The 212,477-nt window shown below is 43.1% G+C and overlaps 2 protein-coding genes and 1 pseudogene across 7 annotated transcripts; 1 reads left to right on the plus strand and 2 right to left on the minus strand.

Moving 5' to 3' along the window:
- Positions 1-49,793: 49,793 nt before the first annotated feature.
- On the plus strand, positions 49,794-178,892 carry pdzrn3b (PDZ domain containing RING finger 3b). 5 transcript variants are annotated; one of them, XM_080460994.1, is made up of 11 exons: positions 49,794-50,684; positions 58,703-58,789; positions 62,540-62,647; positions 171,661-171,914; positions 173,875-173,962; positions 175,431-175,529; positions 175,628-175,690; positions 175,811-175,912; positions 176,067-176,183; positions 176,630-177,736; positions 177,857-178,874. In XM_080460994.1, exons 1-11 carry the CDS (start codon positions 49,971-49,973, stop codon positions 178,139-178,141), a joined length of 3,024 nt encoding a protein of 1,007 aa, XP_080317120.1. In that variant the 5' UTR covers positions 49,794-49,970; the 3' UTR covers positions 178,142-178,874. The 5 variants fall into 5 exon arrangements, with proteins under 5 accessions (XP_080317120.1, XP_080317121.1, XP_080317118.1 ...); XM_080460995.1 differs by lacking the exon at positions 58,703-58,789 and having other exon boundaries at positions 49,795-50,684; XM_080460992.1 differs by having other exon boundaries at positions 49,799-50,684; positions 176,630-178,892.
- Positions 178,893-186,803: 7,911 nt separating this feature from the next.
- On the minus strand, positions 186,804-198,269 carry LOC308108981 (putative nuclease HARBI1; annotated as a pseudogene). The gene is made up of 4 exons: positions 198,144-198,269; positions 197,789-197,856; positions 191,989-192,771; positions 186,804-186,875 (listed from the first exon to the last, which is right to left on the minus strand). The product of its transcript is annotated as a putative nuclease HARBI1 (transcript).
- Positions 198,270-201,602: 3,333 nt separating this feature from the next.
- On the minus strand, positions 201,603-211,753 carry ppp4r2b (protein phosphatase 4, regulatory subunit 2b). Its single transcript, XM_080462523.1, has 9 exons — positions 211,639-211,753; positions 210,687-210,768; positions 209,916-210,086; positions 208,545-208,638; positions 208,434-208,471; positions 208,256-208,330; positions 207,313-207,453; positions 206,922-207,235; positions 201,603-202,838 (listed from the first exon to the last, which is right to left on the minus strand). The coding sequence occupies exons 1-9, from the start codon at positions 211,670-211,672 to the stop codon at positions 202,513-202,515; spliced, it is 1,275 nt and encodes a 424-aa protein (XP_080318649.1). The 5' UTR covers positions 211,673-211,753; the 3' UTR covers positions 201,603-202,512.
- Between the last annotated feature and the right edge of the window lie 724 nt (positions 211,754-212,477).

Below are 212,477 nucleotides of genomic sequence, written 5' to 3' on the forward strand. Positions count from 1 at the left end.
TAGCTCAAAACTTCATCCAGTTTGAAAATGAGCTGACTCTATCTCCATGGAAATGGGGGGGAGGGGAAATACAAACAACAGCACCCACTAGTGAAACGTAAAAACAATGCATTCTCTCTTCAAAATGAAGCACTGGTAAACGTGACGGCGGTCCGTCGCAAATGTGAAATCCGCCTTGTAGACTCTAAAATCCGACATATCCTCCCACAAGGCAGCCGCCCCGCCCCTGGAGAATATTTCCATCCTGCACCTGGTGTCTGTCAAGCAAAGCCAACACAAAAGGCCAGTTGAGGCGTATCCTTTAAGAGGGTCATGTGTTCAGATTTCCTTTCACTTTTTTTCTCCCCTTGAACTTCTTAAGGATGTGCGTGAGCAGAAATGCCTTCAGCCCCAGAGAGGGTCAGGACATGAAAAGCGGCCGGTGTTGCAGTGAGTTAGAAAAGCATGTCAGAAGGATTCTTGGATTTTCTTTTTGTCGCCGATGTTCCCCTTCAACTGGTAGACCTGACGCTCTAGCCCGTACAGACATGTCACAGAGAGGAAGCGAGCGAGAGGAATGAGAATGAGCCGTAGTGTTGATTAAAGGCAGCAGCAGGCGAGCCGCTTAGAGACGAATGTGTTTGCTCATCACACATTTTTAGTTAACTCAGGCGAGCCAGATCGTCTTTTTTTGGACGACAGCTTACTTCTGCTTGTAGGACTCGTCCGTGGTGACTACTACACGCATCAGATCACATCAAATCAAGCAAATTGTGGCCCTGCTTCATGATTCCCTCTCTTTCTCTGTCGGGCAGTCTGAGCTGAGCCTCCTCTGTGTCTACAAGCACTTTCTTCATTATCCCATCACAAGTATACATCTATTCAGGCAGTGCGAGTTAAAAGAAAAATAAATCAGAGTCATATAAATGCTCATGTGCGGAGCGAGTCGATGAGAGTAACGGAAATCCAAAGAGGCAGAATAATGAAATGTGAGAGAAGACATCATTTTTTTAACAGACAAAAGTTTGAATGACAAAAAAATGAATGAACAGATGGAAAATGTTGAAATGAAATATTTACAGTGATGAATAATCTGAGTGAGTGAGTGAGTGAGTGAGTGAGTGAGTGAGTGAGTGAGTGAGTGAGTGAGTGAGTGAGTGAGTGAGTGACAGCCCAAAAAATAAATACATACATTAATTAATTTCCATGAATGAATGAAAACATTTTAATGAATCCCCACATTTATAAATAACCAACAACAATTGAACTGAAAAATATACTCATACATTAATGAATAACCAACTAATGAATGAATGAATGATTTATCAAATGAATAAAAAATAATGAAATAATAAATACATATATTAATCTTTTTTTTAGATGAGATTCATAAATGATTGGTGCATTCAACATAATATTACATATCAATAAATTCCCAAGAATAAATGAATGAATGAATGGACACGATGAATAAATTCTCATATTAATGAATAAACAAAACTAAGTAAACAATATGAATGGATGAATGAATGAATGAATGAATGAATGAAAATAAGTAAATATATTATTATAACCACAAATTTTGTCATTAAAGCAGTAAATTAATAACGTGGTTTAAAATGACACTGGGAAGAGTTATATTATAAATCTTCGGAACACCTCATCTTAACTTTTCAAAATAATTGCCTTTGCACATAAACATGGTGGAGGTCATGTAGAAGCCACTCCCCCCCCCCTTTGTCTGGCTCCACTTTCTTTCCCCACACAGCTAATTGTTGTCATCCTCATTAACGTCCTCATTATCCCCATCAGCACTTGGAACCACCGCCATCACCAACCTCTGTCGCCATGGTCTAATTGTCATCTTAGCGGCGCGTGCGTCCGCCCCCCAAAGCAAAAGTCGAGTTTCCATAAAGCGGCGGCAGAGTTGTAGGTGAAGCCTTGATGCGCGCGGATGGCCACGAACACAGCCTCGCAATTAGCATTCAAAGTTGCAGAAGTAAATAGAAGATAATGTTCTGTCATTACCATTGCTGATTGGGAAGGTTTCCCTGTTGTTTAACTGTGCAGAACTGATTTTAATTTCCAGAAACAACAAATGGCTGGCTCCACGCCAGGCCAGGCTTTTTATTTCCACCAGCTTCCTCATCATTCCAGAGACTGCCTGTCAAATAACCTGCCTCAGATAAGATTGAGAGTGTGTTTGTCAGCTCGAGTTTGACTCACGAAGCGGATGTTCACCCCCTTTTGATAAAAAAAAAAAGAAAAACACATTATCTTCTCACTTGACATTGCTTCATTGTGCTGTGCGGCGGCACTTGGTATCGTTTTTACAGCAGACCTGCAGCGAGAAGAAGCTCCACGACGACTCAGGTCTTAAGGTACGTGTCCACAGGATCTGTCAGTTTTTTTCACATCTCATTCATTGTCTATGTGAAATATGGTGGGTGCGTCGTGGTGCACTTCAGAATGTGTTGAGTTGCGTCACATCGCCCTGAGCTCATTTGCATAAAGTTGAATCCTGTAACCTTTATGTAAATGAGGCGCAGCAAGCGGCAGTCCGATGTATTTGCTTTCGGAGAACATCTAAAGTATCTTTACTGCAAACAAGGGGAGGACAGATTCAACTTATATCTCACCAGGAAATGTTTCCAGAAACACTTTTTGTTGAACTGTTTTAGTAATAATTGAGAAAAACTTGTAACCAAACCGGCATGTTGGTTTGGTTTGAACTCCAGGAGCAGGCAGACCCCATATATAGTTGTTCACAGGGCGATGAGTCGTAGTCTTCTTCCATCCACGGCGCTGTCCTGCACAAAAATGTTGAAGGAAAGCGTCTTTTAATCTAGACACCACCTAGTCGCCGCAAGTGACTCGCCCATCAATCGTGTGATTTTCAGATGCGGTGCGTTTCGATCCAAGAAAAAAAAAAAAAAAACGCCCCTGTGGACACGTAGCATCAGTCTCATGCCAACTGCTGTTCAGACACGTTGCTCTTTGGTGCCTGGATGTATGCATTAAGGGATTCCAGCATTCCTCACAATCCTCCCTCTTTCCCTCCAACACTTTTATGGATTCCGCCTTCCTGTTCCCTCTGTTTTTCAGCCCAGACTCAGGTCAAGAAAGATGGATGTTGCGTAATGATTGTAATTGCGCTAATCCTTCCGTTTACACAGCGCTTTAATTTGTTCATGCTGCTTCCTAATCTTTATTGGGCCATAATTTGTATTCTGTATATGATTTGCTCTTCCAGTGGTTTGGCAATTATGGGGCTTGCACTCTCACGCTGGTTTGTGCAAAACTTGTTGCTGCTTCAATGTGGTCTTGTAAATAACAACATGGGGGCAAAGCCTGAGCAGAGGATCCACGTTAACGAGGACGGGAGCTTCATCCAGATGTTCCTCCTGTTTTATGTTCAAAGTTGCCACTCAGCCGCTAACCTACGCCGACATGACTTTAATTGGGTTGTGACGTTCAATTATTTGGTGCCGGCTTGTCTAAGGCTCTCAGCACTTTGCCGATATTTCACTTACAACAGTTTCAACAGTCCAGCAGAGGGAATATTAGCTATGTAATTTTGTGGTTTTGTGGACTGCTTCTGCTGGGCTGCACCATGTGACGTGCGAGATGACAGGGGGAATGCTTTCAGGTCAGGCTGTTTATTTTGAGAGCCCTCAAGGGGGGGGGGGGGGCAGTTTCTGTCACAATCACAACACAGTTTGCTGATAAGTTTCACTTTACATTGCGTCTTTTCTCTTTTCACCCTCCCTCATCTGATAGGAGACTCTCCTGTGTGTGTAAACCTGCATGGTGTCAGTCCCGGTGTGGTCTTGAGTCTGGGCTTTCTGGACAGTTGGGCTGGTTGTAAAGTACCTCTGGGAGGGAAATACTGGTAGCACAAGTAGCAGCGACAACATGACTCCTGCAGGGATAGAGTTATGGTTACCGCCCGGCTGCAGCTTCAGGAGGAGGAAGAGTGGCAGTGAGGGTGCAGTGGATGCCCTGTTAGACTCATTATCATCAGAGGCGCATTTTTTCCCCCGGCCGCACTGGCTTCTGGACCGCTAATCTACTCCATCTGATTCTCCGACTCCTCATTTCCCCACTGATTCTGAGAGGAAAGTTCCTCCACCGCTATCTGCAGGGTCTAATTTAGCTGTCTTTACTCTGTCAAATCTGCGCTCGCATGTGAGCGCAGAGGTGGCTGGAGGCTGACGTAGCAACTAACTTGACCTGGATGGCCGTGTTCAAGGCCTCAGTGAAGGAACACCAGCAAATCCCCTTTGATTAAGCCTCTCAGGGTTTAAACCCCTACAAAGGGGTTTCTAGTAAATGCGGCTGTCCAGCTCATGAGGAATGTTCCTTGTTGTTTAACTCAAATTTGCATTCATATATGGAAAACATGTCAACGCAGATTAAGGCCAGCCTCCTAATACAGCCGATTACATCACAGAATATTGTACTGGACTATGTGCAGCGGCATCACTCCACTTTCTAGTGTCTGATTTGTTCCTGAGGGCGGGCACCAGGTGGAGAAGACAGAAGCCATGTCTGTCAGTTGGACACTTACCATCATGGAGCGAACGACCATCACCAATTGTTTCCAAGCTGACAGAGTCTCCAAAGTCAAGGAATTTTGTAGCCGTCTCTCTGTAGCCCTCTGTCTCCCAGAATCGTATCTTCTCCTGATGCGTCACACTCATCTGCATCATAACCTGCTATAAGACATGTCTGCCAAAAAGATCCTGCTTACACGACAACGTTACAATAGTTTCCCGTTTACATGGCAATGTTTTGAAAACGTCTGTTTACACGGCAGAAACATTGAAAATTATGGAGTTAGCATGTAGGGACACTAGTGGATGATATGATACCTTAATAATATTAACAGATGGACTTACTATTCCGGGTGACCGTCAACTATAAAACCAGTAGAATATAGACTGAGAGACATGACGCTCTTGAGGCAAATATTGTTGTTGTCAATCTGCTCGCACATGTGCAGAAGAACTATGGTGCGCAGGATCAATAGCACCATTACCACCATCCACAGGGCCCAAGCGTTTTCACAAAGTTGCATTTTTGTCCTTCTACCTGGAGATGGAGGCGGAGCACTCTCAAAAAGTTCCACCTTGGGAGCCGTTTTCAAAACGTACCATTTCATTTCATCTCATTTCTCCGAGCACTGTGTCATATAACTCAAAACCAACGAAAGTTTTGTGTTTTAACTTGAAAATACTGTCGTATAACTGGGGTCTGACACAAAGAACACAAAGAAACATTTGGTTAGCCAAAGTCAGAAGCTTTTCAGCTGTCTCTCACTTCAATTCACTCATAGCCAGACTCCTGGTTGGTAGCAGACTTGCAGTGCGAAAGAGCACAAGTTCACAATGTACCAGTCAGAAGGCTGACAAAGGAAAGCAAATGTTTGGTTCATTTCAGCATTATAGCAGAATAGTAACGTGGTCAAAAAGATTTTAGATACGTAAAGACTGTCATGCAGCCTGTCAGATTGGAAAGGGCTGCGGTTCAAACGTAACAGATGAGTTTCTTTTATATGGTGCAGCAACACCTGAAAGACTTTGAATGTTTGAAAAAAGATGCTCTGTCTAACAGGTTTGATGGAAGCCAACCTTCTTCTGTAGCTCGTGGATGCTGAACGAAAACAGATGCTGCTGTGCAAGGTCTGAGGAGCTAATACAGGAACTAGAGTCATGCTGGTGTTAAGCCCAAGGGGATCACATCACCTTGCACCGGTAAACCTTCCTGGCCAACGTCAACACCCTCTGTGCTTGGCCTCAGATGTCCTGACTCAAAAGAAAGCTTAGTTCATATTTGGAATGACACTCTTAACATTACACATCAAAGTAACCCCACCTCGGCACGAGTTTTCACTGAACTGAAGAACACAACCTACTACATCACAAGATCCACAGAAGTCAAATCTTTCCAGATGAAATTCAATCAGAGGTGTTTGGTATGACAGCAGAAGTGTTCTTACTTGTTGAAAAACAAATGTGTCTTACATATTTATGTTTTACAGCAAAGTGAGGCTTCCCACGATCACATCATGGCATCATTCTTGTTGTGGTCTTGTCATTTCGTGGCGACAGCTTGAACAGGCACTCAGTAGAACACATACCTTTGCCAACGCTACATTTGTCACCACGGAAACCAATGGATTATAAGGTTATTTGATCCACCACACCACTCCTTCCATCATTTGTCATGGTGGTTTGAATTGCTTCAGGTTATCACTGTTTGACACAGATGTACAAACATTTTCCAATTTCCATGTGATCCCCCTGAAAGTTGACCCCCAACCGCTAACCAGGGTAATGACATCACTGCATCACGCGGCATATCAGAGGATAGGACATTGAAAATGGAACATTTTGGTGCTGGTAAGCTTTATTAATATTGTTTCTCTTCCCAGTCAATGCAGTGACTAATAATATTGCTGATATGGTTACTCAAAATATTGCCATTTCGATGTAACAGTGAGTGATGTGTTTTTATTCCCACAGTAGTTATACCAAACACATTTGCAGTTATATATTGGTTACGAAGAAGTTCAAGGGAGCATGAAAAGATTGTAGTTTGGGTCGAAATAAAAAAAGAGAGCTTCAAAACTTGACAAATTTGATTACTGGCCTTTTAGAATGTAGACAGCAGTGTCCTCGACGAATGTGTGTGGTTTAGTTCTTTCAACCAATCGCAACAAGCGACCTCATGGTTTTCCTCTCCACCATTATTGTGGAGACTATTGAGGGAAGTGTCTACAATAAAACTGTTCCAGAGTACAAGAGGTAAAAATAAATCTATGATGCAGCTCATTAAGAAAATAGAACTTACACCAAAAATACCAAAATAAGATCAAATTTGAACTCTGACAGAGATTTCCACAAAGGTTTAACATAATTATAAGAAATGGACTCCCTCGGTGCATCTCTCTGACTCAGAGCCGTGGGATTTGAAAGAATGGATTTTGATGTCAGAAGAAATGACTTCACTGTTCAGAAAGAAGCCGAGAACCGATGTCTGATCAAAAGGAAGCCCTTTCTTTAAAAAAAAAAGCCTACACCATAAATAAAATGAAAACTCAAAGTCCTATCTTTGCACTGATGGGTAATATAATTTATTTTAGTTCTGTCTCAGCACCAAAACACTTTTTGTTGAAGGTATTTGGGAACATCTGCTAGAAATTACTCCTTCGTGGTGTTGATTATGACTGGCATTCCTCATATTAAGTCCGTGATCAAACACAATCACAATAACCATGTGTCCACGTTTAACAGGGATGGTTTGTGGTGGATTTTGTCATGCCCCTGTTTGAGGTTTTCACACTAGCGATTTTGTGTGTGTGTGTGTGTGTGTGTGTGTGTGTGTGTGTGTGTGTGTGTGTGTGTGTGTGTGTGTGTGTGTGTGTGTGTGTGTGTGTGTATGTGTGTGTGTGTGTGTGTGTGTGTGTGTGTGTGTGTGTGTGTGTGTGTGTGTGTGTGTGTGTGTGTGTGTGTGTGTGTGTGTGTTGTTGGTTGAACTTAATCTGAAAAAAAGAAATGCTGAGTGAGACAGACTTTCTTTCATTTGGGAGACAATATCCAGCTCAAATCCCACAGGCACTGAGTTGAGGCCGCTTCAATACTCACAATGCAATTTGAAGTTATTCCACTGTCTTATATACAATATATATGAAAAGAAAAACATATTAGTCGCAAAGCTGACTGCTTGTTAAGTGAAGCCATATATGCTTTCAGTAAACAAAATTGCCCATGAGGTTAATATGCCTGTGTTCTTTGCTGTTGCCAACCACCCCGTCAACCAAACTCCAAAAGTCTTCTCACATCTGTTTCCCATCTCCACTGCATCCTCTCCTGAGAGACAGGAGATTGTTTGCGTTCAGGATGTCGGCTACATACTGTGCGTGTTATGGATTCGGGAAAGGAACTGCTGAGAAGGGTTCTGACAAAGAAAAATGAGGAATTTTACAAAAAGTGATCATGAAAGGCTACAATTTGACAGGACCTTGTTGACTGTGTGATGAGCTTGGCCATGTATTACACCTAAACCTGTTTTCTGTAAGGTAGATGGTGCTATGCTTGCACTTTTCTGGTCTCTCTGCTCGTGGGATAAACTTGAATAATAGACAGTGATACATGTTCAAACACTCACTAACACAAATAGCGAAACATCCAATCACATTGCAGCATGGACAATGGACAGATGGTAGAGAAAGCACCAGTAACTCAAAAATCTATTTCTTTTAACCGAGGTACAAAGAAGATCTCTGAGGGGACATAAAGTGGAAACTTGAAACTGATGTGCTTCAGCAGCAGAAGACCACACCGGATTGTTCACACAGGTTCACCAATACTGGATGAAGACGATCGGAAAAACGTTGTCTGGTCAGACAACGGACCAATGGTATTTTCTTATTATACTTTGGACCCTTTAGTATCAACTGAAGATCATCTAAACTCCACAGCCTATATGAGTATTGTTGCTCATTGCGTCCATTCATTTATTCAACACAGTGGTTCACCTTCTGATTGATATTTCCACCAGCTCACAAAGCTCATACCATGTAAAAGAAGTTCACTGGACTCAAATGATCTCAGTCCAATAGATCTTCGCCAGATGAAACACGTCATTCTCATCATGGATGTTCTATAGCTGAAAAATCTGCAACAACTGTGTAATGTTAACTTATAAGTATGGCCCAAAATCACCTTGCAACACCTTGGTCAATCTGGGCTGAAGGCAGTTCTGACGAAAAAATAGGGTCCAACATAGTAATAGTGAGTTAGGCCCTGTTTACAAGGCAAGGTTTTCCAGTGAAAACTAAATTTGGATTGCGTATTGTACAAAAACGGTGCTCTGAGCCACTGAAAATGGCTCCTAGGACTTGGTAGTTTTATAGGTGAGAGTCACCTATATATACATATATGTATATATATATATATATATACATGTGCGTGTTCTCACCATCTGCAGACGTGTGTGTGGATTCAATACAAAAAGAAACAACATCACCCACCAGTGGCCTTGCATAAAAACTACGTTGTTTCAGTGGTTCTTTCATTTCCATGTAAACGGCCATCACGTTGCTCTGTAAAAGCCAAACCTTTCTGGATGAAAACAAAAAATTAGACGGTTTCGCTTGAAATGTCGTGTAAAAGAAGCCTTGCTTCGATCATGTTATTGATTCATGGTAAAATTGTTGTCTTTAATGAGGGTGATTGTATTGGTATGCTGTATGAAGGATACATTGCTTCCTTCCTTCTGTTTTAATCCACATGATCCTAAGAAAGCTTAAGTCTTTTCTTTTTTGTAAAAAAATGATATGATAATATTTGTGCTTTAACTTGTTGAATATGTTGGATGTATGTGCATGCATGTTCTGGAGAATAATTACATTCAAATTTGTTTGTGTATTATGAAATTAACAATTTATGTATCTTGCAACATTTGCAGTAGCAAAGTTTTTCAAAATGTATGTCACCAAGTTCTACTGTCAAACTGTGACTATGGAAATGACTATTTTGATGAGATGTATATGATCAAGATTAAGGTGATGATTGTGTAACTGAGTTATATGTGATGGTAGTATAATTGTTGTCATTATGAAAGCAGCAGCAATCTTGATTTTCTGATACTCTTACCATGGTTGTTTGTCTTTGTGCTTTATAATATATTGCTTTAAGTATTTGGCAAAGGGACCATGTCTCTTAAAGGAGTCATATTATACAGACAACACTTTCACATGGGTCTTGTTGGTCCAAAAACATTGTATTCAAAGTTTATTGCCCCAAATCCAACCTTTCCTTGACTTTTCGACTGACTTCCCATCAGGTGTGCCACCTCACCTCTCTGCCACAGGGTTTAATTGTATGGTATGGTATGGTATGGTATGGCATGGTATGGCATTGAGCTCCAACAAGCTGAAAGTGAAATGCATCACCATGCAGTTGGACATTTTCACAGAAGAGGTTTACCAACACATCAAACATTTACAGCAAAAATAAGTTTGGCAAACATTTTCATCCAAAACTTAAACTAATTGAAAAACAAATAATATCTTAAACAAACAATCGATACATGCATGTCAGTTACAAGCCACAGTACATCCCGTTAGTATATCAGCTTTCACGTGCAGGTGCACAGAAATAACCAAGTTTGCACCTGTTTCTGTATGTGTATATGTTTGATAAATTCATGGATATTCATGTTGAATCCCTCTGGCACCTAACTATTGCTGCAGACCATGAATACCTGTCTGCACAATAACCTCTCCCTTCCAAATAATTAATTGTTTAAGAATAATTACACAGAGTTCACGAAATTGACCTTAAAATGTCATTCTGGATTAGGATCACTGGGATGTGCCTGTCATGGTTCACGAGGGGTGTTCTTTTGTTATTTTGTTATTCTAACCCTGTCTCTGGTTTCAGGCTCCCTGCCTTCCCCTCGTCATGTCTGATTGTTGCTCCCTGCCCTGATGTGCTTCTCCAGTGTCTGAGAGTGTGATTGTCTTCACCGGGTGGCTGTGGTTAATATTGGACATCTTCTGTTCTGTTCTTTTCCCGTGTCTGGTCATTATCTCCTGTGATCTCCGGGACATTGAGATGTTGGCTGTTTGGATTTTTGTTTCTTGTTTATTTTTGTGCTCCCAATAATGATGTTCTGCTACTTCTACTTCAACACAATTTTAATGACTAACATTTTTTTTCTTTCACCAGTTACTAGACAACATCAAGGACTTTCACAAAACAAACTGTAGCTTTATTAAACGTATTAAAACGGTGTCCTATGAAGTGCATTCCTGTAACAAAAGGTCTACTTTTTTGCAAAAGCAGTCTACAGCTGTTGAGTTCCGACTTCTTTCAGGAACAATAAACACAGTCCCTATCTTCTTGTAACAGTGTAGAAAAAAGAACCAGAAAGAATATAAATAAATGTCATATTTTCTTCATGCATTCTACAACTTTGATAAATACACTTACATTAATTCCATCCGTAAGTGTGCAGAGTCAATTTACACAGCAACACAAACAAATGTCAAAAGTAGCAAGACCTGGATCACGATTGATGCTTTCAGAGGAAGGTAAAAGCTGTCGGAAGAGCTGGTAGACACTGTAATTTTACTCAGAAGCAAACACATTCTGTTCTACAATTGTTATCAGCACACACAAGTACAGTCGGATTTGAAGTCAAAATTCAGAATAGCACTTCTATAACTCCCTTCTTTTTTTTTCTACTTTCTCAAAGTGCATTTAGCAGCTCCAGGTTTTGTCTCACAGATAACAGCATGGTTTTCTAGTATCTTTTTATGATTTTTTTTTTTTGAGAATACGAGAGTTGTTTTCAAGACAAAAATAAAAATAAAAACCCCAGCCATTTGGAAAAAGGAACTGCAAATGTTGAGCTCTGCTTCTCAAAAGGTTCTCACAATATGCAGCGCAGCATAAATGCCAGCATTTGATATGTAAATGTTAGATTGGTATTACATTGTAAAGGGCATGTAATCAGCAAGAAACACATTTCTGTGAATCTTGACTTTGATTTCATTATAAATGCCCATATCGTTCAAAAGGCAATCTTGTGTTGCACACAAAGTCGACAGCACAACCGTCCAGGGGAAATCTGAATTTCCGCGAGCACACATTTAACATTTTATGACAAGGCCGACCAAATAGGGCGCTGACACTGAACATTATTCATCATTCATATCGGTGACACTTCTCTGAAGCAGAAATGTCTCATTAAACGGGTCAGGACCTGACTGATGGCTTCCTGTTCCCCAGATCTCTCTTACCTGACAGGTTTTCGGGCGGCGGGAGGAGACGTGCCTCAGTTGTCCCGCATGCATCCCAGTGTGGAGAGCGTACAGTCAGCACCCAGATAAGCCATTTGATTTTTCTGGCCTGGGAACAAGCGAGTGTTGATGTTTCTCAACGACCCTGCTGAGATAAGGACGGCAGATCAGAGGAGAAAGGAATGAAGGCAAAACCCCTCAAAAACAATGGAAAAAAAAAAAAAGAAAAAGATTTCTCCCAGGCTGTGGTCAATATGTCGTCCTGAGGATAAGACTTTGCATAACCCCCTGAACTGATTCTGCTCTGAAGGGGAAATTCGCTTTAGACATGAAAGCATGTTTGTTGAGTATCAAAACAGCACCTTAAGCTAACGGACATAAATAAATCAACTAGATGTCAGGAGTCTTTTCCCACTCTCTTTTTCTATTCAGGGTCAAGTATGAAGCTGCTTTGCTAAATTGAAATTAAAACCTTCAATGCAGTAGTCATATTTACAGGAGGGAAGATATAATTCAATCTGCTGAAGAATATTAATTCAATTATAATGGCATGAGGAGTCTATGAGGTCGCAGTTCTATCATGTGAATACTAAAGCAACTACATTAATAAATACATCTATTTCCTTCAGTGCAGCCCTTCATTTATAATTAAACTGTCGAGGGAGTTGGAGTTTACATATACTGTATTCAGTAATTTACTGCTTTAGCTTTACAGGATCCGTCGCATTCATCCGTCAGCTCAGAGCCTCACCACCAATAGCTGCAGTGAAAGGTTTTTGGGTTTCAGTTTCAGCTTCTGTTTCTTGCCCAATGACACTTTGATCCCTTGTATTACCGTCGGCCCTCTGCATTGGGATTCTAACACCCACCCTGAACCGTCTTTCCATGGAAATCGATGCTGTAATTTTTGGACCATGGAAATTTAGGGCGATCTGGAGAACGGATCCTATTGTTCACTTAATCCTAGAAATGTACAGTTGGACACAGTGGTTCTTCAACTCTATAGATATTGGAACCTCTGAATAAAGATTCAGTATCTGAAAAAGAAATACCTGGAAACCTTTTAGTTAGCCTCTGTTACACTTCAAAAGAATTCAGTTCTCATGATGTGTTTGAATAAAACTATTATTTTGTACTTATTTGATCATAATTGCTTCTGATATATTAAAGAATCGTTCCAGGAAAAGTCATCCCCCTGACCCCAAATTGTTTCTGCAGCTGCGTTCACCCTTCTCATGTTAAAACCAACATTCTTATATAAGAACTACTAAAGAACAAATAACGAAGAGTTTTTAAGTTAGATTTTTGTCTGTCGATCCTTCGAACACACTAGAGCTTCAATGTGATATTTGCAGAGATTAATGAGGCCCGTGGTGAAGAGGTGCCATTGTTTAAGCGAAGATGGCACGGTGCAGCCATTCCACTGGGGACGTTTGCGGACCGATCGGTGGGAGCTGTGTCCACTCATTGTTTTTATTCTCTGAAATGAAGAATCCCACAATCACCCCACTTCATCAGATCCATTGGCCAGTCCGATACCAAGAAGAAAGTCAGCTGGCTCCAAAGACGATAGAGCAATTATTATTATTATTATTATTATTATTATTATTATTATTATTATTATTATTATTATTATTATTATTATTATTATTATGTGGGAACTAAGAAAAGGTCAATCTATAATATTTAGATACAGCAATTGAATGTTAGCTATTAATTATTAACTGTTTGGGCGCTATTACACTAACAAACATTACTTTTTCATGAAATCATTTCAGAGCAGTTATGTCTGACTATTATGTAACTCATCACCAGTTAATGGATCTTTAAGAAAGAGTATTTTCAATGGACAAATTGTATCACTTGAGCCATTGCTGTTACTCCTCCTAATAATCTGGTAATATTCTACAGATAAAGGGCTTGACTAGGATCTGTATAAACACTGTTAAATTGCATGGTCACACACATAAATCACACTTTGCTTGCATTTTGAGGGTTACTACCTAAGATTAACGCTGTGATGGACGTCATGTACAAACTGCAGTATTTAGGCCGTGTTTACACAACAACGTGTTCAGGTAAAAACAGACTTTTGAGTATCCGTTTACATGACAACGGTGCTCAAACTGACTAAAAACGCAACTTTTTTTGGAAACAGTTCGACTCTGTCTCCGTGTAAATGGGATAAAATGCAACTTCTTGAAAATGCTTTTTTCCTGAACCGCTCCTACTGTGCATGCACACCACGGCAATAGTAGGTAGTTGTTCTGCACGTGCCTCGGTAGATCTGCAATAACAGCGTCTGCCTCCAGAGTTCATGACTCCCAGCCCATGTTCTCCTGGGACTTGGTGGTTTTATAATTGACAGTCACCGGAAGAACAATCCGACTTGGTCGTCTGTCCATGTGAATGTTTGTGTCGTCACCGTTGTTACACACATCAGGGCGAAGAACAGCAATCTGACACAAGGAGGAGAAGTCAAGGAGCCTGAAATGAAAGACAGCTTTTCAATCTCAAAAATACAAGAGAACACTCAATGACAGAAACACTTTAATTAATGCAAAGTAATCCTGGTGCTTCCTCTGGGAACCACGGTTATCAGTTCAATTGTTGATGAACTGGATACACTAACATATGATGACTGAGAAAGTCAATGCACTTTATCCTCCGAATTGTTTGATTGGCAGATGATTCCGATTCTTGGAGTCACGTATGTGTGAAATGTTATTTCTTTCTTTTCATTGTGTGACGCAATCAAAGTTTTTGCTCACTGTGATTAGTACACGAACATTTGTTTGACTGGCCTGTTTCATAGTTAGCTATTCTCTTTGAGGCTGCGAAGCTTCTTTTGTAGTGCTGTGTAACATTTTTAATCTTCCCCTTGTTAATACACACCCCATCAAATCCAACTTGGCAACAGAAACAAAATGTTTCTCCACTCTGCTATTTGACTTACATCCCCCGACAGTCGCCCTCGGCGTGGTTAAGTGAGATAAGCTTTGAAATGGGCTTTGCAGAGAGGAACGCTCTGTTTCAACATTATTGTGGATCGTATGCAGACCCTGCAGCGTGCGAGGCAGTAGGTCAGATCGTTTGGGAGGGAAAGCATCAGGGGGAAGCTTCAGATGTGACTTTGATACACTGTAAGACACGAGCAGGAGAATTGCCCTCCCCAGATCCCATTTCCACATAATCTTCTGCGTGTTAGCGGGGGTCCTGCAGCTCCTGACCAGACTTCCTCGGGACAATGAGAGCTTCGCTGACCCATCCCTCAGCCCTGTTTACATTCCGTCTTGTAAACTCTCGACTCGCCCTGCGTCAAGCCGCCCCACCCGCCTTTCAATTCCACGTGATGATGGCACCCAGCCCCGGCCCCCACCCCCGGTTGCTTTGTTTATGTATTCCATAGTTGTTCCAGATGTTGGAAATGATCTAGAGTCAGTGTTCTGAGAAATCGCTTGCTGCTCAGTTATGTGGGGAGCTTTCATCAATGACACAGATCATTACAGCTTCGGCTTGCTACTGTGTCGGCAGCAAGGGTGGATGGCGTTCACTAAGAAGCCCCCAAAAGGAGCTAAACTAGATAATGATGATGGATAAGGATATGCCATATGAATTCCTCCCCACTGTTGACAGATTTCATTGATACTTTGTTATTTATCATTTGGAGAAGCTGGATGTCGCTTTGCAGGGCGACTCTTTAAAGAAGTAACAGTTCATTCTGACCACAGCATAAGAGCAAAGTAATGATCGGAACCATAATTGGGACCAAAGAGAGAACAGTGTTACCAAAAGGCAAAGACAACCCTGATCCAGTCTTCCTGTTATCTCAGAGGGCATGAGAAACTCAACACAGGTCAACTAAAGTGAGTGGAGACTGAAGCATGAATGGAAAATAGAGCAGACTGGTATTATGAGAGGGATGTCAAACATCTTTAAGTTCAGGGGCCACACACAACCCAATTTTATCTTAAATGGGCTGGGCTGGTGAAATAGTGCCTTAATAACCTTTATGTTGAGTATATGTGGTGAAAGTGTCTATATTTTCACAAAACCAAACAAATATTATCAGACATGAAGGTAATCTCAACATAAAACAAATTTTAATGAAACCTTCTGGTGTAAAATACAGACAAATGCATAATGGGTGGTTTTACAAACTTTAGCTGACAGCATGGCTTCGAGGCTAATGCTAGTTTGCGAGCAATGATTCGTGGCGGCATCACCGATATTTCAGCTGAGGTCTCAGGCCCCGGTCACATGACAACTTTTCATGGGAACAGCAGAAAAGTTTATCATGCCAGGCCGTGAGTTGGCGTTATTGGTTTTTGTAATGAAACCACACACAGGCCATCCAAAGAACAATACGACGCCAAGTACACGAACTTTGTGTAGCTGTAGTCCGACCAGCCCAAGCCAACACAGAGGCCCGATCATATTTACACCAATACCTGGCCTGCACTCAGACTTTGTTCCTCTACTTACAGAAATCGATACTTTAAAAAAAAAAGGAGCCGGGGCTAAGTGGCCACTGAAACAACATCAAAACCATAACACCCGATTCATCACTTTCACTGCCGCTATTTGCAGCTAACGCTATCCCTGTTATTTAAACAGCGTGGCTCCTCTGAAGCTCGTCTCTGTTTCTATTAATGTGACCCAAAGGCACATTAGCTTTCATCAATCAGGCACGCACATTAACAAAAAAACACACATCCCAGCGACCTTACCTCCGAGTTGGGGAGGAATTGCTAATGGAACAAGGCCATTTAAAGATAGTCTCGCTTCGTACCTTCATTTCTCAGCTGCGCTGTATGCTTCTCTTAATAGATAGGGATGCACTGAGGAGAAAGCAAGGGCTTCCTTTTTGCAGTTCCCACTAATAAAGGAGAAGTTTACTTTCTGCCATCTCTGTTTGGAACACAATATATGTGTTGTGACTACCTTTATCTTGCAAACCTGAAAAATAATAAGCAAGCGAGGAAACTAACAAGCTAACGCTCGGGCCACGTAAGGTTTATTTACACGCTGCAAATATTTAAAAAAAAAGACAGACAGACAGACAGAAAGAAAGAAAGAAATCCAGTCAATATTCTGTGATTTAGATGATCTACGCTCTTCAAAACAAGGACACCAAAGTGTATATTTGCACCAGAGTAAAGGAAATTATCAGTGTGAGTGGAAACTAATCAACAATCATTTGTCTGCTCTCAGACTCCTCGGTTAATACGAGGCAACGCGTTTATTTCAGTCGTGACGAGTTCAGTTCCGCGTTATATTGTTGAACATTAACTGATAGAATTAAATATAGTGTCGGCCATGTCTTCATTTCTACTGACACTCTACAGAAAGCAGCATTTCAGCAAGGGCGATAATTAAAAATTGTTTTAATTCATTTTGGAGGGTGACAAAACCTTACAACAAACCCTGATATGATTGAAACATAATGAGCATGATTAGTTTTCATTGTTATTTTCCCTGTGAGAAATAAAAGAGGGATGGTTTTCAAACTGTCAGCTTTACAGAAAGATAAAGAGCTGTTTCACTTTTTTTTGCTTAGTTTCTCTGTTATTTAACAGACTCCAGACATTTGTCTGTTTAAAGACACAGATAATGGCGACCGGCCCACCGTGGCTGTGACACGCTCCTCGTGCTGATACGGCAGATAGGACTCAGCCGGGTTCTGGTCACAGTTGTTACATGAAACAGTTCCTCACGGTGTCCCTCACAGACAAACTATTTGACATTTTAATGATGTCGGTAATGAAAGTGGAAATCTGGTAAAACTGTCATTAACTTGAAGGGGAATTGGCTTCGTCACATCATGTGAGCTGCTTGAAAAACACATTTTTTTTGCTTTTTTTTACTAAATAATGTATTTAACTGAAATAGCTGAAGATTCTTGAAATGAGATTTTACATTGAACAAAACAAGAGCTCTCTAAAATAATTGTGAAAACTCATCCTGAGCTGTTTTATCCACTAATACAACGAAGTAGTGTTATCATAACCCATTTATTTCTGTATTTTTCAAGTAGTAACACGACACGTCTCATCAGCTAGACCTTATTTGTAATATAGAAATTAGATTATGAATTAGAATTTTAAAAAGTTGTAAAATTAGCAGAAAACACTCAATATCAAAACCAGTTTCAATTATTGTATGAATGCTCGCCTCTCTAACCCATTTTAGTCATTCACGTATCAAAATATGCAGCTTTTGTTAGGACATTCTGGCTATAAACTTTTCCATATCTTTGAAACATTTTAAACTGTCTAAAATCTATCTATCTATCTATCTATCTATCTATCTATCTATCTATCTATCTATCTATCTATCTATCTATCTATCTATCTATCTATCAATCTATCCATCCATCCATCCATCCATCCATCCATCCATCCACCTCAACATTTTTTAATACATATAAATATAATCTCAATAAATCTGTTGTGTACCTGCCAACCACTGTAAATATGTATGCCCCCCCCCCCCCCCCCCCCCCCCCAAGAGTTTCTAGTTTGTCTCCTTGTATATAATGTTTACTTATGTATATAAATGCTGTTGTGTGTTTGCCTGTGTAGAAATATGTCTTTTTTAGTTATCTGGGTGATAACTTGGTTTACTGTGTAGCTGCTGAGGTTTCCCCCCATTAAAAATGTTTTTCTTGCATTATATAGAACATTTAAGGCTGACTTTATAAGTCAGTGGTGGTCTGTGCATATCCTAATGTCCTGAAACGAGGGACAGTTTTGGTTACATATACTTGGGTTGCCCCACACCTTTGATACAATATCCAAACAAAAAGGTATTTCTTAAAGGGGACATATCATGCTAAATCCACTTTTTTAGCCCTTAAATGCATTTTGTTGTATATTTAGAGTGTTTAGAAGTACATAAAAGTTCAAAGTAGTCTCTTCAGGTGCTCCGTTGATATCTTTATATTCTGTTTTGGTCATATTTTGCGATCGGTTTCGATTTTTCTATTCTCTATTACGTTTTTTGAACAATGACGTCACAGTATTCCCAGCGGAACTGCCAAATTAGGACATCGACATTTCGAGCAATCCGCCATTTTTGTTTCTCGCTGCGATTTTGTAGTCCAACCGAAGTTACGAGAGGATAAATCGAAATGTTCGGTTGTTGGATGTAGTAACCCACAAGCTTCGTTACACCGTCTCCCAGCATCAGAACCTTTTCGAAGTGCCTGGTTGAGTTTTATTTTTCACAGAAATGTACCCACATCTGTGGGTAAGGTCATTTTTGTGTGCGCGAATCACTTTAAGGACGACTGCTTCAGCAACCTCCGCCAGTATAAAGAAGGATTTGCCGAAAGACTTGGTCTGATTGAGCGGTCAGTTCCTTCTATCTATGGAGACGACGAACAGAGCACTTCGGTAAGCTGTATATAACGCTAAAAAGTGTGATGATAAGACGTCCCTGTCATTGTTTTGTTAGCATTAGCAGTTGCACCGTCTTCATATGTTAGCGCTGTGTGCTCGTTTTAGATTATAATGTAACTTCTGTGTTAAATAGTCGTTGTAATACAGGCAGTATTGTAGTAGTGGGCATGGATGGAGAAGTTAGTGTAAATATAGTAACACACCATTGCGTTACATCCATATGAAGACGTTGTTCTGTAGGTGCATCATCGTCATTTTCATCTCGCTCCGCCGGGTCCGACTCTGGCTCCAACATGTATGGCTGGATGGACAAATCTTCCGTTGTTGACATTTTGTAAATAATGTGTGAATATAAAGTTTCTGCGCCGCTGGATAATTGTATCTGTTCTATCAAACTACAAAGATGGCCGAACAGGGTGACGTTGAACCGAGTGTCACCTCTGCAACCTGGAGAGGAGGCGGGGTATGAAGTGTCTCATTTGCATTTGAAGAGACCGCCCCAAAACGAGTTGCTCTCAGAAGCACATCAGAAAAGGGGTTGAAAAGGGGCCTGTGGAGCTCTAATAATGAGGAATTCAGACCCAAGCATTGCAGTTTCGCGTTGTATAGACCACAACTGTATGATTTATATGTAAAAAGGAAGGATTTAAAAGCATGATATGTCTCCTTTAAGTCTTTCTTAACACAAAATAATCTTTTTTTTTCTTTTTTTAAAAGACTAAGAAAACTCAAATGAAGCTGCATTTGATATCACGACTCAATATATCTGAGATATTTGGTGAGTTTAATGTTGATTTATACTCAGCGTAACCCAATAGTTTGGCTGGAAATCCATCAAATATACTCAACAATCTTTGCTGTGTGGGGATTTAGTGAAGCTTGTAGTATTTTAATCAATCAATTTGTCAGGCAGCATGAGTCCACTATTTTCCAAACTATCACATCTATTATGAATTTGGCTCCAATTATGAGTATATACGGTGGTAGTATTTGGTTGAAATATGACAGATTCTCTGCCCCCTGGTCCAGCCTCGAACTCTTCTTTAGATGAATGGGTTTTCAAAGAAAGTTCCTCTTTTTGTGGTATGAGATCCTTCATCCACCCCTCCTCCTCCTCCTCCTCCTCCTCCTCCCCCTCCTCCTCCTCCTCCTCCTCCTCCCCCTGATCCTCCCCCTCCTCTCTGTGACAACTTTGATGGTCAATTATATATTTAATAAAGAGTTGGGGCACAGACATAATCAATTCCAGGAGGGGCTAATCCTCCTTCTCAAGTACACTGTGAAGCCACAATTCCTGAAGAAATGTTTTAAACCATAATAGGAGACATATGTCCTGCAGCAAACCCTCGTGTGGGACCCCGCTCACTGCCTGGCTCCCTCAGCAAGCAACAAAAAAAAAAAAAAAAAAACCTATTAAAAGAATAACCTTCTGATATTTGTAGCCAGCGTCATCCATTTTTCCGGCCCTTTTAATTATGCTATCAGCTTATGTTCAGGCAGCAGCCAGCCGACCCGACATGTGTGGTTAGAAGAGTTTACAGAGTGTGGGGCAGGAGGTTTGGTGCTTTCACCAGCCTCGGTTAACCCCGAGTGCTTCTGAGAGACGCTCCAGACGTGGACGTGAGAGCATCACACGACATTTCTGGAAACAAGCTGCTTAACAATCTCTACTTGACACGCTCATAGGCTAGGTTTGGAGCGGCTGTGGCTTGTTGTTGGTCACGTTGCCAGTTTGATTCCCATCTCTGACTTTCCACACGTCGAAGTGTCATTGAGCAAGACACTGAATCGCAAACTGCTCCCATTGGATGGATTGAGCAACCATCATTCTGCTCCAGGTCTTTCCTGTCTGTTTCAATTCTTTCTCTACCATCTGCTGCAGAAAACGTCGAACGATTCCCCCTTCGGTTTCCCTCTGGTGTCCAGTACATGCCTTGCTCATCATGATAAGAGAGTTTCTGGCCTTGGTGAGACTGCTGATGATGCTGCCAAGATAGAAGAACCTGTCTGGAGACAATCATTCATGTGGAAAACTTTAAATAGCAGTAAAATGTTGTATAGGTGTAGCTATTGTGACTTTAAAAGTTAACTTACAAAAGGAACATTTTAATGGACTCACCACTATTATTATCTCTCATGACACTCGTCTGACCCCTGGACTTGGACTGGACGGGACTTGCTCCAGTACGGATACAACGAGCTGTTTGAGCATTTATTCCACATCATTGATCTCTTCTATCGGTGTCCTCAATGCTTCTATTGTGTAAAGAAATCTCGTTGGCGTATTATTTGCTTGCATGAGTACTCAGCATCACTGGTAAAGTTTGTTTTGCAGCAAGATTAATCCAACTGTCCATACTGTATGAAAATGCGTCGCTATTCAGTTCAGCTCAAACCAATTTTATTCAGAGAGTACCAATTACAACACACCATCTCGTGGCACTTTGAAAGACTCAGAGGGGATGACTTTACAGTTATGGTTGGAGTTAGTTCGTTAGTTCGTTAGTTCGTTAGTTCGTTAGTTCGTTAGTTCGTTAGTTCGTTAGTTCGTTAGTTAGTTAGAACACAATGAATAATAAAGCCAAACAAAAAGTAAAAATATATTGCAAATATTGATAATAATAATAATAATAATAAGAAGAAGAAGAAGAAGAAGAAGAAGAAGAAGAAGAAGAAGAAGAAGAAGAAGAAGAAGAAGAAGAAGAAGAAGAAGAAGAAGAAGAAGAATGAAAGGTAACTAATGTGTATATTTGAAAATCAGTGAGTACTTCTACTCTATACCTAGTATAACTTATTTACGCTCAGACTTTCTCCAATCGCAAGAGGAAAAGGATGGAACAAAGGGAGAGAGAGGAACAAACAAATAGAAATACCGTATATGAACGTATAGAGAGTGGACGGGGAAGAAGCGCAGGGCAGTAAAGATCTTAACTGAGAAATGGTTCAGGGTGACCTGAGCTGAGCTCTAATTGGAAGCTTTAGTAAGAAGCTATTATTTTTGTTTTATATTGATACGGAATGCATTACTAGTGTGCCCACATGCCCAGCGAGTCCTGACAAACAGACCAAACAGAAGTGAAGGACACTGACATCTGATGTCAAAGATTTGGAAATGCTCAGGTGATGGTTACCTGAAAGGCTACTGGGCATTCGGCTACAACATGAGTCCAAGATGGAATTTTAACTCCTAAAAGTTCCTTTTTTCCCACCTTGGGCTGAAATCAAATACAAAATGAAGGGGTTGTCAGTATTGGTCAGAGAGGCATTTCCTTGAAATATGTAAAAGAAAAGCAGCGCTGGTAAGTTCTCCACTACACAGCCCTCTGCTCTGACACATAACGGCACAAAATCAGCAGCCTGAAGAAGATTTCTATTGTTTGCCCTTTTTAACTTCCGCTCTCACATTACAGAGTCACATATTTAATAACCCGTTGGCTCGTCGACTGAGTTGGTTACGAAAACATGGCGTCTGGGGAAAGAGGGAGAGCGAAGTGCCATCTCTTGGCCTGTGTCTGTTTTGTGTGAGTTGGCTGCCTCTCACTAAGCAACAGTGGACTGTTGCTTCAGCTGTTGCCACCTCCAGAAAGTTAATGATGAAGCTTTGACCGCGAAGGAAGACTTGCACTTCTTTCTCTGTGGTTTTAATGCAGAAGTGGTTTGAGCATTCAGATTGAAGATAAACTTGAGCTGGGGCAGGGACGGTAAGGGTGGGAATGGGTCATCGAACCATGCAGCCGCCAAATCTTAAATACTAATTGCAAGAAAGCATACAGGTTGAAGAGGAATCCACTTTGCAGGCATCTACTGACTGCTGTTTTAAGAATTGATGCATGACTTAAGGAACTGCTCAAGCAGTTATTTTCCTGGGTGCACGTGGCTTTATTGACATGTCTGGAATTGGTAATTGATTTTTGAAATTGACTGGGTGATTAAACGGTGTTTCCTGATGAGACAACAAGCTGTGTTGTGGTTGAATAATGTATGTTTGACCTATTAAAAAAAAAAAAAAAGTGCACCTATTTTCTCCAGGCATGGTGAACATGTGCCAATTTACTATTAATACAACTAGGTGTCCCTGGCTGTGTGTAAATAATCCTAATGACCTCATTACAATCCCACCACGGAAACTCTGTTGTGAGAAAACAATGATTTGCATCCTGCAGGTATGTTGTGCATATCCAACAGGGAGAAGATCAGATTTAAAGCGGGCTTACATGAACTAATTTCACATAATGAGGCCTGTTACCAGAGCTCAGCAGCTCAGTCTTCACGCCAGCATCCCGAGCCGAGCTGAACTCTCCCTGTGGTGAATTAGTTAAATCCACAAGGCTGAAATTACTGGAAAAATGACCAGCTTTAGCACTGGCAATACTAACTCCAACAGCATGTGATATCTCTGTTTGTTCCCTCACAAAACATAAAAATCATCTGCAGATGTGGTTAGGAAGTATTTGTAGGCAATTAATCTGTTATCATTGAGACACTCGACAGAAAACGGTTTAAACATTCGATGACAGTTTGGGTGTTTTTGCCTCTTTTTCTTCTATAAAACAGGCACAAACACTGGAAACGGCGAGATAATCATACCTGCACAGATTCTGACAGGAAAGCAGAAGCCAAGTATTGTTTGTTTTTATTATAATTCTACTTGTGCCAGTCGTGCAAGCAGCCTGCTACATTTGCACCCGTTTGCTTTTGTCATTTCTCGCTCTTTTTTTTTTTTAAATCCCTCATCATCGCATTTGCCGTGTTAACTGCTGTTGAGTTTTGGATCTGTAACTGCGCCATATCAGGAACGGCTGTTTGCTTTGTTGCGCTTTCACCAAAACATGACACGTGTCTTTGTTACCATCAACAGCATTTGGACCATTTGGGAGGTTTTTCAAAAGGTTTCTTCAGACCTTCAGAGAGTAAGTAAATAATGAGTCTGTTTATGGTGAAAACAGGTCCGATTCGTGGAGAATCTGTTGTTCCCACTAATGGTACTTTTCTGCCCTCCAGTCACTGAAGCCCTCACTATAATTTGACTACTCATGACCGGTTGGAGACACAAAAATGCAAGGAATTTGTAAAGTAGAGACGATTTCTACTGTGAATCACCGCGTAGAGTGAGGAGTTCATCCATCCGGGAGAGACTCAAAGTCCAGCCGCTACTCCTCCACATTTTGAGGAGCCAGTTGAGGTGGTTCTTCTGATTAGACGCCCCCTGGTTTCCTCCCATTAGAGGTTTACCGGGAACGTCCAACTGGGAGGAGGCCCAGAGGTCAGCCTAGAACTTTGCTGGAGAGATTATATCTCTGGTTTGGTCTGAGAGAGACTTGGGGTCCCCCCAGAGGAGCTGGAGGAAGTTTCAAGGATGAAAGACACATTTGCGAAACAACCTTTCTACCAACAATAAAACATCTTTGGCCCTTCCTTTCTGCGAGCGAGGAACCAGCAGCGAAACTCAGTGATTGAGGAGTTATATTTGATCATTCATATTCAGTGGGGAGGAAAAAGATATTTTCCTATGGTGTGACAAACTCAGCAAGCACATTCATTACTGCTTTACGTGGACTTTAATGTCATAATCCGACCTTTCTTGTGGTTCTGCTGTGTTCTCACGAGCAGTCGTATTGACACAGCTCAAACCGACTCACTCCTCTGACCACAGCACTGTGAAGCACGACATCACGGGCTCAGGGCTGCGCTGGAGAGCGTCCAGATAAAAAGTGGCAGGATATTCGAGCAATTTAAGCCCCATCTGGTGCGAGAAGTGAGCATGCTGTGTTGGAGCTTTATTATATGTGGCATGAAAGGATTTCAGCTCAATGCTTTAGTTAGCCTTCCTTGAAGATCACCGATTTGGACCACACTTGATCTGGAGGGCACCGGGTCCGGAGCGCGGACAGCTCACACAGGTAGACAAACCGAGCATCAAAGATTAAACGAATCGTCGTGTTTTATAGATCAGAAGCGCCTCCCCGTGTCGAGTAACTTCACACGGTCATGAATATGAATGTGACGATAACGCATCTTGATTGAAACAAAGAGAAGTCAGATGGAACTTCAATTTCAAGCACACAAAATGCCAGAATTTAAAAAAAAAAAAAAAAAAGCAGTGGTTTAGAGTGTGATCTTTATCAAGCTCATTACATGCCTTTAATTTTCATTTAAGATAACAAAACCACTGAAGTGTGTCCGAAAAAGCGTCACATATAAGAGAACGTTACCAAAAGAATTTCAGTGCGGGGCGGTGGGGGTTTTTTTGAAGCGAGAGGGAGGAGAAAAAACGTAGTCTGGTTCTAATAAGCATCACAGTGATTCGAGCAGCGTTTCTTCAACTTACTAATGACGTCCCAGTGGACTTGTGATTCTGTGAGCAGCGTTAGTTCTGCTCGGGCTGAGCTCAGCATTCAACCTGTCTCATCATATCACCCTGATAGATCAGGACGACTTACGCCCCCACGACCCGCACACCCCCCACCCCCACCCCACCCTCCACCCCGTCACCCTCACCCCTGATCAGCATTATTCCCACCTGCCAAACACAAACATTCAATAACAGCAAGGCTTTCAGTTTGGTATTTGTTATGCTGTTCCGAAATATTCCCATTTCTCACTCGCCTCTACTGATATTTCGTCACGTAAACAGCAACGGATTTTATTTGTCCTGCTTTAGAAACACTGCAATTTATGCCTCTACCTTCAGCGCCAGTCCAACGTCAAAATCTTCCATTTAACAGACATCAGCATCAGCTGTTATCCATGAAACGCGTCTCGATGAAAGCCTTCTCTTTGACAGGAAGTAGTTCCGTTGGAAATCGTTCCCAGTGAGTGCTATTGATTACTTTTCAAAAGTTTCACAAACAAAATCCTGTCAGTGTCAAAGCAAAAAAAACAAAAAACTCTAGTGATCCATGGAAATATTGAAAAGCCTCGTCTGCTTTGTGTTAAACTGAGCTGTTAGTTCCAAGCGAGGCTGACCTCCCAAGAAGGCCAGCGTCTTGGTAAGTGTCCCAAAAACACGTGTGTTTATGTGGAAGTGACAAAGTTAACTACGGCGGGTGCTGACGCCTCGCAAACCGCTCCAATCACCAGCATATCGATGTGTGTCTCTGGAGAGTGAGGACAAACAATGTATATTACCATTTAATGTGCTCATGCACAGACATCTGGGTGATTTTATCCTTATTTGGCCCACTCGCTGTCGACTACGTCTTTTTTTCACCTTCCAAGTTGCTCAGTTGGAGTCCTTTCATTGAGCGGCAGCCTGAAGAAAAGAACTTGACTGAGGTGCCTGGTTGATCACAATATAAATCAAGTCTCTGTGTTTCATTATTATTGCGTGGAAATGTATTGTAAGGTAATGATTTGCAAGTCTGCAGTACTTCAACTCCAAACTTCTTAACACAAAGTCAAGTATATGTGCGATGTAGAGAACTGGTAACACATGGAAACTCCCTGTCGTGGTTTCCTTTCCCCTTCATCCGTCCTGGCCACAGGCCTGCAGTAGGTTCAATTCTCATCGATCTACAGATATGAGGTAGCTGGGACCATCTCCACTTCCTGTTTGGCTCAATGGAATTTTATCAACAACACGCTGGAGGCCTGCCGCATATATTACCCATAATGCTCCAGGGGAAAGCACATCAGATAGTTTCATATGATAAACATACAGGCCATTTACAAGAACATGTTCTGGACTCACGGTGCTGTCGTCCTTTGCACTTTCTGACTTTTGGAGTCAAGACTTAGGGGCTGTTTAAACAGTGTTTAGAAGTGGAAATGGAAAACTTTCTGAGTTTTTTTGGTGTGTTCACACGACAAAGGTGCTCAGAAGCACTGACAACTATTTGAAAACAGCTCAGCCTCTGTGTAAACAGGGAAAATGAATGTTTTCTAAGCTGCTTGACACTAAGCATGTGTACCACGGCCAGAGTTCTTATGCACGTTGGCGAGTTTATAGCCGTTAACTGCAACGTGCAGTTTGTGAAGAAACCAAAAGAACTTGTTTTGAGAAGAAATCATGACAAACAGGGAATAATTTGAATAAGTAATTAAGGAAATTTAAAAAATCTATTGCAGGAAATGCAGACAAATTAATAAATTAAGGATTAAATAGAGGATGGATTAAACTGTATCCTGAATCAGGAGAGGTGGGCACTGTAGACCGGAGGAGGGACGACTCCATCTTTGACAAATGGTACCTTGGTTACCTGTCATTTCATTCATTTGAGTTTGCCCCGTGACGGACTGACAACCTGAACCACCTGCACCCTGCCTGGACTGAGAGTCAGCCGGGATCGTCCAGCGGATCCCAAAGTTCAGTGAAGCTGTAAAGAAGAGTGGATGGATCACAAACTGGCTGAAAGCGCAGTGCTACCACAATGAAACTCTGTTTCCAGTGATCCAATTATCGTTTTAAAGTATTTTTAACCATTTTTCCATAGGGTTAACCCTTTTGCGGCTGGTTTAATTGCTCACCAAATTATGATACCCCACCACGTACAGGTAAACTAGGATTGTTGGCATTGAAAGCAAGTCTGTCCACATTGAATGTACTTTAGTTTACTTTAGTTGACAAACTTTTTGAACGTTTCTTTCACATTTATAGCCTCAAAATGCAAAATGAGATTTTTTTTTAAACATAACTCGACAAAAACATGTTTATTTATGTTGCATTATGTTTATTTAACTATACAAAGAGCCACAAAAGAGGGGCAGATAAGCCATGGATTGCAAACTCCTGCTCATATGAATCTCACCTTTTTTCAATTATTATGTATAGATTTTATACTTGTTTCTTAATTGCCAACTTGAATGTCAATTGATTTACTTTCTGGAGAGTAAACCACTTTACTTTTAGTTGCGGGAGCAAAAAGAGATGCATTGCGTGTCGCGAGAAAACAAACCAGGACAGCCTCAAGGTTAATATTTTCACAATCTCCTGCAAAGTACAGAAGTTATTCTAGCCATGCTCATTTGTGTGTAACAAGTAGGTCAGAAACTGGAATGCTAAATAGGATACTCGTGTTTTTGTACAGGGAATTACCATATTTTTTCACATAATATTTTTAAACCAAAGCGACGGCGTGTTATTTCGGGGCCCGGCCCACACACTGCTCCCTTTGTGAGATTTATCTCGCATTGTGATCCACAGCGGAGCGTCGAAAATAGCCGAATAAAAAGAAGTAGAGGTTGGGGTTTGGTTTTTTTTTTTTTTTTTTTCCATGGACAGCGTTTACATGAAGGCTGCCTTCAGCTGTGCGGTGGAGGTGTGTTTGTTTTCACGCTGCTCCAAAGAATATAAGCAGATACGATATCTCCATTCCCATCTGATCTGTCCAGGTAGAGCAGCGGCAGCAGCGTTGGCAGGCGAAGACTCCTCTGGACCAAATGGAGTCGAGGTATTTGCCTCTCAGGCATCTGAAGTAGGACATTGAGCGCAGTGTGAGCTGCTCCTTCTGTTGAGCTCCTTCTTTGCAGAATTAACGCGTTGTGTAGCAGAGAAGATTTTACATGTGAAGGTCTTTGTGTTTTAAATAGATATGAATAAATGTGCAGAAGTTAAAGACTTAAAGGTTATGTTTTGTTACTCTGTGACTGCAAAAGCACTGATGGGGTTCATCATTTAGTCTGAGATTTTGTACATTCAACGTCATCCGTAGACGCTCATGACACACTAAACAGAAACAAAAATCACAAGACTTGTTTTCAGTCAGGAAATATCAATGATTCTACTTCCTTCCAACTCCCCAGTAACTGTAAATTACAACTCAGTAAATTTGTTAGAGGGTTTGGTGTATTTGAAGTGTGAGTTCGCCATTTGTGAGGTTCGTTAAAATGCAAACAGGCTGAACTTAATCACGTATGATTTAAATGTGATGGTCTGAAATATGGTCTCTGCATGTACTCAGTGATTATAATGTGAGTACTGAAACTGGTACTCACATTGATCACATCATGAATTTCAACTTTCTGCTTGATGGATTGTGCAACTATAACTTCCCACTTTGAGTGAATGGAGCCGCCAATAATTTCATAACTGCTAGAAATGTAATATTCAATGTAGTTCTGACATTTTGAAATTATTTCTTTGTAATGATATTCCTTAATGTAATAACTAAATGTTAGGATAATGGCTCAAATACCCCATTACACTATTGGAAAATATTCCATTATCTGCTTTACTATATTTAAAATCAATAAATGGTTTATTTCTGGTCATCGTTCGACACAGAAAATAAAAATACTGTTCACTTTAAATGACCAAGAACATTTAATGGCTGAAGCCAGTGAAGGAATTTTGACAAAATGGCCAAGATTATGACATTTTTAATCATCACTGCATTGTTTTGTTGCTACGGTGAGCTTCAAACCATGAAAATCATGTTTAACATTTTCTAAAAAGATTTAGATTTGGCTGAAAATCATGCCAGATAAAAGGTTCCTTATGCGCTGAGTTCCATCTCCAGAGACAGATGCCACGACCGTGAGCTAAACATGGAGAAAAAAAAACACACAACAAAGACCACAAATTACCTTTCTAGTCTGTCTCACATGACAGTTAGTAACATCGGAGAAAATAAATATATAAATAAATAAATTGCTTGATTAGCAGAGTGAAAATCTAAAAATACTTCATTTCAGCAGGAATTGAAATCGAGTCAAACCTGGGCGCGAGTGTTCTCCATGAGGGAAAGCAATAACTATGACCTCAGTCTGTTATTTTGGTAATGGCTAATTAGAAAGGGCTTGTTTCCGATTAGCTCCTAATGTTGCTTACACAGACCATTGCCTTGTTTCCGTGTATATTGAGTTATCCCTCAGTGAACCCCCTCTCGCTGCTGTGTTACAGGAATAGCTGCTCCGACTCTTCCAATCAGCCTGTTTGTTTTCCTCCCCGTTCACATACACAATCGTGACACTGTCGCTCCATTATTCCTGCTTTCCAAATCCTTGTACTTGTCACTTGATGTACGTTTCTCATTTAACTAATCACTTCTCTGAAATGGTCCCGAGGAACTCCCAGGAGACAGAACTGATGTTTGGATGAATGGCTTTAATTATTCTCCGAGAAATGAGGTGGGCATGCTTACAGGCTCTGACTTGTCAATAGACAAAGTAATCCTCCTGCTTTCTTTTTGACACATGACTTAATTCAGGGCTCAGACTAATCTTATACATTTTTTTTATATATATATATATATATATATATATATATATATATATATATATATATATATATATATATATATATATATAAATAGTTAATTTAGGAAATAACAAAATGTGTTTTTCATTTATGCTACTCCAAAAAAACACAAAAAAAATGATGACTCCAATCTTTTTACAAAATGATCTGCTGGTCCATTTTGCTAAATCTTATATTCAAAAATAAACACTTTCATTTTCCTCCGTGCCACGGAAACGACATCTTCCATGCTGATGACTTATTCTGCATTTGCGGTTCCATTTCACAGCAGCTGTACCTCGCCATGAGGTTTCAATATGAGTGTCCGGTGTTGTGTACCCAGCTTTCTGACCACTGCGAGTACACACGTTTTTTGGGCTTTTCTGATGGCATGAATTCAATCGTGCTCTAAGCAGTAATCGCAAGTCTGCATGTGTCTAACAGAAGAGAGGAAAAAGTGAGGCTGTGTGTCTGCTTCTAATGAGAAACGCTTCTTCATTCAGACTTGCACAGGGGTCCTGGTACTGGTCCACAAAGAGAGAATAAAGCATTTTATTTTGAAAATGTACATTTAAACAGCAAAACAGGTTGGGGACCACCGATGTAGGGCCATCGTTCAATCGTACTAATGTTATGCTCTAGATCTATGTGAAGTACAAAACAGCCACTCTGAAGTCCCCGACAATGATTTCAAGTGAAAACAGAAAACTTCTGTTGTATTTTAGGAGTTCAGAGCCACTGAAAACTCAACTTTTTTAAAACACACTAAAAAAATCAGTGTTTAGTTCTGATGTTGATTTAAGCTCATCTGATCCTACAACTACAACTCTCAGGCCCCGTTTGCACGACAATGTTTTCCCATGAAAATGGAAAACTTCTGTTGCGTTTTGGTCCGTCTACATGACAGAACTCCAGACAGACAGAATGTCCCCATGTAGACGGAGGAGAACGCAGCTTTTCTGAAATGCTGCTACTGTGCATGCGCACCACGAGTGCAGTAAAAAATTCTTCTGCACATGTGCAAGTTGATCACAAAACTTTTTGGAAACGCATAAAAAAATTGTAAAAACGCTGCATCTTCACTGGAAACGTCCTGTAATGGAGGCCTGTGAATAACTGAGAGAAACATTTCACAAAATATTTCGGCGATATATATATATATATATATATATATATATATATATATATATATATATATATATATATATATATATATATATATATATATATATATATAACTGCGATCGTGTGTACACACACACACACACACACCCACACACACACTTTTCTGTGCAATGCCACTTTTTCGACGGTATTCACATGCCTTTAGATGACATTCTTTCACCGTGTTGAATCTGAATACGTCCTTATTGGATCATTTCCACATTTGCTCATGAAAGAGTACTATAATTATTTGCATGGTCACAAGAGGCTGTTTCTCAGGGAATGTATACACGGGTTGATTCGGGACCCTAAGCGAAGGAACAATACATGTTTTTATTTTCCTTGTGGACACGACCTTCATTAGAATTCAATCTAAATCGCTCGTAAAGAGAAAAGGTCACACCTTGTTCGCCCTCGATATTTCTCAAAGCTTTCTGAGTAGAGCCTTTTGAGCTCCGTGTAGAAGCACTTTGCTCTCTAAATTCTCAATGAGATATTAATCTTCAGATTCTGAACATTATTGCATTACCCACCTGGTTTAGTTGTAGTCTAACAAAAGAAACTTGCAGTGTTTATATTCCGCATTCGTCTTTTCACATTCACACGCATTTGCATATTCAAATAGCAGTCCTTTAATGAGCTGTTTGCAGTCTTGTATAATAAAAAAGCCCAGAAATGTTGACAATGCCCAGTAACTATATTCAGAATTGTCTATGTTTGCTGAAGACGCATTCAAATTGCACGCCGGAGCTAAAACTGAAGCACATCTGCATGTGTCCTGTCCCGTTACTGGCGGCTGCTCTGCAGAGGACACACTGCCACATTCACCGGCATTCCACTACATACGACCTGACACAAATGGAGGCGGAATGGCCGCTGAGCAGGGGGAGCCCGGAGACTTGGCGGAGGGAGAGTGGCACAGAAATGTGACTTCCTCTTCTCGCCGTCGGATCGTCTGTCTCGGATGAGTTGAAATCTGGCTTCACTTTCTGCAGGGACTCATGAAGCTCTTCCCGGGGTCAACTGAAGCCACTGATAAGGAATCCACTCCCAGTTTGCTCTTACAATTAACCGTTTGTTCACCTTCCGAGCACTTTTGTTAGAAAGTAAAAGCAGCTGCGTTCAAGTTGTGCTTGTGGTCCATTATCGAGCGCGACGCGAGCGCGAACGCACGCCATGCCTGTCAGACCAACTGTCAACGCTGCAGTCGCGGCTTTTCCTGGTTCGTGGACGCCGGGCTCATTATCAGCGAGCTTTCAGCATGGCAGCTTTTATCTACAGCTCCGGTCCTGCTGTCACCCCGCCTCAGGTGTTAAGACATAGGAACAGAACAGCTTCTCCAACACCACAGATTGTGCACTGAATAACTGTGATACGCCTGAAAATACATGCTGACACTGTTTTATTTTAGACACTTGAGGGCAGCCAGAAGACGCTGGTAAAAGGACATTGGGACACTGTGTCACCTTTGTTTGCAGCCATGTCAGCAAACAGGTGATTATTTCCACGTCCAACCTTCACACTTGGGCCTCGTTTACATGACAACCTTTTCAAGTGAAAACACAAAACTTCCGTGGTGCGTTGTAGGTGTCGGTTTACGCAACAACGGTGCTCGGAGCCCACTGAAATTGCGGCTTTTTGAAAATAGCTTCCTAGGCGGAACTTCCGTCTCCGTCTCCATGTAAAGAGGGACAAAGACAAAAAGTCGATGGACAATAACAACGGCGGTCTGGAGAGTGTCATGACTCCCAGTGTATATTCTCCTCGGACTCTGTGGTTTTATCTTTGAGAGTCAGTGGTGTCGTGGTTCCGGGTGAAGTGGTTATACATTTCACTTCTCTTAAAGCGCCCCAGAAATGCAATTTTTTAGAAATAGTGGCATGTGAGATGACTCTATTTATCGGTTATCAATATTGACCTCATCATGATCCACCCTATTCTGCCTCTGATTGTCAGACCTCATGCTGCACAGTAAACAGACATTCACCTACCAAATCAGTGAAAGCAGGCAGGTCATGGTCTCTTCAACCTAGAGAAAAAAAAACATGCAATTTGATTCATAGATACTGCTGAGTGGTGCATCATGAGGGATTTGGATGTGGGCGTATGCGATGCAAAGTGGATATACGCTGTTTGAAGCATCGTGAGGCCCTCCTCCACCGTGTGGCCAGCATCTAAAGTTAAATCAATGATGTCTCCTATTTCATTAACTTTGACATGAGTTTGCTGTTCCAGTTCCCAAGATACTTTTTAAGCTTTTGAAGATGTATTAGTGGCTGAATAGCCACTTTATAGCCAACCAGTCTTTACCCATGTCCATAGCTGGAAACAACACTTTCTTCATCCCATCCCATCAACCCCAACTTGCCCGCGACACAGATTTCCCCCCTTGTTATACTTTGTCTCTTGCTTCCCCTCATTTTTGGCTTTTTTCAGAATAACTGCCATTAGAGTCGACCATAAATCTTTCCCTCTGGCTCCAGTAGGTGAAGTTTGACCCTGCTGCACGTATAAGGGGATCACAAAGTAAAGCCTCCTCAGTCACCACAACTTCATTCACAGACACATCAAAGCAAAAGTTACAAAGCTTACACCCGACAGTCTCCTATAGACCAAGCTACTGTTCCACTAATCATCATTACTTTTGAAACAAGTATGCCATCGCCCAACCCGAGTGCTGAATCTGGTTTGGTGAATTTCCAGAGTTGTCTTTCAGATATATGATTTTATAGCTGACTGAAGGTCTTTGGATGTGAAATTCATTTAAACATTGAGGTCAGAAGTATTTTTTTAATTGTTTGGCGGATAAAGTATAACAGACCACCTTCATTTTGGGAATCACCCAGGTTGTAAACAGAAGTCTTGTATTATCCCTTTCCTCAGCTGCAACATTGGTTTTTCTGTTGATATGGAGAGATTGACGTAAAAGTGATAAAAGTGTTCAAAACACCAACGTTGTAACATTTGTTTCTTTCTGGAAGACTCCTTTGCCCACATCTTGTCCTCTGTGGTCACTTTCCAATACTTCCAGAAGGTTCTCGAGTGAAAGCATCACCCGCAACCTCTAATTGTAACCTTGACTAGTTAGAAACCCGCAAATCAATTGCTAAGGATTAAGCGACAATTTCAGTGTATTAGCAGTTTTAATTAATGGAACTGGTTTTCTTCAACTCAGAGGTTGGCAGTTCAATCTCTCATTTCGCTCTGTCCATGTTTTAAAGTATCCCTGAACGAAGATCTAAACCTCACTAAAGTAAAGACTATAAGCCCCAAATTTCTTCCAAAACTGCAACTTGCCAGGCAGCTGTTGCTGTTCAGTGAGTAAACGTTTGTGCATATATGTAAATATGGCTGATCCTGTAGATTATGAGTGTCAAACACATTTTAGTTCAGAGGCCACTTACAGCGTAACTTCACCATGAGTGGGTGGGACCGGTGGAAAAGTGCCATAATAACGTTTACATTTGAATTCTTAGTGTTTTTTTGATCTGATGTAAATGTTACTTTTTTTTGTAAAACCAAACAATTATTGCAATTTCATAAACAAACATAAAGTCAAAGTTTTGTTTCAGGAGCCATTTTCATAAATTTGTATTTTTAGTGACTCCACTGTTGTCATGGAAACGGAGCCCCACAATGTAGCAAAAGTTTAGCGTCTTAATTTGAAAGTGTAAATTGGCCCTTCAGTGTAACTGAGACAATCAGAAATCAATTAAGTAATTAATACACGGTATATTTTCCAATTATGTAACTCTATCCAAACTTGTGAAGATACATATACAAGACATGGATGGGCCGAACAAGCAGAAATGTCAACCGTTAAACCTTTAAAAGTTTCAGTAGTCAAATATTTCAACGTCAACGTCTTTCTTTGAGCATTTACCTTCTTTAATAAGTCAGAGATATAAGATGTGCCAAATGTGCTTTAAGCGTTATTTATGGACCTCGTGGGAAAAGAGCTTCCAAAAAATCAGCAGTGCTTTGGAGGCTTCAGAGAGGAACTTTTGATTGGAGATTTTCAAGGCCCCCCCTCCCCTTCGCCGAGCGACTCATCTGTTTCTAATATTGCACACTTGTGCCTTGGAAACCTCTGTAACGAATCCATTATGCTGGTCCATCTGAACAGAAAATGGTGAGAGCTTTAGAAAAGATCTGATCCAACCCACGCTGCAGCCATGTTTCAGGTAGAATACGCATGAATAAAACCTCTGATTCTCTATGTCAGGGTGAGCCATACCATTAGTGTCCTTCACTGGTGGCCAGACGCTCAGAAAATTCATATGTGGAGGCTCAAACTGTTCCGTACAGTGGAGTTTGTGGTTATGTCCACATCTGAAAACAGAACTAAGTTAGAATTTTTGGTGCCGCTTGTCACATTTAAATGAAGATATATTGATATGGGTTAATCAGCACCATGTGCCGTCCAAATACCAGAGCAGGTCACAGGAATTTGCTTGCATTTCTTCATGCTGTAAGCATGAAGCTGTCCCTTCATGCTGTAAGCAGCATGAAAGGACATTTCATCACATGAAGTGGTTAAAGTGAATATTTTATGTGTGATATACAATTTCGACACGAAGGATTAGATTTAAAAGAGAGCCCGTGCAGACAGCCAGTGATAGTAAGTGTAAACACTGTCAACATAAGTGTACAATTTAATTAAGCGCACCCATACGTGTTTGCTGAACCTGTAAACTGCATGTGTGTTTATCATAAAACAGAAGATTTAAAACACCATGAAATTCGTTTACATTAAAGAGGCACTTTGTGATATTGAATTCATGCCTCTTTTTTACATTCGGTGGCGGCATTGGGTCATTTAAGTGCCAGTCTGTCCTTCATTTGGCTGTTTTAGTATGGAATTATATTTGTGACACAATCCACAGTGTGACATGTGGAGGACCGAAAAAAAATGTAAAAAAATTATTTAGCTGAGCCCCAAAAAATTAAGACACATTTTTGGTGAGTATTTTTCAATATTGAATTACATAAAATATAGAACTATTTTGTTTAGTGTGTTAACGTACAGTTGTATTGCTTTGGCACAGTTTTGCAGAAAGTCAGAACTGCTTCCACAAGAAGGAAGAAAAGGGATTTTTTATTCAGCAGATGTGCCGGCTGAACAACTTGACAGATCCAATAACCGAAACCTAAACACTCAGGTTATTAAGATTGTTGAGTGAATAAACCTTTTAACCCACTAAACACAATAATCCTTTATTTTCAATTCAATTCAACACAACTTTATTTATATAGCACCAAATACAACACAGTCATTTCTCAGTGCTTTTTACAGAGAGAAACCCAACAGATCCACATGAGCAAGCATGAGCAAATGTGGAAAGCAAAAAGTCCCTTGAGCAGGAAGAAAACTTTGCAGAAATTAGACTCGGAGGTGGCGGCTTTCAGCTATAATTCAATAATAATCTTTTTTTTTTTTAAAGCACAAAAAGTCTTTCATAGTCCAGTATAACCTGCAAAATTCCATTTGATTTAGGTAGCGTTTTTTAGGTAGCCCTTCTGAGAGCCGACTGGAATAGCAACCTGATTGGATAGAATCAGCCAATCAGAACAACCCTGTGCAAGTCTGTGATTTGGCTGATTTTGTTGCACATGTTTCAGTCGAGTGAGCGTGAAGGCAGAGTTGTGTGTAGGTGTTGAGAGAGTGAGAAAGATGCAGCGAGCGCGTAGAGCGGAGATCTGCGGGAGAGCAAATAACTAAATGGAGTGAAAAATAAACACCATGATTATGTGTGTAGGTGGAGAGTTGCAAACCTAAAAACGTTTTTTTTTTTAGCGCGAAGTGGATTTCTGTTTGCTCAGATTACGTATTTTTTCTGTGCTCAAAATTTCACCCTGCGCTTTCGAGATTGTGGCACAAACATAATTCCATATTTTAGTCTTTGGTTGATATCGATGTTTGCTAGATGAAGTGGTCCAGGTTGGGTCCAGTGGATAAACTGTTGAAAAAAATGCTTTAAGCACCTTTGTGTAGTGAGCTTCAGCCAACTCAACGCACCATCTTGTGGTGCAAAATTGCATTGCAAGACTATACATGCTTCTTTTAGGTTACATTGGTTTACATTGAACAAAAATAATTTATAGAAATTTTAACCTTTCATTAAAACAATTTCAGTTCAGTTGTATTCAGTCGCCGACACATCTTTTATTCAGCTTTTTTCAACTCGGAGCCGATCCCAGCTGACAATGAACAAAGGCAGGGTCCTGGACAGGTTGTAAACTCATTACAAGATGAATACTTGGGTGTCCTTTTCTTTGTAGCATATGTTTGGGTAATAATCTTTCTTAAATAAAGACTCATGGATTTTATTACTCAAAAATCTTAATCAACAAAACAGTGATGGCAACCATACGATTGGCCATAATATAACAAACGGTTAAAGTCAACAAGACTGACGTGAGTATAACAGACAAAACTTTGGAATTCAAACGGACCAATGTAACCTACTGAAAGTCATTTGACTTAACTAAAATCAAACACTTCCTTCCAGTCATTAGGAAGCTTTTGAGTCAAATTTAGAATTATATTTGATCATTTTTTAATCAATTTTCATGAGTTAACAAATCATTATACTGACTCACAGTTCAGTTAATATATCACAGCAACACAACAATACATGTATTATAATAGCAACTATATCAAAGTACTAATTATCAGTGATTTATACAAAGCTGGTCATTAACAGTTGATGTCTTTCATTATTTTCTTGGATACTTTTCTTCTTCTCTCACTTGTTGGGTGGGTTGTTTTCTATTAAAGCCTTGCATCTTTGTTTTGTTTTTTTTTCCCTGTGTACAAATAACGTATTTATATCAAAGTGTTGATGAATCAGTCACCCAATTCACGGTAAATCCATAAGCTGCATCTACACAATGATAAAGAACGTACATGCTCCCGTCACGGTGTAGAGAGCAGATCTTCTCACAGTACTTGTAATAATAACAGCAGCTACAGCAGTAATGTTCACCAGTACAAATTGTAATAGAAATTATTTCCCTCTCTTTTAAGATGACGCTCAAACCACAAAGGGCAAAGTTATAGTCTGTGTACTGTCTGCACCTCCCTGCAATTAAGTTTTAATTAGCTACTGTATTTGACTTCAGATTTAAGTCATTTGGTTTGTTTTTTATTTAGGTCTTATAATGGTTTTTTTTTCTCTCTCCTGCTGCAGTTTTGCTTTGGGGTAAATCCAGACTCCACTGACCCACATCCTGTTTCCAACCTCCCTCTGAGAATTCATGCCAGGCAGCTGTGAGAAGAAAAGCAAAACATTTATTGGCTTTTCTTCATTTACACATAGCCATCTGTGATAAGGATCTTTTCGGCAACAGCAAATATTTTTGCCCGCCGTTATCCCTGCTGGAGATCTTTCTTCGCCTTTCCACGTTTGATTATCATTTGTGTTGAGCGCGAAGCTGCTGATGTGGCGCGACATGCCAACGCTCAGCCGGGAGTGTCGTGCATGCACAGTATTGGGAGATCACCTCAGCCGTGGCGGCGCAGACACCTGCGTTGTGCAATCGCTACCTATCGCACATGTTTATGCCTGCGAGGATGTTGTGACGGTTGAGCTGCTGTTCTCTGTCATAACAGATCGACGGGGCCTGAGCTGTTGTTTGGCTCGCAACCATCTGTCAAGCCTTGTTGGTTCCCAACCTGCCTGTGAGGTCACCCTGAGACCTTTCCTAACAGCCTTTAAAGTTACTCATTCACTCGAGGCGCCGGGGCCACAAAACTCAGTCTCCCCTCGTGAAAAACAGAATAAGTCACTAATGTTTGTAAGAAAAACAAACCACGCAATTGATGTAAAAATCACTTGGGGGGGGGGGGGGGGGGGTGATGGACTCAGTTTTGACAATATTACTGGCTCCCGGGGGAGTTTCAGGAGCATGGGAAACCGTGGCGAGATGGATAGCGTATTCCTTTGGTAAGAACATCGTGTTTCAGTGCTACATGAAAAGCCATCTCATAGTGCCATAACTCATCTTTGCAGTTTCCCACATGGCCCTCATGGCTCCGACATATCTGAAGAAGACTGGTGATGATTACTTAATGGCGCGACTCCAAAGCCATCTACAAAGCGCCCTCATCGCACATGCTGGAACCTACGTCTCCACGTAGCTCTCCAACAAAGGCTTCAAGTAAAACGGCTCGATAATAAAGCTGCGGCCACTCTGTTCACGTCACTCAGTGTTACCGCGGGGCACTACACACTTTTTTGGTTTTTCTTTATCTAACAAGATTTTTCAAAAAGAGATTTTATCCGGAACGACTTGAAATGAATCTACAGCACACGCTTGTTTAGCATATCTTAGCATAAATCCTTGGTAAATGCCTGTAGGCTCAATGAAAACAAACAAAAATACAAACAAAGCAAGAAAAGAAAAAGAAATACATTAACTATTTTTGTAGAAGTTAATTGTTAAGGTGCTAAAAATTGTACTATAAATAGCAACATTTATATTAGTAGATATCATAAAACAGCAGCTGCTCACTCAAGAAAGGCTGCTAACCACACAGCTAATATCACTGAAATCGCCAAACCGCATAGATGGAGTCACAAAGAGTTTGCTTTAATAGGTAAAGTTACTGAAAGGCAACCAGTTAAAAAAAATATCAGCGAAGGTTGTGGAAAAGAGGACTACACAAAGACTACACAAGGTTCCAGAAAGGACGCAGGCTAAACAGCTAAGCTCCCTAAAAGTTGCAACACCTAAAGTCACAAAAACTCTGCTTAGACAAGGCTAAAGTTAATAAAAGATGACCAACCAAGCAGTTGGTCTGCAAACTATTCAAACTCATTCCCTCTGGTAGGCGTTTCAAAGCTCAGTTATATAGCTCATAGCTCATAACATAGAGAGAGTTTCCTTCACCAGGCTGTCTAGCTGACAAACGGAACAAACACAGTTTATGAGAAAAACCAACAGGCCCACATACACACTCCACTCAGTATCTAAATAATTTTATAAACCTCGCAGCAACGTTCTATTCAGATATTTCCAGGACTTTTCCATTTAACTTTGTCGTAATGTCTCCCATTGCAGGCAGTAATGAAACCACACACACTAAGGCAGAAAACAATGTAGATTCTACTTCTTATCAGTAATATATTTCCTTTTCTCCTTGACATTTTGGCTGATGCATCCTATATCTTTTCCACCTTTGTTAAAAAGTTGTCTTTTTTTCATTTAAGGTAATAGATTCTTTTCAATGGTGATGGTTTTCACTTGTACCTGTAACTGTACCTGTACCTGACTCACCTCAATCCAAACTTCAAACAGTGATTGTTTCAGAAAAGTTTGGTTTTCTGATGTCCACACGGCATCCCTGGAATTTTCAAAAAGTTGTGTTTTCCACAATGTATACAGAAACGGAACCAGAGCCTTTTCAATAAGTTCCACCTTGGGAGCAGTTTTCAAAAAGTTGTTTTCAGTGACTCTGAGCACCATTGTCGTGCAAACATACCTCAAAACGACATGCAAACGTCATGTAAAACGGGCCTTAGAGCCGCTCTGTCAGATCTGTTGATTGAACTGATGACTGGCTATTATTACAGGTAACAAATATCTGCATCAGACAAAGTAGTGACATGAACAACAAGCAAAGTCTCAATCCTCTCTGGTTGCAGTAAGTTGTGATTCTTTTCGTTTTCATGTCAGCACATTGGCACTGACCACACATCATTCATTTTCATACATGGCTTCTGGATATCAATCCAAGTCGCCACAAAAATCATCACCAAATGTCAAACGACTGCTCTAAAACGAGAAATCAAACGAATTGTAAGCTTTGAGTCTTGCTTTGGAGTTTATCTGGTGTTGCTATTTTGCTGGGAGGAGCGTCTAAGTCCAGTCTGTCCCGATCCCTCACTCACAGTTTAGGTTGAAGGAGCAGGATTAGGTTCTTATCTCCGCTGGGATGTTGTCTGTCTTCTGGCTGGACCCGGCGTGGATTTGTTTAAGCCGCCCCTGTTGCCACTTCACATTCACAAAACATTCCTTCGGAGACCGGTTGAACAGATAGCATATCAGTTTCTTCAGCAAGAAAAAAAAAAGAAAAACAAATCCAAAACCTTTATTGCCCAGGGTTCACGCTCACTCTAATTCCGACACAGCCCATAAAAACAACTGCTTATTTATTCTCGCTCCATATTGACAGCAAACATTCCTTCAGCTGAGGAAGACCAAACAAATGACTCTGGCAGTAAACGACACGACATAGATGGCAGGTTGTTTGTGCCCTCGACTGTAATAATAAACCACGGGTTGTTCTCGGGGTCGAGAGGCCGAGGGGAGCTGACTGGAAAGTTGCTTGTTTGAATCTGAAACAAACTTCACAAAAACGCTCAAGTCGCTGCCGATGCTAAACTGATCTTTTAGTGATCGGTCTGAGGAATAACGTGTAATAAACCAACGCGATTCCATAGCTCAAGTGATGACATGCTCGTGATTGATTGAAAAAAATTAAAAGACAAATACTTAAGTTTTCCGTATGTGGAAAAAACTTTCTGTCATTCTCACTGAGCCACATGTATTAGCATTACCAAAGGCTGCTACTGTTACCGTTTCACTAAACTTGTGAAGCATTTTCTTGAATTAATTACCATATTTTCAAGACTATAGGGTGACATGACTTATGAAGTGACTAGTAAAATACACCAGTAAATACAATCTGGAACCACTAGATGTCACTGTGTGACAACAGAAAGTGGCTACAGTACCACAGAAAAACCTCCATTACTACAGTATTTGACTGACAGACCAAGGAAAATGTCAACAGAAATAATAAGCCAGCAGAAGCTTAAGTAAAAATTATCAAACATGCAACAGAAAACAGAGAATAACAAAGAGTTCAGAGTTTGTGAGAAACGTGTGAGGTACTGGAGAAAAACAGAGAAACTGTTAATGTCATGAAGGAAACAAAGCATTGTGGGATAAAAGCACAACAGCTGGAGCTGTGGAACAAATTCACAAAAGGTTCTGGAGCGAAAGCTGCTGGATCAGGATTATCAACAGGGTGACTTATGTGTTTTCTTTCTCTTCATGGTGCCTTTTTTAGATAAATGTGACTCATGGTCCTGAAAATACGGTAATTATGAATAGGAACTTAGATTGTACACAATTATTGGGATCATCTAACCTATTAAAATATTTAACTTTTTTTTTTTTTTTAATGGATTGATATCAACAGTATATAACAACAGTCTATTTAGCACTAACATCTCAAAACTCCTGATTACAGGAAAAACACCTCCTTAATCGTGAACTAACTCAGTCTGTCTGACAGCAGCACTTAAGATGTCCCACCGGAAGTATTATTACACCTGTGAGGACTTACGGAGAAATATCAGCTCGTAAACGTTTGAACGTTAGTAGTTTATCTCAGCTGTTCTGTTGCTGCTTGTTCTTTTTGCGATCGCATTAGCTACAACATTTTACACATCTTCCTCAAGGGATAGCTTCACCTGAAGTGAATCAGGTGTTGGAGCAGTCGTGGGCAATTCATTTAATAATTACGAGCTTTGACATTTACAATAACTATCACAGTAATGACATTGCTTTATAGAGAAGTTACTTATGTTTACCCTCAGAAAACTAACCAAAGAAAGGTGTGCTAAACTAAATCGCCGCATGGTTTTGACTTCTTCCACGTATAAACTGCATCAAAAGTTATTCTTTGAGAATAATCAAGCCGTGACCTAAAGAGCAAAAGCTCAAACCACTTCATGAGAATGAGACCTGCTCAATGTACTCGGTTCAAAGATCTTTGGGGGAGTTTTTCTTCCATCCCATAACATCAGTGTTGGATTACCCGCCAGCTCAGAGCCTCTCTGTCACACTTTGTCCGTGAAGTCTTTGATAAGCCCTTGTTTTTAGTTCTGGATAACACACATATGGAACGGTTTTATTGAGCATGGCATTGCATAAAACAGGATTTCCGAAAGAGGGGGCGAACAGAATGGGTATCTAATCAAGGCGAAGTCGGGACCAACACGGGCTGAGCAGTGGAGCCTGAGGGCCCGTTGACACGCCGATGATTTCAAGAGAAAATGCAAACATTTTATTGTGTTTTTTGGGGTCGGTTTACACAACAGTGCTCGGAACCACTGAAAACAAAGATTTTTGAAAATGGCTCCCAAGACGGAACTTTTCAAAAACTGTCAGGCTTCAAAATGACTCTTTCTGGAAATGCCAATGGCGGAAGCACTGCCACTGTGCATGCGCAGCACAGCTGTAGTAAATAGTTCTTCTGGACTTGCACCAATAGACTCCCAGTCCACATTCTCCTGAAACTTGGTAGTGTTATCGTTGAGTCATCTGTAATAGTAATCCAACTTAGTTGTCTGTCCATACGAATACCTGTGAATGTCTATAGCATATTGTTCTCTGCATGCATGAGTGTGTGGTTTCATCAGAAAAACAACCAACAGCACTCACTGGTGGCCAACTTGCTTCGTTTTCAGTGTTTCTGCCATTGCAGTGTAAACCTGAAACTTTTCTGAAACGAAAATGTAAAAACAAGGAGTTTTCACTTGAAACTGAGCCTGACTCTTTTCCATGGTGCTCGCTGGAGCTTCGTTTACAATTCAGATAAGTTCAACACTATCGGAGCCTCCTGCCGGGTTTGAATGGGAGCTGAGCTCTGGGTGTGGAAGTGGTAAAACGGTGGAATATTCTCTGCATGAGGCAGTGCAGTGAGAGGTCTGTGCCCAAACACAAGTCCCACAGTGGAGCTTTGAGTATCCATTTCCCTTCTACATGTCATTTGTGTTGAGTCTTCACAAACTTTAGCATTTATCTCCCCCTTTCTCAAAGTGGGGTGCCACTAGAAGCATCTCACTTGCATTTACTTGTGCTCTGAATGCTTGAAGCTGCCGAGGGGTAAATAAAGAGCATTTATGTGGTTGGATTGGCATTTTCATCATCTAGCAATGCACAGATGAGAAATCTAAAGCTCTTCTAAGCATTGCCATTATGACATGGTATGATTGTAGAGCGTTGATGGAGAAGCTGCAGAAGGACTCTTGTTCTAAATGCTTTTGATGCTGCCCTGCTTTAACACACCGACAATAGCATTTAGAGGAACTGGAAAATGCAACTTTTTAAAAACCCGCTCCCAAGGTGAAATTCTTTTAAAAACGCTTCCACTCTGTCTCCGTGGAAACAGGCGAAAAAGCAACTTTTTGAAAACATTTTGACTTTGTGTAGGAGGAAAATTAAACTTTTCTGAAATGCTGCTACTGCGCATGTGCAATACAGCCGTGGTAAATATTTATTCTGCACATGTGCAAATAGATGGACAATAACAACAATGGCAAGTTAAAGTCAATTTCAAAGTAAGTCATAAAAATGGCTCATCTCTAAAACCACTCTTTGTGAAGGCTTTTGTAATAGAAGGGGACCTGACTGCAAGCATGAGGGAAGTGAAAAATAAAATTGTGAATCCCTTCATCATAAAAGATCTGTATGTTGCAGATCTTGAGAAACCTTGGCTGGTTGTACCAAAAGAATATCACTCAGTAATCCTCCATTTGGGCAATACTGTACCATGGGCTGGGCATCTGGGACACATGAAAACCTTTAACCGGATAGCTCTGAATGTTTTCTGGCCAGGATTATACACTGATGTACAAAACCCCTGTAAGTCATGCCATGACTGTAAACTTGTTGCTCCCACCAAAATTTTATATGGAGGCCAGTTACAGTCACTACCTGTTATGGACGTGTCCTATCAGAGAATAGCTATGGACATCATTGGTCCCCTTACCTAACAGTAGTGCAGGACATACATTTGCTTTGGTTATTTGTGATTATGCAAGTTGATATTCAGATTTCTATCCACTACGTTCACTTCAGGCCAAACATGTGGTTCACTGCTTAGTAGAGTTGTTCTCTAGGGTTGGCATTCCCCCCCAAAAATCCCAACAGATCAATGGGTCAAATTTCATGTCCCCTGATGAAATCGCTGTACTCCCAGCTTGGTGTGAAAAGCACGAGAACTCCACCATCTCACCCTGAAACCAATGGCCTTGTTGAAAGATTGAATGGTACCATAAAACAAATGTTGAGGACATTTGTGGATGAAAGTGGCAAGTTAAAGATAAATATAAGATAAATGGTTGCTTTTTCTTTTGTTTGCGTACAGAGAGGTGCCACAGGCTTCAACTGGTTTTCCTCCTTTTGAGTTGCTGTGTGGCAGACAGGTTCGAGGCCACGCTGAAGGAGAGCTGGGTGGCCGGTGAGACACGCTCAGCAAAAACCAATCTTATCACTTACATCCTCCAGATGAGAGACAAACGGAGCACTTTCTGAGAAAAAGCCGAAGAACACTTGGAAAAAGCTCAACTATGACTGAAATGCCCGTGAGAGAGCTGAAAACTGGTTAGTGTTAGTGTTGCTACCAACGGGTCCCTGCCAGTGACCAGCTAAATGACCCTATACTGTTCTGAGGAAGGTGGGCCCTGTGACGTGTGACATTTCATGTCCTGATAAAGCCAAAGTTAAACAGATACTGTGTGTAAACCTGTTGAAGGAATACCATCACAGAGCCATCCAAGAAAAGAGAGAGGAGCATGTTTTGATGATCCAGCATAGCCAGAAGAAAAGCTGAAGAAGCTGACATGAGGCCTTCCAGAGAAAACCCGTCCCGAGCGTCTGACTCAGGAACCAGTGGCATCAGCTGGGTAAGATTCACACGTTGGAGTCCGGGAGTCAATTTGCCGTTTTAACTACTTTTGTGTTTCACCATTAATGACTGTTTAACTTGAGTGCTTGGTGAATAAACCTACTGCAACACTTTACTCCCACTCTAAAAAGAAAACCGTGTCATGACGTTCCAGGTGGGATTTTAAGTAAACCAACACATGAAAGAGATACAGAGCAGCCCACCATCAAAGAAGATGAGAGAGTCACACAGTACCTGTTGGATGATGGGGCGAATCTCCTTCAAACTGAGAGTATTTTCCTTAATATAGTCTTAGATACTGAGGTCCAGCCTCTCGAACTCCATGAAGGAGTCGACCTATTTCACAATGTTGAAAGCCTCTCATTATGTTCAGGAACCTGGTCTGGAATTACACCAGATCACAGAAAATCTCATGTTATTCACAATGTTTTTAGATTTATATCATACAAGTGAAATACGAGTGACTTTTCTTGTACAGTATCTCGTCCTAAGAGGCAGCCAAGGATTTCTCATTACCGATGATTTCCAAAGCTACCAAGTTGGTGGTGAGCTTCCTTATGCGAACGTCCCGAAGCGCCAGCTGCTCACGATGTCTTTCACAAAATAGTCCCCGGTGGGGGTGGAGGTCGTGTCTCTGCCCTTCGCCACTGGTCTGACCTTTAAGAGAAGAGTTCATTATATGGAAACATCTAGAAACCAATTAAAACTGTAGTTAAAGTCAATCGAACCTGAATTAGAAAAGGTTCATTCATAAAGAACAAGTTTGGATCAAAGCATAAGTTTTGTGTTGACCTGCCTCTGAAAAAGGCAACGAGCAATGACTTCTATCCTCGGACCACATTTAATTATTGTGTGCCTGCTTATGTAATAGACGGGGCACAAATATTACTAACCTATATGTTATTATATTTTTGTTTTGATCGATTTTTTGCACTTTTGATACTATTTTCACTATTAGTGCTAATCTAATTATAATTTCCCACTATTAATGGTACTTTATCGATACTTTTGCATTACTACTGATACTTTTCTGACCCTTTTATTGCTACTTCATTGATAGCTTTGCACTATTACTGTGACTTCAATTTAGGGATGGGACCGATCCGATCCAGTATCGGTATTGGGTTCCGATATCAGCGTAATTCACGGATGGGAAATTTCCGATCCAACCTGCGGAGATCTCCGTTCCATGAAGCCGCATCTGCTTTACTTTTTAACAGCTAGTGAATAGACGGAGCTTATTAAGACTCTTTTTTTTTTTTTTTTTAAATATGGAAACAAATAAAAGCAGATGCTTCATTAATCCCTTTTAGAAAATGAATGTGTTTTGGGGCTGGTTTACTTTAAACGATAGTTAGTCGGAGTTTAGTGAAAACAAAAGGTATATCAGGTATATTTTCAAATAACACATTAATCCATTTTTCAAAGCATTTTACAATGCTTTAAAAAACTCAAACCTCAAAAGAAGAATTGCAAAATAAACGGTGTGCTTTTTTTAAGCTCTTAGATTTTCAGTCATTAATAATTCTGAGCGTATCTAAACATTTATAAACATTAACAAACCTGGACACATTTGCAAAATTCTGAACACACTTCTGTTTGTGTGCAATTAAAAACAACTAAGAGACTCACTGCTTGTGGTCTTCATCTCAACATCTGGTGAGGACAAACTAGAACTGACTTTAAGCCAATCACCAAGCCAGAGGTGATTTAAAAGTTGCCCCAAGTCTCTGACATCAAGTGACGCTAATTAGTTTCATTACATGCCAGTCTCACATAGTGTTAAACAGTCATTGGTGAGAGCACGACTAAACCCCGCCTCCTCAGGGTAGATTTCACATCGCCCCAGGCTGCTCATGTAGCGGTCTAGTACTCTCTTTCTCTTGCTTTGTGTGATTACATATGACAGGTAGTCGTTATTGGACTCTGATGATCTTTAATTGACACTGGGAAGAAAAAGACAGACAAAACAAGTTCATCACCGGTCTCACAGTCCACGAACAGTGAGCCGAAACAAAATAAAATGAACAGGAGTCACTCACTACTAAAGGCCACACACGCCTCTAGCATTGGCCACAAGCCAATTTTAATGTTGTGTCACTATATAACAAAAGCAAAATCAAAAGAAATTTCTGTTGCGGAATATGGACACCCCCCCCCCCCCCACAAAAATTTGCTTAGCCGGCTTGACAGTGAGGATGCACTCCGCCAGTTACGATACAACTATGTCGAGATCCTGTGTTGCACAGCCCCGACTTCAACAGATAATTTCTGGTTCAGCTGGATGGTTCTGGTGTTGGATTAGGGGCAGTGCTGGCCCAAGGAGAACCTGGAGATGAGAAGCCCATCCTGTTTCTGAGCAAGAAACTGTTTGATCAGGACAAAAAGTACTCTACTGTGGAAAAGGGAGGATTGGCTATAAAATGTGCAATTGATTCCTTAAAGTATTCTCTGTTGGGAAGAGAGTTTGTCCTGCAAACTGACCACAGACCGTTGACCTGGATGCACTCAAAACAATATCAGACTGGTAGAATCCTCCGTTGGTGTTTGACTCTCCAGCCAAACCAATTCACCGTACAGCATTGTCCTGGTAAGAAGAATCTGATTGCAGACTATCTCTGCCGTGTGAACCAGAAGGGGGAGGAGTGGAGAGATGTTAGGAAGCACCAGCTTCCTCCCAGCCTTACATGTACATTAAGATTCTCCGATATAATTATTATTGTTATTATTATTTGTATTATTAGTAGTAGTAGTAGTAGTTGTAGCAGTATTATATTACTACTACTACTACTACTACTACTACTACTACTACTATTACTATTAGTACTTTCCCCATGTCAGCTCTTGATGATGTTGTCTTTTTCTGATGAAAAAGTCTTCATACTGAGTTTAATTTTTTCATTGGTCACAGTGCTATTCACAGTGTTGATTATAATAGTATTATTATTATTTTGAAGGGAACTGATCATGCTATTTTAAAATATCAGATTTTCTATATTAAGTCAAATTTTTTTTTTAATAAACTTGAAAAAGAAGTCTGATAATATAAAACACAAGCGTTTTGACAGAAAGTTGCAAACAATGTGTCATCCTGACGTTTAAATACCACGTGGGCCTTGTTTAGGTTAGTTACGGTAGGAATTCTTCCACACTCCAGTCTCTGGGAATGTTGCATTCATGGACTGCTCAAAGTGTGGGTTTCATTGTATGATGTCACCTAAACGGAGTTTTGAATAGATTTAAAGTGTCGGGTATTTTTTTGAGAAAATGTGACACATATAGCGTCTAGAAATGTACTAAAGTTAAGAAAAATTAAACCTATAAGAGTTAAAAGTTTTTGAAATATTTGCAATCAACTTTTTACTTTCTGAAGTTGAACTTGTATAAATCATAAACGGTTTTAAATTGATTTTATAAGTATAATCTTGAGTTTTGTTTGTAGTAAAATGGCATGAAAAGGGTGGTTTTGCGTGAGTAAACAACTTTTTTAAAGTTTGAAACTTTTGTGAAGTTTAAGTTTCGAGGCGTCCCTGAAGGCACCAGAAGACTCGGTCAATTAGTAGAGTTTAGACTGTGAGGAGCGGCTGCAGTCGGTCCGTGCGGAGCGCTCCTCCAATGAGTCGGATGTGCGGGGGTGGGAAGTACACGCAAGTTTGAAACTTGGATTTTCGGGGTGGTGGGGGGGGGAAAGATAAAAAAAAAAAAAAAAAAGATAAAAAAAAGACAATGGGATTCGAGCTGGACCGCTTCAAGGGGACCGTGGACCCGGATTTCAAATGCAACTTGTGCAATAAAGTCCTGGAGGACCCGCTCACCACCCCGTGCGGACACGTCTTCTGCTCCGGCTGCGTGCTGCCCTGGGTCGTCCAGCAGAGCAGCTGCCCCGTCAAATGTCAGCGGATCTCCGCCAAGGAGCTCAACCACGTCCTGCCCCTCAAGAACCTCATCCTGAAGCTGGAGATCAAATGTGACAACCACGCCAGGGGCTGCGATGCCGTGGTGAGGCTGCAGCGGCTGGCCGAGCACGCCGAGATGTGTGACTTCTCCCCGGCCAAGTGCCGCAACCCGGGCTGCGACGAGGTGCTCAACCTGCGGGACGTGGACGCGCACATGCGGGAGACGTGCGAGCACCGGCCGGCGGGGTTGTGCGCGGGCGGCTGCGGGCTGACGCTCACGCACCGCGAGCAGAAGTTAAAGAGCCACTGCTGCGTGCGCGCGCTGAAGGCGCACAACGGCGCGCTGCGCTGCAAAGTGCTGCTGCTGGACCGGGAGCTCAAGAAGCAGACCATCCGGGCCAACAAGCGCGAGAAGGCGCTGCTGGCGCAGCTGTCCTCCGTGCACGGGGAGCTGCAGATGACTGCGCTCAAGTACCAGAAAAAATTCACCGAGTACAGTGAGAGGATCGACTCCCTCACCAGGACCGTGGCTTTCTCCTGCAAGGTGAGGAGCGCACGGGAGAGAGAGCGCGGGCGCGCCTGTCGTCCCGGTGCAAACTTCACGCAAACTCCGTCACACTCATGTGTCGATCCTGCGTGTTTGAAATCCCTAGATTTCAATCATGCGGGATTGACTGTGACTTTATCCAAAGTGATAACACTCATTTCAATCCTGCATGTCCTGACCTCCCCGTGCACAAAGTTTACAAGCTGTGAAAAAAAAAAAAAAAGTTGTTTGTTCACTGACTCGTTTTATTGGGACCTCCGTGGTGGTTTGACACTTTTCAAGTCCCAGTTGAAACTTCATTCAAAATCCATCACACTCGTATTTTAATTTCTTGACGTCGGAACATTGCAGGATTGAAATAAGAGTGATCTCTGAAATCGGTTTGTACAAACCAACTGTGTACAAAGTTTATAAGCAGTAAAAACTTCGTTCACTCCTTTATTGCGATCTCCGTGTGGGTTTGACACTTTTAAAACGTAAAAAAAACAAAACACACACAACTTTTCCTTTTGCTTCCTGGGAGTTGAGTTCCTTGGTTCTGTCTGCTGTGAGACATGGATGTCAGCTGTGCCTCTGGCCAGCTGGCAGTCAATGGGGGGAGGGCCAAATATTTACTGCAGTTCTGTACACAACAAGAGCCAGGTTCCCAGTTTATATTGCCTCCTCACAGCATGCTGGTCTGAGGCTTTCTGTCATCGGATGTTCGCCTTTTACTCCCCCAGACAAAAACACTTTAAATTAGAGCTGCAGGAGAGTCTGCGAGATCCTCAGGAAGAGTTAGAAATCTACTTTATTTCCTGTGATGAACTATTCCTGCTAGATCCTGACAGTGTTTCTAAATCGGCAAATACAAGGCCTCCTTTGTGGGGTGGGTGGTTGGGAGGAGGTGTGTGTGTGTGTGTGTGTGTGGTAACATCCAGAAACACCAGCCTCCTCCCCTCCTGGGGTGAGGATATTTTACGGTCCAAAATCTAAAAGCTAATGGGCAATAATCCACATCATAAAGGATGCAGGAGTTCATAAGTCAGTTAATGAATTGAATTAGTGCGGCTGAGCTGCTGCTGCTGCCATCATCAGAGGGGAGTGGTCGCATTGTGGTTGGTTAGAAAGTATGTGCAAGAAGAAGAAGAGGAGGAGGAGGAGGAGGAGGATGGAGAAATGTGGATGAATGAGAACTTTCTCCTTTAATCTTCCTCCAAAAGCCGCTCTTTACTAAATCATTTGCTTTCAGACTTTGCCCCCCCCCCCACAGCCCCCTCCTCTTCTTCAGGCTCAGTTCTCGGCAGAATCCGTTCCGCCGGACTGGAGAATTGTGCATCAAAAGCACTAATGTAGGGAAAAAATTGTGAAATCGCCCGCGCTGGTAGAGGAGAAGTTTTCCGCAACTAGTTATCACAGTTGATTTGACAGTCCAACGACGGAGACACACTGTACGTGGAGTGTGTCAGTCCCCACATACGTCTGCTGAGGCAAGCAGGAGGATAAAAGTCCCCATGTGGGCTCCTGGGCTTTGAATGGACATCAAGGAGCCTGAGAATTGTCTCGGAAATCATTTCGCGCAGGAGAAAAGAGGCGGCCGGGAAGAGGAGGAACAGCTCAGTGGATGATGATGATGATGATGATGATGATGATGATGATGATGTGGCTTGTAAGAATGTGAATGATGTTTTTCAGTGGAGGCAGTCAAGTAGTGAGCAGGACCGGTGGCTCAAAGAACCTCATTACAAAGCTAAGAAGGACGATTTAAGGTGGACAGCTTCACCACTTAATTCAGGGCCCCCGTTTACGCAACGTTTTCAAGTGAGAACGGAAAACTTTCAGTGTGTTTCGGGAGCCTGTGCGCACAATGATAGTGCTCAACTTTTTGAAAGCGCGCCATCTTCATCTCCATGTAAACGGGGGGGAAAAAGCAACTTTTTAAATGCTGCTACTATGGTATTATAGAGTTCTTCTGCACGTGGATGTAGACGGATAATAACTATGTAAATCACGCTAGATTGCGATACTGTGAGCAAACCAATATGTTTTGACATAGAAATTCATGACGGTGCACTCAGTACAGTGCAAGCTGGCGTTTTATTCCAGTCTCCTTCAGGTTTTTACGGTTTAAGCAAAAGGGAAACTGGCTTTCATCCAAGTAAAATTAAAGTGCTTTCACCATTTAAGTGGCAGTACTGTAATTCATAATCATTCATTACTTCGGATCAGAAAGTCAGTGAGACAAGAAGTCCAGCAAATCTGTCCTCCTCAAAGTTATAGCAGAGATTGCAAACAAACAAATTTCGATGACGTCCTCGGTTGATGACTACATTATTATTTATATTCTACACACCTTTCATAGCAAGATTTTACTGCATCAAACCAGCATTTTAAGAAATTGGCCAATACTACTTGTTTCGGCTTGATAAAGTTTTCATTATTTCACTGTCTTCAAAATACATAGATTAACTATCTGGGCTCGAGGACTGGACCGCAGTTTTTCCATTCCCATGAGCCAATATGCCATGTTTCATCACCCCACAGCCAGGAGAGATCCTGAATGACACGACAAAAAATTACATACACTTTGGTTTTCCACATGATGAAATGCCTGTCAGACGCTTTCTCTCAGGCCCTGTACACGGGGGAATGATCTCTCTCTTTAGACAATAAAGTCCATTGTGATCTGCAGAATCGGTGCATAAACCTTGCAAACGATCAAGAAAATGTTGCCCAGGGGGTCCCAAAGGGTTCAAGCCTTGGCAGTGACCCAGCTGTCATGTTACCGCAGACCTGGAACAACTAAAAGGAGTGCGTCTGTTACTAACTGTGTGCCACAATTCCAGACGTCATTGGCGAGAAGGCTCTAATGCAGAGTTGTTGTGACATATCAGCTCCTCAGGTCACTGTCAGAGAGTAAACACAGTCCCGTCACTTTGCGTGATGTCTGACGGGGAACCCACTCCGTTCTGTTTCAGAATCTCTCTTCGACTTTGGCTTCCAAAGCCAGATGGAAGATTTGACCGTTTTTGTTTAAAAAAAATAAATAAATCTGAACCGGCGAGGGAGATCGAGAAGACACAAGCATGTGGAAGAACTGACTGTAGTTTCCAATAATAGCCGGTAATGCTAAACTGCTTCGGTGAGGCAGGAAGAGCAATAAAACAAAGGCCAAACACACGAAGACGCTCAGACACGAGTCTCTCTGGTTCACTTCAGGGCTGCTGGAAGCGCTGTCACGGGTCTCTTCCTGCCTTATATCCAGCTCCTTCCTCGGCTGTCGGGGATGACAGCTTTTGCGCTTTAAAACTGTCAAGAAGTTCGTCTGATTGTGATGACCACGCCCCCTACTGGTAGAAGATAAGCGTGCTTTATCTCGTGACATACACTAGCATCATAATAAAGCTAATTCACATGCAACAATGTCATTTGGACGTGACGGATCGTGTTATTAAAAGACGACCATGAAGTCCCGTAGCCCCTGTTAACGCCTCTTTTTTGCATTTACGTTTCAGAAAAGTTCAGCATTTACAAAACAATGTTTTGAAAGCAATGCCCGTTTGCATGGAAACGGCAGAAACGCTGAAAACAATGTATTTTTAATGCGGAGCCTCTAGTGGGTGCTGTTTGTGTTTGAAATGAAACCACACACACATTTGTGCCGAGAACAATGCGCTATAAACATTGACAACGGGAGAACATGGACATTTGTATGGACAGACGACCAAGTTGGATTGTTCTTCCGGGTGACTCTCAACTACAAACCTATCAAGTCCCAGGAGAAAATGGACTGGGAGTCATGACACTCTGGAGGCAAACATTGTTGTTATTGTCCCTCTACTTGTGCATTTGCCAAAGAACTATTGTCATTGTCATGGAAATAGAAATTCAAAATGCAAAGAAAGATTTCCGCTTGACCCTGTTTCCATGGACACGGAGTCAAAGCCTTCTTCAAAAGTTTTCCCCTTGGGAGCTGTTTTCAAAAAGTTGAGTTTTCAGTGGCTCCCGACCACCATTGTTGTGTAAACACCACCACAAAACGGAATGAAAAATTAGCGTTTTCACTTGAGAATGTTGTCGTGTATACAGGCCTGGAGAAGAACTATTTTATTGGGTAATAAATGGAAACGTGTTGGTTTGCTTTCACCATTCACCACAACGGTGGTCAGAAAATGCCCCAAATTTCTACATGCAGCTTCTTCTTCTAGCTCTCATGCCTGTAAGTTTCTAAATTGATATTTTCCTCTTTTTTTTTTTTTTTTGCTTTGCCATACAAAACCTCGTCTATATTTAGACACGCTGTGTTCTGAGGTAAACGGCTCGATGGAGGGCAGGATCGGAAAGTGTGACGGCCGCTGAGGTAAAGGCTCTCCGTGAGCTTGCCAAGTCACCAGCAGCGAGCTGAAGGTTTCCTTCCCTTCCCTCGCTAACAAACTGCTCCACTCTTTCCCCTATTAAACTTAAACGTTTGTTTACCCGACACAGCTCCCAAATGATGTCTGTGCGATCATGAGGTTTTCTCACATTTGCTGGTGAGGACAGTTTTTTTTTTATTATTTTTTTTATCACTCAGGCACACCTGATGCATTAGTAAATGCAAAGCCTCCTGAAGAGATTTACTTCATTTCTTAGGGATTAGAGCTTCGCCAGAGTGTTCGCAGATGTGGATGCTTCCTAATTACTCTGAGTTCATTTTAATGGCTCTCGCAGATGAAGCTGGAAGGCACGGCTCTCTTTAAAAACCCATCCAATTTGTTCAGAGGCCTGTGGCAGGTTACGTGTACCCCAGACCTCTTTGCTTTAACGCGTTTTGTTGAATTGAACTAATGCGCGACTGTCGTCTTGTTGACAGTGACGGCTGTAGTCGCTATAATTTGAAGGCATGTGGCGCTAATGCTGCCGTGACACGGTGCAGGAGCGCGCATTCCCTCAGGACCTGACACGCACATGATGGTCCCCTTCTCCTGCAAGGCGGCCGGGACACTGTAAAGTGCCAATAATATCTGCATTATATTTAGGCTGGAGTGGCAGCTGAAATTATGTTACCTCATAACTCTTCTCTAAGTCCACGCTTTGAAAGGCCAGATTAAGGGCTGAGTCGGCGAGTTGCTCGCAGGGTTTTCATGTCATGATGACTCTGAGTGAGAAGTCCTCCAGTGTATTAATTTACATAGGACAACAGTTAGTGGGAGGGGAAAGGGGTTTTGCGGCCTTGTCTTTTGAAGCGGCTGTTTCAGCTGCTGGGCTGGCGAAAATGTTGACGCATTTCTTCAAATTGAGTATAAAGTGCAGATGTGGACAGTGGCTCTCCAACCGGAGACAAAGGAGAGGGGGTAGAAACTTTGTCTTTTCTCTGGCCCCCTTCACACGACAGCGTTTCAAGTGAAAAAATGCATCGTCTCTGTGTTTTTGTTTCAGAAGAGCTTCATGTCTACACAGCAACATTTGGAAAACGATATCCATTCACATGGAAATGGCAGAAACGCTGAAAACAATGTCGTTTTCATGCCGGGCCACTAATAGGTGTTGTTTGTTTTTGTAATAGAGCCACACACACACACACACACACACACACACACACACACACACACACACACACGTGTGTGCAGAGAACAGTATGTCATATATGTTAACAATGTCGATTACAGGGATATCTGAATGGACAAACGACCAAGATGGATTGTTATTACAGTGACTCAAATATAAAACTACCAAGTCCCAGGAGAATGTGGACTGGGAGTCATGACACTCTGGAGACATTGTTTTTATTGTCCGTCGACTCACACATGGGCAGAAGAACTATTTACTATAGCTGCGGCGTGTTTTTGAAAAGTTCTGTTTTTGGTGAACGGACGCCCAAAATGCAACATATGTTTTCTGTTCTTACTTGAAAACTTTGCCTTGTAAACGGGGCCTTAGATTTCTTAAAAAGGGGTTTGTCCCAAGGGGCCCACAGCATTTCTTTGTCTCAAGTTTGTTGCGTGAGCATCATGAAATGAACAAAGATAAAGATCACTACTCAGGCAGCATAATAGATCGCACATTTCTCGCAATATCAGGATGTACAAGATATCGTCCAAGAGTGACTCAATTTGAATTGTTTCCATGCACAGTGGGTTCACGCTCAAATTCAAGTACAGAACGACAAAACAATGGCAATTAATTCACGAAAAAATGTTCTGATTACTAATTATTTCATAGCCCACCAGACCGAAGTCAACAAATTGCTTCACCGCTAAGGGGCTGCTCGTTGGAGCTGCAGACAAAACAACTAAACAAAACCAAAAACTTTTTCCGTTTATTGCAAATCCGATCGTTTTCTTTATAAAATTATCGCATTTTGCATGTTTGCCTCATATCGTGCTGTTCTAATTACAATATTTTGGACTGAAAAAGTATCAAAAGTATTGATAGCGGTGGCATTCGGCCCAATTCATGTAAAACCTTTTAGAAATAACGCAACTTCATTCGCATGTATTGACTCGTAATGGTCCCAATCAGAGTACTAATTCATCCGAGCCAGATCTGAAGTTTAATTCCAAACCACGCGAGACATTTTCCCAAGATCGCTAAGAGTGGAAAATATTTCCAAGAAACACAATATTCATCTGTGGGAAAGTATTGATACCACTGGCAGACATTTGGGTAATTGCTGATACTGAATGTTGATAAGTACCTGATGATGTAATTCTAGTTCTTATTATTTATTATTTACATTTGATGTTGTTCACTGTCTAACGTCCCCATGCTTCACTAGAACCTAACTCTACTGTCAAACGTTTGACCCTCTTGATAATTCCCAGATTCATTTAGTTACTTCCTGTGTCACTCAGTGTAACTTTATCTGTCTGCTTTAAGAAAAAGTCATGCCATGTAGCTGTAAACCACGTCTGGTGTAAATTAGAGGTTTTCTGCCCATTTGCCACTTTTTTCTTTTTTTTTTGGCAACCACTTCGCATGAAGTCAGCATTCAATCAGTGCCACTCACCATCCTTTTCCCCTTAACAATGCCAAGGGAAAGTGCAGTATCCATTCAATCATTAAAATACGTATGTATGTAGTTGGGCTTTACTTTTTCACTCCAAAAGTTTAATTGACAAAAAAAGTAGTGGGATTGACATATGCATCACTGTGAAATCACCAAATTTTTGTAAGTTGATTTCAATGGCTTGCACTTACATAAATCTTTAAAAACGCTTGTTATTTGTGAATTTGCACAACATGAATGCACGATGCATGGGAACATATGTGAACATTGTGTGTGTTGATATCGCGAGATCAAAAAATGTGCAATGCTATTTGCACTGGGTACAAAGTCTCTGACGTGGAGAACCGGGCATATGGAAAAAGTCCCAGTGCTTTACAAAAGCGTGCATAAATACAGGGAAATATGAAGAAAATATAGCTGAAAGTGAACCAGACAACACTAACAGCATGGAGTGAGTAAATAATAAATCTGTATCTGTATTCTCTACTGAACGAGAAAGAATACGAGAGCGTTTCCCATCTCTGTTGCTTTTCACATAACTTTAAAAGTGATCCAATGTGATGACCTCCAAAATCAAAACAGGATTATAAGACAATTTTTTGGCGAGCCATAACTTGGCAAACGTGCAGCTGTGGGCCAACTATTTTGGAAGTTGGAGACATCTAATAGTGTGGAGCAGACCCTGAAAATGTCAAGCATCCAGCACAGACAGGATAGAGGGGATGACTTATGGAACTCATTGCATTTTTCAGTTACACCCTTTTTTTCCTCTTGTTTTTTTGCGGGCCGTGACCCCTTTTTAAAGCCTTCTTATCATAGCCACTAATATAAGCCACACTAAGTGTTGAGGAAACAGACGTGAGTCAGTGTGAAGTACATGCATGTCCAGTTTCACGTGGAACGCTGTGTTTGCGCTCCTCCGCTGAGAAGCTTGCCGACCATTTCTCCTCTCCTGTCACTCTCACCTGAAGCTTGTAATGGATTGCTATAACTAACCTCCTGCCTATCTCTCTCTTTGCATGTCTTTCTTCTGTCTTTCTGTCTGTAGGAAGGCGAAACTAAAAGCGTGACCGTTGTCCTTCTCCGTGAGGGCGGATCTCTGGGTTTTAACATCATAGGAGGAAGGCCATGCGCGGTAGGTTGAAAGCTGAGTGCGTCCAAAGTATTAAATCCCCTCTTCCCAACCACCCACCCACCTCTCTCTCTCTCTCTCTCTCTCTCTCTCTCTCTCTCTCTCTCTCTCCGGTGATCAACAAAGTGTCGTATGGCGACCCAGGAATGAATAGCACATACTGGGAGCACCACAAGCCCCCTCTGTACCGACTGACGCAGCTTAAGACAGTCGCGCATGTGTTTTCACGTCTGTGGATGGATGAACCGCATCTATCAAGTTTTATTGTGTTTATGTATTGGTCTGGTTTTGGCGGATTTGGCATGACAGATTAAAAAAAAAAACTATAATTACTTTTATGGGAGTTAAATCAGGGATTATGGCTTCAACCGCAGTTGTTTTGTCTCTAATTGAGGGGATTTTGGTGGTGAGGTAAACACAGAGGGGTGGAAAGGGTCTCTTATCCCAGCAAACCTCTCTCACAGCCACGCTTTGCCTCCGGGCGCGGAGGTGAAAGTCATTAATGATGCCACACGCTCTGCTGAGTGAAGGGTTGAAAGTATCAGCACTACTTCTCTCTATCTTCCATACATGGGGCTTCTTTCTGCAGGAAAGGTATTATTCCTTATCCCATTTGCATTAGCAGGCCTCTGTTTTTTTTTTTTTTATCCCCTTTATTTTCCACAGCCGCAGTGACGCACGTTTCTGAAGTGACATAGATTATCTCGCTAAATGTTTTTATAGCGGGAAGTTATAAAAAGAGCTGCACATTTAAGAGAAAGGAGTGTTTTTCCCCCCCCGGCCGAGTCAAGCCACGGTCGCGTAGATTTGCAACCTGCCTGGCTGCCGTGACAGCTCCATGCATCATACTCAACCGTACCACGTTTGAGATAATACTCGTCTTTTCTCGGCCTGGCCTCAAATCAGCAGGTTGTGTAAGAGGCTATTCATTAGAGTAGAAATAGCTAATATCCCATCGCCCTTTGACACGTGCGTTTCATGTGGCTGTTACCCGGGTACGGCTTGGGAAGCGCAATCAGCTGCCCGGTTTTGTGGTCTCTCGACGGGACTAGTTTAGTTTGTCCACAGTTGAAGTGGTGGCGGTCAAGCAAATCAGTAAGCTGGTTGAAGAGCAAAGTGTGGGAACGCTGCTCACAATGTTCCCCAAACGCACATCGGAACATTGTGATTGGTGCTCGTTTCAGGCAGCATGTAAAACCAACAAGAGCTGAATCAGTCGGAGATTGTCTATAAGGCACATAACTAACTGCTTTCAGGCTTTTTTCTTAGCGCGGGTCAACTCCCGAGGCAAAGGAAGTATCGAAACCCTAAGGACATCTTTCGTCTTCTGGCAGCAGAAACACGACTATGATTTCAAGAGAAAATGGAAAACGTTTGTTGCGTTTGGGGGCCTGTTTATGCGACAATGGTGCTCAGAGCAACGGACAACAACTTTTCTGAATCGCTGCTCCTGTGCATGTGCACCGTGTGTAATAAATACTTCTGCACATTGTACAAGTAGATGGACAATAACAGCAATACTGGCTTCCAGAGTGTCATGACTCCCAGTACATAATCTTCTAGGACTTGATGGTTTTATAGTTGACAGTCACCGTAATGACAATCATGGTGTGTGCATTAGGGTGGTCCAAAAAATCTCACTCAATAAATCATTGATAGTACTCTTTTATTTTTTTTAATTGGGCTTTTAAATTTGGAAACTTTACCATATTTTGGGGGGATTTCTTTTTTTTTTTTTGAATGACAACTTTCATTGCAAAAAACATTCAATTTACTGGTGGAGCAGTTTAACAATAACAGCTTATATAGGAAATACATTGCAGATTGTTCAGTTCAGTGTACAACACTCCTTTATTGTCTATGAATTGAATTCTCTTACTCTACCGAAATGCATAATTCAACCAAATTGCTTTGAATTCTGAATCATACAGTGTATTTACAACATTTCCAAAACACATTTGTTTGTATATATAACTATGGAATAAATGGGATAACATTTCATGAGTGATGAGCCACTTCTAAATCGGAAGATATTGAGCAGAAATGTCATACATATCACGAAAATGGTAAAAGGTATACATTTGGGGTACCATCATCAATATTAATAACTTTTTTCTTTTTGCCTATGTTTGGACCACCCTCGTGTCCATATGAGTATCTGTGTAGTCAACATTGTTAATTTTCTTTAGCGTATTGTTTTCTGTGCGCTTGTGTGTGTGGTTCCATTACACAAACAACCAACAGAGCCAACATGTGGCCTCGCATAGGCCTGGCAACTACATCTTTCACTGGTTCTGCTGTTTCCATATGAACAGACATCGTTGCTGTGCAAACGCACGATTTCTTCCTGAAACAAAAATGCAAAAACAATGAATTTTCACTTGAAACGTTATCGTGCCATTTTTCTGCACAGATGAACATGGTAATTGGATGTCAAGCTAATAGCGCTTTTACACTGCATCAGCGCTTAACATTGTTAGCCACATTCACCCGTTCACTGTGTGTGAAGGCAGCTGCCATGCAAGGCACTTAAGCCATCTTTTGGGAACGTTTTGCTCAAAGACACTTTGACAAATGGACAGATGGGGGATCAAACCTTTTAAAGATGACTCAACTTCAACAGAGCTATAGATATATGCAATATAGATGCAATATAGATATAAGCCGATATGAAAAAATGGCTGTTTCTTCGTTTTCTAATGAAACTCATGTGAACATACAAGTGATAGTCTGGTGAATTGATTGAACGTAAATATACGTATGCATTTATGCAGCTATACATCTGATAGATATGCTGTAATCAAGAGAAGTTTTAAGAAACACTGAGAAGACAGTAGTTGCTCGTCTGACTTTGAAGTTATTCGGATGTTAGTCTGCTCTAAATTTAGATGCTGGGTGTAGAGATAAATGCCTTTCAGTAATCTGAGCTGCTCACCTCACTGTCACACCAGAGAGACTGTGGGCAGTGGATTGTGTTGCTTGGCTCCTTAACAAAAAACTTTGGAAAAACCCGGATTCTATCCACGTTCTTGGAAATTCTGTGATACTTTGAAGCAGCCTTTCGGCATGCTGTTGAACAGACACCAATTGGCAATGATTTTATTTTATAAGAAATAATGACTATTTTTGTTGTTATCAAATAGGGCCACACAATGTACTGCAAAATGATCACCATCCGGATATTAACCAAGGAAAATTAGCTGAATACAACTAAATCGGCAAACTGTTTCATTTTTAAAAGGCAGCGGCGGGCTCGTGTTATTGAGATGTCCAAATCCGAAAGCATAAATGCTAAATATTTATTCATTACAAGTCAGTCATATTGCGATTACTGTACCTGCCAACATTATAAGCATTAAATAAGGTAATATCATGCAGCCCCAGTGAACAATGTGATGTGTCAGGCTGGGTATGGAGGAAGAAGAAGGATGTGTGCAGGGATTTATCAAACTACATCATCAAGCTGAGCAAGAGGAACGCTACCGATTCAGTCATGGCGTCTTCGGAGCCACCATCCTGCACTCAAGTCGTTCTGTTTACGCTGCGTCACGTCATCAATAAGCAAGTCATTTTTAGAAGGCCGAGAGAATTCTATAACGCTGGGTTTATTTGGTGCTAGTGAACCAATTGAAAGGCCGCTTTGCCCGATTGAAGAGTATTATTGAGAAAATAATTGCACTTGGACATCCACAGGCTTCCCATTTTTATGCTTCTGCCATTCAGCTGAAAATAATGCTGTAACGTTTTCCACAGGATGACAGTGACAGCACTTCAAACGAAGGGATCTTTGTATCCAAGATCATAGAGGAAGGACCGGCGGACAAGGAGGGAGGCCTTGAAATCCACGACAGAATAATTGAGGTACGTGACTTACACTGTTGTGCCTCGTGAAAATAAAATAAAATAAAAGTAGACGTGCTGTAAATGGCTGTCTGGCAACACAAAGCCGTCGCTTCAACATCGTGAATATGTTGGCGACCTCTGAGCTCCGGCTGGAAGCAGCGAACGTGACACATCAAATGTGAATTAGCATTTTTGGGACTTTGGTTTTCTGGCTTCAGAAAGTAAATCCTGCTGACAGCAAACGTTTCAACGTATACTTCCACCAATCAGCACTCAGGCAAAGGCTTTCTTAAGTGGGGCAGCGCTGCAGATAGGTCGAGATAAACCTGAGGCGAGGCTGTCTGTCTTGTCTTCAGTTTCCTCTGAGAGAGAGACAGAGAGAGAGAGAGAGACAGAGAGAGAGAGAGAGAGAGAGAGAGAGAGCTAGCGAGAGAGCTGTGTGGGTTTTCCTGCTTCCTAGCTAACAAATCCTTTATGACAGAGCTGCCGCGTAGCATCCTCCTCTCGCCTCTTAACAGAGCCCACTGCGGAAAGGCCGGCTCACCCCGAGGTCAACTTGAGGGATGCGCTGAAAAAACTCTACATCACAAAGGTGGCTTTTATAGAACAGTTGAAAAGCAGTGCCTTGCACAATGGCTGTATTGAAACAGAGAGGTTTGCGCGGATTACTCGTGTGTATTACCGCGTACCACAAGAGGACAAACATGGTTTGTCGCCGGCTTTATAGTCAAACCTCAGTGAAATTGCCCTCAGAGCATTCTGACCAACACATTGCTCACAGAGCTGTTTTGTGGAAAGTGTTTACACTAAAAAAAGAGAAGACTCCCAACATTTGGTTTCTGTTGATCACTCTATCCTGTCATCCCTGCTGTCGAACACGAACTACAAACAAAAAAACAAAGAGAATCGCCGCAAGTCTGCTGGCACAAACTGTACAGCGACAAATGATAGGCTAGTCACTAAAGCAGCGCTGACTGAGCCGTGACCCGCTAGTCCTCCATTACAGTCTCTTCAAGCAGCACAATCAAGTGTCTCAATGCTTTTTGCAACTTGAGATTCGTCATGAGATCTTCAGACAAAAGGCAGCTTGAAGCAGCAGTTTCCTCGGCTCTCAGAGGCTCTCAGAGGCTCCAGGCCAAACTCGACGTCCAAGTCGGCGGCCGTGGCTAAAGTTTGGTGGCGCGATCCGGATCCCTTCCTGTCCATGCAAAGGCAAGACAGTGAATCCCAAATATCTCCCATTGGACAGCAATGTTGTGTTAATGTTGGTTTGTTTGATTCGATTTTCCTTTAAAACCTCTTGTGACAGAGATGTGAGGCAGATGAAGTGGATAAAATGCACCATATAAATGTGTCTTTAAACTTGTTTTGTTTGATATGGTTCTAATGAAGCCTGGCACAAAGGCGTTGTTAATGTGCTCCATTCGTAGAAATATAAACGCTGCTATCCGCACCTACAAGCAGGCCGAGTCTGTTTGAAAACTGTGTCTTGGCACTACTGCTAACAAATGTGGTACCATTAAATTAAAAACCTCATTGAAGTCCTAATGCGGTCACTGTAAATGCACTGAACTCTGGACCTAATATAATCTTGCACATTATACTAACTGATGTGCATATCTGCCATTGTTATGAGTCCTTGATACATTCAGGAAGACTTCGGCCACGTTTCCACACCGTTTTCAAGTGAAAGCACAAAACCTTCGTCGTACTTGAACAATAAGAACAATGTTTTCCTCCAGAGTGTCATGACTCCCAGTCCATATTCTCCTGGGACTAGATAGTTTTAGGGTTGAATCACCCGGAATAGCAACCTAACTTGGTCTGTCCATATGACTGTCCATGTACTCGCTGCCGGTGTGTTCCTAACTGTTAAAAATGTGACCGTAACGGGTCAAACCAATGGCAAACGTGCATGAACGTAGCAAAAAGCTTAAGTCGAGCACATTTGTCACAGCTTGTGTTTTTGTTCACGTCTATCATTGGATGTTGAAAATACTATTGAGAATGCAAAGCAACCTGGTGGAGACTTTGTTTCAGACCAACGAATCACTCCACACTGCCTAAGATAAGTAATTCAAAGTAAATTTACGAGTTTTCCAAAGAGAGATTTGCTCGTACGTGTGTCACCGCAGCTTTAGTCCCATGCGAGCACACTGAGGCCTGGTAACCTTCTTCATGGGGCCTGATGTTGTTGTCTGTGGTTACTTTTGAAGGCATCGTGTGTCCTTCATCTTTTGCAGAAAAAGAGAACACAGATTTCGCTGTAGGATAACACCACACTTGTGTTGGAGCTCTTGTTTGCAAAGACCCGAAACATCTAAGTCGAGAGGACGTGAAGAGCCCTAGGAGGTGGTAAACCATCTTGTCTTTTCATCGGGGAAAGAATCACCAGGCAGAACCCAACAGAATAAATCACTCAGCCATTGAAATAGTATAAATGTATAGACAGTTCAGAGTTGATATTTGACATTGGTGCTTTTCATCAGTTGGGAAACCCGATATTGGCGGTGGTTCATGTTTCGAAGAGTCCTTCTTTGTTGAGTGGTCAAAGCAAAAGAGAGGAATAAAATATGCATGTCATGTTTTTTCAGTCCTCGGTGACAAATGCAACGTCATGACACAATTTTCAATTGTGTGTATCTTTAACCCCAGGTGACTGGATATGTAAACTTGTGTATTTCCAGTGTCGAATCAAGGGAAATCAATCCCTAAATGCCTGAAGGCAGTTTCATGTTATGAATTTGTGGGTTGAAACTAACCACTTGTGTCCTATTTAGTACCGTCAGCCACATATAGTGAGACATCTGTGATGGTTACGAGTTTGTTTTTGTGAAAAGATTACAAGGAAAACTGTTTTTAAAGTACACCATGTGCCGATTGAAAGCATCTTGAGAAAATAATGGAGTCAATCCACCAAAGATGTCAGTGTTTTTTCTTTTTTGTGGTGATGTGAGTTACAAAAGCAGCTTTTTTGAAAGAAAGAAAAAAAGAAACTATTCTTTTTCATCATGGTTCTTGTTTCTCTTTTCAACCCCCCCACTCCCACCCCACCCACCACCAGTATCAGGTTGAGCCAGTTTGAGCCAAATGTGAACATCTAAAATAAAGTTTCTAGGAGTCTCAATCATGTTTTGGCATATTTCAGAAAGGAGTTGGATGTCAGGCATAGCAGACATTTCTTTCTCTGGTTACTTTTTGGGTTATTTATACAAGAAAATTAATAAGATAGAGCTAAAAGTGAGATTTCTATAGACTTTTTCATTAAAGTTCAATGTCTTATTAACGTGATACAGTTTTGGGCAACGAACCTTGTGTTAAAAAGTGTTTTGTAACAGCAGATGCTTCACCTGGGAGATTACAAGCATTTATCTCTTTAAATTAGTTGTTGGGATTAAAAATGGCAAATGACAGGGAAGGTAGGCATTTATTTTGGATCGATACAGGAAGTTTTTCATTGTTTCAGCAGAAACAAAATAACAGCAAAAAGCAATTTTTTTGCACACTTTTTCATGCTTGGATGTACTTAAATGAAATGATTCAACTCAAGTAATTTCCAGCAGTGTGTACTGATGAGTTTTCAGCGTCGACGCCCTCATTTTCCATTCCGCTGCCAAGAAAAACGTTTGCCTCTTTCCCCCTGCGTTGAATCGGGGTTTACAAGCCTGCAGAGGCCATCGTTTTGACAGGCTGGTCCTGCCGCGGGGATCAACTGCTTTGCAAAAGGACAATCATATTACACGAAGCAGCGAAATGCTCATTCACCTGAGGAGGCTGAGAACGGCGGCGCTGTCGACAGCCGCCGAGCCGTTTTCCCCTTCCTGCAGCCGATGTGTTAGTTCCAGTAAGTCTATATGGATGTAACATGTACATGATGATCTGCGGCCCGTCCTTCTATAACAGGCTCTTAGCGGGGGAGTGTCATAGCAGATGGCTGTCCTCGAGCCGAGCTGCGGACTGGAATGAATCAGCACATGAATACCTCCTTGTTCAGACAAACTTTTTTTTTTTTTCTCTTCTTTTCCTCATAAGAAAAACCTCAAGCTCATGTTTGCTTTCGCCAGCCCGTCCGCACGCTCGGAGTCTGGGCGTGTTTGTGCCAGGACTTGATAAATAAGTCGGTTGTCAGTGTCTCAGTGGGGGTCTGCCTGCACTGCAGACCGAGGCCCAGGCGCTACTCATGTCCAATCAAAGCTGATCGATTGATCATGGACACGTTTTTCCTTCCCGATGATCCCAACGTTACACTTCAAGGCTCACTTAGCAGAGCTGGAAGGCTCTTACTGCTGAGTGTTTCCCCACATAAGCAACCTCGTTCTCCAAGCTTCCCTGCCTGTGCAATCTGACTAAACCCTAATGTCACAATCCCCAGAATGCCGGTGGCTAAGCTCTCGGGCTGAAGAAGGGGGGAGTTTTCTGTGTGGGCTCCCCGAGTGTGAAAATAGGAAGAGAGCAGAGACGCCGGGGCTGCTGTTGTAAATGTCACCTTGTAAATCCTCTGCAAACATTCTCAGGTCGCAGAGGCGGAACAGCAACAAAGACTTTAAAATAAACTGACATTAGGAGCCCACTGCAAGCTTTTTTTTCTTTTTCGTTGGAGGTGGTTTTGAAGGTACATGAATACAAATGAATAAAGATCATGTTCATGATAAGACCTACATCAAAGGAAATTCATAACCTGTTTCATGGAGGTGCCCCCCCAATTTTTGAAAACTTACACCTTTTTCAAAAAGTTGCCTTTTCAGTGGCTCGGAGCACCATTGTCTAATAAACGGACGCCCAAGACGCAATAAAAGTTTTTCATTTTTACCTGAAAATGTCATGTAAACATGGCTTGAGTTTGATTCCCCTAGTGTACCAGTTATTGCCAAGAAGCATTGTCGTCATCCAATCCAGAGATGTTCAGACTTTGGCTTGAGGGCCGACCGCAGACCAATGTTCACTTTTATTTGACCCACAACAAATTTCAACAATATCATGGATTATGGCTTGATGGTATTGTACTTCGGTTTCAGCACGAGGTGGAGCTTGAACAAGATGGAGCTTTTCCAAACAAAACTTGCTTAGAAACGTCTGACAACTATTTTAGTGCAAACTTCCTGAATAACTAGATGAAAGTCACGTACTGAACACGACTAATAGTTCTGAGTTATTCAACAAAATCAAGACTCTCAAAGAAAACTGTTGCTGCTGGTACGCACCAAACACACATTTCCTTTCTCTTTGTGTTAGTTTATAAGAGCTGGACATGATTTAAAGCTATAATCGATGTGCTAAAATAATCTTTTACCATAATTCGAAGGGTGTGTTGAAGTGGGCCAAGTGGGAAAAGCCCCCAGCTAACTCTGGATGTGTCACCTGTTGGAGGAGTCTTTCTTGATTCATTAGTTTCCCCCAACAAAACGGGCCGATTAAGGTGGAAAGACATTGGAATTAGACAAAATTGCCTGAATTGCAAAGTAAGCTCCTCTAAACAGTCACGTCGGAGATTTCCACCACCTTATTTCCCAAACTCATTCCAATCGATCTCCCCGAGCTTGAAGCTGACGTTAACCGCATCCTAGAGGAATTCATTTTATTTCAAGTGAGCTGTAGGCTGCAATTCTCTTCGAAGCGCCGCACCTGCCTTTTCTTACTTGTCAACTAGTTGTGTGAGTTGCGAGGTTACCCACAGTGAGGCACTAAACACCTCAGACCTCCCCCGCAGTTCCTCAAGTGTCAAGTAGTCACCAGGCGAAGGCTGGAATGAAACGCCGCCAGATCGCTGTTTGACTGACAGCAGTGTGGAGCGAGCACAGCCGCGGGGCCGCCATCTGAGGCGAGGGCGAGGGCGAGGGAGATGTCGGTGGAGTTAGACGCAGATGACTGTGTTTTGTGGCTCGCCCTTTTGTTTTTGCTCTTTCAGACTTTTTATGCTCCTCATATCGAAAAGATCCTCGGTTCAATCATATTTCAAGACGTTTCTGAGTGCATTCGAACATGTTCAAGGTTAAGGAGGATGGTGTCACTTCAAGAAAGACTCTTCAGTTATAAAGCTGGTCTTTCTACTAAAAATCTGAACATCTTACATTGGCAGCAGTTTTTTTTTTGTTCCATAAGGCTACATCACATCAATCACCAGTTTCTTTCCAAACTGATTTTCAGACTTCAGTAACCTCGGTCAAACCTTGTGTTTCTCCGGCTTCTCGTCGCAGTCAAAGGAATGTCGACCTCCACATAAGCGAGGTCGCGACCCCAGGTCCTCCAACCAGGACCTTCCTGGTCGAGGCTCAAAAGTTAAAGTGACCATGCTCTGACTGTTGTGGGAGGCCGCTTGGCTTTGGAATGATGAGTCTCGGATTCCACTGCTGTCATTTAAAGCAGATCTTAAAACTCATTTTCTGACAATTTTGTCATTTTACTATTCATTTGGGTTGTGAGGATTGGATCTTTTGTATGGTGATCATCTTAAGATGACTTGGAGCTATGTCAATAGAAATGAATTAGAATCATTAAAACAGAATTTCTTTTTTCCATAGTTTTCTATGAATTAAAAAAAAGTAATTAAATCTGCCTTTCTTACTCCGCTCTCCTCTCACGTGAATGTTTTTAACTTTAGTTGAACTCTATTAGCATTAGGCTGTTTTCCCCAAATAATTTCAACTTTATTTTCATATCCAATTTTTATTTTACTTTAAACATTTTTTACAATTCTCCAACATTTGTGCTCTTAATACAGTTTCTTGGTAGACTCAAATACATTTGTGTTCACATGTGTCTTTGGGACATCAGTGCATCAGTGTGTTCACAGGCAGTTAAATGATTAAAACATGGTGGCGTATCGACATCGCCTTGGCTGCATCATCAGTAGGATGATTAACTGTAAAGATTAACACATTGTGGAGAGAATTGTGTCATAAAACCGGCTTTGAAGTGAATCTGAGGTGAAAGGTTCAGCTGTCTTACAGGCTCACTTTTTGGACTTGGCTGCTTGTTGTGTAATCTGAAGGTTGTGTGTGTCGCATGTCATCGGTTCATCTGGAACAAAAATCAAAATATCAGCCTTGTAACGGAGTGGCGTGATTGGCCGGCCTCCACTGTCACTAAAAAGTTGTCCGCAGCACATGGCATCCTCAGCAGGACATGTGCCAAAAGTTCCCCGGGCGTTATTTCTGCCCCACGGGGCTCTGAGGAGCAGACATAGAAGTTATTTCCCTAAGGGGGGATCACATGTTTGGCATTCTGAGGCAAGAAGCAGGCCTTTGTCAGGCCCTTTTATTGGATTTCGGCCCCTGCGCAGGCAGTGTGTTTATTCCCCAGATGGAGCCAGCTGAATGTGGCCCCGCTCTGTTACTCCCGACTGGCCCCGAGACGGGATGAACCCACCCCGGGCTAAGCGGGCCAATCCGAGCAGCGGGCCACATTCCTGTGCCCCCGTGGTCCAGTCAAGGCAAGGGAGCAGGACATTAAATCAAATCTAACTTTAAAGAGTCCATAATCAGCTTCTGGTGGGAGCCGCTGCCCTGTGCGGAGTGGGCTTTAAGAAGCCAGGACAAGCACATCTTTGTTTTCCGCTGCTCCATTTAGTGGGGAAGAAATACCTTTTGGAGATGGTGCGAGGTGAGCTTACGTCTCTGCTCCAGCCAGAAGGCCGCCCCTGTCGTCTTTCTTCTTCTTCCCTTCGAACTCCGTTTAAACAGCTTGTGTCCTCAAAGGCGAGCCGGTGCTTGATGATTTTCGTGGAGACGTACAGTCTGGCCTTACTGTAAAATGTGTTTGCTCTGCACCAACACGGCTCCCGGCAGCCGGCTTCCTGCTCGCTGGAGCTGCCGAGGCCCTGAAAAAGGTTTCAGACCAGACAGACAGGTGTAATTAAGGCCAATCTTCCTGCCAATCAATCAGTGGTCATGCGCAAAGGGATCGGCAACAATCATCTCAGGTTGCTCTGCCAGCTGCTTCTCATGTTGGCCCCTGACCCCCCCCCCCCCCCCCCCCCCCACCACCACCACATCCCCCCCACCCCCTCGAGCACAGACTGCCCACCGACTCCTAATTAACTACCCTCAATTAAACCCTAATAGGCTGATTAACAGACCCTTAGTTGTGCTGTAATGGCCCGTCGTTTCCTCCCAGTGCCCCTCTGAAACACATCCCGACCCCAGCATGTTAATCACCGCCCACTCTCTCTCTCTCTCTCTCTCTCTCTCTCTCTCTCTCTCTCTCTCTCTCTCTCTCTCTCTCTCTCTCTCTCTCTCTCTCCCCATCTCACGCTCTCTAACAGCACAGAGACGGTTTTAGCAGACTTTGAAAGCAGCGTGTTTCCGTCTGGCCGAACTCCCCTGAGACGGTTTCAGGCTGTTCTGAAGTAGAGCGACTGAAAGACGGTTAGGTAAACACTCAGATCCAAGGCCCCCGTTTACACAACATTTCAAGTCAAAATGCATCGTTTCTGCATTTCAGAAAAGCTTCGCGTTTACACAGCAATGTTTTGAAAACGATGTCTGTTTACATCGTGTTCATGTCAATGGACACCCAGAACGCTGCCAAGGTTTTCCATTTTCACTTGAAAATAATTGAATGGGGAATGAAGTTTGTGTCTGGAGGATCCTCACACCTGATCAATGCAAAAGTGAAGTTGCATCAAAGATGACCCTCTTATTTTATGAGTATCACCTAAGTGTTGGTAAACAACCACATTGATGCATCACTTGCGTGGTAAAAAAGTGAAACCCCCCCCCTTTAAAGTTTGAAAGTTCACATCCAATAAGCTTAAGTAAATTCAGCTGAAACATTGTTCACATTTTATGAGCATAACTACCCGTTCAGTGGTCTACCTTTGTTTTTTGATATTGTTATATTGACCTTGCTATGTATAAAGGTGTGTAAGAAGCAATCATAGAATAACAGAGATTTTAAATTAGAAACATGGACTCAGTTGTAGCATATCACTGCAACTTCTAGCTATTCTTGATTTCAAAATTAAAGTATATCCTATACCTCTGTCAATACCAAGGCACTAACATCCATACAAAAGATAATTTGTGTTGTTTTCTTTTGAATGGTACAAAAACCGATCACGAGGCATTTCTCCATTGACAAATTATTCAGATTTAATGTTCCTTCACTTTTGAACCTGTTTTCAGTTGTAAATGACATGTCCTTCAGCCTGTACCTCTGAAGTGCTCTTCATGCTCGGCAATGTGGCACATTGTGTTGGTCTTGGCAGCATCGCTTAACATGATTTTGTCTGAAACCCTTATGTAACTGTACGGCTTGAGAACGCTTATTGTGGCATGCCGCGTCCTTCAGCATTACTTCCAAACTGTTTGGGGAAAACATTTGAGCATGTCCAAAATATTAGGTTGAAGAAAAATAACTAATGAAACACCTCCCAACTCTTTGATCCTACTCAATTATTTATTTATTTTTTTTATTTATTTATAGTTTTTGCTTTGGTTTGTGGAATTTCCTTTTTTCACGTCGGCTTCTTGTTGTACATAAAGGGCGAAAACATGTTTTTGTTAACTTTTAAATTCTATACTGTTCATGAATTAAGCAGTTAGGCATGTTCGAGAATATAATAACAACAAATCATCACAATTTACATGTACAGTACGTATTTAGGCTCTGGCCAAATGTTTTGACATCTAATCAGATGGCGCCTTATTGATTGTGTTGTCAACATGTTTATTAAGTGCAGGAGACAGAAGCACAAAAATCAAGGAAAACTGATGAAGGCTCCGTTTATACTACGTTTCAAGTGAAACACATTGTTATTGCCTTAGAAATCAGTATATGTATGTTAATGTTGGCCAGTAAATAGTAATAGGAACTGTAGGAACTGCAGTGAAGTTGGTCCAACAATTTAGAATTTGTAGAATCTATCACAAGTCCCTCTTTCATGAAAAGTATATTGCACATGTTGATATCTCAAAAAACTTCCAATATATTGTACAACCCTAATAAACATGTCTACCTAACAGACCTGGGCATCATAAGGCCCGGGAGCCATATGTTGCTCTTTAGCTCTGCTTGACCGGCCCTCAGGGTGGCATTACGAATCCTCAATCAAGTGATTTTTTACTATTATTGACTTTAAGAAATCCCATACAAGTCGTAAATATTAACATAGCAACTGGAGTGTCCACCTGATTTCTGTTCTGGTGTAACAACAGTAGCCAAACATGTCAAATGGTTGCACTGACCTTAAAACATTGCTTTACAACCTGGGACTGGTCTAGTCAGTTAAACCAGCTGTATTGTAACATGTACAGTAGTTGGTTATTCCACATTTGTCACATTGTGACAAAGATGAAAATCAACTGGGAGTGGGCGAGGGAGGGGGCGCGTCATACAGGGAAGTCAATTAGGCATAGCATCTGACTGCTAAGACTCAGTGGTCGACTCCAGAATAAGTCACCATATGTTGGCATGTTTGTGTCCCTGTTTGAGTCTTGACAGTTTCATTGCATACAGTAAAAGTTCAGTCGAACAACTCGTACGAACTGGATCCCCGCGCCTCTGTTTAATGATGTGGGGACTTTTGCGGCGTTATCCTGCAGATTCCATCTTTGGCTCGTCGGCAGAAGCCGCCGAGACGCTCATATTTGCTTCTATGGAAATGACTGTGTGCCAACGGTGATTGAAACCCAGATCCAGCGTTTGGTCCGGAGGCAGATTAGAAGCTATAGATTTTTGCTCATCAATCAAAATGCCATGAGTACGCTCGTCCTCCTCTCATATGGAACCATTACCGTTGTTGCTCCGCTGAGATGATGAAGTGGACTTCATTTCTTTTCCCACAGCGCTTTGTGACTTTAATCTCCGCTTGCTGTTAATCACCTACAGTAGCATTGATTCCTTAGAGTGACTTCATCATAACACGCTTTCTGTCTCCTAAATCACACGTCTCAGTTTTTTGGATTCTCAAGCCATAAAAGTACAAGTCGGGCTACAAATATCGTTGGCAAGAAAATAAGGCTGAGTCCAGGTCGAACCTAAGGATTCTATCATTAATTCTAGCTGTCTCCTACCCTGGGGGTACTTTGTATTCTCTGGGAGGAGAAGGGGACATACCTCAGGTTGCTGCCCTCGCCACAGAGCAGGCCTCGACCATCACGGAGCGCATGATGGATGTGCTGCTGTGCGCTCTGGATTGCATTCACCAGACTGTCACTCTCTTATCTGTGCTCATTGTGAATGACCTGGCCCCATACGTTCGATCCGTTGGGATGAGAGCGATCTCTCTGCCCATTCCCAAACGTATTCTCATTATGTGCAATTTTTCTTTCCGAAAATATTTCAGAAATGTCCTTAATTGACTGGTGTTACGTGTGTGGGCCAACTGTAACATTAGAATTCTGCTATAGCAGTTCTCATGTTTCTTCTTAGCCACAACCTAATAAAACGCTTGTGTTTTATTCATGTATTAAGGCCATCTAACATTTAGGCCCCATTTACATGACATCTCAAGTGATAATGCACTGTTATTGCATTTTCGATTGAAAAAAGATTTGGCTGTACATGGAAATGGCAGAAACACTGAAAATGATGTTGTTGGCATGCCAGGCCACTAGTTGGTGCTGTTGGTTTTTATAATGAAACCACGCACCCACGCAGAGAACAATATGCTATAAACAGTAACAATGGCGAGTGTACAGACATTTGTATGGACAGACGACCAAGTTGGATTGTTATTATGGGTGACTCAACTATAAAACTTCCCAGGAGAATTTGGACTTAAAACTCTGAACGCCGCCATTGTTGTTATTGTCCATCGACTCGCACATGTGCTGAAACCTTATTTAATACAGCCATAGTGTGCATGGACAGTAACAGCGTTAGATAAAAGTTGCGATTTTCCTCGTTTCTACAGTGAAAAACGCAGTTGGAGCGTTTTCAAAAAGTTCCACCATGAGAGTCATTTTCAAAACGCTGTTTTCAGTCGCTTCTGACACTGATGTCCTGATAATGGACGCCCTAAAGGCAATGAAAATTTTCAGTTTTCACTTCAAAATGTTGTCAGGGCCTCAATTAATTTTGAAACAGAGTCTAAGACAAAATAGGACATTGTAAAACCACAATTTTACAGATTACAACATTTTTCTCAGTTTCAATCAGGCAGCTTCATCAGATTCAGGTGCAGGGAAATATTGAAAATAAAATGCAGGATGGTGGACTTTCTGCAACATAACCTACAAATAAGGGACTAACAAAATAAATGAAAAAAACAAACAATGCTGTGTGTGGGCTGAATTCAACACAATGCATGATGCAGATCAAGTTATTTTGATGGGATTTTTACCAGCAAAGAACTCACAGACTGCCAGTAATACGCATAGAAATAGTCAGGATTCTCTTCATGGTACCCATCAGTTTCAATACGTTGCTTTTGAAGTCTGTCACATCCTAGAAAATGCTTACTGGCCTTCTCAGCAAGGTCATTCTCAATGATAGTGTTTGGTTCGAAACAACTCTACACAAGATTGTGATGCAATCATCCCTGTAACTCCTGATTATATTCGATTCCTTTACTCTGAGTTCACTTCTGGTGTAAAGTTATCCAGTTCTGCATGTGGCTCAATGCATCTTTCCACAAGACTACGCTTGTTCGACCTACATGAAAGGACTGTCTGGAAAAAGCCTTTGCCATTTAACAAATGTTTAACCAAAGTTGCTATAGGCTTGTGAACCAACTGAACATTAGGTACACGATGTATTAATTATTTGTAGGCTTTTTTTCTTTTACACTTCTCATGATATTGTCATCATGTGTACTGCAGTACCTTCAGAAAGGAGTCAGTAGGAAGCTTTTTAGATGTTCTACTCACAGTGGAAATCTCCAATGAGTGTGATTCCACCTCTCACTCTCACCAGGTTACGCTCTTTCACAGCTCATGTGAAGAAGTGTGATTACTGTGGAGGCGTCTCTTATTTGGAATTCAAAAATAGCCACACAAAAAAAATGTCAACAACACCCCGAAGAACCATTAAGTTTGAACATAATTGTATTGTAAAGTTCTAGACAGGGTAAACCAGTGGTTCACACTTAAATTCAACCCATTATTTCTTGACACTTCGTCACTTAATAGGAAAGTTTTCCCAAAAGTGGAGCGGCCATGGCCCGCGCGGCTGCCAGCAGATGTTAGTTTTCACTTTGTGAGGCTCCATTAGGACTTAACAGATGCAAGGCGCACAGGGCTGACATCACCGTACATAATCGTCCCTCCTGTATGTGACAGATGTTCGGTAATGTCTGGGCTAATTGGAATACGCCAACACACATCGGCTTGTAAAAACTTTTGCACGTGTGCCTGAACTTAACATATTTGTGTACAGTAGTCCTGCAGCGCAGACTTAATCACAACAGCTGCTCTTTAGACTTCAAGACGTGGAGCAAACAAACGGGGCGATATAGCCTATTGGGATAAAAAATGTATCTATATATTATATTATATATGTGATTACTTTCCCTGGTATTAGAGACGTTTTGAATAGTTATCACGTATTTGACTTCAGGATCATTTGTGGATTTACCAATGCTGTGTTGAAATACCATTTTATTCAAACACTTTGTTAACTGAGGTGTTAACTGAAGTTATAAGGAAAAACAGAACTGTTGGTCACATGTTTTGTTGCCACTCATAAGGGGAAAAAAACACATTCACATAAATAACCCCTCACATTTTTGCAGAATTAAACAAAGTACCTAATATTAAGTCGTACAGTTTAAGTTGGTAAAATATTTCAGTTTCAGAGGATATTGTGTTATGATGTGGAACTTTTTTCCATGATAACTTTTTTATAAATGATGATAACTTACTTTCTAGTGCCATATTGTCATTCCCATGCATTTCTGCATATGTATGCATTAAACCTATTTTCCATTTTAAGAAATCAAAGGAAGAATGACAGGGAGAGCAATACCTTTGAGTGAAATGTATTGGCGAAAATACCTGACAAGATGACTGAGCCTCTGATCTGATTTACGTCATAACGTTTGTCCTGCTTCAGATTGGACGCAGAGATTGGGCTGTAAAAAATCAATGTCACATGTAACAAAGTTTTGAAAGACCAAACTGGATTTATTTGGATTGTTCTTTTATGACCTGCTGTCCACAACCTTTTGCACACCTCAGATAATCTGGACAACGCTGTGCAGGAAGCTGTCCTGTAGCTCGCCGCTACAGTCTGCTGGCTTCCGCCTGAAGCAAAAACTCGCCGCATCACTGCCGATATTTGCTCCAACTTCCTCATTACGACTGGAAAATGAACAGGGATGCCGGTAACTTGTTACTCTCATATGACCACTTTATTCAGTAACAAGTAATCGAACGTGTTACAAATTCTAAACCAGTAATCAGATTAAAGTTACTTCTCCAAGTCACTGTGCGTCACTATTGCAGCGTCCCGCCGGACGAGTTTCTTCTCTGTAAAGCCGCTTTATTATTAAACAGAACCGGGCCGCTCCTCGGTTCTCCTCCAAACGGACACTCTCACCTGACCCGCCCCCTTCTCCACTCTCAGCCAATCACAGACCAGCTCACTCTAATGGTGCGTTCAGGTGACCCACAAGAATAGGAACTAACAAACATTATCACAAAACCATTGCAACAAGAACACAACTGCAGCGATGTTACACTCTTTTTGAAATGCTCCTGGGTAAAAACATGTATTGGCAGGCCGCGTAGTGGTACGACCCGCGGTCAATATTCTAGTTTTAACGTCCAGATCAGTAGTTTAATAGTTCAGACTCTCCCCTGATAGCATCCGATGCATCATCAGTCCATGCGGATGTCGGGTGCTCTCCATTTTCTTCACGTTAATCGTGTATTGTTCTCTGTACATACGTCTGTGTAATTTCATTACAAAATCAAGCAACAGCGCCTTCCAGTGGCCCGGCATACTCAAACTAGCTTTAAAGCCCTGCTGTCAGGGTGAGTTTGTAAAAACAAATGGTGCAATAGCTATAGGAGAGGGTTTTTGGTTGTTTCACTGTATTTTGCATCAGGAGGTTTCATTAAAATTGACTTTATGTTGAGATTGTACAAAATTTTGGTAGAATTTGTTTGGTTTTGTGAAAATATAGACATTTTCATCACATATACTCGACGCCACGACAAAGAAAAGCTTCAAAGTTTGATTTTAAAGGTTAATATGGCACTAGCGTAGCAGTCTGGGCTGTATGTTGCCTCCGACACCCCTGGACTAGAGGCTCCGCACTGCGCGATGCGTACTGTAGGCGCAGCCTTAATCCTGACATTGCGTCCCCCCGCTGCCCCTCAATCCTTCTCATTCAAGAAGGTCTCGAGCTCCCCTCCATTCAGCATCCAATTAGCGGCGCTGGTGGCTGCCGCCGCCGCCGCCTTTTCTCATGCAAATGTGTGCAAATAGAAAACATTGTTCGTTGGCGTGGGCTCTCCCGTCTCTGTTACGCCGCTTTGCTCGGGCCTTTTTCTCTCCTTTCCCCCAGAGAGAGATGTTCCCTTTCAAGCGCTACCTCTCTGTCTCATTCAAGACTTCCTCTTTTCCTTTGACAAACAGCCCGGAGGAATGGTCGAAGCTGGCTCATTGAGCAAGTTTTTCAGGGACAGGAAGGGGAAAAAAAAAAAAAAAAGAGCAAAAGAGAGAGGGGGAGAGAGATGTTGAGCGAATGCCTCCCTCGCACATCCCCACTCATGTCTCTATTCATTTAGCTTTCTCCCTCCACTCAGAGGATGAGTTATTCTATAGCAAGAGGCGCTGCATGCTCACTGCCAATGCTCCCTTTTCTTTGAGAATATACAGGTGCTTTTCACTGCCAAGTGCACGCTTCTCTGCACTCTAATTCCACCTGTGTTTCAGCGCTGATACATGCCACATGGTCTGTCATCCCCAGTTTCAAAAAACTAGATCTGCAGGCTTGGCATTAATAGAAGCTGCCACAGTTTAATGCTACAATATTCAGGCCCCCATGTGTGAATACATCTTCAGGGGGGTTATTTCTAGGTGGGGGGGATGCAGAATTCCTGCATCTGAGCTCAAACTTGCACTTCTATTAATCCACTTTATTGAACGCACATGTTTAATAACTTGTGTAACCTTTTCGTCCTCTCTTTAAAAAAGGGTACACCTTGTACCTGGTGTCGAGCAAGTTGTGTCCACAAATTCCTGTGGATCCCGACACATGATAGGGCTCATGGTTCAGAGGACTGGGAGAAGCCCCGGGACCACCGGCTGAGCGCGCCGAGCCCCGTGCCAAGGTCAACGCCAAGGTGTCAATACAGATGCCTGTGCTGCCCGCCTAACAGAGGGGAGCTTTGATCAGCGCCTCGGTGGGAAGATGTAGCTTTTAATCAGAGAGGCATGCCGGCGGACGCATAGCGGCAGCCATTTTGTCTGCATCTTGGACCGAGATCCAAGCAGTCCCCCCCACCCCCCCACCTCCGTTCCTGCGTACTGGAGTTGAGCTCCATCACCGTGATTGATATGTGCAGGTGGTAAAGGATATCCCCCTGAGTGAGAGTTCCCAGCTCACTTGAAAGAGAGTATTTTCCCTCCTCGCCATCTTATGAAAACAGGAGTTTCAAAGCAGAAAGCCAAGAGCGCGGCCAAGAAGAGAAAAGGAGCTCTAATTTAATGTCTAATGTCTCTAATGTCATGCCGATCCTGGTCGGACAATAGGTCTTTGTGAGGCCATTGTAGGTCCCTTTCTTCAAAGGTTAGCTCATTTTTTTACTCTCGTGCTGAAGCATAAGCCGAGCTCCTTTGGACTCACTGGTAAAGACAGAGAAATAAACTGTTTTGTCATTACAGTTTCCACACTGTCTCTTCTACTGCAACATTTTCTCTGAAAACAAATGGAAGGAAGCTGTCAGTTGCTTTAAAAGGAAAATGTCATTGTGATGTTTTCTTGTGAGATGTTCTGGTTTATGTGTGGAAAGAGGATAAATAAATGTTTACTCTTGTTTTGACTTGTTTTCTGAGGAACGTTTCACACTGGGGTGTTTTTTTTCTCTCCACAAGTCAAGACTATTTTAACAGAGATTTCTGTGCGCTCAGACAAAGATAAGCTTTTTCGTGCGCCAGACTTTGACCTGCATTGTCCGCATGGGGACAAAAACCTGTGTCCCCATGAAAACGCTGTAGTTGCCATATCAGGCCTGTAGTGGTGCTATAACTCCCTAACAGAAATGCACCAAAAAAACAAAAACAAGATGAGAAACTCAAAACGCATACAACGGAAGTAATAAATGGAAGAAAAGAGTTTTGTGTTGAAAACTTGGTTTATAAAGGCAACAATTTACAAGAGAAAGTGGGCGTTTGTTGTGAAAGCCAGAACAAGTTTTGGGAGCTTCTGCAGTGTGAACGCAACCCTCTAATCCGCCGTTATTGTGTTGTTGGTTGGCATGGTTACCGGATGAAAGAAGAAGTCAGGCTGCGATGTCAGCATTATACTATTTTCTGTGATGGAGATGTAGTGGAAGGAACTCCTATGTGATGAAAAAAACAACATGTTTGAATACAAATAAACCTGTTTCTGTGTGGGTGGGACCTTATATTAACATATCGTCCCATCATATTGTGCGTAACAGTATTTTCTTGGATTTGACGCAAGTATCACCACAATACCTTCATACCATCTAACAGTATGTCCAGTACCAACGTTTTCAAAAAGTTGCATTTTCAGCGGCTCAAACCATCATTGTCAAGAAAAGGCATACGTAAAGAACGTTTTACAATTTTTACTTTGTCGTATAAATGGAGATTTATTATTGGTTATTATGCCTCCATAACATGATTTATTCAACACCAGTGAAAGGACACAAAAAAAGGGGTTTTCTATACTAAACTGAACTTAGATTTAGGATTTTTTTGCAGTATCCTATGTGAATCTTTAAGTTAGGAATTTTTCCAAAACGTGGACGATATTACCCTGTTAAATAATTCATGCTATGAACAATACATGAGAAAACCTTTCTGTAAAACCCCAAGGATGTACCCAGGAATAAATCTGAAAAGTTGAGGGTGAGTTAGTGTTGCAGAAGTGAAGGTTTCTGGCTCAGAATATGAAATAAACCTCAAATTCTGTCTTTAATATGACTTCTTTTTGACATCTTCTGAAGTTTCTCATGCTCTGAGCCAGAAATCGCCGATTCAGCAGATCTGGGATCCACCAAACTTTCCAGTTTTTTTTTTTCTTTTCCCTGCAGCATTTTGATAGTCATTTTTCTGACGGGGTTTGTTCTTATGAGTTTGGCGCCAGAATGGATAACTCAACCATTCCTGGAAACGAATTATAGCCAACATATTATAAATCACAGCCTTTTTTTTTTTCTTGTTCTTGTAACATTTTCTTTAGATCTGTGGGCGTTGCCATATTTAAAGAACAGAGATTTTATAATAGTTCTAAAATGTTTAGGGGTTTTAATGTATGTGCAGTGAAATATATATGAGTTACTTTGGCATCAATCACACACTTTCGTCAATCACATCCTTCTGGGTATATCAATATCTGTAAATAAGTATTGTGCTCGTCGGCAAATTCCTCAGTTCTCTGCATTGGTTTGTTGACTTGAAACAAGAACACAGCAGTCTTGCAAAATATTTTGCAAATTGATCTTCATCTGAAAGAGTTAAAAAAAACAAAAAAACATTTGCATTGATACCAAAATGCCAGAAATGTATATTTCTTCAATAATAGATGCAGTTGCGTATTGGAATCAAACATAGCAGTTGGAAATGATACAGTAATAAAACAAAGCAATACAATTGACCGGGATTTCTGACTTCATTAAGTACTGGCTCGGGTGCGTACTTACAAAAAACTTTTAATACAATTGTCTCAATATACATCATAAACCACATAAGAGATATAAAACTAAGGCAATGCATTTTATTCAAAGTATTTGACGCAATAGACTCATTTGATAAGAGCTCAGCTTCAGGTTGATCTTCTTAAGCAAATTAAATCTCATTCAGCTTTGCTCAAGGACAAGGTCACCGCCACTTCTCGGACATGACCCAGATTTACACAACATGTCTAGTTTCTCTATCACGAGGTACCACCTACCCTCGCTTGGTCTGAACATGCACTTTTGGTGATAAGAGATTCAAAAAAACACCCAAAACAAGTGGAAAATGCAGCCACCTGAGGCAGGATAAAGCTCTATGGCTTTGAAACCCCTTTATGGAAGTCAAGCTTGACACCTTGTTGTGATTTGGATCCCCAAATGTCATTATTTTTTGCATTATGCATTTACATATTTTCGTTCTGCTGTCCTTAAACAAGACTACCTCTGGCCTTTCTTGTAGAGAAAGAGTCTGAGAATGAGAAAGGCTGCTTTTAACACTGTGGCCTCTCTGTTCACCAGCTTTGCTATATCAGGCCAACAGCTGCTGTCTCTCAGCAAAGGCATGCTGACTGCCGGGGCTTGGCTTACTCACACACACACACACACACACACACACACACACACACACACACACACACACACACACACACACACACACACACACACACACACACACACACACACACACACACACACACACACACAGACCGGATCTTACACAAGGCCCTTTATTTTTGGGCTTATGACTTAGAAAAAAAGAGCACAACCCCTGCTCTATCCCTGACTTTCAGAGAAGAAATGAAAACATTTATTCATGTTCGACATGAAACCTTGAGTGTCTGCTCGGGCTTCCATGTTGCCGTCTTGGCCTTGGAGCTGGGAGGTTCAAACCAAGGTATTGCAGGTAAAGGGTGCACGTTGTGCTCTGAATTCCTTGAATCGGAGCCAAAGAAATGTAAGCCCTCTGACAGCTGTCCCTTGGCACATCAAGACAAGGCCCCTGTCTGATTTTTTTTGGGGGGGGGAGAATGACTTGGTTCTGTCTGAACATTGCAGCTCGTGATTCAGGCTTGTAAAGAACAGTCTTGCACAATCAGGGTGAACACAGCTGGGGTGGCCACCCATGTCAATCTCTGGAACATCTGTCGGCTTCTTGCTGTCTCGCCCATGGATGTGACAGACATTATCAACATGTGCAATAAAAACATGAAGCGCACGCCTAATTGTGCAAGCCAAGGTAAAATGAAGGCTCCTCTGCCTCGTCTGGATCTCCTCCCAGTCCCGTACCTCCAGGTAGCCAACTCGCTCCTGTGAGACAAGCCACAACCGCAGTACCCTGCAAAGGCATACTCGCCTTCCTCTCAGAAAAGCTATTTACCTCCTGTAAGACACATTTCCACTTTCAGAACTCACATGATTCAAACAGTAATTAGGAAATGTTCATGGCATGATGACCCCCCCCACCCCACCCCCCTTTCCCCTACCGAGTTCACGTTTCAGGTAGGGGTTAGAAAGAGAAGTGGTTCCAGACTGTTAACGTCTGTCACAGCACAAGTCGGAGCTGTGTGATTATTTTAGTGCAAAGGTCCAAATAAACCCCATGTGGGTCATGACCTCACTGATCTGAACCAAATGTGCTGCACTTTGTGACCTTTGTTGAAGGATTTACCGTGCGGAGTGGCTGAGTGCAGGTAACAATAGACAATTTTTTTTCCACCGTGGCTCTCCTCCTTCAGCTATTCTTGCTCTGAGAATTCCGGCTTTTAATCCCGCTCTGTCTTTCCATGAGTTTATTTGCACAACATCATTTGTCAGGGAGCCATCAGGTGGATTTTAGGACAAATATACAATTCCTTACTTGGGCCAACCTTTTTGAAGGCTCCTGGCAAATGTGTCCAGACAAATGCCTTCCTCATCGATCACTCTCCATTTGCAAGTGTTAGCTGAGTGGATACCGTTTTCACCTTGCCTGCGGGCACTTCCAATACCCAGGCGGGACGCCGACATGTATGTTACACATGCCTTGAAGAGGGCAAACACGCATTCATTTGTGCAGGATTTCTTTGAAGAGGCGAGCGATTCATTCAGTGGCGAAAGTCAACGCTTTTCAAACACATTGAACGCCTCAAGAGCTTTCTCCCCGCGCTTCTTTGCCGATGAACCATTTCCGCAGCCTTCGACAAGTCGGTCAATATTTATGTAAAGACGTACATTGGGGGAAGGCTGACGGAGCTCCGAACAAACATCTCTTTCATCTGGGACCTTCCTCTGACTTGGCTCACAGAAGCCTTGAAACCGTGATGGGGATAATCAGATGTCATGGCCTTTTTGTTCACTAGAGATTCATACATGGGAGACCAGGCATTTGCATGTAGCTTGCCTTACCCCCCACCCATTTGGGATGACAGTATATATGTTGGAAATAACTTGAGGACAAGAAAACAAAAACAGCTGTGTAAGAAATGCTCAACATCAAACTAGTCTCTAATTGGAAAGAGGCCAGTTGTATGATTCGGTATAAAAGCAGCATGACAAAGAGGTTGACTCATAACCAGCTTTAAATGGCCGTGATCTTCTGACTTGTCGTCATAACTAACATGATAAATAAGTCAAGCTCCTGGAAGGTTCTCATCTTAGACAGAAATATCCAGATGCGTGTCTATTATATAAACCTGGAGTGTATTGCCATATTATTCATTATACCTAAACCTTTATATGGAATTGGCCAATGATTTGCAGTAATCACAGCTTTCTTCAAGATTTTGGAGTGTTTCGGTTTGGAGACTTTGTTAGCCATTCATTTTGTTCCCCTCACGCATCCCCTCCACAAATTCATCAAAACATGCTTTTATGGATCTTGCTTTTTGTGCTTTGGCTCAGTTATGTCGGAAGACAAAAGAGCTTTCCTCAAAGTGTCACCGCTAAGTTGAAAGCATTGTATTTTCCAAAATGTCTTTGCCTCTAAATTGATTTTATACACATGTGGCAAAGAGTCTGATTAACGACCTGAATTGTTTGATCAAATATGTGGTCAAATATGCTTGTTCATATTGTAGTTGTGGACATATTTTATGATTGCATCCAATTTGTGCAAAAAAGGTGTTGTCTTTTCATCCTTCAGTATTGGACGTCTCCTTGGTTTACACCATGGAGCTGATCACGTAAAGCACATTTATAAGTAATAAATCCAAACTCAATTTTCATGCACGATGAAGCGGACGTTTTGTAATGTTTGAAGAAATAAAATGAACCTCGGCTGCTTTGTTCTCTGTACTGAAGAAGAGTGGGGATGATCCTGCTATTTGTATGGTGGTGAGTGAGAACTCAAGTGACCTGCACAACTGCGAGGGCTTCTTTAATGCTGAATAATGCTTTTGGAGCAACAAGGAAGAAGTTAGCTTTTAACAACATGGCTCTGTGGTGAGAGATTCTGGGTGCTCACCGAAAACTTTCAGAAACCACATTTTTTGTCAAGCAGCTTCTTAAAATGAACTTTCGTTACTTTTAAAACTACAATAAAGTATTCGGTGGCTTTTCCATACTCTTACAAAAAGACCGAGGAGACACAGTGAACCTGCATATGCATTTCGTTGGATGCAGAGTAAGTGAATCCCTGCGAGTGCAGAATGAGTCATCAGACATTTGACACGGAGAAACGGAGGGCAATTTGATGTGGAAGAATACAAAAATTATATTTTTGCACAGTTCCTCGCCACAAATTAAAAGGTCATGAAACAAGAAAACTATGCATAAGAAAAATAGATTTTTCTTTTTGTTTAATTTACTGGGAACTTTAAAAAAAGTCTTGGTGCAGTATAATGATGTGCATGCCTCCGTACCAACTCTTCCCATCACAGAAATCATTATGAGCGTCTAGTTTTTGACTTTCATTAAATTTCTCAACATTTGTCTTTGTGATATTTTTCAGTAAATGTCGACTCTCGTATGACTGAGGCCTCTGAATATTTCTTCTTTTTTTAGGGCTTTAAAATTGCTTAAAAAGCACAATGAGTTGGTGTTTTACCCATTTTTTCCAATATCTCGTAATATTTCTTTGTTTGGCAGTGCTGAGAAGCTCACGTTAGATACTTGGGATATAATAAGGAAGTCTTAGGGGTTCAAATCTTTATTTCTCTGCTCCCGGTAGTTTTCAAGTTATCATGACCTGTCCAGTAAAATGACCCCATTTACACGTTTTTCAAATGAAAATGCTGAACTTTTGTTGGATGCGTGAGTAGATGGACAACACCAACAATGGTGGCTTCTAGAGTGGCTCCTAGTCCACATTCTCCTGGGATTCCAAAGTTTTATTGTGACCTAAAATAAAAGCTATATCGCTTTCAGCATAAACAGAATTTTTTTTCAAAACATTGCTATGTAAACATGAAACTTTTCTGAAACAGAAGCACAAATCGATGCGTTTTCACTTACAACATTGCGTAAATAGAGTCTATGTCTTTTTCTTGGCAGTTCAAGGCAATTCAAATTCTTTGTCTAGACTCCCGTCTATAACCGTATATATATAAAACCATATATATACCATAATGTTTCTAAAACTAGTTGAGAGATGGTACTGCAGGATTAGAAAACCAAATCTTCATGTGTTGCTTTGCCCCACAGTATGAAGTCAAGGACTATAAAACGGCCACCGCTGGTACAGGTATGGCAAAAGGCTACGAGCTGAAATCGAGCGGTTTGAGCTTAGAGAAGGATCCACTTCACCATTAGAGGGACTGAAATGTTTTCTCAGAGGTTTTTGCGCTCGTGTGTGGCTGTTAAAAAGAAAACACAAAAATCCCTGTTCACAAATGTCCGTTGTGGTTTTTTGTCTTTACCTCTTTTACCGGTCCTGTGCTCGTTCTGTCTCTCTCTCTCTCTCTGTCTCTCGGCTGTGTTCTGCGGGCCCATGAATTAAATTACATGATGCAGAAACTCTGGGGGTCCAGACTGGAGACTCCACTCACTCAGCGGTGAGGGGCGGAGAAATAACTGCTCCCAGTTTGCCTTTTCCAAGACGATTCTGTGCCATCGTGCTGAAATGACGAGGTGCTGCTTTTGACTTTGAAAGCCTCACTCTCCCATTCCTCAACGTCCCTGTTGTTGCTGTTTGCGCAGATGGTTCTCTCCTCATCTTGAGCACACATTTGTTCTCTTTTCTCCCCCGCCCCCCCTTAACCCCTGATTAATCAAGTATGACTCGCCAAGGAAGAAATGCAACTCAGTGGTTTTGATTCCTCGCTCCTCGTCGGTGTGTCCAAATAGGGAATGTTCAGCAGCTAAATATTATGTCAGGATTGTAGGGGGAGGGAGGCGAGTGTCATCCTTTGGAAGCGTTCATGGTGAATGGTGTCATTGTTGTCTTACATTCAAGCCGGCTCTTGCAAAGCACAAGCTAAAGCAAGACCTTAGGGTTCCAGTCTGACAGGCACATGACATAGAAGTTAAAAGAAATACACGCTGGTAATGAAGTGCAGCCTCGTGTGATTTTCCCAGCATGTTTCTGTGGGCTCGCACCTCAGGACCCGCCATAAACCTAGCTGTTTTACATATATTGTGGGAAAGCAATGCCGAGTTCCAAGAAAGAGGTTAAAATGGCAAGAAGAGAGGAAGTTCATTTGGGGAGAGAGAGACGCTGCTCATGCGCTGCATTTCATCCACTTAAATGGGGATTACCGTAATCTTCAACCTGCATCTCCTTGGCCGTGACGTTGCCCTGCCTTGTCCTGTTGCGTATCCAAAGGAACCCCTCTACCCCCCGACCCCCCCCAAGACAAGAGAGTAAATATCAACACCAAGAACGAAAACTGCCCTCCTCATCACAAGTCATCCAGCTGGAACCAGAGCAGGAGAACTCGCTCGCAAACACATGATTTGCTTTAGTCAATTAGACCATCCGCTCAACAAAGCCTTTCTATATACCTCCTCAAAGAAATATCACGCCCTGGCACTGTTTTCGAGACTAATCTGTAAACAAGTCCAAGGCTAAGGGAAAGCATGTCAGGAGAAAGTGATCAGGAAGCACAAAGGGACAAAGACTTGGAGCTGAGATCCAGCTGCACCTGAGATGAATTACAGCCGTGATTAAGGACAAAAATGTTCCAGTGTCAAGCCTAATCAGTCTTTTGTTCGCATCCGAACCCCCACAGAAGTGGGGCGTGGAAATAGTGTAGCATATAATGCTGTAGGAATGCATCACGTAGACATTTGTTTTCATGACGCTATGAAGAAGCGAGTGTTTCAGGATCATAGTTGGGGAATTTGTTGATTTAGAAAGAGGCTCAACTTGCTCAGGATGGGGAAGGAGATATTCAGCTCTGAACTCTGTTTGGGTCTTCAGCTTCCTTGTCTTTCGGTCGGCTTTTTCATGATTTTCTGAGGGGATTTCAAAAAGGAAATGTGGATCAAATGGACTCAATAGATATATATACCTCCCAATAAAAGGTGGTGGTACGGAACATGAGCTCCCCTCTCTGAACGGACCCAACCCTCCCTAAATGACCATAAAGCTCATAAAACTAAATTGATGCTAAAACGAAAGACTTTATAGAAAATGGGACACATTCCAAATCAAATTCACTGTTCGGAGCTTGTGGTCCTAAACATTAGTGATTTTATTCAGATTTCTTCTACTGGTCATATGTTCATTTCAAAAAAGTGAAACTGGGTTAAACCCATAAATGTTTCTTTTTTGAAAAACGTTTGTGCATCAGTTAAGGTTTTTTTTTTTTTATTTATCTTGTGACGATTCAATAATCACTTAATAAAAAACCCCACTGGTTGTTGGTTGAGGTCACAGGTTTGCAGGACTTATTGATTTAGAACAAGCACAACTTGCTCAGTGTGGGGGATTAGACAGCTCTGGGGGAAATGACTCTCAAGTACTGTTATTGACCTACTTGAAAGGTTTTGTAATGGCGCGCCGCTGGAATGAGTCCTAAACCCTGAAATATGTCAGCATTCTTGCACTTCCTGTTCCCTTGTACAAACGTTGAGAGGTTTCCTGAATTCGTTTTTGTTGGATTTCTGAAATGAGGTCTGTGAATAAAACTGCCTCTTGTGGACTTTCATGTTTTATTTGCACCCATAATTTTCCAAAAGTTTTTTAATGAATGGGTGTGGGGGGTGTGGATCATTATCTTTCTCAGCAGGGACTACGCTTTCTCTACACGCCAAGTTGTCTCAATACACAGACTTTTTGCACACCCTTGATTTAAACAGTCTAACTTGGAGATGCATCCGTTTATTGCATTTTGACTCTTGTAGACAACTAGTTTTCTGCGACAGTTCCAAACACAATGCAAAAATCCCTTTCCAATCATGGGTATGCCAGCTTCCTGGTTGGCATGACTTTGGCTCTCAATGAAGCATCCTTTGTGCGAAGGAAATTTAAAGACTCTGACATTTCACACACTGACAAACTTGAGCATTTTGCATTGCGACGAGCCAACTTGTTGACATGTTTGTTAAACTGCTCAAAGAATTCCTAATTATACAAACAAGACTGTGGCTTTGTTCTCGGTCAGGACCTTGGCTGTGTGTCTTATTTTTTTAATTGCAGGTGGAGCACTTTTGCCACGAAAGACCCTGCTGACTTGTACACTGATTTGCTGGTGTGACATCACTCGCTTGTCAAGCCAGCACGGAGATCGTGTTGAGGTCCTGAAAAGAGCTTTGTGGACTGTAAAGCAAGACGGCACAATGGAGGGGATGGTATATGTCTGGTCACCGTAGAGAAGGCTTGAGAAAACATTCCTGCGCAGGTTCCCATCTGGAAAAAGGCAGCAGAGCCTTTTTGGCAAAAGAAAATATGAAGTAGACAAAGAAGGGAGGTGGAATTAAAACTCTCTCAATCCTGGCTGGTTAATTCAAAAGCCTCGGTGCCTGGAGGCTGTCTGCTGGCACCCTCTCCACTGTATTGCTCTAAGAGGCAGACCCCCCCCCCCCAGTTCTCCTTATTTAAGCACATCCAGTCTTGTCAAGTTTTTGACCTGCTGCTCACTTTCTGTCCCAGAGTTTCCTCTTTTGACCTGAATGTGTGGTCCATTGTGAGTGCGATAAAAGACTAGAAGAACAAGGACCACCGTAGTGAAGGGAGGCCTGCAGGCCCGCACCAGAAATATCACCATTTCCAGCATCATTCCTTTAATACTTATCTGCTTTGAGAAGTGGATTTCCATTAGCGCTGAATACTTTTAGTGGTTCAAAGCAGGCATTTCATGTTCTCCCAGCAAAAAGTTAGACACTTTACTCGTGTGTCCAGGACGGAACAGGCTTGATTGACTCTGCTGTTCTCATTAGGAAAAGAATAAACCTCCTCTAATGTTTTCCTGCTGAGAATATTGGACCTGATCCTAGATGACTAATATCAATTCAAAATAAGATATACGTATGATTAAGAACCTATTTACACAACAACGTTTCAAGTAAAAGCGCCATCTACACCTGCATGTGCAGAAGAACTATTTGATTTGGCTTTGGTGCGCTTGTGCAGTCGCAGCAATTCAGAAGAACTGCAATTTCCTCCGAGCACCGTTGGCTTGTAAATCGACACCTGAAATTCAACGCGGCCTGAGTGTGATAGGAATGTTAAAGAATATTAAATCACATTGATGATACTGTAATATTATGTTTCAGTTTAGTGTATTCAGTTGCTTAAAACGCCACATTTTTCAAAAATCAGTCATCACCTGTTTATTAGCAAGGTGCTCAGGCTTCCTTTTTTCCCGTGAAAACGTCTGACGGTAGATTAAAACACACATTTATTTCCTTGATTCTGTTTGTTTGAGTTGAACAAAACCTAGTTCTATTGGATGAAGAAATTAGATTTTTTGGCGCATTTTTTTGTTAAAAAAAACTAAAGTGTCCACTGAACAAAAATCATATTTTTATTTTGTAGCCATCTGTTTGTAATATTATATTGTATCTTTCTGGTGTTTAAAGTTACTCTTTGTATATGTAAAACTGATAAATGCCACATCAGCCTCTTAACACTTGATAAACAAGGCAAATCTTTAAAGTGATGCCTTCTTTTTTCATGTAACCTCCCATAGAGAATTTCAAGTGCTCCCCAAGCTTGAAGTCATTGAGCTTCCCCAGCTGGGTTAATACTGCATAGCACAATATTTTAAGATTTTAAAAAGTTTGATAATTATCAGATTTGACTGCCAGGGTGTCATAACTTCCTGCAGAGATTTGCTCGAGGCATGGTGGACAACATTTTGGACCACTTCCAGTTGTGTTTTGATGGCTTTTGACATACAGGAGGTGACATGACATAGGAGGTGGTGGAAAGGAGGTGTGAGAGGATGACTGCACTCCTCTGTCTGACAACACCGAGAACATTGTTTTTTCTGTTGTTTTTTTTAAACCCTGCCACGTGTACAGCTGTGCACAGACAAAGCTGTTGGGGGATTTGTCAAACTAGGCAGCTACGGGCCAAAATAAATCCAGTTAGGTCTTGTGTGGACTCGTGTTTGCTACACATTCTGCTGGTTAACGTCCACCATAGGACGGGCTCTTTATAGTCTTCACACCACATATGTGATGGGTCACACCATCACAGGGCTGATATAGTGTATTTTGAGTTTGTTAGGAAAGCTTTAAATGAGTGAAGCAGAGATAGCTTGAGTTTATTTAGTTCCTCTGCTTTGGGGAACGCATATACAACATTTACATGACAACTTTGTCAAGTGAAATTGAAAAACTTTTGTTGTTTTTGTCAAATACCTGGATTTTTAGTTCCAGAACAGTGACTTAGATGAAGTGGGTCGGGGCTAGCAGTGTCCGGGCATCAAAACAGGCCTGGCAGAGTGACCAGTCCGGCCTATTGGATGCCCTTGTAAAGTGTAAAATCTACGAGAATTACTTTCTAAAAGTAGTTGCTTTTTCTAACTTATTTTCTGGTGATAGCTCTGTTTCAATAAGAGTAGCAGAAATAACACAATACTTAACATTGAAGCCACACTGTGTTTAAGTTTGTGAAATCCTAACTGCTGAACGATGACAAGTTCTGCCAATTCTTTGTATTTGAACATTTTACAGTATTTTCCACCAATAGGCCTTGTGTAAATAAGACATAATCTAAAAACTGCACTGACTTTTATTGAATGTGATTGTTTAAAAAAATATATTTTTGAGTAAGCAAATCAAAATAAGTTGCCCAAATCAAATAAATCAAGTTTGTACACTCACATTTTATTGATCCAACCCAGTCTGATCGGGGTTGTATTTTCCCTGCCTTGTACTAAAACGAGGTTGCCACCCCCTGGTATGTCACAATAATGGATGAATGTACTGATGGAGGGATATCAGGTGCTTCATGTCATCTTCGATTTTAATATTTAGAGCAGCATGTTCAAACAGCGGTTTGTGGTTTTAAACCAAAGTATTTCTGGATGTTCTCCCTGTGAATATGTTTTTCTCTGAGTTCTCAAGCTTCCTTCCCCGATCCAAAAAGTAATTTATAAGCATTTGTTGGCTTTAGGAGTGTGTGCGAAATTGATTGTCTGTGTGTGCTCATGAATGATAAGTCCACAGAAACATTGCTTTGTGACCCCGGCCCATGAAATGAGATTTCAATAGATTTTGGTTATCAGATCATAATATGACACAGAAATTGGCTTTTTTAGTTTGGAAAAGGCAAATTAAATTGCCTACTTTCATTATGAAAGTTGTGATATTTCATCAACTCGCCCAAAATACAGAAATTACCCCCCCCCCCCCCCCCCCTCCTTTTTTAAAATTCTGTCTAAAAAAATTGTTTCAAAACACAATTATCCATCTCGTATCACTTTCACGGATATAAAAAAATGGTGAGAGAAGTCATGATTTGGCATCATTATTTCTGACTGATCAGAAAATCCTTGGCTGGTCCTACTGCACATCAACATTACTGATCAAAAATTCCTCAGAGTTCCTTCAAGCCACACTGGAGAATATTAAAAAGCCATTAAATAAAGCCATCTCTTTTGTAATGCAAACTTGTATCTGCAAAAGAGAGGCCCTCGTCCTGGCTAATAGGAGCGCTGTGGATAATCTATGACATATCATGTTTAATTCCCAAGCCCAAAGCCATCTCTGCTTGAGTTCCATAAAAATGTCCATGCTTGTACATTTTGCCGGTTACTGGATCCTAATATGTCAGTGGTGAACTTGGCAAAGGATCTTCGTCGCGCTGTATAACAGATCCGCAGCCATATTCATTTTCTTCCAGCTCACATGCTGACTCATCCAACCTCCACGGGCTCCGGATGGGAGCAGCTGGGCGGCTCGCATGTCACAAACACATTATTAATGTGTGTGAGCAGAGCAAGACTCACACTGCCAGTAGAGATCTCAGTTATCACTGTGTCCATATCCTCAGCTGGATCAGCTGGATCTCTTTATGCTTTTGAGTAATGGGCCTGAGACTAATGGATGTTGTGGGGAAAAATGATGTCCTGTTGCCCATCCAAACATTGGTTTCCAAACTAGATAAGCTGCACTGAGCTCATGTTTCTGCAGTTTGATGTCAGTGCTTCTTGATAAGTTCATGTGATAGCATGATGTGGATGCGGAGGAGGTAAACGACACCAGCTTTGGCACAATGCAAAAGCCAACATATTTACAGAAGGTTGTTTTCAGAACTGCATTCCATTTCACTTTACAAGTTAATTTAATAGTTTTTCTGCAGCACAAGACCTGCTTTGATTGTATTAACGGCTCCACAGAGGAGACGGCTTTGGAGTTATTTCAGGTCTGGGCTGAAGGTTTGTCAGTCTTGTAATTTAACCTTAAGTTTAGCCTCATCGTGCATTTCTTGGAATCTCGTGCCCAGAAAAATATGATAAAACAGGATAATCAAAGGGAATAGAGGTTGTCTCGATGTGCTGACTGTGTGTGTCACCCTGCGTGCTCTCACCAATCAAGCCATCATTTCTTGCCTCGTATAGAGAGCGGCGATGACACGGGCCCATATGACACCATACCAGCCTCTGATATGCTTTTTGTCCGCAGAACAAGAGAGTGTCATTCCACACATTCCTCAGCGGAGCCTCTGTTCTCTCCGGATGACCTTCAACTTATCTCTCCATCAGAGCATGTCCAGGAGGGAGAGAGTAGTGGGGACAAGCGTGAGGGGAGGGGGGTTGGTAGCTCATGCAGAAGCACAGACACACACAAAGAACTGGTCGAGCTTGTTGGTGAGCTCACAACTCACAGGACTGGATCTGGCCCAGTTTACACCATCCTCTGAAAACTGCATGTTTTTTTTGCACTTTTAGAAAAGTTCCACCATCAGGCAGACACACTCTGAATAATCATTGTGCACTAAGGAAACACCGGAAAAGCTGTTGTTTGTTTATAATACAACCATCCAGACATGCAGGATGTAACCATTAGATTTCCTTCAAACTGTCTTTTGTTTGTCTGGTGTGTAACGTGATCCACATGATGGTGTACTAAACACTTTACTGAATAACCGCTGTTAAACTCGAAAGAGAGAGCTGCACAAACACTCTGTAATCCTCCATTATTGTTGTTGTCGATCTACTCACACGTGCAGAAAAAAGGTGCCTGTAGTGCGCATGTTGCTCCGGAAAGTTGCATCTTCAGAGTTTACACAGGAGAAAGCGGTGCATTTCTAGAATGTTGCGCTCTGGAACGCCATTGTCGTGTGAGCCAAATGCCAAAACTCAACAAAGCTTTTCTGTTCTCATTTGAAAATGTCTTTTAGGCCTGACTACACGACCCTTTCAAGTGAAAACTCAAAACTTCCATCGCGTTTTGGGGGTCTGTTTACATGTTGTTGTGTAAACAGAGCCTTATATTCAATAGTAGCAGAAACACCATAATCCTCCATTATTGTTGTTGTTGTTGATCTTCTCACACGTGTAGAAAACATGAGTGCGTGCAAGTACAGTACTGGACATTTCAGAAACGTTGCATCATGTCTGTTTACACGGACACAGAGAGCAGTGCATTTCCAAAACGTTGCACTCGCCAAGCCAATTTTCAAGAAGTGCTGTTTCAGTGACTCCCAATGCCATTGTCATGTGAACCGACAGCCAAAACGCTAAAAAGGCTTTTAATTTTCATTTGGCAAATGCTTTTTAAACTAGCTCTTGGTGTTATTCTCCTGGAATGACGTGAGCACACCTCCGGTGTGTCTGCAACTGTTAGGCAGTCAGTCTTTTCTTGTGTGGTTTTTATCTTTCAGTCTTTTTGAGCTCTAGGCTTTCAGAGTCCAGAAGGATTGTGACGTGAAGTCATTCTGGCCTTTCTCCACTTCTTTGAGCTTCTATTTTGGGGCTTAGCTTTGAGTTTCAGGGACTGAATTCACATATTGCTTTACTCTAAAATAAGGAATCCATTTGAGCACTGTTGTTCCCATGGTTGTTGATAATGCAAGATCTCACATCTTGGTACAGTATTCAGGTCCCGGTAGGGTTGAGGTTGCTCCTGTGGACGACTATCTCATCTTTCATCTGGTCTTTCTGGTGGCCCCTGGGCTTCCCACACAGGAAGCCCAGTTGAGAACTTGCTAGCGTTTGCCAAGGCAGTTTCCATAATCATAAAACAGCTTGGTCGCTCCTCCAGTAGGAGAGAGTCCTGACAGTTATTGCATGTACTTTTGTAGATCAGGTTCTGGTGGTTTTAGCGGTTCTGCTTGCTCACCAACACGTCAGAGCGGAGAGGAAACAGCCCTGGCGCTCCCGGCTCCAACCTCTTGGCTTCAGGCTTCCACTTTTGTGCTCAAAACGTCAACCTCACTTTATTAAGTCATTTCAGCGGCGTAGTATCCAAGAACCAGCACTAAATCTGTCACCCCTGCACGAAGCATGCCAAAAAAGCATTGCGCTCTGTTGCTAGAATATTACCTCTAGTCACGGTAATGGAGTCATTTAGAGGTTGTGAATCAAGGTGGGGAGACTTCTGCTGGCCTCCAGTCTGTGCGGTTTGATTCGCTAATCTGATCTGGTAGCTGTTTTCCTGCGTGCTATCGTCCATGCTCTGTTTTTACTTTATGCTCTATAAGATAGCACAAGATTTATTGTGACAGGATTATCTCCTCCTAACCAGAAAAAAAAGAGTTTGTCCATTTTGACCAACACTTTTAATCAAAGGTAGATTGGAGCTGTGCTTTGGGGGTCACTTGGTCCTCCACTTTGGTCCAAGAGATAACAAATTGTCCGTTCTTGAAAATGTAATATATTCATGATCTCCAGGGGTTGAATGTAATTACCTGCTGACTTCAGGTCAAAGTTGCGACTTGATCGGTGAAATATCTTTTCCTGGAGACGTGCCAATTCATGCAGAAGCACCATGAGGTTTACATTTGAAGTTGAACTGAATTTGAACGGGCAAATCTATGGTTGAGCATAAAATGCCTGATCAGCAAGTTTCATAAAATTACATGTTGATGATCACCAGTTTTGATTATATTTGGAAATTGTTTATCTTCTCGAATATTCTTCTAACATGCTAAATTAATACAAGATACCAGCTGTCCAATGTTGTAAAAAAAAATCTAGTTAATCCAGCAATACTCAACAGTTACAACCATTTCCATATATTTGCTATCCTAATTTATTTTTTATAGCTTTATTGTATGTTTTTTTTTTTTATCGAGCAACACATGCCTGAATTTTAAACCCTCCATTGTTATTATGGCTTATCTAACAGCTATAGAGGAATTCTTGAAACTTTACAGGTGCTAGGATAAATATGGTTGTGCTCAAACTTGTATCAAACTTTTAGCGTTTTGTGATTGGAAACACGAACGAACCCAAAGCTAGCAACTAGGTTTGAAGATCTCATACAGTTTCTCAACAATTTCACATACTGTAGATGTCAGAGAGCCAACAACAGTGTATTCAAATATATTTCCACAAATCCAGCCTTGGTCCTGAGTTGGAGCTGGTCTAAAGCCGTGGTTCCACCGCGCAGTGCATGCAGAAGTGGGGCGGGGCGGGAGGGTGCGGTACTGCAAAGCGCATCCTGACCCAACTCTGTCGCCCGGTCCCACCGCAGAAAGTCCGGTTACGATGTAGACGCGGTTCTGAACGATGCAGGGACGTGTTGGGCGGAGAACGCTGAAGCAGCTGGCAACGGCCGTCCGAGTAAAGCCTTGAGCCTCGTTCTCTGTGACACAGCACAAACTTTCTCATTGTGAACAGCAACGTCCAGCTTCTGTTGAATCTCCTCCTCCTGTTACTGAGAGGAGCGTCTGTATCTCGTTGAAAGACAGCGATGTTGCGTCGCACGCCGTCGTTTCAATAAACCCAGTTAACAAAACAACCAGTGAGCACAAAGCGACGCATGTAAACAACAACAGGAGGGTTTTCGGCTGATGAAATATTTAAATATTGCTGGTAAGTTGAGAGTGACGATTGTCACTACCAATCAGCAGACGGCCGCGTCGTCGCGCCTCCTCACAGACCCGTTCCTCGGTGCTAGGTACCTCAACGGAGGGGTGGCAGAAAATCGTAGCCGGTAGTCGCGCTTTTTCCGTACCATCCACAACTTTTTCAGTTTGACCACATGAAGAAAAAGTCTGCGTGTAGATGGCAACGTTATGATCGCGATCACTGTGCACAAAGGAACTCAAGAAACATTGACTATGCCACTAGTTAGTGATGTGTTTCTATAATGCAACCAATTGTGCGTGCTGTTTTTCCTTGGTGTGTACCCCACTTGTTAGCTGTCCTATGTATTTAAAAAAAACAAAAAAACTCTCCACTGATCTACTGGAAAAGCACTAGTAAATTCCAAAGAGTGAGAAAAACACGCCTTAATCTGGAACCCACCATTGTTACTGTGGCCGATCTACCCAAAATTGTTTGAATGGGCGTGTGTCGTAGCAGATGTTTAAGATAAGTAGCATTACATCGGGACGACACCAAGCATTGCACTTGCGACTCAAAACACCAACCAACAGCCAAAAGGCAATAAAAGTTTACCAATTACACTCAAACCTCTTTTGTATTGATTTGTTGCTATTGTAATCATCCAACCATTGAACAGATGCTAGAATTAACAAAACATATTTTATCACTGCCCATGTGTCAAACTTTTTACACAGCTTGGATGGAGACGTTCATTTGAAGCTGAAAGTAGGAAATAGCCCAAATGAAAGAATCTGTCAGGTTTGATTTATGGAAAGTAACAATGATTTAGCGTGGGCTGTATTTCCCGGCTGAAATGCTTACTCAGGTGTGAAAAAAAAAAGAAACCGACTTGTTGCGAGTAATGATATCTTTGTTACTGACGGAGACTTCCAGCTGCCATTAGTAACAAAAAGCTGGTGAAGTTGTTGGGATCAGGTAGTGCTTAGCTGTGTGTTGTTTCATGCCGCCACTATGACTGACAGATTGAATTACTTCACCCTCCCAGCAACAGTATGCCTGAAAAAACAAAGTTCCCAAAGAACAATTTTGCTGTTATGAGTTCATATTTCATTTATGTAAGGGATAAGGGCCGTTCAGCGGGGAGCTGTGAAACTCGTAATAAAGAAAAGAAACACTGTACCCTCATTATGCCGTACACATCATTAGCTGTCTGCATGGAAGTGGAGTTCTGAACTTTCCCAGCAAACAACACAAAAGACAACAGTATTTCATTCGGGTGTGTTAAAGTGGTAACATGACTGCTTGAGTGTGTGCTACTGTGTGTGTAATGTTCAAAAGCCTATTAAATGTGAGGTCAGACAGACCTTAGTTCTTATATTTTTAAAGGTTAAGATCAAGATCCGTAAACTTTGTTATGTGTAGCCATTCTTGGGCTATTTAATTTTTCAATTTTAGCTGTTTTAGATATTTTTGCCAATTCGAATGTGTAACTTTATTAGAAGTTTGAATGTTTTAGCCGTTGTGACCGTTTCTGCTGTCATTCATTTTAACTCATTTTGCCATCTCAGCAAGTTTGGCTGTTTTAGTCTTTATAGCCAGTTTAGCAGTTTTAACCATTTTTTCTCTTTTGTTGTTTTAGCCCATAGCTGTTTTAGTTGTTTGGCTCTTCTAGCCTTTGTAGCCATATTAGCAATTTTACCAGGTTTGCCATGTTGACTCTCTTAGATATTTTAGCCAGTTTTGCAGTTTTAGCAATTTTAGCTGTTTTAGTTCAAGCAGGTTGAACCATTTTGGCTTTATAAGATATGTTAGGAGTCACATTTGTTTAGCAGATCAGCTTTTCTAGTCCTTAAAGGAATTGTAGGAATTTTAGCTGTTTATGCCATTTTAGCTGTTTAGCTATTGTAGTTATCTTATCAGTTTTTTCCATATGGCTTTGTGAACTTACAACCACAGCTTTTGTATTTGAGCAATAACTGTTCTAGCAATTTATTTCATGACCTTTTTTGTTGTTTGGTGACATGTTAGGATGTGATGCATATATTAGATCATGAATTACTGAAAAAAAAAGAAATTGACCTTACAAAGTGCGAGATAAAGAATTTGAGCATTTTGTGAACCCTACCCAGAGCCATTACAAGGCGCTCTAAGGCTGCGGGTTGCAGTCCACTGAGCTCAGATATCATTTTAGGGCTCAAGTTGCCACTCAGTTAAGGTTATTGTCAGGATTAGACACTTAGTTGAGACGGTTAAGGTTAGAGTAAAGGCCTGGGAAATACCAGTGAGTGGGCCCCAGAAGACATTCTGTGTGTGTCTGAGTGAGGGTCGGAGTAAAGCCCTATAGACTTTTCACATAAGTCCCTCTTATGCCCCCCCCCCCCCGTAAAGCCTGATAGCCAAACGCCACGGGGCTAATTGGAGAATGTGTGCCTACATATTTGGCTGGGGCCGAGGTTGCAGGGTGTCATAACCCAGCTAATCAACATCGACTGCTTGCAAATTACCCACACATGCTGTCTGATTAGTGAAGGTTGTGGGCTGGAGTTTGGAACTTGAGACTGAAAGGCACAAAGATAGGATCATTAGCTTTTATCACCGATCGTTAGCACTGATGGGTCATACTTTAGTAATCATCTGCTCCGTTGTGAACCGGCCCGGCCTCTCAGATGGTCTGAGGAAAGTGATCCTGTAACTAGAAACCGAACATGCTGCAGAAGGCAGCGTTCACAGCGAGTGCTCCACATATCTGGAACAAGCAGTGAGAAAACTTGCTCCAACTCTCTGTTGTTTTTATAGCAGGGCTTAAGCCTTGTTCTTTCCTTTGTTCTGTTCGGTTTCTGCTGCCTTTTGATTAACTATTTGTTCACATCTTTCACGACGTTGTACCAGTGTTTCCCACAGGTGTTGGTCAGACTGTGATGGGTGGACCTCGATTGGAGCCTCTTGGTTTCCCAGAAGCTATTTTTGTGTGTTTTTAAAGGTAAATGCATCTATCTGGTGCACAGGGAAAGTTTCCTGAATCAATAAGGCAATACCCAATAGTATTTATAATTAAAAGTACAAAGATGCTTCTGGTTCATTAAGGAGAGATTAGAAGATGGTGGGCCGTGGCAGTGTAATTAATAGGGAACACTGCTGTTGTGCACTATAATCATGCTTTTCATCATAGTTTTTGAAAACCTATTTATATACCTGCAGTGTTTTATATAGAACGCCATTGCCTTTTATGTCTTTGTGGTGCCCGTTGACAGGTGCTATAAAAACCAAGTTGCCTGAACAAAAACCCGACAGAAGCATAATCAGCTGATGGATCCTGAAAGCTGCCCAGATGGCTGCTTCACCATCACCGGGAAATCTGACTTGGAGGTGACTCCGCACGCCGGCTCCAAACGGAGCTCAGCGTGGATTTGAGCGCACTTTACACCGCCGCGAGCGACCAATCGCGGCGGAGAGGGAGCTTTGCTGCGTGAGGCTCGATGCTCGGTGGTGGTGGACCTGCTGAAAAACAACACAGTCCCCAGACTGCCCGCTCCGCTGCTCTGCTAATTAGCTCCTCGTACTTTTCACTCATGATTTAGGTCCGGATCCAGAGAACCCCCCCCCCCCCTCCGTATCCCCGCCGGAGATCATAAATCTGCTCAAAGCCGGGCCCAGACCGTGTACGTATCCTAGCCGTGTTCTCACAGATTTCTAATTTCATTAGCAGACTGTGTACGCGGCCTCTGTTGTTGTGCCGTTCTTCCACCCGGCTGGAGTCGCCATGCAAATGAGTTATTGCATTTCCTGTTGTTGATTTAGAGGCAGTTCTGCTTTAGGTACCAAACCAGGCCGCCATGTTAAACTTGGCAGCGCGAGACCGCACCGAGCTTGGTGCCGGGGCTGGGAGAACGGCTGAGTTAAAGCCGGCCTCAGCATCCAGCTGGAGCTGAGCTCACCCCTCTGGCCTGACTCAGGTCTGAGCGAAGAAGCAGATGATGTGTGTGTGTGTGTGTGTGTGTGTGTGTGTGTGTGTGTGTGTGTGTGTGTGTGTGTGTGTGTGTGTGTGTGTGTGTGTGTGTGTGTGTGTGTGTGTGTGTGTGTGTGTGTGTGTGTGTGTGTGTGTGTGTGATTGCAGCCGGGAGAGGTTTATTTACAGACATCATTGATATCTTCCAGCCCTCTGCTATCACATTGTTCAAGTTGAAGATCATCAGTCAGATGTTTAGCGCCACTTGTAACGGCCTAAAATCTTTAAGACTGTACGCCCAAAACTTCAGCACTACTGCTATTTGTGGATCTCTCTCTCTCTCTCTCTCTCTCTCTCTCTCTCTCTCTCTCTCTCTCTCTCTCTCTCTCTCTCTCTCTCTCTGTAAACTCTTCTTTAGTCCACATGGTCCTGGAAACAGTGCCCTCGTATTTCCAACAATGGAATTACATAATTTGATAATCAATATTATTCAAAAACTGCCAGAATTTTTCCAGCTATGGATGAGGCTTTTTTTTCTTTCAAAATTAAGAAAAACAAAACTCAAGTTAGTCACCATTTAACAGGCGTTCTCAAAGCGTGGGGCGGGTCCCGCCAGAGGTGCCAGCAGGACCAAGCTCTGAATCAGGGGCAAGACTTCTCCCAGCTGGGTTTTTATTACCTGCAAAGAATTGGAGGGTAAAATGTTTAATAATTATGTGAAAACACACATTTCTATTACTGAATTTGTTGTAAGTAAAACGGAGATGAACTAAAAGTAACTACAGCATCAAACAGTATATAAAGACTTAACAGAAAAGCCTCCACTGAACACAAAAACACTTCATTTTTAATCAGATTAATAACCGCGTTGCTGTAGATTAATTTAGATTATTCATGATTCGATATCATTCATTTTTAATCTGGCATTTTATTTGGAATGTTGCCTACAACTGAGAACAGTCAGTAGAATCCAACTTGGTCGTCTGTCCATAAGAATGTTTCTAGCGTATTGTTTCATCACAAAGACAACCGGCAGCGCCAAACTCCTGGCTCTACATGAAAACAAACACATTTTCCATGTGAACGAATTAAACAAATAATGCAGCCCCCCCCCCCCCCCCCCCCCCCCCCCCCCCCCCCCCCCCCCTCCAGATTAGTGTGAATGAATGACCACAGCCAGTTAAACAATGACTGATTTTTGTTGTTAAACTACAAAAACAGCGGCGTGATATCCAGGCATTTCATTATTTTTGTCAGACATGTGAGATTCTGCAGAATTTGCTGAATATATTAATCAACTGAAGGTTTTCCTCTCATGAAAACAGTTTTGTTCAAATAGCTTAGGTTGAATGAACAGAAAATAATCTTCGCTGAGTACTCCACATTTCCACTGATTATTAAAGAGAGAAATCTGTTATTATAATTAGAATGAACTCAGACCTGAACTGTGTTACATTGTGGAATTTGTCCAAACTCAATTGAAGTGACTTTTCATTTTTCCCTTTCGTCGCCATTTATGGTCTATTGAATTAAGTCTCAACCTTGAGTGTGTTGGTTTGAATCCCAGATGCAGTGGAAAAACTAACCTAGTCTGCTATGCGAGCTTCAATCACTGCAACAGGAGGTGCTTTTTATTCACAATACTTTCGTTTTGACCACAAAAAGTAACCACCTCTGTCATTCTGAGCATTAATGAGATCTGTCTTTTTTTGCCTCACATTCAAATGAGCTGTCGCTGTCGTCTCATTGAAGGGCCACTTTAGGGTCAAGTCGTACAAAAGAATGCTAATATATCTCTCAAAATGACTTTTGAGAGTCTTTTGAAGCCTTTCAATGCACTAACTGGTGCTATTCTGCCGACGCCAATTATGCAGATATTTTCTCAATATTTAACTACTTTAAAAGAAAGTATACACATTTGTTTTTAACCACGAGTGCACATTTTTAAACATCTGCCGTTGCTTTTTTCCTGCTGCGTATTCTTTCATGCATAGTAACTTTTTTAATGATTGTTTTAAAAATAAGTTTTCACTTGAAAACGTGTCAACGGGGCCTCAGTTCTGCCACTTCAGTGTTTTGAGGCGGCAACAACAACAACAACAAAGATCCAGCTAAATTTTAATCAGAAAGACACTGACACTCACGCCTGGAGAGCTTTCTGTAAATCGTTTAATTCATATTTATTACATTTACAATATTTTCTTGAATTAAGAAACTGTAAATATCGCAGATCAATTTCATTGTGCTCTATGATGAACTACGAACTACGTTCACATCTTCTCCAACGAGCAAATAGTGCAACATTAGCCTTCATTTGGAGTCGTTTTAGTGTCCATCTGCTAAATACAACATGAATATTCACCGAAGTTTTGGTCTCTCCTGAGGGAAATGTCCGACTCCTCAGCTGCCAAATGCACCAGCTACTCATTAAATTGGATTGCCCGTTGTTTTGTGCTGAGCAGGCAGTGTTCGGTGCTTCTCAGACCTTTATTTATTTATTTTTTTTATCTATTGCTGCTGCGAAAGAGAGTGATGAGAGAAGAACTTAAAGGCGAGGAAACCAAAACAATGATCAAGAGCTAAATAAGACTAAAGTAGCTTGAGGTGCAGAGTTTAGTGGTGATCCTCTGCGGGTTTCTCACCTTTCACATTACACATAATCATTTGACCCGTTGTTGATGTAAAAATATTGATCGGCTCAGTTCAGCCTTGGGAATGTCTGCGCCAGTTGGCACTGAACTGAGATACAAACAGAAAGTGAACTTTCTTCATGTAAGCCAGCCTCTTAAAGCATGTAGTAAAAAAAAAAAAAAAAAGAAAGCTACTGTGACTACAAGGTGATGATTGCGAGGTTAGAAAAACACAGGGGGTAACACGAGTAGAAGTAAAGACGAGCCAGTAAACAGAAATAACATAGCAACATCTGTCCAGACCGTTTGGGAAATTGTACTATTTCAAAGCCGTGCACTCTTTCAGGGGTTATAAAGCAACTTTAAAACATGACATTTATGTGTCACGTTAGCGTGACGTCTGGGTGCCGTTCTGTTTTTGGGACAACTCGCCCACCAGCAGGTGCTACTGCTATTCTCGGAGCGCGCCGCTCCAACGCCATTAGCCTTCACGCTCTGTCTGGACCTTCGTCTTGGAACTTCGCTTATCTTGTCCGGGATCCTGAAGTTACAAGTCGTCGGCTGTTCCACACGCTCTCGCCCGGCACCGATACCCCCCCCCCCCCTGCACACCTTTAGAAAAGAGAGCCGTATATCAGCCTGTAATTAGGCATGAGAGAAAGCGATCCGTTTTATCGCCACGCTCGGACGGCACGAAGTGTCAAAGCAATCAGCATCGGTGGAAAGTAATAGCGTTGACGAGTGCGCGGCCGTGTAACTCCATCTCCGGCTCTCACATGCCTTCGTGTGGATTTACGCTGATAACCGCCTGCATAAACTAGTGCTGAGTGCATAAAAAAACACATATATTCAAGAGGCAGCGCGATGGCTCATAAACAGTCTTTATTAATAGCTGGCGCATTCAGATGTTGGTATTCCATTTGCACGGGGAGCAGCCAGGAGGTATTCTGGGTAGTTTGCCTCCTAAAACACTGGCATGCTGTTCGCTCCGTAGCGCAGACATATAAACCTTCTTCTCCACTGCCGGCCTATATGTTTATCCTGGATTAGGTCATTTGTATCCGTACACCTTGGAGGCCTGCTTTTAGCAGCATGGCTGAAAGTGAGAGAGCGTGCTCTGTCTGAGCGTTTGAAGTACACCCCCCTCCTCCCGATTGCTGAATGGTGGAGGAGACACGGTGTGCGGTTGTTGCGCGCTCTCCCATCGCAGCTCAGCTTCTACTTGTGTTGTTTGTTTATGTGATCCTCCGGAGCTGCGCGCTGCTCGCATGCAAACATCTTCCAGTGCGACATGGGGTTTTGATTATGAGTAGGTGTCCCTTGTGTGTGTGTGTGTGTGTGTGTGTGTGTGTGTGTGTGTGTGTGTGTGTGTGTGTGTGTGTGTGTGTGTGTGTGTGTGTGTGTGTGTGTGTGTGCGCGCGCGCGCGCACGCCTCCCTCTCTGGCTCCATGTGTGTGGTTGAGTCTTAAAGGTCCACATTCATCCATGAGGCCACGGCGGTGGCCAGGAGCTCGCCAAGCCTACAACAGAGCGCCTGTTGTGCGATTGGTTCTAGAGCTGCGTCAGCCCCTTCGCTTGCCTCGGCCGTGCATCTGACTTCTCTTTGCAAACATGTCGACCAACCCTCAGCCTGGATTATGAAGATACCGAATCAATCGCAGGCAATCAGTATGACATTTGGTAACACTGGTCAACGGCGGCCTTGAGCGGCCAAATCGTCTTGTTTTATTTAAAGACATTTGTCTTCCAGCTCATCCTCTGATCCTCGGGAAAAGGAGCTGATTAACTGATGAAATCTGGCTGTCTACAACTCCGCCGCTATCATGATTGATTAGATTAAAGTGACGTTAATTAAAGCTATTCACGTGTTTTGAAGTAGCAACAAAAAGCGGTTGTTCATCATTTTGAAAGAGCCCCGGCGCCGAGTTGTCATTGATCTCTCCCTTTGCTTTCAACGAGAGCGATTTGTCGCAGCCGAGATGTTTGTGGACACTTCTTGCAATCTTGTCAAATAAAGAAGGGGGGAAAAAAAAGCGAAGGTAATCTGAATAAATCCAATTATTTATACTGTGAGGATCCTGCAGAAAGCGAGGTATTTTCTAATCAGCTTGTGTTTATGCTGATAATGACCTTACGTAGATTAAAGTACTGGTATGACAATCAATGTAATTGCTTTGAAGTTTAAGTAGATAACTGCTCTCCAAATGTTTTGATTGAGGGGAAGATGAACTGAAAATATCACACGATGTCAAGCAGTTTGCTAATTTACTGTTATTATTACAAATATAAAACCATCTATAGACCGATTTGTAAATACCATTTCCACCGTATTTCCTGGACTCGCAACAACACGTCAAACTGCTGTATAAGATACTTTTATTTTTTCAAATTTTAATAATTTTTTTTCCCTTTTTGTTGAAATTTAGCTTCCTCTCAATAAAATACGGTAAGAATGGAGGTTTTTCCATTGGACTGTTGCATTGTTGTCATACTTGGACATCTAGTGGTCAGATGTGGTAAGTAAGGGTATATTTTCATATATGTTTCACTTTCTAATAAGTCACATGACCAGCCAAACAACTAAAGAAAAGTGGGACCGAGGCCCCGTTTACACGACATGTTCAAGCAAAAATGGAAAACTTTAGTTGCGATTTGGGGATCGGCTCACATGGCAACGGTCCTCGGAACCACTGAAAGCATACGTTTTTGAAAATGACCCTGAAAGGGGAACTTTCTGGAAATGCTGCTCATTCCAAAAACAACTAACACCACCCACGAATCAACCTACATCATTTTTAAAATGTTGCTGTGTAAACACAGAACTTTTCTGAAACAAAAACTTTGCGTTTTGATGTGAAACATCATTCTATCGGGGCATTATAGTCTGGAGAATACGGTAAGCTGCTCACCCAGGAGTTTTCAGCCTGGCGAAAGTGAAGTTGTGCAAAATTGAATTAATCTCTCTGTTTTGCTTGTGCGGCGCTTGAGAAAACATCACATAACTGTGTCTAAAAAGTCTGTCAACATGTTGCTGAGTCAGTCTGCTGCAGCCATATCTTAATTCGCCGGGATCGGAACGTAAGATGGCTGAACTGTGCAGCGGGGAAGGCGAGGCAGTGAGGGGAGACTGATGGACAAAGGCAAGAGGAAAATAAACACGGCAGGAAAAGTAAGCAGCCTGCCTGTGCTACTTTCCATTCTAGAGAGAGAGAGGGAGGGAGAGAGGGAGAGAGAGAGAGAGAGAGAGAGAGAGAGAGAGAGACCCTCACTCACAGTTGTAAACTGTCTTTTTTTTTCTTTCTTTTTTCCAACCAAACAAGTTAAGATATCTTCTTTTAGAGGGCACACTGAAACTCTCCCTCCGATGTTTCAAGAACTTTTCAACTCAAGTGACATTTTCGTCATAAAAGTGGTGTTGTTCGGCTCCGGTTTGGCGCTCCCTTTGGTGCTTCAGACTCGACGCCGGATTGGGCTTGAGGGAATTTTTTGACCTTTTATGGAAAATTTGCAAAGTGAAAAAGAAATCTTTGAAACAGGACTAAATGTGAAAATGCAAGATGCTGTTGTGGTGCGTATCGTGTATTATTTATATGCATTATTCAGAACGATGTCGCCTCATCTTCATCCAGATTGAGATCAAATCATCCGAATGCAGGCGGGTGCAGTCGACGTGTCGAACGCGATGGCTCTGAATTTGCCCCTTCATTTTTCTTTTTTCTTTTTTCTTTAACTTCCTTCCCTCTTTGTTGCAGTTTTTACAAGAGCCGTTTTCCCCCCATTCTCCTCCCCTCCCTCCAGGTCCCTCTAGGTTTGATTTGTATTATATCTCCCAAATCCGCAGCTCGCTGCGATGGCATAACTCTTCATGATGGCTGGATTTGGGCTAAAGCCGCTGTCAGAACAGGATATCTTGTTAATGTGTTGAGCAGGCCCCGTCCCGGCCGACGCAGGAGAGGAGGATCTGCGGAGGGAGCGGGTAGAGGAAGGACGACGACAACAAAGCTGAGGAGGGAATCTAAGAGCACAATGGCAAACGCTTTGTCGGGTTTTGAGCTGACAGGAGAGCGGAAGATGAATCTGTCAGAGATGTCAATGGCTTGGTCTAAGTAGATTATGTTCGGACACTGCTGTTGTTTCATCTCTCTCTCTCTTGATCTGTCTGTTTCTTTCTGTTCCTGTCGTTCTCTGTCTAAAACCGAGCTGGCCTGACAGCCGCGCACAGCTGCACCCACAGCTGTACGCCGGTCCACAGCAGACCCGGCTCTTTATCAACTTGATTGGTCACATCTGGCATCATTACGTCTACCGGTCGGGTTTGTCCAGCGCGAAGCAGGGATAGGGGAAGCAGGGGATGGGGATACTGCTGGACGAGGCCACGGGTACTTGGATGCTTGTCCGTAGCTGAAAGCAACATGGCTCTGTTTGTGTTTGCTGGCTGTATCCCCCCCCTTCGTTTGTTGTTGCCCTTTGTGCCCCCGAGAACCTCCAGCACTCTGGGTGAAGTTGTTGTCAGCGGAACACTATTTTCTTCCCTCAGAAGGGTGTTTTCTCTTTTGCTTTAATGCACGCAGTTTTGAAGAGTTGGTTGGTTGTGGTGATCAAAACACCTCCAGTTGCTCTATGGTCGACTGGCGTTGCTATCAAACTCCAACACCTTTTTGGCATCTGGCAAAATGGCAAAACTACCAAGTAACTGATTTGACATGGTTTTTTTTGCATACATAATTCTGTACACAGACAGAAACCATATTTCCAGCCAAGTTTTACCAAATACTCCGAAAAATCATAGAAAATGCAAATGGTTGGGTTTTCCATTCATTAAGCTCTGGGATAAGTAGCTGGCATGATCAAGAATTCCCATTTAGCTGTACCGAAATCACAATGAGCCTCCAGGACCGAAATCTGGCATTTTCTATTTTGACAACCCATGGATGCAGTGACTCTCCCATGTTTCTGAACTTAAGTGAAGTTTCAGTTTTAAATTTTCAGGCACCATAATGATTACATGAGCTGTAAGAATGAACAGTTTGAGTGGCAGACCTCACGGTTTGGGATATTCTGAATGACTTGTGCAGAGATTTTCATTAATTTTCCATTACTTGTTCTGATCCATCATCTACTTTTTATTTGAGTGTCCCGCAGATTCAAATTTTCATATAAAACATTAGTTTTAATAAATCCAGACACTTTGGATACCAAAAAGTGCCTGCTTTTTTATATTTCTTACCGAAGGAAAGCCCAGACATATTGAGATTCAAGCTCTTAATAATTCTTTTGTCTGCTTTTGTTTAAACAGTGCCTACATTTCTCCAGATCGAACGCTGAGATTATTATCTTAAAAGTACTTGCCACCTTGTTGCTGCTGGTATTTCTAACTCCATCCTATCCTGTCGGTGGCTTCAAGTTATTTTGACCTTTTAGTGAAGTGAAATTAAAAATGGCAGCAACACTCGAAACTCCAGCAACTTTCTGTGTGAGCAGACTGCCATGAAATATGGTGCAAGAACAGCAGAAGCAGGAGACTTCTTGCTTTGTTTGTGACTTTCCTTTGACTCAAGACTCAGGCTTTCTCCTTCTGCCTCTCACAAGAGTTTCTTCTCCACTGAGAGACCTCAGCACAAACCTCACACCCTCTGAGGCACAGAAGCTCCCTTTACCATCATCTCCTTTTCCCCGCACCTCTTGTACCACTTGCCGGTGAACTCAGGGGGCCCCCCCGCAGTGAACTGCCAGCAGCTCGCTTCCACCGCAGAGCGCCGTGGAAGTCGCTGTCATTGTGAAGCTGCCTGGGAGCGCTGAAAACGAAGCCAGCTCCAAATGAGATCAAGACCGTTGTACACATGCGGAGTGGTGTGTTACATGGAGGATAAAGCAAGTGTGTGTGTGTGTGTGTGTGTGGGGGGGGGGGGGGTCTTTAAGTCTCTGAATGTTGTGCAGCCACAGCTAATTCCCAGCACATGTGCTGAGTCGGATCCCTCCGGCTCTCCATTGGTGGAGTTGTGATCCAGATGCAGATACGAGGCTCTGAACTCGGCTGACCTCGGCATGGCACGGAGATCCGCATCGCAGAACTCGCGCCCGGTGATCAGCGTGAAAGTGTTACTGGCAGGGACGACGCCGATTATGTGCAGCGTTAGTGGGAAAAAAATCGAAATAAATAAAACCTGCCAAAGGGTGACTGCATTATTCGTTGGAGCTGGCTGGGCAGTGAGGAAGCATGCTTGCCCTCTTGCTGTATGGACATTAAGGTTAGACCCCCCCCCCCCCCCCCTCTTCCTGCCCCTGCTCCACCACCTCCCATCCCATCATCCCCCCCCCGAGGAACTAGTTTCCTGCCATGCCTCTATGCTGAAATCAGATCCCAGCAGTTGCTCGGGCCTTGTTTTTCTTGGCAAGGGCCACATACAGACACTCACACAGAGCCGAGGCTCCCAACTATTTCCACCCACCATCGTTGCCTTTCTCTCTCTCTCGGTTTTATTTTTTATACCCCCCCCCCCATCGCTCCCTCTCTCCACCTCTGCTCTGCATAAATTTACAAGGAAGCAAGGCCCTTATCTGCCCCCACCCCCTTCCTCCCCTTTAGACCAGGTTTTCACACCAGCGGAGCTGCGATCCGATTCGGTCACGTGTGACATGGTGCTGGTTTAACTGTTGCGATGGCGAGGGATGTGAGACTCGCATGTTTCTCCAGACATTTTGGGGGCTGTAATCCGAACCCAGCCCGTTTCAAGCCAGCACATATTTTAATGACATTTAAACATCTCCAGATGTAATTTGAAAAAGGTCCAAACAAATGCCTCGTGAGGCTTTTAGAGATGAGATTTTCCTCTGTGGAGCATACCAGCGCATCACATTTTCGAGATAAGTCTTACAGAAAAGTTTCAGTCCTTTATTTTATTATTTCTTTCTGACACCAAAACTCCTCAAAGGCTTGTCTCTGTTGAGCAGGGCAGCATTTCACCGGGTTCACGCTCAGCCGATATTTTTTCTTCTCTCCTCTTTCCTCCGGTCTGCAGCTTTACTATCCCCCCGGCTCGGCCCGAGCGAGTCCGACTTGACAGACTGTGAGTGATGCAAAGTAAGCGTATTGTTTTCCTGCGCAGTTCTGCGGCTTGTGGGAACAGGGTTGTAAAGAGGCTCTGAATGACAGAAGCGTGCACTCTGGTCAGTCTGCTCATTGTCGTCTGCTGTTTACATGCCTTTGGCCCTCACACCGCTGCTGCCATGGCCCGGGGCACTTTAACTGCAAACCCATGAGTTAGTGGCGTCTGCCTGAAAAGGTGCTCTGTTTGAGGGCCCGGCGGTGCCGAGGAGCGCTGAGTATGTGTGCTTTTCATGCATGGGTACACAAGGCTCGCATCACCCCCCCGACCCCCCCACCACCAGCCTGTCTGCTTGTGTGTGTGTGTGTGTGTGTGTGTGTGTGTGTGTGTGTGTGTGTGTGTGTGTCTGTAAGCACACATATGCACAGAGGAGGAGGAGCTGGTGGAGGGTTGGGGGGCGGGGGGGGGGGGGGGGGGTGCTACAACAACAAACTGGGTTCATCATGACATTAAACAGTCCCACATTTCAGGATGAGAGCAAACACAATGTGCCGAGTGCTCCATGTTTGCGCTTATGCAAAAGCAGCAGAGGAAAATGTTTTCCTTCACCAAAAGACGTTAAATGCAAATGCAAAAAAAAAGTCAAAGTCATTGATGGAGAGGCGTAATTATCTCTTGCTATTAGCTCTCCAACTTCCTTTGATCCGCCCCTTCCACTGCTCCACTAAATGCTAGGATACAAACTTTAGGGCAAAACTACAATGCCACTTTACCACATTTGAACCCACAGTCAATTGCGATTATTCCTTTAATATAGTTAAATGTAAATGCATTTTATGGTCGAAATGATCTCATGCATGCATTTGGTTTCAATGAGCTTCATTTGGAGTTATTCACGCAGTGAAAATCAAGAACTTTAGTTGGATTTTGGGTACCTGTTTACAAGGCAACGCTGTATAGAACTGCTCATAATGCATTTTTTGGAAAACGGCTCCCAAGGTGTAACTTTTCTCAAACACTGCTACTGTACCTGAACACCACGGCTGCACTCAATAGTTCTGCACGTACGTGAGTAGATGGACAATAACAACAATGGCGGCCTCCAGAGTAACATGACTCCCAGTCAGTATACTTCAGTCAACACATCTTTCCTATAATATCCTTTTCGTTATATTTCCACATTCTTATTGGTGTTTTAGGTTGTTAATGCATTCGTGAACAAAAATATTTTACATGTATTCTATATGTTCAAGAAGTGTTGTGTGTTGCCAGTAGTGCTTTGTTTCATTTGTTGTGCCTTTGCAGGAAGCATTTTTTTACTTTATAGTTATTTATATTTGCTTCTTTAGATGTGACAAGAAATATTTTGTTAAGACTTTTTTCATTTGGAGTATGTTTAATATGCAGAGTAAAAGCAGAGTTGGAGTCAGGTTTGTGTATCTCACTGAAATCTTTCTTGTTGTGCAATTGTCTGTTTCATTATTGTGGCGAGTCACTGTCAGTTTTATCGATGTGTGTTTTGAAGTATTTGCTAAACTATATTCAGCACTATCTTGTTTGTTGCATGTCCATTAAGCTGGATCTGGGACAAATTGGACAGGGGTGGACAATTGATTTCAGAAAAATCTGAATCACTGTGGAAGTTCACCTCAATTCTGGTCTAATTCTAATGAGTCTATTGCTTTAAAAAAAAAGTTCATCCACCTACACATCAAGTATAACTGTATGAGTCATGTTCACAATTTGATGCTGACCTCCGGCAGGTCCCCCAGGGAGAACCTGAGGGGGCAACAAGCTGTGCAATACCCAGGACTACTCTAAAGTGACTCACAACACTATCTTGTTGTATAAAGTAGTATTCCGAGATCATACAGAGCAAGCTTATATTACATTGGTGGGATAGTTTGTGTGTCTCTAGGAACCCTAAATCTATATCTGCTTGAGTATTAAGGCGCTGTTCCACTGAGCAGTATGTGCCGGAGCGGTGCAGAGCGGGAGGTTACGGTACGGCAAAACGCACCCAGGACCAACTCTGTCGCGCGGTCCCACCACAGAAAGTACGGTTAAAATGTAGGCGGGGTTGTGAACGACTCAGAGACGCGTCCAGAGAAGAACTCAGAAGCGGCCAGCGGCTGTCCAAGTTGTTCTCTGTGACTCAGGTCAAACTTTCTCATTGCAGCGTCTGGCTGCTGTTGAATGTCCTCCTCCTGTTACTGAGAGGGGCGTCTGCACCTCGTTGAAAGACCGCCATGTTGTGTCGCACACCGACTTTTCAATAAACCAGTTAACAAAACAACCAGTGAGTGCAAAGCGCCGTATGTAAACAACAATGGAGGGTTTACGGCCGATGACATAGTTAAATATTGCGGGCAAGTCGAGAATGACGACCGTCACTACCAATCAGCAGACGGCTGCGTTGTCACTCCTCCTCACAGACACGTTCCTGGTGGCGGAAAATCGTAGCCGGTTGTCGCGGTTTCTTTCCGTACCATCCACAACTTTTTCTGTCGGACCATGCGAAAACCCGCCCTGCGACGCTCCGGCACAGAAAGTGTGGTGGAACTCCTGATGGGCCCACCTATGCAGAACAGGTCGAAGGGACGAGACCAGATGAAAAATGATCCCCTGGCCTCCAGATAAGAGGTTGAACGGTGGGCTAATGACCCACTCCTGTAAAGCTTGCGTGTTACAGAAACAGAAACTAGCATTGCCGCTGCGCCCTACTGTGGGGAAACAGAGGTACAAGATGGTAATGTCCATTTGGTTCAACATGCAAGGCAAAGAATGACGCTTAAACCGCTGAGGAAATTGATGTCACCAAAAGCATGTGTGATTATCGGACAGTAGATCGTAAGGACAATCCTTAAGTCGGGCAAGTGTGCCCAGGTGACTCAAGCAATGAGACGGAGTGAGGCTCGGAAGACATACTTAACCTATTCTTCAAATAAACATATGTATCTGGGATATGACTCGATTCAGATGTATACTATACTAGTTAATTGATGTGTTCTTCAGTTTACCTACAGCAGTGCTCAAATGAAACCCATATGTCCATCGCACAGCTGTTGTGAAATGAACAACTGACCCCACGCCTGGATTTCCATCTCTTCCTCATGCTGTTTTCCACTGAGTTGCTCCAGAGGGTGGGCGGGGAAGACTGAGAGAGGAGAGCTGAGGTACTCCTCTGCTTGCTCCACGTCACCACTCCTCTTCCCATCCAGCCCATGGAGTTATCGCACAATTACAGCTGTTTAAATACATAGACGGGCCTCGTAATCCAGCCGGCGCTCAGCGACCTTGGGGCCCCCACCCTGCACCTCCACTGCAACGGTCACGTGTCTGCGCCTCTGCTCATTACGCAAGGATACAGCGCCTTTTCATCCCGCCGCCCTCTGCTCCCTAATTTGATTCAAGCGGATGTTACAGCTTGATCACTGCACATCACAATGTCTTGTTGTGCGTTGTAAAATGTTGTTGTTTTCCCAGCTTTTCCATGGCTTGTAATTAGAGGCTCGTGATGTGTGCGCTGATGACGAAGAAAAAGGAGAATGGTGTGTGTGTGTGTGTGTGTGTGTTTGGGGCGGGGGGGGGAATGGCGTGGATGAGGCAGGAGCCTGTCGTTCCTTTACCACCCCTCTCCAACCTAAAAACCCATCCCACCCGCCCCGGGTGTGTGCGGCTCTCAAGTCAAGGCCAAATTAAAAGCCTTTGCATGTTGCATTCACATTCAATTAAAAGCTCCCCTCTGCGGCCGGGAAGAAACAGCTGCAGAGACTCCACGCTGTCTGTTCTCCTCAGTTGTTGTCAAGAAGGTCGCAGCTCGTCTCCCGTCGGAGGATTACCCCCCCCCCCCCCCCACACACACACACACACACACACACACACACACACACACACACACACGCACATTTAGACACTGAGAGAAAACAGCAACAAGATAGTGCGGGCCCAAAATCACATCCAAATGTTTACACAAAGGGCAGCGTCCCGCCCCCCTCCCCCCGTTTCATCATTCTCCCTTATCGCTCCAGCAAAATAAGCCACAATTACAGAAACGATAGCACAATGTGGACAACAAGCCGGCGAAGAAAGGGAAGTGAGTAATGGCTTGTAAACAGATACTCTCCACCCCGAGCTCTTTGATGGAAAAAGACGTGTACCTCGGAGACGCAAATAAGCCCGTCCACAATTATGAATAATTTGAAGATTTTGAATGGCGGTCAAACTTACGACATCAGAAGAACTGATTGCACTGTGGATGTAGTTATTTTTTTTTAAAATTTTTATTCATTGCGGTAAATCAAAGCCCCGTTTACACAGCAATGCTTAGAGTGAAAACTCATCTTTTTTTGCATTTCTGTTTCAGGAAAGTTTTGCATTTACACAGACGTTGTAGTATTGCTGTTAACGATGTAGTTATCACGCCAGCCCACAACTTGGTGCTATTAGTTGTTTTTGTAATGAAACCACACACACACACACACACGTGAGTAGAGAAAAATACACTATAAACATTAACAAAGGGAGTACTCAGACATTCGTATGGACAGACGACCAAGTTGGACTGGTTTTACAGCGACTGTCAACTATAAAACTACCAAGTCCCAGGAGAATCTGGACTGGGAGTCATGACACTCTGGAGGCAAACATCGTTGTTACTGTCCGTCTCTGCTAGTTAACAATGAATCTATGTCTTCAACTATAAGTTACTTATTAGGAAAAACACATAAGTTTTCCTACGGTTTTGTCATCTTAACTATTCCTCTTCAAATCCAGGAGATATGCAGCGTAAACTTGAACTCAGGTTTCCATCTAAATAAACGTCTCGTTCTGCAAAGAAAGAGAAGCTTTGAGTTTGTGTCACATCTCCAACCGTCAGTCGTCAGTCATTAGGTCAAACAACATATTTAAGTCTGTATTATCTGAGCTTTGCTTATTGAGTTGTCAGAATGAACAGAGGTTGGCGATGGAGCCGCCCTCTGTCTGTTTATAAGTAAAGTTTTAAATGTAGTTGGTGGTCTTGAATATAAGAGTGTAACGTACACAACATGTTCAAGTTGTGATTGGTAGGTGGGAAATCAGCTTGCAGTTTTAAACCAAAATTACTCAGTATGAAGCAGAGGAGTCCAAACGCGATCTTCTTATCTGTATACACTCACTGCCTCATAGTAAAAGGCAGAGTTTGTCATGGTGGAGATTATCAATAGGACTCCTAAATTCCCAGGATTTTGCAGAGTATGTCGGGTGGTCGCCGAAGTGAAGAAGAAAATACGGTGATGTGGCCGACGGTGGCCACGCGAGGCGAGGGCTGAGGCGTTTGTGTCTGATCCGACCTAAATTTAAACTGTGGACAGACAAGTCTAGCCAGCGGCCGGCTTCATTCCAGCACTGATCATCCCTGGTGTGGAGAGAGAGAGAGAGAGAGAGAGAGAGAGAGAGAGAGAGAGAGAGAGAGAGAGAGAGAGAGAGAGAGAGAGAGAGAGAGAGAGAGAGAGAGAGAGAGAGAGAGAGAGAGAGAGAGAGAGAGAGAGAGAGAGAGAGAGAGAGAGAGAGAGAGAGAGAGAGAGAGAGAGAGAGAGAGAGAGAGAGAGAGAGAGAGAGAGAGAGAGAGAGAGAGAGAGAGAGAGAGAGCAGCCTGCAGGCCTTTTAAGTCTGTCCTCCTACTCTCCACTCCCTCCTCTGCACTCCTTCACTTCCCTCAGCTGTTTTCTCCCATGCTGCTCCTTTAAACTCCTGCTTTGAAATTATACTTTACAACTTCTCCAGCCTCCAGACCCTCCATAAGTGGGCGAGAGGCTGTATGTATTAGAGTACTTAGAGCATTGTCGGGGTGAAATATTGTGCGCCTCCGGGATTTGCTTACAACTCAATCCCCACGGGGCTGTCTTCTGGGGCTTTGAAAAGTTGTCAATTTAAACTAATTATACACATTATTTTCCAACATGTACATTCTTTGCTGTGGTGGATTTAACACAACACTTAGTAGGGCAGCAGAAATTTAAAAAAAAAAGAAGAATGGAAGTGATATGTTTTATGGGTTCAGCCGCAGCCTGTTGTTGTTTTGTGTGAAACACTCGTAAATACGATGTGACAGGGCAGCGGTGGTTGTCACTAATAATGAAGAAAGAACAGATGAGAGAAAAGCTGAGACACAGACGTGTTGAGACGTTCCAGAAAAGCACAGACAGACCTAATAAATCCTCCATCATTAGCAGATTGTCAGCTGATTTGAAATCTGGGGTGGATTAAACCCAAGTGGACAGAAAGTGAATGGATGTGTTTCGGGTTATGATGATAGCGGTCTGTTGTTCTGGAAAATGCTGGCTCACACTCTCCCCGATGGACTCGTGCAGCCTCGTCTTATCTCCTCTCGTCTGCGAGCAGCAGCTCCTCAAACATGTAATAGATGTGAGAGTTTAGGCGGTCCCGGTGGACGACAAGAAAATGTTGAAGAGCACAGATGTGGGTTGAAGCAGTGCTGTTGGTGTGCTACATTTGTCTCCTTTGGTTTTACTGCCACACTGAGATTCAGTTTATGTGACAATGGAAAAAGGAGGTGCACGAGCGTGCACGTGCCTCATCCCCTTGGAAATGCAGCAGATTTGAGTCCCACACGGCTCGCGCCTCCCCGGGCCAGGCTGAGCCAGAGCGAGGAGCATTAGCCAGAAGCTGAACGGGCCCCGCGAGCCAGACGGCTCAGAGACAGACACGATGTGTTTCCATTCTGGCTCGCACCACCTTCCTTCCCTCCTGCCTTCCTCGCAACCCTTTCCATCCTGTCCTGTCTTCCTCTCTCTCTTGTCTCATTCTTCTCCTCCCTGTAATCAGGACACTTTGAAGTGGGCCGAGGAGACGGATTAGAGCAGGACCTGCAGGGTCTTTGACCCAGGGTGAGCCGGGGACGAGTAATTAGACAGAGAATTAAGAGGAAGCCCGGCCCTCTGCCCGTCTCTCTCAGGGATTGTATGCCTGAAGTGTTACTGGAATAGCTTTTTGTTGTTGGAGGTTTTTTGTTTTTTTTCCCTAAGTCGGAGAAGTTGGCTTCTGTTGTCATAAAAAGTACCAAATAGCAGCGACAGAACTTTTGTGCTAACAAACGATGGCACAACAATAAGACACCACAGCAAAATGAATCCCTCCAATGTCAGACAGAAAATAAGCAACATACCACAAAATGGGACGAACCAATAGTGTCAAAAAGAGCATTTATTAACAGGAGGCTTCCTCACTATTCTGCACAACAAATGTTTTGTTATGTCATACAAATGCCATTTTCACAATAAAATGGTCCCATTAAACCAATGTTTTGAAAGGTGTCTGAGGTTTTGTTTACATGTAAACAATCTGCTGGAATGGTCTTGTTTCCTTTTTCACACAACAACATTTTCAAGTGTACACAAAAGCTTTCATTGCATTTTGGTGCTCCCAAAGTGGAATTTTTTGAAAATTCTCCGTCTCCGTGTGAACGGTGGAAAACGCAACTTTTCTGAAAAGCTGCTACTGTTCATGCGCACCACTGCCGTAGTAAATAGTTCTTCTGCTAACGCATAAGTAGATGGACAATAATAATGCTGGCATCCAGAGTGAAATGACTCCCAGTCCATATTTTCCTGGGACTTGGTTATTTTATTGTTGAGAGTCACCTGGAATAGCAACCCAACTAAGTCGTCCGTCTATACGAATGCCATAGTCAAAGTTTATATCGTATTGTTCTCTGTGCGCACGTGTTTGTGGTTTCATTATAAAAACAGCCCACAGCACCAAGTAGTAGCCCAGCATTCTTATCGACATTGTTTTCAGCATTTCTGCCATTTCTGTGTAAACGAACACCGTTTTCAAAATGTTGCTGTGTAAATGAAAAACTTTTCTGGAAGGAAAACTAAAAAAACAATGCATTTTCCCTTGAAACGTTGTCGTTGAAATGAGGCCTAAGTTTCAGTAAAGCTACATAACAATAGTACAAACAGGCACGCAGGTAAACATTGACAATGCTGTAAGTCGTTACTTTGTTTTTTGTAATGCAACAACTGGCACATGCTTGCAGGAAACAATGGAAACATTCAGCCTTAATCCCTGTCCCTCTTTGTATAGGCAGACTCAGTACCTGAGGCATGTAAAAATAAATCTGTTCCTATTATGGTGTAGTAGATGTCTAAAAGCTTTGGAACTGTTATTGTTATTGTCCATCGACTTGTGCATCTGCAGAAAAAGCATTGACAAATAATCCACATTTCAGGAAAGTCGAAACTTTGAAACCCCTTTTTAAAAATGACCTTTTGCAGAGATTGCCAACACCGTTGTGTAAATAACCCAAATTTTACAATTTTCACACTGACCAGCTTCCGCGCAAGTTCTGATGTCATTATGTTGGTAACGTCAAGGCAGTGCACAAGTCGTTAATTCATCATCAATTTTCCACTGAATTGTTAGCAGTCTACTTGCTCCTTAGTATTGCTGTGATTCTATCATGCCTTACTGTATATTGATGTTTTGATGACAAGCCATCAAGCAGAGTCTGGCACTCTGCTGGTCCAGGAGGCTGTCCCTGCTCCCCAGTGTGATAACATCCAGAGTGACACATGATTCCCACAAAATGACGAATGGACGAAATGACTTAACATCTCTCATTGAAAATAAGTCACTATGAGGTTATTGTAGTGCTCGTTTCCTTTCTCCATCATCTGTCCATGCATCCATCGTCTGCAGTTCACCGGTCCACCACAGAGTATTCACAGTATTCAGTATACTCAGCAGTCATGTCTTTGATGCGTTGCCGGAAACCTGGAATAAAACAACAGGGGGAGGGAAAGCGTCCAAACGATTCTCCAAAAATGCTCCAATCCATTTGTGGCTGTGGCTCAGGGAGAACATGCAGACTTCGAACAAAAAAGGTCTTTGCCTGCACATTCATGTGGAGAAATATGCAGATGATAACTTTATATATAAGGGTGTATTTTCTTGTCTGTTGTACTGTAATCCAATTTAAAAAGACCAAAAAAAAAGCTATGAAGTGCTTAAAAAGGCCCAGGCCTTGTTATGAATTCAGAATTTCATGCTGTGAGAGAGCCCTGCTCAGTAACACATGCTCACTGGACAGTGATGAATTTGTCCCTTTTATAGGAACAAACATGTCGTAAATAGTTGTGATGTCTAATTTTCCCCAATGAGTATTGTTTTCCACTCTAGTCAACACACTCTTTGTAAAGACCTTGAAACAGTCACTCAACAGAAAATTAAATCCATAATTATTTTCATCCTTGTGTTGAAAGCTGAAATGATCAGATTCCAGCCTAATGATTGTAAATACTTTAGTTTATTTTAGTCCTCTGAGATAATGATCAGGATATTATCTGCTTGTGGAGAAATATCTGAAGATATTTGAAGCTGCATTTCAGACTTTTGTGGACAGAACAAAACATTTCTATCTCTTTGGAGATCTGATACAGTATATTAGGAAGAAGTTGTGGTCGCTCTGTCCTGGGAGGAATTTCTGCTGGATTCCCCTGGGTTGACTCATGTGAGGTTGTCTGAGGTAAAAATTGTAGTAACATCAACAATGCGAGCATCTATCTTCTTTTATTAGCAGTATAACCTATAGATAAGAGTGGAATAGATATTGGTCTTTTTTTGTAGTTTAAACATAATACTGCCAGAAATGATTTGTGTGTTAGCAGCACCAATAGTTTTTGACACAAGTTCTATTTGTGTAAATCAGGAGCATTGGCCTGTCCAATTCTCACTGTGGAGAGAGAGGAATTATGTCCCATCAGCCCAACCAGCTGAGGCCAGGCACTGTGTTATTAAACAGACCGTCGAGCAGAGCGCCCACGCGGCCAAATATGGACATCCAGTCGCCCTCGCTCTCCCTGAGGGGATCGGAAGAATGAGCCCAAACCAAGTGACCAACAAGTAACACAAACACTTAAGAAACACACTAACCGTTTTCAATCTCTTGTCTTTTTTTTTGTCTTTACAGGTAAGAGACCTTTCAACGACTTAAAAAAACAACCTTTGTGATCGGACTAGTAAGTCAAATATGACAATTTTCTGTTCTCTCTCCTCCTACCTCCTCCTTCCTGACATTCTTTCTCTGGGTATGTATGTGTGGGGGCGTGTGTGTGATATCCCCAGGGTACCTGTTGTTGTGACAGGCTCTTGACTTGAGCAGCGTTTAGGAGATAATGTGTAAATTGTAATCTGGGAGCTCCCATTCCTTAGCCTCTGTCATGCTAATAATGCCGCGCGTCAGTCAAACCTTGTCGATGATTGCAGGCACAAGCCGATGCTATCTCTTTCTCCCCCATCCTCACCCTCATCCTCCTACTTTCTTGAGGCAAAGACGCCACAAAAGGAGTCAGTCACTACTGGCATTTTACTGCCGGGAGGTGGAGGATTGGCTGTGTGATAATAGAGACTTAACCTGTATTGACTTAGTCCTTTTGTGTAATCCTTCAACTACTGTCGAGGAGTCACCTCCAGCTGACTGACATGTTCATATTGTGTAGATTTTACATACACACTGTCGAAGAACAGGTGAAGACATTGGTAAATCATTAAATATACCATTAGCATTTTTCAAAAATACCTTCACTATCAAAAGTCTGACATGGATATCTGCTGCAGTTTGGAAGTTAATCACCTAACCTCGTAACATCCAGCCTTGCAATATCAGCTTGTACCACAGGGTGCTGTCTTTTTTGGTTAATCACTAGGTTAGTAGGATGTGCTGACACTTTAGACTTTATAGTTGCCCTTAATCACTAAGGGTAGACTGAACTGAGATGAACAGAACACCCATACGTCAATGTTATTTGTTGATTTTATCACTACTAACAGCTCACCACTGCCACCCAACACAGAAAAGTGGCATTACACAGTCTGAAATCCTGCAATCTTAAATCCTCACAATGTCTGCATGTTTGATTTGTTTCCAGACGGGTACAGCCCTGATTCATTCTCACTCTCTCTTTTCTCTCTGTAGATCTTAATCTATTCTTTGTCTGGCCAACTTTTTCAGATTTTTCAAAACGTGATCCGTCTGTTGAAGCAATTTTATGTCATTTGATGCAAAAGTGTAAGCCGAATGTCTAACATTTAACAGAAACATAGAGCAGAAGGAAAAGCCCGAGGGGGCTTTGTGGGAGTAGAAAGACCGCTGAAGATCTCGGACTAACCCCCCCACCACCACCACCACACACACACACACACACACACACACACACACACACGTTTGCTCGCTGAATCCTGCTTACATAACCTACCTGCCTTTTCTCAACCTCGACCACATCCTGGGCGCAACAGGGAGCGAGGGAGGGGCGGGCAGCATGGGGGCTGTTAGAGATAAGAGCGTTTACTCAGACATTGTTGGGAAGTTGTAGACATCCTTATCATGTTGAATGAACAAAGCCAACAGTCGATTTAGTTTGTTATCAGCTACAGTTTGAAAAGAAAACTGACAAGGAAGAAATTTGAAAAAAAAAAAAAGGGGGGGGGGGGCAAACAAAGACCAACAGCCTGCTCCAAGAAAGGTCAGGATGTTTAATATATCAATAAAAAAAAAAAAAAAGAATGCTGTAATGAGTAAGTAATTGAAACCCTGTATTTATTTGAAAATACTATGTTGGGGTTGTTTATAGACATTCATACGGCATATAATTTTTCCTGTTTGTGGTCGCTCTATCAGAAGAATGCAGAAGTCAAACTGAGACAGTCCCCAAACTGGCTGATAAAGTGTTTGCACAGCACAGTCGTCTGGCTTGTCAAGCTGCAAGGATGACGTAGCGGTAAAACACAGTCAACGCTAAAGCCTGATGTTGCCGGCTATGCTAAACCTCAAGAGTAGAAGCGGAAATTACTGCTCTACTACAACACGTCATTTCAATCAGACCAAGGTGCCAAGTACAGGAGTCCCAGCAACGCTAATGGGTTGAGAAGAATCATTTTAAGTGTCAACAGTGCGACCTCTGCTCTCACCACACTTCAAACCCAGAAACATTCCTTGGCGACCAGAATCTCTCCCTGCGCCGCCTGCGATTGGCTGACATCATCACTGTTTTGTCCATTAGGAATTTGTCTCTCTTGAGAAGAAACAGCTGCGTCACCTAGAGACCATGCTCAGGGTGTATTTCGGTTCCTCGGTTAAATAGAACGTTTGAACTCGGTTCTCGCGGGGGAAAGCCAACCCGACCGTTGGGATCGGATTGAACGGAGCGTGTTGTGCAGTCTCACATTCAGTCTCATTTCCCTTCCAAACCTTCATCCACTTTGGCCAGACCACACATCCCTAAACGTTGATAGTTCTGCTGCCTTGCTCATACTCTCCCTTACACTTAACCGCGCAGTCACGACCTCAGATAGGGATCACATTCTGCCATGCTTGGCTGGTAATACCCTCAATTGCATTTAGGGGTTTGCGACCGAGCAGAGTTGAGGCACCCCTCAGTATTTATAAACTGTTATGATCGCGTTTGCTCGATGAAATGATCCGAAATTAGAATTTTTCGGGGGGCGAAAATTCAACAGAAACATGGCTGTCAAGTCTGGCGAATTCGCACTGCATATTCTAATGTCATGCTGTTTATGTGGTTTAGTGCTGGCCGAGCTGCCAGTGAAAATTCAGACTGGATGGGTTGAGCAGGAGGTTACAGAGGGCTGCGGCAGCCATGATAAAACATCATGTGGGCAGCTGGTAAAGAGCACAGACAGGTTCTACCAGGACTTGATAAATCCCGTGCAGAGAATGCGAGTTGCTAACGAGGTCATGGTGGGATCGGCGTGCAGAGATCCAGACATTTAAGAACTTTATCTGCTTCTCAAGGGAAGGCACATGTGGAGACAGAAAGCGATGAGTTCCTCTTTCAATAAACGTTTCGCGCCATATCTAGAGCCTCAAAGTTGCAGCTCAAACGTAAGTGCGTAGCCTGAAAAGAGTGAGGCCCTGCTGGGGGAGTGGCGCACAGTTTATCAGAAGAAAAGCAAGACGTGGAAGGGGTGGGCTGATGCTCATGTGATGCAGACTGGTAATGAGGCTGTTCTTTCCCTTCCACATCCTCCCCTTCTCTGGTTTGATAGTGCTTTTCCAATCTTGTTCCTCAAGGACCGCTGCCCTGCATGTTTTTATCTCCAACACACCTGATTCAAATGAAGGGCTTGTTATCAGGCCTCTGCAGGACTCGGAGGAGACGTGTCAAACATGAAGGATTGAGAAGCACTGATCTACAGTACCAGTGACCGACCCTTCTCCTGTCCTCTGTGTTCTTCATCAGCCTCTGTCTTTGCAACAAGTGTGTTCTGCCTCAGTTTTCCTTCCATTTACTCTCTGTCTCACAAAATTCCCTCAAATCAGCCCACAGCCTGGAAGGATGCCGGCGGCAGGCTGATCAGCTGATGACTTTCACAAGGGGTCAGCGGTATCAGGATTACAGCTCGAGCTACTTGCTGCAGATCATCGGGGCAAATGATGGCAAGCGCCTTGGCATCCATAGATCCTGGGTAGGAGGAAGAAAGCGGGTTAGCATTAATATGAAATGACTGCTAGTTGTAACTGGCTGGCAGCAGACTGACATTTACTGGCTGAAATGCCACTTTAGCCTTCAGAACTGCCAGATTCAGCTTCAAGATTCAGCGAAGCGTCACAAGTTGAAGTCATTTGGAAATAAATGGGGGGGTCACTGACATTTATCTGGGAAAGATCATTTGAAAGTGAGCCAGGTTTTTGTAAGCGAGAGTTCCCAGGTTTAGCTGTTGTGCCAATATAGCGAGCTGTGCAGCTTGCCTTTAATTTAACCCAGTTGGACTGCCGCACAGCTGGAGGCAGCTTCATTCTCTGGATACAAATCCTGGACTAGTACATTGTGTAAAACCCCTCCTCCGGAGCAACTCGCACATCAGGGTGCATTCCTCTCTCACCCAGGGCAGGGATTGGGTAGAGAATCTTTCACCCTATTTAAAAGCCTTCACGCAGCTACTGAGCCGAGCTTCGGGTCAGGTGGAAGAGAGAAAAATGTGTTTGTTTGCAGTTCTGCCATCTTGATTCGGACCAGAACCTCAGGACGGCGGGAGGAGGAACAAATCCGTCCATTTCCTGTTCATACTGCTGTCATTCATTTTCTCCTTTAAGCAGTCATGTGGACAAGTTGAGGGATTTGTTTCCACTTCAAATATGTTTTTAAAATGAATCACAGATCACCAAAGCCTGCATCTTGTTTCGCTTTTACACAGCAAACGTTTGGAATGAAACCACGCACACATGCACACAGAGAACAATACGCTGTAAACATTAACAATGAGGTGACTCTCAACTCTAAAACGACCAAGTCCCAGGAGAATATGAACCAGGAGTCACGACACTCTGGAGGCCAACGTTGTTGTTATAGTGCATCTACTCGCGCATGTGCACAACAACTATTTACTGCACCCGTGGTGTGCAGTAGCAGTGGCAGGGTTTTCTAAATGTTGAGTTTCCCTCTGTTTCCACAGAGAGACAGAATCCAAATGTTTCGGAAAGTCTCACCTTGTGAGACTTTTTAAAAACCTTTTCAGTGATTCTGAGTGATGTTGTGTAAACGGACACTGAAAACGCAACTTAGAAATGTTGTGTAAACATCACCTTAGCAACGCTCTTTACATCTCGACACGACGACGCGTTCACTCGAAGAGCAAAGAGAACAGCGGAAACTAAACGTCACAGGTATGAATTAATCAGTTTTCACTCCCTTAGCGTTTCACTCCCTCACCAGGTTGTTTCATTTACACCTAATCTGGAGCCCCGAGGACATTTTTTTTTTTAAGATGTGATAAATGGATGAGGTGAACTTATTCCTCACTGTGCTGTTTTTAAATGATTTAAAACATGGAAATTAGTACCAACTAACAGTTTTACGTGCCATTTATTTCACAGTATCTTTATTAATAGTCCCTGTCTTGTGAAGGGTCACGTGTTTATTTGTTGAAACGGGTCCAAAAGAAGCGCCAAGTTTCCACAGGATGGACACAGTTTCCACATGACTGTATGGTTATGGACAGGAGATGACTGTGGTCAGAGAGCGTTTCTCAGGAGGACAGGGATGCAGCGATGTGTGTGTGTGTGTGTGTGTGTGTGGCTGTGCGATGCTGTGCTTTTTCACGTGTGAATGAGGTTTGCAGTGTGTATATGTGCCGCTTACTCCACAGACTGCTTGTTAGTACAATGTCAGACGTGTCCATCAGTGACATCCCACGCTGCCGTGAGCACGCAGCTGTGACGCATGCCTCACCTCTCCCCTTGTGTCCCCCCCCCATCCCCACCCCCCATCTCCCTCGTCCCTGTGCTCAAGGCTTCGTCTTTTCAATTATTGTTCCAAGTTTTCCATCTTCAGATTCTCCAATCTCGTCCTACGTCTTTTCCCATTGAGTAAAACCTGATTAGGAGCGTTCCACTGCAGTCTTAAAATATATATTTTAAAATATTTTCTAATGCTTATGTAATTTCCCTGACCTTTTGTTTTTAATGGCTTCAGTGGTTTTTTTTTTTTACTTTGTTTCACGTCTTCTTACACAACTTTTTGCTCTTTTATTAGCTGAAATCCTGTAACTGGAGAAGTCAATGAACCCTTCCTCTTTTTCACCTTTGGCCAGCCTTTTGCTCCATATATGATCAATCAGATTCAGTCAGTGGCGAGAAGAGTTGGAAGACTGCACAGGGCTGAGTAACACCAGGGAAGGGAGAATCAGGGCCGGATGGTTCTAATCCAGACCCTGCTTATCAGTGCCGACCTCTGGGATCCAGGTCCTCTCGCGGCTTCGTTTTGTGGGAAGGGGGCGGCCTTTTATTCCCCTGTCAGATCTGACTTCAAAGGCGATGTGGGGAGTGGCGGTCATCCTTTCTTTCGTTACCAGGAGCTTTGCGTTAATCTGTGAGGGCACACCTGACGACCCTCCCTTTTCTATGAGTCCTCAAACCTTATATTCTTTTCCCCCCTCCACCACGGCGGATAAATGCTGTGTAATCTGGGTATAAAGGAGTCCTAATCCTGAAGTCGGGTCGTGGGTTCCTGCACCGCTACCTGAAGCCCGGAGAGATTTCACAAGATGGTTAATTTGTTAATCAGAACCAGGTTTGGAGGGAGAGGCCTCGCATAAGATCTGAGGACGAGACGGTAGATAAGCGGTGTTGGGGGCAGTGCCGACCTTTGACTTGTGCATGAGAATGCATTCTTCTCATCCACAGCATTGAAACCACTGGCAGTTAAAGGGCGACGACATCAGATTGTTTCTTTCACATTCAACTGCGGATGGAGCAAATGGCGAATCATGTCTCCATGTTTATAAACAGGAAGTAGGAAAATCGTCTCTGTTACCACCTTAGATCCGTTTGCACAACGTTTCAAGTGATGAATCGTTTTTGGGTTTTCGTGTCAGGAAAGTTTTGCTGTTATTCTGCAATGTTTTGAAAACAATAATCCATTTTCGCGGAAACTGCACAAATGCTGGCAACAATGTAGTTTTCATGTTGGGCCACTAGTGGATGCTGTTGTTTGTCTTAGTGATGAAAGCGTGCGCACACAACCGTTCAGAGAATAAGAACTACTCACTACAGCCATGACGCACATGCGCAGTGGCAGCGTTTCAGAAAGGTTGCGTTTTCCGCCGTTTACACGGAGACCCGTTTCCACAAAGACCGAGTCGGGCTGTTTTCAAAAAGTTCCGTTTTCAGTGACTCAGAGCACCATTGTATAAACGGACACCCAAAATGCCACAAAAGTTTTCAATTTTCACTTGAAAATGTTGCGTAAACAGGGCCTAGGTCAGAATATTACACAAACCAGTCTTGAGTGTTCTTGTGAGCAATTTAGATAGATAAATAGATAGTTAGTTTTATTTCAGTTGCATTTATACAAAGCAGCAAACAAGAACATTATTACAAAAAAAATAACCATCCAGCAACCGAAAAAGGAATGGGCAGAAGCCTGTGGCTTATTTTTGGTTTGACAAGTTGTGTTCTAACACCAAGATCATGGGAACTTAAGGCTCATTAATGCAAATGTCACCCAAGTTCACGGAGCAGCTAAATTAGCAATTACTCTTGCACTTTGTTCTCAGCATGTAGCTGGCCTCAAACCGATCAGACTTCCTGTATTGACCTCCATCGGCCACTAAAAACACTTAGGCGCTACATCTTGAACATCAGGAAACGCAATCACGATTCCCTTATACTAAAGTGTTGATTGAACTCAGGAATCTGCTAATGTGTCTGTGTCTTCTACCTCAACACACCTTCAGAACTCCATTTGCCAAAAGGTCAGGGATGTTCGGCACCAAGAGGCAACCCAGTCAATGTTATGAAGGTGGTTTTGATCAGACCAGACCACTGAAACACAGATGCAATGAAAAGTTACTTTCCTGAGATGAAAAATCATTCTGTCCAGCTACTTATGGGTTTGCCCGGTTGGGACCACTGCTCTAGGCCACCACTGTAACTCTCAAGGCCCCTTCATATTCCATAAGAACAAGACGAAAGTTCGGCAGTGCGGGGTCCTGTCGAACAAAATGACGTCATTTCCTTCGGCCAGCTCCTTCTGGCCGAACAAATTTGTTTCGGCTGTGCCAACCGCCCTGGCCGAACTCTGTAGGAGCCGCACTGCCGAAACTTCTGCACTGCCGTGTGCTGCGCATGTGTGTTCTAGTTCGCTCATGACTATCGATAATATTTTAATCTTATTTAGCTTGTAACAGCGCTACTGTACGAGCGCCGCAGCTCGTTAAAATGTCGGAGTGTAGGCTGACGTGATGCACCTGAACGCATCACGAACAGCTGTCAGCTCCTGTAGTTAAAACTGGACTAACATCGCGCTCGGACAAAAACTTTTTTATAACTGAAAAAGTTCAGAGAAATGTATTTCTGAAAGCACTGGAGGCCAGAAATAAACTGTGCAGTTGAAAAGTTTAAACGCCGCTTCACAGACTTGTGCCTGCTGCGAGGGGGCGTGGCCTGCGAGTTCGGCAGCTTCTTATCGGAGTATGAACAGTCCTGCCGAAAAAGCTTTTTTTTTCTGCTGGCTGACGTCACTGCCGAATTTTCTTCTTGTTCTTATGGGTTCAAAAGGGAGCATGCAGGGGCCTTCATGCAGAGGTCTCCAACCTTGGTCCTCGAGAGCCCCTGTCCTGCAGGGTTTAGCTCTCTCCCAGTTGCAACACACCTGATTGCAATGAGGGGCTCGTTATTGGGCTTTTTCACAACCTTGTTGATGACATCATCATTAGATTCAGGTATGCTGAAGCAGGGAGAGAGCTTAAACATGCAGGACAGGGGACCTCGAGGACCATGGTTGGAGACCTCTGCTCTAATGGAACCACGATGGTACATCTAAAACAATAGTGTGTTTTGTTTGAGCAATAAGTACGGCAGTGTGAAAGTAGCCTCAGTTATTAAATCAGTTTATCTGGCTTCTTTTTTTTTTGGTTTTCGACACGAAGCAAACCAACACAACCTTTATAGAGAAGAGAATTGCCAATGATCGGTTGTTTGAAAAAGTGAGTACACGAGCAAAACTCCAGATACTTTTGCACTGTGTTTCTTTCTGACATCTTGTTCACAGCCTCAGTGTTTCGGAGGAATGTTTGACAGAGGGCTTCACTTATCATTCACGCCGAACTTGTAACTCGTTAGTCAAAGTTAAAGAATAACCTGTAATCCGTGGCTGTTGGGGCACTTTCACAAAATAACAGCCCCTTTAGTGGTTTTCATTTGTTTTTAGATCAAGGTTTGCATGCTGCAGACAAAAGAAAAAGTCGGCACTAATTGGCCAGCATTGTGGGGTTTGTTTGGAGGACTTTGTTATCGGCAGAGAAGGACACGCAGGAAAACATCAACAACAACAAAAGTGCAAAAAGTCGGCTTACTTTTTTTCTCTTCTTTCGGTCGAGCTGACAATGCCGCTCTATAAACAGCCGCATTTTCATTTTCTTCTCCTAAAGTTAACTCGGGGAATAGAAAGATGCATCAGCTGCACACTCACACAGAGCTTTTCTTTAAGGCACTTCAGGTCACAGGCAGCGAGATCAAGAAAGGGAAAGTTGGAAAAGAGTCCTTGCTTATAGTCTTTCTCCCTTTTTCTTTGTTTCTGTTTTTTTTTTTTTTTTTTCTAAATGTGATTCCATTGTAACAGGAAAATAAATTTCCGCTAACTTCATTTCCAGGGCTCCGGCTCTCGGTAATATCGGAGATGATTTGCCAAGGGCCTCGGAAATGGAGAATGTAACAAGAAGTGCTTGACTTGAGAGCGCAGTGCTGGTGTGAACCTCGCTCCCTGCCCCCGGGCAGCGTTTCCCTGGGAATCTGTGATAGATAAGATCGATGTGAGGGTTGGAAACATGCCCCACTGCTCCTACCCTTTGCCCCAGCCCTCCTGGCCTCTGTTTTTCACCTCCTCCTCCTCTTCCTCTTCATCTACTTCTTCTCCTCCCTTTCTTTAAATCTCTTGTCTTCTTCTCATGACCAGCAGTAATTATAGCCACTCCATGGCCTCACCACTAAAATGAGCTGTTTACTTTTGGCCACTTGCCTCTGGCTGGTGTGGCGAGCCTCTCATCACCCCGACAGTCACCAGAACGCCGCCCGGTGCCCGCCGGGCTTCACCCAGCACTCCAGCGTTACTCCGCACAGCTCCATTAGTCATGTTAGCAGCGTAAACACTCACCCTCCTTCTCCAAGGGAAAACTATTGTAAACCAATAGCTGATGCAGTCATCATTAGTACTTTAAAAAGTAATAGAATCGCTATAATAGTTACTCAAGTATTAAAAAAAAAAGCTCTTTGTATGTTGCTTTAAAGAATGAACTCTTGCTTTTAATTGTCTCTCTAACTTGCACTTAGTAAGACATTTTGACACATTGATGTTATGTTGCTGAGACACCTTAGCTGAGCTGTCGGTCTAGTTACTGATTCAGACTCGCCAGTTGAAGTGACATCAGTTAGCATAGCGGTGTCAACCAAAAGGCCCGTAAGATGCTCTAAGCAAATGGTCAAAATTTCAAAGAAAACAACTAATTTCCTGAGAGCTGTGGACACAACACTGAGACCTGAGATAAGATCTCAGTGTGGAATCGCTGATTCACTGTATTTTGCACCAGAAGGTTTCATAGAATTTGGCTTAATGTTGAGAATGTAGTCATTTTCTGTCATTATTTTCCAAAATGTAGACGTTTTCATCACATGTACACTTTAAAGTTAAAATATAAAGGTTATTATTGCACTAATTTACCGGTACGGCCCACTCAAGAAGAAACTGTGTTTCATCCCCTCAACTTAAATGTATTTGACAGCTCTGAATTAGTGGGAGGAAGATATAAAATTTGGAGAAGAAGCTGCAATGTAACAGCTGAGATGAACTAGAAGCACGCAGACTGCAGCAGACAGTTCATATGTCGGTAAGCAAACATTGTTTATGGAACTGAATGAATCACCTATATTTTGTATTAGGAATGCACATATAACACATACTTATCATGATCATGATATGAAGATGCAATATACATATCACAAAAGAGTGAACTGCCCCAAAAAAATGACATTGCCATTCATTTGTGTTTAATATTACACAATAAAGATATGTACACACTGTGTATGCGTGAATAACTTGTGTAAAGGTTTTAAGCTTGACAGCCCTAGTGGCTTTATACCTGGTTACCACAGGACAAAAGTAGAAACATTTTAAAAAAGCACTCAAAACAAACAAACTCTGCTGGTGACAACTGCAGATGCACGTGTGATGGAAAAAATCGGTTTACATTGGTAGAAAAGTGTTTGTATTGATCACAAATTCAATCATATCATCGCAATACTCCACAACATTATTGCATATTGAATTTAGATACAAGTTTTTGTGATGTGATCTTGCTCATATCCCTCATATTACTGCTTTTAGGAGTTTGTTCAGGATTAATAAGTCATTCTTTCTCCAGGACACTGGTGTGCTGGACAGTAGTTTCAGCCGGCTCTAAACTTTCTAAACTCTCTCACAGGAAGGCCGAGAGACAGACAGCTGTTTTGCAACGACCAAAAGTCAGGTAGCTCTATTGAACTTAGTTTAATTTTATTGTATATAGTGCCAAAAAAACGCAGTCAACTCAGAGAAAAACCCAACTATTCCACATGTGCAAGCGTAGGCAACGGTGGAAAGGAAAAACCGAGCCAGACTTGGATGTGGCGGCTTTCTGCTGCAGGAAGGTGCAGAGACGGTTTCACTGTTCACATGACGTTTTCAAGGGAAAACAGAAAACCTTCATTGCGTTTTGAGTGTCCATTGACACAACAACGGTGGTCGGAGCCACTGGAAGGGCTCACCCAAGGTGAAACTTTTTGAAAACACTCAGCCTCCATCTCGCAGGAAACGGCGGAAATTCCGCTCCTGTACATGCGCACCACGGCTGTAGTAAATACTTTAAATAGCCATTCTCAATGTTTATAGCGTATTGTTCTCTGTGCGAACGTGTGTGTTTGGTTTCATTACAAAAACAACCAACTGCACCTACTAGTGGCCCAGCATGAGAACTACATAGTTTTCAGTATTTGTGTCACGTCTGTGTGAACAGACATCGTTTTTAAAACCCAAAACTTCTCTAAAATGAAAATGCAAAAACAATGCGTTTTCACTTGTAAAGTCATAATAGTTTCATAGTAGTAATCAGTTGCTTGTGTTTTACTGCTGTTACAATAATGCACCACTTTACGTCGTCACTGCAGTTTTGCATTTCCAGCCCAGCTGAGGGGAAAAGCAGTCATTGAAGATTTTGAGTGTGAAGAGGCAGCTCTCGGAGCCAACAGTCCCTCCTCGTGCTGTTCTCCTCATGGTTTGCGCCTGCGGGTGGAAGCAGAGTGGAACAGCATCCTCCCCTCTGCTGTGCGTGGAGACGACATGTTTGTTTACACTCCCAGACAGTCGGCGGAGTCCTGTTCGGAGCTACGGAGGGTCTGTGCAAGATCGAGCTGATGATGTGTCGCGCTGGGTGGGGCCCGGCAGACCCGGTCGCGTGGACCCAGGTGCTTCCTGTCTGCCTGCTGGAAAAGTTGGCCTGGGCCCTGAGATGGGCCTATTCAACCATGAGCTCCGCGCCGCTGCCGCTGCCGCTGCTGCTGCAAAGCCCGGTGGGAGCATCAAAACGCCTTTAAACGTTCAACGGCTTTTTCTTTCTCCCTTGCTGTTTTTTTTTGTTGTTGCTCGTCCACCTTCCCAAAGCTCTCTGCCGTTCTCTCGCTATAAAACCGTTAACTTGTCGCCAACATCTGCAAAGACAGTTAAATACATCTTTGCATTCCTCATTTTTTCCTCTGTGTCTTCCCCCTCTCAGGTATGGCCTGTTTCAGTGGCAAAACAAGCAGAATTCAGACTTTATATTTTAATTTAGCCCCACAACTCTTTATTCTGAGCTCGCTTTGTGTTTGTGTTGTTCCCCAAAGGAGACCCAGACTTGTACTCCAGCAATAATTCCAAGACAAAGAAATATTTTGGCAGATATTTCACAAATGAGAAGGGATTTACAAGTTTGAGTGCCAGCTGTGGCAGCACTATAAAGCATTTATATGCTCCCTAAAAGATGCATTTTATATGTAACTAGAGCCGTTGTCTGCAGAAAGAGTTGACCTGCCTGGATTTCAAATCTGTACAGCGGCTCAGCTCTGTGAGGATCATTCTTGACTCCTATCCAGCTGTTCGTGCCCTGATCTGCAAACCACTGGAGGGATGGAGTGACCCCTGGTGGCCACCTGGTGCACCTACGTCTTCAGACTCACTTCACCCTTTAAAGTCAGTTATCAGGATTGTAAAGCTCTAAAAGCAGCATGTTAAGAAATGTTTTCCCCCCATTGCAGTCTCGATCGCCCTCCACCGCAGTTACGCTCATTCTCTCCATTTTACAAGCTGACTCACTTCTCCCCACCTGTCTCGCTCGTGGTTTATGTCTGACACAAAAGCATTTAGCCAACGATCTGATTTATGATTCCTGCGAAAGGTGTAATTTGAGGTTTCTGCTGGAAACTGGCTGTCTCTGCGCCGTCACTGGGTGTAGGAGCCGGCCGGTTCCCACCCTCTCCTCCTGGAGGTGTCAGGATGCACATAGTCTTCTTCCTCGCTTCGTCTCACTCGGCTCGATTTGGTGCATGCGAGGTCACTGGTACGGGAGTACATTAGTCGCTAGTAAAACGAGAGATGATGGCGCTCACTCTGATGGGTATTTCATTTACCCCCCCCCCCCCCCGCCTCTTCCCCGAGGGTATCGCCATGGAGCTAGATGCAGTTAAGGAGGTGTTTACTCCCAGGTACGGCAGTCTGCCCCCATCCGACGCCAGGAGTCTGCGTCTGCTGATAAGGCCGGGGCTGGCTGGGAGGAGAAACAGACTCAAGGTTAATACTCACAGTCTGGAAGACGTTTGCTTTTGCTTCAGGGTGCAGTTGAGCAAGAAAGACCTTGTTCCCATTTGTCCAAATGGAATAACAGCATGAATTACTGTATTTTCCAAAAGCCTTGTGAAGTAGTTTATGGCAGGGAGAGCAGCACTTATTAAATCATAAAAGTCAAGTCTCAAATCAGAACAAATAAAGCTTGTTTTGCCTCTTACAGGTACCATATGTGATATATTTAGTTTCATGGATTGGGGGGGGGGGGGAAGGAAGAAAAATAAGCAACAGAAGGTTAGGAAACTTAGGGATTTTACTAAAGTCTACTGACTCCATCCAGTCTCATTGTGCTGCTTTGTTTCACACAGTGATGTGAAGGCTCACTGTCAGGTCACTAGGAGTTTCTAAACTAGTAAATAAACCAATAAATGTCCAAGCTGTTGGCAAACGTGCCGTTTACAAAACATTTCCAAGTGAATAACGGAAAACGTTTGTTGCCTTTTGTGTACATGACAACAGTGTCACTGAACTTTTTGAAAATGCTCCGTCTCCATGGAAACGGTGGGAAAATGCAACCTTTCCGAAATGCTGCTACTGGTCATGTGCACCACAGCTGCCATCGTTAATGTTTATAGGGTGCAGTTGTCTGCGTGCATATGTGTGTGTGGTTTCATTACTAAAACAAACTAACGGTGCCCACTAGTGGAAATTAACTGTTCGTCAGAAGGGATTAAAAAAAGTAATTTCCGAAACTACTCCATAAACCTGCTTTGACTAAAAGCGTGATAATGAAGCGTACTATTGAAATAGCCTCAGATGTGTGAAATCTTTTAAATTATGCTGGATTAGCTTGCAGACGTGGACTCCAGTAATGTTGAGAAAACCATAAATCAATATTACCGTTGTCAAATTACACAACGTGACTACGGCAGTACATGCAAGCTATATTTTCTCTAACCGTAACAGGGCAGCTTCAGTTTATTTGGTGCTTTACAGAAGGAAAGTGTATAGAAATGATTTCTGATCATGTTCCAGCATCTTTGAATTTAATGTAAAACCTCTCCTGTTTTAGCATTAAATGATTTTAAGAGAGAGAGATTGACACGATCCACCCAAACAACCAACATGCCGAGTTCAGGCACAATCCTCTGCCATCCATTCATGGCACCTTGTTTTAAGACTTTGACCTTTGCTGCACTGCGGACGATCATGCAGTTTGAAGCTGGGGCGTCCCTCTATTTCAAAGGACGCTGGTAAATAATTACAGTTGTACTGGAAGCGGCAGCCGTGACCCACTTACAAAGTTTCGTTTGCATACTGTCACGTTTTATAGACGTCTATATGTGACAAACTTCAACAAAACATTGACATTTGAGACTTTAATTTTCCACCTGAATGCATTGGGAGATTTTTTTTTTTTCTTTGTTTGGTTGTGTGCAGAGGCTAGATGTTCAGATACAAAGTGAGAGAAAGAGAAAGGGAGGGACAGAGAAAGAGAAAGACGCTCTCGAAGCCAGCTGTGGAAACAGAAGATAGTGAGCGAGCCAGCGAGGAAGTTGAAGGGATTTGGTGTGTGGGATCTGCACAGCTCTGCAGAGATGGAAGTTTTCATTTCCTCAGAATAGCTCATGCTGTTTGAACAGGTGGGCCATCCCCTCCACCCCAACCCCCAGGACCAGGGGGGAGGGGCTCTCTCCTGTTGTCCAGTTTGCTAGGCCTCTCTCTCTCTCTCTCTCTCTCTCTCTCTCTCTCTCTCTCTCTCCACATTCTTCTGTTCACAGAGGATCGAGCTCATGACACCCACACTCCCTGAGTCCTCTCCTCTCCTCTGTCTCCTACTCCAGTGGGTTTCATCCCAGTTAGACGATTCCCAGACAGACGATTCCCATTTAGACGACTTGTGTGTTTTACACACAAAGACACATCGTTCCTTTGAAAAAGTGGCTTAACATCAGTTTAAAATTGCGGCGGGGAAGAAAAAAGAAAAAGAAAAGCATGTCGGACTAAAAACACATGTTTTATAAAGACACATTGTTGCGGCGATCTGCCCGAGTGCTCCAAGTTCGTAATGTTGGGCGTGTGTGCCGCTCCAAGCGCATGCCGGCACGCGCTCATATTGCTCCGTGTGCGCGCATTGATTCTCCGCAGCGCACCTCAACAGGTGAGCGCAATCACGCTGGTGAGGAAGTCACCCTATAAACGGAGGGGAAAAGCAACAAGTCAGCATTTGGCTGTGTGCAACGGAGATGAGAACACCAGAAACATGCAGGACAGAAATCTGATGGGGATAAAGGACAAACAGAGTCCAGAACCCCGTTTACATGACAACGTTTTAGGTGAAAACACATTGTCTTTGCGTTTTCATTTCTGAAAATTTTGCGTTTTCACAGCAATGTTTTGAAAACTATGTCCCTTTACACAGAAACAGCAAAAATTGCAGTAAACAGTGAGGTTTTCATGTAGCGCCACTAGTGGGTGCCGTTTGCTGTTTTCACATTGAAACCACATACATGCGAGCAGAGAACAATACGCTATAAACATTAACAATGGCAAATACACATATAGCCAGGTTGGATTGTTGTTACAGCGACTCTCGACTCTAAAACTACCAAGTCCCAGGAGAACATGGACTAGGAGTCATGACACTCTTGGGGTAAACATTGTTGTTCTTGTCCATCTACTCATTCATGTGCAGAACTATTTACCACAACCGTGGTGTGCATGCATGCGAGTGTTTTGGAGAAATTCCATCTCAGGAGCTGTTTTCTAAAAGTTCACTTTTGAGTGACACTGAGCACCGTTGTCACTTAAACGGACACCAGGAAGTTTTTTTCGTTTTCGCTGTCATGTCAGCCGGGCCCAGTGCACCGTCCAGTCACCGTCCTGTCATTGTTATTACCACACAGAGCTGCTGGGCAAAGAGACATGGAGATGTTTGTTAACTGGGGGGAAAGTGAGCAACTGAACATGCTGATTACAGAGGGGGAATAATAGCAGTTTTCGGGGGGTGTTTGGTACGTGTTTTGTGTGTTTTCCCTCGAGAGCATGGATGCACCCAGACTGAGTCATGCTAGACTGGAGCCACGTCTCCAGCTTCCTAAGCTTCCTTTTCCCTCCCACCGCCAACACTACCAGCTGGGCTCCCAAAGGCATCTGAACACACACACACACACACACACACACACACACACACACACACACACAGACACATTGGGAGAGGTGCTTGATAGGGAGGACAGAATGAGGGAGGGATGGAGAAGGAGTCGGGGCGGGCCCTGACGAGGCCAGCATTGAGATTGATGAGCCGCTGTAGAATCTAGCAGGTAAACACCAGAGCGGCTCCACCTCCCCCGCAAGGACGACGCTCTGCCATCACACCACTTGTTGAAGGAGGGTTTTTTTTAACAAATTCTCAGCTTGCTAAAAACCACTCTCTCCCTCCGTTACCCTCCCGCTTGTGTGTGCCCGCTGCTTCCTGTTCTTCCTGTCTTTCCTGTCTTTTCAACCCCTGCAGTGTTTGTGTTGTTTCATGATACATCGACCAAAAAAGGCTTTGCTGCTCAGCCTCCTTTGTGCTCACTCCCAGACTATCAGACTCGACCAGTAGGTGGCGATATGACTCTTCAGTAGTTCCCTGGCAGCTCCTTTCATTAAAAAGCCTTCACTTTGCCTGCCCTCATTTGCTCCCCTCATCCCTTCTGCAAAACAATGTTACCGCTGTGTGATGAAGGAAAAAAAGAACTGCAGGTTTCAAACAACTTTTTCAGCTGCTTTTATTTCTTTTTTCAGCTCTCTGCTGGTAATGAGATGCATGAATATGTATTTGAAGCACGTATAGAATTGTGGGAAGTCTCACTTCTAATATTACAGGGTGAAGATAAGTGATGTTTTTCATGGGAAATCCACAGACTGAGTTTGGGACAAATTAATGACTGCACTCCACAGTCCCACAAAAGTGCTGCAGGTGAATATATGTGTGTGTTTTCAGTCTTTCAAACGTTTGATATATTTTAGTTCAGGGGACACATGTAAATCCCAATTTCATCTTGAGTGGGCTGCACTGCTAAAATAGTGGCATTGTGAACTTTAAATATAAACTTTAAATTTATTGTTGTGATGCAGAGGATAAGTGAGGAAAATGTAAATTTTTGCAAAAAGACCATTTTAATGAAGCCTTCTGGTGCAAAAATACGGGAGAAATGTCCAAAAAACAAAAACTTTCTATATCTGTTGCGTTTTATATGTTTTTACAAAGTCACCCTGACAGCATGGCTTTGAGGCCAGTTTGATAACAGCAAGGTACATAACTACCTTTCATGGCACGATCGCTGATATTTCACCGTGGGTCTCAGTGTTGTGATGTGTCTGCTACTCTTAAGAAATTTGTTTTTGAAAATTTATGTTTTCTTTGAAGTTTTAACAATTTGTTTGGTGGTTTGGCCGGGTTGGAGCCTCTTGCGCCCCAGTTTTGGCCATAGGCCTTATGATTGACATAGACGGATGTTTAAGATAGATGATTTTCATCAAATTAAAATCAGAGTTTTCACATTTGGGTGCTCATGTTTTCTTTGTTTGTAGTTGGTAATCTTGCCTCACTTGGCCTTGTTATAGGTTTGGCTCAGGGCTTTTGGGATGATAGTCTTTGTTCAGGTCATGTGAACAATAGAAAGACAGCCTGGTTGTTAGAGCATTACAGCTTTCCAACCAATAACTAGACAATCCTGGACATGTTGGTCATTGATGTATGTAGGTAAAGAGGCAAAATGTTAATCAAATCATCTAGTAGCTGTTAGCTGATTCCCTCCAATGTCAAACACTGCAAATCTAACAAGAGGTTAGATAAAGAGTCAATTTGCTCTCACGATATTCATCTACGGTCCGATTAACCCCAACCCCAAAACAGCAATCACTTTTCAAACTTCTAATCTTTAGCCACTGTTGACCCCTTCGCTATTGCCAAGATCTTAGAAACTCTGAAAGTCCTTCACAGGAAACATTTGTTTAGGAGGCAGGAGGCTCAAGAGGATCCCCGATGATTTCTTGACCCCAACCACAAGTTAAATCACTTTGAACAGCAAATGTATTCTGAGCCGAACACCGTAGCAATTTCATCTTATGAGAAAAAGTATTTCATGAACAAGTTCTTTTAAGGACTTCAACCTTTAGGCCCAATATCTCTTGGCAGTAAAGTGCATGTGTCCAAATTCAGAAACGATCTGCACTAATTCAACCTGCAAATTCAAACCTGAAAACGGAACCTGAAAAGCTAAAGCGTTTGTCAGTGACTATATGTTGGGGGTGACTGTAAATCTGCGTACCGATGAGGTGAGCCGTGCTCTTTATTCCTTAAAGGCAACAATCACAACCGACTGAGGCATCGTTTACAACAACAACTTTTCAAATGAATGTGGAAAACTTTCGTGGCATTTTGGGCGTCTGTTTACAGAACAGTGGTGCTCGGAGCGACTGAAAAGGCCACTTTGAAATTGATCCTCAAGGTGCAACTTTCCGAAAATACCCCAACTCCCTCTTGATGTAAAGGAAACTTTATGAAAACATTCAGACTCCATCCGAGTATAGATGGAGGAAATCGCTAGTTTTTTTAAACGCTGCTACTGTGCATGAGCATGACGGCCATGGTGAATCAACAATAACAACATTAGCAGCTTCCAGAGTGTCACGCTAATGAACCTTTTTATGAGCTACAAAGGAGTTGTGTATCAAGAATGTTAAAAAAAAAAACTAAGTCGTTGTCTCTACATACAGGCTTTCAGTCCTCCTGTTGCATCTGAGAGGGTATTTAGAAAAACTGATTTGACATGGAAAGCTTTAAAATATATCGAGCATCCAGGTGGTTATGCTCTCAGACCTTTAAAGACAAAACTTCTTAAGCTCAGAAAACAAGAAGGAAGGGCAGGAGGATGATTTGATAAAGGTCAGCTGGCTCCGTTACTGTCACTGGCTACTTCATGTGTTTTCCTTGCCTCCGTGTTGCTCTGTGAATTGTCTGACCTTGTGGATGTAACCCCGAGGTGGCTCTCCCTTCCATCCCTCTCAGATTACATGACCTTTCTGTCGAATGCTAGTGGACGGGGCGATCGCAGCTCTGTGAGGGTTGTTTAGTCTGGACCGTCGGATAGCTGCTGAACTCTCAGTGGCCTGGCTTCACTTCTCTCTCCCTCCCTTTTCTGTCTCTCTGTGAGGATTTCAGTTATTATGTTTTTGTATTTGGCAAAGGCCTGTTTGTTATTTCCCCAATGGTTGTGGAATGTGGCTGCCTGTGTTCTGCGTGTGTACCATCAGGGCTGCATTCACACAATCCAAATCTCAGCGTTTCATGTGTTGGCGGAGGACCGCGGCTTGGGGCAGATTTGTGATGTAATCAGGAGTTAATCTTTGCCCTGCTGCTTGCTGATCAGCCCCACAGAGGCATGGTCTGGCAACCCAGGCATGCACGTAGCCCTACCAGCCTCCCTTCCTCTGGAATACTCCCATCCATCCACACAATCCTTATATCTGCCACTCAACCCCTCCAACCAGCTCCCGTCTGAATTTCTAATCTCATTCACCTGAACCTGCATACTCATTACACACCAAGGGCGGCATTGGAGCCCGCTGGATGGAGTAAATCGCATTCTTGGCCCAGCTCTGGTTGCATAACACGGCTATGTGTGGAGCTGAGCTGGTTTTGAATGGCCATCAGAGCGCAGATCCTCCATGCCAAACCCCTGATGTGGGCCGAGCAGCCAATGAACACGAGTTTTCATTCTCAGCTCAGGAATGGGAAAAACATCGGAATTAGCGTGCATTTCTTGGCACATTTGTGAATATTTCAACATTTAAAATACTCCCCTGTTGATTGGAAGTGATTATGGCACATCATTACAGATGAAAGGATGTCGTAACCTCAGAGGGTTAGTACAAGTTTACGCAATCGGTATTGGAAGAACATTTGGTTGAAAAACCCATTTATTTAACATTCTGATAGCGTATTTGGTGATGCTTAATTTCCTGTTGACGAAGACAGATAACTTTCGAAGAAAATGTCTTGAGCTAACCGGACATCGACCCTCAAAAAGAGCCCTTGGTGCTTTTTGGATGGAGGTTGCCATGGTGACGGTCAGAGACCGGTTTTGTTTCCTTGGTGACTGAGGTCTTGCCCGGTGTGCACTTGAGCTTTATTGTTATTGTCCACAGAAAAAGAAACGGCTTTTAAAATGTATTCCTATCTTGGATGAGCCGTTTTTTCATTTTTGTCCTTCTCCCACACACACGCACACACGCACGCACACACACCACCACCATTAGCAGTCCCCCCTCCCATGAGAAGAGGAGGACAGCATGAAAGCAGAGTGAGACACCATATCATTCTGAGAAAACTAATGATGGTAGAGATGTAGAGCGGAAAATCCAATATAGTGTCAAATTTTGGGTTTTGTTTGATTTTGATTGAGACTTTTTTCAAATGCCTTTGACTGATGATGGTGAAATATTGCTCTCGTCTCCTTTTCCAACCTTACTTCTACCCCAGTATCCACCAGCACCAGCACATGTGATACCCACCATCTTTTCCTCCCCAAATGTAAAGTCCATATGCCATGCGTGGAATTTATTTGGTAAAGTTTTTCAGTTAACACGAGGCAAGGGACAGCTGTGGCACCTCCTGCCGACTGACAGAATGATCACGACTGGCTGTAATGGAAATTTCCATTTAATAAAAGGGATTAACACAGGATCTGCACTGGAAATGAACCAGCTTTGTCATGGCCTGTAGGAACTGATTCGCTTAATCAGGTCAGTGTCTGAGACCAAATCGAATTTAAAAAAATTTTTTCCCCCCTTTCTATGTCCTCAAAGAATTTTTCAGGAGGAAGACCACAAGACGATGATCAAAATCACAGCTCCTACACCACAAATTACTTCCAAACCTTCAGTTTGCCAAATGAATGCGAAGTTTCATTTTTCATAGGCACTGAATAATGAATGGTGCATCGGCCCCCTGTGAAGCTCCTTAACTTAATTCCCTTGTAGCAGAGTGTTGGAGCAGAGGACTTATGATGACCACAACTGTAGGCATGTCTTAGGCCCTGTTTCATGTGAGAACACATAGTGTTTTTCGTTTTTCATTTCAGAAAAGTTTCACGTTTACACTCCAATGTCTTGAAAATGAGATTTGTTTACAAGGAAACTGCAGAAATGTCGAAAACGCTGTGAGCATGCCAGGCCATGAGCTGGCACTGAAACCACACACACATATTCCTGCAGGCAATACGCTCTAAACTTTAACAATGGCGAGTCCAGAGACATTTGTATGGACAGATGATGAAGCTCAACTGTTATTACAGTGACTCTCAGTCCCAGGAGAATGTGGACTGGGACTTGGGATCATGGGAGACGTTCTGCGCCGTTGTTGCGTTAAAAAAACAACCAAAATGCAATGAAAGATTTTTACGTTTTCACTCCAAAACAGGGCCTCAGTGTTGTTTGTCTGTTCATGTGGACAGTTTTCCCAGCTTTTGGAACACGCATTGCAAGAGTGGTTTGACCTTCACTCTCACTCTATGATGCTCTCATTATGTTTTGATGGCATCATGTTTTAGGTGTGTTCTGGTGTTCCTTCACCTCATATCAGTTGGGAGAGGCTCCAGCCATGTGATGCTATCATGGTCAAAGCTGGTCTGGGAGATCTTGGCGTGCAACTCTGGTCTGAATAGATAAAAATGCTCTCATTTGTCAATTTCTGTTCGTAAATTATTAAACGGAAAAAAACAAACTGCTGTCCGTATGAATAAAGCATGATCGTAAGCATGTTACACTTGAGTCAAAGGGAAATGTTGGTCAGTCTTCTCGAGGTTCAGATCTTATCAGCCAAAGTATCCACACAATAAATCAACCATGCTCAAGTTTCTTCCCTACTTCAGACTCCAGTTGATCCTGAAGTTTGTCAGAGTGAAGTCGGCTGTTTCCTGTTGACTGGCAGCACAACCAGCCGTGAATGGCACATAATACCTCCTCACCTCCACAAGTCAGCTGCAAAAAGAGAGAAATCGATGGGTCTTTTTCTATTTTTCCCAAGCCAAGCAATGTCCACTGGCTCGGAAGCAGCCTGAAAGATGGCGTGTTGGCTGAGAGCGGTAGATAAAGAAGTAGTCAGTGGTGGACTGGCGAGGGAGTGCTTTGTAGTGAGAGGATCTGACAGAGATAGATGGGGGTGAAGGAGTGTGAACTCCAGTGGAAAACAAAGCTCCAGTGGAAAACAAAGCTCACGCTGTTCTGTACAGTCGGACACTGAATAACAAACGTTTTAGCAACACTGTATTAAATTGTCGAGTAAATCTGGCCAGGCACACGGTATACGTCTCTCTGCACATTTAATATACACTGAGTTAGGAGCAGTGTGCTTAATTAGAGAGTCTGGAACTCTTTCACTTATTTGCAAAAAAAAATGTAAAGAAATAATCTAAATGTGTGTGATCTTATCATAGTCACTCTGAGAAAATGAATTGGTATAAAAAAACTGTCATTTTTCTGATTGGCCAGCCAGAACAGGAAGCCTCTTGTTTGAGAGTACTGAGCCTGAAGAAATGCATCGTCAAGTGCTTGTAATTTGACGGCAGCCTCGTGGTGTGCGACTTACCTGCTGTGCTTGTGATTTGTTGTGACTCTGGCACATATAGAAATCTTTGATGAGCTGATATTGGGAGCTTTCAGCATTCTGCCTACAGTAAAACCTGCATTGGGTGCTTGTGATTTGACACCAGCTTCATGGTCCTGTGTCCCATTCTGTTGTCTCTGGAGTATATTGTTGCTGGAGCAGGTGACCATCAAAAGGAAACTCCCTTTGCGGACTGTTGACTAGTAGCATGGGTTAATTTGATATCGGCCTCCTGTAATTATGCCTGGAATGTATTCATGCTGGAGCACCATGACCATCTATAACGACACTACAAGTCTTCCAGTTGTACAGCACCAATCGTTGTAATTTCACACCATGCTCAAGAGGGTAATAATGTAAAAATTGTCCATCAAATCTAGCCGTCTTTGGACATTTGGCTGCGATGGAGCAGCAGCCAGCTGCTCAGCCCTTCGTATTGTCTCTTTCTGATGCAGTCACCTGCTGGTGGGGGACGGCACTGTGGTCGTGGACCTCTCACCTCCCTCGCCTCTTCACCCTCCAACATTATTGGCTGTCTGCTGCACAGCCTGACTGACACATACAAAGTAACTCTTATGTGCTCTGAGGTCCTAAACCGGCCCCTGTCAGTCAGCTGTCGCAGGACAATGGCGTGCCACCCCACCCGCTCGACCTGCCCCTTTGTGTGCTTTATTGAATTACAGCACGAGTCGGTCCTGCTCACTCTGGCAGTAATTGAAAACATGTGATTAAGAAAAAGCAGGGATTTGCACCGGTGAACGTGACTCCAGGACCAGGAGCACCGGTCAGATGGAGCCTGTGAAAGATGATATCGGCATGTGGCATCCTCATTACGAGGATTTAAGACGTCCCTTTGTAGGTGTTAAGAGCGGAGACGGGATTTTTGAAGCGATTGAAAGGGATTGTGCCGACCTCAGGATGAAGTCATGTTCCAGCGGTCTTCCTGCAGACAGAGCGTGACCTTTTAGGGCGCCTCTTCACTCTCGGCCTTGTCAGCGTGTCTGCAGGGATTCAGAAAGGTTGTTGTACCTTGGCTCCCTACTGAGCTACTGTGCAGAGTGAGAGGGCTCTATAAATGTGTGGCTCCATTCCACCCTGAGTTTTGTACCTCTGTTTGAAAGTGTCCAAATTGAACCAAAAATGCTGCTTCAGTTTACAGTATTTTCTCCTTTTTGTTGTTTGTTCAGTGAGAGTTAGGCTCCGTTTGCGAAACGTTCCAAGTGAAAACGCATCATGTTTGCATGTTTGTCTGAGGACAGTGTTGCATTTACACTCCAACATTTTGAAAACTACGTCTGTTTACACAGAAAAAGAAGAAACCCTGTCGCAGCTTTTTCAACAAGTTGTGTTTTCAGTGACTCCAAGCACCATTGTCACGTAAACAGACACCCAAAACCATCCAACCAACTTTATATTTTCACTTGAAAACATTGTCATTTAAACGGGGCCTAAGTAAAAACTGCTTTCATGCCTTGATGACACTTTATGCATAAAGATCTTAGGGAGCCAGTTCCGCGGGTAATTCAGAAATCACAGGCTCAGTGGCTGAGTGATCAGAAAATTGGAAGCAGAAGCTCAGTATTGAGGCATTCTGAAAACATGTCTTTTTTTTAGGGGATGTGGGAACACAATTAACAAACTCTGAGTCAATTCAGAAGTCGCCTGTATCAAAAGGCAGATTTCAGTGTCAGTTTTCAATGGATTCTAGCACTGTCGTCTAAATACGAGTGTCGGTGTACTCCCATTGCTAATGTTTATAGCATATTGTTCTCTGTGTGCATGTGTGTGTGGTTTCATCACAAAAACAACCAACAGCACCCACTAGTGGCCTGACATGCTCACTACATAATGTTCAGTGTTTCTGCCGTTTCCATGTAAACGCACATTGTTTCCAAAGCGTCGCTGTGTAAACCCAAAAACGTTTCTGAAACGAAAACACTAAACATTTCAAGTGGAACGTGGTGTAAATGGGGCCTCGCTCTTGTCGAGTTTGATTGAGGTGCCGTCTACAACAGTAAAACAACGCACGTCCCCATAAAGTGGGACAAAGGCTGCGCATCCCATTATTGGACAGATGGGCTTATCCCTGGGCATTATTTCACGCATCTCTATCTGTCTGCTGTGGCCCCCTTCTGTCATGCTGTAGTGCAACACCGCGGGCGAAGGAGACTCGTAGGTAGGAGCTCGCTCTCCGACAGGGGGGAGGAGGAGGGTGGGAGGTGTGGTATTGTTGCTTTCGGGGAGTGTCATGGCTCATGAATGTGTGCTCTGTTCTCATTACGAGCCTTGATTACCTAAATCCCCCGTCTGAACTCAGGCTTGTCACACGCACCGAGGGATTCGTGAGGTCAAAGATCAAACCATCCCCCTCCTTGCCTGTTCCCTGAAATCACTGCCTCCTCATTAAACTGCAGCCTTCTCCGTATCTTCCTCCTGGTTGCCTCCTTCTCTCTGCTGTTCCTCCCCCAGTCCCCCCCCCTCTCTCTCGCTCTCTCTCTCTCTCTCTCTCTCTCTCTCTCTCTCTCTCTCTCTCTCCACCAGTCCTCTGTCTGTTGCTCTTTTGTGTCCACTTGCTCCTCTCAAACGAGTAGATGGTTGCGCCTACGTGCCTTTAATGGACGGGCTCCTCTTAGCATCGCTGCTGCATTGTGCTCTGTAAAGGCAGCATTTTGCAGAGGTACTTCAGTGCAAATGAAGTTGAAACTGGATGCAAATAACAGGCCTGGGTTCCTTAAAAGCATTCTTCTCCTTGATTCTATTTGGAAGGTAGTGGTGTGTAAATGGGAAGTGAAGTGACGACTGGGTGGCTTTTTTTGGTCATTTTCCCATCAAATACACTCCCTCTGAGGATGTTTTAAGGGAAACAGTGCTCGAGAAATTATATTTGGTTTAATGATGCTCAGAGCCTCAAAGGGAAACCTGCACTTAGGGGCTATTTTCCAATTTCCTCTGATGAGGAGTTCACTTAAACCCAATGGCTGCATCGCGACTGTTGCGTTTCTCTCCACGCCTCTCGTTGGCTTTAGTTTTCTCTTGTTTGTTCTTGTGTTTGAGTTTTGATGACACAAACAAACCAAAAAAAAGCTGGATTTTGATTTAATGAACTATTGGATAAATGTCCAAATAGGCACTTTAGAAAACAACAAGCTTTCATGTGTGGAGTTTGCATGTTTGGCCTCCAGGATAGAAATTTTTGAAAACGCTCCGACTTCTTGTAGACGGGGGAAAACGCAACGTTTTGAAAACATTGATGCTGGGCACGTGCATCGCAGCAGTTGTAAATCGTTCTTCTGCACATGCACCAGTAGATGTACTCTATTTCATTACAGAAACAAACCTCACCCACCGGAGCCATTTCCATGTAACCAGACATCATTTTCAAAATGCGGCATATAAGCAAGAAGCTTTTCTGAAACGAAAGTGCAAAAATGATGCGCTTTTGCTTGAATCATTGCCTTGTGAACGGGGCCTAAACATAGTGTTTTTTTATCTCCGTCCATGTTTTCCAAAAACATGCATTTCAGGTGAATTGGTGTCTCTAAATAGATGTTTGCATTAATATGTGTTGACCCGATGTCAACTGGAATCAGCCCTGTCTGGAGGAAACAGTATAAAACACTGATGGATAGAAGGATCTTTGTACAGCTGATACTCTTGGATCTATTTTATTTCCCAACTCCCTGCTTTGCATAGCATTGTAGCCTTTGCTGAATAATACATTGACACCTTTAATGCCTAAATTTGCACTCCAGGACCCACTTTGCGCCGTCTTGGCAGTAAATTTATTGACATGCGTCACAAATTTATTTTCCATCCATGTTAATGGCATTAGCTGTCCCCTTTGTTAAAAGCCTCAGTGTTTTGGGGTAATCGCTGCATCAGTGGAGAAGCGAGGGCATTGTTCTACACTCGTATTTCCTGGGACTTGATAATTAAATCTACTTTAGGCAAACCTGCTTTGTATTGTCGTGAGCAGATGTGTCATTGGAAGCATTAGGGAGAAGTTTATTGGGGAAAATCGAATTCATTACAGACGACTCATGACTGTTTCCATAATCAGTGATGGAAAAATCCTGCAGTGGCGAACATGGGTCTTTCCTATCTGTTGGTTTTTTGTTCGTTTTATTTCCTCCCTAAAATATCAAGCCTTCCCTGCTGTCCAGTTATTGGTAATCATAAGACATACAAGTAAAATTTCCTCTACCCGTGCTGAAATGCTTTGCACAAAAGCCATTCCAACTTCCGAGGTACCCGTAACGGAGGCGGTGAATCTTGTAGTTTATGTAATCCCAAAAGGTCAGCCGTCATCATCACAGCAGATTGTCACCCGTTTCCAGAGGGATTTTCTCAGTTAATGATGATTTTCAGAGTAGAACTTGTCATTTCACACCTATTAAAAATCTGCATGTGGTTAAAGTGATGGTGCTCATCCAAATCCAAATGTCACCGGGTATTTCTTTTACTGTTTGAAGCACTTTCATTTCAAATGCAAAATATATTTTAGTATAGGAAATCATAGAAATGAAATAGTGTGAAATGGCTAAAAGCTCTTCCTATAAGAGGTTTATTCAGCCGTGTGCGAAGTGCTAACCGTCGGTCAAAGTGATGTTTGAGAACGTGTCATCTGGCAGCTAGTGGAGCCTGACCCATCTGAAGAGGACTGGACGTCTCTCTTTGAAACGACTCAGTGGTCCAGCAGAAACAACGGGGAGGTTGTGAATCGGTGCTCGCTGCCCAGGAGGCCTCTGAGGTCACTGCCTCGGCCTGACTAATGGGCCCCGGGGTCACGCGGCGAGGAGATTTACTGACTGGTCAAGACATCCAGTTAGCATCACCGGCCATTTCATTCAATTTCCCATGGAGTGCTGAGGACTGGGCTGCGTGTAAAACATAATATTTCCCCCTCCAGGCCAGCGGGCTCATTCATCAGCGTCGGCTGCAGGCAGTTAAACCGGCCTGTCCGTCTGGGTATTGAGACGTCTGAGTGATGTCAGTCACTTACCTCTCAGTGACCTCAGCTCTCACTTTGAGCGTTTCATTTGGAGGAGCGCTGTAATGTAATGAGATTAGGCGTAAGGCTGTAACTCAACCGTCGGAAGCTTTCGCTCCGACGGGGTGACAGATTCCCCATTTTCCAGCAGAGAAACCAAACCAAATTCACCGGAATCCGTCAGCGTTGTCAGGAGGTCTCCGATTATGTGTGTTTGCAGTTGTATTTTCATGGTGGAGAGACTCCAATGCACTCAGGTGTCACTTGATGGTGAACTGATGCACACATGGTAGTGATGCTGGATGAAACTACAAAAACTAGCAGTGGGAAATGACCATGGAAAGTAAATATGTGTGTAGTACAGAAAGGGTGTCAAACACACTGAAGTCCAAAGAAATGCCCAAACAGATTAAAAACACTACTCTGGTAGTTAGGTTAGCTTCAAAATAACCCAACAACCCATACTTTTTCTGACAATGCTACCCAGCAGTACCTTTACGTCATCTTCAAATGGGACCAGTTTACAAGAGCAGTAGAAGTCACCATCTTATCCTTTTTATTAGATTCAAAGTCAAAACAATTCCTGATGTTGCCAGCTCCAGTATAGAGACTGAAAGGGCTAATCTTGCACCCGATATAGTCAGTCGGAAAGATTTATGGTGACCTCTGATGGCTATTGTAATTATAATGGAGGCAATGTGGGAAGGCAACTTAGAACGGAGAAGAAACAAGACTGAGACAAGAATTGAATGAGAAGTGGATTTTCACTGAGAAGAGTCTTTAACACCATTTGGACTTTACATTAAGGAGCATATCTATTTAATTATTGGACCTATTAGTTTCATGTTCTGCTCAAATTATCCAATCCACCACTGTTGCATAATGTTTGTTTTAGCATTCATTTCTTGCTTACTTATTATGTATTTACTGACCCAGAGGGGCTTTTCACTATGCAGTATCGATTTAACAGATTGAGACAGTGCATTTGAACTAAATATTAACTCATCACTTACCATTCATTCAGTCAACATATAATTAAAGAGCTTCTATTTTGCTTGGGCATGTTAGGAAGAGGATCTTTCCATTTGGTCATCATGAGTGATGGTTCGAGTCATCATGATACGGAACGTTCTTTTAGCCTTGTCTCAGGGAACATATTTAATATCAAGTTACCATTGCGGTTCATTGCTATAAATTCATCCCAGCCAACAGAGGGTTTAATTGTGACCACTCACCGTCGCCAAGAATTATGGCTACTGATATAATGAAAAGAACTGACTTATTACTGAATTAAATGTATTAAATCAACTTGAATTATTTCTAATACATGGCCGGTTGCCATGTCTGCTAAAGAATAAAAATAGATAAATAAATTGCTCGCAAGGCTCCAGGACATGGTGAATGAACTTTCATCCCAGATGTGCCACAAGCACCAGTCCAACCACCAGGAGCAGTGGGGATTGGGGGAATGTTCATACCGAGTAACGGGGTGGCCAGAGAACAAACTGCCAAACTACTTGTAATTGACGACAGTCGCCACTTTCAGAGTGTGTCAAGGTTGAAACTCTGAGCTGTCAAACACAGCTCTAATGTTGTGAAATAATTCTTACAAAGTGACAGACTGGCAAATCCTTGTGGAACACTTGCGACACCTTTTGTCCGAGTGATGCTTTTTCTCTTTTGAGTTTCACCCTGAAGCTTTATCACCATGAAAGCTTGCAGCTCTGAGTGCATCCATGCTTTCTCACTTCTCAGCCAAGGTAGATGTAGGTTTTTTTTTCCCTTGTCCCCCCCACCCCCCCGTTAGTGACTTCGGCTGCCAACGTGCTGGAGCGGCCAGGAGTGATGAAGGCTCAGGGAATTAGCTGGTGACAGGAACTCTGTGGACTGCGGAGCTGGCAGAGATTTTCAGGGAGCGACGGAGTGGAGTCACATCATCGCAAAGCCTCGTTCTTGGCTCGGGAGAAGCCGTGAAATATGAACTCCTTTTAATATCCCGCCTAATAACTGTGTTGACAAGCGCCATGAGTTACCTTCTGCAGGAATGTCGTGGCATTTGGATAATTAGCACGTAAATAGCATTTTGTTATACCTCCCCGTCTCCCAGCGGTGGAGACGTTTTTATAGTAGCAAAGGTTAGGTGGTAATTTTACTGGCCCTATTATGGAGCTAAATACAGGTCTCTCATAGATAGTGGGAGGTTACATGGCAGTCAGCAGGGAATCAAGCCAAGAGATTCACCGCAGGAGCTGGTTTCCCTGCACCAAGACCAATTAATTTACTCAGAAATCCACCCTACCCATGTCCACCTTCACTTGGAGCCGAGCTGCGCTTTGTGTGGAAAGCCAAAACGCTGTGCTTTGTACTCTGTTCGCGGCTCGCAAATCGTGAGGGATGTTTTATTTTATGTGGAAAACTTGACAGAGGTTTTCTTTGGGAAAACTGGTGGATCTTTCCAGACGTTTGGCAGACCGACGCCGGCCTCCGCTTTGGTGAACATGCCGATAATTGCTTTTGTGGAGTTTGTGTTTGTGTGAACCAACCTGGGCGACTGCGCTGTAACAAATGCCTGAGGCCGTTAATCCAAGCGCTGAACAAAAAAAGAAGTCTGTGGTTTTATAGAGCCCGGAGCAAAATGATGTGCATTTTACCTTGAGGCAGTTGATAGTGGAGGGACGGCATTAAAAGCACAAAAAAGGTACCAGGTTGACTAAAAGGAACAAATATCCCGCGTCCTACTGTATGTGAAAGGTGTATTCAAACATTTCCGTCCTGTTAACATCCCCTCGTACTTAGGTAATTACACTGAAGAGATGCTGATGGCATTATTAGTTGTTTGAGTCTCCAATTAAACAGTTTTGGTCGCCGTCATTCCTGCTGGCTGGGGTCCCTGTTGGCACAGGATCTGGCACACAGAGTAAATAGGAGTACAAAGCTGACAGCTGTCTGATAAATTATGCACAGCCCAGTGTTTCAGAGGTGGTTTTATACACACACACACACACACACACACACACACACTCGCACCCACCTCCATGTTGCATGCTCGGGTCCCAGCGGTACAGTTTGAGAGGAACTGGAGACTCATTAAACTCCTACACACATTTTAGTTTCAGTTTCTTCCCCCGTCCCTCCACTGTGGGTTCTCCTCCATCTCCCGTGTCTGTCCTCTCCTCCTTCTTCGCACCTTCTTTGAACGTCCCCGGTGTTTGCTCTGGCTCCCGCTCCCGCTCGCCGCTGCCGTTCGGTCATCTGGCGTCTCCATTAACACGGTGGGCATTGCAGCTTCCTCCAGCCCTCATATCCTCTGCAGATTACAGGGATGATAGGAGGGCTCCGGCCACAGCCACACGGAGGTGTGGAGAGGGAGTACTGGGATGTAGCCAAAAGCAACTCGGTGGAGGTCCTCTAATCCCTTTCTGCACTTGACTGCTGCTTGAGAACATTCACTTTTCAGAAAGTACTCTTTGAATAATATGCTAATGCAGACTTTGCTTGGGAACACTATCAGATTGTAAATCCACATTTCCGTGACGTTTTCAAGTGAAAACAAAACGGTTTGTCTGGTATTGGGGGTCTGTTTACACAACGATGACATGGTGGAACATTTCGAAAACGCTCAGGGTCCGTGTTAACAGGGGGAAATACAACTTTTTGAAAATGTTGCTACTGCGCATGCACACCACTGTCTTGGTAAATAATTCTTCTGCCCATGCGCAATGCAGATGAACATTTTCAAGACATTGCTGTGTAAAGATTTTCGAAAACGAAACCCAGAATTAAAATCCAGCTTCATCGTCTGACCACATGAATGTCTGTGTACTGTTAATGTTTTCAGTGTATTGTGCTCTGCTCACACATGTGCGGCTTCATTACAAAAACAAACTGCACCCACCAATGGCCATACTCCGACGCATGTTAGATTAATGGATTATTCCAATCGGTCACGGCGTGTGCAGGGAGGATTATCTCCACGTTTCTGCCGTACAGTGGACTGGCATGTCGTCGAGCGTGTGCCCTTATCAGCCCTATCTTTCTGCACACTTAACATAACAGTTGGGTTTAGTTCAGTTAGTTTAGGATTTCTATGTTAATATCAATGGAGCATGCAGGATCAGGCATTCCGTGTGAGCATTGACTTACACGAACCCTAAATCCTGTTTTTTGTTTCTCCTTGTTGCACCTTCTCAACAAGCAAACATATTTCCATGGTCAAAGTTTCGGGTTTCACCAGGACAGGCCACGATTTGAGCCTTTTGCAATAAATTCCCAAACAGAGTAATGGTTTGTAATATGTGTTAGTTCTCTTTGGAACTTGTCATCCATTATAAGATTCTTGAAATTTGTATCACAAGTTGTATCTTTGTGAGAACCCTGTGTGGCAAGAAACACAATCATGTCAATAAAATACTAGTACATACTGTTTAAACCACCTGGAAGTATTGACATTTAACAGTAATGTTCATGATCACGGATTATTTTCCAGTGAAGTTAGTTGTTGGACTACTTCATGTCACTTCTATTGGTCAGTTGTATTTGTTGCCACGTATGTTTTATGGTTCATATTTCAGATGTCACCAGGTCTCGTGTTCTGGGGAAGGCAGCCAGACGAAATCAATTTATTGACTATGTACGAACAAGCCATAAACACAACGCTTGATAATTATAGTAATCTATTAAAATTACTGCATTTTTATGACAGTGTCCCTGTTTTGTTTATCCCGCATGTCCAGGGATTGACGTAGTCCCCTTTGGTTTAGTCTTCTTGAAGGGTCTCACAGGCCAGTCACGTTGGAAAAGGGGACATTTAAGCTTCCTGTTGTTTATGTCAGTCAGCATTTGTGGTTTCTCATTACAAAACCATGAACAGTCGAGGACGGTGGAAAACTTTCTTCTGACTTCCAGTAACGTGAGGTGACGCCAACTGACGTGGATTCGGCTTCTACTGTCGCACAGCACAGCGACGCTCTGTACAACCCACGAGCCACACTCGACAACTCTCCTTGTGGATTTGCAATAGGCAGCCAATTTTGTTTTCCCCCGGCGCTGGATCGTTCGCCATCTCCCACCCTTCCTCCTCTCCGTTTCCCCCTCATCCTGCCGTCTGGACACTGCATTAGAGTCCTGCTGTAGGAACCTGGACATACAGGTTTTTTTTTTCCTTCACTTATCTCCCTCAGCCATCAGTGTCCAGTTACTTTGCATGTCGCCACGTCGTCACCTTCTTCAGACTTTCTCTCCACATTCTGTGAAATCCACGTTTACGAAATCCCTTTAATGGTCTGATGACCGGGAGATAAATGCGATCAGGTTATGTACTGACGCATACCAGTGGACGGAACTTCAAACGAACCGGTGACTTTGAGGGCGCAAGTGAGAAAAACAGTCCTGCGTTTTGCATAAAAATGTATCCTTGTATATTTACTAGAGAAATGACAGAAAATGACCACAATCTCAACATGAAGCCAATTTTATTCAAACTTTCTGATTCAAAAATACAGTCAAATGTCCAAGAACATTTTTCTATAACTGTTTGATGTTTTTACAAACTCACCCTGACAGTATGGCTTTCAAACTAATGCTAGTTTTCTAGCTTTCATGGCAGCATCACTGATATCTCAGATTGGGTCTTAGTGTTGTGTTTTGTCTGCTACTGTTAAAAACCCCCCAAAAAATCAATGTTTTGTTTGAAATCTTTACAATTCGCTTGGCGGTTTGGCCTCTTTGGAGCCTCTTGCAGGCCGGTTTTGAAACACGAGCCTTATGTTTGATACCCCCGATTAATGGTCTTAGTACTAAATTAAACTAACCTGGTCGATTCTCAAATTCTCAATAGTAACCTACAACTTCATGAAAATCCCTTCTTTTTTTTTTTTTTTAGAGAGAAATCATTTTGGATTTATTTTAAGAAATACATCGAATTTTTTACTTTTTACTTTTGCTTCTAGTTACGTACCAGTCTTTCCTCTGTGTTTAGTTTACATTGCTGGAATTCAGACTGTTGCTTCTGCAAAACGAGCAGCTCCAAGTTGTGCATGCAACTACTCTCTGACATTTACGGGCTGAACTTTTTCGGTTATTCAGTGACTTGGTTAAAATGGTAATTATTTGCAGCCCTAGCTGTAACCTTAAGCCTCGTCTGATGCTTGTGGTGAAACTGACAGTTCCTTAAGTTATAGGAGAATGCATCGTCCCAGAGGGAGAAAAGACGAGGCATTATTGCGGTGTAAACCACACGGGGAGGGTGTGCACTGCCGCCATCGCCACCTGATCCCACTGTGGCTCTACTTAAAGTCACGACTGTTAAACTGGGCCCAGTGGGACACCGACACAACACCAGGCGGCCCCCATGAATATGAATGAGTCAGCGGAGCACAGATCAAACACACAGGATCGGCACATTTTGAAAGCACCATGATGGTAATTGGTAGGGGACGTGGCCACCTTTAGCCCTGTTGTCTCCTTTAAGAAAGAAGAAGAAAAAAAACAAACGTTGATGTTTATTATAACAAACCACATGAGATTATTATCGTTTGGTCTTACACCCGCTGAGACAGGAACCTCTGATACTGCGTCACGTCTAGACCAGTAATGAGTGAAAACTGAGGTGCGTGCGTGCGTGCGTGCGTGCGTGCGTGTGTCCGAACTCGCGGACCCTCACCTACCCATGCTAGAACAAGTCCTCGGCTTGCTCCGACCTCTCACTGGTGCTGATTGTCTTATTAACATGCCCCCCCCCCCCCCCCCCCCACCCCACCCCCCCCACCCACCCCCCCCACAGATGCCATAACCTTCAGTGCAGTTGTTCATATCAGAGCGCTGTCTCCGTTTTGACTTTGTGAATGGGATAATCTCAGTGTGAAAGAAAGATTAGCCAGGCGAGAGCGCCGGCTAAAACTCTCCACTGATCCCAGCCCCGGGGCACAGCAGTACGACTAATGTGAGCAGAGAATTAGTTTTCACGCTACACTGGATGAAAGTTTTGAGCCTATAGCAGCCCCTGATGAAGAAAGCCCACAGTTAATAATGAGCAATTGTTAAATTCACACAGATACCTTCAGAAGTTGGCCCGAGGCGACTTTTTTTGTCTTCATCACTTCTCCTTCCCCTTAAGGATCCTACTTGCATCCTGCTATCTTTTGCTTTTCTATTTTTTTGCCCAGGCTGTGGGAGAAAAACAAAAATTCACAGGTTTTAAAAGTCAGAAATCAAATCTGGAAATTAATTGGAAAGGTAATGCTGTTAACCAAATTCCCCTCTGAGTGTACTTATGTAAATTAGAAACTTGTGAAGCAGAAGAGAAATTGAAAATTTGGATAAAATTCGTTTTAAAAAACAAAGGTGTTTTTACCAAGACATAAATCAAGCTATTAAACAAAATAAAATGGAAGTGGATGGAATGTAAAATCGTGAAGTATAAAAACCCTTCTAAAGCAAATTCTGATTACACAGTCACCTTGGTGCATAATCATTCATAGTTTTTCCTCACTGAGTTTAGGTTTCACCTTGTGTTTTCTGTGGCATTTGGGGAAAAAATTAACATAGGATTTGCTTGACATTTGACTGGAAGAGCAACGAGCCCTGCTAATAAAGCAGCCGCCTCCGGGCTGAGCGAGTGCCGATAGATAGGGATCAGGGGACACATCTGGCTGGAGGAAACACTGCTATCACCCAGATTCAGAGGGTCTTTCCCCACGAGGACGCCGCCTCCTTTCCCTCCTGTCATGAAATCTAACTAGATATGCAGCTTATGACCTTAATCGAAGTCGTTCTTCATCACGTGTGCTCAGAGCGGGGTTCACATGGTGAAACCGGCAGTGATGATCCAATTTTGACCTGGAAGAAAAGTAAATATGTTTTGAAATATATTAAACTTATTTTTCTTAATTTCTCGCTTCACCAAATTTGATAAACCATCTCACACACAAATGCCAGCCAATCAAGAGCCAGCACGCATGTCTTTGGTTGTAGCTTAATAAAACTCTGGCAGCCTCAGGGAGAACATGCAAACGCAACACAAAAGCCTGGAATCAAACCTGTGATGCAAAAGTGCCCATCTTGCTGGATTTTTAAGCGTAGATAAAAATTCACCATTCTCAGGCCCCTTTAACACAACAACGATTCCCAGTGACAACGCTTCGTTCTGGCGTTTTCGCTTCAGAAAAGTTCTGCATTTATGCGGCAGGAGTTTGAAAAAAAATGTCCGCTGACACGGAAACAACAGAAATGTTAAACGATGTATTTAGCATGTTGGGCCATGAGTTGCCACTGTTGTTTGTTTTTGTAATGAAACCACACACACATGCTCGCTATAAACATTAAGAATGGCGAGTGCACAGACGTTCGGGTGAAGTCGGATAGCTATTACAGTGACTCAACTATAAAACTACATAATTCCAGGGGAATATGGACGAGGAGTCATGACAATCTGGAGGCAAAAATTGTTCTTATATTCCATCTACTTGCGCCCGTGTACTATTAGAACTATTTAATACAGCTGTGGTGTAGCGTTTTCACAAAGTTGTGTTTTCACCCCGTTGACACAGAGACAGAGTCGAAGTGCAAAGGGTCGACAATAATGGGGAAAAAAGTTTTTCATCTGTGAAGCTAGAGTACGATCAGACTGTGACAGCTTTTGTTGGCCCTCCTTGTTGCCCCTGGTGGACATTTATCTGTGGCTGGCTGTCCGATGCTTGAGCAAACAGCAGCACAGATGCCAGGTCTGGCTTATGGAGCCACATCCGCTGTGGGCTGGCGGGGCTGCGGACGCCGTGAAGGACCCCGGGAACTAACCGCATGTCGCCGAGGCAAAAGTTTGTCTGGCCGCGCTCGGGGAGGGCCAGCATAAATATTTATCTGCTTTATTTGTTTGCTCTGGCTCGGGAGTTTGTGTGTTCGGTGATGGACAACACAAGGAGAGAATGCGCAGTGTGTCTTTGTGTTGGATTAGTGCAGCAGAGGTCACAGACAGGATGTGTTGCGGTACAGCTGCGAAGCAAAGATATGTCCTCCGCCGTCTAAATGAGGGAGCGCTCTGGATTTCCAAGTGAAAATCAAAATGAGCTTATTTGTCTCTCCGTCGTTCACAATAGATCTGACAGTGCCTTTCAATTAAGTGGACTTCATCTGAACCCTCGCTAGTAACCTGCCCTCCACCTCATGAATAATCAATGAGCGGCTGCTTAATAAACAGGGGGGGGGGGGGGGGGGGGGGGGGGGTAGCTGAGCATGGCCACCGGTCCGCCAAGAGCTTTTGCAGAAAGCCAATGGAGGAGGAAAGGAGGGAGCATGTGAGGGGAGGCAGGATAAGAAAGGGGTGGGGGGAAGTGAGCGACGAGGCTGAGCGCAGGGAGACAGCCACACACGAGCTCCGGGGGGGTGGGGGTGGTGGGGGGGGGGGGGCAAGTCAGTCCTGTCAAGCAAAAGTGTTGGTGCAGCTGTGAGAGAAGAGGAACGTCAGCCGGACGGAGGGAGTCAGTTCACAGAGAAGGAGGGGAAGCAAGACATCCACTTGCCTGGCTCTCTCTCTGCCTGTGAGGCTGGAGGCAGAGCCTGGATGGTGTGATCTCCTCCACCATGGGATGCAGCCTCTGTACCCTGCAGAAGCCCGAGGAACAATACAAACTACTCTATGAAGTCTGCCAGGTACTGTGACCAAGCTTCTCCGCGACTCCGGGGGAAGTTTGTGAAGTTTTCTCTCTCGTTGTCTTTTCCCTCTTGTGCTTGCCACTTCTGACGAGAGCCCCGGCCCACTCTCAGCGTCTCGTTGACTTGTCGGAGTGCAGCTGGTGGAGTTAGTGTCTGAGTGGGAGTTGGAGTGTTTGCCGGCCGGAGCAGCCTGAACTCTGGCCAAAGGGGTCAGCGGGAGGTGGCGGGCCGCTGCTTTAAAGGAGGTGGCGGGGGGGGGGGGGGGGGGGTTGATGAAGAGGTGACAGCTTCCTCAGTGTGTCTGCTCACTGCAGCCCACCTCCTCATTGTGGCGCTGAATGCTGACTCAGGGCTTTGCCAGCTTTAACCCCCGTTTGACTTTGAAGTTTATGTTTAACACTCGGGCGCTTGTGTTGCACATTTTTTTTCCGTCCAAAGAAAATAGAGCAGGCATGTTATAGATGCATCATTAACAGGCGGCGGGAGGTGTGTGTGTGTGTGTGTGTGTGTGGGGGGGGGGGGGGGGGGGGGGGGGGGGGGGGGGGGTGTTCACACTGAAGTCCAGATCTTTAGTCTACTGTTCACCACCTTTAAGTGACTTCTGAGAAACACTTGAGTGCACTCGTGATGTATTGTTGGAACAGCTGATCAAGTCCTTCTTCAAGAAACAAAACAATCCTGCAACTGGCTTTTCAAAATAGCGCTTTCCTTTACTTTCATGTGATGAGAAACTTATTTGAGTTTCTCAATTTTGACCTTTTACATTCTAATGATTTGCCTGTCTTCACATCACGCTGCATATATGCAAAAGCATCAACAAAGTCTTGTGAGTTTTCATCTTATTTCAGGGCAATTTCATTTATATAACACCATTCAGACACGAAGCAATTCACAATGCTTTACCAGCAAACACTGGAAAGCAACGCGATTAAGAATCTTGATCTGAAGTGAGTAAGATTATGAAATGCATTAAACATAGCGATTTTATCCTGCAATGAAAAATAACAATATTAGTTTATTGTGTAAACCTTTAAATATGACTTACTTTTACTTTTGTTATACCCTCTGGTGGTAAATATGACAAAGATGAGAGGGGTGCAATGTAGTGCTGCAGCCAAATGCCTAACTTTAACAATTTATTAATTATTTGCAGTTTTGTATTTAATTCAGATTCATTTGATGGATCATATTGTATTAATTGTCTTGATTGATTGCTCCATGGATGTTGGAGGGATATTGGCATAAACTCTGCATGTAGGATTGGGAACCACAAAAACAGGTGAAGTCTGTGGAACAGGAAAATGATTGCTCTTTTACGTTGGAGAAACTTACTGAAGAACCAGAATTTGGTTGCAACTAATGCTTTGCCACAAAGAGAGTCGTTTGCATGTTTTTTTTAGATTTGACTCTCATCTACAATAATGGGCTGCAACTTGAAACGTTACTTAAATTCTCTAGAATCCTGACCTCTAGTGGCGACAGTAAGGGGACAGAAGGAGTGATGTGGTGCCGCCAGGCAAGAAAATCAACCCTAATATTTGAATGAGTTGAATTCATGGATTAGACATCAGAAATAATTCATGTTTATTTTAATGTAACTTAAAGTCACATGTATCAATCTTTTGATGTTTTTCTGGTCAGACTTTGAATTACAAAGCAGAAATGACAAAAACTGAAATGGCTTCAAGCTGAAAAGAGCAGTAAGAATATATTTTAATGTGGCATGATGATTAAAAAAAAGTAAGAAAGCCACGTATCTGTGAGAGCAAGGATGGTTTACACTCACAACTATTAACAGATGTTAGAAAGGAAATATTTTACTGTTATTATATTTGCTTATAAAGTCATATTTCAACTTCATTTACAAATTTCATCATGACAATGACATCAAATTTATTGGTATTAAAGCCTGAGTAAGGAGATGTTGGTCATAGAAGAAGTTGTATATGCTAATTTACCTTGTTTAGTGCCAACCTGCCCTCAGATGAACTCTCACCTTCTCCACCTCTGTTCTGAAAACTCATCAATAACGACCAACAAAGATGTTTCTTATAGAATTGGGATTGAAATGTAGCCGTTTTCCCTCAGTGTAGGAGTAGTTTGTACATGGTTTGCTCTGTGAGTGGCACGCGGTGCCCCTGAACAAAAACCTACAGCATGCCGGGCTTTTCTCTGCTCTTTGCAGGCTTTGCTGCCATGTCAACTTTAATTGAGACAACACACCCGGAGAGCTGGTTTGTTCTTCTCAGAGTGTTTGGATTGGAGTGCCAGTCCGGTCTAATGAGTGAAAACAGTGACCCATCTGACAGCAGCCAGCGTGCGACTCTGACAGACTGTGTTGCATTTCTTTGAGGACTGCTTTCTGTAGCATGCTCACATCACTCTCTCTCTCTCTCACTCTCTCTCTCTCTCTCTCTCTCTCTCTCTCTCTCTCTCTCTCTTCACCCATAATGGATCCCAGCCAAGTGTTATCCTCCCATCACACCAAATTACATCTCCATTTACTGCACAGGGTGCCGGGTGGCTTGTTGTTAGTTTAAATTAATGTAATGATCAAGCTTTCTGTAAATCTCCCTCATTATTCCCCTCTAAAAAAAAAAAAAGAAGAAGAGAAAGAAAGAAATAGGCACATGGGGGTCTGCCATTCCGTCTCCAAGTAGTTCTGGCTTTTATCTGGAGTGTTTTGAAGAAAAAAGAGCAAAAGGTTTTGGTTATCTGAAAGAGAAAATGGGTGTTGCGTAGTAGCTTGAAAAATGGATCATGTGTGGTCATATTGGGGTCAAAAAATCTGAGTGGTCTCCACCCCCCAACTGACTGCAGATAACAGCCGAAATATGGTGTGTGGAAGACGGCTGTCACCGCCTTTGTTCTGCTCTGGTCACACTTTGGTCCTGCCTGTCAGTCAAACTGGAGGGGCAGGACGGTCGTCCCTCAGCTCGTCCCTCAGCTCGTCCCTCCAGCAGCCTTGACTTATCTTAGCTCCTACTATTGTAACACTGTATAGAAAGTCAACATCATCGCAATCAAAATCTTCATTTCGCTGCTCTAAAACATCTTGGAAAAGCCTAGTCTTGGCTAGAGAAACTAGAACTTTTTTTTTTGTTTAGACATAGATTTCAAAAAAACTCTGTCTCCATGGAAACGGGGAAAATTTCAGAATTTCCCCAATTGGGGATGAATAAAGTACTTATCTAATCTATCTAAATGCAACACTGCTACTGTGTCGCGGACCTGGCTGGTTTTCTGCCCTGGGTGAACACCCACTGCCGCATACCACCAACACACCCCCACCCCCCACCCCCGCTGCGCCTACAGACAACGGTCTTTCCCTGCGCACATGGGGGCGCTGCCAAAATCTTTTCCACCCCCCCGCGATGCACCCGCCTTTAAGCTTCTTCCCTGCGCAGACACGGGGCGGCGTCACAAGCCCGTATCTGAGGCGGTGCACGATGCACCCCTGTAGAGATTGTGCCCTGGGTGACTGCCCACTTTGCCCATAGCAAAATCTGCTGCTCCTGCACATGCGCACCACAGCATCTTATAAATTAAAGACGACAGTAAAAACAATGCTATGTGAATCACAGATGGAAGGGAGCACTGCATAAAAGCTCGCCTTGGGTGCCGTAGTGGGTAAGACGGGGCTCTGATATGGTTTCTATACAACTAGCAGCACCGGCTCGTGGCCTGGTATGCTAACGACATTGTTTTCAAAATGTTGTCACGTAAACTCAATACTTTTCTCAGACAAAAAACGCAAAAACAATTCATTTTCACTTGAAACCTTGTGTAAATGAGCTTCAAGCACAGTTTTTTTAAGCCATACAGGTATTGTTCGTGGTCTGTCTGAGACATCCGCCGTCGTGTATATAGCCACTCTCCTTTTATGTAGAAGATTGGACGATTGGGTCTTGACAGCTTCCGATAGGGTTTTTTAACTGGGAAGAGAAACTGCTGTAGAATGGTCTTCGCCAATTACAGCCAAGGCTGTAGTGAGGATTTTCAGTGTTTGTGGTGACAGTTTCACAGTCGACCCTGAAGGTGTTTTGTTGGTCCGGTTTACCGCACCCAAGTTTTCTCGAGCCGTGGCTCGAGTGACTTGTTTTGCCACCACTGAAGAAATAAATTCAGAACCACTAAAAAAAAATGGTTTATGAGTTCTCCAATGTCTTTACTGCAGAGATGAAGCGGCGATGGGATCTGTCAAAGGGCTTAGAGTTACGGCTGTCACACGCGACGAGATCCGAACGGCGGCGTGAAAAATGTCTGAGGAAATGATTCAGGCTGCTTCGGCATATACTCACTTTTTCAGTCCAACTCCTCAGATTAATGGCATTTCAGTAAAACGGGGGAAAGGGTTTTCTCTTCATGATGAATGGTGTTCAACAGATCCAGTCATTCAGGGGAGGCTTTTGTTTCCGGTGTCAAATCTGTGAGAGCAAATTGTACGAAATCAACATCTGTATGATCGCCTGCTGTGCAGTCTGCATCACTTTATCCCCGTTTCTGGAAAAAATCTTTGGTATTTCATGTGCAGTCTATAAAAGATACTGAAGCTTGACCTATGAATGTCTCTATCCAAGCTGCTACAGGCTTGAATTACTCCGTTTTTGGTCCGCAAGCTCATTAACCGTCAGATTTTATTCTCACTAAGACGACGACTGGATTCTAGTGTCTGGTCACTCATACATAAACCATTGGATTTAATGAATATGCAGAGCCTTTTTTGTGCTGTTCTGTGTGCTATAGTAGATGGTGATGAATGAAATATGTGTGAGCAAATCCCCAATTTGTACCTCAGGGGGAGAGTCGGGGAAGTCTATTTTTTATTTTTTTTCCAGCCTCCCTCGTCCTGAATTGTTGGTACGGGCATATCCTCTTGATCGGAGACGCTGGCACATCGCCTGCTCTACTCTCTCCGAGGACCTAATAATCCATGAACACTTGAAATCTTTCCAGTTCATTAAACACCTTAACTCTAACTCCCGTGTTGAAGCCGTGAAAAATATGGTTTTGCGCTGTTTTCTAAAAGTCAACAGCTTGCTCATCTTTTTTGGGGGGGTTTTTCCGCCCCTACCTGGAGGCGTTTCAGCGGCCCTAGCAGAATTAGACACAGACTTGCTTGGCTTGTTTGCTTTAACAGTCTGCTTTTTTTGGAATGGAATTTATTCAGAGTATTGGTATTGGCTTATCATCTCAAAGGAGTTGCGCGTTTGCGCCTGTGTACTTGTGTCAATAGAGCTGTGCTAGACATCAAACATGGTTAAGGTCTATTAAACGCAGCCAACTCGGCGTTCCAGATAAGCATTTTCGCCGTTTTGTTATGATCATTAAAAGCCTGGTCGGCGGCGAGCCCGGTGCTCCCCTTTTTAAACTTGACCCTCCTGACAGCGGTGAACCCCTCGGCCCGATCTTCAAAGCTTGAAGGTAAGCACCATGGGGAGATGTAAGCTCAGCTGCTTTTGTCGGAGACTTTAGCGCGCCGGCCTTGGAAACTCTGTTTGACAGTCCGAGGGCTCTTAATCTGTCCAGAAGCGCTCTGTAATGGCCGCGGCGCCATGCCGCGGTTCTTAGAAGACCCGGAGCTTAATTAGAGCCTCGGCACAAACTGGCTATTGAGGACTCTGATCCACACTGAACCAATCTGCACTATTGTTTGTGTCTCAAATCCTTCATCTTCTTAGTTCTCTGTTTCTCGCTTGATTTTAAAAAAAAATTCATAAATAAATTCCATGCTCTCTTCCCCGCAGAGGAACAGCACCGTAATGCAAACTCAATTGATCTGCAGAGCAACTGAAGTTTACAAATGAGCCTGCGGGACATTGCCCCCCTCCGAAGCGTCCCCTGCTCGCTCCTAATTAGGCAGATTTCTGATTGAAGGCCTGCAAAGATGTCATGCTCTGCTCAAGAAGCCAAGTTGTCACAACGCCAGATGGTCACAGCGTGATATCTCCTGGACGAGGCAGATTGAAAAATGAAATGGAAATATCTCTACAAGAGAATTCTTCATCCAGTCAATCCTTCTCACAGTCATCACAAAATAATAATTTTTTTTTTTTCTAAAAGGCAGTTGGAGGTTGAGCGCGGTCTGCCCGGTCCCCCAGCTCCCGTAATGAGGCCTGACACAGCCGGCGTACGCAGACAAAAGCAGGGATCACCGAGTGGAGTCCACTGGAGCCTGACACTGTGTGGGGCTGAGATCTGACCCGGTGTGCCGTCACATCTGTTAAACACCGGAGCAGGTGGCCGGGGGAGCACCCGAAGGAGGCGGTGTGCTTACCGTCAGTCCAAAGCAAACGACAGGGAGGGATCACAGGGACAAGAGAGACGTACCGAGGTCCCCATAATACAGCAGAACGGCAATGAGCCGACCAGCGGTGATTCTCAGACAAAGAATGGCAGAGCTGTAACAGTTCCACTGCTATGTGATTGAGCTTGTTTTCTGTTTTGTTGCTTAACAACAACAGGTCAGTGGTCATATCAACATTGTCTTTTTATCAGTTTTGAGCAAGGAGCTGCGGTTACTTCCCAACAAGTTTATGATTTCTTGATAATTCTCAACTCCAGTGGACAGGTATTTTAATAGAAACGGCTCCTAACTATCGTCTCAGAATTTATATTCTTTTAAAATTTGTTGTTAAGTAACTCAAAAATATGGAATTATCTCAAAGACTGTGGAAATTTTAAAACCATTTATTCAATGAATAAAGTAGCTTGCTGATTGATTATCCAGCTCCCAAAAAAGGTCTATTAGAGTTCATTTGGCATTTTTTGTGTACTTCACTCTAGTAAATCCAAAGAGTTGGTTCATAAAGACCAATAAATGTTATTTTACTGGCACTATAATTGATATCCGACCATCTCAGCATGCTTTTCTTCTATTACCATTTGCTATGATGTATTTGGCCGCTCAACTGACGCCACTGATCTAATGCGAACAGCAGCTGGATATGCACCATATAAGTCAGGTTCCATGCCTTCCTTTCCTTTGTACCTGTACGTTTATCCTCACGGTGCTATGTTTGATCATTGAGGGAACAAACTTGACTTTGCTGATTTGGACAAACAGATTGCGGTGCATGTATCAAGCTGAGTGCGCTGTTAACCTTGACAGAGAAACAGCCCTGTGTATTTATTGTGCAGACCGGTGTTGGTGTGGCCGGTCAGAGATAACCGAGTTAATGAAGCGCGACGCGACCCTGTGTTTCGGAGTGAGTGCCGCATTCGATGGCCTGTGAACTCAACTCCTGCTCTATAGCTGGGCGCTGATACCCGCGCTGAGGGGTAGACACCGATGCTGCCCGCCGAAATGAGGCTTGTAAAGGGCGGCCATTTGTTTTATGACCTCTGATGACTGCTGTGGGCTGTTGGAGGTAAAATATTAATCATAACATTCTTTGAAGTTTTTAATGTGCCTGTGTATAATTCTCCAAAAAAGTCTTTACGTCTTTGGGCTAATGTTTGAAAACATCAAAGTGTAGTTCAGTATTATTAACGCACGTGTTTGTGCCGTGATTGATTGATTTGTTTGTCAGTTCATTCTTTCTTTTCTTGTTTTGCATTCATTATTTTCCCCCTATATAAATTAGAATAATAGAAAAACTTTGTTTCACGTGCTTTTAAGCCCTTTTTACACGACAGCATTTCAAGCGACCACACATTGTTTTTGAGTTTGTCCATTTGCACAGAAATGGCAGAAGCATGGAAAGTGATGTAGTGAGCATGGCAGGCCACGAGTTGGCGCTGTTGTTTCTTTATGTAATGAAACCACACACATGCACTCGGAGAACAACATGCTATATACATTAACAATAGGAGTACACAGACATTCTAGTGGACAGACGAAGAAGTTGGCTTTTTATTACAGTGACTGTCAACTATAAAACCACCAAGGCCCCGGAGAATATGGACGGGGAGTCATGACACTCTGGAGGCAAACATTGCTGTTATTGTCAACTTGCTTAGATGAGGGTGATCGCTGGAAACTCACCAAACATATTTCATCTAAAGAACTGAGGTCATGGTGGGTTTTTCACAATGTCAGTCAAAGTTTTTTTGTCACGTTTTTTTTTTACTTTTCTGTAACTGTACTCCTTCAGATACTTTCCCTGTGAGAATTATTCACTGAAAACAGCCTGACCGCAATGTGCTGGTATTCCTTTCCACCGAAATGCAGACTTCTCTTTAAAGAGCTTAAAAGTGAAGTCGGATAAAGTTCATCGGCTGCCGCAGTCTCGCCCCACACCTTCATTGAGACTCTGCAGAGTGAACCAGTGGTGACTCGGGTACTTAATTGATCAACAATGGATAACACAATGCCCCATGTTTAAATCAGATTAGGTGAAACTAAACAGTGGTGTGTGTTTCAGCATTAAGTTTTCTCAGCCATTTATTCTGTAATCCTCCGTAAGCTTGCACTCTGCTGTAAATAAAGACCACCAAGTTCTTGGAGCCTCGCGGCACGTAGGGTTCTCTGTTCTGTCACCGGCACCAACAATAACGTGCAGGTTTTCATCCCGGCGTTCCACACGTCCGTGTTAGAGGATCATTGACTATTTCTTAAATTTAGCTTCTTTCTTAGAAGAACGGCTGAAAGTGAAATAAAAGAGGGATTAACTGTGGTTTTGAAGTAGACTGACCTACATTCACACTGCTACTCAAATGCAAGATAGGCTCCCCTGAAAATAAGCCTTCAAGTCTTCATGCTCTCCGTCACATCAGCGCTTCTCTCTCTCTCTCTCTCTCTCTCTCTCTCTCTCTCTCCCTCTCCCTCTCCCTCTCCCTCTCCCTCTTTCTCACTCTATCTATCTATCTATCTGTGTTTCTCTCTTGGGATTTTGGAGAATTGGTCCAAGAAGTGTATCGGACCGGAAAGAAGTAGGAAGCTCCCCAGCTCTCAGATCCCCTTTTAAAATGCCCCATCTATAGAGTGAAGTTCCCAGGGTTTCCTCGGTGTTGGCCTGGCAGAGTTTCCACTCGCTTCACCTCACTGCGTCTCCCCGAGGAACTGAAACACTGACTATTTAATGATGTTCCTTCCCTCTTTATTAAAGGATTACGTGGTGATTGAATGTATCAAAGACTAATGTTACATGGACCTAAGTCCTGCAAGAGCCTCCCGTATGGTGTAACGACTAGAAAATAGGCCTATTTTACTGGGATGGTGATGTTTGAAGCCTAAACTTGAACAATGTACAGGATTTATTTTTTTTTTCTCAAACAGTGGCAGCCTGTCAAGCTTCATATGTTCACATGTTGAAGTTAAAGGTGAGGCTCTAAAGGTAAATGGATTTCACTTATATAGTGCTTCTCCACTGCTTGAGCAACACCCAAAATGTGTTACACTGTTAACCACATTTACCCATTCACACACACGTTCACACTCGAATGGAGGCGGCTGCCAATGCAAATTTGGACAATCCATTCATCAGGGGTAGTTTTGGGGTTCAGAGTCTGGCTCAAGAACAAGTCGAACCTGCAACCTTCCAATTTCAAGATGATGAGCCACACCTGCCCTGTGAGATAAAAACCAAAAGACAAGAATTGTCAAGTGAAGGTTTATGTCTGGAGGTAGTGTCAGAGCAATGTTAGCAATGTCCTGTATGATATTTTGATAGAATTTCCCAAATATTACCATACCATTTTAAAATCAGTCGTCAAGTTTACTGAAGTCAATACAATCTATTGATAAAGCCTTTTTTCACTTTCGAGAGCTTTTCTGAAGTGTTGCTGTGTAAACAGGGCCTTTCAGTATTTCAGAAACTTTTACCAGGAATGGTGAAGGGTGCAACATGTAAGTGCAGCGATGGCATTAGTGAGTCCCTTCAGCTGACATCATTTGGATTCGATGTTACTCACAACACCTTGCGGTGCAAAGTAGTATTACAACACTGAATGGAATGGAGTCAGTTGTTAGGTTGCAAACTTGCGTGACAATCTTTACAATATCACATAGATGCTCTCAGATGTTGTGACAAACTTTCTTTGGAACTGATACTCTGTGTCGCAATCCATCCTTTATTTCCAAAAATGTGGCATCGTCGCAAACAGCGATTTGATTGCACATGGTCATATATTTCCCATTCATCTTTTTTCGGCTTGATTATCTCCTCTGTTTCTTTTCATTATCGAGGTTCTCATGAAATAGTGAAGCTCGGTTTCAATGAGAGGGCCTGATTAAATAAAGAATAAATGAGAACTGGAGGCAGCCGCACAACATTCACTCCAATACACGGACGATAATGACAGAGAGAGAGCCTGCAGAATGGCAGGTAAGTGTTTTTGGCAGCAGTTTAACAATGAGTAGACACACACACACACACACACACACACACACACACACACACACACACACACACACACACACACACACACACACACACACACACTCATTTCAATCCGGCGTGATTTGTGTTCCATAGGTGATGATACCACATGTTAGCACGATGACATGATAGCACATGTGGCACGGCTCACCCCTGCTGCCCCTGATTATTACCCATCAGGCTTTGCACCGGCACGGCTATCACACGAAGCGAAGAGGAAAACTGAGTTAGTCTGGAGCGGCTGAATCCTCCACCGGGGAAACAAGCAGGTTTCCTTTGGTTGTTTTAGAGGTCAGATGTGATGGTTTAATTAAAGAAAATAAGGGGTGAATTAACAGAGACGCAGCTGTGTAAATTCCTCGCCACACAGCAGCGCGCTGGACGTTTGATTTAGAGCTAATTACTATTCCTTTAAGCTGCTCTCTTGTCATTAAAATGGATTTACTGGAGACCCCTCCTGGAGGATGCGCTACACGCTGACGGAGTCATTTCTGCACGTCAGTCATCATTGTGTCACAGGAACAACAGCTCAAGTGTTTGGTCCGACCCTAGCCCAGCCGTCCTCTCCACACACTCGACCTGTTAAAGTCTCTGGAAATTGAGTCGTCTTGGTTTTAGTTTTTTCTTTCGGGGGGGGTGGGGTGGGGGTGAGTTTCAACACTCTGTGGAGGCTTTGTGTACGTTTTTTGAGGAGGGGGTGTTGTGTGTGTTTTCTCCCAATGTGCTGCTCCATGTCAGAGGTGAGCGAAGTGAATGGAGGCTGTGAGGCCTCCTCCTCTTCCTCCTCCTCCTCCTCCTCCTCCAGAGAACACTGAGGCAGAAAGCTCCCGGGCACAACAAGAGCGGGGCTAAAGGCTTTGTCTGTGGTTCGCTGCCTTCAAGTAGTCCCGGGATTCCTGGCAGTCAGGTCCGACTGTTGTTGGGGTCTGCATGCAGAGTGGAGGGAACACAAAGACACTTGTATTCCTCAGCTGATGTGCAACATCACGGCTCACTGTGGGAAGTAAAGAGGCTGCCGTTGTGCTGTGTTTAAAGAACGTGTCATTTGTGGCTGACAGTAGGAACACGAATTAGGATTCGACATGTCTTTCATACTGTTGGATAGCTTGTTTTGGTTGTGTTTTAAGTATTAAAGCGTCATCTTTAGTACTTTAGTGAGTCTTTTGTTGGTTGAATTGTCATACATTAGGCCCATGGGCCAAAGCTAAATTTAAAGTGTTGGACAAGCACTGTTAAATTCAAAGGATTAATGTGCAAGTGTTGCATGTTTCAGAAAAGTTGAATTTTCCCTGTTGAGATGTCAACATTCAGAAAAGCTTGCATTCTTAGTCGTAGTCACAAAGAGTCATAACGTTGTAAATGTAAAAGTGACTCACTACAGCAAGTAATTTATTTTTTTTAAAGTGATGGCGTAACTTCAGTAGATATACTTGTACTGAAACGCATTAATGTCTTTCAGGTGCAACCATATAGTCAATAAACCAAAACTTTACATATCAAGTTGAGTTTTTTCAGTTTGAAAACTATAGTAGATCATTTTACCATTAATTGCCAATGACAACAGATAGATGATTTTTTTTATTATTTTTTTTTGTGACAAGTTTGCATTTCCTGAGATGATCTGATCATCCGGCAGACTGAGGCTTAGCATTCATCTGCTCTGGTTGTTTGCAGGCACGTTGCCACCTCTGACTTTTCCATTAAATCACGCTCCTATAGTTTCTTTATGCACTTTTTTATACACAGATGGACTCTGTGTTCACACCGTCTGGGTCTGTCTAAATGTACTGCCATCATTCCCGGAGGTATTTTATTATTGCTGTTCCCTCTGATGTGCACAGTCCAAAGTCAAGTCTGCCAACTATGTCATGAATTTGAATGAGCTACCCACAGCCAGAGGCAGGCTCACCAACTCTCCCCATGTTTATCAGAAAATTAATCCTCAAACATGGACTCGGATGTATGTTAGATGTCAGGAGGAGTGAGAAGGGACGCTAAAGATTCATGACACGCCTAATGACCTGTGACTCTACATGCTTCCTGCTGGAAAGTCACTCTCAGAAGTGTGTGTGTGTGTGTGTGTGTGTGTGTGTGTGTGTGTGTGTGTGTGTGTGTGTGTGTGTGTGTGTGTGTGTGTGTGTGTGTGTGTGTGTGTGTGTGTGTGTGTGTGTGTGTGTGTGTGTGTGTGTGTGTGTGTGTGTGTGTGTGTGTGTGTGTGTGTGTGTGTGTGTGTGTGTAGCCTGTGAAATGAGAAGAGCCGCAGGCTGAGATCCTTATCAAAGCTCTCAACACATCCAGGAATCACAAACCAACAAATTCAGTAAGATGCGGTGATGGGGAGCAGAACAGCAGCTCTGTGTCGACTCAGATAAACCAGAGAGTCAGTGTGTCGACTGGGGAAGAGGCATGCAAGCGATTCATGAAACTTGCTGCTCCTCTTCTGGTTCTGTCGTCCTGTTCCCCCTTTGTGTTCACACGGATGTTTCTTGTTTTAAATGTCGAAGGAATTTGAACCAAATTGAAAAAGGTTGATACCCAGAGTCGGTCTTAACATTGTTGAACGCATAGATCAGTCATTTTCAACCTTTGCTTACAACAGCACCCACTAGTGGCCCAACAGGTAAACTACATTGTTTTCAGCGTTTCTGTCGTTTCCGTGTAAATGTAAAAGTTTTCTGAGACGAAAACATGAAGGCAGCGTTTTCACTTGAAATGTTGCCGTGGAAACGGGGCCTCAGACGTAGTGTCTCACCAGGTTTGGTCTGATTGGATCTGGTAAGACATTCTTTCGCGAGCAGGGATTTCAAAGGGTCTTTTCTCATCTTTCATCAGCACATGGAGGCTTTAAGAGGCTCAACCACACTTAATTAGCCTCTTGTCCACGACACACCGCGGCCTTTCGCTCAGATTAATCTCCACAGGTTAATGGCCGGCACCCACGCCACCGGCTCTGACGGGAGGTCAGATTTATCCTCTGCTGAGAAATTACTCTGCTAAATGAGGGCTCCTCTGCACATCTACAGCTAATGACCTTGATTAATTAAAAAGAGACTCTTCCTAATTAAGGTCTTATTGTGCGTGGTCGGACTATGACCCTGTAAAACAAGCCGAGACAGTGATGAGTCATTACTCAAACAGAGCAATATGTGTGGGCGCAGTGTTTCATGCCACGGTGGAATCATCGCAGATAATGAATCCATCATAATGGATATCCTCTTCACAGAAGCACTAAAACAGTGGAGAACCGTCAAATCTGATCACTTTTACTCCACTTCTCTGTGCAGGTCAATGGAAAGGATCTTTCCAAAGCCACACACGACCAGGCGGTGGAGGCTTTCCGCACTGCCAAGGAACCCATCGTGGTCCAGGTTCTGCGCCAAGCCCCTTACCCGAAGCTGGTCGGTCCGGCCGCGGACGCCCAGGTCTCGGACATCAGCACCCAGACTGACATCACCCTCCAGCACATCATGGCCCTCGCACAGATGCCTCCCTCCTCGCCTCCGATGACTGAGCTGGAGGAGTATCTGCTCCCCGATGAGTGAGTTCATGAACCACACAGAGAAAGTCACATCCTGTCCTCAATATCCATAAAACAGAACATAAAGTTTTATTAATCCACTATCAACTATCACACACACTGTTTCGAGATCTTATAGCGGATTGCTTTAAGTAGGAGTCTCAAACTGAAATGAGCTTGAATGAGCAAAAAAGTGTTATTACTTAAAATGCGTTGTTTTATTACAAATATTATTGATAATATACAATACAAAGACTGCCAACAGTATGGGCTTATCTTTTTGTGTGCCTAAATAAAATCTTTTAATAAACTAATAAATGACCAAATTAGTAATCACACGCATGACTTCTAGCATTTATAGTTGATATGTTCCTCATTTTAAACCAAATAAAGAAGTATAGGTGGTATTGGGGTGGGCAAACAACATTTTAAAACATCTTCGGCTTCTTTTTCCTCCACTACGCTCACTACTGTTATTTTATTCAATATTGCAAAATAAGTATTTATCTTAAACTTTCGTTAAAAACAAACCAAATGGCACCAAAATTAAACAATATTATGAAGTTATGAAGAACGAGTGGGGATTGCTGGGTAGCTTGAGACCCCCGCTCTGAAGTATTCCAGTGAAAGCACTCCGTGTGGAAAATGCTGGATCCTCCTGAAGGTTTCTGAAGAACCACGTCTCTTCCAGCAGAGCTTCTTCCTCATCCTCTTTCAACTTGGAGTCTAAGCTCCAAATCCAGCCTCACCTGGATCCAGCTGAAGATGGAAGGTTTTCCTTTGACTGACTGACCTGAACCGAACTTTCTAAATGCTTTGCCACTGTTTGAACAGAAATGATGTCGAACTCCAGAAAGGCTTGAGACCTGTGTTGCTGGAACTGAGCGATGTTGAAAGGGTCACATTAGTTTCAGACACAGCTCAACCTCTCAGCTCGGTAGTTAATTAAGACGGCGACACCTTATCTTGTTCTCTCCAAAGCACCGCTGAGATCACACATGGGACGAGATTGAAGTTTGGACGGGAACGTGTCCCTGTCACTGAAGACAGAGGACAGCTCCTTCAGGGCAGGCAGCCACATTAAACTGACGCCTCTCTTCTATTAAATGTGCATATTTCCAAAAGGCAGCTCTCAATTCTGCGTGTGTGTGTGCATGCACGGCACTAGTGCCAGAGCCAGAGTATTTTCAAAACGTTGCATTTTCAGTAGCTCTGAGCACCATTCTCACGTAAATGGGTACACAAAACGCAACGTTGTCGTGTAAACAGGGCCCAAGTTACAAAAGTCGGATATTTTCATCATGTAAACGGGGCTTTAACCTCCCTTGTAGGAACTAAATTGCTGAACCCGACCACATGCAACAAGTTTTTAAAGGTTACGATGTTACTTTAAGGGTAAAACTTGGGTTCAAAGTTGTGTGAGAAACTTAATTGTGATGATTGAAATGAAGGAAATATATTTTATCTGTGTGTGTGTGTGTGTGTGTGTGTGTGTGTGTGTGTGTGTGTGTGTGTGTGTGTGTGTGTGTGTGTGTGTGTGTGTGTGTGTGTGTGTGTGTGTGTGTGTGTGTGTGTGTGTGTGTGTGTGTGTGTGTGTGTGTGTGTGTGTGTGTGTGTGTGTGTGTGTGTGTGTGCCCTGAAGCTTGCAGACAGTCTGAATCTTCCTCTCTGTGGCAGCAGTAGTTGCCCTTTAATGAATAGTAGTGATTTCTTTAATTGATTCCCGCGTCAAATTAATAACTCTGCATGTTAATTTGCGATTAGCCTCTGGGCCCAGCTTCGTTTTTATCAGATTCAAGAGTGATTTCTTCATCGAGTTCTCATTACCTCCCCCAGATTTCTCATTTAATTTTCAAACTCTAGGGCACAACGCAATCCAGATTGACAAATGCTTTGGCGGATTCCGTCTCCTTTTTAATGGCGGTGTGTTCAATTTGCTTTCCAGTCTGTGGCAATTTATTCTTCCCCTTGTTTTTCCCAGACACACTCCGGGCCACGCGTACTTCGACCCCAACGACTTCCTGGAGGGCATGCAGCAGGACATCGAGCGCGAGGAGCTGGAGTACGAGGTAAAACATCCATCCGCACTGCGACTCGGCCACTGTCTTCTCAATGAAGATCTACATTCAGACAGAAACACATTATTGCTCCATAATCAGACCCGGGGTCGCCTCAGTGTCTCCAGCCTCGCTCCCCACCGGGAGTCCTGATGCCTCAGGAGTTATTGATGGCGCACGCCGCCTGTGATGTAAGCCAGACAGGAATGGAGTTGCTGGTTTGTTCCAGCAGATGCACAACGGTGGCGTCATTACTTATTTGTGACAGGGCCTAATAAGTCCTCCTCCGCAGTGGAGATGAGGCCGGGAGGATAATTAGATGACAGGGATATTAGGGCGGCGGTGATGAATCAGACGGCGCTAACAATGGCAGGATGAGGCCGCGATCAAACCCCTTCTGGTGCACCTTCAGTGACCTTGGCCAACACCGACACCCCCTCCGGTTCAGACTCGCTCACACTGGACCATGTGAATAACGCGCACAGACAAACCGGAGCGGAGAAGGGTGAAGTTTGGGGTGACGGGTGACTAATCCCAGTGTCCTTAAAATATTTCTAGTAAAAATGCAAAACTTCTGTGGCGTTCTGGGTGTCCGTTTGCACGATAACAGTGCTCAGAGCCACTGAAAATGCAACTTTTTGAAAACCCTCCGCTGCTGTCTCCATGTAAATGGCAAAAACGGGCTAATCTAGAATGTCCCTGCCAGATTTGTGGAAGTATTGTATTTGGTTTATAAGACTGACTTTATTAGCGTTGAACTCTTCCTGCCATCCGCGCCGAGGCCACACAGAAACCAGAAAACTCTGCATGGACACAACTTTAGTGCTGATTGTTGACATTGTAAAATTAGCATGAAGGTTTTTTAACAATTAAGAGTCGCACATTTATTCTTTTTTCACATGTAGTTTTTGTTAGAATTTAACAGTCAGTCTGTTTTTCGGCTGTTTTTACTGAATCACAGCAAGTATTTTACTTACAAGCTTCTTCCTGCCGCAAACAATTGCGTTAATCTTCTCATCAAACGTGGCCAAAGTGTGAATGTCTTTTTCAGAGTCTTTTTCTCACAGATAGTCTTTATTTATCTATTTTGTGGGGTTTTTTCGGGGGGGTTAACCCTCGCAGAGTCGATCGTTTGCCCTCGAAGACCATCCCCGCTCGTATCTCCATCTGTGTCTGGGAGATTACAGGTGTTGACAAGTGGAAAACAGCCGACTGCCCGTCTCAGTCCACCGCATCATCTCTCATTCTGTCAGCGGGCCCAGAGGAAAGCCGGCGGCCTCCCGCCGTCCACATGAGAGATTCATTAGAGTGATTGATGGATCCCCTTCGCTCAGTGATCCAGTTTTCTAGTCAATACATTCAGTTCGTCAACAAACACAACAGCACGTGGTCAATTTTCTGCTCAGCCGCGAGAAAACAAGTCATTTCAGGTGGCGGGGAATATTAATTAGTGTGTGTGTGTGTGTGTGTGTCTCACCAGGAGGTGGATTTGTACCGAGCCAACATCCAGGACAAGCTGGGTCTGACGATCTGCTACAGGACCGACGACGAGGACGAGGCTGGGATCTACATCAGCGAGGTTGGTGCTGCCGGCGCCCCTATTCAGACCCCAAATGAATTGCAGCCACTTGTCACCACGATTAGAACTTACAAATACAACCAATCTGCTCGTTTCAGATTGATCCGCACAGCATCGCCGCCAAAGATGGACGAATTCGAGAGGGTGACAAAATCATACAGGTAAAGTTTCTGAACAGTTTGGAGATATTTATTCTTGGAAATCCGTAGTTTATCTAATGATAGAGAATATATTTGATTTACAGTATTTCCAAAGTCCTAAATACTTGTGTGTCCATGCAGATTAATGGTGTCGAGATCCAAAATCGGGAGGATGCTGTGGCACTGCTGACCAGTGAGAACAACCAGAATATCTCCCTGCTGGTGGCCAGACCAGAGATCCAGGTATTTGGACCAGTTTTCTGGTTGTAAACTCACTAAAAGTCACAGAAAACAAGACAGACAAACACGAACGTCCCGTAGCAGATGGTCCTTGTGTGTGTGTTTTTTCTCTGTTGCGGTGGAATATGTGCGTCTAATGAAGCGTCTCTTCTCCCAGCTGGATGAAGGCTGGATGGATGATGACAGGAATGACTTCCTGGATGACCTCCACATGGACATGCTGGAGCAGCAGCACCATCAGGCCATGCAGTTCACTGCCAGCATGCTGCAGCAGGTACACACACAGGCACACACACACACACACACACACACACACACACACACACACACACACACACACACACACACACACACACACACACACACACACACACACACACACGTGTAAGTGGGACAGTAAATGTTTACTGACAGTCACAGTTGACAAGAATCAAAAGTTCCTGATGTTAACCCTTGATATTCGATAGAAAATGTTTGGGAATATTTTTGACCCCGCTTATGGAAAAGAGGGGTGGTGATACAAAAACTGCAAATTCTTAAAATGTTCAAGGAATTTAAAAAAAATAATTAAAAATGCAAATGCTCTCATGTCACAAATGAGGAATACCTGGATTATAAAAATATAGAAACTTTTAATTTCAGATTTTGAAAAATAACAACCTTTGCACTCAGTTTCTCACGTTCTTGCCCCTAACATAAATTCTGTTCCGCATCGTGCAGAAGAAGCTGGAGGAGGATGGAGGGACCACAGACACGGCAACACTCCTCTCCAACCACCACGAGAAGGACAGCGGAGTCGGCCGCACAGACGAGAGCACGCGCAACGACGAGAGCTCGGAGCAGGAGAACCTGGGCGACGACCAGACCACCGCCTCCAACACGCTGGGCAGCTGCAGGAAGCTGACCTACAGCCAGGACACCCTGGGAAGCAGCGACCTGCCCTTCAGCAGCGAGACCTTCATCTCCGGAGACTACGCCGATGCCGACTTCCTCGGCATCCCCGCCGACGAGTGCGAGCGCTTCAGGGAGCTCTTGGAGCTGAAGTGCCAGATGAGCGGCGCGCAGAGTCTGTACGGCCAGGGGGGAGGGGCGGGGGGTCCGGACCAGGAGGGCGTGGACAAGGAGCTGGAGCTGCTCAACGAGGAGCTGCGCACCATCGAGTTGGAGTGCCTGAACATCGTCCGCGCTCACAAGATGCAGCAGCTGAGGGAGCAGTGCCGCGAGTCGTGGATGCTGCACAACAGCGGCTTCCGCAACTACAACACCAGCATAGACGCTCGCCGCCACGAGCTCTCAGACATCACCGAGCTGCCCGAGAAATCAGACAAGGACAGCTCCAGTGCCTACAACACGGGCGAGAGCTGCCGCAGCACCCCTCTGACCCTGGAGCTCTCCCCGGACAACTCACTCCGTCGAGTAGCAGAGGGCCAAGGTTCCGCCGGACCTTCTGCCGCCGCCAGCTCCAACGGCCGGGCGCTCAAACCGCTGCTGTCTCCTGTCCAGGAAGCTTGTGGCCCAAACCGGAGCCGGGGCTCCCCCAAGGATCCGGACGGATCGCTGCAGGCCGAGAGCCAGGAAAGAAAGCCGGGAGAGTCCGGCAAAAGTGGACGAAACTTCCAGCCCCATTCGCCTTACAAGCACGCTCACATTCCCGCCCATGCGCAGCACTACCAGAGCTACATGCAGCTGATCCAGCAGAAATCGGCAGTGGAGTATGCGCAGAGTCAGATGAGCCTGGTGAGCATGTGCCGGGACCCCATCAGCCCGAGTGATCTGGATCCCAAGATGGAGTGGAAGGTGAAGATCCGCAGCGACGGCACGCGCTACATCACCAAGCGGCCCGTCCGGGACAAGCTGCTGAGGGAGCGAGCCATCCGGATCCACGAGGAGCGCAGCGGGATGACCACCGACGACGACGCCCTGAGCGAGCTGAAGATGGGCCGCTACTGGAGCAAAGAGGAGCGGAAGCAGCACGCCGTACGCGCCAAGGAGCAGAGGCAGCGCCGCGAGTTCATGAAGCAGAGCCGGGCCGACTGTCTGAAGGAGCAGGCCGGCCCCGAGGACAAAAAGGAGCCCAACATCATCGAACTCAGCCACAAAAAGATGATGAAAAAGAGGAATAAGAAAATATTTGACAACTGGATGACTATCCAGGAACTGCTGACCCATGGTACCAAGTCACCGGACGGCACACGGGTTTACAACTCGCTCCTGTCAGTGACCACAGTCTGAGTCTTCTGGGATGAGGCAGGTCACGACAGGACAGACTGTACAGCCTGCCTCGTTCAGTGTGCCAACATGGTGTAAATAGGAAATAAGGACAAACGTTTTCCACCTCGGCGGTGAGAAGAGGCTCCTATAAATGTCGCCCTGGTTTGGATATCTTTCTCAGTGACCTTTTCTACCTTTGTGCTCGCTCTTTTTGAAACAAAAACACAGTTTGGAAGGTTTTTAAACACAGACAAAGCCAGCATTTACACTATTTTACATTATTTTGTTTCATACTATGTTATCTTTTACCAGTATTTTACTGCATACTTAATGCTTTTATGGTAACAATGCTATTTTCCTGCAAGGTAGAACACATAACCCTTTTCAAAAGGACTTTTGTAAATTGATTTGAAAAAAAAGAAAAAAAAATACAGATTTTGTATGAAATTCACTTTTTTCAGTTTTGTTTTCTTAAATGGTGCTGATTTCCCAAAGCAAAACCCCACCAGCGACGTACCATCTGTTACATAACGTAGACAACATCATAACATGATATCATTGTGTATGTACTCAGAGAACTAGGTTTCTCACGTTGTTGCAAAAAAACAAACAAAAAAAATGCCTGTTTTGTTCAAGCACACATTGTAGTCGCTTTCGTAGGGTTCCATGTATTGAACGGAGTAACAGCTTAAATCCTTAGTTAGCCACACAATTTGATGTCTTGTAAAATGAGAGAAATAATAAATTATTGTTTTATATATGAAGAGCTTTGAAACTTTGGAGTTTGTGAGATTATTTGAGGAAAAGTTCAACCGACTAAATCAATGGATCCTCGATATTCTCAGCCCCCAAAAAAACGGGACAGTGAAGCTAAACACACACACACACACACACACACACACACACACACACACACACAGTCTGTGTTTGAGGTGGATTTAAACTCTTTAGGGCTTTTCAGCTTTTGAAAGTTTTTCAAAGTGGTGAAAGAAACCGATTTTTCAAAGATGAGCTGCTGGACGCCACAACAGAGACTTGAGGTCCCGTTTATAAAAAGTTTTCAAGTGAAAACACAGAACTTTCGTTTGATTTTGGGGGTCTGTTTACACGACAACGGGTCTGACCATACAAATGTTCGTGCACTCGCCATTGTTAATGTTTATAGTGTATTGTTTCTGTGTGTGCTTTCATTAAAAACAACGAATAGCACCCACTAGTGGCACATGCAAACGACATCGTTTTCAAAACATTGACGTTTAAACGCAAAACTGAAATCGAAACAAAAATGCAAGTGCGTTTTCTCTTGTCCATCGACTCTGGCAAGTGCAGAAGAGCTATTCCCTGAGGCCGCGGTGCACACACGCAGTAACGTTTCATTTTACACTGAGATTTTTCAAAAAGTTCCACCTTGGGAGTTGTTTACAAAAGTTTTCTCTTTTCTCTTAAAAACCTTTTTAGTGTAAACGGGGCCTGGATTCACAACTTCGAACTGCCAGCACATTTCACCATGTTAACGTTGGCTGGGTGAGGATCTACCATGCTGCTTGTGCACCAAAATCCCTTTCAGGATGTTTTATAGTTTTCCTGTTTTCTGTTAACATTTTTAATGTTGAGCAAGCCTGTCCAACTTGTAGATGAAAACAACATTCACTTAAAGAAATCACTTACTGGTACTGAAAGCTTTCCTGACACATTCAAAACTCCTCCAGACAAACTTGTTTCTTGGAATGCTCAAAGCCTAAGCAACAAGTGTTTTTATTTATTTTTTGGGTTTTATTTGCTTTTAAATTACATAAAAGGTAAGTTTTGTAAAACCAGAGTGGGACCATCCTCATCACCCGCCTGTCATCAAAAGTCATAACCTTCTGCACACTACCCTGCTCCTGCAGAAATATGCCAAAGGAGCATCAAGCAACCAGCGGAGTCAACCCGAGGACCCACAGTGATTAGGGTGGGTTATTAAGTTTGCTTCTCTTACCTACAACAAGAAGTCACTGCAGCAAAATATGAAAACCTGATTTGAGTTGATTTATTGTCAGTTGACGGGAAGCTTTTGCCTGCTGGGTCGATGTATGTTTTGGTTATTGGATTTATCGTTCAGAAAAGGATATAAATAAAACAAAAATGAGTTATTTGATATTAATTCTGAAATTCCAAAACAAAACTTTTTTTAAAAAAAACAATTGATTTTCAGTTTCTGTCTCTAAAAAGAAAAAAGAAAAGCGTAGACAGACAAAGACAGAAACAAAAAAGTGCCCTGTTTTTCATATTGTGCGACTGGAGGTTGCCGTTTTCAAAGTAAGAGCACGTATGAGTCCCAGGACAATATGGACTGGGGGTCAAACCGCTCTGGAGGCAAGCGTTGTTGCCCCTCTTCTCATGCATGTGCAGAAGAACTGTTTACTACACCCGAGCTACGCCTGCGAAAAGTTGTATTCCTCCCCATTTCCATGCAGATGGAATGACAGCGTTTTTAAAAAGTTTCACCTTAAAAGTTGTATTTCCAGTCGCTCTGAGCACCATTATCAAGTAAGCGTACCCCCAAAAAACACAACGTAGGTTTTGTGTTTTCACTTAAAAACGGCCTTAAAATGACGACTCATCATTCTTCAGCACGCAAGCTAGCCTTTACACATGTCCACGCATTTGGATCCTTCAATGTCCAAACTTTATTTTTATTAAAAAAGTACCTTTTATGCCAAGACCGAGCTTTACAATGATTATTTGTCTGCCTCACTCTTCAGCACATTTAAATGGAAACTAATATTCTGATCACAAATGGTCCCGAAGCCTGAACAGAACACAAATATTCCAGACTGAGCCTCTCAGTACTCAGCGTCAATCCACTGGGACGAACCTCGTGTTTGTTATCAAGCTCCTGCTTGTTGAAAACTACAATACCAGCGACTGCTGCAGTGAGCAGATGATAGATATCCATCCTCTGGGAGCCGATCAGTCGCAAAATGTACCTAACACAGCTGTTCAGATTAAACCAGTCGGTGCATGTAAACACCAGCCCGTGCTAAGTCACAGCCCGTGTAACCGCTTGACCTGAAATCTTTAATCACAGTCATTTCATTGACAGAAGAACAGATTTCCAGCCACTGCCAGCCGGTCTGAAATACCAGCAGCTTCCTTCTACCAACTATTGATACCTTATGTTGCTCCAACAAGTTGTGAATGTGTTTTCTGGTGTTGTGTTGATGTGAAGTGAACCAGTGACTCCCCTTTGAGGTAAGACAGAGACACCTGACAGCATCATGTCAAAGAAAAACCCAACCTACACCCCAGACCCTTCGAAAATCCAATGAGACTGAGGTAAATTGGCAAACTAAGGCACTTAAGCGTTAAGTCACTTAACTTCCCCAGAACATAAAGCAACAGTATGCACAGTTCAGAAATTCATTTTCAAATATTTTTCTTGTTATGAACAAATACCAAGGCCCCGTTTACAGGACCATGTTTTTACAAGTGAAAATGTAAAACTTTCCTTGTGTTTTGGGGTTCCGTTTAAGCAACAATGGTGCCTGGCGCCACTGAAAATATAACTTTGCTCTGCACAAACACCAGTTCACAGACGATAACAATGTTTGCCTCCAGAGTGTCGTGACTCTCAGTCCATATTCTCCTGGGACGCCGTAGTTTTATACTTGAGAGTCACCATTATAGCCATCCACCTTGGTCGTCCGCCCACCAGAATGTCAGTGGACACTTAATGGTTCTCTGCGCCCCATGTTCGTTTTTAATCACAAAGACGAACATCAAGGCCCCACGATCAATCTACATCATTTCCAGCTTTGTTGCCATTTGCATGGAAATGGACACCATTTACAAAATGCTGCCGTCTAAACTCAAAACGATTTTGTTCCTAAAACGAAAAGATTATGCGTTTTTATTTGAAACGTTGTCGTGTAAAGGGGGCCTAACTTAGTCCAAAACTCTACATGTTCGAGGAATTTCTACCGTCCTATGGTCTTGCTTGGTGTAGAGGAGCGTGTCGGGGTTCATACTGAGCAGACAGTTCTGTTTACAAGGTTTCTAAACAGTGAGAAAAACATATTATGATGAGAATGTGTGCGAGAAAAAAAAAAGGAATCTCATACCTGAATCGTGAGATTACTCAGGGATTACTCACTACTTGAGTTGGTTTAAATCCGGGTACATTATTACTCAGATTACTTACTTGATGTCTACCCTTCAGATTTAACAGACTCATATTTAGCTAAAGAAGCAATATTTTTTCTTGATTTTTATTTTTTTTTTTAATGTACCACCTCTGTTAACCATGAACTTTGCAAGCTGAAGGTCATGGTGGTGGGACCTAAAGGGCAAAACATTTCAGCTGGTACAACAACGTAAAAGGCTTCAGAGTGGCTACTTTACTACAACTAAAAGAGACCACCACACACTCACACACACACACACACACACACATATAGGGACAACGTTAAGTAAAGAATTAAAAGGAAAATAATGGAAAATAAAAAAACGTTACACGGGGAGACTTGCGTGTGTGTGTGTGTGTGTGTGTGTGCGTGTGTGTGTGTGTGTGTGTGTGTGTGTAAATGTACATGTAAAGCAGAGCCTATTTCTGGTAGTAGGACCAAATGAAATATCAATGACCCCCTTTTTTAAATTATTTATTTGTTATGTTTTACAGTATCATACCGATCTGGCTCGGTTGGTCGAGTGGTTGTCTCTCAATCAAAAGGTTGCAGGTTCAACTCCCCATCTCCATGCGTCAGAATGTTCTTTCGCGAGAGAGTGAACCTCAAACTGCCCAAAGTGGATGGATTCGCTCGCCTCTCATAGCAGCCACATCCACATCCACTGGTATGTGAATGTGATTGATGTTAACGGTGTAAAGTGCTTTGGGGACCGCTCAGGCGGCGAAATCCATTCAACATGAACACAGGACAGGTGAGGGCCAAGGTAATTATAATTCTAAAAGATTACTGGTATCATCAAGCTGAATAATGTACAGTTTGAAGGAGACTTTGTGGCAATCCCGTTTTGTAAAAGTAGACTCTCCATCTTGTGAACTGAGTTTTTGTGTTTAAGCAGCTTCATCATGGCAGGATCTCGCTGCTTACAGGATTTCTGATAATGGATACGTGCCAAAATGCCGATATTTTTAAAACAAAATATTGCCGATGCTGCTATCGATTTGATCTGGAGTCGACGCCCCTGTGGATTCCTACCAGACACTCATCACGTGATGACGTCTCGTGAGCATGCTCATGGCGTGCTCACCCTGGTTTCACGCCGGTGCCGATATTGAACATTTTTGCGTCTATCAGCAGATCCCGACGTTGTGCTGAAATCATCATTCATTCTTAGTTTCTGATATGAATTCCTCCACCTCCTTCCAGAATTGTTTACAATTTGGGTAAGATCAATATAAGTGAAAGAACTCTGCAGAAAGACACGTGACCCACTCCTTCACTGATTTGGCATCATTAAAAAAATACAATCAGATTGTTCTGGCTAAAATACTGCTATCGTAAATAACCTGTTATTATGGATTTAAGTTGCAGCCATACCTCGTCCAAAATGAATATATCGGCTTCTTTTTCTCACTGCCGTCCAATATGGTCTGCTAAGTTCTATCAATTAATCCACAAAACTACTTCAATCTTACTTTCACCCTGAGTTTTGCTTAATAAACAATTACATTTTTGGGATTTAAAGGGAATCCAACCTTTTTATATTCCAAGTTCACTTTCAGTTTCCCGTATTGTTATTGTTCTTTTTTTTGTAGGTTCGCCCAGCATCACCATCACTGAGTTTGACTTGGCTTCGAAAGCCCCCCGGGCCGCTGCCCTCTTATGAAAGCATCTTTAAATATCGCACATGAAGTTTGACTGGAATCACACGTTCATCTGTTTGTTTCCATCCGCCAGCTGGTAGTAATGATAGTGGAAGTCCTGAGGCCAGAAGAAGTCTTTGGCTGTGTTTTCGTTTCATGTCAGAACCCAAGTAGGGCAACGGCATGACAGGTTGGCATTAGCATAAAACACCCCGAGTCAGCGGAGATCCCTGCTGTCCGGAGCCGCCGCGGCTGAAAGTTGACAACAAAGATGTTCAAGACAGCCTTTTCCTCGCATCTCATCGCCGCGGCTTCGCTCCGCCGTCTCCGAGCTGCTGATGCTGAGCCAGAGAGAAGCGGATTCTCGGCTCATAACTGAGATCTGACCGTGCGCTATGTTGTTTTATGTCATCAGCGATGCTGGCAACAGGCTCCCACACATGGTTGTAAATCCTAACCGTGCTAATGGTTTATTTATCCAAATCCAGACTCCCGCCATCTGTTGGCGGGACCTTCTCGCCTCGATCCCATATGATCCTTCAATTAGCGGCTTGGCGTCTCTTTTCTTAAGACTGCTCGTACTCTGCCGGTACTCTTCAGCCTTTGAACCTTTGATCGTGGAAGTCTTTTCATGAGGCTGCAGCAGTTCGAGTAAAAACACTGATGATAAATGAGCCAATAAAACAGGAAACAAAACGCAACAAAGGTTTTAGGTTTTCACATGAAAATCACATAAACTAAGTGACAGGAACACCAATAAATCACGTTGACACAACATAGGTGCATTTAATTTTTTAATTTGGTGGAAATACTTCCCATCATTTTATTAAGTTCATCAAGCAAGTTTTTTTTGTTTTTTTGAATTTTGGGACAATTAGCTGGTCTGTTTCATCAGAACCTGTGCTGGTCTTGTTTCCTGCTGGTTGGCATAATTACTGCTTCCTGGTGTGACTAGTGATGTTAATGAGGCTGTATAAATGCACCACACATATCGGCCATGGCGTAGGAATGAGTTCAACATTGTGGGGGGGGGGGCGCATATTGGAAATCTGACAGATCCGTAAATAGTTTAGGCACAAATGTCAAAAATGAACTCCATCGCAAACCACTCAGTAAAAACTGCTTCTCCCTCTTTCTCCAGAACAAAATGGTTTGAGTTTTATAGCAGAATGATTCTGTCATCCCGGGACTGTACGCTTACTAGCAAGTTATATATTTCAGTCGCACAAAGACAAAATTAATATCACACGCAGGTGCATGGTTTAATACAAGCTCCTGTACTCCTGCGCTTTACTGCCTTGTGTTCAGTGATCTGCATGCCAGAGGATTTCTTCAGTGTCAGACATGAACCGAGACACAAAAGGTTGAAAAACTCTGACCAAAGAGACTAAATGTGTTTTCCTCCCGTCATTTGCAGACGTAAATTGCTCACATCTTGACTTCTTGTCCGGTAAGACTCCAATAAAGTTCAATAAGTTTGAGCTTAATACAAACAAGCAACTAAATTTTTTTAACTTATTAGAGAACTTTTATAAAACATCTGCTGCTATACTTTATTCTCTCTTACCTGTTGCTCTGCTCCTGTCCTTCCCTCACTTTGATTCGCTGCCTCGAGCTCCTGATGTCCCTACGTGGCATTCATGTATTTACAACAGACAACATTACATAGTTTAATGTACAGTAACAGCATTTGACTTACAAATGCTAAAAAAAAAAAAAGTAAATGTTAAGGTTGTCGTCATACAGAATAAAGACTTTTAACAACTACTTTATTTTAAGACCTCCCCTCCTGCCCTGTGCCGTCCTCTTCTCCTCTTGTCTCCTTCCTGCTGCTAAACATACAGAATGTCTTCAGAGATGCAGGTCTAATGTGCAGCATAAATGTGAACCATTTTATAACTAAACTGTGGAAATAAATCACTCATTGGTCATGATGGAGCATCTCACTATATCCAAAACGCTGGTGGAGTATTGCTGCTGATCACCTAATCCATACCTAACCCAAACCCTTCATAGTACTATGAAATAATGAAATAATTATTAAAAATGTATCTTTGAATACAAATCAAGTCCTCACCTGTTCTCATTTCTGGATCTATTATCAATAATCTGGCTTTTAACCTCTCACCCTGAAGCTCCACCTCCTCTCCAGTCTCTTTCCTGGATGGATTACACTTCATCTCATCATAAAATACTTTATGTTTCAAAAGTATTAGGAGCTAATCCACATTTCACTCATCAATTTAAAACCTGAACTGAGCTTCCTCAGTCTCTCCACCTGCTTCACTCCTCTAAGTTCTATCATGTTCCTGATGAGACATTTTACACATAATATCTAGTATAACGTCATACATGTTGATAAATGTTGGAGGGATTAAGTGTTCTCCTTCTGCAGTGTAACTTTACTTGCAATATTACTCGTAATAAAGAAACAAGACTTTTTGGGAGTTTCAGTCTTTTCTTCTCTGCTGTACTGAAATAGGATGACAAACTATTTAGTCCAGAGTTGATGATTCTCAGGAACACTGACAAAGTGAGCAGTTAAATAAAAGGACTAATGGCCGTCCCAGGATTGAGACTACTTCATTCAACAGATTGCTTTCCTAAATATGAATGTAAAAATGAAGAACATGACATTATAAATGAGCCATATGCTTTGCAGCATTCCCTACAAATTATTTTACCTCGTTCCAAAGACGTCCTGTAATTGAAAAGGTTGCTGCCCACTACCGCTGTCTCCCCCGAAACACTCGTCCAACCTTCACAATAAAGCAGGCAGACATGACAGGGTGCAGCAGTGGTTAGTGCTCACACCTCACAGTTAGCCTCCATGGCACAGACATGGCATAGACGTGGCATAGACGTGTCTAAACTCTAGGCCACACGCGGCTGTTTGAAGCGGTCATTGAGCTCTGACTTCCGGTAGTGGCAAAACAACATGAGGCCCTACAGACCATGACAAGAGACGGAAGTTGGCTGAACACGTCTCTCCTCAAAGGTTCATCCATCACATTTCATGTGTGAGTACATGAAAAATAATCAGTAAAACCATTATAACATTTATTTTAGGGTTTTATATTGAAGCACATTGAAGCTATCGGCCGATATGATGAAGAGGGATCTTTTCCTGGTTTCTGGATAGGAACCACGAGAGCATGTTTCCACACCTTAGGTAATGCTCCAGCCTCCCAGACAAAATTAAACAAAGCCAGTATTTCTTCCAATGTTACATCATCGAAATGTTGAAGCAATTCATAACTAATCCAGTCTCGTCCAGGAGCAGAGTTGGCTCCTGCTTGAACTGCCTGCTTGAGCTCCTTCAGAGAGAAGAACACATTATAACTCGCTGTTTGTGTATAAATGTTTAACTTCCGTCCTTCAGCCATCAAGATTTCTTCCCTCCTCACTAGATCATAATCTCCGAGAAACTTTTGAGTTATGTACCTCTTGGAACTTTTTAACACACATATCTGCTTTTTCGAAGTTATTCACTACTTCCCTGGAGGGCTGGCATTAAAGACCTCACCATTTTCCCAGACATTTTATGTATTCTGAAGCCATGTGGTTCCCTCCACAATTGCAACACTTAGAAGTCAGTTCTTCACATTTCACCACATCATGACCTCCTCCACACTTACACCGCCTGTTCCCCCTGCAGGAAGCCACCGTTTGACCGAATCTCTGGCACATGAAGCATCGCAAAGGAGGTCTTTGATAGGGCCTGACTTGGAATGACAAACATCCTATAAAGACCTTGGAAGAGGACTTCCTTCAAAAGTTATCAACACTGGGGTATGTCTGTTTCCACCCTCTTTGGCTTTAAACCTCTTCACATTTGTCACATTCCCCCGCTGGCAAATGCTGCCAACAGGCAGCAACAGGGCCTCAGACCCCCTGAGGGAGGGGGCGGGGCTGTGCTGCACCATCAAAATAAAAGAACGCGAGTTAAAAATTTCGAAATCAGAATATTTTTTTCCTCCACGGTATAATTATTGCGGGAGGTAAAAATTGCGCAAGCCTAAAATACTGGAGGGGGACATGTCCCTCCCGTCCCCCCGCCGGTTCCTACGCCTATGCATACCGACATTGGAATATTCATTTGAGAGGCTGAGATGTGTTCAGGTGATGTTTCACTGCTGACAGAGTCATGTTTGGAGCTGAGTCAAAGGACGAGAACAATCACTGTTTTCCCTGGTTTTGAATTATCGCATTAATATTGGTGCTCGCAGCTATGGTTGGCTGTTCGTTGTGTGAACTGACCAGAGAGTTGATATGAAATCACTGAATAACCAAACATAGCCAGGCTGTTATATTCCAATACCTGTTATATTGCTAATATTATGTATTTCATTATTATTATTATTATATTACTGGGAAAGGCAGTGATGTTAGTTAGATTTTACTTAAGAACACGTTCATCTCTGATCAGCGGCTTGAGGATTTCTTGAATCAAATGAACCAAAAACACCTTGGATGTTTTACACTGAGTCCAATAAAAACGACTTTATCGGAGTAAGCTGATGAACTGTGAATCACTCTTCTGTTTCAAGCTGCCTGCCGCTCCGCAGCGATAAAACAAGAGTGACGGATCAACTGAGGACTGTGTTTAAGTGGCACCTTCGCCATGTTTCAGTGTTTTTATCACTTCAATCCAGAACAGCGTGTTTCTTGTGAACTCATGAATGACAGTCAGGATAGACGACCCAGCTATCACGGGTAACTGAATCTGGCGAGTACATAAAATGAATAAGAGAAACACTGCGCTGAGTTATCACAGGTCTGAGCTCGAACGTAGACGACACATTAGGATGATTTATAAGTGTGGAAGCAGAGGAACACGTTTGTTTATCAGCACCAGATATGAGCCTGGACAACGCAAGAATCTGACTGGTCGGTTACAATGTGTTGTGGAAAACAAACATCCTGTTTATATTGTTAAGAGTTTCATACCAGAGTTTGATACCACACTGGGTGCAGATGAAGGGCCCATTTATGGTGACATACTAACACCATAATTTTCAAAATGTTGCCGTGGGAACGTGAAACCTTTCTGAAATGAATGCTTTTTCACTTGAAATGTCATATAAGTGAATAAAAGTTGTTGATCTGAGGGTGAGCTTCACACTACAAACACAAAATGACTCAAAACCCTCCGTGATTCAGCGCACTATGCCAAACCTTTTGTTGTCGTAAGAATTATATCACCATGTGACTTCTGAGTCGCACATCTGAGCGGATTCCTTCAATGAAAGGATTATCATTTGTGAAGGACCCCCTCGCCTCTGAGGGCTCCACTTTAAGAACTACTGGAGGAAGGAAGGAAAATCACAGTGTGATACACGCCTCAATTAAAACACACTTAAGACGTCATTATCAAGAGATGAAAAAAAGAAACCCTCGACTGCCAGCTAACTTTATTTTCATGTTTTTTTTAACCCACTATCATCCTTTCTTTTCTTTTTTTTATAAAGTATGGACACTGAAAAGGCAAAAAAACTCAAAAGTGCAGTACTGTAGTTTCAGACGCATTGTGGGACGCGTCTGATTGGAGAGGACAAAGAAACCAAAGACAAATACCAACTGTCGGGAAATATCTTCAGCGTGAGGTGGTTTATTGAGACTTGATGGAGTTCGTCTGAGACTATATGTGGAGACAGCAAGATCTGAACCAGCAACCCTCCAACAGAAGATCTGTTTGGAAAGTGCTAAAGTTAGAAATATTTGAGAATTTCTCCAAAAGATCAATAAAGTATCTTCTTTTTTTTTTCTCATTTGTTCTTGCTCTAATTTGTTTTCATGCTGAACTCAGAGACTTTTTCTTTGTATGCAAAAGTCCTATTTCTCTCAAATATTGTTCACAAATGTGTGTGAATCTGTGTTAGTGAGCATTTCTCCTGGTCCGGGATAATCCCTCCGCCTCACGGGTGTGACATATCAACCTGCTGATGACGAGACAGCAGGTTTGTCCATCATTTGGTTTGATTGAAGTCATGGTTACACACAATGAAACACAGTTAAACACAAATGCCACTGATTTCACACACCGCAGTATTCCCATTTCCACATTATTTAGTTTCTCAATTTAGGTCACATTGTCTCTGAGGGTTTGTCAAAGTCTATGACACATCAAATAATTTTTTATTTTATTCATTCACTTTTCTTTTTGATGATTGAATATTGTCCTTTGTTTGTTCATTCATACTTTGAAGCAGCAAAACCCGCCGGAAACTTTTTCATTCAGTGCTGATTGTGAGTCAGAGATAGAATGTGTGTACTCAGACTGTCGTGTTTGTCATTTCCCCCCTTGACCATTAGCTATTTATGATGTCCAGAGAGAGCATGAGGTAAGACTGAAGTTCACATATTTCAGAAGGCCTATTTGTCCACCTTTGACTATTTTTTGATGTGTACCTCCATAAAAGTGTTCATTTATAATGTATGCTCCATGACGCATTGCCGGTAGTCGATGTCGCTCAGGTCTGTAGACCTTTCTGGAGGACTCGGAGGGAAACTCTTGTTTTCGGCCTATTGATTTAAATTACAGCGAGCTGAACTCAGAGAGCTCTGCTGTCGTGGTGGGAGAACCGGACTCTGTCAGGCAGTTTTCAGCACGATATGTTCTCATGAGCTACATATCAACTTTATGTTGTTTTAGCTGAGAGTTTGATCAATACTGCCTAAGTGGCTGTGGCAAATAAAGACATTTCAATCAGCTGCTTTTGAAGTATCCAAACGGACGAGGACGGATTGTTTCCAATCGAGTCGGCTTCTTATTTATTCCCAGAGTTTGAGGGATTGCCGTCGGCTTTTGTTGCTTGGACCGGCGTCAGCAGCCCCTGAGAGGGCAACTCTCCTGTGTGCCTCTTCACTGTGTCCCGACAATCCATTATCATCATCATAAAGTATCCAAGCAGTCCGCCTCCTCAGCTGCAGGATGCACATTAACACAGCGCCACTCAGGAGCATCACCACACACACACACACACACACACACACACACACACGGACATATAGACACACAATCGCAGTAATTGCATCTTTATTAGTCTCCCATTCACACTTTTTACAACCTGACGCAAAGAGCAGGCCGTTTCTCTGGAAATGGCCCCTAAAAGCAGAGAACTGTTATAAACAGGGCTCTTCAGTGCCATTAGACTGAGTGGCTGGAGGAGGTGCACAGGCCCGGTGCTGCCGGCATCATGTGTAAGTCAATTAAGTGGACTTCATTAGGGCGTAGTAAACATGCAGAGAGGCCACGCACCCCGGTGAATCGTGTTGCTTAGTGTTGTAGTTTATCCTGTTGCTGCTCGTCCATCACAAACATTAAAAAAGTGGATTCTATTTAACAAATCACAAAGTAGTGTCTTCAACAACCAGAAATGCGAAACAATAGAGTTTCCCTACCTTGAATGTGGGAGATTGAGTTTGTGAGAACTATATTTGAGCCTCAATCAGACCTGAGAAAAAGCCTGTTGCGTTCATTTCGGAGGTTCCTACACTTGGATGCTACCAGGATTCACTGGAATGTTCCGGCATCTGTCAGGGTTTCAAGGAAACACAATTGGGAATTGCTTCTCCTTACCTGTAGATGGAGCTGGGGAAGACCCTCAGCCTGAGCCGTGATCTCAGGGGGCCAGTTGTTCAAGGGTAATCTGATTGGATTTTGGTTATTGAATTGGATCAAATCTTGAAAAAAGGTTGTTCAAAAGGGAAGGACAGATTCTGAAATCAGATTAAATCATGTAATCCAATCCCACTTTTAATCTGGATCAACCCTTCAGTTTGTGTTGTTCAAAACATTTCAGTAGGATCTGGATAACTTTGATCCAAACAAACAGGACTATCCTGATCCCAACAGAGGGGAGGATTTCAAGGTGGATTTCAGGACGAAAATGTAGCAAAATTTTAAAATTGGTCAAAAATTCCCAAACAGATTTGAATAACAAACAAAAAGGATGAATTCAGTATTCCTCTCATTAATCACTGTATATCCACTTCAAAAAAACATTCATCAGAGATGAACCAGTCAGAAATAATTTCTAACAATTGCATCCCTTACTACACGTCCAGTCAGTCCCTCATCCTGACAGAACGCCAGAGGTCGGTCTGGTTCTTCAACAGGCTCAGGTACATCATAAACATCATCACAGAGAGGGGCAATGCGCCTGGCAGCCAAGTTGTGCAGGACAATACACGCAACTATTATGTTGCGTGCTCCCTGTGGTTCCACTCGCAAGTCGTTAAGGCAGGCAAAGTGTCTCTTCAGAACTCCATTTAAACGCTCAGTTGCACATCTTGTTTTGCAATGAGCAGTGTTGAAGCGTGCCTGCGTAGGTGTGGTTGCTGTAAGAAAAGGAGTAATCAGCCATGGGAGGAGTGGATAGGCATCGTCTCCGAATACATTGTACGATGCCCTCCGGTCAGTTGGTTTGGAGTGCTCTGTATAAAGCACTCTCCCTCAGGATATGTGCATCATGAACAGACCCAGGCCACTTCACCACGCAGTTGGTGATGATGAGGTCAGCATCGCCTGCAAGTTGGATGTACTCCCAATCCCTCTCATGAGGTGCTTGGATATGCACATAAGTGCAGTCAATAACCCCAATAGTATTAGACATAGTCCCACCAACAATTTTGGTAGAAAGTCCCAGATGCATAGAAGCGCTGAGCAATGAGGACCTGTTCTTCCACAGACAGACTGTGACTCTTTTGGGTTCTCCATTGATGTTTTGGCCTGACAAGGTCTGCAATGTACTTAATGTCAGCATTCCCAAAGCGAAACCGAGCATACAGTTCTTCAGTGATGTATCACTCCTGTGGTTTTGCACGCTCAACATACACCCTTTGACGGTATCACTGTTGCAGAAATGAATGCACAGCTGGAGGGTGTAAAGCGCCATTATGCCTCAATGGTAGGAAGTTCTGTTGTGGGTGGAATGGTGACGAACAAAAGGAAGAAAGATATTTGGGTTGAAATCTCCCAGAATGTGAATGCAATGGGGTCAGGCCAGAAGAGGACCTTGGAGCAGGTGAACTTTAGATGGAAGAATCTGCAGGCCAGAACCACAGAGGACCTTGCTGAAGCGAAAAACACCCAAACAGGCAACAAAACCTTTAAGAAAGTTGAATACACAGATGTGGTTCTGGGCATTATTGGAGGTGAGAACTCTGAAGCTCTGCATGGGATTCAAGGTGTTGTTGGGGATGTTGAGCCTACGATTGTAGAGGAAAGTGAGCCAGTTCCTCCTAATGTCGAGGAAACATTTATTCTGGATCTCAGCCCTATTACCGAAGAACAACCTGGATCCTCACTGGTAGAGCCACCAGTCACATGATCTCAGAAAAGAGGCGTGAAGCGTCCTTTGCCAATTAATAATGAGGAAAAAAGTTAAGATCTGCCTACTAAAGATAGGGCTTGAAAATGCTGGTCTGTCCTACTCAGATGAAGAACCCTGAACATACTTTATGGTGTTAACTATTGGACTTTTAGCCTTTTCTTTTAAAATTTAAGACTTTTTCAAAATATCCACAATGTATTTGTTTATGTGCATTTGTTATTTGTTGTGGCTCAGAAGAGTGGTTATAAAAGAAATCAGAAATAGAAGTGGATGTTTATGTTGTTTTTGTGTTTTGTCTCAAAATAAAAAAAACATTTAAATGACCCCATGTCGGCTCTTCTACCTGTTGTTCTTTACATTGCTGGGAGCCCACGCTGTGATATGTTGTCCCATTTAGAGCACTGGTAATCCGGATTTGCTAATCTTGAAAACTGTGTATTTGGATCAGGGTGATCTAATCCAAAGTTGCTTTGAAAAACCGGCACAAAAGTAAGACGGATTACCTGATCCTGGATAGCAAAAAAAATGGGATTTTCAAATCTGGATCATCTTGATCCAGATTTTTTATTTTTTGAACAACTGGTCCAGGATATTTAGTCTCTGGCTTCCGGAAGTTGCTAATCTGTTTCAGGACCCCGTTTACGCCACAACATTTTCAAACTGAAAAAGCCTTCACTGAAATGTCCCAGAAAACTCCTTTTATACATTAGAATTGGACAAAGTTGAATTGAATTGAAAAAGTTTATTTCAGATATGTGGGAACCAAATGATAAAAAAATGGTAAATGGACTTATTTATATATATATATACGTATAGCACCTTTCAACTGTGTGAGCAGCCCCAAAGTGCTTTACATCGTTCATCACGTTCACCCATTCACACACATTCACATGTTGAAAAATCGTTTAAAGCTTTGTAATCTTCCTTTTACTGGTTCATCGCGTATTGCAGTTCCAGATAAACGAACAGATGAGTGTGTAACACACTGGAACATGCAGCCCTCATTTTATATATTTACATGCAAATGAACTGAGTGGAAACTCCTGTTGACTGCTGTAATTGCTTGACAATTATGAATATATTATACAGCACATGAGCATTTAAAAAAAAGAAACAAACATAGTTCCATAGTCCTCACTACTATTCAAAGTTTGTTTTCTTTTTAGCAGATAGATAACTGGTCGGCATGAATCACAGCGAAGGCCCTTTGTAATGTTATCAAGAAGTTTTTTTTTATCATGCATCTAGTATTGAAGGCTCAGAATGTATTGATAGAATAAAGGAAAAGGAAGATTTCCAAGGATTTTTTAGAGAGAAACGTCTCAGCCAGTGTAAGAAAACTCAGTTTGAGGTGAAGGTCTTGGGTGTTTGAGCCTGAAGCAGCACAAAGGAAGAGTTAGAAAGAAAAAGACAGAACAGTCAATAATGAGTACTGACCTAAATCCTACTGCAGGACTTCCAAGAGAGCCCAAATCTGACACAGAAAAAGAGATTTGACCATGCTGGAAGGGAAGCGATGAAAACTAAGAGCAGATTTATGCAAGAAGGCCTCTGGATTAGAAGTGCATGTGCTGGTACAGGAAGTGGGATCAGTGTTGTTTATTTCTTTAAGATAAAACTCAACAATGCAAGGAAACAAGAAACTCAAGGCTCCACCTCTTTCCAAGAGGATGAAGAGAGAATGAACCAAGGATCATTTAAGGAGATGTAGGCTCCACCTGCGTCCCTACAACTACTATTTTGCATTATTACAACTTCAGATTGCAGATCAAACAAACCCCAAACTATTGACTCAGTTCCAGCAAGAGTCATTTGTCATTAAAAAAGAAATAAATAAATCTTGTACTGTTCCCATGCTTCCATGGTGGGGTTCAAGTAAATACACAGGCGAACACGATGGAATACATCACTGTGCAAAGTTGTTAGACAAGTGGAGGAATGACAAATGCAGATTTGTTTTAATGGAATTTCACAACAGTTCACAACATGAAAAAAGGATGCGACCAAGCAGTCCATTGTATATTCTCAGTACACTTCGATACGGACGGGTTCCAATTAGGACACATTTACACTCCAAGTCTTGAAGCTCAGATGTGATTCGCTGCCTAAATCACTTTTTTTTTTACCCTGTGATTACACGTATTTTATCAAGTGACCCATTATACTCGCCTACAACGTCCTAAACCTTGCGCATGCATACTTGTGTTGTTCACAAACGTCCGGCGACTTCAAAAACCCAAACTGCGCAGACATCGACGATGATATGTTTGACGCTAATGCTAATGATTGATCTTTCGCTGCAGAATTTACAGCGTAGGTCTCGAACTTCCAACTAAAAACCAGAGGGTTCGGTGGAGCCTGGGAAACTCCTTGCAAAGTGGAAACTGTCAAAGAAGACATAAACTGCAATTTTACTTACATTTGCAGGAATGTCCCAACTTTTATGGAACAGAAAGCATTCTCATCTGAGTCATTTTATGTTGTTCAGACTATAACAGTCATGTTTTTGGGTAGAAGTGCTTCAGTACGGGTTTTGCTTTCTCACACTGACCTGATTCCCCACCCTCCACTTCACATCGTGTTGTGATGTATTACAGTTTCCCCGATCAGAAAAGAGGATTCAGACACAAATAGACCGAATTCGGCGGCGCCCGTCTGCTGACGGTGGAGTGGAAACTCAAACAGGAGCCACCTGAGGTCTTCCCTCCTCCCAGAAACCCAGAGCGCCGCACAGTATTTCCCCTGTTTGCTTGTGAAGTCTGTGGTCCCGCCACCGTGCTGCCTCCAGGTTGAGCTGCTCCACAAGTGGAGGGGAGGCAGATCATGACCCAGACTCCCACCCACAACCGATGTTTGCCATTTGGCCAGAGGAGCTGTGAATGGCAGACCCTGCTGTGTGCCAAAAAGTGCCACCTGATCCTCGACACGAATCCTCCTTTTGACACATGACCACCCTCCAACAAGCAGAAAATCTGCTTCTCACCTGCTTCTTTTCTACATATCTTTGAATTTCACTTCCAAAAAAACAAAAAAAAAACAGCTAATATATTCACCAGATTACAGATTTTTCTCTGCCAGGTGGGAGTCAATCTCATGCCTGTGGATTTGGAGGAGGCGTGATGGATGTGTCAGAGGTCAAACCGAGGAGGCAGGAGGTACAAACGTTCAGACTGGGACCTGGACAGTAGAGACGGTTGTGTTGTCTTCATGTTCATTCACAAGTGAACTGACTACACCCTCTCACGTAGTAGTAGCAGCAGCACGAGAAGTAGGAGGAGGAGCAGGAGGAGGAGGAGGAGGACATGCTCTGCATTCTGATCACTGCTCAGGCTTCAAGCAAGTCAGCTGGGAAACTAAACAGTACCCTCTATTGGATGACATGGATATTGCGTCTACAGGGTGACTGACCTCTGATGGAGCAGGTGGAGGGTGGAGGTGGTGGACCATGCAACTCCATCCTGTTGATCCAATCAAAGGGACCCAGACTGTTTGGACTATTAGGCCTTCACTTTACTCTCCTCATATTTAGTACATCCATCCATGAAGCTTTATTCACAGTCTGGACACATAGACAGTCCATCACAGGACAAACAGACAGACAGTCTCAGTCAAATTCACATGTGTGGACATTTTTAAAGTCAAAAATTACCCTCAAATGCTTGTTTTTGTACTGTGAGAGAAAGGCGAGGTAGAAAACTCAAACATGACTAGAATCTCCCTGTGAGACGAACCAGTCAAGATGACATTGGGATGTTTGTGGCCCCTGAACTAAAATGAGTTTGACACCCCTGGTTTAAAGTATTTAAACCTTCATAGGGCATTCATTGTTATTATCATTACTTGCTTCAATACTCCTACCAGTGGGGGATTTTGTGCCATGGGCGAGGTGGGCAGCTGCCCAGGGCTCAAACTCAACAGGGGCGCGCCGTGCATCAACTCAGATACCGTCTGGTGACTCCGCCCCCTGTCTGCGCAGACGGCTGTCAGCTGTCAGCTCGTGCAGTTGAAACCAGACCAACTTCGCGGCTCGGACACAAACTGTCTCTTTTATTACCGAAACAGTTCAGGGTTAAAGTTAGGGTTACTCTTTATTTTACAAACAAATGTTGTGTTGAAAGACTTTAAAACTTCTTGTAACTACTTTTTAATCTCTATTTCTGTGGGAGAAAAAAAAACAGTGTAAGAAAGCTATCTCTGTACATGTAGTTAGATGTAGTACACCGGGATGCAGCATTTACATGGAGGATGACCGAGGGCAACGTCCAGCGCCTGACGAACATAAGGTGCTTGCAGCTGTAGCTCAGTGTCTGAATCCAGGTATTCCAGCAGGACCGGCGTCTCCTGTCCATGACCGCCCGGGTCCAGAAGGTAGGGGTAACAAAAGCTGTGCAGCAAAGCAGGAAGAGTGAGCGCATGCCGAGCAGCTCCAGGTGTAGAGATTTCAATCAGGGTTGCTGTTTGAGCAGAACACAGGAGAGGCGTCTCCTCCAGGTGGTGGCGAGCTGACCTATCACTGCTGACCGGCACACAGCGGTCATCAGAGCCCTCAGGAAGGACGGCGACCTCCTCTGACCTTCATCCAGGTTCATCTGATAAACAGATCCGAGAGAAAGAAGAGCACCGGTCAGTACAGACAACCATCATAACATATTTTTGACTCAGGAGAAATGTAAAGCTCTTTAAAACAAAGAGGCTTAAAGCATTATATATGTATAGATGTAAATAGAAATGAGAAATTATAATCTGCATCATCATCATCATCGTCATCTGCTGAGTGAATTACTGGCCTGATCAGCAACAAATCATAACAAACAATCAATAAAATATCATCTCTGCAGCTTTTTTTATGAGATATGTGAAAGGTTAATTTCCATACGTCGACCCAGTCAAAGACCGGCTGGTCACTGGCCGTGTCGTCCAGGAGGAGGTTGTCCAGCAGCTCAGGAGACAACATCTTGTTAGACGGCGCTGCGGCGGAGCTGGAGCTGTTCAGCTCAATCATCTGGAGTGTCAGTGGGACATGAGATGAGAGAAGTGACTAATGTGATGAACACAGAGGAGATGCAGCAGGAGCAGGAGCCTCATATCAGTTGGTTTGTTTGGATCAAGCGTGTCCAAAGTCCGGGTCTGGAGCCAATCAAGGCCCACGGTCACATTTTTATGTATGTATATATATATATATATATATATACACACATATATATATATATATATATATATATAAGCTCATATACTTCACTAATATGTGTGTGTTGTGTGTGTGTGTGTGTGTGTGTGTGTGTGTGTGTGTGTGTGTGTGTGTGTGTGTGTGTGTGTGTGTGTGTGTGTGTGTGTGTGTGTGGTGGGGGGTTAGTCCGAGATCTTCAGCGGTCTTTCTACTCCCACAAAGCCCCCTCGGGCTTTTCCTTCTGCTCTATGTCCAGGGCGGAAAACCAGCCAGGTCCGCCACTGACTCCCACATCAGTGTAAAACACACTTTTACACTTTCAAACAGGGTGAAAAGCATCACACATAAATCTTCATGATGTATTGAGTACCACTGTCCTTAAATATTTTGCATTATTTACAAAAAACTACCATAAAAAGGCTCTCTGAAAGCACAGGACATGTGTTTGAAATCTTGCGTCTAAATGGAGACAGAGGAAAACAACTTCAAAAAGTTCCACTTTGGGAGTTGTTTTCACAAAGTTGTGTTTTCAGGGGGTCCGAGCACCGTTCTCATGCAAACGAACCCCCGAACACAACCAAAGTATTCCCGTCTTCATTTGAAAACAGGGCTCCAGACAGGCCAGACTTCGTTCCTTCTCGCTATATTTCTTCTTTTAATCGCATTAGTCTGTCCCTTTCTGAAGTCCTCCCACTTAACATGAAACATCCCGAGAGTTTGTGTGATCTGGCGTCTGGGCTGCTCGCAGGCTCAGAGGGTGGGGGTGGGTTTTCCTAGTTATTTCCCTGAGCAGTTTGTTTCAGTCCAGCCTCCATGTGAACTCTAATGAGTTGAGCCTCCGTCAGAACATGAATGCTTTCCCCTCCCAGGTGTTTTCCTTCACTTTCTATTCAGTTTTATCGGAGGTTTGTATATTTCACTGAGGCCACTTACCCCGCAAACTGTTAGCAAGTCCAAAACTACAGGCTGAGAGATGCTGTCTGGAAGTATGAACACATTTATTTGTTTTATATGGTAAAATGTCAACATTTTCATGTGAGATCTATAGATGTACAGTTTTTATTCTTATCTTCCTGTTTTAAATGATGTACATTTTTAATCACTGAGGGCCCAAATCTGACCTCCACCTCAAGGCTATATAAGAATTATAGGTTCTTTTTGGTTGAACAAAAATTCAAATTTCTCTATTTGCACAAAATAAGAATATAACACAAGATATGACACCAAACTGTGCAAGAGAGGAAATAAGTCTAACTGGCTCCTCCTCGTTAATAAATATTAGAAATCAAAGGATGAAGGAACAACAAATCTAACAAAGGAGTTAATAATTGTGACCAAATCTTTTATGCCTTTGAAGAGTTCATAGTGTAATTGTGATTATTTATAGATTATAAATTGAGCTCTACCTGCGCTGACCCTAACTGACCTCGACTGCAGTGTTTTAGTGATCGATCTCATTGATCGGACAGTAAATAGAGCCCAACACTGTGATTTCGAGGCCTCGGTGAACTTTAACCCCGAGGAGTAAACTGGTCTCCTCCCAACCCCTCGTCCTCCTCAGTGCTCCACCTCATCTGCAGTCACATTATAGACGCTGGGTTAGAAATCCCTCCTGACTCGTCTTCAAAGCAGCGCTGCTCAGATTAACAGTGGAATGACGGCAGTCACACGCCATCATGGGAATCCAACCAGAGACTCTCGCTGCTCTCATGAGCGACGTGAGAATAGAAAGTCATAAATCTGTCCAGACACATCAAATCGACCATTCCGGCTGTGGCTGAGTGGTTGCCGTTCATTCGGATAGTAGCAGGTTCGATTCTCCATCTCTCCGTCTGCATGCCGACGTGTCCTTGAGCAAGACTCTGAACCTCAACCAACTCCTAGTGGATGGATAAGCATCTTATATGGCCGCCACGTCCATTAGATAAAGAATTCCCTTCTGTAATAAATACTTCCTACTCTATTTGGCGCCACTACTAATGTCAGGTTTGCGCGGCTGCAGGAGATGCATGAGGATTATGGTACGCGCTCAGAACTTTTGTAGTTGGGAAAATCCCATTTCCCAGTTGGGAGTGCGCTCATGAAGCCGGCCGTGCAGGTATCTTCACAAGACTCACCAACACCATCGTCATCACTCATATGAAACAACACATGGTAAAAGTGGAGGAGTCGTCTGGGGGTCAAAGAGCCGCTCTTTACAACAACGTCCACACTATTCAGTGGGAATGAATCCTGATGACAATTAGAGGGTACAACTTTGAAAGATTTCATTAAAACACACATTTTTGTTATAGGTGTAATCGAAACTGAGCCAACTGGAACTTTTCCACATTAAGTCACATCACAACCACAAAGGTAAATGGAGATCATGTGACCAGCCAACACGACGCGCTGATTCATTGTGTAGTGGAAGGAAAACCTGACTCACTTCTCCCATCCTGTCTAAATCTTTATAAAGTCCAGTTTAGATCAAATGACTATTAAGCATGCATTTAAATCAACTAGCAGATTGCATAAATATTTCAGTTATTTCTATTTTAATAGAAGTAACATTTTATCTTGTTTCTTACCTGCTCATCTGAGATGAAATTATTTTGTGCCACTGACTGTGGAAAACAGATGATTTCAGGTTCAATAATCAGTCTGGATAACTTCAGACGCTTATTTTATGTCTTGTAAAGAGATTTTATATCATATAATTTTTCATTATGTCAGCTAATTAACATGTTTTGGAGCTCAAACTAATTTAATTTGTTGGATAATCATGAAAATGCCTCTTTTGGTCATAAACTTTGCCGACCCCTGATTCACAGATTAACTATAACTACGGCTTAGAATATATTACCTTTTTTCCTCCATGACTTGCTTGTGTGGTGCAAAACCAGAAGCATTCAGTCTTTTCTAAATCAACATATCTTAGCAAAACTGTAAAAGCGATGTACAAATTCCAATTTTCGTAAGAGGGAACAGGTGGAGTTTAAAATAGGATTTCATGCACTGTTAATGGTTGGGATGTTTTGGAATGGTCCGACTCCTCACAGTGAAAGTTTGTCGCAGATTTCCTACCGGTCGGATTTATTCCCAACAGATTCTCACAGCCGTTACCTCATCTTGAAAAACAGACAGAGCCGTGGGACAGAGTACCGGGTGCAAATAATCAAGACCACGCCGCATAAAAATGTTAACATTTATTGCTGATTCTGAATACCGCATTGAAAGCAAAGGCATCCAGAGTATACACAGAAATTATACAATTATATATGGTTTCACAAAGGCAGTGAACACATACTGTATTACAATCTACAAAAAATCTACTTTACAGAAATTTAAAATTCTAAATATCAAAAAGTTACAGCTGCAGAAAAGTCGGGTGTGGAACTGGAGCCGCTCCGGCGGCGCTCGCTGGGACGACGTGGGGCGACATCACGATACAAAGAAAGCGGTAGTCGTCTTTGTACTTACAGCTGGTTTTCCGGAAACTACAACGAAACCAAACGTACTCCGAAAGAGAAAAAAAAAGAAAAAAAAAAGAGCTCGGGTGGATTGAACCGATGGTATAAATTATGTTGGTTGGTACGCATTCGCAGGACGCCTCTACGCGCTGTGGCGTCGTCCGGCATGACCGGTAGTGTGTGAGGAGAACGAGACTCAAAAGGAAAAACATGGAGTCTGAAGAACACGTTCTGAAGTGACGTTGGTCGTGTGGCGTTCAGTTCTATATAAAAGCCTTCAAGAACAAAACTCATAGATTTTAGCTCATATTTGAACTTTTCTTAAATATAAAAAAAGAAAAAGAAAAAAAAAACAGGTCTGGTCTGGCTCTGTTCTGATGCCTGGAGGTGGAGAAAGGCCACCGGGCCGGGCCGGGCCGGGCCGGGCCACCGCAGAGTTCAAACCAGTCAGACAGCCGGGAAACCCCGACTTAAAAACAGAGGAGATAAGATCAATAAAATATTCCAGTTGAAAAGAAGAGAGAAACTCATTTGGAGGAGGAGGAGGAGGAGGAGGAGGAGGAGTGTCCGTGTGTGGGACGAGGTGCTCGTGTTATGAGGATCGGTGGTGGGCGGGGCCCTGCGGTCTAGTCCTGCTCCATGGGCTCCTCGCTGGTCCCAGTGTTCGAGATGGCACTTCCTGTGGCGCCCTCTGTGGGAGCCTCGCTTGTACTGCTGGAAGGAGCCAGAGCCGCGTCTTCATGGCTCTCCTCTGTGCTACAGCCGCTCCCGCTGCTGCTGCTCACCGGGTCGCCGCCACTCTCCTCGCTGTCTCTGCTGCTCTCGGGACTCTCCAGGACGCCAGCGGGGGCCTGTTGCTCCGTCTGGTCCATGTCGCTGCCCTCGTCCTCCGAGCCACACGGCACCTCCCTCTCGGCCGGCTCCGCCTCCGCCGGCGTGCTGCTCGTCGGCTCTGTGCAAATAGAAGACATCGGGTCAGTTCCAGAACATCGGAGCTGCGATTCAACCACGAGAACTTTCAACAAGCGCGGGAAACCAGGAGAGGAACCACTGGACCAGGGGGGAATGCAGTTTGGGGTAATCTTCAAAAATCTGAACACACGGCCGTGGTGCACATGCTCAGTAGCAGCGGTTCAGAAAAACTGCATTTCCACGGAAACAGAGTCGGAATGTTTTTAAAAATTTTGCATTTCCACGGTTTCTGAGCGTCGTCATGGAATCAGAGACTCAAAATGTAACAAATGCTTCGCGTTTTCACGAGAAAACGTTGTCGCTTTAAGACGGCTAAAATATAACAAGAAACGAATGAACCAAACATCCATGGAAGCACTCGGATGTAAACATTTAGTTTCATTTGGTCGGCTACAGACTGAACCATCAGTTCACAGCTCACCACACTGTATGACATGAATGGAATAACATCAAGTTTGCTGTGTGCAGGTTGCACGATGAAAACTGAATCGCAGCCTACGATGTAAGTGAGTCACCGTGATTACACTAGAATCAAGCGTCATAAGCGTTCGCCATCCATCTACTAAAGAGAAGCTCGCGAATCATGAACGGAGCTTCGACCTTGTGGCATTTGGGGGGGGGGGTTGTTTACATCCCCAAATATAACCCTAAAATGTTGCCTTTGTAACCACAACACATCTATTTAGGCGTCGCTTCACACTCATGCTGATCAGTAAGCCATTTCATACTTTCTATTGGTTAGTTGACGCAGGTCGCAGCATCAGTCACCATCAACCAACATTTCTGACTTTTATCACAGGTTATCTTTGGTCGCTACAGCATGTAAACAGTCTCACTGTGCGACGTAGGACCATTGATTCAGAGCCAAGACCAAAGACATCGTTGCGGTTCTCCCAGGAATCTTTTCTTTTGTCTAGGAAGGATGAAAATCAGTGTGTAACGGCCTTTATTCTTAGTTTTATTTCTTTTTTTTTTAACCATTCTTGTAATCCCACATGATTCAATACGAGTCATTGTTCCTCAACTGATCTGCTGCGCTCATATCCTGGATTACTGCTTTAGAAGTGATCTCCGAAGACGTTATTAAGCCGGACAGACGCACACAGTCATCGGACCCAACCCCTTCTCCGCTCTCAGCCAATCACAGGCCAACTCGCTCCAACGGTGCATTCAGGTGACACAAAAGAATCGGAACAAACCAACATCACTAAACCACTGCACCAAGAACACGACAGCAGAGATGTTACACTACGTTTTGTTATTTTCCCGAGGAAAAAGATATATAGGGAGGAAGCCCCGGCCCCTTTTTAATCAGTCAATTAATGAAAGACTTTATTTGTCCCCAGCGGGGCAATTAAAAGGTCGCATAGAGCAGGTAGTGCAACTAGATAAATAGATAAATAACGCAACAACAGACTACAACTACAGCACCGGGTAAATGACCTTGAGTCAGAAATAAACACAACAAAGATTGAAGGTCAAAGGTTAAATATGTATCAGCAGGAGGCCAGGCAGTGATCAGCAGAGTCTTTGGTAAAACCGGTTGTCACTCTTATGTTGAGACCGTGGGGGGTGTTGTGGCAGCAGCTGAAAGTAACTAAAAAGTTACTTGTGATCTAACTTAGTTACTTTTAAATACAAGTAATCAGTACTTGGATTAATTTTTTCAAGGTAACTGTGGCAACACAAACAATGTCACTTGGCAGAGCAGATTTATTCCCGACACGTTTTGTGCCTTCCAGGTATTCCAACATGTCAGTGTGTGAATGTCGCACATTAAATGTTAATCTGAAGGTGATTTCGGCTTCACTCTGTACGATCCGATTCAGTGCTGCAGGGAGCCTTGCATGTGTGTGTGTGTGTGTGTGTGTGCGTGTGTGTGTGTGTGTGTGTGTGTGTGTGTGTGCGTACACGTTATGGAGGCTCGTCCAGCTGACACGGATGCCGTGGATGTTACGAATGTCTGGAGGAGAGGCGGGGCCGCTCACAGCTGACCTCTGGCCCGCGGCCGGGCCAACGGGAGCTTTTAGTGGGAAATGTTGACTCCGTTTGACAGTGACAACAACAAGCTGAGCAACAAGAGACTCACAAGCTGTGGCAGAACAAAAGCCACTCACTCTGAAGCTGGAATTATCCGACTTTTCTTTATGTTTTATTCTCCATCAGGAGAGAAAAAGGAGCAAAGTTCAGCTTCTCAGAGGTTTTCCTTGTGCACTTCATTACCACAAGTGTTTATCGTCTATTACCAGTTATTGCATGTGATGCAATTCACTTGAAAACACAACTAAATAAACCCCCAGTCAATCTCCTTGAACATGTACAGAAAACTACCGCAGGTGACCAGATCTCTTAACCAACAGCTAAAATGTCTAATGAGTTAGACATTTAGTTGAATTATTGGTAATAACAGACATCAGTAATAAATCATTTAGAGCCAATCTTTTAAAGGGCAAAAGCACATTTCTGATTAGGAGAACATGTGATGATGTTGAGTATTTTGACAATACAATTTAGAATAAATTGATAATAAATGCAAATGCTACAGTAAATGTTTTTACCAATAACAGTGCTCTTTCCCTCGGCCCTAATTTACATGAGCTGCCATTAAGTCTTGTTTTTGTTTTTCTCCCATCAAAATTAATCTTTGGTTTGTGTGCTTTTGACTACAGGTCACCAGATAGGACACCCAAGACACCCTACATTTCTCACCCTTCTCTTTCATGTTGAAAATTGTCATTTTGAAAGTACAATTGGATTTTTCTGGGCCAAAGGAGTGTTTTATTTATTATTTTGTTGGTGGCAGAAAAGAAGTCTCTGACCGGAGAGCCGAAATCTGTAAATGTGGATGGACGTCCCATAGAGAATAAAAGCGGATGTGAACGACAAGAGAGGTCAAATTATTCCACGTAGGAAGAAATGGATGGACGATATAAAATCAGGCAGACTGGACTTTGACTGTGCGAACCTAAAGGCCGCCGCACACTGATTTTGAGATTTTCATATAGACAATGATGCTCCAAGAATGATCAGTCTGTGATAGATTGTACAGCTTAACTAATAAGTGAATTACGTAATTTTGCTCAGTTTTAAACTTATATGCAACATATATAATTGAAAGCTAAATGAAATCTTGATACAGACAGTAGGTTCACAGCATTTTTCAATGAGATACACCGCTATTCCTAATTTGACCTTTGGGGGCACAAAAGATAAAGGAAACCCAGAACTGGGAGGCCATTAACATCTGTAGTTAAAGTTTTAATTAGTGCTAGTATGAGGTTAACCCGTTATAACCCTGACAGCTATGAGAGGGGCTGAAAAGATTTTTCTCTCACTGAATCGGTTTTCTAGTTAATTAAGTATGAAGATGAATAGATAAGAAAAATCTAAAGTTAAGTTGTTCAAGGTCTGTTATTTGAGGTTACCGCACCGCCCTCATAGAGATCAATCAGAGCCGATTGTTTACCCGAAACTAACCCGAGCGTGACACCACTGATCTCACAGCTCTTTGACTTAGTTAAATGTAGCATAATACAACAAGAATGTCAAATATAAACCTTTTCATATATAAGAAACCTGCATTTCCACCTCTACACCTCATTTTCACTTTTTATCCTTTCCGTTCCAGACAATTGTCACACAATCTTTATAAGAGGATTTTCACCTCAGAGTTCCTCCTTTTCTCTTCCTGTAAAGTGGTGTGAAGTTTCTGTTGACTAATCCTGCACTCAAGGGCATTTCATCGTTCTACACCCAGTGAAACAAAAACATTAAAGTCTTTGAGCTTCAATCTGAAGCTGTGGCTGGTCAGTGGAAAACATCAAATTGGCTCTGAACATGCTCCCTCTAGTGTGAATCGTTTTTATGAGAAAAGCATGAATATATGAAGTCAAAGCTCAAGCAGGCGTCAGTTCAGGGGACTTTTAATTGAATAAGTGCACAATGACAGCTGTTGTCCTGCCAGAAGGAGCTTCTCTAAGAAACCATTGGAGCTGACCGACTTTGAGCTGGTTTTCCATCAGTGTGTAGTGATTCTGTAACACACAGTGTGATGAAGGCCTACCTTGGTCTTCAGTAGCAGCGGCACTGCTGGAAGCTTCATTCTCCTTGCTCGGTTCCACCTTCTCCCCCTCCTCATCCTCCTCTTCCTCTTCTTGGACCATGGCCTCCGCTTCTTTCGAGGGGCTGGTGGCGTGTGAAGGCCTCGGTGAGTCCACTTCCTGCTCCTCGTCGTCGTCCTCGTCGTCTTCATCTTCTTCCTCCTCGCTGAACTTTAGTCTCTTCACCTCCTGCTGCTCGGCCTCCATGTCCTCCTCTTCGTCTGAGTGCTTGTTCTTCACCGAGCTCCCCGGGGAGTCTCCCGACGCCGAGACCTCGCTGGGGGAGAAGACAGAGCGGCTTCGATTGGCTGCAGCGGGAAAATATTCTGAGGCGTGTTATTGACCGTGCCGTACCTGGAGTCTTTGTCTCCTTCCTGCTCTGTGCTGAGGTCTTTGTCGTCTGTGCTGTCTGGCAGCCCGTTAGCTGCTAGCGAGTTGACCACAGATAACTTCGGTCTGTTGAGCGGCCGCGGAGTTCCTGGACCGTTCACTTTTCTAACAATCAGGGAAAACAGGAAGTCCAAAAAACGGTTCAAAAGCACAATTTTTAATAGGGATGCACCGATACTGATGGAGGGTCTGATACTGCACAGAGTAACTGTAGTTGTAAAAGATCCCGATACAATCCAGTGAGTATTACGTGACATCCTCTGTCAGCAACAGGTGAACGACAGAGGAGAAGCAATGTCTGCGTTTTGGAGATTCTTTAATATTAATTACAATGAGAAAAGAACGACAAACTGTAAATTATGTTCTGCCAAAATAAAACTTGCATCACCGTTAGTCGGATGTTGCTCATTTAACTGCTCTGTGGATCGAGGATGATTTTACGCAGAGCCATGCTACATGCTAAAGAGTTTCAGGGCTCACACATCAGCCGTGCTACGTGCTAAACATGACTAAAGTATGACTTATACACTCATTAACAACCAGCTGGAGTGTGTGGCAGCACAAAGCAAGCAGAGTCTCTCGGATTACAGTACGCATAGGGCGGTGTGCAGATAGACGCTACTCATATCCCTTTGCGAACTGTAGATGCAGTAGTATACTGGAACCTTCCAGGATGTTGTAGTTGCGCGTAGCGTCAACGCAGAGGCGGTTCGACGCAACATATAGTCTTTGCTTATCAATTGCATATGTAGTATAAATTAGGCTTAATGGCCTTTAAAAAGTACTTGTATTGGTACTCAGTATCTGTAGGTAGCTAAAGGTTAGTGCTTGTATTCGTCCTTTAAAAAAGTGGTATCAGTGCATCCCTCATTTTGAACATGTTCATAATTAACAGCTGGAGACAAACCTCTCTGTAAAGGCAGATGTGTTTCCAGGGAGCATCACTCCGTTCATTCTGTTGATGGCACTGCAGCCGTTTTTCCTTCAAAAAGAAATTTCACAGAAGAAAACAGTCAACCTCAAACGCCAACCGAAACAAAAAACAACAACACAAACACAGTCTTGTACTTTTAGATGTTTCTTACTCTGAGGTTGGATGGACGCAGCTCACCACCATGACGTTCTGGAAGGAAAAGAGAATTCCAAAATGACTTCCAAAACATCTGTTTCCAGGAGACGAAGAACGAAGAACGTACCTTCTCCACCCCTCGAAGAAACTTGTCTGTTCCTGTGTAGTTCCTCTTGGGTTCCGTTAGCAGCTCGCACAGGCGCTGGATCGTAAATGGGATTCTAAAGAAAGAGTCACATATTATTCTTACACTGAAATATGTCGCCAGACAATTTCGCACTGAAACTGACAGGTTTGACGCATCTGCATTTTTACCAATTTCACATTAATAGCTGTGTTTCTATCGATACCTTTTGCATGATAATGAAGTTTTGACATGGTGATTGAACCAGAGCAACAACTCTGATCTGATACTAATTCGGAAAGATATGAGTCATGTGACCCCGCTCCCCATGTCGACCAAAGACGTTCACACTAAAGCCCTGTTTCCACCGGACGGAGCGGTGCGCAGCAGTGCGGCAAAGCAAATCTGTTCCACGTTTCCACTGCAGAAAGTACGGTTAAAACTTGGCGGGGTTGTGAGCTCCGCAGATATGTGACGTTGCAAAAGTATTTAAGGGGTCATGTTATGCAAAATTCACTCCCTAAAGGTTTTCCCAACAGTAATATGAGTCCCCATAACTTGATTGACGCCCCAGAATTGAAGAAAGCCCATCCTCTCTCTCTCTGGCTTGTTTCAACTTTTACAAAGTGTGTTGCTCAAATGAGCGAATCATAAATCAAACCCTATATAGTGTCATTAGCCAATCCCAATGAAGGTAGGCCCCCCCTTTGACCCTCCCACAATTAGTCAGCTCTGCTCTGGCACATGGCACCACAAGAGGAAGTACTTCCTCCTCTTCCCAAGATGGGCATGTGTGGGTGGAGCCAGTCCAGCTCACACGGACACAGCAGATTCTGAATGCAGCTCCTATGATCCAATATTCAAATTGGTGAAAATCAAAGAAAAGCTGGATTTGGGGCAATAAACTATGTAGTCAACGTTTTTGGACCAACGGCACCATGTGAAAGTATTGAGTGTGTATAATATGACCCCTTTAAAACTCAGTATATCCCATAGGCGTCACAAAGCCTTTAAATCAGTGGTGTTAAACACGAAGCCTGTGAGAAAAAACTGGCCCACAAGAGGCTTCAATCCGGCCAAACTACCAAGAAAAGAGTAAAAAATTCAAAGAAAACAGATTTTTAAACATTTCCTGAGCGTAGCAAGCACAACACAACACAGACACGAGCTGAGATATCGGTGAAGCTGCCATGAAAACGAGCTCCAGCCCTCGTCACAGCGCACCACTGTGCTGCAAGGATTTGACAATCTCACTGGCTATTTCTAAAGATCTTGCACCAGCCATCACAAAAAAACACCCAACAAAATGTGAAATCCCTTCATCTGCCTTTACATGCATCCAGAGTCACTCAGAAGCATCGGCTGCGTACCCACCCATTATACCCGTTCACAATTTTCAGGATTCTCTCCTTCATGTCTTCAAAGGGAACAGACTCCACGTTGGGATTGGCGGGGCCTCTCTGCTCAGGCGCCGAGGCTCTGAAGTCGTCCATCACTTTCTCCAACTTGAACAGAAAGTAGTTCTTAAACTGAGACCACTGGACCCTGAAGTAGAAGCAGAAAAACTATTAGAATCACTCAAAAAAAAAAAAACAACAACAGAGAAGCATGGACTGTTCCACTTCATCAACATAACTTTGAACCTGTTGATCCATCATGACGCATGACACCAGCCTTTGATTCTCTCATTGTGACAGTAAAAATAACAGCTGACTCATGGTTTCACCTCTTGCCTGTTGTTTGCCTCTGTGTTTCCCTGCTGTGTTGGTGGGCAGTGGAATGTCACTGAATAGGTCACAGTTGACCCCCTGTAAACTCAGGGAGACTGTTGATCCAACATAACAGGGCTGATTGGCCACCGTGTGGTCAGGACTCATTTCTAACACACTTATACTGTAGTTCATGCTTTAGAATGACATCACAAGAACGATTTACTATCATTACAAGAATCATTTATTGTTTAAACAAATAATTTCTGCTTGCTTGAACTAGGTAAACTCATGTCAAGTGGTGGGAAGATCTTATAACATTATGCAGCAGGTGTGTCAAGCCTGACCATCAGCATCAACCACAAGATGTGCACTAGTGTGTGGAAGTAGTACAATTAGTACAGGAACATTCATCAGGCCTGTTGTGATCACTTACATGGTCTCCCCAGTCTTGGCAATGTGGCATAGAAACTGCTCCAGGAGAGGGCATACCTCCTGCTTTGCTTTTTTGTCAAAATCTGTGAAAAGAAAAACGATCAAGTTTGTGATTAGAAACTGAAATCGACATGAGAAGAGAAAGGTACAGGCTGTGATTTACCCTGTGATCAACCTTCACTTTCCATAACTCTGCCTTTTAAACAAACATCTTGATTACCAATAGCCAACAACTGCTAACATAGTTCAGCTAACCAATAAATGCCACGACGAGGAGAATATTAGAGAAATGTTAGGGAGTTACATGTTAAACTTAGCTTGATAGCTACAATTAGCTCAAGTTTAGCACACTGACTAGCATGTCGTGTTAGCCGGCGCCGGTGTTGCGGATAAACTGGGTCCCTTGCTGACTGGTGATCGACTTCCTTTAACGTCCTCCATACCTGCCATTATCAGCAGGTGTGAAAAAGAGACACACAATATAAACGACACTTGATTGTACATGCGGTTGAACGACTTTAGTGAGGACAGCTACGGATTTTTGTCTGGTTTTTAATATCTGCTTTTACTTACAGCGACAACGGCCACTAAAAGGAAGTCAAACACCGGTTAACAAGGAAACCAGTTATTCCGAAACACCGGCAAACACCGTAGAGACACACTCGTCTCTGTCATACATGTCTCATACACTGCGAGAAATGCCGGCGACAGACGCAAACAGATTTAGGAGTACAGCCGCTGAGAGGCCACTTTCCTCCCCGGTGAACACAACCAATCGACGGCGATCCCTTTCCGTGGAATCGTCTCCAACAGATGTTAGCACCAGCTAGCTTAGCCACGTTAGGTCGTCGGCTACAACCCGTTTATTATTTAAAAATGAATACATTTCAAATCAACGTAAATGTGTCGGAAGCAGAATCGGAATAGTAACTATCGAAGTAAGAAGGAGCCACCTCTGAGCGCCTCTTGAAGCGAGTCAATTTCCATCACGCCGTCGCCCCGTGTCGGTGCCGTGGATGGTTAAAAAAAAAAGGAGACTGGCGGCTAGCTGCTAGCTGCGGCTAAGCTACGGGGTGACAGGGGGCGAGAGGGGGGAGGGGCTTAATATGGCGCCGTGAGGTCACTGCCCGTTCGCGAGCAGCGTGCGAGACTCCGGTCGGCAGCAGCTCGCGGCACCTCCGCAGAACTAAAAAAAAACATCACAAACTCATCAAAACACTTTCAATTAAACAGACAATTCAAACAAATCATTTATTTTAGGTGAAAACTGTCTTCTGAATGTGTAAGAAATTAATTCACTAACGTTTCTTGAGAGGTTTTTTTACATTCAGTAATCCCAATTCTGTTTAATTTACTACCTTTCTTTTAAGACATTATAGATAGAAAGAAACTTCTGTATAAAGATAAATTATATTTCTATGGTTGTTGGGTTAAACATATATCAAATGATATTTTAACCCTTTCAATTACAGATTTGTTGACACGCTGCTATTTATGATGGAAAACATCAATTTTGAGTTGCTTCTCATATGTTGGTTTTATTTCAGTCATCAGTATAGGACAGAGTTTCTAACCTTCAGGGCTAAAAGAAAAGTTTTTCCTCTCCTTTGAACTCAGTTTACAAACTATTTCTATTTATTTAAAACATGTGTGTTGAGGCCCAGATTGGAATCTGGTCAAACACAGAAGATTAGCTCAGTGATACCACATCACCAAATAGCTGTGAGAAGCTGTGGACAAGTGGAAACTCCCACTAGAAAAAACAGGAAGCCAGAGTGTTTGTCTTTGCTGC

This window comes from Lipophrys pholis, assembly GCF_963383615.2.
Source record: "Lipophrys pholis genome assembly, chromosome: 4".
Classification (NCBI taxonomy): Eukaryota; Metazoa; Chordata; class Actinopteri; order Blenniiformes; family Blenniidae; genus Lipophrys; species Lipophrys pholis.

What these genes read in the sequence shown, in the direction of transcription:
- pdzrn3b (XM_080460992.1), top strand. Translation starts at nt 49,971, where the DNA reads ATGGGATTCGAGCTGGACCGCTTCAAGGGGACCGTGGACCCGGATTTC. An exon ending in TCCACGACAGAATAATTGAG is followed by an intron (nt 62,648 to 171,660) that starts GTACGTGACTTA and finishes TTCTCTGTGCAG; the next exon opens with GTCAATGGAAAGGATCTTTC. An exon ending in GAGTATCTGCTCCCCGATGA is followed by an intron (nt 171,915 to 173,874) that starts GTGAGTTCATGA and finishes TGTTTTTCCCAG; the next exon opens with ACACACTCCGGGCCACGCGT.
- ppp4r2b (XM_080462523.1), bottom strand. Translation starts at nt 211,672, where the DNA reads ATGGAAATTGACTCGCTTCAAGAGGCGCTCAGAG. An exon ending in GCTTCAAGAGGCGCTCAGAG is followed by an intron (nt 210,769 to 211,638) that starts GTGGCTCCTTCT and finishes TTCTTTTCACAG; the next exon opens with ATTTTGACAAAAAAGCAAAG. An exon ending in ACATCTGCCTTTACAGAGAG is followed by an intron (nt 207,454 to 208,255) that starts GTTTGTCTCCAG and finishes CCTGATTGTTAG; the next exon opens with AAAAGTGAACGGTCCAGGAA.